Raw genomic sequence first — 232,087 nt, 5'->3', positions numbered from 1 at the left:
CCTCCTGAACCGGTCTCTGGTGTCACAGGCCTAAATCAGTCCCTGAAGAATGAACATTTAAAGTTGTGAATATACCGACTAGGTTTACCACACTATGGGGGAGTCAACGACCAATCCTATTTACCTGGAGCAAATTGCAATCACGGCCAAAGGGCCAATGGATGCGAAGCCCGCCCTCAGAAGCCCCGCCTTCCTGGCTCTAATACCAGGGCTCGCATCAATTTCCTCAATTCAGTACCGCTCTTCAGCGAGCCCAAATCCCCTGACAGCTCAGGGCCAAAATATGTTATACCACGTTCCCTCCTTCAGCGAACAGTAGTTATATTCAAAACTGTACATTTCTTATCAGTCACTCGATATAACATAGTATGGGAACATAAAATCAGGCTCAGTGTTACCAAACTAAGAGACCACAGGCAGTCCAAGCACACACAGGTTCCACCGTCTCCAAAAAGGATGTTACAGAAGCCTCATGAGGCCTGAACTGTCAGAGCCCCATATAGGGAACCAGAACCTACTGCAACTTGGTTTTGTGCACTGACATGCTGCCACTGCAGCCCAAGTCCATAAACCCCACGGTTCAAAGAACAATACTTACCATACGAGCCTGAAATGTCAGAACTCATACAAGGAACTCATGAAGCTCTCAACTTGCTCCACTACAGCCCCGTCGACGAAAATGGGGACGTGCTCGGTCCTCCTTTTCCTGTAGTCCACAATCATCCCCTTTGTCTTGATCACGTTGAGTGAGAGATTGTTGTCCTTGTACCACAGGGTCAGGTCTCTGACCTCCTCCCTATAGGCTGTCTCATTGTTGTCGGTGATCAGGCCTACCACTGTTGTGTCATCAGCAAACTTAATGATGGTGTTGGAGTCGTGTCTGGCCGTGCAGTCATGAGTGAACAGGGAGTAGAGGACGGGATTGAGCATGCACCCCTGAGGGACCCCGTATTGAGGATCAGCGTCGCGGATGTGTTGTTACCTACCCTTACCACCTGGGGGCGGCCTGTCAAGAGGTCCAGGATGCAGTTGCAGAGGGAGGTGTTTAGTCCCAGGGTCCTTAGCTTAGTGATGAGCTTTGAGGGCGCTATGGTTCTGAACGCTGAGCTGTAGTCAATGAATATCATTCTCACATAGGTGTTCCTTTTGTCCAAGTGGGAAAGGGCAGTGTGGAGAGCAATAGAGATTGCATCATCTATGGATCTGTTGGTGCAGTATGCAAATTGGAGTGGGTCTAAGGTTTCTGGGATAATGGTGTTGATGTGAGCCATGACCAGCCTTTCAAAGAATTTCATGGCTACAGACGTGAGTGCTATGGGTCGGTAGTCATTTAGGCAGGTTACCTTAGTATTCTTGGGCACAGGGACAATGGTGGTCTGCTTGAAACATGTTGGTATTACAGACTCAGACAGGGAGAGGTTGAAAATGTCAGTGAAGACAGTTGCCAGTTGGTCAGCGCATGCTCGGGAATACACATCCTTGTAAACCGTCTGGCCCTGCGGCCTTGTGAATGTTGACCTGTTTTAAAGTCTTACTCACATCGGCTGTGGAGAGCGGGATCACACAATCGTCCGAGACAGCTGGTGTTATCAAGCATTTTTAGTATGTAATAGTTTGCAAGCCCTGTCACACCTGACGAGCGTCTGAGCCGGTGTAGTCCAATTCAATCTTAATCCTGCATTTACACTTTGCCTGTTTGATGGTTTGTCGGAGGGCATATCATGATTTCTTATAAGCTTCCGGGTTAGAGACCCGCTCCTTGAAAGTGGCAGCTCTACCCTTTAGCTGAGTGCGAATGTTGCCTGTAATCCATGGCTTCTGGTTGGGGTATGTGCGTACAGTCATTGTGGGGATGATGTCTTCAATGCACTAATTGATAAAGCCAGTGACTGATGTAATGTAATCCTCAATGCCACCGGAAGAATCACAGAACATATTCCAGTCTGTGCTATTAAAACAGTCCTGTAGTTTAGCATCTGCTTCATCTGATCGCTTTTTGATAGACCGAGTCACTGGTGCTTCCTACTTTACTTTTTGCTTGTAAGCCGGAATCAGGAGGAAAGAGTTATTGTCAGATTTGCCAAATGGAGGGCGAGGGAGAGCTTTGTACGTGTCTCTGTGTGTGGAGTGAAGGTGGTTATACAATTTTCCCCACTCTGGTTGCACATTTAACATGCTGATAGAAATGAGGTAAAAGTGATTTAAGTTTCCCTGCGTTAAAGTCCCCGGCCACTAGGAGCTCCGCCTCTGGATGAGCATTTTCCGGTTTCCTTATGGCGGAATACAGCTCATTGAGTGCGGTTTTAGTGCCAGCCTCGTTCTGTATTGGTATGTAGACAGCTACAAAAAATACAGATGAAAACTCTCTAGGTAGATAGTGTGGTCTACAGCTTATCATGAGATACTCTGCCTCAGGCGAGCAAACCTCGAGACTTCCTTAAAAATCGCGCACCAGCTATTGTTTACAAATATGCATAGGCCCCTGCCCCGAGTCTTACCAGAGGCAGCTGTTCTGTCCTGACGATAGAGCGTATAATTCGCCAGCTGTCCACAAGCTCCAATGGTTCAAACAGAAACACAGAGCATCCAGGACCAAAGCCAGGTCCCAGGTTGGTGCCATAGGCGCAGATAAGGGCCAGGTGTATCAGAAAGAGAGACCGCGTCCCTCCCTGCCTGTTAATATACACCCCCACCGTCCTGTTGTCGGACCTTACCAACACACGCTGGCCCTCCAACATCAGAAGGAAACGCCTCAGCAAAACAGTCAGTAGCTCTAGGTAATCAATATGCAGTGCCCTTTGTGATGTTGACCAAATCCCTCTTTCTGAGTAGCCCACACACAGCTCTCCCATCCCAGTAAGGATGCATCTACGCGGCCCATGAGAACCCACTGCAACAGCAATCGTAGGTCTCCGAGGAGTCAACTCCCTTAGGCTCAATGGGGAAACAGTACCTTGAGCAACCAATGGCAGTGGCGAGATGCGTCCAGACGCGTAGCAATCGCCCAGCGCTGGAACACACATATCAACGGATGTACCAAAGGTGAAGAAGACGGATGTGGAGGTCCTGGGCTGGCGTGGTTTCACGTGTTCTGCGGTTGTGAGGTACTGACAAATTCTCTAAAACAACTTTGAAGGCCGTTTATGGTAGAGCAACTAACATTCATTCCTCTGGTAACAGCTCTCGTGGACATTTCTGTAGTCAGCATGCCAATTGCATTCCTGCCAATTGCACACTCCCTAAAAACTTGGCATTGTGTTGTGTGACAAAATTGCACATCTTAGAGTGGCCTTTTATTATCCCCAGCACAAGGTGCACCTGTGTAATGATCATTCCGTTTAATCAGCTTCTTGATATGCCACACCTGTCAGTTGGATGAATTATCTTGGCAAAGGAGAAATGCTCACGAACAGGGATTTAAATAAATTTGTGCACCAACATTTTTAGAAATGTTTTTTTCTGTGCATATGAAACGTTTCTGGATATCTTTTATTTCAGCTCATGAAACATGGGACCAACATGTTGGGTTGATATTTTTGTTCAGTGTAATTCTTATTAATTCTTATTTTATTTGATCTGCATGCCTCTTGTACTTGAATTAGTCTATTTAATATTTTTATTGCTATGTTGTATATTCACAATGTAACTTATTTAATTGTTTTCCTGTTTTACTTTTCTTTTACTATTGTTGTTTTTGTTTTTGTCGCCATTGCACTGTGTGAGAAGCCTGCAAGTACATGACAATAACATTATATTTGACTGGATTTGATTTTTCCTCACCAGTGGACACAGGTGACAAGGACGCGTGGGTTGTGAAGAAAACAGCACGTGAATGTCAGGAGCATGGCTGCCGCTTACTAAAACATAGGCCAGTAGGCAAAAAAGCAACCATTCTGGAAGGATGCCGGTCTTTCCAGTGCTCATTGCTAACTGGGTTGGTTCTTGTATAGAGGTGGACCATAAACAGCTATTGGGAGAGGGTGCAGCAGAGCAAGTTGCACAACCCAGTTTGCAATGACCTGCACTGTTGGAGGTCGGAGCTTAAGAATTTCACTGTATCCTGCAATTTACATCCTGTGCTTGTGACTAATAAACTCATCTAATCATCTAATCAAAACCCAAAACCCCTCATTTCCTCTATCCTAAAACCAATGCACCAAGGGGCTGATTCTGACTTAGGAAATGTATGACTTTTTTATGCATTTTGATTTAGGCACTTCTCAGTATTTGGTATTCAGACTTACCCGATGCACATAAGCCTTATTGATGTGGCTCCCTTGGGCACCCACAGGGTGGCCTACCAATTTGATCAAGGAGTTTTTCTTCAATTGTTTTGCTTAGGTTAAATGTTAAATATATTTTTTACAAAGATAAATACTGTCTACCATTAATTTGAATTTGATCGGCACATTAGAATGTAGCCTATGAATGAGTTCAGAACGGAGCTCAATGAAGGACAGCCATCAAAACGTATGCATATTTATCTCTGTTTTTGAACTCGTGTAGATAAAAAAAAAAACTCAGAAATTTCACAATTTGTATGTTTTAGATACGTTTTCATGAACCCTATGTAACCTTAGTGTCACAGCCTGACCATAGTTTGCTTTGTATGTTTCTATGTTTTGGTTGGTCAGGGTGTGATCTGAGTGGGCATTCTATGTTGGATGTCTTGTTTGTCTATTTCTATGTCTGGCCTGATATGGTTCTCAATCAGAGGCAGTTGTTAGTCATTGTCTCTGATTGGGAACCATATTTAGGTAGCCTGGGTTTCACTGTGTGTTTGTGGGTGATTGTTCCTGTCTCTGTGTTTGCACCAGATAGGACTGTTTAGGTTTTCGCACATTTATTGTTTTGTTAGTTATTTCATGTCTAGTTCCGTTAATAAAGAACATGAATAACCACCACGCTGCATTTTGGTCCGCTTCTCCTTCACCAGAGGAAAACCCTTACACTTAGGGAAAAATAGGTCTCAGGTGCACAATTGTCCCAGCGTCCTCTGGATTCGGGAAGGGTTTGGACGAGCAGATTTCCTTGGCTCATTGTGCTCTAGCGAAACCTTGTGGCGGGCCAGGTGCCTGCAATCTGACTTCGGTCGTCAGTTGGACGGTGTTTCCACAAATACATTGTTGCGGCTGGCTTTCGGATTAAGCGAGCAGTGTGTCAAGAAGTAGTACGGCTTGGCAGGTCATGTTTTGGAGGAAGCATGGCTCTCGACCTTTGCCTCTCCCGAGTCCGTTGGGGAGTTACAGCGATGAAACAAGATCGTAACGTCCAATTGGATATCAAGAAAAAAGGGGGTTAAAAAAAGTCCATAATGATTTAATGAACCGACATGTCCATTGTTTTTACATTAACCTGTAAAACTCTGACCCCTCTGGTGGCATTTTCTAAGTGATGCAAGGCATTGAATACTACCCTCATTTCGGTTTCGAAAATACAAACAAGAGATTTGAAAGTCTTGGTTTGAGATTAAATATGTCACCAAGTACTGTGCCAAAAGGATAAAAATGAAATACAAATAATTTCTCGTCTTACAGGAATCATATACATATGAGAAAGCTGAAGTCTCTACCTTTTGATCCATTGATGCAAATACACTGAGTGTAAAAAACATTAAGAACACCTTCCCTCCATTAAGTTGCACCCCTCCCTTCGTTTTGCCCTCAGAACAGCCTAATTTGTTAGGGCATGGACTCCACAAGGTATCAAAAGCGTTCCACAGGGATGCTGGGCCATACGGACTCAACTGCTTTTTACAGTTGTGCTTTTCCAACAGTCTTGCTGAGGACTTGTTGGATGCTTTTCCTTCTCTGCGATCCAAATGATCCCAAACCATCTCAATTGGTTTGAGGTTGGGTGATTGTGGAGGCCCTCCATCAATCTAATTATTGGTCAAATAGCCCTTACACAGTCTGGAAGTGTTTTGGGTCACTGTCCTGTTGAAAAACAATTGATAGTCAGATGGTGTATTGCTGCAGAATGCTGTGGTAGCCATGGTGGTTAAGTGTGCCTTGAATTCTAAATAAATCACAGACAGTGTAACCAGCAAAGCACCCCTACACCATCACATCTCCTCCTCCATGGTTAACGGTGGGAACCACACATGTAGAGATCATCCGTTCACCTACTCTGCATCTCACAAAGACACAGTGGTTGGAACCAAAAATCTCAAATTTGGACTCATCAGACCAAAGAACAGATTTCCACTGGTCTAATGTCATTGCTTGTGTTTCTTGGCCCAAACAAGTCTCTTCTTATTATTGCTGTCCTTCAGTAGTGGTTTCTTTACAGAAAAAGTCCTCATGAGAGGCAGTTTCATCATAGCGCTTGATGGTTTTTGCTTCTGCACTTGAACAAACTTTCAAAATCCTTGAAATTTTCTATATTGACTGACACTCTTAAAGTCCTTCCAGACTCATATCAAACATCTCCAATCGAAAATCAACAAAGCCTCCTTCACTCACGCCGCCAAACTTACCCTCGCTACATATTCGTCGCCAGACCCACTGGCTCCAGGTCATCTACAAGTCCATGCTAGGTAAAGCTCCGCCTTATCTCAGTTCACTGGTCACGATGGCAACACCCATCCGTAGCACGCGCTCCAGCAGGTGTATCTCACTGATCATCCCTAAAGCCAACACCTCATTTGGCCGCCTTTCGTTCCAGTACTCTGCTGCCTGTGACTGGAACGAATTGCAAAAATCCCTGAAGTTGGAGACTTTTATCTCCCTCACCAACTTCAAACATCTGCTATCTGAGCAGCTAACCGATCGCTGCAGCTGTACATAGTCTACTGGTAAATAGCCCACCCATTTTCACCTACCTCATCCCTATACTGTTTTTATTTATTTACTTTTCTGCTCTTTTGCACACCAATATCTCTACCTGTACATGACCATCTGATCATTTATCACTCCAGTGTCAATCTGCAAAATTGTAATTATTCGCCTACCTCCTCATGCCTTTTGCACACAATATATATAGACTCCCCTTTTTTTTCTACTGTGTTATTGACTTACTTGTTAATTGTTTACTCCATGTGTAACTCCGTGTTGTCTGTTCACACTGCTATGCTTTATCTTGGCCAGGTCGCAGTTGCAAATGAGAACTTGTTCTCAACTAGCCTACCTGGTTAAATAAAGGTGAAATAAAAAAAATAAAAAAAATCAAGTAATGATAGACTGTTGTTTCTCTTTGCTTATTTGAGCTGTTCTTGTCATAATTTGGACTTGGTCTTTTACCAAATAGGGCTATCTTCTGTATACTCACCCACCTTGTCACTTCAAAACCTATTGGCTCAAATGTATACATTTTTAAGAAGGCTCATCTGTTAATTGAACTGCATTCCAGGTGACTACCTCATGAAGCTGGTTGAGAGAATGCCAAGCTGTCATCAAGGCAAAGGGTGGCTACTTTGAAGAATCTCAAATATAAAATCATAATTTGATTTGTTTAACACCTTTTTGGTTACTACATGATTCCATATGTATTATTACATAGTTTTGATGTCTTCATTATTATTCCACAATGTAGAAAATAGTACAAATTAAGAAAAACCCTTGAATGAGTAGGTGTGTCCAAACGTTTGACTGGTACTGTATATATTTCACTGTGACCTGTTGCTGACTGTCAGGCAGTGCGGCAGGCTGTTGCTGAGTGAGTGGTGGGGAGGGCAGGAGGCGTGTGTCTGTTGAGAGAGCATGACAGCTATTGTTTTATGGGTCTGAGAATTCCCTCACGTGGTTCTTTTTATGGGGACATTAAATGTGCAGAATGAACCATTTGCCTCTGTTGGCCATCAAGCTGCCTATTCATTTATATGCCATTGAAAGCTACCATTTGATACTAAATATGTTGAAATTACGATTGTGTAGCTTACCTGGAGCTGGTAAACCAATTTAATTGGTGTTTAACACAAGCAATTCTTACCTCGAAATCGCTTCGCTATTCATGTTGAATAAATGTGTCTGTTAATTTGAACTAAGCAAGCTGCTAAATCGTTCAGTTTATATCTTGCCTACATCTTGTCTAGGCTACTGTAAACAATCTGAAATTAGATGTAGGCCTATCAGGGACTATTTTAATGACAAGTCAATCTCGCAAATGGGACATTTATAACGGTTTTTAATCTGAACCTCACATAATAACAGCACAATTGTCAGAAAATAGCCTCACAGTTTTTTTTATGTTTGTCCAAGTTTTTCATACTCAGAGATTGAGATCCCCTGTCCAACTTTTATCACTCAAGCTCTCCTGTCAAATTTGTCCATAGTTATGCACATGCTCAAAGGGGATTTATTTACAATTATAAACTTGGTTCAAGCTCTGAGTGCTGATTGGCTGAAAGCCATGGTATACCGTAGTATATCAGATCACCACTGAATAAAGGCAGCTTCAGGTTCAAGGATAGATGGGCCAGTACCTGAAAGGTTGCTGGTTGAAATACCAGAGACTGCGATTTAGAAAAAGTTGTTGTGTCCTTCAGCAAGGCACTTAACCACCAATTGCTCCATGGTTGCCTACGCAAGCACTTTGGGACAGCAGTGAGTGCAATGGGGCGATAGTCATTTAGTTTAGTTACCTTAGCTTTTTGGGGAACAGGAATAATGGTGGCCATCTTGAAGCATGTGGGGACAACAGACTGGGATTGGTTGAATATGTCTGTAAAAACACCAGCCAGCTGGTCTGCGCATGCTCTGAGGACGCGGCTAGGGATGTCGTCTGGTCCGGCAGCCTTGTGAGGGTTAACAAGTTTAAATGTTTTACTCACATTGGCCACGGAGAAGGAGAGTCCACAAGCTTTGGTAGTGGGCCGTGTCAGTGGCACTGTATTGTCCTCAAAACGAGCAAAGAAGATGTTTAATTTGTCTGGGAGCAAGACGTCTATGTCTGCGACGTGGCTGGTTTTCTTTTTGTAATCCGTGATTGACTGTAGACCCTGCCACATACGTCCTGTGTTTGAGCCGTTGAATTGTGACTCTATTTTGTCTATTCGCTTGTTTGATTGCCTTGTGTTGGGAATAGCTGCACTGTTTGTATTCGGTCATGTTTCTGGTCGCCTTGCCATGATTTAAAGCAGTGGTTCGCACTTTCAGTTTTGCGCGAATATTGCCATCAAGCACCAGTTTCTGGTTAGGAAAGGTTGTAATAGTCACAGAGGGTACGACATCGCCGATGCACTTGCTAATAAAGTCGCTCACCGAGTCAGCATATACATCAATGTTGTTGTCGGAGGCTATCCGGAACATATCCCAGTCCACGTGATCGAAGCAATCTTGAAGCGTGGAATCCGATTGGTCAGACCAGCGTTGTATTGACCTGAGCATGGGCGTTTCCTGTTTTAGTTTATGTCTATAGGCTGGGAGCAACAAACTGGAGTCATGGTCAGACTTGCCGAAGGCAGGGTGGGGGAGGGCTTTGTATGCATCGCAAAAGTTCGAGTAGCAATGATCCAGAATGTTACCAGCTCATGTCGCTCATTCGATATGCTGATAGAATTTAGGTATTGTTCTTAGGTTAGCTTTGTTAAAATCCCCAGCTACAATAAATGCAGCTTCAGGATGTATGTGTCACGTCCTGACCTTAGTTCCTTTTTTATGTCTCTATTTTAGTTTGGTCAGGGCGTGAATTGGGGTGGGCATTCTATGTTTTGTTCTATGTTTTTGTATTTCTGTGTTTGGCCTGGTATGGTTCCCAATCAGAGGCAGCTGTTTATCGTTGTCTCTGATTGAGAACCATACTTAGGCAGCCTGTTTTACCACTATGGGTTGTGGGAAGTTATTTTCCATTTACCCTCGCCACTGACCTCGGACTGGGGATCCTTGCAGCGGGCCCCGAATAGACAGGAGACTCCGGAAGGCGCCGGAGAGGCGGGAGACTCCGGCGGAGACGGAGTGAATGGCGACTCCGGCAGCGCCGGAGTGACAGGCGGCTCCGGCAGCTCCTGACTGACGGGCGGCTCCGGCAGCTCCTGACTGACGGGCGGCTCCGGCAGCTCCTGACTGACGGGCGGCTCCGGCAGCTCCTGACTGACGGGCGGCTCCGGCAGCTCCTGACTGACGGGCGGCTCCGGCAGCTCTTGACTAACGGGCGGCTCCGGCAGCTCCTGACTGACGGCCGCCCCGGAGACACAGCGCACAGCGCCGGCTAAGGATACCCTGGGCCGAAACGGCGTACCGTTTTCACCTGGTTGGTGAATAAAGAAGTAGCGCTACTCAGAACTCTCTGTCTCCTGCGTCTGACTCATTCCTCCACTACAGCCCGGGCATTACACATATAACACAAGGTCAAGTATACACATAAGTTACCTAGTTACAACTAACTAGTGAAGCAACATTTTATATTCAAATTAAACAAACCAATGTTGCAGTCAGCTAACAAGCTACTAGCTAACGTTAGCTAGCTAATATGAAGTATGCGTGGCTAGAAAAGTCAAAACAAGTAATCCAAAATATAAAACTCGCATACATATTTACAACTGAAGCAACATTTCACTTTATATTTAGCAAGACCCTGTCCTTCAAAGATAATTCATAAAAATCCAAATAGCTTCACAGATTTTCATTGTAAAGTGTTTAAAAACTGTTTCCTATGCCTGACTAGTATCACAAACCTGGATGGTTCCGACCTTGAATATGTGGAAATCTATAAGTACCTAGGTGTCTGGCTAGACTGTAAACTCTCCTTCCAGACTCATATTAAACATCTCCAATCGAAAATCAAATCCAGAATCGGCTTTCTATTCCGCAACAAAGCCTCCTTCACTCATGCCGCCAAACTTACCCTAGTAAAACTGACTATCCTACCGATCCTCGACTTCGGCGACGTCCTCTACAAAATAGCTTCCAACACTCTACTCAACAATCTGGATGCAGTTTATCACAGTGCCATCCGTTTTGTCACTAAAGCACCTTATACCACCCACCACTGCGACTTGTATGCTCTAGTCGGCTGGCCCTCGCTACATATTCGTCAACCAGACCCACTGGTTCCAGGTCATCTACAAGTCCATGCTAGGTAAAGCTCCGCCTTATCTCAGTTCACTGGTCACGATGGCAACACCCACCCGTAGCACGCGCCCCAGCAGGTGTATCTCACTGATCATCCCTAAAGCCAACACCTCATTTGGCCGCCTTTCGTTCCAGTTTTCTGCTGCCTGTGACTGGAACGAATTGCAGAAATCGCTGAAGTTGGAGACTTTTATCTCCCTCACCAACTTCAAACATCTGATATCTGAGCAGCTAACCGATCGCTGCAGCTGTACATAGTCTTATCGGTAAATAGCCCACCCAATTTTACCTACCTCATCTCCATACTGTTTTTATTTATTTACATCAATATCTCTACCTGTACATGACCATCTGATCATTTATCACTCCAGTGTTAATCTGCAAAATTGTAATTATTTGCCTACCTCCTCATGCCTTTTGCACACAATGTATATAGACCCTTTTTTCTACTGTGTTATTGACTTGTTTATTGTTTACTCAATGTGTAACTCTGGGTTGTCTGTTCACACTGCTATGCTTTATCTTGGCCAGGTCGCAGTTGCAAATGAGAACTTGTTCTCAACTAGCCTACCTGGTTAAATAAAGGTGAAATAAAAAATAATTTTTTTATAAAAAAATAAAAAATGCTTGTTCAATTAAGCATAAACAATTAAGGAACACTCACCTGTGGATCGGTTGTTAAGACACTAACAGCTTACAGACGGTAGGCAATTAAGGTCACAGTTATGAAAACTTAGGACAATAAAGAGGTCTTTCTACTGACTCTGAAAAACACCAAAAGAAAGATGCCAATGGTCTCTGCTCATCTGCGTGAACGTGCCTTATTCATGATGCAAGGAGGCATGAGGACTGCAGATGTGGCCAGGAAAATAAAATGCAATGTCTGTACTGTGAGACGCCTAAGATAGCACTACAGGGAGACAGGATGGACAGGTGATCGTCCTCGCAGTGGCAGACCACGTGTAACAACACCTGCACAGGATCGGTACATCCGAACATCACACGTGCGGGACAGGTACAGAATGGCAACAACAACTGCCCAAGTTACACCAGGAACGCACAATCCCTCCATCAGTGCTCAGACTGTCCGCAATAGGCTGAGAGAGGCTGGACTGAGGACTTGCAGGCCTGTTGTAAGTCAGGTCCTCACCAGACATCACCGGCAGCAACGTCGCCTATGGGCACAAACCCACTGTTTCTGGACCAGACAGGACTGGAAAAAAGTACTCTTCACTGACGAGTCGCTGTTTTGTCTCACCAGGGGTGATAGTCGGATTTGCGTTTATAGTCGACGGAATGAGCATTACACCGAGGCCTGTACTCTGGAGCGGGATCGATTTGGAGGTGGAGGGTCCGTCATGGTCTGGGGCAGTGTGTCATAGCATCATCGGATGGAGCTTGTTGTCATTGCAGGCAATCTCAACTCTTTGAGTTACAGGGAAGACATCCTCCTCCCTCATGTGGTACCCTTCCTACAGGCTCATCCTAACATGACCCTCAAGCAGGACAATGCCACCAGCCGTACTGCTCGTTCTGTGAATGATTTCCTGCAAGACAGGAATGTCAGTGTTCTGCCATGGCCAGCAAAGAACCCGGATCTCAATCCCATTGAACACGTGTGGGACCTGTTGGATCGGAATAAGGCTCCCCCCCCCCCAGAAATGACAATGAACTTACAGGTGCCTTGGTGGAAGAGTGGGGTAACATCTCACAGCATGAACTGGCAAATCTGGTGCAGTCCACGAGGAGGAGATGCACTGAAGTACTTAATGTAGCTGGTGGCCACACCAGATACTGACAGTTACTTTTGATTTTGACCCCCACTTTGTTCAGGGACACATTATTCCATTTCTGTTAGTCTCGTGTCTGTGGAACTTGTTCAATTTATGTTTCAGTTGTTGAATCTTGTTATGTTCATAAAAATATTTACACATGTTAAGTTTTCTGAAAATAAAGGCAGTTGACAATGAGAGAGTGTTTATTTTTTTGCTGACTTTCCCGAGACCAGCCGAGACCATCAGAGTAAAACAACTCATAATTATCAGCTTCCATTCATTCAGAGTGTAAAACCGCTTCGCCAGGCCACCCTTTGCCTTGATGACAGCTTTACACACTCTTGGCATTCCAGCTTCACCTGGAATGCTTTTCCAACAGTCTTGAATGAGTTCCCACATATGCTGAGCACTTGTTGGCTGCTTTTCCTTCATTTGGCGGTCCAACTCCTCCCAAACCATCTCAATTTGTCAACTAGCCCTTACACAGCCTCGAGGTGTGTTGGGTCATTTTCCCGTTAAAAAACAAATGATAGTCCCACAAAGCACAATCCAGATGGGATAGTGCATTGCTGCAGAATGCTGTGGTAGCCATGCTGGTGTGCCTTGAATTCTAAATAAATCACCAACAGTGTCACCAGCAAAGCACCCTTACACCATCACCCCTCCGCCTCCATGCTTCACGGTGGGAACCACACATGTGAAGATCATCCGTTCACCTATTCTGCATCTCACAAAGACACAGAGATTGGAACTAAAAATCTCAATCAGGCCAGAGCACAAATTTCCACCAGTCTAATGTCCATTGTGTGTGTTTCTTGGCCCAAGCAAGTCTCTTCTTCTTTTTGGTGTCCTTTAGTAGTGGTTTCTTTGCAGCAATTCAACCATGAAGCCCTGATTCACACTGTCTCCTCTGAACAGCTGATGTTGAGATGTGTCTGTTACTAGAACTCTGTGAAGCATTTATTTGGGCTGCATTTTCTGAGGCTGGTAACTCTAATCAACTCAGAGATAAATCTGGGTCTTCCTTTCCTGTCCTCATGAGAGCCATTTTCATCATAACGCTTGATGGTGTTTGCGACTGCACTTGAAGAAACTTTCAAAGTTCTTGAAATTAATCTGATTGACCTTCATGTCTTAAAGTAATGATGGATTGTCATTTCTCTTTGCTTATTTGAGCTGTTCTTGCCATAATATGGACTTGGTATTTAACCAAATAGGGCTATCTTCTGTATAACACCCCTACTTTGTCACAACACAACTGATTGGCGTTAAGAAGGAAGGAAATTCCACAAATTAACGTTGAACAAGGCACACCTGTTAATTGAAATGCATTCCAGGTGACTTCCTAATGAAGCTGGTTGAGAGAATGCCAAGAGTGTGGAAAGCTGTCATCAAAGCAATGAGTGGTTACTTTGAAGAATCTCAAACATAAAATATGTTTTGATTTGCTTAAATACTTTTTGGGTAACTACAGGATTCCATCTGTGTTATTTCATATCCCAACTAAAACCCATGGATTACCGACAACATCTGCATCGAGCTAAAGGCTAGAGCTGCCGCTTTCAAGGAGCGGGACACTAATCCGGACGCTTATAAGAAATCCCGCTATGCCCTCAGATGAACCATCAAACAAGCAAAGCGTCAATACAGGATTAAGATTGAATCCTACTACACCGGCTCTGATGCTCTTCGGATGTGGCAGCACTTGAAAACTATTACAGACTACATACGGAAACCCAGCCATGAGCTGCCCAGTGACGCGAGCCTACCAGATGAGCTAAATGCCTTTTATGCTCGCTTCAAGGCAAGCAATACTTAAGCATGGACGAGAGCACCAGTTGTTCTAGAGAACTGTGTGATAATGCTCTCGGTAGCCGATGTGAGCAAGACCTTTAAACAGGTCAACATTCACAAAGCTGTGGGGCCAGACAGATTACTAGGGTGTGTACTCAAAGCATGTAAGGACCAACTGGCAAGTGTCTTCACTGACCTTTTCAACCTCTCCCTGTCCAAGTCTGTAATACCTACATGTTTCAAGAAGACCACCACAGTCCCTGTGCCCAAAGAAGCAAAGATAACCTGCCTAAATGATTCACCACCCCTTAGCACTCACGTGTGTAGCCATGAAGTGCTTTAAAAAGCTGGTCATGGCTCACATCAACAACATCCTCCTGGATACCCTAGACCCACTCCAATTTGCCTATGTGAGAATGCTGTTCTTTGACTACAGCTCAGCGTTCAACACCATAGTGCCCACAAAGCTCTTCACTAAGCTAAGGACCCTGGGACTAAACACCTCCCTCTGCAACTGGATCCTGGACTTCCTGAAAGGCTGCCCCAGGTGGGAAGGGTAGGCAACAACACATCTGCTACGCTGATCCTCAACACGGGGGCCCCTCAGGGGTGTGTGCTTAGTCCCCTCCTGTACTCCCTGTTCACCGACGACTGCATGGAACAAACACGAATCCAACATCATCATTAAGTTTGCTGATGAAACAACAGTGGTAGGCCTGATCACCGACAACGTTGAGACAGCCTATAGGGAGGAAGTCAGAGACCTGGCAGTGTGGTGTCAGGACAACAACCTCTCCCTCAATGTGAGCAAGACAAAGGAGCTGATCTTGAACTACAGGAACAGGCCCTCATTAACATCAACAGGGCTGTAGTAGAGTTGGTTGAGAGTTTCAAGTTCCTTGGTGTTCACATCACCAACGAACTATCATGGTCCAAACACACCAAAACAGTCGTAAAGAAGGCACGACAACACATTTTCCCCCTCAGGAGACTAAAACGATTTGGCATGGGTCCCCAGATCCTCAAAAAAGTTCTACAGCTGCACCATCGAGTGCATTCTGACCGGTTGCATCACCGCCTGGTATAGTAACTGCTAGGCATCTGACCGTAGGGCGCTACAGAGGGTAGTGCGTACGGCCCAGGACATCACTGGGGCCAAGCTTCCTGCCATCCAGGACACATATACTAGGCGGTGTCAGAGGAAAGCCCCAAAAATTATCAAAGACTCCAGTCACCCAAGTCTTACACTGTTTTCTCTGTTACCGCATGGCAAGAGGTACCGGAGCGCCAAGTCTACAACCAAAAGGCTCATTAACAGCTTCTACCCCCAAGCCATAAGACTGCTGAACAATTAATCAAATGGCCACCGGATTATTTACATTGACCCCCCCTCCCAATATGTTTTTTACACTGCTGCTACTCAATGTTTATTAGCTCTGCATAGTCACTTACCTACATGTACAAATTTCCTAACTAACCTGTACCCCCGCACATTGACTTGGTAAATATTTTCTTATCACTTTCTTGAACTGCACTGTTGGTTAAGGGCTTGTAAGTAAGCATTTCACAGTAAGGTCTACACGTTGTATATGAAGCATATGACAAATAAAGTTTGATTTCATTTGAAAATAGAACCCAGGCCTTAAACCCAGACTTGGGACCACACAGCCTCCACTGAATAGCAGGCTAGTGATTGCTTTGCAATACTTGCAGTTAACCACTGATTCCTTCCAAACCACTTCATTGTTGAATTTGTGATTTCCAACTTATTGTGTAATAGTTATGTCTAATGTCCAATGAGCACTGATGCGTTTTATCTATAATTTCTCTTAATTATTTATCCTCATATGAAAAGGATTAAAAGGATTTTCCAGTAGACTGTCAACTTAATTCATGATGATGACTGCTAGCTAAGATTTTTGAAAGTATCAGTCCAATCAAAGCTACTGTAGATATGTCATTTGACGTTAATTTATCTGTGGCCAATGAACTCGAGTCTTCTTGGATGGGCACTTCTAATGTAACTCTATGGCAGGACCTAAGGGGCTAGAGTTTTCTAGCCTTAGATTTGGCAGTGACATAGTGTCCCCATGAGTGACAGAACACTGAGCCAATCACGGTGCAACTAGAGAACATTACCAACCCCTGCACTCTGTATTATTCGCTGGCAGCCCCACCACCACAGAAAGCAATGAGCTCAAGGAGTATGAATACTTTCTGAAGGCCCTGTATATGTATTTCTGTGACACCTGAGGCCCTACTTAAAACCAGGCCAAGGTCTCCAGGTCAAGTCAAAAACATCTTCTTTTATGAACAGTCTTGGAGCGAAATATTTGATTTATTTCACACATTAATCATGTATCGTGACTTTATAGTAAAAATATATATGTTTGGTTTTAACCCGCAACCTGGACTTTGTGGTTGATTGATTGTGACTCTAGGTTGCCCTCTAGTGTGGTAACGCACCTCTAATAGGCTTTTCAGCTGAAGAGAGGATTTTCTTTTCTATGGCTCTTTATTTAAACCAACATTTATGTAGGCCGCAGTATTGTGATCTATTTGTCCATGGGCGAGGTTGATGGGTTTTATTTAACAAATTATGTGATTCAGTAGCATACTGAAAGGGTCCTGGAAACGCCTGCGCTTATGCATCTCTGGCGGTTGTGTTTCATTGGGGTGGAGCTAGAGACCATTGACACGTAAGAATCCTGCTTTAATTTTATGGAAGAGGCTACGTAGGCCTACATCTTTTTAGTAGCGAAGAATGGTATTTTTTAATATAGCCAGCTACTAATATTTTTTATTTGGTTTGATGTACATAATTATCCAACGCGACTAAATTAGGCTGTAGAAAGGGCCTACATAGTCGACGTTGAGAATGAGATTCTCAATGTTTATTTCTCTGCTGAGGCCGATCGGGCCGGTTATTATCGGTATTTCTTTGGGATTTACCTTAAGTTTACTTAGTGTGAATTGGGTGGAGGAGTCTTGTTTCCTCAACGGGAAAGCGAGTGAAGAAATAAGTTTGTCCCAAGACGGGAATTCAAAAGGAGCAAGGAGACCCAATTCGATATCGACGGTCAAAGATGTGGACGCCGAGGAAGATTTTGAGCCAAGAATAGTGCCATATAAACCTGTCCAACAAAGCAAACCAAATAAACTTTTTCGGTAAGGATTCAAAGATCATGGTTGAAACCGGAATAGGTTAAATGTATTATTATAAACATGCCACAACAGTGTAGCCTAGATCTTGTTTTTCCAGTTGACTGTGATGTCTGCCATTATTGCCCCCGATATCTTCAGCATGGATATTAGGCTATGTTACCAGTTTTCCCAGGAAAACTCGTTACAATGTTGCCAATTGTCCTTCAGCAGTATGTGAGCCTAGGTTAATTAGGCATGGTTGTTTCCCCATCTTTATCCGTTTTTCAATTGGTTTGCAGTGTCTTTAACTCCTACACCTATTAGATGTCAAGCACACTTAAACAAGATCAGACAATTTATGAACAATATGCTTTTTTTATGTAGGAAATTAGCACAATGACATGTAATATCACATTGGAAATCAGTCAGTATTGGAGTAGGCTGTTATTGTGCCCACAAAAACAAAAATATATTTGAAAGGCCAACATTCCTGAAATGTAGAACTAATTTCTACATCCTTCACCCTATCTGTGGCTTTCAGTCTCCAGCTACCAGAGTACACACAGTATTTTTCGCCATAACAAACTAATGCATTTTTTTTATTGATATAGTCTACCTACTGTATGTGAAAGAATATCCTAAGAATGGCTTGCTTTGAACATTGAACCATGTGCTTGACTGACCTTGTGTAGCATGCACAGCCAAGTTGTTCTGGTGTATTTACCCTTAGCCATGAATTTATTTTCAGCAGTATTTGGGCAAATAACGATGGCTTAGGAGTAACTATAACTAAACAATGTTATTTTACAACTTTATTCTGTGCTGTAACATGACTGACTTAGTCCTCCGGGTCCCTGGTGGGCCATAAAGGCTGTAACAACTTTCTGCCACTGGCTTCTATCTTTGGCTACAGCTTGAAGAGACCCACCTCTACAAGCTCAGCCTGCAACACGAATAACTGCCTAAATGTTATCAGACAAAATATGCAAGGATGTTTTCTCATCATGACCTTTCACAACAGTGTCTGTGTAACACTATTTGGTTTGATCTGAATAAAATGTAAAAAAAACAACAACATAAAAACAGGTATTTTTAGTTTTAATTCATTTCATGGGGTTATAGGATTTTTTTTTTGCTCCTACTCATGGACAGCTAGCCAGTAAACGACAGTAAACGAGATGTACTAGGTAGATGCGTTTGTATTTCTATTATCACACAGACGGGTTGCTCCATTGCATGAGATAAAGCTTTGAGCTGCTGGGCCAGGGCCGTCCTCTGGTACGGACTCTTCAATCTTGGACTCTGTCCAATGACCAGGTTTCAAAGACAGACAATCCTTAATCATATCCCAGAAGAACACTGGACCATGACTTCAATTAACCATAGCAAAACAATTACTGATAGGCTTATCTACTGTGTGAATGTTTGCAAGTGTTGAGCACAAGAACATGCATGAAAGGGTTGCTTTCACAATGATGAACGAAGACTTTAAAAGTTCATTCTTTAAATCATTGAAATGCTGAGCTGCAATATAATTACTAGTATCTTTGCTGTGCTGTCTATAAATATATGGACAATAACACATGTTATGTTTTTCTATACTTGTTTCTCTAGCTTTATCTTTTCACATTGAACATAGCAGCAATCACTTCATGAGAGTGTGTATGTTTTCCAGGGCTAAGTACATCAGTACAGAGCTGGGGATCCGGCAGCGCCTCTTCGTAGGGATCCTGACGTCCAAAAGCACCATCAACACATTGGGAGTAGCCGTGAACCGCACCATCAGCCACCACCTGGACACTGTCGTCTTCTTCACCGGCATGCGCAACCGCAAAGTGCCCCACGGCATGTTCGTGGTCACCCATGGAGACGAGAGGCTCATATGGAACATGTTCCAGACCATCAAGTACATCTTGGAGCACTATGTCCATGAGTATGACTGGTTCTATCTGGCCCAGGACGACACCTACACCGAGGCAGACCGGATCAAACAGCTGGTGGCTCACCTGAGCATGGACCGGGAGCTTTACATGGGCAGCCCTGAGGAGTTTATAGGTGGTGAGATGGAGGGGAGGTACTGCTACGGTGGTTTCGGATACATTCTCTCCCGTACCCTGTTGCTCCGGCTCAAACCCTTCCTGGAGAACTGTAGGAATGACATCCTGAGCGCCAGGCCTGACGAGTGGCTGGGCAGATGCATCATTGATTATGCCAACACCAACTGTGTGGATGAGCATGAGGTAGGTTATGTATTATGGTCTTGTACAATTAAGTTGCAATGGCGAGAGTTATGTTCTATGGGTTTATGTTCCCTTTGTCCAAGATATTAGGCCTAGTCCTAGACTAAAATGCATTCTTAAGAGATTCTCTATTCTAAGTGTTTTTGTTTTGTCCATGACGAGGCTTAATCTGTGTCCGAGAAAGCAGCCCCAAGTGTTTGTCAGGAAGTGAATGTTTCTTGTGTCAACGTACCAGACCTGGGTTGAATACGTATGTTAAATACTTGAGCGACACTTGATTTAGTTCATCCGGTACAATGGAACAAATGGAATAGTCACAAAGTGGACATTTAAGTATTTTACATATGCATTTGGCTCAGATGTGCTCTGAGTTGAAACCCTAAGTCAACTGTCTTTCACTGGCCACTCCCCCAAAAAGATGAAACGGAGCCTGACTTTATGAGGCCTCATAAACTTTACACAGCCCTCTAACATGTAACTCAATCCGTTAGTGTAATAGGCTGGTTCCTGCTCAGTGAAAGCTGGAGACACACACACACACACACACACACACACACAATATAGCAACTATTGATGACGGTATACTACAACATCAACATAAGATCCATCTTTCAAGATCCACCAGCCTCATATTCAAACACTTTATTTCAAACCACATATGTCTTGAAATAAAAAAATAAAAATAAAATAGTGATATCTATAGAATAAGGCATGTTGCACCGTAGTAGTGCTATAACATAGTCATAACATCCGTAAGTGTTAACACCGCATGTTCTATAGAGACAGAGAGTTGGCTGGCTGGCTGTCTTTGTCTTCACACTGTGGCCCCTGATGGTCCTCTCTGCTGTGAAAGGGAGCTTTGCTTCTCCTGTTCTGCACTGACAGTCAGTGCCCCAGTGGAGTTCTGTCTCAGTCACACCGCTTGTCCAAGTGACAGTTTAAAGACTGTGTACCTTTAAACTAACTACACTGATTTAATTTATTTGTATATGTTACCCTTTTTGGCTCATTGTGTGGCCCTTTCACATTACACCAGAATTTGTTCCTACACTACACCATTCTATAACAATACTATTTTAGAACCTTTTTACATAATGAGTAGTTAATTCAAGGCAGTTTGAGTGTGCCTAAACCTTTCTCTGTGGTATGTTAACTTCTATACAATTTTCTCTCCTGTGGTCTGGCATTTGAGCAGGAAAACATGTTGCTTAAGAGTCTGTAGTGGAACAGAAACAGAGGGCCTGTTTCACTCCTGCACCGTTGGTCATCATGCCTCAGGGCCAGCACGACTCCAGCAGGGACCGACCTATCTATGAAGGGAGAAGTAGGGGAAAGGTCAGAAGGAAAAAAAAAACGGGAGAGTGTTATTTGGAAGTGTGACTCACATTCCAAAGAACTGTGTTAGAGTATATTTAAAAAAAGGTTACTCAGTTATGTGTAGCAGTGACATGTTCATTAGATCTTTGCAACTCTTGAGATGTTTAGTTGACACATTTTACAGTCCGACGGTCGGTGACCTCTGCTCATGCGGCTTAATTCTTTGTTCTTTTAATAGCTTGATCAGATCGGATTCACTTTTTCTTCCGACCCCTTCCTAATTGGTTATCTTCTTAACGTGTGTACTGTGTTTATCCTAAATGGTCGTCGCTTTAGATTAAGTGGAGTCTTATTACTTATTATGGTCATTTAGGTGTTATTCGTACACTGATTCCTCTTAAGTTGTTGACACCATACATTCTAGCATTGTTGTTCCCATGAAGCCATTTCAATTAATTTTTTTTAATAAGGGCATGTCCAGGTAAAAGGACCCATGAGAACCAACATGTAACGTTCATAGAAGTTCATGTCAAATCTGGTGTCAGCTAAGTATATATATATTTTTTTAAATTAAGGCATATTATTTTTTCAACCATTTTCTATCCTAAATATTAGGAACAGGCAAGGGTTTTGATTTCTGGTCAAACAGATGGAAAAGGGATCTTTACAAAAATTACCAGAAATATTCTTAAATTATTAGAAATACTGCAGGGTCCAAAATGATTGATACCCTTGATAAAGGTTAGCAAAAATGACTGTATAAAATAAATAATTCAAATACTGAGCTATATTGTATGCTAAACAAATTGGGAAATTATTTTATACGAATACAATTGCTCAGAGAATGGTTTTGTTTAAAAACGTATACTTTTTTTAAATCAAAAAGTTAGGGGTCAAGATTCACACCCTTGTTTTCAACACCTCACCGTGCGACGATAACGACACAGCCTTTTTCTAAAATCCTTCCAGGTACTTGATATCCTTCGTCTGTTCTTACTGACTGCACTCTTCAATTATGTCGTATACTGATTGAGAGGATCGGGTCTGTCTGTCTGTCTAGCAGCACAGCCAATTTGCCCATATAGTGTGAGCACTGGGAGTATAGGCTACATTATATTAGCTCCCCACTCATACTGCATAGAAGTTAACACACTTAAATAATGCAATATGTAGAAACTTATTTACTGTTCGCAAAACAATGTCCATACAGTCTAGAACACTTTACAATGCAAGAAGATACCGGTAGCTTCCAGCTTTTTTTAGGCTAACTTTCCTTGCTAGCTTACAGCAGAAGTGAACATCAATTCACTACCCTAGTACTTTGTTTATGATAATGCGAGCCATAATCAAAATATGCTGATTTCAAAGCTGACACCAAAACACTTTTAATTCAGTTAATTGTTTCTCCCTCACGTCTAAAGATGGCCTACTTTTGTCTGTGTCACATCCTTCCCATCACCGGTCTCAACTGACTGTGGGAATGTGCCTTGTGAATGGCGTCATTACTGGGTCTTTCAGAGAGAGGGCACTTTTTATAAAGTAATACATTTCTACTTCTATGAAAATGTTGTTGATCAGTACAATAAAATAAGTCCCAAATGGAAGGGACACAGATTGTTTGTTTGTAATCTGTAGCCCCATGAAATCAGTGCAAACAAGCTCAAAAACTCAATACATGCACACACACCTATTTAATATGCATTCACCTGTATTGTTAATAGCCCTGGGTTACTTCTTGATTCACACAGTTTATCAATAGAAATGTACCACTCAAATAAATGATTACCATTATGTTATTAAGTAGTTAGAGTCAAATGAATAGTTTTAGTGTATAATTGATTCATTAATGCAGACATGGCAATCTCAGAATTTATTTTGCATCATATTTCAAATGTAATGACATTGAACTCAAAAGATGCCTAACGATTGAACAGAGCAGTAGCTAATTTTATTTGTCTGGAACATGTGCCATTCTGTGACTTTTGCTAATTTGCATTTTTTTGCCATGGTATTGTTTTGGTATCAAGTATCATGATGGTATAAAGTCAAAAAATCTGGTATCGTGACAACACTATTTTGTTACGTGAAATGAGAATGCATGAGCATAAAAGAACCCCACGCCCACGCCTGGATCTTTGCTGTTATGGGGCTATTTTGCTTCCACTGTTCCTGGGGCCCTTGTTAAAGTTAAAACATAAAAAGAAAACTGGCCTCCAGAGTGGCGCAGCAGTCTAAGCCACTGCATCGCGGTGTTGCGGCGTAACTGCAGCCTGGGGTTTGACCAGGAGTCCCATAGGGCGGTGCACAATTGGCCCAGCGTCGTCTGGGTTAGGGGAGAGTTTGGCTGGGGGGGCTTGTCTCATTACGCTCTAGCGACTCCTTGTTGGGGGCCGGGTGCCAGCAGGCTGACTTCAGTCGTCAGTTGAATAGCGTGTACTCCGACACATTGGTGCAGCTGGATTCCGGGTTAAGCGAGTGGGTGTTAAGAAGCTTGGTGGGTCTTGTTTCATAGGATGTATGACTCAACCTTTGCCTCTCCTGAGCCCGTTGGGGAGTCACAGCGATGAGACGAGATCATAATCATGAAATTTGGGAGATGAAGGGGGTTAAAATGATTAAAATGTTCTTTCCCATTTAGTTTAATTTGATTCAAAACCAAACAGTGTCCCCTCCCCCAATGAAGGCTGTTTTTTTTGTCCTACCCAATGCATTCGCCAAGTAGCAGCCTATGGAAAAAGGATTTGGCTCGTGAGACTGTTTTCAAATAAATATGAATCCCCAAAGCATTACTAAAAGATAAGTTTGGGAGCAGCAAAACAGTGAGCAGACATCACCTTTTGAACATTATTTCAGCCAGCTCCCATTATTTTTTTATTGTGCGTTAAACCCCCTCTATCTACATGTGTCCATATGCCCATTAGTAACAAGATATGAGATGATGGCGGTGACCCTCGTATTTAGAAACATTTACGTTATTTTCCTGTAACAATGGCTTGTTTTCCATTTCATTTGATTAAAAACCTCAACTTTATGGTTGAGAACATCCATGGCTCACATGGAATGCAATTTAGAAGCTGTCTGCTATTCCTGGAGACGTGCAAATGCGATCTGTATGATCCTTCCTGATTTTTCTAAAACATTACATTTAGGAGCAGTAGCCTATAACGGAGTGGACATTCTACCTTTCTCTTTATATTGGCTCCTGTGAAAAGTTTGGATGCGTGTAAAACCTATCATAGTCTACATTGACTGGTGTATGTACTATATTTTAACATAGCCTATTTAAAACAAGTTGTTTAGTTTTGATTATAATTATTATTATTTTCCCCAGCAATATCAATAGTGACTTTAATCTTGTTTATATACAACGTTTGGCATGTCCATGGCTCAGACATGGCAGAAATGACATAATTTACAGTAGGCCTAGCCCCTATATCAGTGTGAATGCTATGTTAAACAGTGTTGAACTCTTGCAATTACATAGAACAATGTGGACCGCAAACACATTCAAGATATTTAGCAAAGATAGGTTAGGCCTACATTTAAAAAAAATGTTCTGTAGGCTATTTAACAAACTAGGTTATAACGGACTAACATTCAAATTGGAGTTGATGGCAATGCAAGACATAAAAGACCAGAAATATACACACCTTGAAGCAACCACATATTTAGCCCTGGAGCATGTTCTGATTGGCCTCAACACACCTACAACTTATTTATTAATCAAAACCCAGCCCTTTCTCGCCACCGCCAGCTACTGCGCCCATAATTCCAACTGTGAAAATAGCTCAAATATTTCTGACACACCCCTAGACCTTTAGTGCTACCACCAGCGCTAAGATTTACATTGCATTAGGTTTGTTGAAATACAGCCCCAAAATGTATAACTCAGTCTTTATGTTTTCACCCAATTCCCACTTTGCTAAATGTGTGTCGACCTTTGTTTTCAGGGGCTGCAATACTACCATTACGAGATGGGCAAGAACTCAGATCCGAGTAAGGAGGACAATATGCAGTTTAAAAATGCCTTGACTGTCCACCCGGTGTCTGACCCTGAGCAGATGTATAGACTACACAAGCACTTCACTGAGATCGAACTGCAGAGGACATACGATGAGATTGAGAAGCTGCAGGTAAAAACAGTCTAAACCTGAACACCACAAAACATCCTCTGTTCAGTGAACACTGACTGTAGTCTGTCTCCCTGTCTTGTTTTAATTTATCAAACGCCGAAGGCTTATTTATTTCGGTACTGTTCGGTGATGTTTGTTTTGTGAATGACTCGGCTGTCTTGGTTGAACATAAGCAGCATTTAATTGTAGCCATACAATATCACTGAGTACAGTTACATGAACACAATTATTGTGGTAATAGAATATTGTGAATAGTCAGATTAATATAATAGTTTGATTTTAATCATCTACATGCTTTGCAATAATTACTATTTCCCTAATAATCCTGTTTACAAGGGCACGTCTGAAATCATTTGATAAATGCAGAAAATCGCCAATCAAAATCAAGCGACCATGTTAGTTTTGTGAAGCCCGCTTGATTCTGAGTTTGGATATGTAACGTTTGTATGTGAACTATTTCTAAGATGCATACTTTCAGTTTTTCCAAACTCACTTCACTCGCGCGAAAGAAGGACGCTTGCATTGTTTATGCACATGCACAGATCAAATATACGGCTGTAACCTAGGTGTTTTAATCGACGTATGCTTACTTCTATTATGACCTTACACCGATTAAGACAAGCAGAGTAAGGTGTTTACATGACTAATGCCATACTCGGCCTATTGCCATAATCAGTTCAATATCAAGTTATTACTGTGCATGTAAACATACTCACGGTCAGCTTTTGACTTTACAGAGGTATTTTATTTCTTTACATCTGTATCCACAGACGGAGATAAAGAATGTGAGTGAAGTGGCTTATGATGGCAACCGGAACGCCCAGTGGCCCATTGGGATCAATCCTCCCTTTGAGCCCAAGTCTCGCTTCGAGGTCCTTCGATGGGACTACTTCACAGAGGAACAGGTGTATTCATGCATCGACGGCTTCCCCAAGTGTGAACTGCGCGGTATTGATCGTTTGGACGTGGCCGACGTCATCGAGATAGCCATGGGGGAGCTGAACAAGAAGTACAAGCCTGTCCTCCACTTGAAGAAGCAGCAGCTGATCAATGGCTACCGGCGCTTCGACCCCACTCGGGGCATGGAGTACACCCTGGACCTGCAGCTGGAGGTAGTCAACCAGAAAGGTCACAGTAGCTCCATCACCAAGAGGGTCCACCTGGTGCGTCCCCTGAGTCGCATCGAGATCATCCCCATGCCTTATGTCACAGAGGCCACCAGAGTTCACATCATCTTACCGCTGAACGTTCAGGATCGAGATTACGTCAACCATTTTCTTGAAGTGTTGGCCGCAAATTCATTTGAGACCAGTGAAAACGCCATCTTGACTTTCCTGTTCATCTACGACCCATTCGAGGCCCAGCAGGTCAACCAGAATGACATCTTCGCCAGTGTTAAAACCCAGATCAATGCCTACGAACGCAAGTATCCAACGGTGAAGATCCCGTGGATAAGTGTCAAGACCGAAACCCCCTCTCAAATCAAATTCATGGACATCATCTCGAAGAAGCACCCAGTAGACACTCTGTTCTTCATCACTAACGTCAACACCAACGTCAACTCAGAGTTCCTCAACCGATGCCGCATGAACTCCATCAACAACTGGCAGGTGTTCTTCCCAATCCACTTCCAGGACTACAACCCAGACATTGCCTTCCATAACCAGGAGCCCCCACCCTCAGTAGACCTGGTCAAGGACGCCGGACACTTTGACCGCAGTTCGTTCGAGGAGGCGTGCTTCTACAACACTGACTACATGGCGACGCGCACACGCATGGCCTCCGACGTGCAGGAGAACGAGGAGATCCTGGAGACCTTGGATATCTACGATATGTTTGTCAGGTACTCAACCCTGCATGTGTTCAGGGCTGTGGAGCCAGCCTTGCACCAGAAGTACCACTACCAGGCCTGTAACCCTCGGCTCAGTGAGGACATCTACCACAGGTGTGTCCAGAGCAACCTGGATGGCCTGGGAGCCCGTTCCCAGCTCGCCATGCTGTTATTTGAACAAGAACAAGGAAATAGCACTTGATCACACCTCGCTTAGAAACTTCACCTTGAATGTGTGTGTGATTGGGTGTATGTGAATGTGTGTGTGCATGTTTGTGTGTTTGCGTGCGTGTGATTGTGTGCATGTCTGTTTTAAAACTAGTGCAGTACATTCCTATTTTTTTTTTTTTACTGAATACAAAAAACCATGCTGGAACCAAATGGGGTGGTTTTGAACATTGAAAGTATTTTAAACCTTTGATTGGTGGTCATGCAGAGATGCCTATACCAATATTTTTTAATATATTAGAAAAGTTCTACATACATTTGATGTTGCTCTCAAGGGTATGACTTTTAACCTGCACAGCTTTTGATACTTGGTCCTTTGCAGTTTAGTAATCACTACTAAAGCACATCTCAATATTTGTGCCTTTTAATGTCTGTCGGTCCTCTTGTATTTTCATGTCCCTTGTCACATCAAGCAAAAAGTAGATTTACATGTACACATTTATCAATATTTGAGGCCTCATATTTCCACACTACACAATTCATATTTTAATGTGTAAGCTGGCATCTGAAAAATAGATTCACTCTACTCAAAGATGTTAAACGGAAGAAAGCTTTATGACACTGACGTAATCAGATGCACCGTGAGATTACTGTTAGGTTAAGAGGATTGGACATTATCTGTCGGTACTGTAGGTCCCCGTAGGTGAGATAGAAAACTACTCCTCTAGGGGTCTCTTTAGGAGGTTGCAGCATTACACATTCTTTAAAAAATAAAATAAAAAGCATATGATTGTCTGTTATTTAGAATAGGAAATCATGTCATCTTTATCTGTTACATTTCTATCTGCAACACTCTAGACATTTCACCCCTCTGAATACACGGTTAGATACTGTACTTTTTCTCTGACCATATTGCTGGAGATTCCTTGAAAATAACTGAGGTCAACTTTGTGACTGGACTAGTTCACATAAGTTGCTGGTTTCAGTATGTACCACACTAAAATGTCATCTCAATATATTAAAGTAGCAATTTGAAAGCAGTTGCATTTTAAGAATGTAGTTATTGAGGGCAATCAGGATTGCGGTTTGTAATGTATACGTTGGTAGTCAACGTTGTAACATGAATAATATTACATTTCTATTAAATTTCTATTGCATCGGAATATACCTGAAGATATACAGTTGAAGTCGGAAGTGTATGTAAATACACCTTAGCATTTCAACTCAGTTTTTCACAATTCCTGACATTTAATCCGACAAAAAATTCCCTGTCTTAGGTCAGTTAGGATCACCACTTTATTTTAAGAATGTGAAATGTCAGAATAATTGTTGTGATTTTTTTCAGCTTTTATTTCTGTCATCACATTCCCAGTGGGTCAGAAGTTTACATACACTCAATTAGTATTTGGTAGCGTTGCCTCTAAGTTGTTTAACTTGAGTCAAACGTTTTGGGTAGCCTTCCACAAGCTTCCCACAATAAGTTGTGTAAATTTTGGCCTATTCCTCCTTACAGAGCTGGTGTAACTGAGTCAGGTTTGTAGGCCTCCTTGCTCGCACACGCTTTTTCAGTTCTGCCCACAAATGTTCTATAGGGTTGAGGTCAAGGCTTTGTGATGGCAACTCCAATACCTTGACTTTGTAATTCCTTTAGCCATTTTGCCACAACTTTGGAACTATGCTTGGGGTAATTGTCCATTTGGAAGACCCATTTGTGACCAAGCTTTAACTTCCTGACCTGATGTCTTGAAATGTTGCTTCAATATATCCACATACTTTTCTTTCCTCATGATGTGCTCTATTTTGTGAAGTGCACCAGACCGACCCCCTGCAACAAAGCACCCCCACAACATGATTCTGCCTCCCCGGTGCTTCACGGTTGGGATAGTGTTCTTCAGCTTGCAAGCCTCCCCTTTTTCCTCCAAACACAACGATGGTCATTATGACCAAACAGTTCTATTTTTGTTTCATCGGGCCAGAGAACATTTCTCCAAAAAGTACAATCTTTGTCCCCATGTGCAGTTGCAAACCGTAGTCTGGCTTTTTTATGGCGTTTTTGGAGCAGTAAAACCGTAGTCGGGCGGTTGTATGGCAATTCTGGAGCACAACCAGACTTGTGGAGGTCTACAAAACTTCTTCTGAGGTCTTGGCTGATTTCTTTTGATTTTCCCATGATGTCAAGCAAAGAGGCACTGAGTTTGAAGGTAGGCCTTGAAATACATCCACAGGTACACCTCCAATTGATTCAACTTATGTCAATTAGCCTATTAGAAGCTTCTAAAGCCATGACACCATTTTCTGGAATTTTCCAAGCTGTTTAAAGGCACAGTGAACTTAGTGTATGTGAACTTCTGACCCACTGGAATTGTGATACAGTGAAATAATCTGCCTGTAAACAATTGTTGGGAAAATGACTTGTGACATGCACAAAGTACATGTCCTAACAAACTTGCCAAAACTATAGTTTGATAAGACATTTGTGGAGTGGTTGTAAAACCTGTTTTAATGACTCCAACCTGAGTGTATGTAAACTTCCGACTTCAACTGTACATAGTTTGAATATTGACATTTCCCTGCAACATTTCTGCCAAGTTATAATAATAATTACAATTATTATTATAATTATTGTGTGTATATGTACATTTCCATGGTACCACATTGTAGCCCTCAATATGTAATAGTTTGGCATCAAGCAAATAGCTGTACACTGCAATTTCCACTCAGTATAGTGCAAACAGAGGCCTTTTGAGTGGGTGCAGCAGGTACCAGTAACCTGAGAAGTAAAATATGTGCAATACTGTAGAGATATATATATATAACTGTCCATTCAAGGACAGGGATTTTATTTGTTTGACATGTGTTGCAAATTGAGAATATGTTCTAAAGTTATATTTATAAAGCTTATACCAAGCCAATATCCTTTGTAACACTGAATGTGACATGGCCTACATTTATGGTAGACAGTGAAATGACGTTGCAACGAGTAGCAGCGCAGATGTTGCGATGAGACGCAAGACTTTGTTCTCATACAGTCACACATAGTATCTGCGCGTGTGTCTGGGTTCGTACGGGACGAAACTGCTGAGAAGTTTAGCCTCGCGCTTCAACGCTCTTATTTGTTGCGGAAGTTGACCCACTATGTTGTTGACTTTGTGCATCTTATGTCCTTTCGCTGAGTCTACAGTACCTTTTTTAAGACTTTACTGACATTACTGTTTTGTGTATAAATTAATACACTACATTTTAAAGATTTGATTTGTATTATACTGAAAGAAATACTATGGACACTGAATCTATCATGAAATGAATACATACTAAAAAGAAACAACCAAATGCCCTTGTAAATCTACATGTACAGTGCCTTCAGAAAGTGTTCACACCCTTTTTTACTTTTGTGTAACTGATCTACACAATACTCCATAATGTCAATGTGGAATTTGGTTTGTGGAACATTTTAGAAAGGAATAAAAAAATGAAAAGTCAATAAGTATTCAACCCCTTTGTTATGGCAAGCATAGATAAGCACATTTTTACTCCTGAACTTAACGAATCACGTAAGTTGCATGGACTCATTCTGTGTGCAATAATAGTGTTTAACATACTTTTTGAATGCTACCTCATCTCTGTACCCCACACATACAATGAATTATATGTAACTTCCCTCAGTCGAGTAGTGAATTTCCAACACAGATTCAACCACAAAGATGTGGGAGGTTTTTCAATGCCTCACTAATTACACTTTGGATGGTGTATCAATACACTCGAAAGATACAGCCGTCCTTCCTAACTCAGTTGCTGGAGAGGAAGGAAACTGCTAAGGGATTTCACTATGAAGCCAATGGTGATTTTAAAATGGCTGTGATAGGAAAAACTAAGGATGGATCAACAATGTAGTTACTCCCCAGTACTAGCCTAATTGAGTGAAAGGAAACCTGTGCAGAAAAAAACTATTCCAAAACAGGCATCCTGTTTGTAATAAGGCACTAAAGTAATACTGCAAAAAATGTGGCAAAGCAATTAACTTTTTGTCCTGAATACAAAGTGTCATGTTTGGGGAAAATCCAATAAAGCACATTATTGAGTACCACCATCCATATTTTCAAGCATAGTGTTGGCCGCATCATGTTATGGGTGTGCTTGTAATTGTTAAGGACTGGGGAGTGTTTTCTGGATAAAAAAAGAAACGGAATGGAGCTAAGTACAGGCAAAATCCTAGAGGAAAACCTGGTTCAGTCTGCTTTCCACCAGACACTGGGAGATTAATTCACCTTTCAGCAGGACAATAACCTAAAACACAAGGCCAAATTTACGCTGGAGTTGCTTACCAAGAAGACAGGGAATGTTCCTTTAGTTGCCGAGTTAGTTTATTTACTTAGACAACCAAAAAAAGTAGATTTAACAATGAATATTGTTCTCTAGCAATGAACAACAACCAAATTGACAGAGCTTGAAGAATATTGAAAAGAATAATGGAAAAATGTTGCAAAATCCAGGTGTGGAAAGCTCTTAGAGACTTATCCAGAAAGACTCTCAGCTGTAATCACTGCCAAAGGTGCTTCTACAAAGTATTGACTCAGGGGTGTGAATACTTGTGTAATTGAGATTTCTGTATTTCATTACAAATTATCACATTTTGAATTCAGTCTAACACAAGAAAATGTGGAATAATTTGAGGGGTATGAATACTTTCTGAAAGCACTGTATATGATTTTCCAAGAGGTTTTGTAATTGCATCCAAAATATGCATGTCTATTTTGCTAGAGACCATTTGAGATTACAATACATTATGCAAATTCAGAATGATGAAGCTCAAATAGAGATTTCCATTGTTTCCCTTGTATCTGATGTGTGTAAATATAATATGTAAGGGATAATCCACGAGGGGCTATGCGTTCTATGAAAAATAATGAACAACGTGGAAGGTGTGACCTTCCACGGAGTTGCATTATTTTCCAGAGAATGCATAGAGCCCCGAGTTGAATATCCCTTTTATACCATGGCTATAATTTAACATATTTGCCACTAGAAATGTGTTAATTTGCCTGTAGAAATGTGTTCAACATCCACTGAAGTAGCTAGCAAGTTTACTAGATGGCTAGTTGCCATGGTCACCAAACAGACTTGCTAGTTTAGCTAACCAAACCAATCAGTCCTAGCTTGTTATTATGAAAATCGAATTCAACAATACCAATACTGTTTTCAATTTGACTTTTGCTTTCAAAAGCAACTAAAAAAACATGTACAAATGAGCTATTGCCATTGAATTCTACTGAGCAAATATAGCATGTGTTATTTAAGCAATAAGTCATGAGGGGGTGTGGTATATGGCCAATATACCATTACTTGTGGAGTGCTTGGATACAGCCCTTAGCTGTGGTATATTGGTCATATACCACAAACACCCAAAGGTGCCTTATTGCTATTATAAACTGGTTACAAACGTCATAAAAAAAAACATTTGTCATACCCGTGATATACCACGGCTGCCAGCCAATTGGCATTTAGGGCTCGAACCACCCATTTTAAAGAGGCAAATAATGCCCACTCTAGGATGCCCTTTGAGCCAATCTGGAAGGACTATTCAACAATGCCATGGTATGTCATCTAATTGTTATGACAAATCTTCAGTTAGTAGCTTTGTTTAGGTGAGGCGATGGCGTAATCGACATTTCCTGCTTTGCATTTTACACTGTTGACTATTCTCTGTTTACTAGCAGTGTAAGTATTGGATTCAGTCGTTTGAAGTGTCCAGTGTATGTTTCTAATGGTAGTGTTAACCTAACTCATTATTAATCTAATTGAGAAACAGTGACCAATTGGAAATTCAATCCATATCCTCCCCATAAAGCAGCTGACCCAAGTCTGTCCAGACCTATATTAAAAAGGTCCTGTGTACAGCACAAGCTGTAAATTATCCCCCCCCCCCCCGTCTACAGGACATCCGTTACAAAACAAACCACCGCAGAACACTTCCAATCTACAAATGGAAAATGAAATAAGCATTGGTAAATATTCTGTTACAAACATGTTCCATGTCATATTACTGAGTACATCACTATTGTGTAGATACAAGACTCAATGGTGTACTGAAATCCTCAATGAACTGTGAATTATGGTAATGATGGAATAAACAACTAAAGTGTGAACTTTTTGTCTTAGTTCCTTTCTTTAAGTGTGGTTTGGTAATGAACTAGCATGTACAGTAGAAATGGTGAGCGGAGCATTACATTTGGGAGGCAGTGGAGTCAGCAAAGCTAATGTTGTCCTTTAGGTGTCAGCAAAAGAGCACAATCATTCAGCCATGGTCAAATGTCAGATGTTAATCAAACAGGTGAAAGACCAAGTTACTTATATGTTCAAAACTGCACAAGTTTCAAAGCCAATACACTATATTATATTTGGTATATTCTGTATATATTAGCATATTCTGTATATCTTATCCTTCCTATTTATACTGAACCAAATTATAAATGCAACATGTAAAGTGTTAGTTTCATGAGCTGAAGTAAAAGATCCCTGAAATGTCCATACGCACAAAAAGGTTATTTCTCTCAAATTTTGTGCACAAATTTGTTTACATCCCTGTTAGTGTGCATTTCTCCTTTGCCAAGAGTATCCATCCACTTGACAGACGTGGCATATCAAGAAGATGATTAAACAGCATGATCATTGCACAGGTGCACCTTGCGCTGGGGACAATACAAGGCCACTAAAATGTGCAGTTTTGTCCCAACACAATGCCACAGATGTCTCAAGTTTTGAGGGAGTGTGCAATTGTCATTCTGACTGCAGGAATATCCACCAGAGCTATTGTCGGATAATTTAATGTTAATTTCTCTACCATAAGCCGCCTCCAATGTAGTTTTAGAGAATTTTGCAGCATATCCAACTCACCGCAGACCACATGTAACCACACCAGCCCAGGACCTCCACATCTGGCTTCTTCACCTGCAGGATCGTTTGAGACCAGCCACCCAGACAACCGATGAAACTGATAGTGGATTTCTGTCTTTAATAAGAGCCCTTTTGTGGGGAAAAACAGATTCTGATTGGCTTGGCCTGGCTCCCCAGTGGGTGGGCTTATGCCCTCCCAGGCCCATCCATGGTTGTGCCTCTGCCCAGTCATGTGAAATCCATACATTCGGGCCTGATTAATTTATTTAAATTGACCGATTTCCTTATATGAACTGGAACTCAGTGAAATTGTTGCACTTTGTACGTATACATTATTTTTGGTCAGAATACTTTGTCTATAGGACAAAAGTGTTCTTTTAAGTTCGTTTGGGAAGAAACAGTGAAAAATGCTAAATTATATGTATAGAAGATGTAAGGGCCTCATACATACTACCCTCAGGCATGCTGTGAAACCACCTAACTATAGCGCAGCTGGGAGCAAATTGTATGTAATTATTTTGAACTCCATTTTACATAGATTGTTGGACTTTCTCCTCCCACAGGGAACAGTTCGTCTGAAGAATTAAAACTCGAGGTTTGTGTCCCAAACGGCAAATGTAAATGTAAAAAATACCTGACAGCCAAGCTCCTTAGAGCTCAAGAACAAAGCAAGAACAAAATAAGTGAATTAACAATAGATCATATAGGAGGCATTTCATTTACCAATCTAAACTTTAATATTTGTACTTACCATAACATTTATAAAATGTGTTCCAACAGAAGAAACAGTCACAATAGCAGACTTCTGTACAAAATGTATTCAGCGTTTTCCTGTGAATCTTATAGAATTTCCATTGATGCCATACTGTTTAATAGAATTGCTCTGATCCATTCTTGAACCCTCAACAGTGTAACGGTGCATGCTTCATTGCCATCTCACTCTATGACCGAGTTCTGTCATATGTGGAACATTCAGATCATGATGAGACCAAGTCGCAAAACACAAACTTATTACTGAGAACTTGATTTTGATTGTGTGAATATACAATATGCAAACAGTATTTGCGAAACAGAAAATTGTGGAACTGAACAAGCAGAGTAGAGAAATGAAGTGAAAGAACAAGCAGAGTGGCAAATTTAGAAATTGTAAAATGTTCAGTTTGTTGTCAAGGGGGGAATCAGGCAAGGTCAGCTCTACAGCAACCATTTAGTTCCACAGTAATATGCACAGGTGTTGTTGTAATTTGCCCATACTAGTTGTAATATTTCATACCAAATTCTTTCTGAATTCCATGGACGCATTCTCAGACAGGCCGTACATGTATGCTATACACATAGCAAATACATTTCACTGTAGAGACCGACTGGTTAGGCTTTTCTGGATCTATAAATACTTGACCGCCTATAGATAACTGTAACAAGTGACGTCAAGATTGCGTTTTGACCCCACATTCACCCTCATACAGCATCTCATCTGTGTGTGTGGCCTGTCATTAGTGGAGAGGATAGTGTTCGTGATGACCGAGGAGAAAGTTTGTATGCAGAGCCAGTACAGGATGCCATCAGAGACTATGATTTGGGAACCTTTAAAAATGTCATAGTGACACATGATTATGGATACTTAAAAGCCATGTTTAAAACCCATGATTACTTGACATGGGCAACAGTGGATTCTCTACGCTGATGAATGTGTAATTTCATTGTGGACTTGTCTAACAAAGCACAGCTCGGAGCACTCGACTACAGTATGGTTACCAATATTAAGATCACAAACCAAATGATTAAGAAATAGTTGATAACATCTTGACATCTATTTATGTGATCATATACGCTGTAATGCGAGGTAAAAATAAATAACCCAGCAAAATCCAACAAAATGGTGGAGGTCTTAAACCCACAGTGGATTGTCAGATAGTACTCAAAGGTCTTTGATAGGTCTTTCACGGAGACTGTTTCACTTAGGAGAGTTGACAGCAGTTTAGTCCTAGATCAGCTTTTTCTTTATCAAATTCACTATTTAAGCCAAGAGAGTGTGCAGGAGACATAAAACAATTATTTTGGAAATCAGTTTACTTCCAACAGGGATTTTGGGAAAATAATATTCTGTCTCTTTCTTTAAATGGAGGAGATCAGGTACTACAGTCTGTTGAATGTGTTCAACGATGTGTGTTATAGTACCCACACGCAAATGTCTGCCGAACTACAAACTGTTTCCCACAGGACTGGCATATAGTGAAAGGGAATGGTTGTTGGTTTGGTTCCAAAAAAAATCACCCTCTCATTTGTTGCTTTGGCTTTAAGCTGTGGGAGCATTAACTTGTGTCACACATCTGTTATAGAATATATAACCTTGAGCAACCTTAATGGGGACTTTGTCATTGAAATGACCACAGCAGAAGGGCCCAAATGATTCATCCATGTCACGCTTGTTGTTATTCATTACCTTTGAGTGCTGTCCTAATTTGGACACCGTAATTGCTGTAAGAACTTCACCTTTACCCAAGTCAGTAAATCTGAAAAATATATTCATTGCCTGGAGCAATGCAATTCCAATCATCACCTTTCCGACTGGTTTCACTAATAAGCAAGAATAAGCTACAATCATATTATTTAAAAAATAATATTCTCTAAAATATATCAATAAATTACCAACATTTGTATTAGTTATATATTAAATGAATCATTATCCATTTAAAACAGTGCTTGCTCTTTGTACTCAGGTTGGAACCATGTACAGTACATATATAATACTACTCTCTAACACACCTTTACTATAAACGAGACACAGTGTGTGTATATAGTACGGGCCCTATCATCAAAGTAAGTGTAGTAGGGGTTTAACTCGCTAAAAGATCAGTGTAATATCTTCTCTGATTTTGTTTGCTGATATCTCTATATAATGGTTAGATTGAATATGACCACTTGTCTTATCGAGTCTCATCTTGTATACAATATAAAGGGGAAATTATAATATCTCAGTAAATAATTACATCATTTACAATGATATGATTCAAAATAGTAAGTGAGAACTTATTGACAAACAGTTTGGTGGAAACAAGATTAAGAGTGGTACATACATCAAGATATTGGAGGTGAGTATATCAAGATGGCTCAAGATGACATGCAGTCCTTGTCTTGTTCCCATGTGGTGACCATGTACCAAAATAACCAGAATAGGGATCGAAGGTGGGCGTCTTCAGCCAGACAGTACTGTGGGGTCCAATCTGTGCTTACATACAAGTGGTCTATTAGCAGCACAGGTTTGGTGTTCGACTTTGGCTGTAGCTTTTTCCACTGGTGACAGCAAGAAAGGTATAGAACTGAGGTCCCAGGGTCTGAGAGGACATATTTTATTGTCATTTTATTGTCATCAGGATGGAAAGATGGCCACTGGGTCTAGCAGGCAAAGTCCTCAAACACTCCATGTGGCTGTCCTTGGTGGTGGGGGAGATGGTGATTCGGTAGAATCGTATTGGCGTAGGCTCCTTCTGGGTGACTTCTGGTCATGTCACTGGACTCCTGGTTGCCACAAAGACCACAATGTAATAAGATATACTAAATGGGTCAGTTTCCCAGACACAGATTAAGATTTGTCTTGGACGAAGAAGCACGTTCAATGGAGATTCTCCATTGAGCAAGCTTTTTAGTCTTGGGCTAGGTTTAATCTTTGTCCGGAAAACCAACCCTAAATTATGTACAGTGTGTTGGCTCAATAAACCAAAACGATATTGCTTTTGAATAAACCAAAATGATAATACCTTTGATGTAATGGTAGATATTTCATGTAGATAATTTTTTTACGTCTATGGAAAATTGATGATTTTGGATGATTTTATATGGACTCAAGGAGTAAATTTGTTCCTCATGAGAGAGGGACCTGGGAATTGAAGTTGCCTCTGGGGGGATGTAATCCTGTACAATGGGATAAAACAATATTTTTAACAAGGGATTAAACTGATCTCCCTGAAAGATGTGCAGTGATATACAGTAGCTTGTAGTGACATAAAGATTGATAGTGATAATGGTTGTAAATATTTCGATTTACAACCATTGTGCCAAATGTGTTGTACATCAGTTACACAAATTGAGTGTGTACGGGGCCAGAGAGAACTGAACAACCCCATTTCAGGAGGATCATTCTCCTTTGGGCTTTCCCTGCATGCACAGAGATGCGTAGGCCTACAAACGGCCTGATGCAACATGCCTGCCCTCCACAAGCAAACCACTCACCTTATTGGCTTTCATATCTTGCAGATCCACAGTGGCAACAGTGGTCGTTTGTTGTTTCTTCTCATCCTTCTGTGGCCTCAGCAGACGCTGCAGCCTGTGCTTTATCACCTGGGTGGAAGCAGGATTGAGGGAGGGATGGAAGAGTGCAAGCAGAGTCAGGAGTTCACTCCATCAGCACATCTGGCATGTCCCAGAGCTCAGCGAGCGATTTTCCATATCATTAGCCTCGTATGACACAAGTGAAATCCTTCACACTCATAACTGACACATTAGCAGTGATAGTAGCGCTAGTCCGCGCGTAACAGTTTAAAATGTCAAAGTGCCACTAACACTGATTGAGGCAGACATTTTAGAACAAAGTCCTTGGTGTTTATAGAGCAAGACCAGCTGAAATGTGTGTAGGGTTGTAAAACTAGTTTACCAAAATATGCAGTTATTCCAGAAATCCCGGTTGGAATCAGGTGGGAATAAGCAGAAAATGCAGAATTTTCCAACCAGAATTTCTGGAAAACGTGGGAATTTTGCAACCCCAAATTTGTGTCACCTCTTGTGAGCTTCATGCATATACACATATTATAAGGCTAGACAATGTACCTCGTAGACATAATCCAATATTTCTAAAATGGACAAAATACTGGCTCCAATGAACAAGCCCATCTGGCCTCCAATGTCACCTGAAAAGGAAGAAATGTAATATTAAGAAGGATTTCTGGTGATGCCAATAATTACTCATTCACTCATATTTGAAAACCATTGTCTGAAAATTCCATTTATTACTAGAGCCAAAGAACCAGTGTCAGGCAGTTTCCATATTAAGACTTATCTTAAACCACATGAAACCCCAATTATTATTATCTTTGAATAAAACAAGAGCGAGAGAGAAAGAGGTCATAGTAGAAAAGAGAAACTCACCTAGTAAACCTGCAACATCGTACGCTTTCTTTTGTTCAATTGTTTCATAGTTAAGAGCCTCAAAGAAGATATCCAACACCAGAAAGTTGTCTCTAGAGATGTTTAGAAAATGAGAACAATATTAAAAGATAACTGCATATGTTTAGTCTACGTTGTTATAACCAATAGTAAAGTGTTATTATGGAACATACAAAATTGCACTTTCCTTTTTACTTCAACCACAGCACTATAATATTACCAGGATAATATGTAAAAAAAAATATATATATACTGTACCATGTCATTTTTGTGGTTGTTATAAATTGTCATGATGGCACTTTCAATTCAAATTCAAATGAATCAAGTTAATAATTCACAGATTATGGAGACTTTAAGATTGTAACAGCACTGGCAGGGAACATGAGAAGCATGGGCTGAGTCTCTAATGGAACCCTAATGCCCTTCTTCTGACCAGTGACCAGTGTGTAGCCAACCCCTGAGGGTGTCTCAATTTTCTAGCACGGATCTTTTCCAGGTCACAGTAATGTAAGTAATCACGTCAGTTCTACCTGATATACTCCTCAGACTTGTCGTACTTCCTGGACAGGTAGCGAGCGGAGCCCTTGCTGGGGATCTTGACCATGGAGAGCTCCTTGCCGTAGCGGGTCAGGTTACATGGTGTCTCACAGGGACAGCTGTCCCCAGTGCTCTTCTGGAGAAGGGCTGGGAACACAGAGCAAAGTGTTTTAGCCTGGGTCTGGGACACAGCTTGGAACACAGAGCAGAATGTAATAGACTGGGTCTGGGACATAGCCTAGAACATAATCTCGGTTAAACCAGAACTAAAGTCCTTTGTAATTGGTGAGATGCTTGATTAAGTTCTGGCTGCATACATGTTAAGGGAAGAGAGAGAACGAGAATCGGAACTGGAATGAAGAGCTCCACCCTCTGTCTATGCATGTTACGGGGTAGTCTGTGGACCAAATGTCCCCTCCACTTCCCGAAATTCAAAAGATGCTAACACCTACAAAATCTGGATTTTCCAAAGCACCGGAACTAATGCTGCTCGTTATCTTACGCATCCCGTTGTATCATGACAGATCTACGGTACCATTTATGTTTACGTAGCCTGTCCACGAGAGAACACCTAGAATACAGAGCAGACAGTTGGGGGCTCTTCTCCTGGGCAATAGTCTACAAATGGAATGCAAGAGCATTTCAGTTAGCAAGTTAAAAGGGAAATTCCACCACTTTTTAACCTCATATTCATTATCTCCAGCACCATACCTTGATCAATGTTTATTTACTCCATGCTTAGTATGCATACTGAGATCATGGCTAGTCTCGATATTTATTTTGGCTACACACGCCCATACACACACACACACTTTAACACAAACATGCATAAACAATTGCTCATACATGGCACTAAAAGAAAATAATGATATACTGCATCAACATAGACAACAATACATGCCTTACTCAACTCATCCCTCATTTCAGGACAAAATTCAATTCAGTTAGAAAAAAACTGTTATCCAAATTTGGTGAGTTGTGTGTTTTATAACTCTTATAATGAGGTTATTTGTATGCAGGGGCAACACAGGATCTATTCTTAGACTGAGGCACACAAAAAGTCACCTACTGTATATAATATAATTATATAAATTATGTTTTAATTTATTACCTTGAATTTATTCGGATTGAGTCGAGAATACAGCTAGATATAAATATGAGCCGTTCTTGTAAGATATATATCTAGATTTAGCGCACCCACCCATGAAAAGGGCTTGAAATCCTTTTGAAGAGGAAGATAATTACATTTCTGGCTTATTAGGCTCGAAGATCATAATTGTACTGATACATCTCATCACATAATAAAGCGTCTCTTTTATGACCGCCATAATGTGGTTGAGACAAGGCACCTCTGCACAGAGATCCCCCAGAGCCTGCCAGTGGGGAGTCAGCCACAGCACATGGAGTTGGTTCAGTGAAGGAATATCAAATGTATGGTGAAAGCTCAGAGAATGAAGGTAAGTAAGCAGTTAGGTAGCTTCGTTGTCACTCACAATTTTGCGCATTTTCGACTCCAACAATTGTCATGTCAACATGGAGGCAATGTCATTTTTGTAATCTTTGCCTAGGCAATCCCTACCAGAACATTGAAACACAATTTCTCCTTATAATTGAAAATAATGATTCTGCATTTCACTCAGGGACCATTTATGATAATAAAAAAGAAAAACATGTCTTACCAAGAGCCTTGTCGACACACTTGATGTTACTGGGAGTGCAGATATCAGCAGTTCCTGGAGTACAAAACATGAAATGAGTTTGATTAAGAAAAAAACAAAAATGGCCACCATCCATATTATTACCAACATGAAAAACTCTCATTGAGAACAGAACACTAGCTTATCATTCATCTACAAACGCAAGAAGATGTGGGAAGATGAGTTCCATTCACACTTTTTCGGCCATGTTGGGCATCCTCCTCTGTTTGCATTGAGAAATGGAGCACCGGGGCCCAACCCCAAAGGCATATTTAGAAAGTCTTTAAAAAACAATCAATGATTCACCTCATCACAGTGACAAGCACAGCACAGGGGCCACTAATGATAGGAATTCATCAGGAGCACAATTCATCGTGGGAAATATGTGTGGCGAGCAGACAACAAAATGTTCTTTGAGTTAATGTTTTAGGAACAGTAGCCTTTTCAATTTGCATTAGGGAAGATTGATGTGGGGACATTAACGTCGGGGGCACTGAGGAACAGAGGCATCCTTATGATCAAAGTAGCATGACTGCACAGGAAATCTTTCACCCTACTCTCAATGGAGAGAGGTCAGGTGTCTCTCTACAGGGGATGTTACATCAAGGCCCTTCATTCAGGAATGAAAATAAGCAGATTTGTATACCAAATAAGACTCCTGCCATAACTACACATACAGTTGAAGTCGGAAGTTTAAATACACCTTAGCCAAATACATTTTAACTCAGTTTTTCACAATTGTTGACATTTAATCCTAGTAAAAATTCCCTGTTTTAGGTCAGTTAGGATCACCACTTTATTTTAAGAATGTGAAATGTCAGAATTATAGTAGAAAATTATTTAGTTCAGCTTTTAGTTCTTTCATCACAGTCCCAGTGGGTCAGAAGTTTACATACACTTAATTAGTATTTGGTAGCATTGCCTTTAAATTCTTTAACTTGGGTCAAACGTTTTGGGGAGCCTTCCACAAGCTTTCCACAATAAGTTGGGTGAATTTTGACCCATTCCTCCTGACAGAGCTGGTGTAACTGAGTCAGGTTTGTAGGCCTCCTTGCTCGCACACGCTTTTTCAGTTATGTCCACAAATGTTCTGTAGGATTGAGGTCAGGGCTTTGTGATGGTCACTCCAATACCTTGACTTTGCAAGCCTCCCCCTTTGTCCTCCAAACACAACGATGGCATTATGGCCAAACAGTTCTATTTTTGTTTCATCAGACCAGAGGACATTTCTCCAAAAATGATGATCTTTGTCCCTATGTGCAGTTGCAAACCGCAGTCTTGCTTTTTTATGGCGGTTTTGGAGTAGCGGCTTCTTCCTTGCTGAGCGGCCTTTCAGGTTACGTCGATAATAGGATTCGTTTTACTGTGGCTATAGATACTTTTGTACCTGTTTCCTCCAGCATCTTCACAAGGTCCTTTGCTGTTGTTCTGGGACTGATTTGCACTGTTCGCACCAAAGTACATTCATCTCTAGGAGACAGAACTCCTTCCTGAGCAGTATGACAGCTGCATGGTCCTATGGTGTTTATACTTGGGTACTATTGTTTGTACAGATGAACGTGGTACCGTCAGGCGTTTGGGAATTGCTCCCAAGGATGAACCAGACATGTGGAGGTCTACAATTTAGTTTCTGATGTCTTGGCTGATGTCTTTTGATTTTCCCATGATGTCAAGCAAAGAGGCACTGAGTTTGAAGGTAGGCCTTGAAATACATCCACAGGTACACCTCCAACTGACTCAAATGATCAATTAGCCTATCAGAAGCTTCTAAAGCCATGACATAATTTTCTGGAATTTTCCAAGCTGTTTAAAGGCACAGTCAACTTAGTGTATGTAAACTTCTGACCCAGTGGAATTGTAATACAGTGAGTTATAAGTGAAATAATCTTTATTTAAACAATTGTTGGAAAAATTACTTGTGTCATGCACAAAGTAGATGTCCTAACCGACTTGCCAAAATGACAGTTTTTTAACAAGAAATTTGTGGAGGGGTTGAAAAACGAGTTTTAATGACTTCAACCTAAGTGTAATGTAAACTTCTGACTTCAACTGCATATTGACAGTGTACGTGCGGTACATTAAATGGGTAACAGGGAATCATATATAATACCAGGTGATTAGTGAGTAGTGAGTGAGGGCTACAGTAAGCCTTCTTACCAGGCATGTGTACCATCCTGCAGTTACATTCCCGGAGCACCTCCCTGGTCTCGCAGCGCAGGCGGCAGGCACTGATGCTGTAGGTGTCGTATCCCGGGATCATCTGGTCGCTGGTGGAGCGGCAGTTCCCCCAGGGCTGGGGCAGGTAGGTCAGCTAAGCACAGAGTGATTGATTAGAGCCATGTCTGAGCCACACTGCTCGGGGGTGAGGATAAGTGAGTACTGAGAAAGTGGTAATCTGGGTGAAAGCGGTGCCGGGGCCTACCCTTTGTTCCTGACATGAAACAAAGGTCTGGAATCCCGGGGAGACTCCGAAGCCCAGCTGGTGGATGTAGGGAGGCTCATCCTGGCTGTGGATCTGCACGCGGATCCCTGCCTCTAACGACGTCTCATCTTCCGGGATAAAAGAGGCACGTGTAGGCAGTACAAAAACACACGTACAGAGTGGATTCATTCAGCCTTTTATCCATCAATCCTAGGGGAAGGCTAATTGTGACAAGGCCGATCTCAGTAATTTGAGAAAAACAAGACACTGACAATGATCACGTCTACAGTGAGGGATGAAAGTATTTGATCCCCTTCTGATTTGGTACGTTTGCCCACTGACAATGAAATGATAATGGTAGGTGAAAGACAGAATAACAACAACAAAAATCCAGAAAAACGCATGTCAAAAATGTTATAAATTGATTTGCATTTTAATGATGGAAATAAGTATTTGACCCCTCTGCAAAACATTACTTGGTACTTGGTGACAAAACCCTTGTTGGCAATCACAGACGTTTCTTGTAGATGGCCACCAGGTTTGCACACATCTCAGGAGGGATTTTGTCCCACTCATCCACAGATTTTCTATGGGATTAAGGTCTGGAGACTAGCTAGGCCACTCCAGGACCTTAATTTCTTCTTCTTGAGACACTCCTTTGTTGCCTTGGCCGTGTGTTTTGGGTCATTGTCATGCTGGAATACCCATCCACGACCCATTTTCAATGCCCTGGCTGAGGGAAGGAGGTTCTCACCCAAGATTTGATGGTACATGGCCCCGTCCATCATCCCTTTGATGTGGTGAAGTTGTCCTGTCCCCTTAGCAGAAAAACACCCCCAAAGCATAATGTTTCCACCTCCATGTTTGACGGTGGGGAAGGTGTCCTTGGGGTCATAGGCAGCATTCTTCCTCCTCCAAACATGGCGAGTTGAGTTGATGCCAAAGAGCTCCATTTTGGTCTCATCTGACCACAACACTTTCACCCAGTTGTCCACTGAATCATTCAGATGTACATTGGCAAACTTCAGACGGGCATGTATATGTGCTTTCTTGAGCAGGGGGACTTGCGGGCGCTGCAGGATTTCAGTCCTTCACGGCATAGTGTGTTACCAATTGTTTTCTTGGTGACTATGGTCCCAGCTGCTTTGAGATCATTGACAAGATCCTCCCGTGTAGTTCTGGGCTGATTCCTCACCATTCTCATGATCATTGCAACTCCACGATGTGAGATCTTGCATGGAGCTCCAGGTCAAGGGAGATTGACAGTTCTTTTGTGTTTCTTCCATTTGCGAATAATCGCACCAACTGTTGTCACCTTCTCACCAAGCTGCCTGGCGATGGTCTTGTAGCCCATCCCAGCCTTGTGTAGGTCTACAATCTTGTCTCTGACATCCTTGTAGAGCTCTTTGGTCTTGGCCATGGTGGAGAGTTTGGAATTCTGGATTTGTTTTGTTGATATTCTGTCTCTCACTGTTCAAATAAACCTACCGTTAAAATTATACACTGATAATTTCTTTGTCAGTGGGCAAACGTGCAAAATTAGCAAAAAATATCAGCAAAAAATACTTTTTTCCTTCACTGTACATATACTGAACAAAACATAAACACAACATGTAAAGTGTTGGTCCCATGTTTCATCAGTTGAAATAAAATAACCCAGAAATGTTGTATATGCACAAAAAGTTTATTTCTCTAAAATGTTGTGCACACATTTGTTTACATCCATGTTAGTGAGCATTTCTCCTTTGCCAAGATAATCCAGCCACCTGACAGGAGGGGCATATCAAGAAGCTGATTAAACAGCGTGCCCATTACACAGGTGCACCTTGTGCTGGGGGGCAATAAAATGCCACTCTAAAATGTGCAGTTTTGTCACACAACAATGCCACAGATGTCTCAAGTTTTGATGGAGTTTGCAATTGGCATGTTGACTGCAGAAATGTCCACCAGAGCTGTTTCTAGAGAATTTAACATTCATTTCTCTACCATAAGCTGCTTTGAACATCATTTTAGATAATTTAGCAGTACGTCCGACCAGCCTCACAACTGCAGACCGATTTCTTCACCTGCGGGATTGTCTGAGACCAGCCACCTGGACAGCTGATGAAACTGAGGAGTATTTCTGTCTGTAATAAAGCCTTTTTGTTGGGAAAAAAATATTCTAATTGCCTGGGCCTGGCTCCCCAGTGGGTGGACCTGGCTCCCAAGTGGGTCAGGCCCACCCATGGCCCAGTCATGTGAAATCCATAGATTAGGGCCTAATGAATTGATTTCAATTGACTGATTTCCTTAAATGAACTGTAACGCAGTTGCGTTTATATTTTTGTTCAGTGTATATGACTTACAGCACTGTCAACAGATTTATCCCTTATTATAATAATTTTACGAAACCATTCAGGATAGTGGCGACATTGCAAAAATGCATCACCAGAATACTGTTGATTTATGACAACAGAAACAGGTCCCGTAACAACATGTAAGGTTTATGACTTACTTGTCTCTTTCCAGATGGGGAGATACTCGTCCTGTTGAATATCCAACATAATCTCCAGCCCATTTCCCATTCCACCTTGCTTGGTTTTCCTGGACGTCGACTTGTTCCCATTGAAAGTGTAGCATTTTCCATATCTTGTATAGACCTATGGGAGAATATATTAATATCAGAAATGTCATAATAAACATGACAATATCCATCTCTGCTGTAACAGACTCATACAGTACTTGTATGGTGTAGCAATGAAGTTGGAGGTATGGACCGGAAAATGAAGATGGTCTATGTGGTCTACATTCTCTGTCTGTAATGGCTACCCAGAATATTTTCAATGCATTTTAATAACTCTACCTACATGAACATATTACCTCAATTACCTCGACTAACCGGTGCCCCACACATTGACTCTGTACCGGTGCCCCCTGTATATAGTCCCACTATTGTTATTTTACTGCTGCTCTTTAATTAATTTTACTCTTTTATTTCTTATTCTTATTCGTATTTTTTAAACTGCATTGTTGGTTTGAGGCTTGTAAGTAAGCATTTCACTGTAAGGTCTGCACTTGTTGTATTCGGCGCATGTGATTAATAAAATCTGATTTGATTTAAATAAACCTAGGAGATGTGTGTTGAAGGGAGAGTGATATACCAACAGTCTTGATCTTTATTATACCATAGAAACGTACAAAATATAACTTATTACAAATGTATACCTATATACTTTACATACTTACAGACTATGATAAAAATGTAGTTTGCTCTTCAAATTTACAGAGCAAACACCCATTAAGGATTCCACAAACTGATCACACAAAGTTAAGTGTTCCCTTTCTTATCTACGTTGATAAGAGAAGATAAAAGACAGAAGCATTTAAAATTGAGGTAGAATATCTGTTGAAAGCTTGACAGCAGCCTTTTAGGGAAACATAGAATTCCTTTATTTATGGGCCTCATCTCGCTACAGTACAAGCCAAAGTGACACAATTATATTATTTGGACTTGACACCGTGAACCTTGTGGAGCATTAGAATGAAAGATGAGGAAATCACATGACAAACAAAATCAGCAGATGAGACAGTGGGGTTCACAGTAAAATAACAATGGTGCCAAATCCAGGATGTTTCTGTAACAAGTCTGTTTTAACTTAAATTTCAGCACACGTAGGGTTTCACAATTCCAGTCATTTTCTCAAAATGCCAAGGTTTTTCAGAAATTCTGGTTGGAAGATTCCCGGAACAGGAAGGAATAAGCAGGAAATCCAGAATATCCTCCAACAGGGATTTCTGGAAAAACCTGGGAATTCCAGAATTTTGCAACCCTAAGCACAAACTTTACAATGAGTGGTGTGATGACTAAATTAGGGTTGAACATCAGACAACACACAAGTACTAATTTACAGACCACAGGGTGTGCTCTGATCTCAGATAGTTACACACAAACCAAACCTTTACACTGTCATATGGCTCTGCACCTGGCTGTTGTACACCATACACAATAGTCATTAAGAGTGGTTTTGGTGTTGTTTGAATCCCATATTTCCCCTTTAAGCCACTGTTTACCAAACTGGGATGTTTACTAAAACACAGGCATGTACAGTACAGTACACAGCCTGTACATGATTATGCTGTCCCCTAAATCAGGTAGGCCCATTCCCCTATATAATGTGGGAGTTCCCTACAGTTAAATGCTTCTGGGGCAAAGTTTCAAAATTCATTTTGAATTGCATGAATGTAAACATTAATTGCTTAGCTCTTTGAATCGCTCAATCAATCAGGCAACAGCACTGGCAGGCAACTGAATAGGGACATGTTGGCTGGTTTGGGAGGTGATGGAGGTGGAGGCCCACTTTTTTTTTTTTTTTTTCCTGTTTATACTGAATTCATCATCACTTAAAGTATTTCTTACTGTCTTTTTTAAATGATTTTGAGTGGAAGAATACAGGTACATGTTTTATAAACTTAGAATTTGAAATGGATAATGTACCTGTAATTCCGACAAAAAAATAACAAGAAATAATAATAATCGCCCCCCCCAAAAAAATCTACTCTGTGATCCTTCAAGAAATGGGTACATATAGAATATGTAGCCTAGTATGTAGGAAGAAAAAATAAGTCATCAAACTATTTAAAGCCCTACTGTGTAGTTGTGGCTAAGCCAATGGTGTACGAAGAGGACAATAGTGTGCAACCCGCCCTCTTTGACTGACGTGCTATTTGTGTGCGTTGGTTTAATCTGTGGAAGGCGGGCACAGAGCAGCAGAGGAGGTAAGCTGCACCCCATCATTGATTTAGCCTGCTTTATTGACATACTTAAGCCTCCACCGCTGCACTCGATTTACAGAGGAAGAGGAATTAAAGAAAGAAAAAAACACACTTACAGGGATAGTCCTGAGTTCTGCTCTAAAACTTGTGATATCGCTGGGGTATTGGCAAATTATGTCCACAGAGAGCAAGGGAAGTTTTTCCATCGTCTCAGCCTGGAAATGTTTGTTGACAGAGCCTCCACTGATTCATTTCTCAGCTTTAGCCTCTCTCTCGTCTCTCCAATAGCCTGTGTGATTGATGGAGCGTTTCCACCTTGTTACATCTTGCACCAAATTTAGCAAAGGTAACAGGGCTGACTATCAATTCCAAGGAGGATCATGGTATCGTCTCTGAAAAACCAAACATCCTGTTCCATAGTCACACTAACAGTTTATTCTAAAATAATCCCTCACATGTATCTACAACAATATACACCTTGACAGTAAATCGTGTTGTGGACCAGTGGTCAACTTATAATGAATGTAATAGATAGCTACATTCACAACAAAGGTTAGAAACAAAAATTATTTAAAAAATGTATACGCCAACACTGGTACGAACAGCTGGATAGTTACATGCTATTAAAACATTAAAATGCAACCAGAGTCCTTAGCAGTAACTTTGCTTTGGAAAGATGCCCAACTACTCTAATTTGCATAAATCTCGCTTGTTCTAGCGGCTAGCACCCAACTTAATTGAGCTTAATGTCAGTCCATTAACAGTCTTTTGGCAGTATTTTCTCCTCAAATTGCCTTGTTTCTCCCCTGGTCTCTCCATTTTAAATACATTAAGAGGCTCACCACTTGCCACATGTAACTCCTGAGCTCTTGTGTGGTATACCCTAAACATCCCCTTTACGGCAGTCATCTGACAGTTCCCGGGTGTTTTCCTTTTAAATAACCCACAAGAATCACTTGAGCGCTTCTCCTGAGGACATCCATTTCTTAGCATGTGGCCATGTGTCAGCGGCCGGGGCTCTTCGTGTATGGATGAGGAGGAAGATTATAATTAATTTCCGGCGGTGGTGGAACACGCTGCATGGCAGATTGGCAGTTGAGTCCCATTAAGGGCGGCTCATGCAGGTTTAAAGGTAAGAGAACGTTCCCTGGTTTAATGGCTTCATTACAGCCCTCTGGCAGAGTGCTAGGGATCACACAGTAGCATACATTGATGGAATATCTACATGTGCTAACTAATCTTGTCTCTTGGTTGGTTCCTCGTGTTAAGTTGCAAGTACGGTTGGAAAACTCTGGTAACTTTCCCCAAATGCCCAGGTTTTCTAGAAATCCCCACTGAAGATTCCCAGAATCAGGAGGGAATTAAGCAGGAAATTCTGAATCCTTTGACCAGGATTTCTGGATAACGTGAGAATATTGAGAAAGTTACCAGAATTTTGCAAACCTATTTGGAGACATGTGTTGGTTGGTTGCTCTTGTGTTAAGTTGCAGGGCAGGAATGATTGAGTAGGGACATCTATGAAGGAGTCTCACCAACACCTGAATTTCACATACAGTAGCTAGGTGCCAGAGTAATGCAGGAACTAAGAGGAGAGATTTTACCTCACTGCTCAAGGTGCCCTCACTGCTAGACGGTAGTTTAGTCATTTAATTCTTAAATATCTTTCAATTGAAGTATGCCATTAGAGTCTATCAGAGGCAACACGAAACAAATTTGATTTGTCATGGGTCAATACATTTAAAATCCTAACATACTGACGAGAAGGAAGCGCTCTAATTGAGGGAACAGGGGTGGTGTCCCAAATGGCCCCCTATTCCCTATAGAGTGCACTACTTTTGAACAGGGCCCATAACGCTCTGGTCAAAAGTAGTGCATTAGCTACATAGGGAATAGGGTGCCAAATGGGACGCTGACAGACACTCCACTCCAGATGTTTAAAGACAACGACAACGTGGTTTGGGTAAACGGAGTAGACATTGAAGCGTGTCGTCTAAACAGTGTGGATAAGAATGTGAGGCACGCAAGGTTCTGCACCATTTGCTCCTGTCTCATGGGTAAGCCACTCAACACGGCGTATAGGGCACCACTTTGGCACACATTCAGACGCATTACATTTAGTGTATATCAATTCCTAACTTCATTAAACAACTGACTGGAAGCATCACTTTACTGGTGGCCTATCCCTCTAGCATACAGCACAGTAAGCAAGACGTGTCATCAAGGACTTGTTTGCATGGCAAATAGAGCGGACTACGGCAAAAAAATCTGAGCGGATAACGAAAGGATTTATCTCATCCCTTTAATTGGAGATATGTGGTAAATTATAGAGTTAACGGACACACGCAACAGGGGTGAAATGATCCTTAAACTATTGAGTCTCTATTCACTGTTGAATGTATGACTCGGTACACGAAGAACCATCAGTATTTGCACACCTTCAGTTACATTTTATTTGAAGAAATATATAGAACACGTGCTGAAAGGAATGTGAACGCCAAAGTGGATACCAAGAAATGTCAAAAATGAGCAAGGTAGTTCAGCATAAAGAGTACTTTGTCTTAGCTACAGAAATGAAGCATCCCTATGCTGATAGATCAATCACTCTGTCACCCTATTCTGGGACGTTTATTCTGTTTCTCATCTTCACTCAACCTAAAAATAGGAATAAAGAAAAACATGGGCGCTATACTCCCTAGAAAATACACACGTTGTTCAACTCCAGAAACTAGGAGGCTGTAGCCCTCCTTCCTATCCTCATGTTGGATTATAGCAGGCTAATGAAGCAGCACATGTGCACTCGACAGAGTCTGTCCCAAATGGCACCCCATTCCCTATACAGTGCACTACTTTTGACCATGGCCCATACAAAAAGGACTGCCCTATGAAGGCAACAGGGTGGTATTTTGGACTGACCAAACAGCTCAGACAGAAGGGGGGGGGAATCTACCTTGACAATGTTGACAGTGTGCCAACATCAAGCAGCCTACACGGACACATAAATGAGCCATTTTGGAAATGTGATTAGATACCAGTAATATAACGGAGATGAATTAATTTCTGTCACCAGTGGCACACTGTTCTCTAAGCAGTCTTTGTCAGTAATGGAAATGAGTCCTCGCTTGCTTGTAAAGCTTGGTTAAATGTCTTGGAGGACTGAAACAACCGATTGGGCACAGAAACGATGCCCCCATAATTTCCTCTATAAATCAAATGATTAAATCTTCCAATTTCTTAAACACCCAAAGGCTTCTATAAATGTAGCATTGCGGAACATTAGATACGTTGTTCATTTGTATGTACTGCTGTAGTCATGTCATATTTTCAGATCTGTATTCAAATTAGTTTACTGGATTGTGCATCATACACGTGTCTAACTAAACTACACTAACCATTTGTGACAGTTGACTTATGTGCCCTTTCTTGTAGAGGTGGTGAACACAAATGGACCCCTCGATACAATCTTTCGCTCTTTTTTTACACTTGGATGGTCAGCATCATAGCACTGATGAAAAGAGCGGAGCAGATTAACGTTACTACTACGGCAGTGCTGATTGAATGTTATCATAGGTCACAAGGGTCCCTCACTAGACTTATATAATCCACGTTTATCAATGTACCAGGCTATTTCCTTTTGAGTCGATTTGCTCTCGGTTCTTATTTGTGATTTGGTTTGATAATAGCTAATAGAGCCTGGAGGAAAGAGGATAAATCTGCTCTGGGCAGAGTATGCAGCTAAAACCCTGCCTGAGGCATTTGTCTAACTGTCGACTATTTTTCTGCTGCTGTTTAGATTTTCTATTTGAATTAAGGCACCTCTCATTAACATAGACCTTCACTTCTCCAGCTCTCAATCTTCCACCTCCCTTGCTCTCTGTCCTCCAGACTCCTCTATCGCTCCAAACTACTCCTGCCACCGGCGTACCCGGGTGCCCCCTTTTGCCTGGCAAACTTTTTATTTGCTATTAATCCGATGTGAGACACCTCTGGGAATGTTTGGGGAAACAATATCTATTGAGGCAAAGCCAAATGCCGAAGATTGACAATTCTATATTGGAAGAACAGCAACGACTACATTGCCATGTAAATCATCAGTGTACAATATATAGTGTTCCAAGGGTTTAGTACAGGCCTTTCTCTAGTCAATGGGCATTTTAGAGTTTAGACCTTGATTGAACACATTCATTCTACATGTATGGATTATGGTAATTTGGGAAAATTTCCTCACCCAGCATTAGTTCACATTTATTACAAAGGTTATTAAATATGTTAGACATAGAATACGTATAGATCCCCTTAGCACCATGATGTGATCGCTAAAGAGACATGCAACCCTAACTTTATTCACAAGGTGCTGCAATAGGTGCAACATACAGTGCCTTCAGGAATAATTCACATCCCTCAACTTTACACATTTTGTTGTTACAAAGATGGGTTAAATTGGACTTCATTATTTTTCTTTTGTCAACAATCTACACACAATACTCTATCTTTTCAAAGAGGAAGAAAAATTATTCAATATACATTGGGGCAAAAAAATATTTAGTCAGCCACCAATTGTGCAAGTTCTCCCACTTAAAAAGATGAGAGGCTTGTAATTTTCATCATAGGTACACTTCAACTATGACAGACAAAATGAGAAAAAAACATCCAGAAAATCACATTGTAGGATTTTTAATGAATTTATTTGCAAATGATGGTGGAAAATAAGTATTTGGTCAATAACAAAAGTTTATCTCAATACTTTATTATATACCCTTTGTTGGCAAAGACAGAGGTCAAACATTTTCTGTAAGTCTTCACAAGGTTTTCACACACTGTTGCTGGTATTTTGGCCCATTCCTCCATGCAGATCTCCTCTAGAGCAGTGATGTTTTGGGGCTGTTGCTGGGCAACACAGACTTTCAACTCCCTCCAAAGATTTTCTATGGGGTTGAGATCTGGAGACTGGCTAGGCCACTCCAGGACCTTGAAATCCTTCTTACGAAGCCACTCCTTCGTTGCCCGGGCGGTGTGTTTGGGATCATTGTCATGCTGAAAGACCCAGCCACGTTTCATCTTCAATTCCCTTGCTGATGGAAGGAGGTTTTCACTCAAAATCTCATGATACATGGCCCCATTCATTCTTTCCTTTACACGGATCAGTCGTCCTGGTCCCTTTGCAGAAAAACAGCCCCAAAGCATGATGTGTCTACCCCCATGCTTCACAGTAGGTATGGTATTTTTTGGATGCAACTCACCATTCTTTGTCCTCCAAACACAACGAATTGAGTTTTTACCAAAAAGTTATATTTTGGTTTCATCTGGGAGAATGTCATATGGTCAATCTTCTTCTGGATTATTCAAATGCTCTCTAGCAAACGTTAGACGGGCCTGGACATGTACTGGCTTAAGAATGGGGACACGTCTGGCACTGCAGGATTTTAGTCCCTGGCGGCGTAGTGTGTTACTGATGGTAGGCTTTGTTACTTTGGTCCCTGCTCTCTGCAGGTCATTCACTCGGTCCCCCCATGTGGTTCTGGGATCTTGCGTGGAGCCCCAGATCGAGGGAGATTATTAGTGGTCTTGTATGTCTTCCATTTCCTAATAATTGCTCCCACAGTTGATTTCTTCAAACCAAGCTGCTTACCTATTGCAGATTCAGTCTTCCCAGCCTGGTGCAGGTCTACAATTTTGTTTCTGGTGTCCTTTGACAGCTCTTTGGTCTTGACCATAGTGGAGTTTGGAGTGTGACTGTTTGAGGTTGTGGACAGGTGCCTTTTATACTGATAACAAGTTCAAACAGGTGCCATTAATACAGGTAACAAGTGGAGGACAGAGGAGCCTCTTAAAGAAGAAGTTACAGGTCTGTGAGAGCCAGAAATATTGCTTGTTTGTAGGTGACCAAATACTTATTTTCCACCATAATTTACAAATAAATTCATAAAAAATCCTACAATGTGATTTTCTGGATTTTTTTTCTCATTTTGTCTGTCATAGTTGAAGTGTACCTATGATGTAAATTACAGGCCTCTCTCATCTTTTTAAGTGGGAGAACTTGCACAATTGGTGGCTGACTAACTACTTTTTTGCCCCACTGTATCTAATATGTCTTTATTAGATAACCATTCAACCCCCGGAGTGAATACATGTTAGAATTCCCTTGGGCAGCGACTACAGCTGAGGCTATTTTTGGGTAAGTATCTAAGAGCTTTGCAAATCTGGATTGAACAATACTTGCACATTATTCTTTTTTTAAATTCTTCAAGCTCTGTCAAGTTGATTGTTGATCATTGCTAGACAGCCATTTTCATGTCTTGCCATAGATTTTCAACACGATTTAAGTCCAAACTGTAACTTGGCCAATCAAGAACATTCAATGTTGTCTTGTTAAGCAACAACAGTTTATATTTGGCATTGTGTTTTAGGTTATTGTCCTGCTGAAATGTGAATTTGTCTTCCAGTGTCTGTTGGAAAGCATACAAAGTGTTCATCTAGGATTCCTGTGCTTAGCTCTATTCTGTTTATTTTTATCCTAAATAACTCCCTTGTCCTTGCCAATAACATGATGCATGCTTGAAATATGAAGAAGGTGCTCTGTGATGTGTTGTGTTGGATTTGCCCCAAACCTAACGCTTTATATTCAAGACAAAAAGGTCATTTCTTTGCCACAATTTTTGCAGTATTACTTTAGTGCCTTATTATATACAGGATGCATGATTTGAAATATTTTTCTTTTCTTTTTTTCACTCTGTCATTTAAATTAGTATTGTGGAGTAACTACAATGTGGTGAGCATCCTCAGTTCTATCACAGCCATTAGACTGTAAATTAGACCTTGGCCCAATCCAAAATGGACCTCTAGACCCTACGCCCTCTGCACTTGTGGAGATATTAGAAGATTTGATTGGTATAAGCAGTGGTGATACTTTAACCTAGCCTATCAGATGACAAGGTGGAGCTATTACCGCATTGATTACAACGGTGAAATCCTCTCCGATTATAGGGCGAAGGGTGTAGGGATCCATTTGGGATTGGGTCCCTGTTTTAGCATGGCCAGCGCCATTGATGACTTTCACCATTCTGAAGTAAACAGCCAGATGGGCCCTCTGTCCAACTCTATGCTCAACACATCAAAGAGTGGTGGAGTAGCCGTCCAATCTAGCAAGATCCAGATATATGCTCGGCTACTGGCAGCATGGCTGGGTGCCATCCTCACAGATGTTTGACATGCAGACTTTGGAGCTGCCAAATTGGGACCAGGAGACACCAGGATCTTCCCCAAGAGGCCTACAGTATGACGCTCCCAAAACATCCAGGGTAAGTCTGTGGTCAGGCAACAGCTCAAAGGAGCCTAACATTCTGCTAACAAGGTTACTATTTTTTTACTGTTCAAGTCAGACTGTTCTGAGAGGATTAGTACGGTGAATATGTGAACGATCTTTATATTTTGTTGCAGCGGCAACCCCATATGCTGGTATCAATGTTGTCACATGTGAGTAGACTACTACTGTCAGTTGAGGGACTCGCCTAGTATACAGTACGCAGGTTGGAAGGGCTCATGCAGTTACAGCGCTAACTGTCAACGAAATCAAATCAAATTGTATTTGTCACATGCGCTGAACACAACAGGTGTAGGACCTTACAGTGAAATGCTTACTTACAAGCCCTTAACCAAAAATGCAGTTTTAAGAAAAATAAGTGTTAGGTAAAAAAAATTGATAAGCATAAAATAAAAACAAAAAATAAAAAATAATTAAAGCGCAGCGGTAAAAAAATCAGTAGCGAGGCTATATATACAGTGGTACTGGTACAGAGCGGGGGCACAGGTTAGTCAAGGTAATTGAGGTAAAATGTGCACGTAGGTAGAGTTAAAGTGACAATGCATAGATAATGAACAGAGAGTAGCATAAAGAGGGAGGGGGGGGACAATGAAAATAGTTTGGGGAGCCATTTAATTAGCTGTTCAGGAGTCTTATAGCTTGGTATTAGAAGCTGTTAAGAAGTCTCTTGGACCTAGACTTGGCGCTGAAGTACCACTTGCCATGTGGTAGCAGAGAGAACAGTATATGACTGGGGTCTTTGACAATTTTTAGGGCCTTCCTGTGACACTGCCTGGTATTGTTCATTACTGTTATTTTTTTTCACCTTTATTTAACCAGGTAAGCTAGTTGAGAACAAGTTCTCATTTGCAACTGCGACCTGGCCAAGGTAAAGCAAAGCAGTGTGACACAGACAACAACACAGAGTTACACATGGAGTAAACAATAAACAAGCCAATAGCACAATAAACAAGTCAATGACACAGTAGAAAAAAAATAAAGAATATATACAGTGTGTGCAAAAGACATGAGGAGGGAGGCAATAAATAGGCCATAGGAGCGAATAATTACAATTTAGCAGATTAACACTGGAGTGATAAATGAGCAGATGATGATGTGCAAGTAGAGATACTGGAGATACAAAAGAGCAGAAAAGTAAATAAAATAAAAACAGTATGGGGATGAGGTAGGTAGATTGGGTGGGCTATTTACAGATGGACTATGTACAGCTGTAGCGATCGGTTAGCTGCTCAGATAGTTGATGTTTAAAGTTGGTGAGGGAAATAAAAGTCTCCAACTTCAGCGTGACCTGGCGACGAATACGTAGCGAGTGCCAGCCGACTAGAACATACAGGTCGCAGTGGTGGGTGGTTTAAGGTGATTTGGTAACAAAACGGATGGCACGGTGATAGACCGCATCCAGTTTGCTGAGTAGAGGAAGCTATTTTGTAGATGACATCGCCAAAGTCGAGGATCGGTAGGATAGTCAGTTTTACGGGGGTAAGTTTGGCGGCATGAGTGAAGGAGGCTTTGTTGCAAAATAGAAAGCCGTTTCTAGAATTGATTTTGGATTGGAGATGTTTAATATGAGTCTGGAAGGAGGGTTTACAGTCTAGCCAGACATAGAGGTAGGGTGTTTGGCCCCAGTGATGTACAAGGCCATACGCACTACCCTCTGTAGTGCGATGTGGTCAGAGGCCGAGCAGTTGCCATACCAGGCAGCAATGCAACCAGTCAGGATGCTCTTGATGGTGCAGCTGTAGAACTTTTTGAGGATCTGAGGACCTATGCCGAATCTTTTCAGACTCCTGAGGGGGAATAGTCTTTGTCGTGCTCTCATCACGACTGTCTTTGTGTGTTTGGACCATATTAGTTTGTTGGTGATGTGGACATCAAGGAACTTGAAGCTCTCAACCTGCTCCACTACAGCACTGTCAATGAGAATGGGGGTGTGCTCTGTCCTCCTTTTCCTGTAGTCCACAATCATCTCCTTTGTCTTCATAACTTTGAGAGATAGGTTGTTAGCACCACACAGCCAGGTCTCTGACCTCCTCCCTATAGGCTGTCTCATTGTTGTCTGTGATCAGGCCTAACGCTGTTGTGTCAAACGGCAAACTTAATCATGGTTTTGAAGTGGTGCCTGGCCATGCAGTCATGACTGAACAGGGAATACAGGAGGGGACTGAGCACGCACCCCTGATGGGCCCCCGTGTTGAGGATCAGCGTGGCAGATGTGTTGTTACCCTTGCCACCTGGGGGTGGCTCGTCAGGAAGTCTAGGATCCAGTTGCAGAGGGAGGTGTTTGGTACCAGAGTCCTTAACTTAGTGATGAGCTTTGAGGGCACTATGGCGTTGAACGCTGAGCTGTAGCCAATTGATAGCATTCTCACATAGGTGTTCCTTTTGTCCAGATGGGAAAGGGCAGTGTAGAGTGCAATATAGATTATATCATCTGTGGATATTTTTGGGCGGTATGCAAATTGGAGTGGGTCTAAGGTTTCTGGGACAATGGTGTTGATGTGGGCCATGACCAAACTTTCAAAGCACTTCATGGCTACAGACTTGAGTGCTACAGGTCGGTAGTCATTTAGGCAGGTTGCCTAAGTGTTTTTTGGGCACAGGGACTATGGTGGTCTGCTTGAAACATGTCGGTATTACAGACTCAGTCAGAGACAGGTTGAAAATGTCAGTGAAGACACTTGCCATTTGGTCAGCGCATGCTTGGAGTACACTTCCTGGTAATCCATCTGGCCCTGCGGCCTTGTGAATGTTGACCTGTTTAAACGTCTTACTCACACCTGCTACAAAGAGTGTGATCACACAGTCGTCCAGAACAGCTGATGCTCTCATGCATGCTTCAGTGTCCATTGCCTCAAAGAAAGCATAGAAATAATTTAGCTCGTCTGGCAATCTTGTGTCACTGGACAGCTCACGGCTATACTTGCCTTTGTAGATTGTAATGGTTTGCAAGTCCTACCACATCCGATCGAAGCCGGTGTTGTACGATTCAATCGTAGTCCTGTATTTACTCTTTGTCTGTTTGATGGTTCGTCGGAAGGCATATCAGGATTTCTCATTAGCTTCCAGGTTAGAGTACCGAACCTTGAAAGGGTCAGGTCTACCATTTAGCTCATTGTGGATGTTGCCTGTAATCCATGTCTTCTGGTTGGAGTATGAACGTACAGTCACTGTGGGGACGACGTCATCAATGCAACTTATTCATTATGGCATTGACTGATGTGGTGCACTCCTCAAAGCCATTGGAAGAATCCCGGAACATATTACAGTCTGTGCTTGCAAAAAAGTTCTGTACCTTAGCATCTGCATCATATGACCATTTCTTTATTGATTGAGTCACTGGTGCGTCCTGCTTTCGTTTTTGCTGGTAAGCAGGAATCAGGAGGATAGTATTATGGTCGGCCTTGTGAATGTTGACCTGTTTAAACGTCTTACTCACATCGGCTACGAAGAGTGTGATCACACAGTCATCCAGAATTATGGATTACAGGCAACATCCACAATGAGCTAAATGGTAGACCTGACGCTTTCACGGTTCGGTACTCTAACCTGGAAGCTAATGAGAAATGCGGATATGCCTTCCGACGAACCATCAAACAGACAAAGAGTAAATACCGGACTACATTTGAATCGTACAACACCGGCTTCGATCGGATGTGGTAGGACTTGCAAACCATTACAATCTACAAAGGGAAGTATAGCCGTGAGCTGTCCAGTGACACGAGATTGTCAGACGAGCTAAATTATTGGATTTTATTGTGGTGTGTTTTGTCTTGGGGTTTTGTGGGGTGTTGGTTGTGTGGCTTAGTGGGGTTATCTAGCAAAGTCTATGGCTGTCTGGAGTGGTTCTCAATCAGAGGCAGGTGTTTATCATTGTCTCTGATTGGGAACCATATTTAGGCAGCCATATTCTTTGAGTATTTCGTGGGTGATTATTCCTGTCTCTGTGTTTGTTGTCACCAGATAGGCTGTATAGGTTTTCACGGTCCGTTTGTTGTTTTTGTATTGTTCGTTTTTCATCGCCATTAAACATGTCTCAAAAATACCACGCTGCATCTTGGTCCGCTTCTCTTCCACCAGACGAAAGCCGTTACACAGCATCGGTTTGTGGTGGTAAATACACAGCTATGAAGTATATAGATGAAAACTCTCCTGGTAAATAATGTGAGCAATACCTAGAGATTTCCTTACTATTAGATTTTGTGGACCAGCTGTTGTTTACAAGTATACACAGACCGCACCCCTTGTCTTACAGAAGGCGGCTGTTCTATTTTGCCGATGCAGTGTGAACCCCACCAGCTGTATGTTATTCATGTCGTTGTTCAGCCACGACTTGGTGAAACATAAGATATTACAGTTTTGAATGTCCCGTTGGTAGGATATTCGTGATCATTGTTTGTCTATTTAGTTGTCCAATGATTGTACGTTGGCTAATAGTACTGATGGTAGGGGCAAATTACCCAATCACTGTCGGATCCTTACAAGGCACCCCGAACTACGTCCAAAATATCTCCGTCTCTTTCTCATACGAATTATGGGGATTTGGGCCTTGTCGGTCATAAGAGATGGTGGTGTGGAGCAATGACACATTTGACACACACAACCAAACCTCTCGGAGCTAGTGCTGATGTCATTCTGCTCTTAGGGAAGATGAGTTGGAGGTCAAACTGATCATTGCCATTGCCTGGGTCAAGAGAGGGGGGATTACTTATGAGTGTTGTATCAACACCAAAGAGGATGATCAAAATGAATTCAATTTAAAGTTGGTTTTGACTAGTACACACATAAGCGTGAGGCATGGCATACAAGCAGCCATTCTTTTAGCAGTTTTTTTCTCCTTATCGTTGGGTAGTTCCCTTAAGGTAAATGGCTGTGCAATATTCTGTCAAATCCATTGTAAACTGAATATTAGGGTAGAACATTTTCGATGAGCAATGGAGTTGCTAGCGAATCCCATACAGGGCATAAAACAAAATAGCCTTAGCAGAATGAACATTCAAAACAAAAATGTTCCATAAGGGTGCCTGTATTATGTCATCGACAAATCAATTTGTAAGCTGTTAGCCTCTGACTGTGTCCACGTCCCGTGGATTCAGACTTCTATAAAGTTACATAAATACCTTAGGAAATGGGTGTACACAAAATCTCTGCAATATCGACACAGAGGCAGGTCAAAGTCTGTGTCCCAAATGGCACCCTATTTCCTATACAGTAAACTACTTTTGACTACAGCCATAGTCAAAAAAGGGCACTATATAGGGAATGGGTGGAATTTGGGATGCAGAAAAATCTTGACTCACCTGGTCTCGCTGCGACAGCCGTTTGTGTGGCATGTGGAGAGATGATCTCACACATACTTTACATATCTGCAATTTCATCACCACAGTGGAATGCAGGGATCTTTGTGATAATCAGATATGGATTTAATAGATTTGAGGGACATGAATGGGGAAATGTCATCCATCATTTGGCCCTTTATTTTGACAACAAACCATTTGATTACTTCTTCAGTAAATCACAAGGTCATGGAGAAAGATAGAGAGAGAGAGAGAGAGAGATGCTAGATGATGGAACAGAATTAATCGGGGAACACAGGCTCAACATAGCATAAATTCCTCTCCCTGGAGCCTTGAGGGTTCATATCGCATTTTTAGCATGTGTGACTGACTACAAGTGAATGACAGCTACTGTAACAGAGATGAGCAGGCATCTTGATATGAAAGAGACCTCACACTGTTCACCCTCTCCCTCCCCCTCCCTTGACAATAATCATATTGCTACTCACAATAGACTGAAAAGCAAAGTCAAAATACTATTCGTTGCTGACACTATGACTAATTTGGGTCCTCTCAGCCACCTAGAAAATGGCCAAAACACATTCCTTTAGTCTGAGGAAATTTGCAATCTCCCATTTCCAGTGGCCTTACTCTTCCATAAAATGTGTTTCAAGATCATTTTAAAGATTGAATGAATACGCCTGAAGACAGACAAACTACTTAGTGTTGGGGGCCTGCAGCCTGTACAGCGCTGCTCTCTTACCCACTCTCAATGTAAATGAAGCATCTACAATAGATCAGGATTGGATCCATTGCGTCCATCTATGTGTGTGTATAGGGATAAAGAAATCAATGTCAGTGGATTCCCATAACACCTCCATACCTGCCAGCAAGGCTTCATACAGGGATGGAAAGTCATCAGCTGAACTCACCCAAGGGGAAGAGTAGACATTTGATATTGATGTTTGAAGGGTGTCTGGTGTCAAGAAAGACCCTTGTAAAAGCAATGGTAACAGATTACTCAAGGAACCATGTCCTCCCTCTGCTCAGTGAAACACTTTGGCTTTCTCCGTTGGTCTTGTTTGAAGGGTCATTTTTAAATACAGCAAGGGATGGACAAACAAGCGGAAGAGCTGTGAATGACCATCCATCAAACCCACACTTCTTTGTCTGGCTGTCTATCCATCTATCTTGTGCGTGATCGTAAAAAAAAAAAAAAAACGACCATTGTAATTGAAGGAGAAAATAGTCTTAAAAGGCTTAAGAAATGGACACCCACAACTTCAAAATGCAGATACAAGGACTGATTTGCAAAAAAAGAGATTCGCTACAGTACAACTGATTTGATGCATTGAAAGGCATGTGTTTAAATGATGACTTATTTCCTCCATTAAATTAGCATAAGTGCTGTGTAATGGCTGATTAACAGATGTGTGGTTAATAAATTATTATTACTGGTTATTAGAGGGTTTAAGCAGATATTCATTATTTAGAGGGCAAAATGCTTATTTGTCACACCCGGACCTGAGATATCTCTGTTTTCTTTATATTTTGGTTAGGTCAGGGTGTGACTAGGGTGGGTACGCTAGTTTTTGTATTGTCTAGGGGTTTTTGTATGTTAAGGGTTTTTGTAGGTCTAGGTGATTTGTATGTCTATGGTGGCCTGATATGGTTCCCAATCAGAGGCAGCTGTTTATCGTTGTCTCTGATTGGAGGTAGCCATTTCCCCTGGTGTTTGTGGAATCTTGTCTGTGTAGTTGCCTGTCAGCACTCGTCGACCAAGCAGCGTGTTCAGGAGGAATGGACCTGGGAGAAGATTCTGGATGGAGCAGGACCCTGGACGCAGGCTTGGGAGTATCGCCGTCCCAAGGAGGAGATAAAGGCAGTGAAAGCGGAACGGCGATATTACGAGGAGTTGTACCAACGAGACAAGCACGAGAGGCAGCCCCATAAACATTTTTGGAGGAGGCACAGGGGGAGATTGGCTGAATCAGGTTGGAGACCTGAGCCAACTCCTTCTGCTTACCGTGGGGAGCGTGTGACTGGTCTGACACCATGTTACGCAGTGATAAGCACGGTGTCTCCAGTTCGCATTCATAGCCCGGTGTGCTCTATTCCAGCTCCTCGCATTTCCCAGGCTAGAATGGGCATCCAGCCAGAACGGATGGTGCTGGCTCAGCGCTCCTGGTCTCCAGTACACCTCCTTGGACCAGGATATCCTGCGCCGGCTCTGCGTACTGTGTCTCCGGTGCGTCTGCACAGCCCAGTGCGTCCTGTGCTAGCGCCCCGCACTTCCCGGGCTCGGGTGAGCATCCAACCAGGACACATTGTGCCAGCTCTACGCTCCAGATCTCCAGTGCGCCTCCACAGTCCAGTACGTCCTGTGCCTGCTCCCCCACTCGCCCTGAGATGCGTGTCATCAGCCCGGTGCCACCTGTACCGGTCCCACGCACCAGGCCTCCAGTGCGCCTCCACAGTCCAGTACGTCCTGTGCCTGCTCCCCCACTCGCCCTGAGGTGCGTGTCATCAGGCCGGTGCCACCTGTACTGGTCCCAAGCCTCCAGTGCGTCTCCACAGTCCAGTAAGTCCTGTGCCTTCTCCTCGCACTCGTACTGAGATGTGTGTCATCAGCCCGGTGCCACCAGTGCCGGCACCACGCATCAGGCCTCTAGTGCACCTCCACAGTCCAGAGCTTCCGGCGACAGTTCCCAGTCCAGAGCTTTCAGCGACAGTTCCCAGTCCAGAGCTTCCGGTGACGTTTCTCAGTCCGGAACCTCCAACGACGGTCTACAGTCTGGAACCTCCAGCGACGGTCCCCTGTCCGGGGTCTCCAGCGACGGTCCCCAGTCCGGGGGCTCCAGAGACGGTCCCCAGTCCGGGGTCTCCAGCGACGGTTCCCAGTCCGGGGACTCCGGCAATGATCCGCAGTCCAGAGCCTCCGGCGATGATCCACGGTTCGGTTCTACAAAGTCAGAGGGATCAGCGTAAAGAGGGGGGGCTGCGTCCAGAACCGGAGCCGCCACTGAGGGCGGAAGTACGCACCTTTCGGGAGGAGGGGGTACTGTCACGCCCTGACCTTAGTTATCTCTGTTTTCTTTATATTTTGGTTAGGTCAGGGTGTGACTAGGGTGGGTATGCTAGTTTTTGTGTTGTCTAGGATTTTTGTATGTCTAGGGGTTTTGTAGGTCTAGGTAATTTCTATGTCTTTGGTGGCCTGATATGGTTCCCAATCAGAGGCAGCTGTTTATCGTTGCCTCTGATTGGGGATCATATTTAGGTAGCCATTTCCCTTTTTGTGTTTGTGGGATCTTGTCCATGTGTCGTTGCCTGTCAGCACTCGTTTGTATAGCTTCACATTTAGTTTTGTTATTTTGTTAGTTTGTTCAGTGTTCATTCTTTAAATAAATATGAATATATGCATACCATGCTGCGCCTTGGTCCGATCCTTATAATGAACGTGACATTAATAAATCAATGAATCAACATTAAGTACAAGACAAACCAACACGAATGCCGGCCATGCGTAGTAGATCACCTGCTGGGTGTCGATGAATATGTAGAATAGTCAGTAAATTAACAGAAAATGAGGGCCAATGTTCTGTGGTCAAAGGAGATAGGACGGCCACCAGCTGCACACGGATGTCATACCTCAGCCAGCATACTGTAAAGATCAAGAGGATATGACGAAACTTGATTATACACTATAGATATATTCCACACACACTTTCATCCCACTAGGTATTATTTTTGTATTATTCTGAACTTTTTTCCACTTCTTGCTATAAAATTACCCACAAGCTTATTGTCTAACTTATGCTCCAAACATTTAAACTCGGCATCAAAAGGAAGAGGTACCTGTGAAATGAGGTGATGAAATCCCACATCGATGTGCCAGGGAGCAAAATATTCAATTTGCTGGCAATCCTTTGTGATGCAAGATAGAGTAAGGACAATGTGCAAAAGTGACTAGGAAAAAATGTATTTGTCTGAACCTTTGTGTGATTCATTTTTTACTGTACCATCTTTTTCACCGTATTATCTGAAGATATTACAATGCACAAATCTCTTATTGCACATCTCATCAAAACGGGGGGTGACTAGTCCCCAAAGTGGTGACCCTAATAGTCTGAACATGCCTTAGGAGTTATTACAAAGAACATAAACAGATAAATACGTCCAAACTCCCAGTTTAATTAAAGACAAGTCCCCTGTTTAGTCATTTGAAGTCTCCTTTATTAGAAAATGTAAAAAGTCCTCCTCCCCAGAGTCTCAGAGTCACAGGGAAACTGTGCACAATATGCTTTTAATTTCCCAGGAGACCACAGCACGGTAACTATTTAACAATGGGAGGTGCGACTCCACTGAACGAAACAAAAAAGTGCCATCAAGTGTGTTCAGTTCATGAAATGTTTTGACTGATTTAGCTGACACTCATTTGGCCTTTAATTATCATTCAACTCCAACATGGACCTAATTTCATTCATCAACTCACTCTGATATAGTGTACAGTAGGGGGTCATCAAATGGAAGTAGGGGAACATCAAATGGACAAACCTTATCTGTAACCAGAGACATTTGTCTAAAAAAAAGCATAATTGGCCATTTCTCCAGAAATAATCCATTAATTGCTCTTCTTGCGGGGCAAGAAAAAAGTTCTATTGATGTTTACCACGTAGTAAAATTACTGGAGGGGTGGAGGCATAGCAGATCAGTAGTCTGCCAGTGGTGCCAGGGACCAGCTGCACCAAGGAAGTCCTTTGATTCTGTTTGGCATGTGTGGCATCTGTACTTTGTTTCATGGAGACCGACAGAGACAGACAGGGAGACCTAGAGACAGGGAGACCGAGAGACAGGGAGACCGAGAAACAGGGAGACCGAGAGACAAAGAGAGAGAGAGAGAGAGAGAGAGACAGACACAGACAGACCCAGGCAGGCCTTGAACTCCTGAGAATGCCATGGCTGGCCAGCCTGGGACACGTTGTCAGCACATTGTCAGGCCTCATGATTTCCACTCCCCTACGGGGCCATGGAAAGGACACACAGAACCACGGTCGGCTGAGGTCACCAGGACAGGTTGGACTCCATTTGAAGTCAAATAACCTTGACGATTAATGTCATGCATTTCATCATTCAAAGAGCTTGTACGTGTCAAACCAGCTTATGAGGAAAAGACAGACTGCCTTTCAAAATGTAGTGTTATGGATGAGACTGAATTTCATCTTTGCTTACGAAACTAAGTGTGAAATTCAATTGGATTTTGTAGGCTAACTCACAGAACCCATTAAAGATCTGTGAAATTGATCTTAATGTTGACCAACAAGACACCTTTTAATATACGATCTTATTAATAAAGAAACAATTTGAAATCCACCTTCACGAAACTGAAATAACAGAGGCAAGCAATCTCAGGGAGTAAGACATTGAGCTATGGCCTGGATTTATACCCTGTTTTTTCCTATAGTTCAAAGTCAGGTGGGGGTCAAATCTACCCTTGACTTCCAAGAAGCCTCCTGTTTGAAGCAGCTGTTTGTATGAGAGATGTGCAAGTCCTTGACCACTCTCTTTGCCTTTCATTGAAATGTCGGCAGATGCTGTCTTCCTAATCTGTCTGTAATATAATGCATGTACAGTGGGGTCCGAAATGATTGATGCCCTTATTAAAGATGAGCAATAATGATTGTGTAAAATACATAATTCAAATCCTGAAGTATATGGCACAGTACGCTCGATTGTTTTTGTTGCATTTGCAGTTTGTTTTGGCTGTGTATCAGATTATTTTGTGCCCAACGGAAATGAATGGTATATAATGTATTGTGTAATTTTGCGGTCAAGTTTATTGTAAATAAGAATAGAATGTTTCTAAACACTTCTACATGAATGTGGATTGTACAATGATTATGGATAATCCTTAATGAATTGTGAATCATGATGACAACTTTATACAACTTTAATACACATGAGTGATATTGTCCCAATACTTTTGGTCCCCTAAAATGGGCGGACAATGTACAAAAAGTGCTGTAATTCCTAAACGGTTCACCCGATATGGATGAAAATACTCTAAAATTAAAGATGACAGTATGTCACTTTAACCTCGTAGTCATTCTAGAATTTCATTAAAAGTGCTGGAGTACAGAGCCAAAACAACAACAAACGTTTCACTGACCCAATACTCTTGGAGCTCACTGTATATCATGAATATAAAAGTTTAAAAAATAATGTAGCAACTAAGGATTGTAAGCTTTAAGGATTTTCACACACTAACTTAAAATCTGTTGAGTGGTCTTTAGGGTAGAATTCGTATTCCTGTCAACGATGGGAGGGATTTAGGGGTACGATTTAAAAGCTTCTTCCTCCAACGTTCGCCAGGAAAGGTGGAAAAAGAAACAAAGGTGGAATGAGTTTACATTTTGAGTGCAGACACCCCGATGCATATGGCGTAAAGAACATCAAAAACGGGTGGGGGGAAAAAAGTGGCAGGTGACAAGCCATCGGTTATCCTTTACCACGGACATCTTTCAACATCAGGTGTGAAAATAGAAAACTGCACTCAATAGAGAAGAAGCTCATTCTCCTGTATCAGGATTCACAACAATCTACAGATACAAATAACTTTAGTCCGCAGTCCCCATCACACCTTGCTAATATCAAGATTCTGCAAGCAGGTTATGAACTGGAATGAATGTAGAATGCCCAGTCAATTTGGACAATTACAGAGTGCAAGGTAAGTGTAGGAGTGTGGCTTTATGTAGAAATCATAACGTTCCATGACATTATAATTGTATTACGATAACAGTAAAATGTGTTCCCACTTTCCACCAAGTAGTGGGTAAATTGTTTTATATTAACGTATGCCGAGACCTTCTCTCTGGTCTTTAACGGAATGACAATATAGTAATAATGACAGAATATGTGTGGTATAATCCACTACCGTGTATGCCTGAGTGATCATTTTAGCTCAATTTACTCCAAATTAAAGCTGATTTTGTGTCAAGACGTCCCTGCCTGCTCCCTCTTCACATCAATCTCCAGCTCAAACGCTGGTGTTTGTTGCTATTTTTAGGACCAAGTAAACCGGGTAAAATAAGAAACATGGTTGATGTTAAATTATTCCCCAATCCTGGAACTGTATAGCGAGGCATGGAGTTATGACTCAACTCACAACTAAGAGCGGATCTGAAATTGGCACAGTGGAAAGTGTTGGCGTGTAATTGAATTGAAAAGCACAAAGCAATTGTAGATCACACAAAATTCCTCAAGCCCTCAAATTCAAAACCAAGCCACGATCCTGGTCCCCATAAGTGCCATCCAAGTCAAATCCCAGTTGGTTGTATGTGTGTCTCTGTCACAAGCAATCCAAATTCCCCCATCAATTGGGCAGCGGAAGAAACGATCCCTGGTAACTTTTCACATCAGCCAGGGATTAGAGGCAGAGGGGTTTACACTGGCCTGACCAGAATGGTGGATACCATTTTTTGATTCAGCAATTTAAACTAATTTCAAGGCTGGCTCCGCAGCAATTTTCTGGATCAATGGAACGTCATAGCTCACTTGGTCACTAGCCCTCTTATCGTACCTACAGCAAAGGGATGTAGGGGGGCCTATGCTAGAAACTGAGTCTGAAGGGGTGAAGGTGGCATTTTCCTATAACAGGGCATCTCTGTCCCTTTCCTGCCAGGCAAAAATCCTAAACAAATTGGATTTTCTTCTGTAATTCAGAGGACTTAAGAGCGTTTATCCTAAAAAGTGCCATTAGTAATGCTTTACTTGAAGTTGCCGCTATTACTATGTAACTACACAGTAATAACTATAGTAACAACATAGTAGTTACATAGGTGTTACTACGTGATTACATGGTAATAGGGTTGTAGTGGTATCAGTTATTAGGCCTACACAGTTGGAACAAGAACTGTAACTACATATCCACTTGCTGAAGATAATTCCACATGTGTAATTCCGGTTGGAGCGAGCGGCCGCATCTACACTTCGGTCCGCAGGTAGTATAACTTTTTATAACTTTTCATTACATTTCGTTATAGTACAACGGTTTGATTTGTCTAATCTTAGCAATTTCTTCTTAGCCAGCTACATAGCCGTCCTTGTATCAACGACAATTGCATAATTATCGTATTTCGTCGTCCTAACGTATCTGCCCAGCAGCTAGCTAAGCAGCTAGCTAAGCAGCTAGCTAACATCCACTGTCCACTAGCACTGTAGTAACTATTACACTCAACTGAACGACTCGATTAGCGTAGTGTCAGCTAGCTACATAGTTGTCTTCGTATCCAAGATAATTGTGCAGTTTAGAGTGTGTAGACTTAGAGTGATTATCTTAATTTACCGAGGTTTGCTAGCCAGCTATTTGTCGTCCTTAACGTAGGAAATGCTGCTAGCTAGCTAGCCAACAGCTAGCCAACCTCTACCGAATTGAACTCCAACTACCCGGTCAACATTCCGCGTCGTTCCACAGGTAGTATCACATTTTCATTTCACTTCATTACAGTACAACGGTTTGATTTGTCTTTGTATCTAAGACAATTGTGTAGTCTAGAGCGATTTTCTAGGTTAGCTTTCTAGGTTAGCTGGCCAGCTATTGTCGTTCTTCTACTGTTTGAATAGCAGCACCGTAGTAACTATTACAGTACAACGGTTTGTTTTGTTTGATCGTAGCTAGCTAGATACATAGCCGTCTTTGTATCTAAGACAATTGTGTAGCCTAGAGCGATTTTCTAGGTTAGCCAGCCAGCTATTGTCGTTCTTTTAAGTAACGGAACGCAATCAACCTTGCTAGCTAGCCAGCTAGCCCCGAATAGCAGCACTGTAGAAACTATTACACTCGACGGAACGACTTGATTAGTGTAGTGTCAACATCGCAGCCACTACCAGCTAGCCTACTCCAGCAGTACTGTTTCATTTCAATCATTTTAGTCAATAAGATTCTTGCTACGTAAGCTTAACTTTCTGAACATTCGAGACGTGTAGTCCACTTGTCATTCCAATCTCCTTTGCATTAGCGTAGCCTCTTCTGTACCCTGTTAACTATGTGTCTATCTATCCCTGTTCTCTCCTCTCTGCACAGACCATACAAACGCTCCACACCGCGTGGCCGCGGCCACCCTAATCTGGTGGTCCCAGCGCGCACGACCCACGTGGAGTTCCTGGTCTCCGGTAGCCTCTGGAACTGCCGATCTGCGGCCAACAAGGCAGAGTTCATCTCAGCCTATGCCTCCCTCCAGTCCCTCGACTTCCTGGCACTGACGGAAACATGGATCACCACAGATAACACTGCTACTCCTACTGCTCTCTCTTCGTCCACCCACGTGTTCTCGCACACCCCGAGAGCTTCTGGTCAGCGGGGTGGTGGCACCGGGATCCTCATCTCTCCCAAGTGGTCATTCTCTCTCTCCCCCTTACCCATCTATCTATCGCCTCCTTTGAATTCCATGCTGTCACAGTTACCAGCCCTTTCAAGCTTAACATTCTTATCATTTATCGCCCTCCAGGTTCCCTCGGAGAGTTCATCAATGAGCTTGATGCCTTGATAAGCTCCTTTCCTGAGGACGGCTCACCTCTCACAGTCCTGGGCGACTTTAACCTCCCCACGTCTACCTTTGACTCATTCCTCTCTGCCTCCTTCTTTCCACTCCTCTCCTCTTTTGACCTCACCCTCTCACCTTCCCCCTACTCACAAGGCAGGCAATACGCTCGACCTCATCTTTACTAGATGCTGTTCTTCCACTAACCTCACTGCAACTCCCCTCCAAGTCTCCGACCACTACCTTGTATCCTTTTCCCTCTCGCTCTCATCCAACACTTCCCACACTGCCCCTACTCGGATGGTATCGCGCCGTCCCAACCTTCGCTCTCTCTCCCCCGCTACTCTTTCCTCTTCCATCCTTTCATCTCTTCCCTCTGCTCATACCTTCTCCAACCTTTCTCCTGACTCTGCCTCCTCAACCCTCCTCTCTTCCCTTTCTGCATCCTTTGACTCTCTATGTCCCCTATCCTCCAGGCCGGCTCGGTCCTCCCCTCCCCGCTCCGTGGCTCGATGACTCATTGCGAGCTCACAGAACAGAGCTCCGGGCAGCCGAGCGGAAATGGAGGAAAACCCGCCTCCCTGCGGACCTGGCATCCTTTCACTCCCTCCTCTCTACATTTTCCTCCTCTGTCTCTGCTGCTAAAGCCACTTTCTACCACTCTAAATTCCAAGCATCTGCCTCTAACCCTAGGAAGCTCTTTGCCACCTTCTCCTCCCTTCTGAATCCTCCTCCCCCTCCCCCCCTCCTCCCTCTCTGCAGATGACTTCGTCAACCATTTTGAAAAGAAGGTCGACGACATCCGATCCTCGTTTGCTAAGTCAAACGACACCGCTGGTTCTGCTCACACTGCCCTACCCTGTGCTCTGACCTCTTTCTCCCTCTCTCTCCAGATGAAATCTCGCTTCTTGTGACGGCCGGCCGCCCAACAACCTGCCCGCTCGACCCTATCCCCTCCTCTCTCCTCCAGACCATTTCCGGGGACCTTCTCCCTTACCTCACCTCGCTCATCAACTCATCCCTGACCGCTGGCTACGTCCCTTCCGTCTTCAAGAGAGCGAGAGTTGCACCCCTTCTGAAGAAACCTACACTCGATCCCTCCGATGTCAACAACTACAGACCAGTATCCCTTCTTTCTTTTCTCTCCAAAACTCTTGAACGTGCCGTCCTTGGCCAGCTCTCCCTCTATCTCTCTCAGAATGACCTTCTTGATCCAAATCAGTCAGGTTTCAAGACTAGTCATTCAACTGAGACTGCTCTTCTCTGCATCACGGAGGCGCTCCGCACTGCTAAAGCTAACTCTCTCTCCTCTGCTCTCATCCTTCTAGACCTATCGGCTGCCTTCGATACTGTGAACCATCAGATCCTCCTCTCCACCCTCTCCGAGTTGGGTATCTCCGGCGCGGCCCACGCTTGGATTGCGTCCTACCTGACAGGTCGCTCCTACCAGGTGGCGTGGCGAGAATCTGTCTCCTCGCCACGCGCTCTCACCACTGGTGTCCCCCAGGGCTCTGTTCTAGGCCCTCTCCTATTCTCGCTATACACCAAGTCACTTGGCTCTGTCATAACCTCACATGGTCTCTCCTATCATTGCTATGCAGACGACACACAATTAATCTTCTCCTTTCCCCCTTCTGATGACCAGGTGGCGAATCGCATCTCTGCATGTCTGGCAGACATATCAGTGTGGATGACGGATCACCACCTCAAGCTGAACCTCGGCAAGACGGAGCTGCTCTTCCTCCCGGGGAAGGACTGCCCGTTCCATGATCTCGCCATCACGGTTGACAACTCCATTGTGTCCTCCTCCCAGAGCGCTAAGAACCTTGGCGTGATCCTGGACAACACCCTGTCGTTCTCAACCAACATCATGGCGGTGGCCCGTTCCTGTAGGTTCATGCTCTACAACATCCGCAGAGTACGACCCTGCCTCACACAGGAAGCGGCGCAGGTCCTAATCCAGGCACTTGTCATCTCCCGTCTGGATTACTGCAACTCGCTGTTGGCTGGGCTCCCTGCCTGTGCCATTAAACCCCTACAACTCATCCAGAACGCCGCAGCCCGTCTGGTGTTCAACCTTCCCAAGTTCTCTCACGTCACCCCGCTCCTCCGCTCTCTCCACTGGCTTCCAGTTGAAGCTCGCATCCGCTACAAGACCATGGTGCTTGCCTACGGAGCTGTGAGGGGAACGGCACCGCAGTACCTCCAGGCTCTGATCAGGCCCTACACCCAAGCAAGGGCACTGCGTTCATCCACCTCTGGCCTGCTCGCCTCCCTACCATTGAGGAAGTACAGTTCCCGCTCAGCCCAGTCAAAACTGTTCGCTGCTCTGGCCCCCAATGGTGGAACAAACTCCCTCACGACGCCAGGACAGCGGAGTCAATCACCACCTTCCGGAGACACCTGAAACCCCACCTCTTCAAGGAATACCTAGGATAGGATAAGTAATCCTTCTCACCCCCCCCCCCCCCCTTAATGACTTAGATGCACTATTGTAAAGTGGCTGTTCCACTGGATGTCAGAAGGTGAATTCACCAATTTGTAAGTCGCTCTGGATAAGAGCGTCTGCTAAATGACTTAAATGTAAATGTAATGTAAATGTAATTACTGATGTTATTACACATTTCTTGTTCCATTATGTAACTAATGTTTTGTAATTACATGTTTGAAAGTTACCTGTGAATTTCCATGTTATTAACTCAAACAAAAAGCTCACCTTGTTACAAGGTGCCAATACCATCAAGTCCACATGTCATACCAAGTTTGAGAAATCGACTAGGACCTGGTAACAACAATTATAACAAGGCACACCCTGTCATTAACTACGGGTTAATTTCAATGCATTTATTTCTATGTCATGACCTTGCTCAAACGCTATACCAAATCCAAGTACAATGTAAGAACGATGTAGATAAAGAGGATATACGAGTAATTATCATGTATGCCCTCAGAAGCAAGCAACCTAATATAACATATTAAATATATATATATTAATATATTAAGATAAATATATATATTTATCTTTAGCTTTTGAAAATGCCCAAAGAGCATTTAACATCATACAACAGAATCTGTATGATTTAAAGCTGATTCTAAATTTGGGTAAAACAAAATGCATGGTATTTACAAATGCCAGGCATGTTACAAATCATGTCATTGCTACATTGGCTGGACATACCATAGAGCAAGCTAAAGTGTACAAATATTTGGGTGTGTGGGTTGATGATAAGCTGAGCTTCACTGTGCATGTAGAGAAGTTGAGAAGGAAGATCAAGCTGAAAATAGGATTTTATTATCGGCATAAGGCTTGTTTTTCTTTTGAGACCAGGAAGGAGCTGGTACGATGTACATTACTGTCGGTTTTAGATTTTAGTGATGTTATATATATATATGCATGCCTCAGCCACTACCCTGAGAGCACTTGATTCAGTGTATCATGCAGCCCTCAGGTTCATTTCAAATCAGAAACGTATAACACATCATTGTGATCTCTACAGCGCTGTTGGCTGGTCGTCATTGACCTTGCGTAGGCTTAAACACTGGTATACACTGATTTATAAAGCCATATTGGGTAAAATGCCATTTTATCTCTGTTCTTTTTTAGTCAGGTCAGTAAATAAGTATCAATTACGGTCCCATTCGTATTTGCTTCTAACAGTACCAAAAATTAGAACAGGACATGGTAGAAATAGTTTTAGTTACTTAGCTCCGTGGTCCTGGAATTCTGTCATGAACATTTTAAATTGTGATGATCTAGTTTTGTTGGTGGAGTTTAAACACTTGATTGATGTATACATCATAGAAGAGTGTAATTGTTTTTAGGCCAGCTGTTTTTAGTCAAGACGTTTGTGTTTTTAATGTACAATGTTTTTGTTGTACTGTATGTGTGTTTATAGTTTTGTTTAATGTTGTGTTAGTGTATGTAAATTGTTTTGTCTGAAACGTTGTTCCCTCTGCTGCTATTGGACCAGGTCTCCCTTGGAAAAGAGATGTTATCTCAATGAGAAAAAACCTGTATAAATAAAGGTCAAATTAAAATAAATAAAGATAAAAACAACCAACTTTGTAATGACAATGTTGTTACAAGGAATATAAAGTATCAGTCAAAAGTTTGGACACACTCAAGGTTTGTTATTTGTTTTTACTATTTTCTACATTGTAGGATAATAGAGAAGACATCAAAACTATGAAATAACACATATGGAATCAATTGTTAAACAAATCAAAATATATTTTAAAATAAAACATTCAAAGTAAACACCCTTTGCCTTGATGACAGTTTAGCACACTCTTGGCATTCTCTCAACCAGCTTCACGAGGTAGTCACCTGTAATGCTTTCCCAACAGTCTTGAAGGAGTTCTCACGGAGGTTGGAACCAACAAGACTTATCAGACCAAAGGACAGATTTCCACTGGTCTAATGTTCATTGCTCGTGTCTATTGGCCCAAGCAAGTCTCTTCTTATTATTGGTGTACTTTAGTAGTGGTTTCTTTGTAGCAATTCGACCATGAAGGCCTGATTCATGCAGTCTCCTCTAAACAGTTGATGTTGAGATGTGTCCTTTACCTGAACTCTGTTAAGTATTTATTTGGGCTACAATCTGAGGTGTAGTTAATTTGCTGAATCCTGAGGCTGGTAACTCAAATGAACTTATCCTCCGCAGCAAAGGTAACTCATCATGAAAGCCAGTTTCATCATAGGTTTTTGCGACTGCACTTGAAGAAAGTTCTTGAAATGTTCTGGATTGACTGACCTTGATGTCTTAAAGTAATGATGGACTGTCATTTGTCTTTGCTTATTTGAGCTGTTCTTGTCATCATATGGACTTCATCTTTTACAAAATAGGGCTATATTCTGTGTACCTACCCTACCTTGTCACAACACAACTGATTGGCTCAAACGAATTAAGAATGAAAGAAATTTCACAAAGTAACTATTAACAAGGCACACCTGTTAATTGAAATGCATTCCAAGTGACTACCGCATGAAGCTGGTTGAGAGAATGCCAAGAGTGTCCAAAGCTGCCCTCAAGGAAAAAGGTGGCTATTTGAAGAATCTCAAACATAAAATACTTTGGATTTGTTTAACACTTTTTTGGTTACTACATGATTCCATAGTTTTGATGTCTTCACTATTATTCCACAATGTAGAAAATAGTGAAACAAATAAATAAAATAAAAACTTTGAATGAGTAGGTGTGTCCAAACTTTTGACTTGTACTGTACATGTATTTACAATGTAATAATCCAGGAGCAAGCAATTTAATGTACATGTAAAGTGAAGTTGTGTTTTTTATTACTCTGTTGTTGCAATGTAACAAACTTAGCAGACAACAGGCTTAACATGAGAAGTTATCTTGGAGACGAGCGAACATTTTTCAGTTTGACTTTTCTTTAATGGATTCGACAAAAATGAATATTCAAACTGTTCAATTCCCCATTTCAGACGCAAAGCAGTAACAGGTTGGAAAGGAAATGTTCAATATCTTCAGAGTCTGGGGGAGGATTCATTATTTTTTAAATCTAGTCCAGGGGAGGCTCATTATGTAATTTGTAATATATGAAATGTCAATATTGCTCAGTGTTTTAGAATTAGTTGCTTTCTATATCTCAATGTGGGCCTGAAGCTGGTTTCTGTAATGAATACAACACTGCTGTTCTGTCTGTTCATTTGTTTATAATGTGCAAAAGTGCAATGTAAGTCTCAAAATAATGAAATGTCATTGTTCACGAAATATTTGAGTTTCATGATGATTTTGTAACTTTTATTGACTGAGTTGGAAAATATGTTAACATTGTGCCAAGTGCTTAGCGAGCCACAAACGCTAGCTAGCTTTACCACCCTGTGTTAGTTTGTTTTACTAACACAACTAGTTGGTTATTGCTTTAGTCTGTTTGAATATCAATCTTTGTGTCTATTTTCAGATGATAAAGCTAAGAACACTGATGACATGGAAGAAATGGAAACATACAGTATTTTACAAGAGCCAATGTCACTCCCTAGAAATACAACCTTATGGAACAATCCTTGGGCAGCTTTTCAGAATTCATCTAAATTGGCCCACGTGGAAACTAAAGGCATAGAAACCATAAGTGATAGGAAATACAGTAATAGGAAATACATTAATGGCTCTCGTCGAAAGGAGTGGACCAAAGTGCAGCATGGAAAGTGTTCATGATTGTTTACTCAAAAACACTCAAACAAAAATAACAACCGTGAAAACGAAAGCACACAGCTCTGTCAGGTACAGACACTAAACAGAAAACAAGATCCCACTAAACCCAAAAGTAAAATGACAACTTATATGTGATCCCCAATCATAGACAGCGATAGACAGCTGCCTCTGATTGGGAACCACACACACACACACACACACACATGGCCAAAAACAAAGAAATAGAAAACATAGACTTTCCCACCCGAGTCACACCCTGACCTAACCAAACTTAGAGAACCAAACATGAGGATCTCTAAGGTCCGGGCGTGACACCATAACAAGTTTAAAAAGTAATTTTGGGTTGACCAATGTCGATACTTTCAAATAGATCCAATTTAAGTTATATTTCACAACCTTTTGGACATCAATCTTGAGGGAATACAATTTGAGTCAGAAAAGGATTTTCATGTGATAGGTAAGCTTTAAAAAAGAGTGAGGGAATGTTGGAACTTAACTAACGACATTACAGTTAACAGAAATGTATGCTTAATCCAGTGTAAATTCATGTATAGAATTGATATACAACAGTCAAAATTCACAAATTCTACAGCACAACTGCAGAATGATGTCTAAAGTGTACTATTGCTAATGACACAATAATTCATGCCTCCTGGGATTGCTATCAAATGTAAAAGTTATGGGCGGTGTAGGAAAGATGGATGTCAGAGGGATTATAATGTAAATATACGTTTAATTTGTCTGTCTATTTCAAGGCATGACATATTAGGGTGCAATGAGATACCCGATGGGTGTGACAAAACTCTTCTCATCAATTATCTTTAAAAAACAAACAAAAAACTGGAAATCAGTCAATCCTCCATCATTCATGCAATGGAAAGGTCAAATGCTTTATTATCGAAAAATTGAAAGAGCATGGGTGACGGAGAGAAACAAAATGGTGCAGATTGAAGTCACGTGGCAGAAAGTGATAAGGGTGCTGGTGATAGGGGTGGGGCCTCGTGGGTCTGGGCAGGTGTGATGTAGTTGTTTGTATGTGTATGTTTTGTATTGTTTTAAAAATATGTAATAAAATAGTAAAATCCATTAAATAACTGAAATATTGTATCCTGTCTCCTAACTGCTCCTGGTTAGCCTATTGTCTGCCAAGGTTGTTATATTGTTATAACTTCATAATAATTTTAAAAGTTACTTCACTTTACAGTCAATTGTTCGCTCATGGGTATGTACATTGTAAATACTGTGCATGTACAGTAGATGTCGGATGTTTACATACACCTTAGCCGAATACATTTAAACTCAGCTATTCAAAACTCCTGGCATTTAATCCTTGCTGGGCGCAGTGCGCGCTAACCAAGGTTGCCAGGTGCACTGTGTTTCCTCCGACACATTGGTGCGGCTGGCTCCCGGGTTGGATGCATGCTGTGTTAAGAAGCAGTGCGGCTTGGTTGGGTTGTGCATCGGAGGATGCATGACTTTCAACCTTCGTCTCTCCCGAGCCCGTACGGGAGTTGTAGCGATGAGACAAGATAGTAGCTACTAAAACAATTGGATAGCACGAAATTGGGGAGAAAACGGAGTAAAAAAAATAATTACACATTTTAAAAAAGAATGTGAAATGTGAGAATAATAGTAGAGAGAGTGACTTATTCCAGCTTTTAGTTATTTCATCACATTCCCAGAAGTTTACATACACTCAATTCGTGTTTGGTAACATTGCCTTTAAATTGTTTAACTTGGGTCAAATGTTTCGGGTAGCCTTCCACAAGCTTCCCACAATAAATTGGGTGAATTTTGGCCCATTCCTCCTGACTGAGTCTGAGTTTGTAGGCCTCCTTGCTCGCACACACTTTTTCAGTTCTGCCCACAAATTGTCAATGGGATTTGTGTCAGGGCTTTGTGATGGCCACTCCAATATCTTGACTTTGTTGTCCTTAAGCCATTTTGCCACAACTTTGGAAGTATGCTTGGGTCATTGTCCATTTGGAAGACCCATTTGCGACCAAGCTTTAACTTCCTGACCTGATGTCTTGAGATGTTGCTTTAATATATCCATATAGCATATGTTATTGCGGGTGTAGCGTAATGCTTGTGTTTCTAGCTCCAACAGTGAAGTAATATCTAACAATTTCATAACAAAACACACAATATACACCAATCTAAGTAAAGGAATGGAATTAAGAATATATAAATACAGTGCCTTGCGAAAGTATTCGGCCCCCTTGAACTTTGCGACCTGTTGCCACATTTCAGGCTTCAAACATAAAGATATAAAACTGTATTTTTCTGTGAAGAATCAACAACAAGTGGGACACAATCATGAAGTGGAACGACATTTATTGGATATTTCAAACTTTTTTAACAAATCAAAAACTGAAAAATTGGGTGTGAAAAATTATTCAGCCCCTTTATTTTCAGTGCAGCAAACTCTCTCCAGAAGTTCAGTGAGGATCTCTGAATGATCCAATGTTGACCTAAATGACTAATGATGATAAATACAATCCACCTGTGTGTAATCAAGTCTCCGTATAAATGCACTGTGATAGTCTCAGAGGTCCGTTAAAAGCGCAGAGAGCATCATGAAGAACAAGGAACACACCAGGCAGGTCCGAGATACTGTTGTGAAGAAGTTTAAAGCCGGATTTGGATACAAAAAGATTTCCCAAGCTTTAAACATCCCAAGGAGCACTGTGCAAGCGATAATATTGAAATGGAAGGAGTATCAGACCACTGCAAATCTACCAAGACCTGGCCGTCCCTCTAAACTTTCAGCTCATATAAGGAGAAGACTGATCAGAGATGCAGCCAAGAGGCCCATGATCACTCTGGATGAACTACAGAGATCTACAGCTGAGGTGGGAAACTCTGTCCATAGGACAACAATCAGTCGTATATTGCAAAAATCTGGCCTTTATGGAAGAGTTGCAAGAAGAAAGCCATTTCTTAAAGATATCCATAAAAAGTGTAATTTAAAGTTTGCCACAAGCCACCTGGGAGACACACCAAACATGTGGAAGAAGGTGCTCTGGTCAGATGAAACCAAAATTGAACTTTTTGGCAACAATGCAAAATGTTATGTTAATTTTGCACGCCCAATTTTTCAGTTTTTGATTTGTTAAAAAAGTTTGAAATATCCAATAAATGTCGTTCCACTTCATGATTGTGTCCCACTTGTTGTTGATTCTTCACAAAAAAATAGTTTTATATCTTTATGTTTGAAGCCTGAAATGTGGCAAAAGGTCGCAAAGTTCAAGGGGGCCGAATACTTTCGCAAGGCACTGTATATGGACGAGAAATGTCAGAGCAGGATAGACTAAAATACAGTAGAATAGAGTACAGTATTTACAAATGAGAGGAGTAATGCAAAATATGTAAACATGATTAAAGTGACTAGTGTTCCTTTTATTAAAATGGCCAGTGATTTCAAGTCTATATACAGTATATAGGGCAGCAGCCTTTAATGTGCTCGTGATGGTTATTTAACAGTCTGATGGCCTTGTGATATAGCCCAACAGGATGCCTTTAAATGTGCATCTAAAAGTTTGTGAGGGTTGAAAACTTCTTCAGCCTCCTGAGCCTCCTCGCTGTTGCGCCTTCTTCACCACACTGTCTGTGTGGGTGGACCATTACAGTTTGTCAGTGATATGTACACCAAGGAACTTGAAGCATTTCACTGTGATCCTGTCGATGTGGATAGGGTGCTCCCTCTGCTGTTTCCCGAAATCCACAAAAATCTCCTTTGTTTTGTTGATGTTGAGTGAGAGGTTAATTTCCTGGCACCACACTCCCAAAGCCCCTCCCTGTAGGCTGTCTCGTCATTGTTGGTAATCAAGCCTACTACTGTTCTGTTGTCTGCAAACTTGAATCAAAAATCTAATCATATCAAATCAAATTGTATTTGTCACATATACATGGTAATAAGATGTTAATGCGAGTGTAGCGAAATGCTTGTGCTTCTAGCTCCGACAGTGCAGCAATATCTAACAAGTAATCTTACAATCTCCAACAACTACCTCATACACACAAATCTAAAGGGGTGAATGAGAATATGTACATGTAAGTATATGGATGAGCAATGGTCGAGCGGCATAGGCAAGATGCAATAGATGGTATAAAATACAGTATATACAGTACATGTGATATGAGTAATGTAAGATATGTAAACATTAAATAAAATACAGTGTATACATGTGATATGAGTAAGGTAAGATATATAAACAATATTAAAGTGCCATTATTTAGAGTGGCATTGTATAAAGTGACTAGTGATCCATTTATTAAAGTGGCCAGTGATTTCGTCTCAATGTTAGGCAGCAGTCTCTCTGAGTTAGTGATTGCTGTTTAGCAGTCTGATGGCCTTGAGATACAGTAGAAGCTGTTTTTCAGTCTCTCTTGTACTGACCCCGCCTTCTGGATGGTAGTGGTGTGAACAGGCAGTGGCTTGGGTGGTTGATGTCCTTGATGATTTTTTTGGCCTTCCGTGACATCGGGTGCTGTAGGTGTCATGGAGGGCAGGTAGTTTGCCCCCAGTGATGCGTTGTGCAGACCGCACCACCCTCTGGAGAGCCTTGCAGTTGAGGGTGGTGCAGTTGCCATACCAGGCTGTGATACAGCCCAACAGGATGCTCTCGATTGTGCATCTGTAAAATTTTGTCAGGATTTTGGGTGACAAGTCAAATTTCTTCAGCCTCCTGAGGTTGAAGAGGCACTGTTGCACCTTCCTCACCACACTGTCTGTGAGAGTGGTCCATTTCAGTTTGTCTGTGAAGTGTACGCAGAGGAACTTTCCACCTTCTCCACTGCTGTCCCTTCATTGTGGATAGGGGGTGCTCCCTTTGCTGTTTCCAGAAGTCCACGATCATCTCGTTTGCTTTATTGGCGTTGAGTGAGAGAATGTTTTCCTGACACCACACTCCGAGTGTCTCGTCGCTGTTGGTAATCAAGCCCACTACTGTTGTGTCGTCTGCAAACTTGATGATTGAGTTGGAGGCATGCATGGCCACGCAGTCGTGGGTGAACAGGGAGTACAGGAGGGGGCTGAGCACACACTCTTGTGGGGCCCCAATGTTGATGGTCAGCTAAGTGGAGATGTTGTTTCCTACCTTCACCACCTCGGGGCAGCCCGTCAGAAAGTCCAGGACCCAATTGCACAGGGCAGGGTTGAGACCCAGGGCCTCCAGCTTGATGATGAGCTCAGAGGGTACTATGGTGTTGAACGCTGAGCTGTATTCAATGAACAGCATTTTTACATAGGTATTCCTTTTGTCCAGGTGGGATATGGCAGTGTGCAGTGTGATGGTGATTGCATCATCTGTAGACCTGTTGGGGGGGTATGCAAACTGAAGTGGGTCTAGGGTGGCCGTTAAGGTGTAGATGATATGATCCTTGACTAGTCTCTCAAAGCACTTCATGATGACAGAAGTGAGTGCTACGGGGCGGTAGTCATTTAGTTCATTTATCCTTGACTTCTTGGGTACAGGAACAATGGTAGCCATATTGAAGCATGTGGGGACAACAGACAGGGATAGGGAGTGATTAAATATGTCCGTAAACACACCAGCCAGCTGGTCTGTGCATGCTCTGAGGGCACAGCTAGGGATGCCGTCTGGGCCAGCAGCCGTGCGAGAGTTAACACGTTTAAATGTTTTACTCACGTCAACCACAGAGAAGCAGAATGGGGGCAGTCCTTGTTAGCGGGCCGTGACGGTTGGCACTGTATTATCCTCAAAGCGGGCAAAGAAGGTGTTTAGTTTTTCTGGAGGCGTGACATCGGTGTCCGTGACGTGGCTGGTTTTCTTTTTGTAGACAGTGATTTCCTATAGACCCTGCCACATACGTCTCATGTCTGAGCCATTGAATTGCGACTCCACCTTGTCCCTGTACTGGCATTTTGGTTGTTTGATTGCCTTGCGGAGTGAATAACTACACGGTTTATATTCTGTCATATTCCCAGTCCTCCATCCATTGTTAAATGTGGTGAATCGTGCTTTCAGTTTTGCACGAATGCCGCCATCCATCCACGGTTTCTAGTTAGGGTAGGTTTTAATAGTTACAGTGGGTACAACATCTCCAATGCACTTCTTTCTAAACGCACTCACCGAGTCAGCGTATAGATCGATGTTGATCATATTCCAGTTCGGGTGGTCAAAACAATATTGAAGCTTGGCTTCCACATCCTGTTTGAGCTTCTGCCTATAAGACGGTAGGAGCAAAATGGCATTGTGGTCGGATTTGCCGAAGGGAGGGCTGGGGAGGGCTTTGTATGCATCGTGGAAGTTTGAGTAGCAGTGGTCAAGGGTATTGAGCATGCGCATAGTGCAATCAATATGCTGGTAGAATTTAGGTAGCCTTGTTCTCAAATTTGCTTTGTTAAAATCCCCAGCAACAATACATGCAGCCTCATGGTTTCCAGTTTACATATAGTCCAGTGAAGTTCCTTGATGGTCATCTGGGTATCTGCTTGAGGGGGAATGTACACAGCTGTGACTATAACTGACGAGAATTCTCTTAGGTAAAATAGTAGGTAAAATGGCCGGCATTTGATTGTAAGGAATTCTAGGTCAGGTGAGCTGATGGACTTGAGTTCCTGTATGTTGTTATGATTACACCATGAGTCATTAATCATGAAGCATACACTATCTTCCCAGAGAGGTGTTTATCTCTGATGCATGGAGAAGCCCGGTGGCTAAACTGATTCCAACAACATATCCCAAGAGGGCCATGTTTCCGTGAAACAGAGAATGTTACAATCTCTGATGTCTCTCTGGAAGGCAACCCTTGCTCGAATTCTTCTACCTTGTTGTCAAGAGACTGGACATTGGCCTGGTAGTATACTCGGGAGCAGTGGGCGATGTGCACGTCTACCGAGCCTGACGAGGTGGCCACTTCATCTGCACTTTCTGTGGCGCCGTTGTTTTGGCTCGACTACTGGAATTAGATCCATTGTTCTGGGTGGTGGTCTGAACAGAGGATCCGTTTTGGGAAATGTATATTCCTGGTCATAATGTTGGTAAGTTGACGTTGCTCTTATATCCAATAGTTATTCCCGGCTGTATGTAATAAGACTTAAGATTTCCTGGGGTAACAATGTAAGAAATAATACTTTTTTTTAAATTACTGCATCGTTTCCTAAGAACTCGAAGCGAGGTTACCATCCCTGTCGGCGCCATCTTGAGTTGGAGGCGTGCCTGGCCACGCAGTCATGGGTGAACAGGGAGTACAGGTGGAGGTGTTGTTTCCTACCTTCACCACCTGGGGGCGGCCCAATAATGTAAGAAATAACACATAAAAAACAAAAACAGCAAAGTTGCCTAGGGGCTAGAAGCACAGCTGTCATCTCTATCGGTGCCATATTCACGGTTATATAAGGTCAGTTGAAAGTGCATGTCAGAGCAAAAATCAGACCATGAGGTCGAAGGAATTGTTCGTAGAGCTCCGAGGCAGGATTATGTCGAGGCACAGATCTGAGGAAGGATATCAACACATTTCTATAGCATTGTAAGTCTCCAAGAACACAGTTGCCTTAATCATTCTTAATTGGTAGAAGTTTGGAAGCACCAAGACTCTTGCTAGAGCTGGCCGCTCGGCCAAACTGAGCAATTGGGGGAGAAGGGCCTTGTTCAAGGAGCACGGGCCTGGCAATGATGAGATAACTGGCTACTGGCTGGACTAATTTGACAATCTAAAACATCTTAGTGAGTGACAAATATGCATGGAGCTGGCCCTGGGAACAAAAAAAATTACATTAGTAACTACACATGTAGAATAACCGTCAGGAAGTGGATGTTTTAATTGGTTCGCTCATTATGACGATCGTGACAAATAAACACTGGAGTGATAGATGTGCAGAAGATGAATGTGCAAGTAGAGATACTGGTGTGCAAAGGACAAAAAATATATATCATAAAATAAATTATATGGGGATCAGGTAGTTGGATGGGCTATTTACAGATGGGCTATGTACAGGTGACTGGAACGAACTACAAAAATCTCTGAAAATGGAAACACTTATCTCCCTCACTAGCTTTAAGCACCAGCTGTCAGAGCAGCTAACAGATTACTACACCTGTACATAGCCCATATATAATTTAGCCCAAACAACTACCTCTTTCCCGACTGTATTTATTTTATTTTATTTATTTACTTTGCTCCTTTGCACCCAATTATTCTTATTTCTACTTTGCACATTCTTCCACTGCAAATCTACCATTCCAGTGTTTTACTTCCTATATTGTATTTACTTTGCCACCATGGCCTTTTTTTGCCTTTACCTCCCTTATCTCACCTCATTTGCTCACATCGTATATAGACTTGTTTCTACTGTATTATTGACTGTATGTTTGTTTTACTCCATGTGTAACTCTGTGTTGTTGTATGTGTCGATCTGCTTTGCTTTATCTTGGCCAGGTCGCAATTGTAAATGAAAACTTGTTCTCAACTTGCCTACCTGGTTAAATAAAAAAAATAAAAAAAATTAAAGGTGCAATGATCTGTAAGCTGCCCTGACAGCTGATGCGTAAAGTTAGTGAGGGAGATATGAATCTCCAGCTTCAGTGATTTTTGCCATTCATTCCAATCATTGGCAGCAGAGAAATGGATGGAAAGACGGCCAAAGGAGGAATTGGCTTTGGGGGTGACCAGTGAAATATACTTGCTGGAGCACGTGCTACGGGTGGAACCTGCTATGGTCACCAGTGAGCTGAGCCAGTGGGTTTGGCGACGAATATGAGGCGAGGGCCAGCCAACGAGAGCATACAGGTCGCAGTGGTGGATAGTATATGGGGCTTTGGTGACAAAATTGATGGCACTGTGATAGACTGCATTCAATTTGCTGAGTAGAGTGTTAGAGGCTATTTTGTAAATGACATCGCCGAAGTCAAGGATCGGTACGATAGTCAGTTTTACGATGGTATGTTTGGCAGCATGAGTGAAGGATGCTTTGTTGCGAAATAGGAAGCCGATTCTAGATTACATTTTTTAATATGAGTCTGGAAGGAGTGTTTACAGTCGAACCAGACACCTAGGTTTCTCATGTCAAGTCTGGGACAGCGGGAGGGAAAACAGGCACAAAACAAAACGCTGAAAGATACTTTGAACTCCCGAGTGGCGCAGCGGTCTAAGGCACTGCATCTCAGTGCAAGAGGTGTCACTACAGTCCCTGGTTTGATTCCAGGCTGTATCACATCCGGCTGTGATTGGGAGTCCCATAGGGCGGCGCACAATTGGCCCAGTGTTGTCCAGGTTTGGCCGGGGTATGCCATCATTGTAAATAAGAATTTGTTCTTAACTGACTTGGCTAGTTAAATAAAGGTTCAATTATAAAAATGACAGAAACTCTCCATTTTAACAAGACTAATGCACAATGTAACTTTTTTCTTTATCCATTGTCAGTTCCGTTTCATTTTGTTTCAATTATCAAAGAGGGAATGCTGCAAGGGGTTAAAAAGCAATTTCCCCCATCATGACATCTGTACAAATGTATGCTGGCAAATGTTGTAGGAAAAAGGGGGCCAGATAAGGGGTGAAAAAAGCAATGGTGTTGGAGGAGAGAGGTTCATCCACCTGTTTAATCTGTGGAGGCCTTATCTCTGCCTCCTGCTGCCTCTGCACACTCCTCCAGCACCCAGGCAGTCTGATTGTCTGAAATCACTCAGTACTGAGGGGCAGGTGGGGGGACTAGCGGGGAAACCAGGGACGTGGCTGGGGTATTGCCATCCCAGCCCAACCCAGGTTATACATTCCCCCGATAGTCCCGCTATCCAGCTTTGTAAGGGCCTTGGAGAGAAAGCGGAGAGTACCATACTCTCAACTTTCACAAGGCTTAGTAGAATGTGGGGAAATCCCGCAAACATAAATATCACTAAAAGACACATTTAAACGTTTACAATATGCTCCTCTCTTTTTTTTTACAGACAGGCTCAAAGGATTAATTTGTCAAGCATTTGGACTTATGTAAATGGTTACATTGTCACAAACAAGATTCAGTGAGTGAACATTTAGTAAAATAAACAAAAACATTCCATGTGAATAATGTCAGCAGCATTCTGGTTTCAATCAAAAAAATTATGTAAGCAGACCTAATAATGTCATTTATGTACGGCTCAGATCAGTAGATGAACATAACATATGCCAGAAGGCAGGGCATTGAGTAGTGTGGCAGACTGGGCTCATGAGTCATTAAGAGCATGTAAAACCAAGCCCAGTGTGTGTCACAAATGGCAACATATTCCCTATGCAGTGCACTACTTTTGACCAGGCCACATGGGGCTCTGGTCAAAGTTAGAGCACTATGTAGGGAATAGGGTGTCATTTGAGATGTATCCTAGAAAAAGCCCAGGCCATCGACCCAGCAGCAAAAGTACTGACTATATGATTTCAAAAGCGCATTTTGTTGCCGTCCCTCACTTGACCTTACCATGAGCACTTTTTTTTGCCTTAGATCAAATGGGTCTTTCTAGTGGCATATTTGCTAAGTGTCATGTTAAAATGTGCAATATAGCACTGAATGGGAAAGCACAGTTTGAAACTTTACTTCATTCACAAGGGATAGGCAAAGTTAATTGAATATCCAAATGAATGTTGAGTACTCAACTAGTTGAGCGAGTTTTCATTTTTGGATAAATATATTTTTAGGCCTATTTTGACACTGAAAAAGCTTCGTATTGAATTAAATTAGATTATCCTTGTGATATTTTTTACGTACAAGGATATACTGTATCTGAGAGTCCTGATCAAGGAGTAATGAAACAGGAGACTCTAGAGATTGCAGAAAACACAGTCTCATCTCACTGAGGTTCTCAGATGGATTTCAAGCTCTCAACATGAAAAAATACAATTTTGTAGAATTGAAACAAGACCACATTCACTTAGTCAGAGGGACGAAGTCACCTTGTGCTTAAAGCTGAAGTTGAAATGAGTCAGCAGGCATTTGAATCATGTCTGTGCTCTCTCAGAGGACGCTAAGCAGAAAATGCTCTGACATGTCACGGGTGTCGTTGAAAGTAGACCAAAGTACAGTGTGGTGGACGTAGATTTTCTTTTTTTAATTTAATGTCGCCAACAAAACAACAAACGAAAAAGGGCTACCTAAGTATGATTCCCAATCAGAGACAACGAAAGACAACTGTCCCTGATTGAGAACCATACCCGGCCAAAACATAGAAAACAAAAAATAAATTGCCCACCCCACATCACACCCTGACCTAACCAAGTAGAGAAATAAAACGTCTCTCTAAGCAAGGCGTGACATGACATCAGTTACTGTATATGAAATGGTGCCAATTTTGTACTGTCACTAGGTACGATCATATTTATTTTATAGTTATAAGGTGAAATATTACAGTATGTAGTTTATATTTTCAGTGTTACTAAAGTCAGAAAGCACTTAATTCATTTCAAGCCCTATTCCCCTACATATGTTAAATAGGAAAAAAAATCATATGATTTTTTATATTTTCATATTTGTACTGTGTACTTGAGCTTATGTCCTCAAAAGTGACTACACATCAGCAATTTATCAGAAAAAGTGACTACACATCAGCAATTTAACTATTTTTTACCAGAAAGATGACATTTTATTTTTTTCTAGCAGTATAAGCATTGCTAGATATTGTTTATGGCCCGCTAATGAAAAATCTATTTAGGCTAAAATCTATATTTATTTATTGAATTTTAATATCAATAGTGTTGTTATTTACTAGCTAGGGTCTGTTTTATGAGCTGCATCACAATTGTTCATTGAAGTATTACATCAACCAAAGGCAAAGTGATCAACCATTGAAGTCACTGAGCATGACTTAGCACAGGGATGGGCCAAGTTCCAAATTCAATATATTTGAAATATGTTACTAGTATTTGAAAGACTTGGAAAATGTGTGTGCTGTTTTGAAGATGCATTTTACCTGACCCAGCACAGCAGAGAAAAGGTGACAGAATGATTGACAGGTGCTCCATCTTCAGTTCAGTCTAATTAAAGTGGTAGAAGGAACCAGTCTTTTCGAACGCTATATTGATGTAGGAAATAAGCTACCTTTCGCTTTGATATTCAGAGAAATAAAACAGTCCTACTGAATGATTTCCCCATCTCTGGCCTCTAGCTACAAAAACAATTAGGCCTACCAGAAAATGTCTCCATGCAGCTATCTATCTATTGCGTACTATGTCATATATGTGCAACAGTGGCAGTCGGTGCTGTTTAAGATGAAGAAGGACGATTATTTATTTTATGAGCATAGCCTTATTTATATTACAGAATATTGGGTGAATGTCATTCATATTCCATTTAGCCAATGTAACATTGATAGACTATCATGTAGCCTAAACCTAAGTTTTTCTCCACCCACCATGATGTTGCTACAACCTAGCCTATGAATATAAGTTTACAACGTAGGTACACAGGTCGAGATATTTTTTTTGTAATCAAGGTGAAACAGACCGCCTTGCACACTCAGTTGCATAAAGTACTTAAGTAAAAAATACTTCAAAGTACTACTTAAGTCGTTTTTGGGGGTATCTGTACTTTACTATTTATATTTTTGACAAGTTTGACTTTTACTTTACTACATTCCTAAAACAATGATGTAATTTTTACTCCATACATTTTCCCAGACACCCAAAGTACCTTTTGTATGCTTAGAAGGACAGAAAAATTGTCAAATTCACACACTTATCCGTGGTCATCCCTACTGAATCTGATCTGGCGGACTCACTAAACACACATGCTTCATTTGTAAATTATGTCTGAATGTTGGAGTGTGCCCCTGGCTATCAGTAAATAAAAGAAAAAAGAAAATGGTGCCGTCTGGATTTTTTTATTATTTATACTTTTACTTTTGATACTTAAGTATACTGTATATTAGCAATTACATTGACTTTTGATACTTAAATATATTTAAAATCAAATACTTTTACTGGGTGACTCACTTTTCTATTAAGGTATCTTTACTTTTAAGTATTACAATTGGGTACTTTTTCCACCACTACACACTCTTGCCTGCATCTTGCTGATCTAGGGTGTAATCATTAATCCAGTTGCAAACAAGGGTTTCTATTGGACAAATTCATGTTTATCCCTGTTTCATTCCGGTTAAGAAACATTTTTCAACACAATCAACGGAATGAATACACCTCTGATCACACATAAACACAGTGCACTTTCATAGCAGCCACATACAAACAACATTATCACTTTTCTTGTTGTATAATTCCATCTACATGCTATAATCCTCTTACCTTTTCCCTTACTGCTTGTGGAATTCAGTGCAATAAACAGCAGCTGAATGTGACCAGACAAAAAAACTTTTCAAGCCAAACTTTATAAAATATATCTCTCTCTCTCTCGCTCTCCCTCTTGCTTCTCCTTCATTTTTAAAGAAATTAATGCGTTCAAAACTGTTCACTTATTGTCTTTCTTTGAGTCAACTACTCACCACATTTTATTGACTGCAGTGCTAGCTAGCTGTAGCTTATTCTTCAGTAATAGATTAATTCTCTGATCGTTTGATTGGGTGGAAAACATGTCAGTTCATGTTGCAAGAGCTCTGATAGGTTGGTGGACGTCCTCCGGAAGTTGTAATAATTACTGTAAAAGTCTAATTACTGTATAAGTCTATGCATAAGCCTTATTCTAAAATGTATTAATTGATTTTCCCCTCATCAATCTACACACAATACCCCATAATAACAAAGCAAAAACAGGGTTTTAGATTTTTTTGCAAATGTATTACAAAAAATAATATGGAAATATCACATTGACATAAGTATTCAGACCATTTACTCTGTACTTTGTTGAAGCACCTTTGTCAGCATTTACAGCCTCGAGTCTCCTTTGGTATGAAGCTACAAGCTTGGCACACCTGTATTTAGGGGCATTCTCCCAATCGTCTCTCCTGATCTTCTCAAGCTCTGTCAGGTTGAATGGGGAGCGTCACTGCACATCTATTTTCAGGTCTCTCCAGATATGTTTGATCGAGTTCAAGTCCGGGCACTGACTGGGCCACTCAAGGACATTCAGAGACTTGTCCCGAAGCCACTCCTGTGTTGTATTGGCTGTGTGCTTTGGGTCATTGACCTGTTGGAAGTTGAACCTTCGCCCCAGTCTGAGGTCCTGAGCTCTATGAAGCAGGTTTTCATCAAGGATCTCTCAATACTTTGCTCTGTTTATTTTCCCCTCGATCCTGACTAGTCTCCCAGTCCCTGCCACTGAAAAACATGCCCACAGCGTGATGCTGATCCGTCAAGGTACTAAACGATATCATAACCGCCATCGATAAAAGACAGTACTGTGCAGCCGTCTTCATCGACCTTGCAAGGCTTTCGACTCTGTCAATCACCATATTCTTATCGGCAGACTCAGTAGCCTCGGTTTTTCGGATGACTGCCTTGCCTGGTCCACCAATTACTTTGCAGACAGAGTTCAGTGTGTCAAATCGGAGGGCATGCTGTCCGGTCCTCTGGCAGTCTATGGGGGTGCCACAGGGTTCAATTCTCGGGCCGACTCTTTTCTCTGTATATATCAATGATGTTGCTCTTGCTGCGGGCGATTCCCTGATCCACTTCTACGCAGACGACACCATTCTATATACTACCGGTCTGTCCTTGGACACTGTGCTATCTAACCTCCAAACGAGCTTCAATGCCGTACAACACTCCTTCCGTGGCCTCCAACTGCTCTTAAACGCTAGTAAAACCAAATGCATGCTTTTCAACCGATCGCTGCCTGCACCCGCATGCCCGACGAGCATCACCACCCTGGATGGTTCCGACCTTGAATATGTGGACATCTATAAGTACCTAGGTGTCTGGCTAGACTGTAAACTCTCCTTCCAGACTCATATCAAACATCTCCAATCGAAAATCAAATCAAGAGTCGGCTTTCTATTCCGCAACAAAGCCTCCTTCACTCACGCCGCCAAACTTACCCTAGTAAAACTGACTATCCTACCGATCCTCGACTTCGGCGATGTCATCTACAAAATTGCTTCCAACACTCTACTCAGCAAACTGGATGCAGTTTACCACAGTGCCATCTGTTTTGTCACTAAAGCACCTTATACCACCCACCACTGCGACTTGTATGCTCTAGTCGGCTGGCCCTCGCTACATATTCGTCGCCAGACCCACTGGCTCCAGGTCATCTACAAGTCCATGCTAGGTAAAGCTCCGCCTTATCTCAGTTCACTGGTCACGATGGCAACACCCATCCGTAGCACGCGCTCCAGCAGGTGTATCTCACTGATCATCCCTAAAGCCAACACCTAATTTGGCCGCCTTTCGTTCCAGCACTCTGCTGCCTGTGACTGGAACGAATTGCAAAAATCCCTGAAGTTGGAGACTTTTATCTCCCTCACCAACTTCAAACATCTGCTATCTGAGCAGCTAACCGATCGCTGCAGCTGTACATAGTCTATTGGTAAATAGCCCACCCATTTTCACCTACCTCATCCCCACACTGTTTTTATTTATGTACTTTCCTGCTCTTTTGCACACCAATATCTCTACCTGTACATGACCATCTGATCATTTATCACTCCAGTGTTAATCTGCAAAATTGTAATTATTCGCCTACCTCCTCATGCCTTTTGCACACAATGTATATAGACTCCCCTTTTTTTTCTTTCTACTGTGTTATTGACTTGTTAATTGTTTACTCCATGTGTAACTCTGCGTTGTCTGTTCACACTGCTATGCTTTATCTTGGCCAGGTCGCAGTTGCAAATGAGAACTTGTTCTCAACTAGCCTACCTGGTTAAATAAAGGTGAAATAAAAAAAATACAAATAAAAAATGCTGCCACCACCATGCTTCACCATAGGGATGGTGCTAGCTTTCCTCCAAACTTGACACTTGACATTCAGGCCAAAGAACTCAATCTGTTTCATCAGACCAGCGAATTCAGTTTCTCATGGTCTGAGAGTCCTTTGGGTGTCTTTTGGCACCCAAAGCTCCAAGCGGGCTATCATGTGCCTTTTACTCAGGGCTATCATGTGCCTTTTACTCTACCATAAAGTTCTGATTGGTGGAGTGCTGCAGATATGGTTGTCTTTCTGGAGGGTTTCTGGGAGGTTCTCCCAGCTCCACAGAGGAACTCTGGAGCTCTGTTAGAGTGACTATCGAGTTCTTGGTCACCTCCTTGATCAAGGCCCTTCTTCCTCAATTGCTCAGTTTAGCCCGGCGGCCAGCTCAAGGAAGATAATTTTTTTGGTTCTAAGCTTCCTCCATTTAAGAATGATGCACTGTTTTCTTTGGGACCTTCAATGCTGCAGAAATGTTTTGGTAACCTTCCCCAGATATGTGCCTCGACACAATCCTGTCTCGGAGCTCAATGGGCAATTCCTTCAACCTCATGGCTTGGTTTTTGCTCTGACATGCACTGTCAACTGTGTGACCTTATATAGAAAGGTGTGTGCTTTTCCAAAACACGTCCATTCAATTGAATTTACCACAGGTGGACTCCAATCAAGTTGTAGAAACATCTCAAGGATGATCAATGGAAACAGGATGCACTTGAGCTCAATTTCAAGTCTCATAGCCAAGGGTCTGAATAAATTCTGTTTTTTATTTGTAATACATTTCCTATAATATCTAAAAACCTGTTTTCGCAAAAACCTGTTTTGTCGATTGATGAGGAAGAAATGAAATGTAATCAATTTTAGAATAAGGGTGTAACGTAACAAAATGTGGAAAAAGTCAAGGGGTCTGAATACTTTCCGAATGCACTGTATAGTGTACATGTAGAATCTATGCCAATGCACCATGAAGCTGTTCTCGGCGGTTCGTGGTGGCCCAACACCTTATTACGAGGAAGAGGCAAAGCGAGAGGGATAACTGGGCCCAAAATCTGTCTGTTCCAGCAGGTGACGGTGTGAATACCTTCCAATTGCTCTGTAGTGCTGCTGAGACTACTTCAGACGTTCATTGCGAAACAGTGCGTTTTAATCAATTATTCGGTGACATGCAAATATATTCAGTATAGTCTTATCTAAAAAAAAAAAAAAATCAATTGAAATTCACTGAGGATGGTCCTCCCATTCCTCCTCTGAGGAGCCTCCACTGATGTGCAGATATGTACACCACGTCATTGCTCTCTATCTCTTGCTAGTTGTCACTCACATGGCGAGGCGCTGAAGTTCATTGGCTGAAACTCGAATTGCTAGGTGGCTGGCCCAGGCGGGGGAAAATGTAGGGAAATGTCGCAGCACTGCTTGCAGAAAACAGCCGCTTTCAAACGAGGGATTTCTTGGCTAATTGAGTTATGCTCATAGATTATGCATGCATGAACTACACGTTATCACATCCAGCTCAAAGCGTGAGGTTTAAAAAAGACTTACCAGTCACCACAGTTCCAGAGCATGTCTGTAATGCACAGCAGACAGCTAATGACAGGTTTATTAAGTGATCATAGGATTTTATTGGCCACTTAGCCGTGATCCTTGAAGACAGACAACACAGAGATGCTGAGAATCACTTGAGCAGCGGTCGCTTTGCCAAACAGAGGGAGCCCACTTGAATGATCTAGTTTCCTGTTGAACTCTTTTCTCTCCCGTCTTCACCACACACCCTCATTGGGTGACAATGCAAAATTAGGTTGGCAACAGACCATATCTCCAGTTTAAATACTTTCAACATGGTGCAACGTGATATTTGTTTTAAAACAAATTTGGCATTTATCCCCTTACACGTATATGGATAAGGGCCAAATTGAAATGTTTATAATAGAAGAATTATAAAAAGCATATGCATGACCATGGTAGCAATTTAAAGAGTTAGGAGACACAAAAGTTCACCTGACAAGACTGAATCCAAACATTATACTGTTGATGTTATGTGCATTTTTAATGTTCTGTATTTTTCACAGCATTTGAAAATACTATGGATACATTCAGTAACATAAGAATATTAATTGAAATATTGGAGTAGATGCAAGATAAGTAAAACCGATTGAGAGGTCGTACGGGTGTCTCCAAGTGTCCACACACCTCTCCGAACTGTGCACACCTCCTAAGTAATTTCAGTGCAATTTTATGACTCAAGGAAAGTCTTCAAATACATTATAAGGTGCTTTATTGAGCTCTCCTAGCTTTGCCATTGAGGAACTGAAGCAAGCACACTTGTAGTTGTTTGTTTGGAATACAGCCCTGTGTCCCCACCATCACACAATTACTGTTATTGTTTCCGCAATCCCAAAATGTTCCATCATAAATCGCAATCTGGGTCTTATTCTATCGCCAACATGGGTATATATACGATATATGTATTTAACGTTATAAAATACGATCTTACAGTGTTAGGCTTCAAAAGGCACTTCAGACAAACAGATTGTAATTTTGGTGCTCATAGAATAGAGTACAGAATGGTTTAAAGTGCGTGTTCTGCAGAAAATGTTCTGTGGATCAAACATAGCGATCATAAATGTTGATATTGTAAAATGACATGAGTTTTGGAAATGGAAATGTGAAGTGCACGTGTCTGGTTTGCTTGTATGACATCAAAATGGTATTTATTATAATACTCAACCTCTTATCTTTCAGAACACATCCACTCCTCTTGATTCACAGCATTTCTCTCACTCAGACAACAACACATGTGCAGAAGTAGGCCAATTAGCGGGAGGGATGAGGGCACCTTGTCACTCCACCGTGCTCAAGTTTATAGCAGCTGTCAGTCAAAACCCATAGAGCGCTGTGAAGCAAAGAAACTGAGCTCTGGCGTCATGTACACTGAGTATACTAAACATTAAGAACGCCTGCACTTTCCATGACATAGACTGATCAGGTGAAGGCTGTGAACCCTTATTGACATCACTTGTTAAATCCACTTCAATCAGTGTGGATGAAGGGGAGGAGACATGGTTGTGTGTGTGGGCAAGACAAAACATTTAAGTACCTTTGAATAGGTTATGGTAGTAGGTGCCAGGCGCACCGGTTTGTGTCAAGAAATGCAAAGCTGCTGGGTTTATAAACGCTGATGTGTATTAAGAATGGCCCACCACCCAAAGGACATCCAGCCAACTTAACAACTATGGGAAGCATTGGAGTCAAAATGAGCCAGCATCCCTGTGGAACACTTGACACCTTGTAGACTGCGTTCCAATTTAGGTGCTTATCAATGACAAAATCTGGATGGCAGGGGCTGCGAGTGAAAAGGGATACCTATGTGACTGCATCATGTGCATCACACATCAATACAATTTCATTTTAGAACTTGAATTGTCATTGGCTTCATCATGGACACAGCACAATTTGAGGTTGGGAGTAATATGGTTTGTTTTGACTAGTGGGGTCTATCAAAAGTCCAAAAAGGTAATGGATCTACATTTACCATTTTTATCCATCACAATCTCGCTCCTTCAGTTTTTCCATATTTCAAATCAACCTGAGGACATGTTGTGTCCCAATATGAATTCCAATGTTATGTTTCTCACAAACATTGAGGGCAAAACTGATTTTTAAAAAGTCATTTGGGCACACACAAGAAAAGGAGATGTCTAAAATGAGGCAGGAAAGCAGATTCACAGTAAACTTTGTATTGATTGAGCACTCACACATGTATTGAAACATGCTGATGAATACATTCCCTGGAAAAACACTCTCCAGGCAATCTACCTTAAGTTACCAGGGGCATTTTGGTGTTGATAAAAATGCACAAATCTGAGGTAGACATTGTTTTACTATGTTCATTTACGAATTTATTATGGAAATTTCAACTCAACTCATACGAGTGGTTCAGCTAAATACTGGAGACAACACATGTTTTAAGTCTTTACTGGGTGATTAGTCATGAAAATAGAACACAAAAGGACCATGATAGTAGAAGCTTGCGGAAGGCTACCTGGAACGCTTGACCCAAGTTTGACCCAAACAATTTAACGCTTGACCCAAACAATTTAAAGGCAATGCTACCAAATACTAATTGAGTGTATGTAAACTTCTGACCCACTGGGAATGTAATGAAATAAATAAAAGCTGAAATAAATCATTCTCTCTACTCTTATTCTGACATTTCACATTCTTAAAATAAAAGTGGTGATCCTATCTGACCTAAGACAGGGAATTCTTACCAGGATTAAATGTCAGGAATGATGAAAAACTGAGTTGAAATGTATTTGGCTTAGGTGTATGTTAACTTCCGACTTCAACTGTATGTGCCCCAGGGTGTGCGTGGGGACATCAACAACTTGCTTCAGGTCAAGACAGTCAATCAAACTCAGAAATTCAGCAGCAGAGTGACATGAGGGAGAATCCTCCCTGGGTGGATTCCATCTTCAGCTTCTAACAGCATGGAACAAATTAATGCCCAGTCTCTCAATAATACACTCTCCTGCTGCATGACCACATAGTGGACAAGAAGAAAGAAGCTTGACGTCATGTCCCTAACTGAATCCTGGGATCAGTCTGGGGTCTACTCAGCCCCTAAATGAGGCCTGACCACCTGGTTACAGATACATGGAAAATGCCTGTAGCACTGGTCGCGGTGGTGGCTTAGCCATCATACACCAAGCTGAACTGAAACTGTCCCGCCTGAACTGTGCTCTTTTGAATGTCTCGCCGTAAAATTCAAATCCCCTACTCAATGACTGTGCTTCTAGTTTATTGGCCTCCTTTATCCCGAAATCTCTGATCTGCTCACTCTGCTCCACCTCAACCAACATTGTGATTCTAGGAGATTTCAATATTCACATCGATTCTCCCTCATGTCACTCTGCTGCTGAGTTTCTGAGTTTGATTGACTGTCTTGACCTGAAGCAAGTTGTTTATGCCTCCGTGCACCCCGTGGGCACATACATGACCTGGTCATCACTGACTCCGTCCCATCAACAACATGCAGGTCTATGACCTCTATGTGTCTGACCACAAGCGTTTCCGGAGCTGGGAAAATATTGACCCAGCCAGCCTGTCAGATACATATTGAACATCCTTTTCGTTAGTGGATGAAACTCTACAACCAATCCCTGAGCAGTGTGCTTGACCTCCATGCCCCCATAAAAACACGGGACGTTGCATTTGCTCCTTCAGCTCCCTGGTATACTCCAGAACTGAGAAACATGAAATCCACTGGACGCATCTTGGATCAGCATCTCAGAAACTCTGGTCTCATCGTCCACAAACTGGCCTTTCAAGAGCACCAAAGGGCATATTCCAAGGCCCTGAAAGAAGCACGGTCGACGTTCTATTCCAACCTGATCAATAAAAAGTCTAGAAACTCAAAACTTTCCTTTGAAACCCTAGTCACAGTCCCCCACCGAGACAACGGAATAGTAGCGTAACAGCTTCATTGACTTTAAAAGCAACAAAGGTCAACAACATCAAATCTCTCATCTCCAGCTCTACTAATCCACCTCTTCCCTCGCCAACAACACCTTAGCCTCTCTCCTGCTTTCTTTAAGTCATCCAGGAAGGTATTGAGAAAACTATCTCCATAATGAAAACCTCCTATTCCAACAGCTCGGCTTAAATCATACACCTCTGCACTCAACTCTCTGATAACCCAGATTGTTAACCACTCGCTCCAATCTGGCAGTGTCCCACCTACATTTAAGACTGCTGTCATCACTTCTGAAGAAGCCCACCCTGGACCCAGAAGTTCTGACCAATTACAGGCCAATATCCAACCTCTCCTTCCTCTCCAAGGAAAAAGTGGTCGCTGTACAGCTGCAGGATCATCTCAATCAGAACAACCTATTTGATTAGAGAGAGAGGTTAGTTTAGCGTGCAGATGTAATTACAGGGTACATTGAAATTCTTGAGCTCCGAACGAAATAAGTGAAATAAGACTAAAATATAAAAATATAAACATTGATACAAATATAAATAATAATATATACATATTACCAACTCTGGCAAAGATAAATCTCCATTGAGGGGTGGGCAGTGTAAAAGTCCATTGGGGTGGGGGCAGGGTAAAAACCATTAAGGGGAGCGTGGGGGGGGGGTTGACTTGTGGTGGCTATTTAACAGCCTTAAGGTCTGGGGGTAGAAGCTATCGGCCAGTCTTACAGGCTTTGACATGATGCTCCTATATTGTTTGAGTCTGAGTAATGGAAACAGGCAGAACAGGCCATGGCTGGGGTCTCTGATGGACTTCTTGGCCTTACTGCGACACCTGGTGTTCCAGGTGTACTGGAGGGCAGGTTGTATTCGGTTGAACATACTACCCTGTGTAGCGCCTTGAGGTCTGTGGGGGTGGAGTTGCCGTACCAGGCTGTAATGCAGCCTGACAGTATGCTCCTCTAGAAAACTGTGAAGGCCCTTGGGGACAGGCTGAAGAGTTGCTGTCGTGCCTTCTTCACCATGGTGTCCATATGCTTTGACCATTTCAGCTCCTCTGAGAACTTTAAGTTGTTGACCATCTTCGCTGCGACCCCGTTGATGAGGATTGGGGCGTGCCCAGCCTGGTTCTACCTGAAGTCCACAATCAGCTCCTTTGTTTTACAGGGAGAGGTTGTTTACCTGGCACCACACCGTCAAAGTGCCTACCTCCTCCCTGTAGGCCGTCTCGTCATTGTTGGTAATCATGCTTACTACTGTCGTGTCGTCTATGAACTAGATGGAGTTGGAACTATGTGAGGCCACGCAGTGGGGGGTATGCAAGGACTACAGGAGGGGACTGAGGACGCACACTTGTGGGGTCTCCATGTTGAGAATCAGTGTTGAGGAGGTAATGTTGACTTCCTTCACTGCCTGGGGGAGGCCCGTCAGAAAGTCCAGGACCCAGTTGCATAGGGAGGAGTTCAGTCACAGGGCCTTGAGCTTTGTGGTGAGCTTAGGGGGCACTACAGTATCAAAGGACAAGCTGTAGTCGAACATCATCCTCGCATATGCATTCCTTTTGTCTAGGTGGGTGAGGGCGGAATGCAGTGCATGGAGATTGCGTCGTCTGTGGCTCTGTCAGGGAGGTAGGCGAATTTGAGAGGGTCGAGTGAGGTGGGGAAGGAGAAGGTGATGTGGTCTTTGACTAGCCTTCCGAAGAAATGTATGATGATGGAAGTGAGTGCTATGGGTCGGTAGTCATTCAGTTCAGTTATTTTCCCTTTCTTGGGCATGAGGATGATAGTGGACATCTTAAGCAGGTGAGGATAGCGGCCTGAGCTAGAGAAAGATTGAAAATACAACAGCCAGCTGGCCTGCACATGCTCTGAGGGTGCAGCTAGGGATGCCAGCCTTGAGAGGGTTAACACGTTTGAATGACTTACACACATCCTCCGTAGAGACCATAAGTACGTAGCGATCGTTGTCCTCTGGGGATCTCTTTGGCCGCTCAAAGTCATCGTTGTGCTTGAAGTGTGAGAAAAGGTGTTTAACTCGTCCGGAAGGGCGGTTAGTGTCCCCAACGTGGCTGGCTTTCTTTTTGTAATCCGTGATAGTTAGGAGCTCCTACCAGAAATTCCAGTCAGGATTCCGGCCAGCCCACAGCAAATAACGGCCATATTCAGGGTCACCAACAACTTGCTGATGGCATCTGATGCAGGCTCTCCATGTCTCCTCATCCTCCTGGACTTAAGTGCAGCGTTTGACACTGTCAAGCACCCCATTCTCCTGGAATTCCTCCGGGACACCATCGGACTGTCTGGACAAGCTCTGAGCTGGTACCACTCCTACCTCTCAGACAGAACTGTCACTTGGTGGGCCCAAGTCCCGGAACCACAACACCTGCGATGTCCCACAACGATCTGTTCTTAGCCCCACCCTATTCGTCCTGTACATGCTCATCTTTGTAGCACCAGCTGTGTTCTTTGTGTCAGTTCGCGTGTCTAGTTGTTTCTATTTTTTTCTATTTGATTCTATTTTTAATTTTATGCACTGAAATTATTCTGTACAATGAAAAGCACTTTACAGATGTAATAAGTTATTTATTATTATTATAATGCAATTGTAATTTAAACATTTAATTGAAATATTGTAGATTTCCATTTATTCCTATGGAGGACTGCTCCTACTGGGGAGTGCCAATACGTGACTCAGTTCAGGAAACTAGGCGTATGTTGTGCGTCACTACTTCACAGGAGCACCATTTGAATGTAAACTTATTTTGTTTTATCAAAATGTGTTTTTGGAACATGTGAAATTTAATGTGCCTTAATAACAAACTTGTATGTCATCTGTAAATATGAAGAAAATTGTTTTAATTCCAAGTCTAGTTGGTTTAGCCATGGAAAAAGTCAGCAACCTTCTGATTGGTCTGCCAATTAGTATGCTTCTGTCTATAATATGAGCTGGTCATTATTTGTAGGTAACCCTTTCTAACACAGGTTTTTGAAAGATAGGTTCCGGTTCCGGTTGGAGCGAGCGGTCGCATCTACACTTCGGTCCGCAGGTAGTATAACTTTTCATTACATTTCGTTATAGTACAACGGTTTGATTTGTCTAATCTTAGCAATTTCTTCTTAGCTAGCTACATAGCCGTCTTTGTATCAACGACAATTGCATAATTATCGTATTTCGTCGTCCTAACGTATCTGCCCAGCAGCTAGCTAAGCAGCTAGCTAACATCCACTGTCCACTAGCACTGTAGAAACTATTACACTCAACTGAACGACTCGATTAGCGTAGTGTCAGCTAGCTACATAGTTGTCTTCGCTGTCTTCGTATCCAAGATAATTGTGCAGTTTAGAGTGTGTAGACTTAGAGTGATTATCTTCATTTACCGAGGTTAGCTAGCCAGCTATTTGTCGTCCTTAACGTAGGAAATGCTGCTAGCTAGCTAGCCAACAGCTAGCCAACCTCTACCGAATTGAACTCCAACTACCCGGTCAACATTCCGCGTCGCTCCACAGGTAGTATCACATTTTCATTTCACTTCATTACAGTACAACGGTTTGATTTGTTTGATCGTAGCTAGCCAGCTACATAGCCGTCTTTGTATCTAAGACAATTGTGTAGTCTAGAGCGATTTTCTAGGTTAGCTGGCCAGCTATTGTCGTTCTTTTAACGTAGCTAGCCAGCTAGCCCCCGAATAGCAGCACTGTAGTAACTATTACAGTACAACGGTTTGTTTTGTTTGATCGTAGCTAGCTAGCTACATAGCCGTCTTTGTATCTAAGACAATTGTGTAGCCTAGAGCGATTTTCTAGGTTAGCTGGCCAGCTATTGTCGTTCTTTTAACGTAGCTAGCCAGCTAGCCCCCGAATAGCAGCACTGTAGTAACTATTACAGTACAACGGTTTGTTTTGTTTGATCGTAGCTAGCTAGCTACATAGCCGTCTTTGTATCTAAGACAATTGTGTAGCCTAGAGCGATTTTCTAGGTTAGCTAGCCAGCTATTGTCGTTCTTTTTAAGGTAACGTAACGCAATCAACCTGCTAGCTAGCCAGCTAGCCCCCGAATAGCAGCACTGTAGAAACTATTACACTCGACGGAACGACTTGATTAGTGCAGTGTCAACATCGCAGCCACTACCAGCTAGCCTACTCCAACAGTACTGTATCATTTCAATCATTTTAGTCAATAAGATTCTTGCTACGTAAGCTTAACTTTCTGAACATTCGAGACGTGTAGTCCACTTGTCATTCCAATCTCCTTTGCATTAGCGTAGCCTCTTCTGTACCCTGTCAACTATGTGTCTATCTATCCCTGTTCTCTCCTCTCTGCACAGACCATACAAACGCTCCACACCGCGTGGCCGCAGCCACCCTAATCTGGTGGTCCCAGCGCGCACGACCCACGTGGAGTTCCTGGTCTCCGGTAGCCTCTGGAACTGCCGATCTGCGGCCAACAAGGCAGAGTTCATCTCAGCCTATGACTCCCTCCAGTCCCTCGACTTCCTGGCACTGATGGAAACATGGATCACCACAGATAACACTGCTACTCCTACTGCTCTCTCTTCGTCCGCCCACGTGTTCTCGCACACCCCGAGAGCTTCTGGTCAGCGGGGTGGTGGCACCGGGATCCTCATCTCTCCCAAGTGGTCATTCTCTCTCTCCCCTTACCCATCTATCTATCGCCTCCTTTGAATTCCATGCTGTCACAGTTACCAGCCCTTTCAAGCTTAACATCCTTATCATTTATCGCCCTCCAGGTTCCCTCGGAGAGTTCATCAATGAGCTTGATGCCTTGATAAGCTCCTTTCCTGAGGACGGCTCACCTCTCACAGTCCTGGGCGACTTTAACCTCCCCACGTCTACCTTTGACTCATTCCTCTCTGCCTCCTTCTTTCCACTCCTCTCCTCTTTTGACCTCACCCTCTCACCTTCCCCCTACTCACAAGGCAGGCAATACGCTCGACCTCATCTTTACTAGATGCTGTTCTTCCACTAACCTCATTGCAACTCCCCTCCAAGTCTCCGACCACTACCTTGTATCCTTTTCCCTCTCGCTCTCATCCAACACTTCCCACACTGCCCCTACTCGGATGGTATCGCGCCGTCCCAACCTTCGCTCTCTCTCCCCCGCTACTCTCTCCTCTTCCATCCTATCATCTCTTCCCTCTGCTCATACCTTCTCCAACCTTTCTCCTGATTCTGCCTCCTCAACCCTCCTCTCTTCCCTTTCTGCATCCTTTGACTCTCTATGTCCCCTATCCTCCAGGCCGGCTCGGTCCTCCCCTCCCGCTCCGTGGCTCGATGACTCATTGCGAGCTCACAGAACAGAGCTCCGGGCAGCCGAGCGGAAATGGAGGAAAACTCGCCTCCCTGCGGACCTGGCATCCTTTCACTCCCTCCTCTCTACATTTTCCTCCTCTGTCTCTGCTGCTAAAGCCACTTTCTACCACTCTAAATTCCAAGCATCTGCCTCTAACCCTAGGAAGCTCTTTGCCACCTTCTCCTCCCTCCTGAATCCTCCTCCCCCTCCCCCCCTCCTCCCTCTCTGCAGATGACTTCGTCAACCATTTTGAAAAGAAGGTCGACGACATCCGATCCTCGTTTGCTAAGTCAAACGACACCGCTGGCTCTGCTCACACTGCCCTACCCTGTGCTCTGACCTCTTTCTCCCCTCTCTCTCCAGATGAAATCTCGCTTCTTGTGACGGCCGGCCGCCCAACAACCTGCCCGCTTGACCCTATCCCCTCCTCTCTTCTCCAGACCATTTCCGGGGACCTTCTCCCTTACCTCACCTCGCTCATCAACTCATCCCTGACCGCTGGCTACGTCCCTTCCGTCTTCAAGAGAGCGAGAGTTGCACCCCTTCTGAAAAAACCTACACTCGATCCCTCCGATGTCAACAACTACAGACCAGTATCCCTTCTTTCTTTTCTCTCCAAAACTCTTGAACGTGCCGTCCTTGGCCAGCTCTCCCGCTATCTCTCTCAGAATGACCTTCTTGATCCAAATCAGTCAGGTTACAAGACTAGTCATTCAACTGAGACTGCTCTTCTCTGCATCACGGAGGCGCTCCGCACTGCTAAAGCTAACTCTCTCTCCTCTGCTCTCATCCTTCTAGACCTATCGGCTGCCTTCGATACTGTGAACCATCAGATCCTCCTCTCCACCCTCTCCGAGTTGGGCATCTCCGGCGCGGCCCACGCTTGGATTGCGTCCTACCTGACAGGTCGCTCCTACCAGGTGGCATGGCGAGAATCTGTCTCCTCGCCACGCGCTCTCACCACTGGTGTCCCCCAGGGCTCTGTTCTTGGCCCTCTCCTATTCTCGCTATACACCAAGTCACTTGGCTCTGTCATAACCTCACATGGTCTCTCCTATCATTGCTATGCAGACGACACACAATTAATCTTCTCCTTTCCCCCTTCTGATGACCAGGTGGCGAATCGCATCTCTGCATGTCTGGCAGACATATCAGTGTGGATGACGGATCACCACCTCAAGCTGAACCTCGGCAAGACGGAGCTGCTCTTCCTCCCGGGGAAGGACTGCCCGTTCCATGATCTCGCCATCACGGTTGACAACTCCATTGTGTCCTCCTCCCAGAGCGCTAAGAACCTTAGCATGATCCTGGACAACACCCTGTCGTTCTCAACCAACATCATGGCGGTGGCCCGTTCCTGTAGGTTCATGCTCTACAACATCCGCAGAGTACGACCCTGCCTCACACAGGAAGCGGCGCAGGTCCTAATCCAGGCACTTGTCATCTCCCGTCTGGATTACTGCAACTCGCTGTTGGCTGGGCTCCCTGCCTGTGCCATTAAACCCCTACAACTCATCCAGAACGCCGCAGCCCGTCTGGTGTTCAACCTTCCCAAGTTCTCTCACGTCACCCCGCTCCTCCGCTCTCTCCACTGGCTTCCAGTTGAAGCTCGCATCCGCTACAAGACCATGGTGCTTGCCTACGGAGCTGTGAGGGGAACGGCACCGCAGTACCTCCAGGCTCTGATCAGGCCCTACACCCAAGCAAGGGCACTGCGTTCATCCACCTCTGGCCTGCTCGCCTCCCTACCATTGAGGAAATACAGTTCCCGCTCAGCCCAGTCAAAACTGTTCGCTGCTCTGGCCCCCAATGGTGGAACAAACTCCCTCACGACGCCAGGACAGCGGAGTCAATCACCACCTTCCGGAGACACCTGAAACCCCACCTCTTCAAGGAATACCTAGGATAGGATAAGTAATCCTTCTCACCCCCCCCCCCCTTGATGATTTAGATGCACTATTGTAAAGTGGCTGTTCCACTGGATGTCAGAAGGTGAATTCACCAATTTGTAAGTCGCTCTGGATAAGAGCGTCTGCTAAATGACTTAAATGTAAATGTAAATGTGATATCACGTAGTAGAACTGCATAAGTGTTGCTCTCCACTTTCTGTAGGACCGAGTTTTGAAATCAGTGGATTTAGAGTATGATAGCTAAGGAGATGGAGAAACCTCTGGCATTTGATTGCAAATATGCAGACGGAGTCGAAAAGAGAACACACAGAAGGCTCTGGATTACATCTTCAAACTAAGGGCAACCATGGCATCCGTGACAGAGAGGGAGAAGCGTCCATCCATGTATACGGGAAAGAGTCTAGCAGGCTACATTTTCAGATATGACACATTTCTAATTTTATCAGAAAGACGTTTTAATTTCAAGTTAAAGTGTACTGTTAGCTAGCTAATGTTAGCTGGCTGGCTAGCTACCTAACATTATGTGTATGATCTGTGCAATAATATTATTCGTATCTCAGTGTCACGGTTTACTTCTGTTGAAGGAAAGGCCGACCAAAACACGGCGTGGTTTGTGTTCATCTTGATATTTAATTAAAGAAAGTACTGAACACTGAATACAAAAACAATAAACAAATAATGACCGTGAAGCTAAATGAGAACTGTGATGACACAAGCAATCAACATAGACAATCACCCACAAACAAACAGTGCAACCCAGGCTACCTAAGTATGGTTCTCAATCAGAGACAACTAATGACACCTGCCTCTGATTCAGAAGCATACTAGGCCGAAACATACAAATCCCCAAATCATAGAAAAACAAACATAGACTGCCCACCCAACTCACGCCCTGACCATACTAAATAAATACAAAACAAAGGAAATAAAGGTCAGAACGTGACACTCAGAGCAATTTGCATTGCTAGTAATAGCCTAATGTTAGCTATTTAACATTGAACCTGGTTGGTTAGCTACCTGCAGATTTATGCCTGGTAGTAACATTATGAGTTGGGATTATGGTTAATTGTTTAGCTAGCTAGCTCACATGTCTAATCAAAAGACTACAATATGTCAGTAACTACTTCAATTGAATGTTTATGATGTCACTGCAACAACTGTCGATAGACATAGCTGGTAAATTAAAACCTGGCTATCTACTCCAATTTCAGAGCACTCTCGTCTGAGTGTGCCAGAGCGCAGAATAACTGACAAATTTACGAACGCCCAACACCCGTTGAGTATGGCCGATGTCAGTAAACGTAGACAAAAAAACATCATTAAATTGTTGCTAGCAACACAGTTGCAGTCACCAACACTCTGGATAACATAAAAACAGCCTAACCAACTCTGCTAGGGTGAGTAAAATGGTCAGAGTAAGCTCTGACCATTTGTGGTCTGGAAGTAACTAGCAAGCTAGCCAATGTTAGCTTGGGTGCTTGACTGCTTTTGTTAGGTCAGAATGCTCGGATCAAGCCTACTTTTCGTCCAGAGCATCCAGAGTGCGTCCTGAATGCTCCGAGAGCAAAACGCTCTGAATTTACAAAAGGCCAAAGCACATTCTGGCACACTAGATTAAATTCACGAACACACCAGTAATATAAACCATCCTTTAGTCTTAAAATCTTTGGTGTTTTGTACATAGCCTCACATGTGAATCCTTAAAGAGATGGGTGGGTCTAAAGCTTCAAAGGGTGTAAATGATGCTGAATGGGTGTAGACAAAGAAGAGCTCTCCAGTAGGTACCAAAATATTCAAGGGCCATTTTCTCAAACGTGAGGTTACAAGTTTATCAACTTTCAAAGCGGAATTACTTTCCTATTGTTCCTCAACTGTAGTGTATGATTTACAATTTTCTAGTGCTGAATCTCTACTTTTATCCAATGTAAAAAACACAATTTAAAATTTTGCTACATAAAACCAAATCGAGCCGGTTGGTCACATATGGCCAACTGGTAGCATCAATGGCCAATACATGGCATCTTGTTGGATGCATTTGCTGTTTGTTTTGGTTGTTTCAGATTATGTTGTGCCCAATAGAAATGAATGGTAAATAATGTATGGTGTAATTTGGAGTCCGTTTTATTGTAAACAAGAATAGAATATGTTTCTAAACACTTCTACATTAATGTGGATGCTACCATGATTACAGATAATCCTGAATGAATCGTGAATAATTATGAGTGAGAAAGTTAGACACACAAAAAGTGCTGAAATTTCTAAACAGTTCACCTGATATGGATGAAAATACCCTGACAATCTACACTTTAACCTCTACACTTTAACCTCTTGTAGTCATTGTATCCCTTCATCTAAAGTGCTGGAGTACAGAGCCAAAACAAACAAAAAAATGGTCACTGTCCCAATACCTTTGGAGCTCACTGTAACTCTAAAAAAGTAGCAGGGATCCCACTCTGGAGCTCTCATATGCCCGTAGAGTATATTACGTTCAACAATATATACATTTCTTTTGCCAAATAAAACAATTATATTGTTGAATTCATAAACTAATGTTATTTTTTAAATTAATTGAAATCAAAATACTACTCATATTACAGTGCCAGCGGAAAAGCTTTACATGGACACCAGTTTGTGCTTTGTAGCACATACTGATAGAACATTATGGAGTCTTAAATGAGGCCAAAATGTCACAAATATTAATATTCCAACTTCAATTCATTGTTTCTCATTCATGCTTTAAGATACAAATGTTAAACATGTGTCAACAATCCTTCCTCGATGGATTATATTTCATGAAAATCCCCAACTCATGATCTTTCTCTGTTTTAGTTTTGTGAGGAATCACCCTACTGGAGCAAGTCACTCTAGACTAGACTGTATTAGTGTCATTTGGAGACTTCTAAAACTGCAACTAGTTATACCATTTGCAAAAACAAATGCACCTCAGGCCAACCATCTTCCCTCGACTAATGCTGCTACCACAGTCAAAGGGGATCTCTCGAAAAGTCTCTAAAGGGACACAGTTTAATACCCTGAAACGATAGTGTTCTGCCACATGCAGTTAGCTAGATTTAGGGGAGGTCATTAAACATTGAATTGTTTGTTTGAGAGAACAGAGTTCAATTGTGTGTAGCTCGTCTAGCTCTCTTTTCCTGTGCCCCCCCCCCCAAATATAATATCGTAGATGAATGTCTCACAAGTAACAACTTGGCTCTCATTATGTATTGCACTGCTCCACTGGCAGACAGTATTATGTGACTGTGATTAGTCTTAGTATACTTCATCCATCCTAAGGTTTTGGCCAGGCACCCTAGGGCAGCAGATCTGCGTCTCAAATGTCACCCTGTTCTCTTTATTTAGACCTACTTTTGTAGGGTAGGCCCTGGGAAAAAGTACTGCACTGTATAGTGCCATTTGGGATGCAACCCAGGTTTCTTTGGACAGCAGTGAGGTGAAGCCCGGGTCACAGAATCAGTGCTGGGCACCAGGAGTCCCACAGAGAAGCCCAATAAGCAGGGGTACGCTGTGACTTTCAGCCGTCAATGTGCTTACTCCCCAGATCAATTTATTTCCTTTTCTCTTGGCCACTTCACACATTTCGCCAAGCCACATTTGAATGCCAGCGGTTTCATTGATTTCCATTAGAGCAGCTCACATCTTTTCGCTGGATATTTTAGCATTCCACTTTAACACACTCCACTGTTTCTGGATATTATTTGCCACAGCCTTCTCCTAAACCTTACTGAATAGTGTAAGTTGTGTTTAATTGAACATCTGAAAAGGTTTGAATTGCATGAAAAAGGGTAGGGGTAAAAAAAATCTAACATTTCAACGCACCTTTCAGTGCACTCAGTTGAGATTCTAGCAGTATTCAGTCCCTCTGTCTTGCCTCAGGGCTCACCCCCTGAGACCAGCAGACCACTGGTTCAATCCCCTGTTCGACAGGCTGTAGCACAGACCAGAGAAATAAGCATTTCTGCTCCCAAACAGGCACTAAGAGCAGGCCTTCGGTCCAGGGGACATACTTGAATGTCACCTTAGATCCCATCACAAAAATCAGCAGAAAAGGTCAGCAACCATGAGCTATTATTGAGAGTCCAGTACCATACAAGCAGAGCTGGAAATAACATGGGGGTGAATTAGGAACACAGGATATGTCCCAAATGGCATCCTATTCACTATACAGTCCACTACTTTTGACCAGGGCACATAGGGCTCTGGTCAAAAGTAGTGCACTATGTAGAGAATAGGTTGCCTTTTGGGATGTAACCAGTGACAGAGCCATCCCATTGGTTCCAGTCTGCTTTGCAGGGAGGGAAATGTGTGTACTTGACTACAGAGGCCACCCAAGGAGAGGCGAGCTCAGCCTGTGCCATTAGCGTAATTGTGTGTGAGGGCTTTACCATAATTGGCCTTGGCACTAATAACAAAACAAAAAAGTAAATCCAAACTGGTGATTAACATGGCATGGTCAAATGTCTCCCTCCGCCATGAGTGATCGAAATACTCTCCGACGCAACACCATCTCCATGGCAACTGAGACAACAGGGTGATAGTGGCCAGCCTCACGAGTCTGGTTTTAATGGGATCAGTGCATGGGATATAGCATGGCCCTGAATTTGACAAATAATTGCTCATAGCGTTGGCCTGATGAGAACATGAACAAAGTGAGGAAGCAAATGTTTTCTCACACAGAAAATACATATATTATACTTTCCCAATCAATGTCTATTCCAGATCTACAGGTAACTGCCAAAATAAAGGAAACATCAACATAACAGCCTGTTAATAGCCTGTTAGTCTTTTTCGTCATGAATCTTGTTCTGGAAGCAGCTCTGCAGAGTGGACACTACGAATCTGGGTTTGGCAGATGCCAGGAGAGCGCTACCTGCCCCAATGCATAGTGCCAACTGTAATGTTTGGTGGAGGAGGAATAATGGTCTGGGACTTTTTTTCATGGTTCAGGCTAAGCCCCTTAGTTCCAGTGAAGGGAAATATTGATGCTACATCATACAATGACATTCTAGACTATTCTGTGCTTCCAACTTTGTGGCAACAGTTTGGGGAAGGTACTTTGGGGAAGGTACTATCTTGTTTCAGCATGACAATGCCCCCGTGCACAGAGCATACAGAAATGGTTTGTCGAGATCAGTGTAGAAGAACTTGACTGGTCTGCACAGAGCCCTAACCTCAACCCCATCTAACACCTTTGGGATGAATTGGAACGCCAGCTGCGAGCCGTATCTAATCGCCCACCGTCAGTGCCTGACCTCACTAATGCTCATGGCTCCAGGCAAGCAAGTACCCGCAGCAATGTTCCAACATCTAGTGGAAAGCCTTCCCAACTCCATACTAATGCCCATGATTTTGGAATGAGATGTTCAACAAGCAGGTGTCCACATACTTTTGTAGTGTATCTGGACCTCTATTGGAGGAATGCAACATCCTTTTTCACAAAAAGTTTTGTTGATGGTGGTGGAAAACGGCGTCTCAGGCACCGCTCCAGAATCTCTCATAGGTGTTCAATTTGGTTGAGATCTGGTGATTGAGACACACACACACACACACATAATGTTTCTGCCCCTGTCTCTTATGGCCGAAAAGAGATTCTAGATATAAGAACAGAAATTACTCACCCCGTACTGGAAGAAGATTTTTTCTTTAACGAGTCGGACGCAATGGATTTACTTCAGACACCCGACAAGGCCCTCATCCCTGTCATTAGCAGGAGAAAGAGATGGAGATATCGGGGACATAGGTTGGGGTGACTTGTAAGGATCCAACGACGAGTGGGTAATCTGCCTTTACCATCGGTCCTATTAGCCAACGTAAAATCATTGGATAATAAAATAGACACACTATGATCACGAATATCCTACCAACGGGACATTAAAACTGTAATATCTTATGTTTCACCGGGTCACGCCTTAAGATGGAGCTGGAGAAGTTGGCAGACGTTTTACACGCCCCCAGTCGATTGTGTTTTTTTGTTCACTTATTTGCGTTGTACTTATTTTGTACATAATGTTGCCACTACCATCTCTTATGACCGAAAATAACTTCTGGACATCAGTACTGAAAACCCTAGACCCACTCCAATTTGCATACCACCCCAACAGATCAACAGATGATGCAATCTCTATTGCACTCTGCACTGCCCCTTTCCACCTGGGCAAAAAAACACCTATGTGAGAATGCTATTCATTAACTACAGCTCAGCGTTCAAAACTATATTGCCCTCAAAGCTCATCACTAAGCTAAGGACCCTGGGACTAAACACCTCCCTCTGGAACTGGATCGTGGACTTCCTGACGGGCCGTCCCCCAGGTGGTAAGGGTAGGTAACAACACATCCGCCACGCTGATCCTCAACACGTGGGCCATCGGGGATGTGTGCTTAGTCCCCTCCTGTACTTCCTGTTCACTTATGACTGCATGGCTAGGCACGACTCCAACACCATCATTGAGTTTGCCGGCGACACAATAGTGGTAGGCCTGATCACTGACAACGATGAGACAGCCTATATGGAGGCGGTCAGAGACCTGGCCGTGTGCTGCCAGAATAACAACTTCAATAACAATAACAATCTCAACGTGATCAAGACAAAGGATATAATTGTGGATTACAGGAAAAGGAGGACCGAGCACGCCCCCATTCTCATTGACGGGGCTGTAGTGGAGCTGGTTGAGAGCTTCAAATTCCTTGGTGTCCACATCACCAACAAACTATCATGGTCCAAACATACCAAGACAATCGTGATGAGGGCACGACAAAGCCTATTCCACCTCAGGACACTGAAAAAATTTAGCATAGGTCCTCAGATCCTCAGACATTTTTACAGCTGCACCATCAAGAGTGGTTGCATCACTGCCGGGTATGGCAGCTGCTCGGCCTCCGACTGCAAGGAACTACAGAGGGTAGTGCGTTGTTGGTAAAGGGCTTGCAAGTAAGCATTTCAATGTAAGTAAGCATTTTAATTAACTCAGGAACCACACGTGTGGAAGAACCTGCTATCAATACACTTTGTATCCATCATTTACTCAAGTGTTCCCTTTTTTTTGTAGTTACCTATACGTCTGAACATTTCCGAATCCTAATCTTCAGGTTAGGAGTTGACCGTAGTAGAATAAATACATTCATGCTCCATTTTCTTATATTAATGTAGACAGGAGAAAGCAAGCGTTGACGTATGTATACCTTAGGTTTCACTCAGCCCCCTACCAAGCAACATTATCAAAGTGGTTGTAAAAAAACATGCTATGTCAACATAAAACCCAACTCCCTGCTGGATGCCTTTATCTCATCTGCGAGTTTCCGACTGACCGCTCAGGTGACAGCCATGTTGATGATGCCTCAGATCAAGGGAAACCTTGCCTTTGCTGTACTGCCTTGCCTTACACAGCAGCCAGATTACCGCTACACATGCAAACGTGCATATTTTGTCAGCAACAAGTGCGTCCCAAATGGTACCCTATTCTCTGAATAGTGCACTACTTTTGACAAGGACCCTCTGGTTAAAAGTAGTGCATCACATAGGGAATAGGCCAGCGTGCCATTTGGGACGCAGGCCATTTTTACAAAATGTCAGCTAACCAAGCTGTTTTGAATGGGCATGCGCTATCCCAAAACAAGATCATTAAGGTGTGCTGTGCTCAAGTATCATCTCCCAGCCCTTCTGCATACTTCAAGGTCTATCAGTAGATTTTGTTATTGGGAGAATCTGGCCCGTCATGAGGGAGAAGGTCTATGAGCCGATGATGAAAATGAGCCCCCTCTTACTGCAGCTGATAAACTGCTATTGATTTGACCATGAGAAATGGCAGACAGAGGGAAAAGATGCATGCGTGAGATAAACTGTTTCAGGTATGGGCCAGGCAGATTCCCATATTTCCAACTATAGGAAAACCTTATTCAGTTTTAAAGTCAGATATCATACAGTATATTTTGAAAAAGAAAATCTGGTGCACTGATATTCTGATAAAGGTATATATGGAACCAAAAGAACACAACACAGAATGAGGAAAAAATGGAGGTTAAACTTGAAGGATATTATAGACCAAGGACGGATAACTTTGATGGGTGTGGGGGCCACAAAAAATCTGAACTCATCATTAGGGGCCATATCCATACATGCAGTCAGAGCTGGCCCTAGCCTTTTGGGGGCCCCTAAGTGAAATTGTGAGAGGTGGCCCACCCTACCTTGCGAGCAAAACATCTTAGAGGCCCCCTTCTTGACAGCGGAGAGAAACAAATATACGTTTTTAGAGTTCATTTCCTGCAATTCTACACATTATACAATGGGGCGTGGAGAAAAAATATATAAGTTTTAAAGCAAGTTTGCTGCAATTCAACATGTGGTGATAGGGTGGAGATAAATGTTTGCAGTTTTTAATTTGATATCTTGAGTGACTAACAAATTCAAGTACCAAGGCACTCTTACCAGGTAATTGCTATTTTGGGGTTTTCCTCTATGCACCTGAGCCTAGATCATGTGTAAGTGAGCCAACAAGCCTATCGTGTACAATACACGTTAGCATAGAAGCTTGTTAAAAACACAAAAAAAGACACTGAAATGGAGAGGTGTGGTGACCACCACTGGTACTATAACAGTTCAATTAAGAAATAGAGAGCTGAGGCATTCTCCATATTTGGTCATATGTATGAGCAGCTGGTCTTTTTTATTTTTCACAGGAGTAGGAGAGGGTTGAGACCGACGTGTGAACAGATGAACTCGTGGCCTTTGCTGTGTTCTACGGGATCTCCACCACGTCCTTTAGCACAGTACACCGCCTCCTAGAAGACACAAGTCCCCTGCTGCTGCAGGCTAACGTTAATTAGCGCTTGTCAGCAGAGCACTCCTTTAAAACAGGTCATGCCGAAAGGTCAACATGTTATATTATAATTACCTTACGCGTTGGAACAAGATATTCCATTAAAAATTGTCTAGTACAAGCATTTTTCTAGCATTTCGCTAAACCCGCAATAACATCTGCTAAACACGTGTATGTGACCAAAAATGTTTTGATTTGATAACTGATCTGATATTCCCCTTTTTCTCTCTGCCATCAGTGCACTGTTACTGAAATCCATCTCTGTATTATACATACTCTCTCAGATATTTAATGCAATTCCAATAATGCAATGCTAGGCCCATAAGAGTTAAATGCATTAAAGTTAACGGTTTTCAAATCACACAATTTAATAGAGATGTTCCTCTAGGGACCAAATCCCACTTGAGACCATTCTCAAAGGTAATTCTCAAAGCCTACATTCTTTGAGATAGGTATATGACAGCCGGGTATATGGTGTATTGCCATGTCTGTTCAAGATATACTGTATGACAGCAGTGGTGCATGCAGTGGCTGTGGAGGCAGGCTGTGGCCCACACACTCTAGTGGCCCACACCTGCCTGTCACTGTATTGACCTTCTGATGGTGTGTACTCCCCCTGATCTACTCCATCTTCCCCTGTAGTGGCAGAGAACTCTCCAGAGGGCAAACACAGAGCGACGCGAGTGCATCCGCCACACGCCATCCGCCCAGTCTCCGATCAAACATCCCTTCTCCTGTAACCATACGAACCACAGCTTTCTCTTTTTTTTCCCCTCTGGTAAGACCCACAGACAGTTAGAGATAGGGCCGGATGTTTGTCCCGCTGCATGACATTCATCACATCTGCTGAACAATAGACCAGAGATAATAAAGCAGTAGTGTCCTCACCACCATCGTGACATTTTGTTACACCTCAGAGGGCGAAGGTGGCTGATCCAGCCCATGTTTCAACATCATGTCTGTAAAACGTGTAAATGAGTCAAAGGCCAGTGTTGTTTCCGGATCAGAGTGAAGGGGCATTACTCCGAAAAAGACACAGAGGATTTTGACACCCACCATCTCAGATTGTTCAGAAATTATTCCCGAAACATTATTTTGTTGAAATATAAATTAAGCTAATATAATTAAAGCTAATTGATTGCACCTAAATTGGCCACTTTAATTTATAGGATTCATATAATCTTCAATAAATATAGTGCCGAACATCCAATTTGGACAATAATTCTTCCTAACAATGGGTAAGACATGAGGAATCCAATTAAATGACCAAAAGTCATCCACAGACCCCCCACAGTTTGTCCTTCTGTTAGGCTTAATTTGTGTCCAAGAAACAGCCCCTCTGTGTGTGGTTTGTTCCCTTAAAAAGGTCTGGATTACTTAGACCATTCCTGGTGAACAAGCAAACCATTAGCCTAAAGCAGTTCTAATGGTTTCAATGATATGGTCTCTAACACACACAGTATAGTGTTTTTCACCGGTAATGGTATTGGGTTGGGTTTAATGGTAAATGTTACTAATCACACTACACGTGAGATGTTTTCTAAGAATTTTATTGAAAAATATAAATACACAAATACTCCAAGCCGCAGCTACATACTACTTGTCAGACAGACAGTGAACTGATACTGTATACTGGTTGTTTGGGTGAGATTGACATAGGGTGTGGGGGGTCCGTGGGTGGCTTTTGACAATTTTATTGGATTCTTATGTCGAACTCAAAGGTAGGAAGACCTTTGGTCCAAATCGAATGTTGGGTACTACAATCGTTGAATATTATGTGAATCCTATCAATTAAAAGGGCAAATTTTGGGTCCAATCAATTAGCTTAATTTCTCAGAGATGAAACAAAATAATGTTTAAGGAATGCTAATCTTATCTGTTTGCGAACCACATAAATGATTTCAGAACAATCTGAGAGGATGGGTGATGTGGTTTGCTGAAATGACATGGGAATGGGGGAATATGGTCTTCGGAGATGATAGTGTATTGGCATGTCAACAGAAAACAAAACAGTCCTGCCCTCTATTTACATGTACCTCTACTGATCTAATGTTCCAAATGGCACCCTATTCCCTATTTAGTGTGCTACTTTTGTGCAGAGCCCAAACTCCCTGGTCAGAAGTAGTGCACTACAAGGTGAATATGGTGCCATTTGGGATGCAGGCTTTACACTACATCATCCAAGAGGATAGTCTTTCAGCGACAACAGAGCCCAGCTCAGATCCCCAATCATGGGTCGTATATCGTTAAACATTTTTTTATCTGCAGTCCATGGCCCCTGATGTGATTTACAGTACTGTCACCAAGGACTAAGATAACACCCATAAATCTGACAAAATTTACATAGCATCACTACACTAGATAGATTTCTATCTCTTTCCCTTGAAACCAATAATGAATTCCTGATAACTCATTACCGCTTGGGGACAATTTACAACACAAATATCAATGTGGAAGTTCAATTCAAAGTTACTGTTAAGTGACTTCAGAAAGTATTCATACCGCTTGACATTTTCCACATTTTGATTTGTTACAGCCTTAATTCAACATCCATTAATGACAAAGTGAAAATATATTTTTAGAAATGTTTTTACATGTATTAAAAATGAAATACAGAAATGTAATTTACTTAAGTATCACACCCCTTAGTCAATACATCACCTTTGGCAGTGATTACAGCTGAGAGCATTTCTGGGTAAGTAAGTCTAAGAGTTTACACACCTGGATTGTACAATATCTGCACATAATTATTTTTTAAATTCTGAAAGCTCTGTCAAGCTAGTAGTTGATCATTGCTCGACAGCCATTTTAAAGGCTTGCTATACTTTTTCAAGTCTATTTAAGTAAAAACTGTAACTCGGCCACTTAGAACATTCGATGTCGTCTTGGTATGCAACTTCCGTGTAAATTTGGTCTTGTGTTTTAGGCTATTATTCTGCTGAAGGGTGAATTGGTCACCCAGTGTCTGTTGGAAAGGAGACTGAACCAGGTTTTCTTCTAGGATTTTGCCCGTGCTTAGCTTTATTCCATTCATTTTTATCCTAAAAAAGTCCCTAGTCCTTGCCAAAGAAAAGCATACCCATAACATGAAGCAAACACCATGCTTGAAAACATGAATAGTGGTACTCAGTGATGTGTTGTGTACAAACATAACACTTTGTATTCAGGACATGAAGTTAATTTCTTAGCGATTTTTTGGGGCAGTTTTACCTTCGTGCCTGATTGCAAACAGGCATGTTTTTGAAATATTTGTTATTCTGTACAGGCTTCCTTCTTTTCACTCTGTCATTTAGGTTAGTACTGTGAAGTAACTACACTGAACAAAAATATAAATGCAACATGAAACAATAAAGATTTTTCTGAGTGACAGCTCATAGAAGGAAATCAGTCAATTTAAATTTAAATAAATGGGCCCTAATCTATGGATTTCACATGACTGGGAATACAGATATGCATCTGTTAGTCACAGATACCTTAAAAAAAGTAGGGACATGGATCAGAAAACCAGTCAGTATCTGCTGTGACCACCATATCCTTCGCATAGAGTTGATCAGTGGCCTGTGAAATGTTGACCCACTCCTCTTCAATGGCTGTGTAAAATTGCTGGATATTGGCTGGACTGGAACATGCTGTCATACATGTTGATCCAGAGCATCTCAAACATGCTCAATGGGTGATAAGTCTGGTGAGTATGCAGGCCATGGAAGAACTCGGACATTTTCAGCTTACAGGAATTGTGTATAGATACCTGCGACATTGGGCCGTGAATTATCATGCTGAAACAAGAGGTGATGGTGACAGATGATTGGTACGACAGTGGGCCTCAGGATATCATCACGGTATCTCTGTGATTTCAAATTGTCATCAATAAAATGCAATTGTGTTTGTTATCTGTAGCTTATGCCTGCCCATACCATAACCCCACCGCCACCATGCGGCACTCTGCTCACAACGTTGACATCAGCAAACCGCTCACCCACACGACGCCATACATGCCGTCTGCCATTTGCATGTTACAGTTGAAACCGGGATTCATCCGTGAAGAGCATACATCTCCATCATGCCAGTGACCATGGAAGGTGAGCATTTGCCCACCGAAGTCAGTTACAACGCAGAACTACAGTCAGGTCAAGACCCTGGTGAAGACAATGAGCACGCAGATGAGCTTCCCTGAGACGGTTTCTGACAGTTTGTGCAAACCCACAGTTTCATCAGCTGTCCGGGTGGCTGGTCTCAGATGAAGAAACTGGACATGGAGGTCCTGGGCTGGCATGGTTACAAGTGATCTGCGTTGTTGTACGGCCGGTTGGACCTACTACCAAATTCTCTAAAATGATGTTGGAGGCGGTTTATGAACACTCAATTGTCTGGCAACCGCTTTGGTGGACATTCCTGCAGTCAGCATGCCAATTGCATGTTCCATCAAAACTTGAGACATCTGTGGCATTGTGTTATATGGCAAAACTGCACATTTTAGAGTGGCCTTTTACTGTCCCCAGCGCAAGGTGCACCTATGTGATGATCATGCTGTTTAATCAGTTTATTGATATGCCACACCTGTCAGGTGGATGGATTATCTTGGCAAAGGAGAAATGCTCACTAACAGGCTTTTTGTGCATATGGAACATTTCTGTGATCTTACATTTCAGCTCATGGAACACTTTACATGTTGTGTTTTAATTTTTTCCATTGTACAACGTTTTCGTTCCAGTTGCAGAGAACTGCAAAAATCAGTTAAGTTGGAGACGTATATCTCCCTCACTAACTTTAAGCATCAGCTGTCAGAGCAGCTTACCGATCACTGCAGCTGTACACAGACCATTTGTAAATAGCCCATTCAACCAACTACCTACCTCATCTCCATATTTGTTTTTGTTTTTCTGCTCTTTTGCACACCAGTATTTCTACTTGCACATCCTCATCTGCATATATATCACTCCAGTGTAAATTGCTAAATTGTAATTACTTTGCCACTATGGCCTATTTATTGCCTTACCTCCTTACTTCATTTGCACACAATGTATACAGATTTCTCTATTGTGTTATTGACTGCACGTTTGTTTATCCCAGGTGTAACTGTGTTGTTTTTGTCTCACTGCCATGCTTTATCTTGGCCAGGTCGCAGTTGTGAATGAGAACTTGTTCTCAACTGGCCTACCTGGTTAAATAAAGGTGAAATAAAACATGTAACATTGTGTGTGCACCCTGCCTTTGCAGAGTTACAGAGTTCCACTGCTAGGTGTGTCAGATCAGATGTGAGACATAGGTCACAGAACACTGGAGCTTAGCTCTGACAGACAGCTTCTTAATTAATCTCAACCATCTCCAGGTCCACCATTTCCATGTTGACAACAGGTTATAGGTCAAACAAGTCTACAGGTCTCCACAGCAATATAGCTAGCCATGGTGGATGTAGTGAAATAGGCTAGTTCTCCATTGAGAGTTCCTCATATTGGTCCATACAGAAACGTTGGATGTGCTGAGATTATGAAGTTGCGTAATAAGTGAAATCCAACAAGAGCCTCAAGGCATAAAGATTACCCATGACTACTGAACATAAATATAAAATGCAACAATTTAAAATATTTTACTGTGTTACAGTCCATTTAAAGAAATCAGTCAATTCAAATACATTAATTTGGCCCTAGTCTATGGATTTCACATGACTGGGAATACAGATATGCATCTGTTGGTCACAGATAGCTTTTTTTTAAAGGTAGGGGCATGGACCAGAAAACCTGAGAGTTGCTGGTGTGACCACCATTTTACTCATGCAGCTGGACACATCTTTGCATAGAGTTGATCAAGCTGTTCATTGTGGCCTGTGGAATGTTGTCCCGCTCTTCAATTGCTGTGCGAGGTTGCTGGATATTGGTGGGAACTGAAACACGCTGTCGTACACATCGATCTAGACCATCCCAAACATGCTCAGTGGGTGACATGTCTGGTGAGTATGCAGGCCATGGAAGAATACGGACACTTTTAGCTTCCAGGAATTGTGTACAGATCCTTGCGATATAGGGCCATGCATTACCATGCTGAAACTAGAATGGCATGACAAGGGGCCTCAGGATCTTGTCACAGTATCTGTGCATTCAAATTGCCATCGACAAAACGCTATTGTGTTCGTCGTCCGTAGTGTATGCCTGCCCATACCAGAACCCCACCCCTACCATGGGGAACTGTGCTTACAACGTTGACATCAGCAAACCACTCGCCCACACAACGCTATACACGTGGTCTGCGGTTGTGAAGCCGGGTAAAAAAAGAAATGAATATATATATATATATTTTTTTTTATATTCGAAACACAACATACTTGCAGTGAAGCCGCTCAATAACTACATCATACCAGTCATCCAACAGATTTCCATTCAGAGCGACACACAGAAGCATCCAGGGTCAATGCCCTGCTCAAGAGCATGTTGACCGATCTACCACCAGGCCAAAAAACATGAAACCGAACCCTCCAAGATCCCCCCACAGTTCCCCAATAGCTGTCCCTCAACCATTCGAGACCAATCCCACAGTCCCCCCCAGGAAGAAAAAAATAAATAAAAATACTATTAATTCCATTCCCCAGCTCCAAGAACCCCCAAATGCACCAACAACCAAGAGAATGAACTAAAGAGAAAAAAGGAAAAGACAGGAAAATAGCAAACAACAATGCAAATTTTTTTTTTTTTACAAAATAATACATTTAAAACAAAGGACATCAAGGACAACTAAAATCATAACAGCAATGCCAACTGTATATGTTTGTGTGTATGTCTGGCACTATTACATGTATGTGTGTGTTCTTGTATGTGTTTATCTGAATGAGAGTGTTTGCAAACACCTGCACTGCCACTTAGTGTCATTCAAATGTACTTTTTATTATGTTTAATTTTGACTTAAAACATTTTTTTCAACTTTTATCTCACACACAGCAACTCCACTCCCACTGGTCTCCATTTCCACATACCAACCCTCAGCTTCCCTCAGCCCATCCCATCCCATCAATCTCTGCTGGCCACCCACTTCGGGTTTCTATGCAACACATATCTTTCAACTATGCTGTGATGTTTAACGTACAATTTCAATCTATCTAATCGAATAGAATCCACAGATTTCGAGTTGAAGATAAATACTTTTACAAAGAGTATTGGTATATTAGTAATTGACTGGCCCGGTCTCTCCAGATCTCCTAACAGTACTATTGCTAGAGTCGATTTTAGATCAATGCTATGCATTTTCAGCCATTCCTGAACCTGCGACCAGAAACAGGCTACCAGAGGGCAATACCAAAATAAATGGTCTATTGATTATGTATCCTCACAACGAAATCTGCAGAGCTTCGATGATTTTATGCCCCAAATATTCAACATTTTGTTGGTGGCAAGAATTCCATATAATAATTTTGAATCTTGCGTTGTTTTATATATCAACTCAACTCGTACCAATGAATCGGTACATCAAAAATTTCTTCCCAACTAATTTGCAATCTGTATGGCACAGTTGTCAACATCCTGGTCCTCAAATGAAACTGGTATACTTTCCTATTTATGCTATTTTTATTCCTCCGCCAGTTTTAAGCCTTTATATTGGGCAGACGGACCAGCCGTTGTTTACTATTTTACACCTGGGGTTGCTATACATTATTTTTACCCATTTTATAAGAGAATTACCTAAATTGATTTATAAGTAAAATCCCGTCTTACTTTATCAAATGCCTTTTTCAAAATCCTCTATAAATACCATTCCTGGCTTCTTATACGTTTCATGATGTTCTATTATATCTAGTAGTTGTCGTATATTATCTCCAATGTATCGTCCATGTAAAAAACCCTGTCTGATCTGGATGAACAATACCTGGTAAAACCCTTCTGAGTGCTATGCATTTTGTTAGTATTATTGCATCACACAGTTTTTTAGTTAGACTGGGTCTTTATATTTGCCTTCTGGGTCTTGTTTTAATAATAGAGAAATCAGACTTTCCTGCTGAGTACCTGACAGACCACCATTTCTGTAGGAGTAGTTAAAACAATCTAACAAGGGAGCTTTTAGCATATCAAAGAAGTATTGATATACATCTACCGGTATGCCATAAAGCCCTGGGGTTTTTCCAGACTGAAAGGATTTAATAGCCTCAAAAAGTTATTCCTCTGTAATTTGGCCTTTGCACGGATCTTTCTGTACATTTGTTAATTTTCCATGTTTTATAATATTTGGAAATAATTCCTTACCATAATCTTCATCCAGTGGGAAAGGATGAGACTGAAAAGAGAATATCTGCCTACAATAATTAGCTTCTTTTAAAATATAAATTGCAGAATCATAAGATGACTCCGTCTTCAGTGACAAGTTTCTGCAAATTATTTTTGTTAGCGTTGCTGTATTGGAGATTCAGGAAGAATTTTGTTCATTTTTCTCCATATTCCATACAGTTTGCTTTATTTTTGTAATAGATTACATTAGATCGTTCTTGAATAAGTTCCTCAAGTTCTTCTTGTTTTTCCTCTAACTTATTTTGTATCTCTGTAGTATTGTTTTTATTCCTATCTACCTGTACTATTATTTCATGGATTCCCCTTGTAAGTATTGTCTCTTTAGCCAGAAACTGCTTTTTTTAAAATTATTGATGAATATTGAATTGAATGACCCCTGGAGGTACATTTAAAGGTATCCCAAACAATAAGGGGTTTTGCTGAACCTATATTATACTGGAAAAAATCAGCTATAAATAATTTAGTCTTAGTTAAAAATAAGTTGTCCTCCAGTAAACTTTGATTAAATTTCCAATACCACTGTCCAAGTGGAAAATCTATGAGTTATGTGAATGGCAATTTGATGATCCGATCACATTCTATCTCCTATTAAAACTTTTTAAAACATTTGATGCAAGAGAGAAAGAGACAAGAAAGTAGTCCGAACGACAAGATTGATTAAGTCTCCTCAATGTATATCTCACTAGGTCTGGGTTTTTTCTCCAAATATCCACTATTTCTAATGTGTCCATAACATTTGTGATTTCCTTAAGGGCACGGTGATGATAGTTTGTAGAGTATGTTATAGTCTTCTACCATAATGATTAGATCATTTATTGCCTGTAAGTTCAATAAATTGGTATACATGTCTGGCTCATCCTGATTTGGACCATATAGATCAATGAGTCAAATCTCTTTTTCGTCCACTTTCATATTCAAAAGGATCCAACTTCCTTGTGAATCATTCCTGACAATTTGCACATTCAGATCAACATTTTTGTTAATTAATATCATCACACCCTTTGAGTTCCTTTGTCCATAACAGAAAATGATTTCACCACCCCATTCCTTTTTCCACGCAACTTCATCGAAGGATGTGGAGTGAGTTTCCTGTAAACATTATATGTTATATCCCTTTTATTTTAGCCATGTAAAGACTGATCTTTTTTTATAATCTGCTAAACCGTCACAATTATAACTGGCTATACTTATTTCACCCCTTGTTAAGCCGGTTGGACGTACTGCCAAATTCCCTAGAATGACGGCTTATGGTAGCAACATGAACATTAAATTATCTTAGCAACAGCTCTGGTGGACATTCCTGCAGTCAGCATGCCAATTGCACACTCCCTCAAAGCTCACTGTAGTGTGACATAACTGCACATTTAAGAGTGGCCTTTTATTCTACCCAGCACAAGGTGCACCTGTGTAATGATCATGGTGTTTTATCAGCTTCTTGATATGCAACACCTGTCAGGTGGATGGATTATCTTGGTAAAGGAGAAATGCTCACTAACAGCGATGTAAACAAAGTTGTGCACAAAATTTGAGAGAAATAAGCTTTTGTGCGTATGGAACATTTCTGGGATCTTTTATTTCAGCTCATGAAACATGGGACCAACACTTTACATGTTGCATTTATATTTTCTTCAATGTAGTTGCCCTGGTAAGGAGATTAAAAAAGTGTTTTACAAATACGTATGACAAAAAATGTTGAACAACAATATGAAGTGTTCCTTATTATTCCAATTATATAAAAACATACTATTAATTAGATGTAGGCCTATGTATTTTACAAATCACATACCATAGAGAGTGTGGTGGAATGATCCAGAACACTGTTAAATCAGTTTGAACTGGTTATTGCCTGCATCGATCTGAGTAATTTCCTTCAATGTTCAACTCTATAAGAAAATATGCCAAAGCAGAGCCCTGTTTTCTCACTGAACATGTAGTGTAAGTGGCCACCCAAGGTATCATTGATTCGAAATCAACAAAAGATCAGGCAACTCAAAGCTTTTAATAGAAAATAGCAGCAATACATTTCATGAAATTGTATTATGAAGCTCTGACATAAAAAATGTCTAAGAATTGCCACATGAATGTATCATTTATGGCTGGCAGGTTTACAATAACTAAACATTTGTCTCATGCTGTGGCATTATATTTTGTGTGTGTCTATTCTTAACAAGGTCTTATACCTGGGCAAGAGAAAGAAAATATGCACTTGACACACACAAAAGGTGCCCAGGGCCACAGAGAGCTAATCATATGCACACAGTGTACAAACACTAATTACATAGTGCAGTTACAGCAGCAGACAAAGCCAAAAGCGGCTCCAAGAAGTTATCAGTGTATGCTGATAACCACCCAGACAATTCCGACCATCATTAACCTCTTGATGACCCTAATTCAGATCCACAATGCCGGAAATTCTGGGGATTAACACTACATTTACATAATTACGGTCAGGGACGGACAAACAGAGTATAAATACCAACTTGGTTGACATGATCCTCATTGAACTTAATAGAAGTCTCCCACTACAATAAACTGCCATCATATTATAAAGCTGGTGTTTAACAAATGTGATAACCACAATAAGCAGACGACATTATTGGTTATGTAGAGAGCCACATGATATGATGCCGGAATAAAACACGCAGTGTTATTTTGATAAAATAGTGATAAACGGTGCTTTACATAAGTATATAGAATTCTTACTGTAACAAAGGGAGTGCAAGACTAATAAAGAAATACGGCATTTAAACTGGATAATGGCCAAAAGTCCCCTGTTAGATTTACTTAGCACCCACTCTTATTATGAACATGAAATCACAGCACCTGTAGTGTTCTCTTTCAAAACTTGTTTCGATGTCTCACTATGGGATATCACGTTCGAGCGATTCACTAGGGAAAAACCAATCACACAACGTGTCAGAGACATACAGGTCCAGTGGCACATGAGCTGAGCCCCTCCCTCCTTATAAGGTGCCACTCGCCCCACCCTCTTCCTTGCGAAGATCACTACGCTCCTTGAAGATCTCCTCAGCACGACTTGATCCCTGTCTCCCTGCTTAACTGTTCTCAGGCGAACTGCAAGGTTAACGCAGCCAAATGTAGTTCCTCAGCTTTCGTCTTTTAGTGTTCAACAACTGACTGAAAGGAAAGTTTCAGTTTAGAGTAGAATTCATTTTCTCCTCCAAGACTCCGGTGGTAGTTATCGTCAAATGGCAAGCTATGGAGACTTAGTTAGCTAACTCTGCAAAACCAACTCAGCTAGCTCCCTGACGTAAACTCACCCCATTCCGTACAAATGTGCGCAAACGCGACATTTAAATGAGGCTGCAAAGAAAACTAATGGGACTGTGGCGACTGTGTTGACTTCAAAATCTGGGGTGTGAACTACATTTCTATTCAAGTGTTGATCGACATGGTAATGGCTCTATGGTATTGGAGAAAAGTTGAAAAAACTAATCCTCTGTTACATCGTGATGTGTCATGCCGTAGCGTACAGCACGCATAAAGCAACTATTTCTGTCTTACAATCTCTCTCCACCACTTCTCTCATCGTTTAAAAACAAGAAATGGACAGTGACGAGGGTAAGGGGGGGATACCTAGTCATTTTTTTGCGTCTCCACTGCAAGTCATCATGATTCTCAAAGCCGCTGTTTACTTCTGAAGATCACTTGAGCACCGCCCTAAAAACACAATTCAACTTCGACACAAACCTTCAAGTAGGTATGTAATGACACATTATATAAACTCTTTATAGTGTTTTATTTACATTTTAGAGGCGATAAAGTCTCCTCTCCTTCTCACTACCATGCATTAGTTTCGCTTCCCCACCCGCCATTTTTTTAAAGACCCGACGGAGCTCATTGCCTTGTTTAATTATGCAGAAACGGGCAGCGTGGAGGTCTCGGCATGAATTCTGTTGGAAAGGGGAGAAATTGTGCTTTACAATGGTATTGACATTACAGTTGATCTGGAAGTATTACGTTTTTTTTGGGCGCTAAAATAAGGTAAATTGTACGGACCAAGGCGATGTACAAAAGTGAGTGAGTTTATGTTACCTGCCCAGACGATAGCATTTTCAGCTCCTTCGCTTAGTACAACCTACATAGAGTCCCACAGTGGAGGTGTCATAGTACTCATAAAACCTAGTGGTCAAACAGGGAAATGGTTCCAATCATTTTTCCACCATAAATTTCAAAAACACTTAAAGTAATGGCTTACCCTGCCATTATGTTTTGATAACCATGTAAATCTCTCAGAGAAGGTGACTTTTATCAATATATTCGGCTCTATGTTCTGTTTATATTTATGTTCAGTGTAAGTCTTATTTTGTCTTATCTGCATGCCTCTTGTACTTGATTTAGTTTATTTAGTATTTTTATTAGTATGTTATATATTTACAATGTGACTTATTTCATTGCTTTCCTCTGTTACATATTTGATTACTATGTCACTTTTGTCACCATTGCATTGTGTGAGAAGCCTGCAAGTACATGACAATAACATTTCATTTGACTGGATTTGATTTGTCCTCACCAGTGGATTCAGGTGACCTGGACTGGCCCTCCTTCTTCTTCGATATACTTTGCACACACCATCATTTACAGTACTTGTGGCATCCAATGTATCTTAAATGACAAAAATGAATTAATATATATTGGTGGTGACAGGGAGTAAACATGCCAATGTCTTAATGCTGAAAAAAGTGTCTTGCCTCCTACTGGCAGCTGTAGCTGGCTGGTAGTGTTGCCGGTCGGGAGAAGGGCACGTGGGCTATGTGAAGAAAATAGCACATGAATGTCAGGCACAAGGCTGCCTCTTGATAAAGCAACCTATTGCGGGTGCCCCATGAATGAGGCCGATGTGGGCAAAAAAGCAACCATTCTGGAAGAACACCGATCTCTCCAGTGCTCATTGCTAACTGGATTGGTTCTTGAAAAGAGTTGGACCATAAACAGCTATTGGGAGAGGGTGCAGCAGAGCAAGTTGCACAACCCAGTTAGCAATGACCTGCAATGTTGAATTTCACTGTATCCTGCAATTTACACCCTGTGCCTGTGACTAATAAACTCATCTAATCATCTAATCAAACCTAAACTCCTCATTTCCTCTATCCTAAAACCAATGCACCAAGGTGCTGATTCTGATATGTATGCCTTATTTATGCTTTTTGATTTCAGCACTTCTCAGTATTTGGTATTCAGATTTACCCTATTCACATAAAGGTTTGCAGGTGTGGCTCCCTTGGGCAACCACAGGGTGGCCCACCAATTTGATCAGGTAGTTTTTCTTCAATTTATTTTTCTGTTAATTTATCTAAACTAATCCCTTTTATCAACACTGTGTACCTTGAATTTGAATTTGATCGTCACATTGGAATGAATGCGTTCAGAATGAAAGACAGCCTCTGTTTCAGAACCCATGTGTAGTTTTAGAAACACTGATATTTCACAATATGCATGTTTAGGGAAGTTTCCATGAACCCTAGGCTACCTCAGGGAAAAATAGGGTTTAAAGAGCCTTTATGCACTATATAAAAACACTTTGGTTTGAAAATCGCCACCTCCAGTTGTCACCCATCTTCTCCACTGATCCTCTGGATATTTATACCTGTGTTTTCTGTCTGCCTGGCCAGTTTGTCTTTGTCAAGCTTACCAGCGTTTGTTCTGTCAGCTCCTGTCTTTTCCCAGCCTCTTTTATTTCTTTGTCGTCCTAGTTTTTGACTCTTGCCTGTCTTGACCCTGTACCTGCCCACCTGACCACTCTGCCTGTCCCTGACCCTGGGCCTGCTGGCATCCTGTACCTTTGGTCCACCTCTGGACTACTGAACACTGCCTGTCCCTGAGCCTGCCTGCACTCCTGTACCTTTGCTCCTACTCTGAATTATCGACGCCTGCCTGCCTTGTGCATTACTGAACTAATTCAATTAAACAAAAACAGACTTACCCCCATCGCAACGTTTACTCTATGTTCTGAACGTGCTAGACGGCCAGTTCGTATAGTCTTTAGCCGTACCCTTATCCTACTTCTCCTCTGTTCCTCTGATGATGTGGAGGTTAATCCAGGTCCTGCAGTGCCTAGCTCCACTCCCACCCCCCAGGTGCTCTCATTTGTTGACTTCTGTAAACATAAAAGCCTTGGCTTCATGCATGTTAACATTAGAAGCCTACTCCCTAAGTTTGTTTTACTCACTGCTTTAGCACACTCTGCCAACCCAGATGTTTTAGCCGCGTCTGAATCCTGGCTTAGGAAAACCACCAAAAACCCTGAAATCTCCATCGCTAACTATAACGTTTTCCGCCAAGATAGAACTGCCAAAGGGGGCGGTGTTGCAATCTACTGCAAAGATAGAAAGTAATACAGAACTCTGCAGGCTAAGTCTGTACCCAAACAATTTGAACTCCTACTTCTAAAAATACACCTTTCCAGAAACAAGTCTCTCGCTGTTGCCACTTGCTATAGACCTCTCTCTGCCCCCAGCTGTGCCCTCGATACTATATGTGAACTGATTGCCCCCCATCTATCGTCTGAGCTCGTGCTACTAGGTGACCTAAACTGGGACATGCTTAACCTCTTACACTTATGGTGGCGCTATTTCATTTTTGGAAGAAAAACGTTCCCGTTTTAAACAAGATATTTTGTCACAAAAGATGCTCGACTATGCATATAATTGCTACTGTTCGAAAGAAAACACTCTGACGTGTCCAGAAATACAAATATCTTCTCTGTGCGTGCCCTTTAACGTGAGCTTCAGGCAAAACCAAGATGACTTGGCATCCAGGAAATGACAAGGATTTTTGAGGCTCTGTCTTTCATGATCTCCTTATATGGCTGTGAACGCAAGAGGAATGAGTCTGCCCTTTCTGTCGTTTCCCCAAGGTGTCTGCTGCATTGTGACGTATTTGTAGGCAGATCGTTGGAAGATTGACCATAAGAGACCACATTTACCACGTGTCCGCCCGGTGTCCTGCGCCGAAATTGGTGCGCAAAAGTCACCTGCCAGTATTTTTCCATGGGGCACAGAGAGAGAAGCAAGCTTCCACGAACTGCATGTCAATGAAGAGATATGTGAAAAAACACCTTGAGGATTGATTCCAAACAACGTTTGCCATGTTTCGGTCGATATTATGTAGTTAATCCGGAAAAAGTTTCACGTTGTAGGTGACTGCATTTTCGGTTCGTTTCGGTAGCCAGGCGCAATGTAGAAAACGGAACGATTTCTCCTACACACAGACGCTTTCAGGAAACACTGCGCATTTGGTATGTGGCTGGGAGTCTCCTCATTGAAAACATCAGAAGCTCTTCAAAGGTAAATTATTTTATTTATTTGGTTATCTGGCTTTTGTGAAAATGTTGCGTGCTACATGCTACACAAAATGCTATGCTAGCTTTGCATACTCTTACACAAATTAGTCAATTTCTATGGTTCAAAAGCATATTTTGAAAATCTGAGATGACAGTGTTGTTAAGAAAAGGCTAAGCTTGAGAGCAAACGCATTATTTTAATTTTATTTGCGATTTTCAGAAATCGTTAACGTTGCGTTATGCTAATGAGCCTGAGGCTTAGTCACAATCCCGGATCCGGGATGGGGAGTTTCAAGAGGTTAACACCCCGGCCATCCTACAAACTAAGCTTGATAACCTCAATCTCACACAAATTATCAATGAACCTACCAGGTACAACCCCAAATCAGTAAACACGGGCACCCTCATAGATGTCATCCTAACTAATTCGCCCTCCAAATACACCTCTGCTTTTTTCAATCAAGATCTCAGCAATCACTCATTGCCTGCATCCGTAATGGGTCAGCGACCAAATGACCACCCCTCATCACTGTCAAACGCTCCCTGAAACACTTCTGCGAGCAGGCCTTTCTAATCGACCTGGCCGGGGTATCCTGGAATGACATTGACCTCATCCCGTCAGTACATGATGCCTGCCTATTCTTTAAAAGTGCCTTCCTCACCATCTTAAATAGGCATGCCCCTCTCAAAAAATTTAGAACTAGGTATAAATATAGTCCTTGGTTCACGCCAGACCTGTCTGCCCTTGACCAGCACAAAAACATCCTGTGGCGTTCTGCATTAGCATCGAATAGCCCCCGTGATATGAAACTTTTCAGGGAAGTTAGGAACAAATATACACAGGCAGTTAGAAAAGTTAAAGCAAGCTTTTTCAAATAGAAATTTGCATCCTGTAGTACTAACTCAAAAAAGTTCTGGGACACTGTAAAGTCCATGGAGAATAAAAGAACCTCCTCCCAGCTGCCCACTGCTCTGAGGCTAGGAAAAATTGTCACCACCGATAAATCCACTATATAATTGAGAATTTCAAAAGCATTTCTCTACGGCTGGCCATGCTTTCCACATGGCTACCCCTACCCCGGTCACCTGCCCGGCACACTCCACAGCAACCCGCCAAAGCCCCCACCATTTCTCCTTTACCCAAATCCAGATAGCCGATGTTCTGAAAGAGCTGCAAAATCTGGACCCTTACAAATCAGCCAGGCTAGACAATCTGTGCCCTCTCTTTCTAAAATTATCTGCCGAAATTGTTGCAACCCCTATTACTAGCCTGTTCAACCTCTCTTTCGTATCGTCTGAGATTCCTAAAGATTGGAAAGCTGCCGCGGTCATCCCCCTCATCAAAGGGGGTGACACTCTTGACCCTAACTGCTACAGACCTATATCTATCCTACCCTGTCTTTCTAAGGTCTTCGAAAGCCAAGTTAACAAACAGATTACTGACCATTTCGAATCCCACCATACCTTCTCCGCTATGCAATCTGGTTTCAGAGCTGGTCATGGGTGCACCTCAGCCACGCTCAAGGTTCTAAACGACATCATGACCCCCATCGATAAGAGACATTACTGTGTAAGGCTTTTGACTCTGTCAATCACAACATTCTTATTGGCAGACTCGACAGCCTTGGTTTCTCAAATGATTGCCTCGCCTGGTTTACCAACTACTTCTCTGATAGAGTTCAGTGTGTCAAATCGGAGGGCCTGTTGTCTGGACCTCTGACAATCTCTATGGGTGTGCCACAGGGTTCAATTCTCCGGCTGACTCTCTTTTCTCTATACATCAATGATATTGCTCTTGCTGCTGGTGATTCTCTGATCCACCTCTATGCAGACGACACCATTCTGTATACTTCTGGCCCCTCCTTGGACACTGTGTTAACTAACCTTCAGACGAGCTTCAATGCAATACAACTCTCCTTCCGTTGCCTCAAACTGCTCTTAAACGCAAGTAAAACTAAATGCATGCTTTTCAATCGATCGCTGCCCGCACCTGCTCGCCCGTCCAGCATCACTACTCTGGACGGCTCTGACTTAGAATACGTGGACAACTACAATACCTGGGTGTCTGGTTAGACTGTAAACTCTCCTTCCAGACTCACATTAAGCTTCTCCAATCCAAAACTAAATCTAGAATCGGCTTCCTATATCGCAACAAAGCATTCTTCACGCATGCGGCCAAACATACCCTCATAAAACTGACCATCCTACCGATTCTCGACTTCGGTGATGTCATCTATAAAATAGCCTCCAACACTCTACTCAACAAACTGGATGCAGTCTATCACAGTGCCATCCGTTTTGTCACCAAAGCCCCATACACTACCCACCATTGCGACCTGTACGCTCTCGTTGGTTGGCCCTCGCTTCATACTCGTCGCCAAACTCGTCGCCCACTGGCTACAGGTTATCTACAAGTCTCTGCTAGATAAAGCCCGCCTTAACTCAGCTCACTGGTCACCATAGCAGCACCCACTCGTAGCACGCGCTCCAGCAGGTATATCTCACTGGTCACCCCCAAAGCCAATTCCTCCTTTGGTTGTCTTTCCTTCCAGTTCTCTGCTGCCCATGACTGGAACGAACTGCAAAAATCTCTGAAGCTGGAGACTCACATCTCTCTCACTAGCTTTAAGCACCAGCTGTCAGAGCAGTTTACAGATCACTGCACCTGTACTTAGCCTATCTCTAAACAGCCCATCTATCTACCTACCTCATCCCCATACTGGTATTTATTTATTCTGCTCCTTTGCACCCCAGTATCTCTACCTGCACATTCATCTTCTGCCGATCTACCATTCCAGTGTTTAATTGCTATATTGTAATTACTTCGCCACCATGGCCTATTTATTTCCTTAACTTACCTCATTTGCACTCACTGTATATAGACTTTTTTTGTTTTCTTTTGTTCTACTGTATTATTGACTGTATGTTTTGTTTATTCCATGTGTAACTCTGTGTTGTTGTATGTTTCGATTGCTACGCTTTATCTTGGCCAGGTCGCAGTTGCAAATGAGAACTTGTTCTCAACTAGCCTACCTAGTTAAATAAAGGTGAAGTTAAATGAAATAAATAAATAAAACTGCTGAAAACCCTACCACTTGCTGGAAGACAGATTTTCTCGTGAGGTTTAGGGCTTTCAGTACATTTATTCATAGCCAACCCTTTAAATTTGGTGTACCTTTAATTGTCTCGACAGACTCACTAGAATATATGGAGAGAACGGTTCAGAATATTAAGGATCAATGAAAGAAAGCCATGTAAATACAGAGCCGTTATGCACAAAATATATTGCTGAATACAAAATACAGTGGTCTGATTCTTCCTGAAAGTTGCCATATTCAAATGCTCAATCCATGAAATATTGGAAGGTGAGAAAAGTGTACAATAGGGGTTGAATAGTAGTCCTATAAATGTACCCTAATAATCCTCACTCATCATAGAACTGTGATGACAATGTGTAATACGTTAGCCTAATATGATCCACTATTGCTCGTGATCCTCAGAAACAACCACACAAACATGACAGAGGAAAAACGGTAAACTAATGATGTAATGGAATGATGCAACATTTAAAATACCAAATAGGGCTGTCTTCTGTATAGCACCCCTACCTTGTCACAACACATTGGCTCAAAAGCATTAAGGAAGGAAAGAAATTCCACATATTAACATTTAACAAGGCACACCAGTTAATTGAAATGCATTCCAGGCGACAACCTCATGAAGCTGGTTGAAAGAATGTCAAGAGTGTACAAAGCTGTCATTAAGGCAAAGGGTGGCTACTTTGAAGAATCTAAAATCTAAATTAGATTTTGATTTGTTTTACACTTTTTTGGTTATTACATGATTCCATATGTCTGCTAAGACAGTGGTGAAGAGGGCACGACAAAGAATATTCCCCCTCGGGAGACTGAAAAGATTTGTCATGGTTCCTCAGATCCTCAAAAGGTTCTACAGCTGCACCATCGAGAGCATCCTGACTGGTTGCATCACTGCCTGTTATGGCAACTGCTCGGCCTCTGACCGCGAGACACCACAGAGGGTAGTGCGTATGACCCAATACATCACCAATACATCACGGGGACAAAGCTTCCTGCCATCCAGGTCCTCTATATCAGGCGGTGTCAGAGGAAGGCCCTAAAAATTGTCAAAGACTCCAGCCACCCTAGTCATAGAACAGTCTATCTGCTACCGCACGGCAAGCGGTACCGGAGTGCCAAGTCGAGGTCCAAAAGGCTTCTTAACAGCTTTTACCCCAAAGCCATAAGACTCCTGAACAGCTAATCAAAGGGCTACCCAGACCACTCTTTAACGCTGCTGTCACTCTCGGTTTATCATCTATGCATAGTCACTTTAACTCTACCAACATGCACATATTACCTCAATTACCTCAACTAAATGGTGCCCCCGCACATTGACTCTGTACTGGTACCCCCTGTATAAAGCCTTGCTTGTTATTTTACTGCTGCTGTTGAATTATTTGTTACTTTTAATTTCTATTTTTTTACTTTTTACTTAACACTTATTTTTAAAGCATTGTTGTGCATGTGACAAATATTTTCTTTTGTTGACTTGATTCACTATTATTCTACAATGTAGAAAATAGTGAAAATAAAGAAAAACCCTTGAATGAATAGGTGTGTTCAAACTTTTGACTGGTAGTGTAAGTATTCATACCCCTGAGTCAATACATGTTAGAATCAACTTTGGCAGAGATTACAGCTGTGAGTCTTTCTGGGTAAGTATCTAAGTGCTTTACAAATTCTTCAAGATCTGCTAAATTGGTTGATGCTCATTGTGAGACAGCCATTTTCAAGTCTTGCAATAGATTTTCAAGCCTATTTCAGTCAATACTGTAACTAGGCCACTCAGCAACATTCAATGTCGTCTTGGTAAGTAACTCCAGTGTACATATTGACCTTGTGTTTTAGGTCATTGTCCCGCTGAAATGTTAATTTCTCTCCCAGTGTCTGATGGAAAACAGACTAAACTAGGTTTTCCTCTAGGATTTTGCGTGTGCTTAGCTCTATTCTGTTTCTTTTTTTTTAACCTCCCCAGTCCTTGCCGATGACAAGCACACCCATATCATGATGCAGCCACCACCATGCTTGAAAATATCAAGTGGTACTCAGAATGTCTTGGATTTGCCCCAAACTTAACACTTTGTATTTAGGACATTAAGGAAATTTCTTTGCCACATTATAGGCAGTTTTATTTTAGTACCTTATTGCAAACAGGATGCATGTCTTGGAATCATTTTTTCTGTCATTTTCACTCTGTCATTTAGGTTAGTATTGTGGAGTAATTACAATGTTGGTGATCCATCCTCAGATATCTCTGAACAGTTTCCTTCCTCTCCAGCAACTGATTTAGGAAGGATGCCTGTAACTTTGCCTGTAACTTTGTATTGTCTCGGTGTATTGATACACCATCCATTGTGTAATTTATAACTTCAATATACTCATAGGGATATTCAATGTCTGCTTTTTTGTCACCCTTCTACCAATAGCTGCCCTTCTTTGCGAGGTATTTGAAAACCTCCCTGGTCTTTGTGGTTGAATCTGTGTTTGAAATCCTCTACTGGACTGAGGGACCTTACAGATAATTGTATATGTGTTGTACAGAGATTAGGTTGTCATTACAAAAATCATGTTAAACACTATTATTGCACACACGGGGCAGCAGGGTAGCCTAGTGGTTAGAGTGTTGGACTAGTAACAGAAAGGTTGCAAGTTCAAATCCCCAAGCTGACAAGTTACAAATCTGTCATTCTGCCCCTGAATGCACTCTTCCTAGGCTGTCATTAAAAATAAGAATTTGTTCTTAATTGACTTGCCTAGTTAAATAAAGTTAAAACAAAATGTACTTTCTGAACGCACTGTACATGTATATATTTATATTCCCGACTCAGACATTAATCATTCTGATATTTCTTAATTCATTTCTTAATTGTTTTTTTTGGTATTTGTGTTTATTGTTAGGTATTACTGGAGATATAAGCATAAGCATTTCACTGCACCTGCAATAATATCTGCAAAATATGTGTCCGTGACTGCATGAGCATTTCACCTAGGTTAGCTGTGGTACAGTTAGCCTTGCTGTATGAGTTAGCCTGTTATAGGCCGTCTCATGGCTCGGATCACCGCATGGTGTGACTGATTCCGTTAGTAGGCACAAAGCAACTTAATGCTAGGTGAACTAAATACGAGAGCTAAGCCAGTAATCCCTAGACCATGGTTAGCTAACTAGCGTTTGTCGTGAGGGCTAATAGCATAGCTTAAGCTAGCCCGGGCTGCTACTTGTTAAAACCTTACGAAACTCACAGGACCCGTATGAGAGCTGGCTGAGCATGTTTGTTTCCCATGGGGTACATGAGCCCATAATGGCTCCAGGAGAAAAGTATAGCTAACTGGGTTACGCATGTACTAGTCGACACTTAACCTTGAGGCTTTTGTGTTATCTAGCTAGTTTTCACCCAGTGGGATAATAGCCTAGCTATAGCTCACACCATGTTTGCAGAAGAAAACTGTGTAAATAGCTTTGTTTCTTCGGTCTCTTTTGACCATAGCACATTGAGCTGTAACCGGTCGGTTTAGCCAACAAAACGAGTGACCATTAAATGTACTAAATGAGGTGGAAGGGCCAGTAGCAGCTGGCTTCCCAGCATCATCAAGCCGTCAGCGCAAGCGAGAGGGGGTTTGAATATATTACCTAGTTGGCCCTCAGACGGTGTAGCAGTGGCCATAATTTGTTGAAACGGGGAGTCACGTTGGGCCGTGGTCAAGCCACTGTTACCCTTCTTACATCCCTAATTTGTGGAAAAAGGATGTCTTTATACCCAGTAGTGCCTGCAGAACATTTGCAATGACAGGCTTCAGCTAGCTTATTACATGCCACGCGGCTAACGGTTCACTGAAATTGGCACTATTTATAAACATTATAACCATGGGGCTAGTGTAGGTGTTAGCTAGCAACCAGGTTGTGGGCTAAGTTTGTTATAGCTAGCACATTATTTGCCGAAGTGAAGCGTGTGGGTATTTGTCTTCAAAATCACCCAAGACCATAATGCAGAGAATTTAAACCAGTCAGTCTAGCAACTCAAACGCATGAATGAGGTTGTACTAAACAAGGGAGCTGGCAATACTACCATCTGGGCAGATAGGGAACTCATTCTGAGTTAGTTAGCAATGCTTATGCTACCATCTGGGCAAGTAGGGAGCTTGCTGAGTTAGCTTAGTCTTTGCAGAATTAGCTAACCAAGTCTGGACAGCTAGCCATGTGACGAGAACTACCCCCGGAGACAACCTCTTGAAACTAAGGGGCACTATTTTCATTTTTGGAAAAATAACGTCCCCAAAGTAAACGGGCTATTTTGTCAGGACATGATGCTAGAATATGCATATAATTGACAGCTTAGGATAGAAAACACTCTAAAGTTTCCAAAACTGTAAAAATATTGTCTATGAGTATAACAGAACTGATATTGCAGGCGAAAGCCTGAGAAAAATCCAATCAGGAAGTGACTCGTGTTTTGAAAGCTCTGCATTCCGATGCGTCCCTATTGAGCAATGAATAGGATATCAACCAGATTCCTTTTTCTACATATTTCCTAAGGTGTCTACAGCATTTTGACGTAGTTTCACGCCTTTATGTTGAAGAATGAGCGTAAACGACTACATTGCGTAAGTGACCAGCCTGAGTGCTCTCAGAGTAATTCTTGCGTAATAGACAGAGGTAGCTATTTTTCCTCCCAGTCTTACTGAAAATACAGCTGTCCCGGTTGATATATTATCAATAGATATTTGAAAAACACCTTGAGGATCGATTATAAACAACATTTGCCATGTTTCTGCCGATATTATGGAGCCAATTTGGAATATTTTTCGGCTTTGTAGTGACTGCAATTTCCGGTCGAATTCTCAGCCAAACGTCAGAGCTATTTCGGCTACAAAAATAATCTTTATGGAAAAAAGGAACATTTGCTATGTAACTGGGAGTTTTGTGAGTGAAAACATCTGAAGCTCATCAAAGGTAAACAATTTAATTAGATTGCTTTTCTGATTTTCGTGACCAGGTTACCTGCTGCTAGCTAGGCATAATGCTATGCTATCGATAAACGTACACAAATGCTTGTCTTGCTTTGGCTGTAAAGCATCATTTCAATCTGAGATGACAGGGTGATTAACAAAAGGCTAAACTGTGTTTCAATATATGTCACTTGTGATTTCATGAATATGAATATTTTCTAGTAATATTTTTTGTCCTTTGCGTTATGCTAATTAGTGTCAGTTGATGACATTTCTCCCGGATCCGGGAGCGGTAGTTCCAAGAGGTTTTAAGAGTAGAAAATAAATTCTACTGGAATCTGAAATTTTCCTTTCGGTCAGTTGTTCAACACAAAACGACAAGAGCTGAGAAAGTCCGTTCGGCCACGTTAACCTTACAGTTCACCTGAGAGCAGTTAAGTAGGAAGACATGGATCAAGTCATGCTGAGGAGAGCTTCAAGCAGCGTAGTGCTCTTCACAAGGAAGACAGTTGGCGAGTGGCGCCTTATAAGGAGGGAGGGGCTCACCTCATTCGGCACTGGATCGGTCTGTCAGTGACAGACGTTGTGTGATTGGTTCTTCCGTAGTGAATCACTAGAACGCGATGTCCCATAGTGAGACATTAAAACAAGTTTTTGAAAGAGGTGTGTTGAAGAAAAGTGACACAACTTGTGCAAGCATTTTGACTTTGTCCACATTTTGTTGTGATATAGCCTGAATTTAAAATCCTCCGTTTTCTCCTATCACAGACATTAAACTCTGTAACTGTTTAAAGCACAATACTAACCTATTTGACAGAAAGAAATTAAGGAAGATGGAAAAGAATAAACATATTCCAAAACATGCATCCTCTTTGCAACAAGGCAGTAAAGTTATACTGCAAACAATGTGGCAAAGCAATTCACTTTTTGTCCCGAATACAAAGTGTTATATTTGTGGCAAATCCAATCCAACACTCTCCATATTTTCAAGCATAGTGGTGGCTGCATCATGTTTTGGGTATGTTTATAATCATTAAGGACTGGGGAGTTTTTTTTAGATAAAAAATAAACGGAATGGAGCTAATCACAGGCTAAAACCTAGAGGAAAACCTGGTTCAGTCTGTTTTCACCAGACACTGGGAGACGAATTCACCTTTCAGCAGGACAGTATCCTAAAACACAAGGACAAATCTACACTGGCGTTGCTTACCAATAAGGCAGTTCCTTAGCAGCCAATGTTCCTTAGCAGCCAAGTTACAGTTTTGACTTAAATCTACTTGAAAATCAATGGCAAGACCTGAAAATGGTTGTCTAGCAATGATCAACAACCAATTTGAAAGAGCTTGAACATTTTTTAAAATAATAATGGACAAATGTTGCACAATCTAGGTGTGGAAAGCTCTTAGAGACTTACCCCAAAGGACTCACAGCTGTAATCGCTGCCAAAGGTGATTCTACAAAGTATTGAATTAGGAATATGAATATTGATGTAAATGAGATATTTCTGTATTTAATTTTCAATACATTTGCAAGAATGTCTAAAAACATGTTTTTACTTTGTCATTATGGGGTATTGTGTGTAGATGGGTGAGAATTTCTTTTAAAATCCATTTTGAAATTCAGGGTGTAACACAACTCAATGTGGAATAAGTCAAGGGGTATGAATACTTTGTGAAGGCTCCGCATCTACACCTTTCCCTCTTTGCCTGTTCCCTTTGTTACTCTCTTTTGTATCATCACTTTCTTTTCAACAAGAACATCCCTCTACACTTACACTCTACTGCTGTCCTCTCATCAGCCTGTAAACCACCACATCCACACACCCCAATGGAAACCTGATGAAGTCTCCCCTGAGGGAAGTCAATCAGTCTCCCTACAGTAAGCCATTTCTCCAGCCCTAACTGATCATTTTCCCTCTAATATCCTAGGCCTGGCTTCACACTGGCTGATCAATGTTGTTGAAAACAGTTGACTGTCCATTCTCTATGGGAGCAGTGGGGAAGTGAAAAACATACTAAATTAATGACTTTGTAAAGTGAGGCAGGAAGGCTCGTATAACCCATGATTCTCCCTCAAAACATGTTCCCATCAGCCTCATCACAACTGAATTAGCAATTCAAAGTGCGCCCGAGGGGTTGCAAGATTTTTATGTGGATGCCCAGTGTGATGATGGTTCACATTTGTATCCTGTCACTGCTCTGTCACTCACTTGGCACTGGGGTAAGGAGGGAGCAATCATTTTGAACCTCAGACTTCTACAGTGGCCAGCAACACATCATCTCCTTAAAGAATAAATAACATAAGGTTATCCAATCATGAGAGTATTTTTTCTCTCATAGTTTCCACTCCTCCCATTGAAATACATTCATCAGAGAAAGAGTTAAGGGGAAAAAAATACTTTAGAAGTGCCGTTCGTGAAAGTTGTGAGGTTGCACACATTGCACTCTTAGTAGATTATGAGATTTCATCATTTTAAACTGTGACATTATGACATGGGGTCGATAATCCTAATTAGCAAATCTAAAGCAACCCAAAGTAGTCATCAGATTTTGAGATTATATTTTCAACCTCAATGATCAATTGGCCATTTGAAGTGTCTTACTTAATAATGCTACAGTAAATCTCATCCTGCAACTTGCTAGGAAGGCTCCTGAGTCTCCTAGGGACATGTAAATTCAGCACTATCCCAATGCTTCCCTCTGCTTCTTCTGCTGTGCATCAGCAGCATCCACTGTGGTCTTTAGGAAGATGTGAAAACATGCCATCTTTAAGTTTGTGTTACCTAATGTATATAACGCATCTTCTCTATAATGTATCATATATACTGTACACTGTATTTCTTGTCTATAACTTATCTTTCATATAACTTCACTTATTTTGCACTGGCAAGGATTTGGTCATAACCCAACAGATTACAACATTTTCCCTAGTTTTCTGTTAAAAAGGCGATGTAGTTAGAATAATTGTGCTTTATTTGCAAGCAGGGCCTTAAAGGCTTGATATTAATGTTGCCATTTCTACTTTGACTAATGATGTGCCAATAGGGGACTGGTGTTAAACACATACATGAATATTTATGTAAATGAGATATTTCTGTATTTAATTTTCAATACATTTGCAAAAATGTCCAAAACATATTTTCACTTTACTTAACCAGGCAAGTCAGTTAAGAACAAATTCTTATTTTCAATGACGGCCTAGGAACAGTGGGTTAACTGCCTGTTCAGGGGCAGAACAACAGATGAAAGACCTTGTCAGCTCAGGGATTTGAACTTGCAACCTTTCAGTTACCAGTCCAACACTCTAACCACTAGACTACCCTGCCGCCCCACTTCGTCATTATGCAGTATTGTGTGTAGATGGGTGAGAAACAAAATGTTTTATCCATTTTGAATTCCGGCTGTAACAACAAAATGTGGAATAAGTCAAGTGGTATGAATACTTTGTGAAGGCACTGCATCTGCACCTTTTCTCTTTGGCTGTGCCGTTTTTTACTCTGTTTTGTATCATCACTTTCTTTTCAACAACATCTTTCTACACTTCCACTCTACCGCTGTCCTCTCACCACCACATCCACACACCCCAAAGGAAACCTAATGAAGTCTCCCCTAAGGGAAGTCAAAGTGTAAAGAGACTCAAGGTTACCCCGGTTCTCTGAGAATGAGTGAGATGTCTCACTATGGGATATCGCGTAAGGAAACCTAATGAAGTCTCCCCTAAGGGAAGTCAAAGTGTAAAGAGACTCAAGGTTACCCCGGTTCTCTGAGAATGAGTGAGATGTCTCACTATGGGATATCGCGTTCTAGCAATTCACTACAGAAGAGCCAATCACACAATGTCTGTCGGAGCGGTTTTGAAGGAGAGAAATTTAATCTCCACACTTTCGGCTCAAAAGGCTGCTATCAAATAGCCTCAAGCACAAATGCAAATGTATTGAAAATAAAATACAGAAATCTAATTTACATAAGTATTTATACCTCTAATTCAATACATGTTAGAATCATCTTTGGCAGGGATTACAGATGTGAGTCTTACAGGGTAATGTTCAATGTAGTCTTAGTTAGCAACTCCAGTGTATGTTTGACCTTGTGTTTTAGGTTATTGTCCTGCTGAAAGGTGAATTTATCTCCCAGTGTGTTGGGAAAGCAACCTAATTAGGAGAACTCCTTAGTCTTTGCAAATGACAAACATACCCATAACATGATTCAGCAACCGCCATGCTAGACTATATGAAGAGGGGTACTCAGTAATGTGTTGTTGGATTTGCACCCAACATAATACTTTGTATTCAGTACATTTTTGTTGAACATTGTTGACTACAATGTTGTTGATCCATCCTCAGTTTTCTTCTATCACAGCCATTAAACTCTAACTGTTTTAAAGTCACCATTGGCTTTATGGTGAAATCCCTGAGCAGTTTCCTTCCTGTCCGGCAACTGAGTTAGGAAGGACGCCTGTAGTCTCTAGGTGTATTGACATACCATCCATTGTGTCATTTATAACTTCACTATACTTTCACTATACCTTTTCAAAGTTTATCCAATCTATAGGTGCCCTTCTTTGCAATGCATTTGTGATTGAAACTGTTTTTGAAATTCACTGCTCAACTGGAGGACCTTACAGAGTGGTACAGAGATGAGGTAGTTGTAAAAAATCATGTTAAACACTATTGCACACAGAGTGAGTCCATGCAACTTGTTAAGCACACAGTGTGCAATAATAGTGTTTAACAGGATTTTTTAGGACTACCTCATCTCGGTACCCCACACTTGTGATTATCTTTAAAGTCCCCCAGTGGAGCAGTGAATTTAAAACACAGATTCAACCACAAAAGCCTTGCAAAGAAGGGCACCTATTGGAAAAGCAGTCACTGAATATCCCTTTGAGCATGGGAAAGTTATTAGTTACACTTTGGATGGTGTATCAATACACCCAGTCACTACAAAGATACAGGCATCCTTCCTAACTCAGTTGCTGGATAGGAAGGAAACCGCTCAGGGATTTCACCATAAAACCAATCGCGACAGCTAGTCTTGCTGTGGTCCAACATATAATTTAAAATACATTACAGACAAAAGACATTACAATTTATATACATTTAAAACCATTAACATGCAGTGTGTGTGCATTGAGTGTGGGTGCATCTATCAGTTAAGCATACATACATGTCAGTACATACACACAACAAGTAGGTTATATGGGGGAAAGGCGTTGTGTCATGAGGTGTTGCTTTATCTGTTTCCTGAAACCAGGTTTGCTGTTCACTTGTGCTATATAAAAAGGAAGGGTGTTCCATGCACTCATGGTCCTGAATAGTTACTTCCGGCGCTGACAGAGATGGCCGCCTCGCTTCGCGTTCCTAGGAAACTATGCAGTTTTTTGTTTTTTTACGTGTTATTTCTTACATTAGTACCCCAGGTCATCTTAGGTTTCATTACATACAGCCGAGAAGAACTACTGTATATAAGATCAGCGTCAACTCACCATCAGTACGACCAAGAATATGTTTTTCGCGACGCAGATCCTGTGTTCTGCCTTACAAACAGGACAACGGAATGGATCGCATGCAGCGACCCAAAAAAACGACTCCGAAAAAGAGGGAAACGTGGCGGTCTTCTGGTCAGACTACGGAGACGAGCACATCGTGCCCCACTTCCTAGCATTCTTCTTGCCAATGTCCAGTCTCTTGACAACAAGGTTGATGAAATCCGAGCAAGGGTAGCATTCCAGAGGGACATCAGAGACTGTAACGTCCTGTGCTTCACGGAAACATGGCTCACTGGAGAGACGCTATCCGAAGCGGTGCAGCCAACGGGTTTCTCCACGCATCGCGCCGACAGAAACAAACACCTTTCTGGTAAGAAGAGGGGTGGGGGTGTATGCCTTATGGCTAACGAGGCATGGTGCGATGAAAGAAACATACAGGAACTCAAATCCTTCTGTTCACCTGATTTAGAATTCCTCACAATCAAATGTAGGCCGCATTATCTACCAAGAGAATTCTCTTCGATTATAATCACAGCCGTATATATCCCCCCCAAGCAGACACATTGATGGCTCTGAACGATCTTTATTTAACTCTTTGCAAACTGGAAACCATTTATCCGGAGGCTGCATTCATCGTTGTTGGGGATTTTAACAAGGCTAATCTGAAAACAAGACTCCCTAAATTTTATCAGCATATCGATTGCGCAACCAGGGGCGGAAAAACCTTGGATCACTGTTACTCTAACTTCCGCGACGCATATAAGGCCCTGCCCCGCCCCCCTTTCGGAAAAGCTGACCACGACTCCTTTTTGCTGATACCTGCCTACAGACAAAAGCTAAAAAAAGAAGCTCCCACGCTGAGGTCTGTCCAACGCTGGTCCGACCAAGCTGACTCCACATTCCAAGACTGCTGCCATCACGTGGACTGGGACATGTTTCGTATTGCGTCAAATAACAACATTGACGAATACGCTGATTCGGTGTGCGAGTTCATTAGAACGTGCATTGAAGATGTCGTTCCCATAGCAACGATTAAAACATTCCCTAACCAGAAACCTTGGATTGATGGCAGCATTCGCGTGAAACTGAAAGCGCGAACCACTGCTTTCAATCAGGGCAAGGTGTCTGGTAACATGACTGAATACAAACAATGCAGCTATTCCATCCGTAAGGCTATCAAACAAGCTAAGCGTCAGTACAGAGACAAAGTAGAATCCCAATTCAATGGCTCAGACACAAGAGGCATGTGGCAGGGTCTACAGTCAATCACGGACTACAGGAAGAAATCCAGCCCAGTCACGGACCAGGATGTCTTGCTCCCAGGCAGACTAAATAACTTTTTTGCCCGCTTTGAGGACAATACAGTGCCACTGACACTGCCTGCAATGGAAAAATGCGGTCTCTCCTTCACTGCAGCCGAGGTGAGTAAAACATTTAAACGTGTTAACCCTCGCAAGGCTGCAGACCCAGACGGCATCGCCAGCCGCACCCTCAGAGCATGCGCAGACCAGCTGGCTGGTGTGTTTACGGACATATTCAATCAATCCCTATACCAGTCTGCTGTTCCCACATGCTTCAAGAGGGCCACCATTGTTCCTGTTCCCAAGAAAGCTAAGGTAACTGAGCTAAACGACTACCGCCCCGTAGCACTCACTTCCGTCATCATGAAGTGCTTTGAGTGACTAGTCAAGGACCATATCACCTCCACCCTACCTGACACCCTAGACCCACTCCAATTTGCTTACCGCTCAAATAGGTCCACAGACGATGCAATCTCAACCACACTGCACACTGCCCTAACCCATCTGGACAAGAGGAATACCTATGTGAGAATGCTGTTTATCGACTACAGCTCGGCATTCAACACCATAGTACCCTCCAAGCTCGTCATCAAGCTCGAGACCCTGGGTCTCGACCCCGCCCTGTGCAACTGGGTACTGGACTTCCTGACGGGCCGCCCCCAGGTGGTGAGGGTAGGTAACAACATCTCCTCCCCGCTGATCCTCAACACTGGGGCCCCACAAGGGTGCGTTCTGAGCCCTCTCCTGTACTCCCTGTTCACCCACGACTGCGTGGCCACGCACGCCTCCAACTCAATCATCAAGTTTGCTGACGACACAACAGTGGTAGGCTTGATTACCAACAACGACGAGACGGCCTACAGGGAGGAGGTGAGGGCCCTCGGAGTGTGGTGTCAGGAAAATAACCTCACACTCAACGTCAACAAAACTAAGGAGATGATTGTGGACTTCAGGAAACAGCAGAGGGAACACCCCCTTATCCACATCGATGGAACAGTAGTGGAGAGAGTAGCAAGTTTTAAGTTCCTCGGCATACACATCACAGACAAACTATCCACTCACACAGACAGCATCGTGAAGAAGGCGCAGCAGCGCCTCTTCAACCTCAGGAGGCTGAAGAAATTTGGCTTGTCACCAAAAGCACTCACAAACTTCTACAGATGCACAATCGAGAGCATCCTGGCGGGCTGTATCACCGCCTGGTACGGCAACTGCTCCGCCCTCAACCGTAAGGCTCTCCAGAGGGTAGTGAGGTCTGCACAACGCATCACCGGGGGAAAACTACCTGCCCTCCAGGACACCTACACCACCCGATGTTACAGGAAGGCCATAAAGATCATCAAGGACATCAACCACCCGAGCCACTGCCTGTTCACCCCGCTATCATCCAGAAGGCGAGGTCAGTACAGGTGCATCAAAGCTGGGACCGAGAGACTGAAAAACAGCTTCTATCTCAAGGCCATCAGACTGTTAAACAGCCACCATTAACATTGAGTGGCTGCTGCCAACACACTGACACTGACTCAACTCCAGCCACTTTAATAATGGGAATTGATGGGAAATGATGTAAATATATCACTAGCCACTTTAAACAATGCTACCTTATATAATGTTACTTACCCTACATTATTCATCTCATATGCATACGTATATACTGTACTCTATATCATCAACTGCATCCTTATGTAATACATGTATCACTAGCCACTTTAACTATGCCACTTTGTTTACATACTCATCTCATATGTATATACTGTACTCGATACCATCTACTGTATCTTGCCTATGCTGCTCTGTACCATCACTCATTCATATATCCTTATGTACATATTCTTTATCCCCTTACACTGTGTATAAGACAGTAGTTTAGGAATTGTTAGTTAGATTACTTGTTGGTTATTACTGCATTGTCAGAACTAGAAGCACAAGCATTTCGCTACACTCACATTAACATCTGCTAACCATGTGTATGTGACAAATAAATTTGATTTGATTTTGATTTGATTTGATTTGAATAAGACTGTACATTTCCTTGAATTTGTTCTGGACCTGGGGACTGTAAAAAGACCCCTGGTGGCAAGTCTGGTGGGGTACGTGTGTGTGTCAGTGCTATGTGTAAATTAACTATGCAAACAATTAGGAATTTCCAACACATTGTTTCTTATAAAAACAAAAAGTAACACAGTCAGTCTTTCCTCAACTCTTAGCTACGAAAGACTGGCACTGGCTCACATTGTCTGTTCTGGGCCAGCTACAGCTTAACTAGGTGTTTCTTTAATCACAATAAGATAAAACTAGAGCCTGCAGTACTTGCTTTGTGGAGAGTGGTGTAAAAAAAGCAGAGAATCTTCATTACCAACAGATCTCTCCCTATCTTTCCAACCATTGAATCTATTTGTTTTGACATTGACCGTTTACAATCTGATGTAACCCAAGTAATTTAGTCTCCTCAATTTGTTCAACAGTCACACCATTCATTACCAGATTCAACTGAGGTCTAGAATTTAGGGAATGATTTGTACCAAATGCAATGTTCCTTGTTTTAGAGATGTTCAGGACCCGTTTATTACTGGACATCCATTCCAAAACTGGTTTCAGTCACTTCATTAGTTGTGGTTGATCATGTGTATAAGTGACCGACCGGCTCAGTTCAGTCTTATGTAGCAAGGTTGGTTTACATTACAGGTGTGTTCGTGAATTTAATCTGGAGTGCCAGAGTGTGCTCTGGGCGTTCATAAATTCAGAGTGTTTCGCTCTCGGAGCATTCAGAGCACACACTGGACGCTCTGGCAGAGGAGTAGGGTTTACCTGGGCATTCTGACCCAACAACAGCAGTCAAGCACCCAAGCTAACTGGCTAACGTTGGCTAGCTTGCTAGCTATTTCCAGACACAAATGAGAGAACAGCTCACTGACCATTTTAATCTCCCTATCAGAGCTGGTTAGGCTGTTTTTATGCAGAGCGTTGGTGACTGCAACTCTGCTGCAATTTAATGACATTTTTTTGCCAACGTTTACTGACACCGGCCATATTCAACGGGTGTTGAGCGTTAGTAAATTTGTCAGTTATTCTGCTACGGCTATCGACAGTTGTCACAGTAACATCATAAACATTCTATTGAAATAGTTACTTTCATAGTAGAGTTTTTTGTTTAGACATGTAGCTAGCTAGCTAAACAATGAACCATAATCCCAACTCATAACGTTACTACCCTGCATGAATCAGTAGGAAGCTAACCAACCAGGTTAAATGTTAGCTAGCTAACATTAGGCTATAATTAGCAATGAAAATGGATAATTATAAGATTACTACATATTACTACACAGATCATACACGTAATGTTAGCTAGCTAGCCAGCCAGCTAATGTTAGCTAGCTAGCTAATAGTACACTTTAACTTGAAATAAAAACAACTTTTTGGCGAGGCTCTTAATTTAAGAAGTTTATTCATATTTACAGAAGGCATATACGTTTATTATTAAGGCACATTAAAGTTCACATGTTCCAGAAGGCTTTTCTGCCAAAAAACACAATTTGTTTTTAAAGTTTACTTTCAAATGGTGCTCCTGTGAAGTAGTGACGCGTGACATATGCTTAGTTTCCTGAAACGAGTCACATATGGTTGAATCATCAGCATACATGGACACATATGCTTTGTTAAATGCCAGTGGCAGGTCATTGGATAAAAATAGAAATTAGTACAGGGCCTAGAGAGCTGACCCGTGGTACACCACACTTTACATATTTGACATTAGAGAAGCTTCCATTAAAGAAAACCCTCTGAGTTCTATTAGATAGATTGCTCTGAATCCACGATATGGCAGAGGTTGAAAAGCCATAACACATACATTTTCTGGTCAATAATATCCAAGGCTGCACTGAAATCTAAAAGTACAGCTCCCACAATCTTCATAGTATCAATTTATTTCAGCCAATCATCAGTCATTTGTGTCAGTACATGTTGAGCGCCCTTTATAAGCATGCTGAAAGTCTGTTGATAATTTGTTTACATAGAAATAGCATTGTGTTTGGTAAACACAGTTTTTCCCAACAGTTTGCTAAGAGCTGGCAGCAAGCTGATAGGTCTGCTGTTAGAACCAGTAAAGGCCACTTTACCACTCTTAGGTAGCGGAATGATTTTGGCTTCCCTCCAGGCTTGAGGACAAAGAGTTTCCTCTAGGCTCAGATTAAAGATATGACAGATAGGAGTGGCTATAAAGTCAGCTACCATCCTCAGTAGCTTTCCATCTAAGTTGTCAATGCCAGGAGGTTTGTCATTATTGATCGATAACAAAATAAATCCACCTCTCTCACACTTACTTTACAAAATTGCAATGCTTTTCTTTCATTATTGTTTTTTTTTATGCATGAGTACAATGGCACACTGTATGTTGTTGGCATTCCCTGCTTAAGTTTGCTCACCTTGCCAATGAGGTAATCATTAAAATAGTTGGCAACATCAAATGGTTTTGTGATGAATAAGCCATCTGATTGAATTGGTCTTTCTACCCATAAAGTAGTTTAGTCACCATTGAGTTTAGTCACCATTTCTCAATTTGCAGTAAGTCAGCCACTCAGATGTGCAGCCAGACTTATTAGCCGCTCTTTATGTCCCATCTCTTTCAACCATATACAGTTGAAGTCAGAAGATTACATACACCTTAGCCAAATACATTTAAACTCAGTTTTTCACAATTCCTGACATTTAATCATAGTAAAAATGTCTTAGGTCAGTTAGGATCACCACTTTATTTTAAGAATGTGAAATGTCAGAATAATAGTAGAGCCAATTATTTCTTTCAGCTTTTATTTCTTTCATCACATTCCCAGTAGGTCAGAAATTTACAAAATTAGTATTTGGTAGCATTGCCTTTAAATTGTTTAACTTGGGTCAAACATTTCGGGGAGCCTTCCACAAGCTTCCCACAATAAGTTGGGTGAATTTTGTCCCATTCCTCCTGACAGAGCTGGTGTAACTGAGTCAGGTTTGTAGGCCTCCTCGCTCGCACACGCTTTTTCAGTTCTGCTCACAAATGTTCTATAGGCTTGAGGTCAGGGCTTTGTGATGGCCACTCCAATACCCTGTCTTCGTTGTCCTTAAGCCATTTTGCCACAACTTTGGAAGTATGCTTGGAGTCAATGTCCATTTGGAAGACCCATTTACAACCTAGCTTTAACTTCCTGACTGATGTCTTCTGATGTTGCTTCAATATATCCACATAAATTTCCATCTATTTTGTAAAGTGCACCAGTCCCTCCTGCAGCAAAGCACCCCCACAACATGATGCTGCCATCCCTGGGCTTCACGGTTGGGATGGTGTTCTTCAGCTTGCAAGCCTCCCCGTTTGTCCTCCAAACATAACAATGGTCATTATGGCCAACCAGTTCTATTTTTGCTTCATCAGACCAGAGGCCATTACTCCAAAAATAACTATCTTTGTCCTATTCAACTGTAGTTTTTAAATTCCTCATCAATCAATGGAGCCTTAACAGTTCTAACAGTCAGTTTCTTAACAGGCATGTTTATCAATTATTGGAAGAAGCTGTTCCACAAATTCATCAAGTGCAGCGTCTGGATGTTCCTTATTAATCACATCAGACCAACAAATATTTTTAACATCATCCACATAAGAGTCCAGCAAAATCACTCTTATACACTATTTTAGGCCCAGCTTTTGGAACTTTGGCATTCCTGGATATAGCCATTATATTGTGATCACTGCATCCAATGGGTATGGATACAGCTTTAAAACAATGTTCTACAGTATTAGTAAAAATGTGATCAATACATGTGGATGATCTTGTTCCTGTAGTGTTTTTAAACACCCTTGTAGGTTGATTAATTTAACCCTTTAGAACCAATAGCGGCCGTCAACGACCTTTCTTTAAATTACTATAGCGGCCGTGAATGGCCTTGTTTTTCTAACAATAATACCTGTGTCAATTCGCGTGACTGTTGTGAGCAGCTAGAAACCGGAAAAAGAGTGTGCAGTCATTTTACTTTCCTATGTTTTTTAAACTTCATTACTTAAAATCACATGTCCTTGCAATTTGAAAAGCGATGATGTCTGGGTGAATTAAATAAGTCAACAGCAGATGTATGTTTGGTATTGTCGATGTGGGATGCTGTGAAACTTAGGGAATCGCTCAAAGATTAGCATGTCCGGTCATATCATGATAACTTGGTTGGTACAGGCGAGCACATCAGTGGTGGAGCTCGAATGATTTCTCTCTATCTCATGGAATTGATGTTTGGCTGTATATAGTCAGCTAACTAGTGGGTTGTTTTGTCTTGTTTCTAATTATGTACTTCATATGGAAACGGCCCAAGCTGCTTGCTATAGCTAGCTAGCTAATTATTAAGTTTGTCAGGCAAGAGAAGTTGTGTGTAGCTCTCACAAAGCGTCAAACTCAGGTGTCACTTTCACTAGCTAGCCATACAGACAACTAGCTAACTAGCCACCGAAATGAAGGCTGGAGAAATTTGTGTTTATCTGTTGGGTTTAGGTTATGGTTTGTCATGTTTGCTAGGGGCAGATATTCATAGGCTATACATTGCCTCGTATTTCTATTATTTGACAAGTTAGCTGTCTTGTTAGGGTCGTAGATGTTTGTTTTTTTCCTGTTTCTACCGATGCAATTAATTTCAAAACAGCTTCGTAACTAGTCAGCTAATATTGGTTAACTCTGTAGTCTGTCAGGCAAGATCTGATTGGAGGAGAGAGAGAGACAGAGACAGAGAGAGAGAGTGTGTGTGTGTGGAATGGGAGGCGTATAACTGTATCACACAATTTTTTATGGAAACCCCTTATTAGGAAGAGAGTATGTTTAAAAAAAAAAGAAAGGGCGGAAGGAAGAGAGAGTGTGAGAGAGAAATGATGTTCATGACTACAATTGTATCCTATTTGTCTCCCTCTGTTACTCTAGGTCAGTGAAAGTGATGTGGAGAATCAGGGCTCAGCAGCAAAAGGCAGGGAGGAAGAGGAGTTAGAGATGATTGGAGGGATAGATATGTGGAGTGAGGAGGGAGGAGTGGAGCGAGAGGAGAGTTGAAGAAGAGAGGAAGAGGAGAGTGAAGAGGAGGGAGAGTAGAGGGAAAGAGGAAGAGGCGCATGAAGGAGAGGAGAGTGGAGGGAGTGGAACATGAGGTAAGGAGATTGAAGGGGAGGAAGGAGAGGACGAAGCAGAGGGAGAGGGGGAGGAAGAGGGAGCGCACACCAGAGTGGGAAGACTACGTTTCCATGGCGTGTGTCTGCCCCAAGTCCCACCATTCACCCTTGTACCACACAGCTTGAGCCTAAAATGACAGTGTTTTGGAATTGTTTTAAAACTGCTAGGAACTTATATCTGCTCCAGTGCTTGTAATGGATTACAACAAGAAAATGGGCGGGGTTGAAAATCTTGGCCAACTGAGGAGCTATTACAATGTTGGACGCACAGGCAGAAAATGGTGGAAATATGTGTTTTGGGGGATGCTCAACATTTCCATCATAAATGTGTATATTGTGTGGGGGACCCTGCAAAGGCCCCTTCCCAGAAACAGCAGGCGCTGGTCCTTTAAGGCATTCAAAATGCAGCTTGTGCATTCACTTTGTGATATGGCTACAGTGGCAGGAAGAGGGGAAGGTTTGGCACAAGGGCGCGTGGACAGAGTTGTAACTCATTTGAAAGCAGGTGGAGTTTGAAGTGCGCAAGAGAGGGTGTGTGGTGTGCATCCTGAGTGGACACAGGGCAAAAAGTGGGAGATATGTGGAAACCTCCTTTGGGTGCTCTACGTGTTCTGTGCCACTTTGCTGGATGGAGTCGTGCTTCCAGAAGTTCCATGACATGTTGTAGGCTAAATGCAAACACTAAAGAGACCGTATGAATGTGTACTACAAAACTTATCGAGAGAGGTTACCTACCTTTTGAAGTAGTCTTTGTTGTGTTGAGTGTTAATCATTTTTTGATAGTGAGTATTTTTAGTACAAAATGTGTGTTATTCTTATTGACATGAATGTGGTATCATATTAAAGAAGAGGTTGTGCTCTTTTTAACTAAGTGAACTCGTCATTGTCATTTGTTCTTTGTTTTTGAGCTAGGTCTGATTTTTTGTAGGGGTATCCCTGACTAAAATAAATCTTTTGATTGGTCGAAATTTTAAAACGTGTATTTTTCCATATATAGACACACCCTATGTTTCAATAAAATCAACTGTATGTAGACTACTATGCCTGATGCTTAAAGCACTGCAATTCAAAAGTAAAACACACAAATTACTAAAGAGGGAGCCTAACCAGAAGATGAAAAACCTGTTCCCGACCAGACCCTCCTCCTCCCACTGCTGCTGGCCTCCACAGAATCTGCCATTAAGCTCCTGAAGTTGCCGGTAAAAGGCTACACCAACAGTCGGCCACCTTTTCCATTTGGAGTGCCAAGTTATCATACCATTTCTACTGATCTGCGTGCCAGTTATGATTTTCATATGCACATTTTCGTGGAATAGTTCAAATGAATTTAGAATAAAGTCTTCATATCTCAAAATCAATTTCATATGATTAATCCAAATTCTATCTAAATTAAAATGTTACAAATCTCCAAGTAACTTCTATTACCATTGCCAATACGTAAAAATAGCCTACATAAAGCCAACAAATAAAAACATTTCAGACCGCAGGTAGAAAATATCTTGATAAAAACGTGCAACATTGAATAAAATAAACTAGGCCCTCAGAGTTTCCCATACAAGTCAGCTCCGAAAAGACAAACACAGATGTAGGCTATTTGGTCAAGGGATAAGAAGTAATCAGGTAAGCCTTTTTTATGACATTTCCACCAGATCAGAGCATGACATGTTTTCTTTCCCCTTTCATGGAGAGTGGTTATCGAAATGGAGAGCGCTGGAAATACTTGAGGAACTATTGTCATTCTCAGTGGATGTAAAAACAGACTTATTTTACTTGCTTTTTGAGGCGAAGAAAAATTACTTTGAGAAGCTCCACAGTGATGGTGAGTTAAGACAATCAGAAATAGTATCAGATCCCCCAAATGGGCACATTTATAAGACTACATTTGCGTGCAGGCCAGGTAGCCTAGACCTAGTTCTATGTGTAATCAGGAGCGCATCCTTACTCAAGACTGACAGGAGCCTCCAAACAAAAGCGAATGAATAAATTGACAACTTGAAAATGGAACGAAATAAACCAAAACATTTTCCTCACATGTTTAGCCTAGGTTGTGAACTCTGCAATCAACGTGTCCACTCCTAAAATGACAACGGTAAAACTATAATAATAATATATTGAATGCATTAACAGAAATTACCATAACCAAACAAACATTGTAAATTAGAAATTATGGTAATTAATGGTAAATGTACTGGTGTCCCATCCCCACGGCCTCCACAATGGATTCGTCCACTCAGACAGGTGTGAATCAGACAGATGTCTTGTGTTCCATACATTTTTTTATTTATATATTTGCACACTGCTCGACTAAATAAATCTCAGTCGACCAACAGCCTATGGACCAGACGACTAAATGGGATCAACCCTAGTTTGAAATGTGTGAGAAAATTAGCTTTGTCTTGAGAATGATCAGTAATCTACAGCAACATTCTAGAATTTGATTAGGGTCGAATGGGTTAATAACCTGAACCAGATTACAGGCACTGGTTACAGTGAGAAGCTTCTTCTTGAGCGGACAGCTTGATGAAAACCGGTCAGTATTCAGGTCCCCAAGAATGTAGACCTCTCTGTTTACATCACATACACTATCAAGAATTTCACACATTTAGATACTGACTGTTAGCACTTGGTGGCATCTAAGGCTTTAGATGTGTCTTCTCTAAGCATTACAGGGATATGGCTCTGAATATATACAGCAACACTTCCCCGATAAGCATTCCTGTCTCTTCTATAGACATCATGTCCTTGTTTTGCTACTGCTCTATCATCAAATTAATTATCTAACGAGTCTCAGAAATGGCTAATATATGAATGTTATCTGATGTTAGCAAGTTATTGATTTCATGAACCTTATTTCTAAGACAACATATATTAGTATGGGCTATTTTCATCCCTTTCCTGGGTAGCTTATCAGAGACAGACATAATATAGAAAAGAACAAACAAAGCAAGAGAAAAAATATACATTCAGAAGTCCATTAACCTTTTCACACGTGAGTTACAAATATCTCTATCTCATGAGGTCAGAATGTACTCACTGTTCCAACATGTGATTGTTACGCATCAGGCCAGTTAACCCACACTGCCCTTCCAACCAAGGTAGATGCCTGCTAATTATCTATAGGCTATGTTTTATCTTGTGAATTTCTAATTATTTTGAACAAGTTGGATTTTCTAACACTAGTTTGAATTGAGGTGTGTTCCGCTTCCTCATTAATTCACATAAGAAGTAGACCATTTCACTGTTGCGGACAATTTATGTTTGAGGCTTTACTGACCCAAACAAACTTCTCTCTTTTTTTCCGGCATATTTTCTAGCTGGCACCCGCATTGCCTTCATTGTTGTTTTCCTAACAAATAATACATTTGGACATTTGTGTGTTCCTGCTTTATTTTTAGTATAATGTGTTGTCGTTTCTACTGTAGCATACTGTATGTAGAGTACCAGTCAAAAGTTTGGACACACCTACTCATTCAAGGGTTATTCTTTATTTGGATTATTTTCTACATTGTAAAATAACAGTGAAGACATCAAAACTATGAAATAACACACATGAAATCATGTAGTAACCAATAAAGTGTTAAACAAATCAAAATGTATTTTATATGTCAGATTCTTCAAAGTAGACACCCTTTGCCTTGATGACAGCTTTGCACACTCTTGGCATTCTCTCAACCAGCTTCATGAGGAATGCTTTACCTCTTGAACCCTGGAATGAGTAAATGTGTCAACATTTTTGACTGGTACTGTATGTATGGAGCATAATGTATTTACTGTTTTATTCACGTTTTCAAGTACTGGTGACAAATCATGCATCCCGATTATTGCAGATCGTTATGGACACCTATGATGTTTGTAAAATACATTTTTGAAGGTTGTACCTATTATGATTAGATAATGCTAAGCTATTTGCCAGCTATGTGTAGTTCCATGTTTGTTGACATCATACAATGCATTCTGGTTGTCATGTAAGCATCTGCCAGACCAAATATGTTATAAAAAATTAGGTAAGGGATAGTTCACTCGACTGACTTATGATGCTTTCAAGACAACTGGGAACTCATAAAAATACGAGGTCAAACGATGACATCAGTGATCTTCAGGTCAGAAAGTCGGAGTTCTAGAAAGAGGCCAATTTCCTGAGTTGGAATTACGAGTTGGATGACTATTGACAAAGATTTTTCCCAGTCAGAGCTCGTTTTTTCAGTTCCCAGTTATCTTGAACGTACTGAAGTCGGAGATTTCTGAGTTCCCAGTTGTTTAGAACAGTGCATCAGATTGTAACTATGGTACCTCAGGGTTGCCAGCTCAGTGTTTTATTTTTATTTAGAGTACAAAGTCCTGCTGTGTTTTCCCTCTTTTATTGATAAATCCCCCATCATAGTAATATTTCCTGCATCATATCCCCCATGATAGCTTCCCTCATTCAGACTCCTTATGGTTTTGAAAACCCCACACAAATTAAATGGTCTGTCACCTGAGCCGGTGGTAGGTTTTCCAGTCCTATGGGCATACTCCACCTCAATCTTCCTGTGGTCCATTTTCAGTTTCTCCGAGATCATTTCCTTCATTTTGTCCTCAGACTCCATCCAGGTCTCGTGGGAGATTCTGCAATTCAGTATACAACAATGTTGTTCTGCCTTGATTGTCCCTTGAGATAATCTGATTTCTCTGTCATTGTTATCATGGATTTACATACAGAACCGATGTCCTCTCTCAATGACTTACAGATTGCTGTCATCTTTCCGTTCTCCTGTTTAAACTGATCAAGCTGACCCTGTGAGAATGGCAAACTGTTCTTCAGGTCCTGGAACTCTCTGGTCAGGTCGTCTATTATTTTATTAGTTGACTCCACCAGTATTTGGACACAACACTTTTTGTTGTTGTTGTAACAATTTCTTGTAGAATTATTTTTGTTCATTTAAAAAGTTTATCCAATTGTGATAGAGACATCACTGTCTTTGTCATGGTACAGTAGCATCATAGGCTGTTACTCCTCTCAGTTCCAAACAGGGCAGGTTGCAGAGAAGATTGGAAACAACAACAAACAGCAGGGATCTAGACAGCCACAAGCCCAATACAATCCGCGGTCCCAGACACAAGAGCTAACCGTGTCGCAGGCTGCATTCAAGCCCTCAAGAAAACACTGCTAGCTTGATAGGCAGCTTTGGTCGGCAGGATCACTGGACAGATAGTAGCTATCCCAACAACTGATGCCAACTGCGTCATCGGATCCAAACTCAAAAGGTAGCTAGCTAGTAACCAAACTTAGACTTTCAAAACAACACACTTTCCAAAACAACAAATCAAGCTCTCCCTCACTCCGCATTCAATAGGAAGTGACTCACAATCAACAAAGTAGTTATGAATACAATTGGATCGGATTTTCATTTCGCCTTCAAGTAGCCATACACCGAAGCTAACGAGTAACATTCATAAAGAGGTTAACACTTTTCCGATGTTGCTTGATCAGTGGGTAGGCCTCTTAGCTGGCCAACATGACATTAAGTGTATTAAAGTATTAACAGTATTGCAGTACTTTCAGCAGTTGAGAATAATTTAAATTTTAGATAGCAAAGCAATCGATATCCTACCCTAAACTTGTTGGAAGCGAGAGGCACCTTGCTGTCATTCGTTAGCTATGTAATTTGGAGCCGCATCCTTTCTTGCTAGCCCTGGCAACTTGCCTTCACTCCCCTCAAAGATGTAAAAGCATACGTGGGTGTAGATGATAGGTGTCTATGAATTGTCTACCAATACAAGTACACCAATCCACTGCTTTTTAATCTTTGAGGGGGTGCACAGGTGAGAAGGGGTGCATGCACACGTGCACAGTCTTCCCATTTTCTAGTTAGTCATCAGTCATCATTGAAGCTAAAAGCTGACTTCTCAGATCAATAGTGATGTTGCTTGTTGTTTGATTTAGCTAGTTAGTTGTTATTACTTTAAGCAACGCTGCAGTATGCTCTGAATTACTGGTACGAGTTGTCCCAAAGTGTCACCTCATCATGGATGGAGAGATGAGAGAGCATCTTCAATGAGGAGCATGCAAGGTATGTTAAGCTAGCTTGCTAGCTAGCTAGCTAGCTAGTTAAGTATACAATATAAACTCAGGCCTTCACTACCTGCATCTTCTTTGCATTTGTTCAAAGTAAGCTATAATTTTGGGTCTCCATGACAATTTACTTTATTGTGGATCCAAATAAGACTGATAAGGCACTGAAACCTGTTTTTTCCCTTCAGGGTAAGATGGTGAAAGGAATGGACAGGCTCATGGATCAAGGTGGTTGTTAGCATGGAACACTCCACTACGGTAAGAAAGATTACTTAATAGTTTGTGTTTGTGTGTTAAAGATCTCTGTGTTTGTGTGTTAAAGATCTCTGTTTGTTTGACAAAGAAATAGTCAAATTCATTAATATCTATCTGTAAGGTTCTGCTTTTCTTTTCTTAGTCAAGCTTGTGTTCTTTTTCTTGGTGTTCTTGAACGTATCCCTGTTTCTCTGTGTTCTGGAACATAGCCCTCTCTTTCATTTTTTGTTAATTGATGTCACCTGTGTTCGTTTCTCACCTGGTCTCATCAGCTCCCTATTTATTTCAATTATTTCTGTTTGTATGGGTGTGAGGTATTGTTTGTTTTTGACTGCCTACCTGTGTTTGACCATTGCCTGCCTGTGACCATGATTCCTAACTTCTGCAAAGGATGAACCTTTTCACATGTACCATCACACGGGTGTGATCATTCTACAGTGGAAACGGTGTGATTGGAACACTTATTTAGAACTGCCAGTTTTGAATGACGCAACAATCAGTATTTGAGCTGGCCACTGTTTTTTTTTTCAAAAACATTTTGCACAAAACACGGTCCTTACAAAGTTATGTCCAGAATGGGAGCAGTTTATTTGTGGATGCAATTACATTCACAGAAGTATCTGCAGCATAACACAAACCAGAAATATTTAGGCAACATTTGTCCTAGAGCTAACTGTGGAAAGTTTGATGTAATACAAGCGGCCGTATTTGTATCTCTCAGCTGACATAAACTATAAAATGAATTAGCTAATATACATTACTATTTATAATTAATCACATCACGGGTGAGCTTACCATTGATCAAAATCAAAACAAATCGAAAGTAATCTGATGATGCGTAGTTTCTGTGTGATGCCATGCTTTTTTTCTCACAGAAACCAAAGATAATAAGGGAAGACAAGATGAGTTTGGTTTGTTTATAGTATGCATGTTGAAGGGCATGTCGTCTACCATCGTTCACGTCCCACCATTCATTTCCGTAAGCTTTCAAAAGATTTGTGAACCCTTACTCACCTCATTTTGTTGTTTGAATCTTTGGTCCGACAGACGATTACCCAGAATGCATTGTATGTCAACAAACATGGCTCCACACACAGCTGGAATTAGCTTAGCTCATCATAATCAGTACAACCTTCCAAAAAATATTTTACACACAAAATATTTGCCCATTACAGTCTATGCAAGAATCGGAATGCATGATTTGTCACCGGTAATTGAAAACATGTGAAAAAAAACAGTAAATATATAAATAATTACCAGACAAAACATTTACTGATAGTGATTTATTGATAGTGGTGCGTGCTGGCAGGCAATCACGTAACCTCTCACTCCCACTCTGAGCCATTCAGTGCTGTTGTTTATGTATGTAGCTAGTGAGCTAAGCTGCAACAATAGCAATGTCTTTCAAAAATTCTGGAGATTAAAAAAAATTCTGACAATGAGCCTGAGTATGAAAGTCAGGAATCAGATTCTGACAGTGAGGAGCTGCCCCTCAACCTTATAGCCATTGAGAACCCTGAGTCTCGGGGCTCCTTGTCCACTGACGAAGTCCCAGATACCTTTGAAGATGCTGGTGGTGATGGAGGCAGACCGACAGTGGATGAAGTAAAGGAGTTCTGTGGTAGCTGGAAGGCCGCCAGGCATTTCACCCCTCCTGGCTCTGCTGTTTGCTTTGATGAGTCCCAGTCTGGAGTGCAACGCCCCTTGCCATTTCCATCTGAGGCAGAGAGCTTCAAGTTGTTTCTTACAGAGGAGCTGGTGGGAGACATAGTAGAGGACACCAATCACTATGCCTTGGAGCTACAAGAGAAGAGAGAGCCAGGAGTGAGGGGGAAACTTGATAAATGGGTGACAATCACAATTAGTGAAATGTATACCTTCCTGGTGACAGTCCTTCTCATGGGGATAGTAAAGAAGAACTCACTAAGAGAATACTGGAGCCCAGATATTATGTTTGCAACTCCCTTCTTTGCCACTCTCTTTTCCTAAGACCGCTTCCTAGTTCTGCTGCGATGCCTGCATTTCGTCAACAATGCTACTGCCATCCTAAATGATCCATTATACAAAATAAGAAATGTTTTTACCAGCCTGACATCAGCATTTGGTCGGGTCTTTGTGCCATACAAGCACCTATGCATTGATGAGTACCTGATGTTAGGGAAAGGTAGGCTGGCGTTCCGTCAATATATTCCCTCCAAAAGGCACAGGTTTGGGGTCAAGTTCTTTGTCATGTGCGACGTGAAGACAGGATTTGTCCAGGACATTAAAGTTGACACAGAGTCTACCACGGACATCCAACATTATGAGGGGCTTGTGGTGTCCGGGTCCGTGGTGATGACCATGCTGGCTCCTCATCTCAGCAAGGGACACACTTTGTATGTGAACAATTGTTGCAGCAGTCCCACACTCTTCCAGCATCTGCTCTCCAACAGCACAGGGGCCTGTGGCAGAGTCAGGTCGAACAGGAAGGGGATGTCGGCGTTCGGATGCAGGAAGATGCAGAGAGGGGAGGTGGTGTTCAAGGACAACGGTCAACAGATGGAAGTAAAGTGGCATGACAAACGAGACGTCCATGTCCTCTCCACTGTCCATACAGCAAACATGTTGGCCACAAGGAAGGTTGACCACCTGACGGGAGAGAGAAAAATCAAACCAGACTGTGTGCTTGACTATAACCTCAAAATGGGGGCAGTGGATAAGGTGGACATGATAAACAGCTTTGTGGAATGCATTCGGAAAACGACCAAGTGGTATAAGAAGATCTTTTTCCATCTGATCGACGCTGCCCTCAACGGCCACATAGGTAACCACCAACTAACAGGTGAGATGATTACTGAACAAGGTATTTTTTGGAAATGGACATACAGTTCACATGCAAATCACATACAGAATCTATTAACATAATAAGGCACTTACTTTGATAGAAACACAGCCTGGATTTGAACCAGGGTGTCTATAGTCACACGTCTAGCACTGAAATGCTGTACCTTAGAACACTGCGCCACTTGGGAGTCGTAAGGTCATGGTCGCTTCAAAATACAACACAAACTAATACTTCTGACGCAATTAGCATTGTTTTCCAGAGCTAATATAAGAATATAGCTAGCTACATAAGCACAATTGAATATAACACCATAAAGGTTATGAAATGAGTAACGTTACCTCGCGTGTCAGCGGTTATAAGGAATATACACAAATATATTATGCTCCATACATACAGTGAGCTGCATAACATGACATACAGAAACTATTATAACGTAATAAGGCACTTACTTTGATAGAAACGCAGCCTGGATTTCAACCAGGGTGTCTAGTGATGCCTCTAGCACTGAGATGCTGTGCCCAGCTGCGCCAATTGGGAGTCACAAGGCCAGGTTAGCTTCAAAATAAAACACAAGCTAATACTTCACTGCCGCAATTAGCATTGTTTTAAGGAGCTAAAAGAAGAATGCAGCTAGCTATATAAGTATGATTGAATAACACCATAATGGTTAAAAAATGTGAACACGTGTGTGCAGATCCTGTTCTTATGGGACATGCGCAAATGTCTGCAGACTTGTACTGTACAAACAATTGCGAAGTGCTAGGGGAATTTTGTCTCGGTCAAAAATGTCAACAACAAAAAATTGTCCGCAAAAGTAAAAATGCCTACTTTTATGTCAATGAATGAGGAGGCGGAACACACCTCAATTCAAACTGTTCTTAGAAAATAAGAACTTGTTTGAAAATCATTTGAAATTGACGAGATGAAAACAGCTTATATATAATTATTTTTGACATCTTTCATACCATCCGGTGTTGTGTATCTTTTCAAATCAAACAGACCATTCTTTGTTTTTCTTTTTAAGGATTTGTTTTTGACGGTTTATAATCACACTGAAATACACATTATTTTGAATCTAATTCAAATGTATGCATCTAATATTGTACTGCATAGTCATTTGTTCTAGTAATGATATTCAATGCAAACAATACCAGCAATTGCAGTTTTAAAAATAAGAAATATACAGGCAATCGTTTTTGATATAATCAAGCCATGTTGCAGTTTTTCTGTCATGCCTCATGTTTTAATGCTGTTTCGAGTTGAAGGCAACTTTAAAAAGCTCATAACTCTGTTTTGATCAAGAATTATGTAGGTTTAAAAAAACATCTGGATTTGGGGGAGTTTGTGGTTTTCAGAACTATAAGAAAAATCTCGATTTGATGATGTGAAGGGTTTCCCTAGGCCACCACACATATGGCTCTGAGGCCAGGCAGGATCAAGACCTAGCACCCAAGGAGGCAGCATTCAGGCTTATGTTACAGCTGGTCACATAAAGACACATCTAAGGGGTTAACATTGCCAACTCCATGGGATACTTAATCCATGCAATTACATTCATCTATTTAAGTAGACTCACACAATCAATGCCATTGAATGCTCTTATGAAATGATGCAAGATAAGAGACAAAAGTGTTTGTTCATTTTAAACGTAATACATCGATAATGAGATATGAACCGCAAATGTAAACAAGGGCATACAAATCGAATGTTTAAAAATCTAAGTTATACATTTTTCCATTCCACTGGACATACTTCAGAGGAAATAGACCTGTGCCATTAGTTGCAAGTCCAGAAGTCTGACTGCAAACCAACCAATTTCTACACTTCTCGTTTCTCCCTTCTGTGCTAATGTTTGGGGGTCCCTTGTTGTTGAATATCTTTTCCATCTTTTGGCCAATTCTGTTTTGTCGATGTCCCTTGTGAAGTGTTGAATCAAGCATTCCAAATGTGTGTGGATCTCCAGATAGGTCTCTGAACACACTTCTTGTCATGTGGAAAATCTTATGTTGTCTGGACAGAATTGAATATTGTTTTATGAGATTTGAACATGAATGGATCACAAAAACTGAAACTGATTGTAATGTTGTTGGATGGAACATTAAATATGTATCGGATTTGTTCATTTAAGATACTTTCTATGTTCTGCATTGGTCACAATTGACACGACATAGTATGAATTATACTGTATGAATCGTTGTTACATATTTGTATAAAACCCATGAAGCTTAATAGTGCGTGTATTTTTTTGACCAGTATTTTATCTCAACCCCCCTCAAAATGCAGCAATATCCCGTAGAAAGAATAATTCCTATCAGCAGAGAGGCTCTCTCAGTGGAGAAAACATTGCCCTGAATATTCTAGATCGCATTACCAATGGAGATTATGGGTCTGTGGCCAGGCTTATGTGGTTAAAACAATGGAGGTGCCCTAGGATGGAGTAGAACACTACGTTAAAGACATTCCGACAGGCATTTAAAGTCTTCTAAGCAACTCCAGGCATGGTGGGGAGAACCAAACAGAATGCTAAATAATCAACTATCCACCCTCTTTCTAATCTCCATGACTTTTTAGGCCAAAGCTGATAAATAGCTTTAGACTGAACTTAATACATTGAGACCTGGCCCAGGCAGAGCCAGCATGCAGACTCAAGTTCAGGCACAGCAGTTTACCCCAAACAACATGATTAAGGTAACAGGAGGAATTGGACTCACTATAGATAGGGGAACACAATCAGGTAGCTATTTTAAAAACTGTTTGACAGATCAAGAAATGTCCATTCAACTAACAAGAGGCTACCTTCAGTCCATTCACTCTTCATTTATGCCCTTGTTAATTATTTTAAAAAATGTAAAAAGTTATACGAGTTATAATACCAAATATCAGGAAAGCAAACATGTTCATCTGACCTCGTACTATAAAAATGCAACAGGGTGATTCATAAAGGTTAATGATGAAAATGGCTATTTTAGGCCCTTTTTAGTTGCTTGACAACTTACCCTAAATTTATTTCCGCCGCCATATCAATCGCTACAAAGATTCAGTCTGAAACTGATATCCTCGAAGACATTCAGCAATTTGATGGTCTCTAACAAATTTAACCAATCAGAGTATCAAAGTTGATAACGTCATAATGTTTATTATTTTAATTTTTTTAACTTGGCAAGTTAGTTAAGAACACATTTTTATTTTCAATGATGGCCTAGGAACAGTGAGTTAACTGCCTTGTTCAGGGGCAGAATGACAGATTTTTACCTTGTCAGCTTGGGGATTCAATCTTGCAACCTTCTGGTTATTAGTCCAACACTCTAACCACAAGGCTACCTGCTGCCCCAGCTAAGCTCTGGCCCAACCCATTGTTTTCTGGGACCAATCATAATGGTCAGAATGTGTTTGCATTCTAGAAATAGTCGGGCAGGGAGGCAAATCCAGATACATCGTGGAGAAGAAACGGCAGTTGGCCGAAGCGATGTGGATGGGTAGCCAGGTGTCATGACGTTGCCCCATACCCCTCTCCCTGCCTCCCCCTTGCCTCCTTCAACGAGGCTGCTGTAGTCAGAGAGAGGTCGTAAATTCCTGAGGAGAAGACCCTGCCTCATGGCCACAGTATAGAGAGAGAGTGAAGTTTCATAGAGAACAAAGGAATTTCTTCCACCTCACAGAACTTGAGGTCCGAACAAATTTCATGTTCCGGAGAAGGTATAAAAGATTGGTGAAGAATCCAGCTACAAACTGGTCCGTTTGTTATAACTTGGGGAAGCTCATGGGAGACGGTGTGGCCACATTACCATAACGCTGTTTATATAATAGCCTCAGATATGAGGTTTACATCTAATTGTTGTAAAAGATGAATGAGTGAGTATGATACTGTTGTAAAATTGTGTAATGTGATTTTGGACTGTTTAATGAAGTAAACTCCAATTCCCTTTTGAGTTGAACTAAATCAGAGGATCGCCCCTGAGCCCAGTTAGGGTCAGGCATCCTGGGACAGCCCCGTTTCTTCAATTCCGAATAAAACCCAACTTTGACAAATTCTCAAGTAGACCATGTTTCTCTCAATCAAGGGAGTACAAAGGTTGCAGACCATTGCTGAATCTTTTAACCATACCACGTGGTTAAACTGTTAGACTATCAATACCGACAGAATAAGAACAAGTCTTTGATATTAATTACTAGTCTGCAGCTAGGAATTCGGTATCATTGAACGCGAAGAACAACAACCGACGAAACATCCATTCTACAACAACATGAATGAATGAATGTCACTCTGAAGTATCCACTATAACTGTGAAAAAGAGAGAGACGGACAATTCTACAAAATAAACAACTTTTCAACAGCGATCAAGATGACACACTGAGCGTAAATATATATATTGATTGCAATTGTTCCCGAATGAGTGAGCGTTCATGTGTAAAGGATTAGCATTTCAATTGTTATAATTATTAACTCTGAAGTGACTTCTCAGTCGACCCCCACTTCCCTTTTTGTCCACCAAGCCGCGATGCCGGTTTAGGCCACTAGGGCACATTCTCCTATAATTTCTTGTAACCATATTCACTGTTTGTTTATGCATTTCTGTGAATTACTTAGTTAGTAAATAAATGATTTAAAACAATTGATGTATGGATGACTCATAGTGAAGACTGGGTTCGTGCAGATAACCAACAATTTACGACGTTTGGAATGAGACTAACGTGAGATAAAGTAAATAATTCATTAATCAGAAGACTATTTGATCAGATATAAAATATCTGAAAAGTTCTTTTAGGAAATGATAACTTTGTAATCTGAATATTTTCCTTGGTGCCCCGACTTCCTAGTTATTTACAGTTACATGATTAATCAGTTTGATCGCGTACTAATTACTAATACTAATTACAGAGAATCTTTGATAAAAACTAAGTCTTCAATTTAATGATAGTAAACACTCATGCAACCTTTTTTGACTTATACATGCCTCTGGTAAGACCCTATGATCTGTGAACCGCACATATTTAACCAGGCAAGTCATTTAAGAACAAATTCTTATTTACAATGATGGCCAACATTGGCCAAACCCAGACAAGGCTGGGCCAATTGTGCACCACCCTATGGGATCACAGCTGGTTGTAAACCAGGGTGTCTGTAGTGACACCTCAAGCACTAAGATTTAGTGTCTTAACCTCTTACACTTATGGTGGCGCTATTTCATTTTTGGAAGAAAAACGTTCCCGTTTTAAACAAGATATTTTGTCACAAAAAGATGCTCGACTATGCATATAATTGCTACTGTTCGAAAGAAAACACTCTGACGTGTCCAGAAATACAAATATCTTCTCTGTGCGTGCCCTTTAACGTGAGCTTCAGGCAAAACCAAGATGACTTGGCATCCAGGAAATGACAAGGATTTTTGAGGCTCTGTCTTTCATGATCTCCTTATATGGCTGTGAACGCAAGAGGAATGAGTCTGCCCTTTCTGTCGTTTCCCCAAGGTGTCTGCAGCATTGTGACGTATTTGTAGGCAGATCGTTGGAAGATTGACCATAAGAGACCACATTTACCACGTGTCCGCCCGGTGTCCTGCGCCGAAATTGGTGCGCAAAAGTCATCTGCCAGTATTTTTCCATGGGGCACAGAGAGAAAGCAAGCTTCCACGAACTGCATGTCAATGAAGAGATATGTGAAAAAACACCTTGAGGATTGATTCCAAACAACGTTTGCCATGTTTCGGTCGATATTATGTAGTTAATCCGGAAAAAGTTTCACGTTGTAGGTGACTGCATTTTCGGTTCGTTTCGGTAGCCAGGCGCAATGTAGAAAACGGAACGATTTCTCCTACACACAGACGCTTTCAGGAAACACTGCGCATTTGGTATGTGGCTGGGAGTCTCCTCATTGAAAACATCAGAAGCTCTTCAAAGGTAAATGATTTTATTTATTTGGTTATCTGGCTTTTGTGAAAATGTTGCGTGCTACATGCTACACAAAATGCTATGCTAGCTTTGCATACTCTTACACAAATTAGTCAATTTCTATGGTTCAAAAGCATATTTTGAAAATCTGAGATGACAGTGTTGTTAAGAAAAGGCTAAGCTTGAGAGCAAACGCATTATTTTAATTTTATTTGCGATTTTCAGAAATCGTTAACGTTGCGTTATGCTAATGAGCCTGAGGCTTAGTCACAATCCCGGATCCGGGATGGGGAGTTTCAAGAGGTTTAAACCGCTACGCCACTAGGGAGCCAAGACAACATCTTGATGTCAGTATACTCCTTATAATGTGCACTATGTTAGTACGTTTTACTCACTTAAATAGTTATTGTTAGCTATGAGTCTAAAATGGGAAATTTAATTTCAATGCTTTGAATATGAAGCTATTAATTACTATGAAGTACTTAGCTATAAAATATTTTACTGTACTTTGACTGCATAGAAATCATACATAGACCCTTCATGTGTGCGTTATAGACCAGTATGAACCACTAAATTGTGATGTGGAGGAGAGCTGTAAATGAGTTAAATAGTGTAGTTCAGGGTCATTTCATAAGTCTTTCGTAGCAAAACTTAGAGTTGGGATCATGGTTCATGTCTAAACAAAAGACTCCACTATGCAAGTAACCATTTCACTGTACTGTTTACACCTTCTGTATCCTGTGCATGTGACAAATACATTTAGATTTGATTTGATAGAGTGTGTGTTTTCCAGAGACAGTAATGTAAAGCGCAATATGACCTGCACCAAAATCAGATTAGGATATAGGCCTAGATTTTTTTTAAGTGGATTTTTACTACTACTTGTTGCTACTACAGTACTTTCACCACATTTAGTCTTGAAATCTTTGGTCGTTTACTACACTGTGAATCCTTAAAGAGATGGGTGGGGCTAAAGCTTAAGAGTGTGTGAACGATGCTGAAGGGGTTTCGACAAAGAAGTGCTCTTCAGTAGGTATAGCAAAATATTCATGGGCAATTTCTCAAAAGTGGGGTTACTAGTTTATCAACTTTCAAAGCAGAATTACTTTCCCATTGTTTCTCAATGGCAGTGTATGATATAACATTTTCTAGCTCGGAGTCTCTACTTATATCCAATGTAAAAAACACAATTTCAAATTTTGCTCCATAGGACCGAATCCAGGAGGTAGGTCACAAAAGCGCTGGTGAAAATTGTGTTTTACTGAAATAAAAGTAGCCTAAATTACCACATGAGACACAACTCTCATCTCGCTATATATGCTGATCGGGGCATGGCCTAAATTAGATTTTATTTTGATTGTTCAGGTTCCCCATCAGCAATAGTTTTTGGTAGTTTTGCTTGAAACAATCAGTATAACAGAGTACCAGTCAAAGTTTGGACACACCTACTAATTCCAGGGTTTTTCTTTATTTTTTACTATTTTCTACATTGAAGAATAATAGTGAAGACATCAAAACCATGAAATAACAAATATGGAATCATGTAGTAACCAAAAAAAGTATTAAACAAATCAAAATATGTTATATTTGAGAATCTTCAAAGTAGCCACCCTTTGCCTTGATGACAGCTTTGCAAACTCTTAGTACTGTATATATAGTACATTTGTTAAACTGAACAAAAATATAAACGTAACACGTAAAGGGCTGTTCCCATGTTTCATGAGCTAAAACCAAAAATTCCAGAAATGATCCAAATGCACACAAAACGTATTTCTCTCAAATTTTGTACACAAATTTGTTTACATCCCTGTTAGTGAGCATTTCTCCTTTGCCAAGACAATCCATCCACCTGACATGTGTGGCATAAGAAAAAGATGATTCAACAGCATGATCAGTACACAGGTGCACCTTGTGCTGGGCATAATAAAAGGCCACTCTAAAATGTGCAGTTTTGACACACAACACAATGCCACAGATGCCTCAACTTTTGATGGAGCATGCAATTGGCATGCTGACTGCAGGAATGTCCACCAGAGCGGTTGCCAACCGGCCTCACAACCGCAGCCCAGGACCTCCACATCCAGCTTCTTCACCTGCGGGATCGTCTAGGGGCTTGTATTTCTGTCTGTAATATATTCCTTTTGTAGGGAAAACTCATTCTGATTGGCTGATCCTGGATCTCCAGTGGGTGGGCTTGATTCCTAAGTGGGTGGGCCTATGCCCTCCCAGGCCCACTGCGCCCCTGCCCCGTCATGTGAAATCCATACATTAGGGGCTAATGAATTCATTTCAAATCACTGATTTCCTTATATGAACTGTAACTCAGTGAAATCTTTGAAATTGTTGCATGTTACGTTTATATATGCAACGATTTAAAAACATGCAACAATTTAAAAGATTTTACTGAGTTACAGTTCATATAAGGAAATCAGTCAATTGAAACAGGCTATAATGTAAAGTTAATAATTTCATATCAAGGATGTCAATCACTTTTGCTGCCCGCACTGCATGGTCGAATCATGAGTAGAAGAGGAGCTCCCTCCGCGTCTGTCAACTTCCAAACGGCCTCATCCAAAGTTGTCCTATATATTCATTGGCAATGTCATAGCTAATATTTAAAGATAAATCGCGCAGAATTGTTTCAAACTAAAATGTATCGTTCCTAGATAGATACGTATCGCATCGTTTTGAAAGGGAAAAATGCACATCACCACCACTTTCATCATGAATTGTTTGTGATAAAATGTAAAAAGAATGTCAAACTTCCTCCCAATGAAGTTTCTACATGAGAATTTCCAGAAAAATCAGATACCAAAAATATTTTCTGCCTAATCTGGTTTGGAATAAACCAATATGGAAAGCATGTTCGCAAAATATAAACAAATTAATAATGCAGATTTATCCGTAGCATGCATCTCTGCTTTCACAGGTGTGTAAGAACTGTAGAATTCAAAACATGCCGCTCCCACCAGTTTCTACTTGGAGTGAAGCAGGACTCTGGTTAACATTCAAATCATGAGGCCTCCAGCTAGTTTTAAAAAATAAATGTCAGGTCATTATAGATTGCAATTTTTGCCAGAGTAAAATGAATACATGAAATCTTTATTACCCTCAAGACTGTGTGTGAGAGGTGGAAAGACACCTTCAGAATAATTCAGACTCCTTTCTTTTCCTGGTTTACCCGTCAGATCAGAAGAAGTTTTTTTCTAGCTTCTTTTACAAGTTTTTGGGGCCTCTCATGTCAAGGTCAGCCTCTAATCGCATAAGGGCTTGATCAAAGTGCCAAGAGCGAGAGGGCGAACACAATACCTAATTTCTCACAGTGTGGGGATTAATCCACCCCTCAACTCAACCAGCAGCACCAGCATCACCCCCCCCCCCAACCACCCTCCACAACCAACCACCCACAGAAAGCTTTCTGCTGACTGTTAGCAAGCAGCAAAACAGACAGCTCCTGAACAATTTGTAATCAGGAAGATAGAATATACAGGCAGAATCCAGGCTCCATATGCTAGCACAAGATAGATGATCGGAGTGATAAAAAAAACAGAGGGTAAATCACGGATGTGGATGCCTTCTTAGGTGGGTGATCAAAAGAGCTTCAAGTCGAGAGCGTGGGGAGAATGCTGGAGGAATATTCCTCACAAATCCCATTGTCAAAATTTTAGAGGAGCAGTTGCCAGTCTTTTACAGCTCTCCAGTCATTTGGGAGTAAAGCCCTTGTCGTCTAAATCTAGTTTAGACCAAACCTATATCTCTGCACATAAATAAATAATCTATGTTGGTCAATTGTAAACTAAATGTCACATATCCATAAAAATGAAAAAAATTGAACGACTCTAGCAATATTAATAAAACGTGTATCCTGTCTAATGTTTACCAAGGTCATCAGCAATATTCTGTATTTCCTCTGTTATCCTACACAGTAAATGTATTGTCAGGGGATTATGGAATTTTCCACCCCTGCAGGTAAACATGTTGCTAGAATAGGAGTTGTTACAGAGAGGAAATTGAGGTTGTACACAACAGCAGATACGTACAGCAAGGTAAGCCATCATAGGGAGGAGACAGACATGCTGAGATATTCTCCAGTTATGCAGCTTTATGGAAGAAAACTCACCCTTACTCTAGTGCATTCTTATACATCAGTTAGAATGATCACAGTTATGGATGGCCCCTGGTTCCCTTGTGTAGTGGTCAACACAAATATGAGTTGTGTGAATGACAACTCACTCACTCTACAATGGTAAACGTTGCATTTTCTTTGCTGCAAGTGATGCATTTGTAACCTCATGTGACACACTTTGTGAAGTTCATGTTTGATTCCATTAAAGTGGTGCAATGGAACACTGTCGCTGAGCCCATCTATCATTTTACTCCTACCTTTCCCAAACACTGCCCTGAGACATTTGTCTACAAAATCAACCAGGATATAGTAGAGCGTGGCAATATGGAGAAAAAAACATACCACAATAAATTTACTGAATTAGCATGATAACGATAAATTGAAAGATACGTTTATGACATTAATGTGCTGTTACATTCTTATAACTACTTCTACAACTTTGAATGTTGTGGGTCTCAATTGTCCCGTTAGCAATAGTTCATATTAACAGGCTTTTCTCATTTCGAACTTAACATTCCTCGGTATCGATCGTTTTTGGTTTATCGTCCCATTCTAGGATATAGTGTTGCACTTAGTGGGGTAGTGAACCAGCAGAGTCTGAGCAGACCACTTCCAAGTTTAATCTCTGCTAAATAGTTGAGAGGAAGACAGACTGGAAGTTATCCCATAAGCAACCTGAAAACAAGACAAAACTGCACCTTATCCAAAGAACTATAAAAACAGTGCAGCATCTCAATTTTAAAAAGGTCCTTGTTTCAAATTATGGAGAGTGTATTTGGTTCCTTCAGAATGAGATGCAGCGTAGCTACTGTCGACGAGCCCCTTGTCTACCGTAGTTTTCTGCTTAACTGAGCATCTACACATCAGTGGGGAATCAATGAGTTGCATGTTCATGGCGCAGATAACGCAGACAAGCCAGCAGCAGAGGATTTGTAGTTTTGCCAATTTATCGGTGGCAAACAGTCTGACCCACCTCTTGAAGAATATACAGCTCAAACGTATTACTCAAGGCTTTTCGAACTTACTGTGCAATTTGAAGAGATAAGGCAGACAAAACTAAGGTGTTATGAGACTGATATAGGCTCCCCAATGAGCTTGCAGAAAAGCAAAGAAATGTGTGTACAACCATCACCTTTTTCTAGCTTGCAGCTCAGCCTGGGAAATGTAATTTTAGATTGCCTGCATGACACTTCTGTGTCTAGACAGAATGAACACAAATTTGTCTAGTCTTTGTAATAAGTGTCGCGGTGCGGAGGGTTCTCTTACACATTGTTTCTGGGATTGTCCTAACATAATACAAATTCTGGTCAGAGATTCTACAGATACTGTGTAGATAATGCTTTTGAATGCTCTCCCCAGCTGTGTGCAAAGTCTTGTATACTGGGAACTAGAGATGAGCTGCCTCTTAGGTTTTGTTAAAGATGTAGGACCTCTTCATGGACTACCTTGCCTAAAACAAAGCCCGAATGTTCATTTCAGGACTCTCGGGCCTTGCATGATTATTCTACTTCATAATTATCCTATTTGTACACTTTCACATCCTTGACCTTTGTGATTGTGTAGTCTGATGCTTGTCAAATCAAATACAATGTTATTGGTCGCGTACACTTATTTTGAGGTTATCACAAAGGGAAGTGAAATGCTTATGTTCCTAGCTCCAACAGTGCCATAATATCTGACAATACAAAACAATACACGCAAATGTCCAAAATAAAAAGGAATTAAAAATATATACATTTCATAATGAGCAATGTCAGAGTCTGGGAATATATGCACTACCGTTCAAAAGTTTGGGGTCATTGTCACACCCTGACCATAGTTTGCTTTGTATGTTCTATGTTTTGTTTGGTCAGGGTGTGATCTGAGTGGGCATTCTATGTTGGATGTCTTGTTTGTCTGTTTCTGTGTTTGGGCCTGATATGGTTCTCAATCAGAGGCAGGTGTTAGTCATTGTCTCTGATTGGGAGCCATATTTATGTAGCCTGTTTTGTGTTGGGTTTTGTGGGTGATTGTTCCTGTCTTTGTGTTTGTTACACCAGATCGGACAGTTTTTGGTTTTTCACGGTTCTTGTTCTTGTTTTTGTATATTGTTCTATTTTCATCTTTATTAAAGATGTATCTAAATAACCACGCTGCGTTTTGGTCCGCCTCTCCCTCAACAGATGAATCCCGTGAAGGTCATTTAGAAATGTACTTGTTTTTGAAAGAAACTATTTTTTTGTCCATTAAAATAACATGAAATTGATAAGAAATACAATGTAGACATTTTTAATGTTGTAAATGACTATTGTAGCTGGAAATGGTAGATTTTTTATGGAATATCTACAATTGGCGTAAAGAGGCCCATTATACGCAAACCATTACTCCTCTGTTCCAATGGCATGTTGTGTTAGCTTATCCAAGTTTATAATTTTAAAATGCTAATTGATCATTAGAAAAACCTTTTGCAATTATGTTAGCACTGTTGAAAACTGATCTTCTGATTAAAGAAGCAATAAAACTGGCCTTCTTTAGACTAGTTGAGTATCTGGAGCATCAGCATTTGTGGGTTCGATTACAGGCTCAAAATGGCCAGAAACAAAGACTTTCTTCTGAAACTCGTTAGTCGTGTTCTGAGAAATGAAGGCTATTCTATACGAGAAATTGCCAAGAAACTGAAGATCTCGTACAACGCTGTGTACTACTCCTTTCATAGAACAGTGCAAACTGGCTCTAACCAGAATAGAAAGAGGAGTGGGAGGTGCACAACTGAGTAAGAGGACAAGCACATTAGAGTGTCTAGTTTGAGAAACAGACGCCTCACAAGTCCTCAATTGGCAGCTTCATTAGTACCCGCAATAGACCCGCAAAACACCAGCGGTGCAATCCATAGTCAATCCATGTTTATCCAGAGTTCCCGGGAGGGATCCAGCGTCTCGACCTCTTTCATATTCAGGTGAGGGAACTCTCCCAGTCCCTCTTTTGCTCCCTGTTTCACACCGCTTTATCCACAATCCCCAGCCCTCCTTTGTAATGAGATGCTAATCCTCTGCAATTTATTCCAGTATTTCAGGGGAGGAAGGCTTTTATTTATTCAGTATTTATCTGTATCATGTTCCTTTTCCTACATTAGCTGGATTTGATAGGGGCTCATGGTTAAAGGTGACCTCTTCTGAGCATCAATATACAGATGTAGGATCTTCATTTGACCAGTTTCTCACACCAGGAAAATAATACTGCAGCAACAGGATATGCACATTATTGTGTGGATTATAATTCATGGACATTTTTGTAAAGGTGATACATTTTTATAGTGGAAATTACAAACTTTAGAAGCCTTTTTAAACCTAGAATAAACTACAAGGGTGCATTTCCTGCAACAACAGGGTGATCAAATTAAGATCCTACACCTGGACCTGTCTGGTGCAATGTTGGTTTTATACATATTTACCTTTGCATCTTAACTACTTTTTACCGGGCAGGAAATTTAATTATTCAAACAAAAGTATATAAAAGCAGGTATTCATCATGTGTCGACGGCTGAAAAATTCATGAGTGATACATTGTTAATTTTCGATCCATCGTAAAGCACATATTATGCTCCCAAATGTATTGTTTTTTAAATTTGTTTATGAACAAACAACACATTCCAGAAAAGTGCCCGGATTGCCATGAGAAGACGCCATGCACCTTAACATAGATATGAAAGGCAATGGCAGTACAGTTCTTTGGGTGGCATAACATAAGAGAGTGGCAGTCCAGTTCTGTGGGTGGCTTGTGATTTCCCCTCTAAAAGGTGAATCCATTGTGGCAATGCGCTCTCTGAGTACGCGAGCTGCTTGACTTTATTACAAGCTCAATCAGAGGGGAAGGAAAGGAGGCTGGTAACTCCCCAATTTGGAACACTCCAATAGCATATGGCAGGTCAGCACATGGGGTGGCTCCAATTTATTTCCCGAAACAGCTGGTCCAGCACAGAAGTGGATAGCCGCCATTTCACCACTCTGTCTCCCTCTGTGCTTATTAAGGAGCAGTTTGGGAGTAAATAGCTGTGCCAAGTGGTTTGGCGCTTCCATTCAAATGCTATAGTGTACAACCAAAATATATACTGAACAAAAATATAAAAGCCACATGTAAAGTGTTGGTCCCATGTTGGTCCTATTAGCTTAAATAAAACATCCCAGAAATGTTCCATACACAGAAAAAGCTTATTTCTCTCATATTCTGTGCACAAATTTGTTACATCCATGTTAGTGAGCATTTACATTTTGCCAAAATAATACATCCACCTGACAGGTGTGCCATATCAAAAAGCTGATTAAACAGCATGATCATTACACAGGTGCACCTTGCTGGGGAAAATAAAAGGCCACTCTAAAATGTGCAGTTTTGTCACACAACACAATGCTACAGATGTATCACGTTTTGAGGAAGCGTGCAATTGGCATGCTGACTGCAGGAATGTCCACCAGAGCTGTTGCCGGGGAATTTAATGTTCATTTCTCTACCATAAGCCACCTCCAAAGTTGTTTTAGAGAATTTGGCAGTACGTCCAACTGGCATCACAACTGCAGACCACTTGTAACGACGCCAGCCCAGGACCTCCACATCCTGCTTCTTCACCTGCGGGATTGTCTGAGACCAGCCACCGGGACATCTGATGAAACTGAAGAGTATTTCTTTTCATAATAAAGCCCTTTTGTAGGCAAATACTCATTCTGATTGGCTGGGCCTAGCTACCAAGTTGGTGGACCTGCAGCATGCCCTCCCAGGCCCACCCATGGCTACGACCCTGCCCAGTCTTGTGAAATCCATAGATTAGGGCCTAATGAATTTATTTCAATTTACTGATTTCCTTATATGAACTGTAGCTCAGTAAAGTAGTTGCATGTTGCGTTTATATTTTTGTTGAGTCTAATTAAGCAGTACGGCCCAAGGGGTGTATTATATGGCCAATATACAACGGCTAAGGGCTGTTCTTAGGGACAACGCAACGCGAAGTGCATGGATCAGCCCTTAGCCGTGGTATATTGGCCATATACCACAAACCCCAGAGGTGCCGTATTGCATGTATAAACTGGTTACCAACATAATTAGAGCAGTAAAAATAAATGTTTTGTCATACCCGTGGTAAACAGTCTGATGTAACACTGATGTCAGTCAAGCATTCAAGGCTCAAATCACCCAGTTTATAATCATGTATAGTACTCTGCTGTTATTGATCCGTAGCTGTTTCGCTTCCTCGGGAGCTTCCAAATACTCTTCTTTTCAGAAAGTTTGACAATACAGATTAGATCGTCAATATTCAAGAATAAAATTATTTTAATAAGAGTGCAACAATTATATTGTCAGCCCACTTTTGGCACAAAGAGCAAACTATTTATTCTATAACAAGTCTTGTTCTAAACACAGTGCCTTCGGGAAAGCATTCAGACCCCTTGACTTTTTCCACATTTTGTTGCGTTACAGCCTTTATTCTGAAATGTATTCAATTGTTTTTTTCCCCTCATCAATCTACACACAATACCCCATACTGACAAAGCAAAAACAGGTTTTTATACATTTTTGCTAATTTCTAAAAAAAAAAAAAGAAGAAAAAAAGAAGAAATGTCAGACCTTTTACTCAGGACTTTGTTGAAGCACCTTTGGAAGCAATTACAGCCTCAAGTCTTCCTGGGTATGACACTACAAGCTTGGCACACCTGTATTTGGGGAGTTTCTCCCATTCTTCTCTGCAGATCCTCTCAAGCTATGTCAGGTTGGATGGGGAGCATTGCCACTCCTGCGTTGTTTTGGCTGCCCCAGTCTGAGGTCCTGAGCACTCTGGAGCAGGTTTTCATCAAAGATCTCTGTAATTTGCCCCGTTAATCTTTCCTTCAATCCTGACTAGTCTCCCAGTCCCTGCCGGTGAAAAACATCCCCACAGCATGATGCTGCCACCACCATGTTTCACTGTAGGGATTTTGCCAGGTTTCCTCCAGACATGATGCTTGGCATTCAGGCCAAAGAGATTCATTTGGTTTCATCAGACCATAGAATCTTGTTTCTCATGGTACGAGAGTCTTTATGTGCCTTTTTGGAAAACTCCAAGCGGGCTGTCATGTGCCTTTTACTGATGAGTAGCTTCCATCTGGCCACTCTACCATAAAGGCCTGATAGGTGGAGTGCTGCAGAGATGGTTGTTGGAAGGTTCTCCCATCTTCACAGAGGGACTCTGTCAGAGTGATCATCAATTTCTTGGTCATATCTCTGACCAAGGCCCTTCTCCCCTGATTACTCAGTTTGGCTGGGTCATCAGCTCTATGAAGCGTCTTGGTGGTTCCAAACTTCTTCCATTTAAGAATGATGGAGGCCACTGTGTTCTTGGTGACCTTCAATGCTGAGGAAATTTTCCGGTACCCTTCCCCAGATCTGTGCCTCGACACAATCCTGTCTCGGAGCTCTTCAGACAATTCCTTCGACCTCATGGCTTGGTTTTTCTTCTGACATGCACTGTCAATTGTGGGATCTTATATAAGCTGTCAAGCCTGCTCCCGCTCTCCCTCTCTGGCGCTCGAGGGTGCCAGGCTGCCCAGCAATACGCACTCCTGCCACCATCGTTACGCACACCTGTTACCTCGTCACGCACATCAGCGAATCATTGGACTCACCTTGTCATGTCTTGTTATGTCTGTTCCTGTCCTTTCTCTTCACTCTGTCTCTCTCTGCTGGTCTTTTTAGGTTACCTTCTCTGTCTCTCATTCTTCAGCTGTTCTACATCTCCCCTAACTAGCTCATTCACTCTTTCACACCTGTTCTCTCTTCCCCCTCTGATTAGGTCTCTATTTCTCTCTCTGTTCCTGCTACTTTCAGTGTCTGATTCTTGTTTGTGTTTTTGATGCCAGAAGCAAGCTGTCGTCTCGTTTGCTTCCACCTTGTCCTATCCTGTCGGAGTCTGCCTGGCAGGTGCATCCTGCACTATACTACGTTCTTTTTGTTCCATTGTCAACGTTGGAAGAGGATTTATGCCATTCCTGTTTTTCATTAAAGAACTCTGTTTTCTGTTAAAACCGCTTTTGGGTCTTCACTCAAGTACATAACAGAAGAATCAGACCAAGAATGGACCCAGCGGCTCCGGACCCTTTTCACTCCGCCGTCGAGATCCAGGGAGCGATGCTAGGCAGACACGAGGAGGAATTGTCTGCTGCTCGACATGCCGTTGAGACCCTGGCCGTCCAAGTCTCCGACCTCACAAGACAGGTTCACCAACTCCACCTCGATCCACCGCCCACTTCCAGGGTTTCCGAGTCTCCGGAGCCCAGGATCAACAACCCGCCCTGTTACTCTGGGGAGCCCACTGAGTGCCGCTCATTCCTCACTCAGTGTGATGTGGTGTTCTCTCTCCAGCCCAACACTTACTCCAGGAGCGCAGCCCGCATCGCCTACGTCATTTCTCTCCTTACCGGACGGGCGCGTGAGTGGGGCACGGCAATCTGGGAGGCGAGGGCTGAGTGTATTAACCAGTTTCAGGACTTTAAGGAGGAGATGATACGGGTTTTTGACCGTTCTGTTTTTGGGGAGGAGGCTTCCAGGGCCCTGTCTTCCCTATGTCAGGGGAATCGATCCATAACGGATTATTCTATTGAGTTTCGCACTCTCGCTGCCTCTAGTGACTGGAACGAGCCGGCTTTGCTCGCTCGTTTTTTGGAGGGTCTCCTCGTCGAGGTTAAGGATGAGATCCTCTCCCGGGAGGTTCCTTCCAGTCTGGACTCCTTAATAGCCCTCGCTATTCGCATAGAGCGACGGTTTGATCTTCGTCGCCGAGCTCGTGGAAAGGAGCTCGCGTTCTCCGTTGCTCCCCTCTCCACATCACTGCCACCTGCCGCATCACTGCCACCCTCCTCCGCCGGCTCGGATGCTGAGCCTATGCAGCTGGGGGTATCCGCATCTCGGCCAAGGAGAAGGAACGGAGAATCACCAATCGCCTCTGTCTCTACTGCGGCTCCGCTGGTCATTTTGTCACCTCATGTCCAGTAAAAGCCAGAGCTCATCAGTAAGGGGAGGGCTACTGGTGAGCGCAACTACTCAGGCCTCTCCTTCTGGATCACGCACTACCTTTCCGGTCCATCTCCGCTGGCCCGGTTCATCTGCTTCCTGCAGTGCCTTGATAGACTCTGGGGCGGAGGGCTGTTTTATGGACGAGACCTGGGCTCGGGAACATGACATTCCTCTCAGACAGTTAGGGGAGCCCACGGCCTTGTTCGCTTTAGATGGTAGTTCTCTCCCCAAGATTCAGCGTGAGACGCTGCCTTTAACCCTCACTGTCTCTGGTAATCATAGCGAAACCATTTCTTTTTTAATTTTTCGTTCACCTTTTACACCTGTTGTTTTGGGTCATCCCTGGCTAGTGCGCCATAACCCTTCTATTAATTGGTCTAGTAATACTATCCTATCCTGGAATGTTTCTTGTCATGTGACCTGTTTAATGTCTGCTATCCCTCCTGTTTCCTCTGTCTCTTCTTCACAGGAGGAGCCTGGCGATTTGACAGGGGTGCCGGAGGAGTATCACGATCTGCGCACGGTGTTCAGTCGTTCCAAGGCCACTTCTCTCCCTCCACACCGGTCGTATGACTGTAGTATTGATCTCCTTCCGGGAACTACTCCCCCGGGGTAGATTATACTCTCTGTCGGCTCCCGAACGTAAGGCTCTCGAGGATTATTTGTCGGTTTCGCTCGACGCCGGTACCATAGTCTCCTCCTCCTCTCCCGCCGGAGCGGGGTTTTTTTTTTGTTCAGAAGAAGGACGGGTCCCTGCGCCCATGCGTGGATTATCGAGGGCTGAATGACATAACAGTTAAGAATCGTTATCCGCTTCCTCTTATGTCTTCAGCCTTCGAGATCCTGCAGGGAGCCAGGTTTTTCACCAAATTGGACCTTCGTAACGCCTACCATCTCGTGCGCATCAGGGAGGGGGACGAGTGGAAGACGGCGTTTAACACTCCGTTAGGGCACTTTGAATACCGGGTTCTTCCTTTCGGCCTCGTTAACGCTCCAGCTGTCTTTCAGGCACTAGTTAACGACGTCCTGAGAGACATGCTGAACATTTTTGTTTTCGTTTACATGGACGATATCCTGATTTTTTCACCGTCTCTCTCGATTCATGTTCAGCACGTGCGACGCGTCCTCCAGCGCCTTTTGGAGAACTGTCTTTATGTGAAGGCTGAGAAGTGCACTTTTCATGCCGCCTCTGTCCCTTTTCTCGGTTCCGTTATTTCCGCTGAGGGCATTAAGATGGATCCCGCTAAGGTCCAGGCTGTCATTGATTGGCCCGTTCCTAAGTCACGCGTCGAGCTGCAGCGCTTTCTGGGCTTCGCTAATTTCTATCGTCGTTTCATCCGTAATTTCGGTCAGGTGGCAGCTCCCCTCACAGCCCTTACTTCTGTTAAGACGTGCTTTAAGTGGTCCGTTTCCTCCCAGGGAGCTTTTGATCTTCTTAAGAATCGTTTTACATCCGCACCTATTCTTGTTACACCTGACATCTCTAGTCAGTTTGTTGTTGAGGTTGACGCGTCAGAGGTGGGCGTGGGAGCCATTCTTTCTCAGCGCTCTCTCTCTGACGGCAAGGTCCATCCTTGCGCGTTTTTCTCTCATCGCTTATCGCCGTCAGAACGTAACTATGATGTTGGTAATCGCGAACTGCTCGCCATCCGCTTAGCCCTAGGCGAATGGCGACAGTGGTTGGAGGGGGCGACCGTTCCTTTTGTCGTTTGGACTGACCATAGGAACCTTGAGTACATCCGTTCAGCCAAACGACTTAATGCGCGTCAGGCTCGTTGGGCTCTGTTTTTCGCTCGTTTCGAGTTTGTTATTTCTTATCGTCCGGGCTCAAAAACACCAAGCCTGATGCTTTATCTCGTCTCTTCAGTTCTTCTGAGGTCTCCACCGACCCCGAGGGGATTCTCCCTGAAGGGCGTGTTGTCGGGTTGACTGTCTGGGGAATTGAGAGGCAGGTAAAGCAAGCACTCGCTCACACTCCGTCGCCGCGAGCTTGTCCTAGGAACCTTCTGTTCGTTCCCGTTCCTACTCGTCCGGCCGTTCTTCAGTGGGCCCACTCTGCCAAGTTAGCCGGCCACCCCGGCGTTCGGGGTACGCTCGCTTCCATTCGCCAGCGTTTCTGGTGGCCCACTCGGGAACGTGACGCGCGTCGATTTGTCGCCGCTTGTTCGGTCTGCGCGCAGACTAAATCTGGGAACTCTCCTCCTGCCGGCCGTCTCAGACCGCTTCCCATTCCCTCTCGACCGTGGTCTCACATCGCTTTAGATTTCATCACCGGACTGCCTTCATCAGCGGGGAAGACAGTTATTCTTACGGTTGTCGATAGATTCTCTAAGGCGGCTCATTTCATTCCTCTCGCTAAGCTCCCTTCTGCTAAGGAGACGGCTCAGATCATTATCGAGAATGTTTTCCGAATTCATGGCCTTCCGTCTGACGTCGTTTCCGACAGAGGCCCGCAGTTCACGTCTCAATTTTGGAGGGAGTTTTGCCGTTTGATTGGGGCTTCCGTCAGTCTCTCGTCCGGCTTTCATCCCCAGTCTAACGGTCAAGCCGAACGGGCCAATCAGACTGTTGGTCGCATTTTACGCAGTCTTTCTTTTCGTAACCCTGCGTCTTGGTCAGAACAGCTCCCCTGGGCAGAGTACGCCCACAACTCGCTTCCCTCGTCTGCTACCGGTCTATCTCCTTTTCAGAGTAGCCTCGGGTACCAGCCTCCGCTGTTCTCATCTCAGCTCGCCGAGTCCTGCGTCCCCTCAGCTCAGGCTTTTGTCCAGCGTTGCGAGCGCACCTGGAAGGGGGTCAGGTCGGCACTTTGCCGTAATAGGGCGCAGACTGTGAGGGCCGCTAATAAGCGTAGGACCAAGAGTCCTAGATATTGTTGTGGTCAGAGAGTATGGCTCTCCACTCAGAACCTTCCCCTTAAGACAGCTTCTCGCAAGTTGGCCCCGCGGTTCATTGGTCCGTTCCGTATTTCCCAGGTCATTAATCCTGTCGCAGTGCGACTTCTTCTCCCGCGCTATCTTCGTCGCGTTCACCCGGTCTTCCATGTCTCCTGTGTTAAGCCCGTTCTTCGCGCCCCGCTCGTCCCTCCCCCCATCCTTGTCGAGGGCGCACCCATCTACAGGGTTCGTAAGATTTTGGACATGCGCCCTCGGGGCCGTGGTCATCAGTACCTAGTGGATTGGGAGGGGTACGGTCCTGAGGAGAGGAGTTGGGTTCCCTCTCGGGACGTGCTGGACCGTTCGCTGATCGATGATTTCCTCCGTTGCCGCCAGGTTTCCTCCTCGAGTGCGCCAGGAGGCGCTCGGTGAGTGGGGGGTACTGTCATGTCTTGTTATGTCTGTTCCTGTCCTTTCTCTTCACTCTGTCTCTCTCTGCTGGTCTTTTTAGGTTACCTTCTCTGTCTCTCATTCTTCAGCTGTTCTACATCTCCCCTAACTAGCTCATTCACTCTTTCACACCTGTTCTCTCTTCCCCCTCTGATTAGGTCTCTATTTCTCTCTCTGTTCCTGCTACTTTCAGTGTCTGATTCTTGTTTGTGTTTTTGATGCCAGAAGCAAGCTGTCGTCTCGTTTGCTTCCACCTTGTCCTATCCTGTCGGAGTCTGCCTGGCAGGTGCATCCTGCACTATACTACGTTCTTTTTGTTCCATTGTCAACGTTGGAAGAGGATTTATGCCATTCCTGTTTTTCATTAAAGAACTCTGTTTTCTGTTAAAACCGCTTTTGGGTCTTCACTCAAGTACATAACACACCTGGACTCAATCACCTGTTTTATTACCTCCCCTATATCTGTCTGTTCCCCAGCTCTGTATCCCCGCTTCAGCATTAATTGCCCTATGTCATTGTGTTACCGGGTTCTGACGCTGTTCCTGTCCTGTTCCATGTCCGTGCAAAATTAAATGTTGACTCTCCGTACCTGCATCTCTACTCCAGCGTCGGCTCTTACAATAGACAGGTGTGTGCCTCTCCAAATCATGTCTAAATCAATTTAATTTACCACAGGTGGACTCCAATCAAGTTGTAGAAATATCTGAAGGATGATCAATGGAAACAGGATGCACCTGAGCTCAGTTTTCTCATAGCAAAGGGTCTGAATATGTATGTAAATAAGCTATTCCTGTTTTTGTTTTTTTCATTTTAATACATTTGCAAAAAAAACTATTTTCGCATTATGGATTATTGTGTGTAAATTGCTGTGGATTAAAAAAAAATCAATTTTAGAATAAGGCTGTAATGCAACAGAATACTTTCCGAAGGCACTGTATCTCAGTACCACTCCTACTGTATATCTCAAGTTCTATTGCACATTATCATCCCTGATGTTCCTCAATGTTGTGGTGGTTATATATATATTATCCTATTACCTCAACTTACTAATTAGTTGTCAGTTAAGGGGCATTATAGCCATTAAGGAAAAAATATTCAAGAGGTCTCAGGGGAGCACTTTCACTATGGTAGAACATACTAATGAAACGTTAGTATCCTGTTAATTCCCCTTAGAACAGAGTCGACGGTGAAGGTCAAAGAGGAATGAAAAAAGGGTGGTGATTTGTGAGTGAAGCACTGTGATATTTATTTCTTCCCTGGACTTTGGAGATTTGTTCTGAAGCATGCCATTCCCCCTTCCTTCCTTTACCCTGAAAATACGTTCCAAATGGCACACTATTCCCTACATAAGATTATGGGTCTTGTCCAAAAGTATTGCACTCTATATAGTCCATGTGCCAAACCCCCACATTTTGGCCGTCGGGTTCACTTGGGACAACGATGTCTCGGTGATGTCCATAGAGTTGGAAAATGTGTGATAGCAGTGCAACAATGGTAGCTTTCTATGTGTTATCACTTTCTTTTATCCCTCCATCCCATACATTTCCCAAAGGGATTTAACCCTATGACAAACAATGTCAGTACACAACAAGTTATTGCTCACGTATACCCTTTAAGCACATCATTGGAAAGCTTAGATTCACAGCTATCCAATGTTTTTTGTAATGTTCAGGTCAACAGAACTTTGACCTTTGACCTCTAGGGTACATGTCAGAATGACCTGTTACATTGCTTAAACAATGAAACTGATACATTTTACTCTTTGTGATATAAGTGGTTCTGAAAGGTCATGAAATTACTTTTTCAAATTATATATAATTTATACCATGGCAATGTTGAATACTCATATCTGATTGGCTTGGGCATGCCAGAGTGCATTATTAGGACCGACTTTGGGAAAACCTGACGAAGGCAACTACTGTAGCTACAGTTGAAGTCGGAAGTTGACATACGCCAAATACATTTAACCTCAGCTTTTCACAATTCCTGACATTTAATCCTAGTAAACATTCCCTGTTGTAGGTCAGTTAGGATCACCACTTTATCTTAAGAATGTGAAATGTCAGAATAATAGTAGAGCAAATCATTTTAGTTTAGTTTAATTTAGTTCAGCTTTTATTTCTTTCATCACATTACCAGTGGGTCAGAAATGTACATAATAACTTTTTGGTAGCATTGCCTTTACATTGTTTAACTTGGGTCAAATGTTTCTGGTAGCCTTCCACAAGCTTCCCACAATAAATTGGGTGAACTTTGGCCCATTCCTCCTGACATAGCTGGTGTAACTGAATCAGGTTTGTAGGCCTCCTTGCTCGCACACACTTTTTCAGTTCTGCCCACAAATTGCAGACAGGATTGAGGTCAGGGCTTTGTGATGGCCACTCCAATATCTTGGCTTTGTTCTCCTTAAGCCATTTTGCCACAACTTTGGAAGTATACTTGGGGTCAATGTCCATTTGGAAGACACATTTGCGACCAAGCTTTAACTTCCTGACTGATGTCTTGAGATGTTGCTTCAATATATCCACATAATTCCCTCCCTCATGACGCCATCTATTTAGTGAAGTGCACCAGTCCCTCATGCAGAAAAGCACCATGCACCAAGCACCACCACAACATGATGCTGCCACCCCCGTGCTTCACGGTTGGGATGGTGTTCTTTGGCTTGCAAGCCTCCCCCTTTGTCCTCCAAATAAAATGATGGTCATTATGGCCAAACAGTTCTATTTTTGTTTCATCAGACCAAAGGACATTTCTCCAAAAAGTACGATCTTTGTCCCCATGTGCAGTTGCAAACCGTAGTCTGGCTTTTTTATGCATGTTTTGGAGCAGTGGCTTCTCTTTGCTGAGCGGCCTTTCAAGTTATGTTGATATAGGATTTACTGTGGATTAAGATACTTTTGTACCACTATCCTCCAGCATCTTCACAAGGTCCTTTGCTGTTGTTCTGAGATTGATTTGCACTTTTCGCACAAAAGTACGTTCATCTCTAGGAGACAGAACACGCATCTCCTTCCTGAGCGATATGACGGCTACGTGGTCCCATGGTGTTTATACTTGTGTACTATTGTTTGTACAGATGAACATGGTACCTTCAGGCGTTTGGAAATTGCTCACAAGGATGAACCAGCCATGTGGAGGTCACCATTTTTTTCTGAGGTCTTGGCTGATTTCTTTTGATTTTCCCATGATGTCAAGCAAAGAGGCAATGAGTTTGAAGGTAGGCCTTGAAATACATCCACAGGTACACCTCCAATTGACTCAAATGATGTCAATTAGCCTATCATAAGCTTCTAAAGCCATGACACAATTTCTTGGAATTTTCCAAGCTGTTTAAAGGCAAAGTCAACTTAGTGTATGTAAACTTCTGACCCACTGGAATTGTGATACAGTGAATTATAAGTGAAATAATCTGTCTGTACACAATTTTTTGGACAAAGCAGATGCACAAAGCAGATGTCCTAACCGACTTGCCAAAACTACAGTTTTTTAACAAGAAATTTGTTTTAAGTTTTAATGACACCAACCTTATTGAATTTAAACTTCCGACTTCAACTGTATCTAGTAAACTTGATGACTAGTAAAATGGATGTTGAACACATTTCTACTGGCAAATAAACACATTTCAAATGTTAAATTTTAGAGAGGTCCAGTGGTCTAAGACACTGCATCGCAGTGCTAGCTGTGCCACTAGAGAAAATGGGATAAAAATATATATATATAAAAAAAAATTATAGCCATGGTATAAAAGGGATAATCAACTTGGGGCTCTCTATGTTCTCTGGAAAATAATACAACTCTGCTAGCGCATCGTGGAACACACCTTCCACATCGTTCTTTCTTTTACATAGACCGCATAGCCCCCCTGTTGATTATCCCTTACTTAACCAACTTTGAAAGCACCTGCTACAAACGATTGTTTAAAAATAGACCATATTCTGCCATTGACATTAGAATGTTGGAAATGTTGTCGTATAATTCTATGTAGTGGGGCAACTATGTTTTTTGATTGTAACTTTAGTGATAGAGGCACCACATTTCACACACAGCTAGAAACAAATTTGTGGATAAAATTGGGTCTGAAATAAATGATACCCTTGATAATGATGAGTAAAATTACTGTATAATATATGCTAAAAAATGACCATAGCTGCATGAGATATAAAATTGTAGAATGCCCAATAATATCTTAAAACTTTCATAGTGATGTAGAAAACACAACCAAATGAGCCAAGTGTGCCAGATAAAGTTGTTAAATGATTCACATTATTGTGTTTACAATGTGCCGCAAAAGCTATCTGAATGGCTGAATTCTGATTTCTAGCCTATACTCTTTAACTTATCTTAAGATGAGAAAATCTTAAACAGAGAAGCTCTAATTAACGTATTTACATTCAAGTGCTCCAATCAGCTGCACACACACACAGTAGTGCATGACCATCAAAAGTGCAGTGAATTCTGTTATTAATATACAGGTGCTATGTTTTATGCAACAATGTTTAATGATGGGCAAGACTCTCTCACATCCAAGTAGCTTTTAACCCCCTTATACACCTCGACCTATGATCCTCATAAATAAACCTGTTTCTATGGTCATGAGGGGAACCAAAGACATGAGGACAGTGTTGCCATTAATGGCCAAAGGGACTTCTCTCTTGGGACAACAGTGCTAAATCAAATCAAATCAAATCAAAACCAAACTTGATTTGTTACATGCGCCGAATACAACAGGTAGACCTTACTATGAAATGCTTACTTACAAGCCTTTAACCAACAATGCAGTTCAAGAAAGAGTTAAGAAAATATTTAACAAATAAACTAAAGTAAAAAATCATAAAAAGTAACACAATAAAATAACAATGTATATAGTCCAGGTGGCCATTTGATTAATTGTTCAACAGTTTTATGGCTTGGGGGTAGAAGCTGTTAAGGAGCCTTTTGGTCCTAGACTTGACTCTTGGCTTACGGTGTGGTGGCAGAAAGAACAGTCTATCCTTCGCATTGGACTCGTTAAATAAAAAATCTTTGTCTAGTTCGAGGTGAGTAATCGCTGTTCTGATGTCCAGAAGTTATTTTCGGTCATTATGTACAAAAAAAGTTTTTAAAAAAGGTTACAAAAAAATGCAAATAAAAATATAACAAAATAGCGCAGTTGGTTAGGAGCCTGTAAAATGGCAGCCATCCCCTCCGGCACTATTCTAGAATAGGTTATTGAGTGGAGCGGGCATTTAGAGAGCAGGGCCGTGTTTCAAATTATTGACAAAGAAACACGCAGCTTTCTCATTAGCCTACATTAGGATAAACATAATTAATCTTGACAACACTATCAGGAAAGGATGGCACAGTTACACTGAGTGTACAAAACAGAAACACGTTCCTAATATTGAGTTGCACCCCCTTTTGACTTTAGAATAGCCTCAACTCATCGGGCATGGACTCAACAAGGTGTCAAAAGCATTCCACAGGGATGCTGGCCCATGTTGACTTGAATGCTTCACACAGTTGTGTCAAGTCGGCTGGTAGTGGATCTCTACTCCGAATAGCTCGTTCCATCTCATCCCACAGATGCTCAATTAGTTTGATATCTGGTGACTGGGCAGGCCACTGCAGTAAGCTGAATTCACTATCATTTTCTTTGAACCATTCCTGGACAATCCTAGTCTTGTGGCATGAGGCATTATCCTGCGGGACAAAAATCTATTCTCAGATGGATACACTGCTACCATGAAGGGATACACCTGATTGGCAATGATGTTCAGATATCCTGTGGCATTCAAACATTGCTCTACTTTTATCAAGGGGCCCAATGTGTGCAATGAAAACACAGCCCACAACATCACACCACCACTGCCAGCCGGCAATGTTGACATGCGGCATGATGGATGCATGTGCTCATGTGGTTTTCTCCATACCCTAGTCCTCCCATCAGTATGAAACAGTAGGAACCAGGATTCATCAGACCAGGCAATGTTTTTCCAATTCTCTTGTGTCCAGTGTTTTTGTTCCTTAGCCCAATGCAACCGCAGTTTCTTGTTTTTTGCTGAAAGAAGTGGAACTCTAAGGTCGTCAGCTGCCATACCCCATTTGTGTCAAGGTACGACGAGTTGTGCATTATTTTATGGGTCTTTGAGCAACAATGTTGTACTGGACTGTCAGTAGACTAACTGTAGCCTGTGTGTTGCTCTGCACAATTCGTGTCAGCCTCCTTTGTCCTTTTTCATCAATGACCCGTTTTCGACCACTGTCCTGCCGTTGGCTGGATGTCATTTGGGTGGTGGACCATTCTTGATACACACAGGAAACTGATGAGTGTGAAAAACACAGCAGTGTTGCAGTTCTTGACACACTCAAACTGGTGCGCCTGGTACCTACTACCACAGCCCGTTCAAAAGCACTTAAATATTTTGTCTTGCCATTCACCCTCTGAATGGCACACATACACAACCCATGACTCAATTGTCTTAAGGCTGTCCCGAATGGCACAATATTCCCTTTTGACCAGGGCCCATGGCTTTTGGTCCAATGTAGTGCACTGTATATAGGGAATATTGTGCCATTTGGGACAGCTCCCAGAGCAAAGCTGTAGGTCAGGAAGAAGACAAAAGACATGAAGAGTAGATCAGACCACAGCCAAGAGAGAGACAGTCCGGCCCTGTCTGGACCACCGAGGAACTGTCCAGTCATGGTCAGAATGAATTTGGAATGTAGAATGTTGAGGGGTCCAGTCATGTAATCTCCTGCACCACCCAAATTCTTCAGTTTCCCATTGTTTACTTTAAATTGTGCAAATGTGTGTATATCCACAAAATGAATGTATTATTTTGTAATATGGCATAACTGTAGGAGTAAAAAACATGAATAATTAGACAGTGTGGCCATGTCATATTGGAATCTAACAGGAAGTAATTTGGTGATTTTAAGTGCAGTTGATTACACTAATGTATTCCCTGTACCTCAGACGCAAGGATCTGTAAACATGAAAGATGGCGCCGACAGAGAGGGCTGCCTCGCTTCTAGTCCTTAGGATACTTTGCAGTATTTCATTTTTTAATGTATTATTTCTTACATTGTCAGCCCAGCAAATCTTATGTGTTATTACATACAGCCGGGAAAAACTATTGGATATCATAGCGACGTCAACTTACCATCACTACGACCAGGAATACGACTTTCCGGAAGCGGATCCTTGTCTGAACCACCCAGGACATTTGAACTGATTCCAGAGGCTGACCCAAAACAACGCCGCCGGAGAAGAGGTAGACGGAGCGGTCTTCTGGTCAGACTTTGGAGGCGCGCACACCACCCACAGCTTCCGAGTATATTACTCACTAATGTCCAGTCTCTAGATAACAAGGTAGACAAAATTAGGGCATGGTTTGCTTTCCAGGGAGACATCAGGGATTGTAACATACTCTGTTTCACGGAAACATGGCTCTCGCGGGATATGCTGTCGGAGTCGGATTCTTTGTGTGTCGCGCCGACAGGAATAAACATCTCTCTGGGAAGAAGAAGGGCGAGGGTGTATGTTTCATGATTAACAACTCATGGTGTAATTGTAACAACATACAGGAAAAGTCCTTTTGTTCACCTGACCTAGAATTCCTCACAATCAAATGCTGACCGTATTATCTCCCAGGGGAAATCTCAAAGGCTATTGTCACAGCCGTGTATATCCCCCCTCAATCCGTCACCACGATGGCCCTCAAGGAACTTCACTGGACTTTATGCAAACTGGAAACCATATATCCTGAGGTAGCATTTATTGTAGCTGGGGATTTTAACAAAGACAATTTGAGAACAAGGCTACCTAAAGTCTATCAGCATATTGATTGTAGCTTGAAAAACACTGGATCACTTCTACTCTAACTTCTCCGATGCATACAAGGCCCTCCCCTGCCTTCCTTTTGGCAAATCTGACCTCAACTCTCTTTTTCTCCTCCCTTCCTACAGGCAGAAACTCAAACAAGATGTACCTGTGCTAAGGACTATTCAACGCTGGTCTGACCAATCGGAATCCGTGCTTCAAGATTGTTTTATCATGCAGACTGGGACATGTTCCAGGTAGCCTCAGATAATAATATCGACGTATATGCTGATTCGGTGATTGAGTTTATAAGGAAGTGTATAGGAAGGGTTGTACCTACTGTAACTATTAAAACCTACCCTAACCATAAACTGTGGATAGAAGGCGGCATTCACGCAAAACTGAAATGGCGAACCACCGCATTTAACCATGGAAGGGTGACTGGGAATATGGCCGAATACAAACAGTGTAGTTATTCCCTCCGCAAGGCAATCAAACAAGCAAATTGTCAGTATAGAGACAAAGTGGAGATTCAATTCAACGGCTCAGACACGAGACATATGTGGCAGGGTCTACAGACAATCACGGACTACAAAAGAAAAACCAGCCACATCACGGACACTGATATCTTGCTTCCAGACAAACTAATCACCTTCTTTGTCCACTTTGAGGATAATACAGTGCCACTGATGTGGCCTGCTACCAAGGACTAGGACCTTCTACGTGGCCGACGTGAGTAAGACATTTAAATGTGTTACCCTCGCAGGGCTGCCGGCTCAGACGACATTCCTAGCCGCATCCTCAGAACTTGCGCAGACCAGCTGGCTGGTGTGTTTACAGACGTATTCAATCCCTCATTATCTCAGTCTGCTGTCCACACATGCTTCAAGATGGTCACCATTGTTCCTGTACCAAAGAAGGCAAAGGTAATCGAACTAAATTACTATCATCTCATAGCACTCACATCTGTCATCATGATGTGCTTTGAGAGACTATTCAAGAATCATATCACCTCCACCTTACCTGTCACCCTAGACCCACTTCAATTTACTTACTGCCAAAATAGGTCCACAGACGATGCAATAACCATCACACTGCCCTATCCCATCTGAAATGAGGAATACCTACAGTTGAAGTCGGAAGTTTACATACACCTTAGCCAAATACATTTAGACTAAGCTTTTCACAATTCCTGACATTTAATCCTAATAAGATTTCCCTGTCTTAGGTCAGTTAGGATCACCACTTAATTTGAAGAATGTGAAATGTCAGAATAATAGTAGAGAGAATAATTTATTTCAGCTTTTATTTCTTTCATCACATTCCCAGTGGGTCAGAAGTTTACATACACTCTATTAGTATTTGGTAGCATTGCCTTTAAATTGTTTAACTTGGGTCAAACATTTAGGGTAGCCTTCCACAAGCTTCCCACAATAGGTTGGTTGAATTTTGGGTGAATTTTGGCCCTTAGCTCCTGACAGAGCTGGTGTAACTGAGTCAGGTTTGTAGGCCTCCTTGCTTGCACATGCTTTTTCAGTTCTGCCCACACATTTTCTATAGGATTGAGGTCAGGGCTTTGTGATGGTCACTCCAATACCTTGACTTTGTTGTCCTTGAGCCATTTTGCCACAACTTTGGAAGTATGCTTGGGGTCAATGTCCATTTGGAAGACCCATTTGCGACCAAGCTTTAACTTCCTGACTGATGTCTTGAGATTTTGCTTCAATATATCCACATAATTTCCCCTACTCATGAAGCCATCTATTTACTGAAGTGCACCAGTCCCTCATGCAGCAAAGCACCCCCACAACATGGTGCTGCCACCCCGTGCTTCACAGTTGGGGTGGTGTTCTTCAGCTTGCAGGGCTCCCCCTTTTGCCTTCAAACATAACGATGGTCATTATTGCCAAACAGTTCTATTTTTGTTCCATCAGACCAGAAGATATTTCTCCAAAAAGTATGATCTTTGTTCCCATGTGCAATTGAAAACAGTAGTCTGGCTTTTTTATGCATGTTTTGGAGCAGTGGCTTCTTCCTTGCTGAGCGGCCTTTCAGGTTATGTCGATATAGGACTCGTTTTACTGTGGATTTAGATACTTTTGTACCTGTTTCCTCCAGCATCTTCACAGGGTCCTTTGCTGTTTTTCTGGGATTGATTTAAACTTTTCGCACCAAAGTACGTTCATCTCTATGAGACAGAACGCGTCTCCTTCCTGAGCGGTATGATGGCTGTGTGGTCCCATGGTGTTTATACTTGTGTACAATTGCTCGTACTGATGAACGTGGTAACTTCAGGCATTTGGAAATTGCTCCCAAGGATGAACCAGACATGTGGAGGTCCACAATTTTTTTCTGAGGTCTTGGCTGATTTATTTTGATTTTCCCATGATGTCAAGCAAAGAGGCACTGAGTTTGAAGGTAGGCCTTGAAATATATCCACTGGTACACCTCCAACTGACTCAAATGATGTCAATTAGCCTAACACAAGCTTCTAAAGTCATGACATCATTTTCTGGAATTTTCCAAGCTGTTTAAAGGCAAAGTCAACTTCGTATATGCAAACTTCTGACCCACTGGAATTGTGATACTGTGAATTATAAGTTAAATAATCTGTCTGTAAACAATTGTTGGAAAAATTACTTGTGTCAATGCACAAAGGAGATGTCCTAACTGACTTGCCTAAACTATAGTTAACGAGACATTTGTGGAGTGATTGAAAAACAAGTTTTAATAACTCCAACCTAAGTGTATGCAGACTTCCGACTTCAACTGTATGTAAGAATGCTGTCATTGACTATAGCTCAGCATTCAACTCCATTGTACCCTCCACGCTCATCACTAAGCTTGAGGCTCTGGGTCTCAATTGTGCAATTGTGTGCAATTGTGTCCCGGACTTCCTGACAGGCCGCCCCCAGGCGGTGAAGGTAGGAAACAACATCTCCACTTTGCTGATCCTCAACACTGGGGCCCCACAAGGGTGTGTGCTCAGCCCCTTCCTGTTCTCCCTGTTCACCCATGACTGTGTGGCCTGAACCCCTCCAACTCAATCGTCAAGTTTGCAGATAACACAACGGTAGTAGGTTTGATTACCATCAACGACGAGACAGCCTACCGGGAGGAGGTGAGGGCACTCAGTGTGCCCTCACAACCTCTCGGTCAACGTCAACAAAACAAAGGAGGTGATCAACCTCTCAGTCAACGTCAACAAATCAAAGGAGACGATTGTGGACTTCAGGAAACAGCTAAGGGAACATCCCCCTTTGACATCGATGGGACAGCAGTGGAGGAGGTGGAAAGTTTTAAGTTCCTCGGCGTACACATCACGGACAAACTGAAATGGTCCACCCACACAGTGTGGTGAAGAAGGTGCAACAGCACCTCTTTAACCTCAGGAGGCTGAAGAAATGTGGCTTGTCACCTAAAACCCTCACATACTTTTACAAATGCACATCCTGTCGGGCTGTATCACCGCCTGGTATGGCAAATGCACCGCCCTCAACCGCAAGTCTCTCCAAAGGGAGAGGAAGGCCAAAAAGATCATCAAGAACAACAACCACCCGAGCCACTGCCTGTTCACCCCGCTACCATCTAGAAGGAGATGTCAGTACAGGTGCATCAAAGCTGTGACCGAGAGACTGAAAAACAGCTTCTATCTCAAGGCCATCATACTGTTAAACAGGTATCACTAACACAGAGAGGCTGCTGCCTACATACAGACTTGAAATCATTGGCCACTTTAATAATGGATCACTAGTCACTTTAGTAATGCTACTTTAATAATGTTTACATATCTTGCATTACTCATCCCATATGTATATACTGTATTTTATACCATCTATTGCATCTATGCCGCTCTGCCATTGCTCATCCATATATTTATATGTATATATTCTTATTCCATTCCTTTACTTAGATGTGTGTGTATTAGGTAGTTGTTGTGGAATTGTTAGATTCCATGTTAGAAATTGCTGCACGGTCGGAACGAGAAGCACAAGCATTTCGCTACACTCGCAATAACATCTGCCAACCATATGTATGTGACCAATACAATTTGGTTTGATTTGATTCGAGACACGCTATAAGTGAAATGTACTAGCAGAATGACACAATGAGGTGGCAAATCAAGCACTGGGAGACAAAATCAGATGACATTTCTCTGCACCTGAAGGTTGAGTGGTTTGTCAACATCATGTCTCCACACAACCTGCTGGTCTGGCACACAGGGACATTTTCTGTCTGGAAAGATTAGGCCATGTACAGAAATATATCAATGATCATGAATATTTTTGCATAACTTGTGATTTATTCAAGGTACTGTACAACCTTGTTCAAGTAACTAGTCTACCTTTATAAATGATTTATTTACTTTATTTGAATATATTAATTCCTTCATTAACTAAAGTACTGTTAAAGGTTATTTTCATTATTATTTCCACTTTTTTCCCCACTCAACATAACAGATGTCCATTTACACCAGTGCAACGTTTGCATCTGGTATTCTAAGTCAGAGGGGGACAGAGATAAATCATCCCACTATGGTGCATACCCATCAAAAACTCAAAAGTGCAAACTTTGTACTAGTTTAAATGCTTAGTAAATCAGGCCTAATGTTTTCTATATATAGCAATATTGGGAACCATACCACAGGCTTTAACAAACCTCTCTCACAGGAAAAAGGGATTCTAGTAGTGGTCCTCTTCATGACACTTGTGTTCTGAATGATCAAGACAGAATTTCACACCTGATAGTAATGCCACCGTATCCATATAGGTCCTACCTGGATTGTGTAATTTTTTTAGCAATAGTGGCAAATATGCAAAAAGGTATAAAACAAATCTGTAAAATGAGCACAGAAAATGAAATACATTGTTTGAAATTCCGCTCGATAATTTATGCAAAAGTGGGGCCAGGACACTCTCAAAAGATCAGCAAGGGGCCGAGCCAAGTGTGTGACATTAGACATAATTCAGAACATGGGCCAATTGTCCAGCCAAGCAGATATACAGTACCAGGCACAGACAGTGCATCATGCAGATGCAGATAGCACTGGGGGTAGATATGCACCGTGACATTTGTGCTCCTTGTCATTTCCTGCCGCTGAATGGTAGCCCAAGTAATCACCGCTATTTCCATGCAAATCGCAGCCACAATGGTTTCTACATTTTAAATATCTTTGGAATTCAAGCATGTATTATCTTGTGTGGTCTAAAAGCAGGCTTGATACATTTCCACTAATGTATTCGGTGATTCGAAAACCCAAGAAAAAACAGCTCTCATGGCTGTCTCCACTGAAGAAAGAAAAGAGTACTTACTGTACAGTGCATCTTTGGTCAGTAGCTTTCATCATCATCACCTAGGTTGTGTCCCAAATTATATTCCCTATATAGCGCATTACTTAGTGCACTATTCCCTATATATAATGAACAAAAATATAAAACACAACATGTTGGTCCCATGTTTCGTGAGCTGAAATAAAAGATCCCAGAAATTTTTCAAATGCACAAAATCATTATTTATCTCAGATTTTGTGCACAAATTTGTTACATGCCTGTTAGTGAGCATTTCTCCTTTGTCAAGATAATCCATCCACCTGACAATGGCATATCAAAAGCTGATTAAACAGCATGATCATTACACAGGGGCACCTTGTGCTGGGGACAATAAAAGGCCAATCGAAAATGTGCAGTTTTGTAACTCAACACAAAGCCACAGATTTAGGGAGCGTGCATTTAGGGGGGGGGGGGATTCTGATTGGTTGGGCCTGGCTCCCCAGTGGGTGGGCTTGGCTCTCAAGTGGGTGGACCTATGCCCTCCCAGGCTCACCCATGGCTGTGCCCCTGACCAGTCATGTGAAATCCATAGTTTAGGGCATAATGAATTTATTTCAATTGACTGATTTCCTTATATGAAATGTAACTCAGTAAAATAATTGAAATTGTTTTACGTTGCATTTATATTTATGTTCAGTACCATTCATTGCTGCTCACACATCGGGAATAGGGTGCCATTTGGGATGCAACCCAAATGTATTCAGATGGAGAGTGCAAAACTGTTTTTCAAAACATACAGTAGGGATCGAAATTATTGACACCCTTGATTATGATTAGCAATAATGACAGTATAAAATAAATAATTAAAATACTGAGCTATATTGTACGCTACAAACAATGGGGAGATTATATTATTTAACACTAATACAATGTCTCAGAGAAAGATTTTACCTAACAATTAATACTTTTTTCTCAAAAAGATATTATTTAACATGTACTGTAATACTTTTTTTCTCAAAAAGGTAAGGGTCAAAATAAGACACACATAAAGATATAAATAAATAGTCAAAAGATTAGTATTTGGTCCCATATTCCTAACATCAAGCTTGTGACTCTACAAACTTGCATGCATTTGCAGTTCATTTTGGTTAGATTTCAGATTGTTAAATAATGTACTGTGTCATTTTGGAGTCACTTTTATTGCAAATAAGAATAGAATGTTTCTAAACACGTCTACATTAATGTGGATGCTATCATGATTGCGGATAATCCTAAATGAATTGTGAATAATGATGAGTGAGAAAGTTAGCGAGGGTCAAAAATCATACCCTCAAGACATGCTAACATCCCCTGTTATTGGTAATGGTGAGAAGTTAGCATGACTTAGGGGTATAACCTTTTACACTCTATCTTTCTCACGCATCATTATTCACGATTCATTATCTGTAATCATGGTACACATTAATGTGTTTTAGAATTCTATTAGTATAAAATTATAAAAAATATAAAATATTAGCATAAAATAATAGAAGTTCCCTCTTCTTTTTAGCATACAATATACAGTGGGGCAAAAAAGTCTTTAGTCAACCACCAATTGTGCAAGTTCTCCCACTTAAAAAGATGACAGAGGCCTGTAATTTTCATCACAGGTACACTAAATTCATAAAAAATCCTACAATATGATTTTCTGCATTTTTTTTCTCATTTTGTCTTTCATAGTTGAAGTGTACCTATGATGAAAATTACACGCCTCTCTCATCTTTTTAAGTGGGAAAACTTGCACAATTGGTGGCTGACTAAATATTTTTTTGCCCCACTGTAACTCTGTATTTGATTTATTTATTTTATACACTCATTACTGCTCATCTTTATCAAGGATGTAAATAATTTCGGACCCCACTGTATAGAGAATAACAAATGTATTTTCAGCCCAATATTGTGTGAGGTGTGGAAATGGCTACTCATGGTTCATTACTTAATAGTAATAGACCATTGGAGCACACTTTACATGTAAATTAGGAAAAGTCAGCCCTATTGACTGAGTTCGACCAACAACTCTGTTTCTACTAATAGAAATGTTGCTCTAGACTAAAATCAAACTCGAACCTGGCTCTGGCAGCATCAACAAATGCAGCAGAGACCTGGACCAAAACACAGCAACCAGATAATTAGTCACACTAGGCTTAAGGCCTGGGAAGCAATCTGACTGAAGGATATATCGATCCATGGAAGGGGGAGGGCCAGTTGGGGGTTATTATCAATCTTGTTGAACCAAGTCCTTCAGCCTGTGATGAAACGTGTGTGTACACACAAGCACGCACATGCATTAACACAACCAACAGCTTGGTGTGCTACTTCTCAAAAGGAGACAAATGTATGAGTAGATGACACCCAGGGGTTAGAAGGGGGTTAACTTCACCAGAGCATTAGAAACCTTTATCGTAGAGTTACAAGCCACCCCTAAGCTCTAGCTCCTCCTCATATACAGCCTAGTGTTCCAAAGCTTGCAGAGGTAAGATGTTTTAAATCTGCTCAGAAATTATTAAAAAAAGACAAATCCTTTAAGAATATAAACTGTTTGGTTTTGTATTATACAGTAGCTGGCCACAGGATGGATTCATCGAATTAGATGTTGATGATGCATATTCAGTAAAGCAGCCGACCAATTTGACTAATTCATTTCCAGCGTGGAGGAGGACATTGTTTGTTGGACAGGGCCCGGAATAGGTTACACCTACAGTACTGTTTGCGTATCCCCCATCAGAGAGCAGCTTGATACGGGATAAACTGAAGTATTTCTTTGTAAGGATCCAACCCTTTTTTTAAATTTTCGCCTAAAATGACATACCCAAATCTAACTGCCTGTAGCTCAGGACCTGAAGCAAGGATATGCATATTCTTGATACCATTTGAAAGGAAACACTTTAAAGTTTGTGGAAATGTGAAATGAATGACGGAGAATATAACACATTAGATCTGGTAAAAGATAATACCATCATCGTTGATAGAGGTTAAAATATATATATTATCCCGTAGAGGTTAAATATACATAATATATATTTTTTTACTTTTACCCCCTTTTCTCCCAAATTTCCTGGTATTCAATTGGTAGTTACAGTCTTGTCTCATCGCTGCAACTCCCATACGGACTCTGGAGAGGTGAAGGTTGAGAGCCATGCGTCCTACGAAACACAACCCAACCAAGCCACACTGCTTCTTGACGCAATGCCCACTTAACCCAGAAGCCAGCGACACCAATGTGTCAGAGGATACACCGTACACCTGGCAGCCCCGCCACGGGAGTTGCTAGAACGCGATGGGACAAGGCCATCCCTGCCGGCCAAACCCTCCCACAACCCGAACGACACTGGGCCAATTGTGTGCCGCCCCACGGGTCTCCCGGTCGCGGCCGGCTGCGACAGAGCCTGGACTCGAACCAAGATCTCTAGTGGCACAGCTAGCAACTGCAAATGTGTGGTCTCCCTAGCTGCTCATATCCTAACTAAAGAGGGCTCTAAATTCAGATTGAGTCTGTACATCAGATGTGGAGTAGCATGGTAAGCTGCAGAGAGAGAGGCCCATAGCAGTGGAACTGGTTTGCTAATTGACAGGTTGTTTCAGATGAAGCTCCAGAAAGGCGGTCACTTTCACGGTCCCCAGTCCTCTGTCAGGGTGCTGGACGGATGGGGGGGGGACGACGACGACGACACAAAGAAATAAGATATAAAGAGTGCCTACTTATGTTGTTGACTTGGGAGTTTTTGCGTATAGGAAATTCACTAGAGCTTAGCAATAACAAGCTGTAGGTTAATACAACCTGGCTCAAAGCCGTATGCTGTATGGACAAAGCCCCAGATATCTAGTCAGGCAGTTGTCTGCCTTGGTAAGGATCAACAACAGCATCACCATACATGCTTGCCTAACCATGCATACTATTGATTTCATTATCCTTGTTCCAACACTTCTGATTTGATTGAAATAGATGAGGTAGAGGAGATCAAGAACAGTTAACCATTCAGGATCACGTTGTTAAATATTCAATTATCTATTAAAACACACCAGCCTCTCAACAAGGTCTTACTCACCAGCCTCTCAACAATGACTTAACATGCAGAAATGACAAATTGCAAAGGGGCTAAATTTCAGAGACCTTTAATTGTGACTGCGTTAACCCATGTTACATAGATTGCTGCACATCATACCAACACCCCTTAGTTAACCATATGAATATATGTAGAAGGGATCTGTCCTTATTGCAAGCTAAATCTGATAATGCAGCTGCAAACAGAGCTGACTGAGAGAGCAAACAAATCCAAAATATCCTCTTTAAAATGCCAAAGGGCTCTCTGCACATGCTGGGGAGACAGATTTACATGATAGCACAACACAATGAAATAACAATTATCCTGGAGGTTAAAAAAAAAACTGGCATGTTGGGTCAGCTCTATCTGGTGCTAAAATAATCAGAGTCAATATGATTTTTAATTACACCAAATGGTATAAAATGCTAGTCAAACAATGCTGACAGTCTGCAAAGTTATTAGCCTAATGAAGGGAAACAAATCCTTCTGATATGTAATTATGTACGACCGCGTTCTAAAATAGATCAGCTATTTGTTTTCCTATTTGTTGACCAGTCAACACATTCTTAAATTCCATATGAACATCAAGACCTACTAGGAAAATAGATTGTTGAATTGAACAGGGACTGGGAATGGCTAATGTTGCGTTACATCTGTAAAACGTAAAATATGACAACACTAGTAGCTGCATTTTTCTTATCAATTTATTTTCAAAGCAAAATAACAGCAAAAAAATATACCAATCAATCTCCTGAAAAATGACAACAGCTCTATCCAAGGTGTTTCTGACGATAGGATTCCAACATGTCTTTGATAGTCCACGTCTATCCAAGGTGTTTCTGACGATAGGCTTCCAACAGGTCTCTGTTAGTCCACATCTATCCAAGGTGTTTCTGACGATAGGCTTCCAACAGGTCTTTGATAGTCCACGTCTATCCAAGGTGTTTCTGACGATAGGCTTCCAACAGCTCTTTGTTAGTCCACATCTATCGAAGGTGCTTCTGACGATAGGCTTCCAACAGGTCTTTGATAGTCCACGTCTATCCAAGGTGTTTCTGACGATAGGCTTCCAACAGGTCTTTGATAGTCCACGTCTATCCAAGGTGTTTCTGACGATAGGATTCCAACATGTCTTTGATAGTCCACGTCTATCCATGGTGTTTCTGACGATAGGCTTCCAACAGGTCTCTGTTAGTCCACATCTATCCAAGGTGTTTCTGACGATAGGCTTCCAACAGGTCTTTGATAGTCCACGTCTATCCAAGGTGTTTCTGACGATAGGCTTCCAACAGCTCTTTGTTAGTCCACATCTATCGAAGGTGCTTCTGACGATAGGCTTCCAACAGGTCTTTGATAGTCCACGTCTATCCAAGGTGTTTCTGACGATAGGCTTCAAACAGCTCTTTGTTAGTCCACATCTATCGAAGGTGCTTCTGACGATAGGCTTCCAACAGGTCTTTGATAGTCCACGTCTATCCAAGGTGTTTCTGACGATAGGCTTCCAACAGGTCTTTGATAGTCCACGTCTATCCAGGCTGTTTCTGACGATAGGCTTCCAACAGGTCTTTGATAGTCCACGTCTGTCCAAGGTTTTTCTGACGATAGGATTCCAACATGTCTTTGATAGTCCACATCGATCCAATGAGTTTCTGACGATAGGATTCCAACAGAGCTACCTTGTTTGGATGACAAAGCTTCTTTTTCTTTGAAAATCATTTCATTCTTAGGGACCAGAATGTACAATAAATTGCTATGTACCGCTACCTCGTGGGGTCTTGGGTGCCTCAAGCGCAAATGCATGTTTTTGAATTCCTTTTTCCCTACCAATTATTGCATTTCAAAGCACATGATTCAGACTCACAGTGTGTCACACCGTGTCATTTTTCAATTCAATTATGTGTCTAACTTGAGAACACTGAAGTGTTCTGTGAGAGACCAGTTGAAAAATATCTAAATTAAATATCAGTTGCAAGGTAATAAAGACAGAATGTTTCTTTAGGGACAAATAATGAAATGACAAATGCCTTGGAATGAGACTATTCATGAGACACTTTTCCCAGAGCAGCATCTCAGTCATTACCTAAACAAAACATCTGAAAACCTCTGAATGATCCATTGAAACTCACAGCCCTGTGCGTAAGGCCTTCCCGATATATGCAAATCACTGAGGAAAAATAATAAAAAGTAAACACAGAGAGAGAGAGAGAGAGAGAGAGGGAGAGTGTGTGTGTTTAATTGCATCTTGCCTGTAATAACAATGCTTCTAGTGAGTTAGTTTAATATTCAGTCTTAGCTGCACACTTCTGTTGCTCCACATTCCTCAGAAGCACGCACACATGAAAAGAGGAGTAAATGCAGTGTGAGAGAGACTGGATGGTTTTAACATCCGTTAGCTACCTAGATCACATCCATCCCATCCTTTCCCTGCCTGCCCTTATCCAGAGCTCCCAAACCAGGAAGGCTGGCACCTTACACAGACGCTCCCTCCCAGTTGTGCTGCCCTTGGGGGTGGAGTAAATGACTTGTCATGCGTGGAGGCAGTAGGAAGCCTGTAACAAATCTAACTGACAGCCCCCGAAATGCAGATCCCATAGCTGACAGAGAGAAAACAGCAACTTAAGGAACTTTCTACAGGATCTTAATCTGTGCTGAAGTCACTCCCCATCCCGGGGAACTAGCGAGGTTTCAACAGCTGACACAGGACAGCCCCGTTCCTGGATGTCACAATCTTCCCCTAATTGATGTACTTAGAGAGAAGGGACTGTCAAAGTGTCATAGGACATTCTCATCAACTGGTGCAGCAATAGCTTGAACCCAAGCACTTTGCAAACTTCTGGAATTGCATCTCCAAAGCTGCCAGTATTTTGCCATCTTTACCTTTCATTTTATTATTCTTTTAGCATGATGAGAAAAAAAAGAGAAATCTACGTTGATCTTACTATATGTCAGGGGCAATAACATGTCACTATGTGAGTGATTCTTTTGAAGATCAGAAGTACCACATATGAAACAAGCTGCCAATACATTGCAACAGTCACAGAAATAAGGAAGGATACGTCATTATTTCCCTGGTCTGTAACATGGCAGATCAAAGGGTATTACTGTTTAATCACCATGAAAAGAGAGAATCCTTGTGTCTCAGGAAAGTGAGCATATCAATGTTCAACACACCCTATTAGGACTTGACACCAGTACTTTATCATCACTAAAGCCATTGCATATTCCTGTTCCTTCTGGATAGAGGGAAAACATCCATCTGCTATCAGGACTGTGGCTTTAATAAATAGTACACACACACACACAGACAGACAGACAGACAGACAGACAGACAGACAGACAGACAGACAGACAGACAGACAGACAGACAGACAGACAGACAGACAGACAGACAGACAGACAGACAGACAGAGGACCTTACCTTCCTGTCCGGATGTGAGAGAAGCTTATGGAATTTCTTTTTTTATTCCTTTTAGTCAATCTGGCTAATGCAAAAATCATGTATGTCTGTCTCTAAATATTTAATCTTAACAGCAGTGAGATTGAAATGCAACGTTGGCGGAACATTACTCCTCCCCTCCTGAAAGGTTCAAGAGCTGAGAGAGCTAGGCAGCGGTTCTGCAATGCCAGAGAGAGAAAGAGAGAGGGAGTGAGGGAAAGAGAAGTTCGCTTTTAAAATATTATCTTGTTGCCATGAACTCTCTCAACTGCTGGCATCAGAGGTAGCACAAAACCACAGCGTGTACATAAAAAGTAAACAGTCTTTTTTTCCCTTTAGGGGAGCCAGAGCAGTTGTTCCATGCCATTACATTCTCAAACACTAGGAAATCATGAGAGAACTGTTGCTGCCCTGTGCATGATGAAAGCTAACTGACACAGAGCTCTGAATCCTATTTTTATAAGCTTGTCGCAGGAAAAAGCACATGGCTCTTCAAGTAACACTAGAACAGAGAATTTAAATGACACTAATTACACTTTAAAGTATTGAGCTAACTCCAACCTTTTCTTTCAGGCCTCCAGGTGTTTTGGAAAAACACAACAAGTGCTATGTCCCAAGGAATTGTGTTTTATAAAATTCAGAATACATTCAGAACATGTATACTTATTTTTCTAATGCCTTGTGTTTTCAGTATTTTAAATGTTTTAGTTTAGATGAACACCGAATGAAATGAAATTCTTTCTCAGAACAAGACACAAGCAAGTCTAATTTGGGAAACTTTTCAACTTACCACAGAGAAGTCCTCGGAAGAGCAGTTCTGTCCACTGAAGTTGCAGCTCTTCAGCATCTCATCCAGCTGATGTCCTGTCCGGTTGAAGATGTCCTGCATGTCGGGCGCAGGATAGTCCAAATCAGTGGGCTTGTGGCCATCTCGGTTTTTTGGAGGTAGACCTGTGAGGTTAGCCAGGTGGTAGATGTCGGCATCGGTGAGAGCAGAGAAACGAAAGCGGTTGATGTTGCAGATGGTCACAGCAGGAAAGACCATCTCAGGGCTTGCTTCCTCATTCAAAGCCGTGACGTGAGGGTGCTCCAGGTAAGAGATGGCACACTTTGCTGCCTGGTACAAAAAGAGTGCCAGAGAAGCCAAAAGGGCAAGTGCCCAGAGGGTCTGCCGAATGCCCAGGCGCCCCGAGACAAAGATGTGGTTAATCCCATGGAGAGAGCTGGAGTTGGCGAAGCCAACCAGGTCCTTAGCTGGAGGAGTGCAGCTCTCCTCAATCAAACTCTCCTTGTCCCCATCCTGTTTGCCTTTCTGCTTCTCATCCTCCTCTGCAAATTTGATTTTGCAAACAAATTCGATCGGCATGTGGGCAGCCAGGTCTGCGTTTGGGGTTGTTTTGATGACAGCTATCAGCCCTGATCCACTTGTCCCGTCTTCCCTGGCCGTTGATCTCAGAACCGATTATAACTACAGAAAGAAGAAGAAAAAAGGCACGAGAGAGTTGATGTTGCTGCTGCTTCTGCTGTTAGTGCTGCTGCTACTGACTGCCACTGCCACTGCTCATAGTGACTAGTGCTGCTGTGTAGCTGCTGCTCAGGATGCTTGTCTCAGTACTTGATCAGCTGGCAGAGTCTTGCTTATCAGCAGTAATACTGCTGTCAAAAACACCCTTTCAGACCCATAGATGAAAATGCAGCGTTTTGAGTCGAGCTAAGAGGCATGGGGCTACTTAATGATTCATGAGAAGGCAGCATTGTGATTATTTCCTCTTCACTGGCGCGAGCTGCAACTTCCCCCGTCGTACGTCCCTGATCTTCCCGTAGCCTGCTCCTGCTTAATCCACTTGTTTGTAACGCTGTTTTACTCCTTGACCGTAATAAGTTGGTTTCAAAGGTTGTTCTACCAAACATCCGGTGCTTGATGTGAATTTCAGTGGGTCACTGGTTTTTAATGCCAACCCCCCTCGGGTTCCCCAGAGAATGCCTAATTTGAAAAATAATGAGGAATGAGATAAGTAGAAACGAGGAGCAGGTAACTCCTAGCAATCAATCTTCTCTTTGGAAAAAAAAAAGTGAAAGACTATCGATCCGGCTGAAGCATCTGTCAGAGATTAAGTAAGGCAGTACAACGGTCCTTTCTTATCAGGAATTAATGGCAGCGTCACAGGCTCCGGCATGAATTTGAATTAGTGGATGCCTTCTTATCTGGGACCAAGATGAGGCTGGAGATGTTGAAATAAAGTATCGATCTACCCCCCCCCCCCCCCATGCTGTTAATAGCCCTTTTCCAGATTGCCAAACTAAATTATGTAAATAGGGGGCACAAAATTGGGCTCCCTTATGCATGTTATTCCCCTTTAAATGGGATTACTCATGCTGGTCACATCACACGGCTGGAAAAGGCATATTTAAAAGGTGAATTGAACTGCTTTAAACACATGTGCCAAGTCCCCTCAAGTGGAGATGGTGACAGCGTAGAGAAACAGGATTATTACAGATTGAACAAGGAACTATGGGGACAAGCTTTTTAAAAGTATTTTTTGCTCATCCTCCGCTGTCTTAGTTACTCAATACATAGACTGGCGGAGTAAGTCATACTGTGAAATAGCAGGGAAGTTATTTTTGGCAGTATAAACAATTAGCATGAAATCTTGTTCAATTATAGAAATAATGAATGATCACGGATTGAGATATTGATTGCAAAAACAACAATATGTCCTTAGTTTGTGCAAGCCAAGGCAATTCCTATCCACAGTGAGAACTGACAAGGTGCCCCCAAGTAACTATTGAAGCCCTAACTGTAACTCCTCACTGTATATTTCTCCTTTGATCATTGTCATGGTAGTGACTCCTACAAGCGGTTTTACTTTGTCAAACAAAGGACCCTTGGTCGTAATTCCTTATAGATACATTGAGATATCTAAGGAACATGGTTTAACCTTGCTTCTGGCAGCGAGGTCTGCTGGACATGAAGTCTTTGATATAGAGATACCCTGAGAATGCTGAGGTTATTTACAGCAGCCACACAGAGATCTGGGGTTGATCATCATCCTGGGGGAGGGGTACAGCCCTCAATCCAGCCTACAAAAAAAATATAGAAGACACGTTATGGCAAATGGAATAACTTCACGTGTTGGAGATCATTATATTTGCCTTCAGCCAAGACATGTAAAAAAAAAAAACGATATATCGCAGAGTAAAGTGAAAATCTTATGCTCTGAGCTCCAAACAGTGCAGGTCAAAAAAAAAAGATCTGTAATTGAATCTTTAGAGAACCTTTATTTAACTAGGCAAGTCGGTTAAGAACAAATTCTTATTTACAATGATGGCCTGTATGAATAATAATATATGCACATTTACAACTGTAGCAATGATAAATGTGGGGGAAGGGTAAGTGGGGGTGGGGCAGGGTAAGTGGGGGTGGGAGCAGGGTAAGTGGGGGTGAGGGCAGGGTAAGTGGGGGTGGGGGCAGGGTAAGTGGGGGTGGGGGCAGGGTAAGTGGGGGTGGGGGAATGTCCAATGTTTTTTATCACATTTTTTTAATATTTTGAGAGCTGTCACTTAAAATGTCAATAAGGAGGAATGGGTACATCCAGCAGTACTGTAGCTCTAGTAGTTGTAGCTATAGGTTTTAATAGGAAACAGTGAAAAGGAAAACCATGCTACTTATAACCTGTAAGAGGAACCAACTACCACTCCCAGCAGCCTGGTAATTTAATTCCCTGCTATGTGTCGTACCTCAGCGAAGGATCTTTGTGCTTTTTGTCAGATCCTTCTTTATGTTGAGATGCATACACTACGATCCTTTCAGCATCCATTGTTCATGCACAAATCACATATGGAATACAGAGTATTTTCTGATTGGTGTATTTGTAAAACACATCACAACAATCCAAAGAAATGGCATTGTGACGATAGTAATGAATAATGTGGAAATTGCTTGGAGTAAACCTGGATTGTAAACTGTCATGGTCAAAACATATTGATACAACAGTAGCTAAGATGGGGAGAAGTCTGTCCGTAATAAAGCACTGCTCTGCATTCTTAACAACACTATCAACAAGGCAGGTCCTACAGGCACCTGGACTACTGTTCAGTCGTGTGGTCAGGTGCCACAAAGAGGGACTTGGGAAAATTGCAGTTGGCTCAGAACAGGGCAGCACAGCTGGCCCTTAAAAGTACACGATGAGCTAACATTAATGACATGCATGTCAATCTCTCATGGCTCAGAGTGGAAGAGAGACGGACTTACTCATTACTTGTTTCTGTAAGAGGTGTTGACAAGCTAAAGGTATCGAACTGTCTGTTTAAAATACTAGCACACAGCTCGGATACCCATGCAAACCCCACAAGACATGCCACCCAGAGGTCTCTTCACAGTCCCCAAGTCCAGAACAGACTATGGGAGGAGCACAGACCTACATAGAGCCATGACTACAAGGAACTCTATTCCACATCAGGTAACTGATGCAAGCAGGTATAAATACACCTTATGGAACAGCGGGGACTGTGAAGTAACACAAACATAAGCACAGACACATGCATACACACACATGATAACATACGCACTATGCAAACGCGTACACATGGATTTTAAATTGTAGATATGTGGTAGTGGAGTATGGGCCTGAGGGCAAACAATTAGTGTGTTGTGAATTCTGTAATAAATGTATTGTAATGTTTTCAAAATAGTACAACTGCCTTAATTTTGCCCAAGAAGAGTCGCTGGTGCCTTGGCAGCAGCTAATGGGGATCCATAATAAATACTAATAGCATTCAACAGACCTCCAATGAATTGTAGGGGTGAGCCCTACAGACTATGGTAAATATCATATTACAGGGTGTCCAGTCAAAAACATACTTTGACCAATGGGTAAAATAATATGTTCATTGTGTAGATACTCCTCTAAGAAAACCAATGAGCCAAACCTTATGTCTCTACCATAATCTGTTTTACCCTTGTAGGAAGGCCAAGATTAGTGTGACTAAATCAATAACACTTGCATTAAAAATCTGGAAAATAGCATTGCGTCAGCTAGGCTGGATTCTGTGTGAGAATTAAGTTAAACTGATAGGCTCACCATTGAACTTGTCATCTTCTTGAATCCGGAGGACATGAAACAATATAGAGGTAAGATAGATATCAATTTTTGAGATATTGATGACATGTATTTTCATATTTTAGTATACACTTTTCATATTAACGCAAAATTCATGTTATTTTTAGAATATTTCTCAGAAAAACACATGTATCTCTGTGAAATGTTACTGATCATTCCGCACACTATTTATTTTCAAAGTCTTCTACATTTAATTGAATTTGGGTCATGTTAATTTAGTTTTTTGCAGCCTCAGAAACCACTTTGCAGAAGACCACCACTGTCAACAGAGCTCTGCGCTCATTATCGTCGGTATTAGGTTATGAAATCCAACATTTTATATATAATGTTAATGATACGTTACAACACTGAACAATTCAGAACATAAAGAATGATATTTGTATTGGTAAAATGGATTTTATAATATAAGGAAGTGAAATTGTATCACCAAACCTGCCCAGAGTGGATGGACACCATACATATTACATTTAATAGCCTTTCAAATGTCACTTCACTGGCTTAAGGCTATGCAACACCTTTTGAGCACGCTATACACTAATTTTAATCAAAAGTCAGAATTGACTTTACTTTTGGCAAACCTTTAGGAGCAGTAGGGGAGCTACTCAAATAACACAGTGCAATGTGCAATTGCTTCGAAAATCTTATTAGAGGATATGGTGAAGATGCTTGCTATAAAACCAAATATCACATAATTACCAACAATTTGTCAATTAAAAACGATTGGGGTGGAAGGCATGACCTGATACTGTACGCAACAACCAAAAATCAACAGAAACTAAGTTGAACTGGAGAATTCTCTTCACGCTTCAGTTTTGTGCTACATAATAAATCCAGGATGTTGCACCTCTGTTTTGCAGTTCATTATATTTTTTTTATTTATCTTGGAGGAAAATACATTTTCTTCAATCTCTGTTGAATAAACGTTTCCTGAGGGTAAACATTTTCCACACAGGCATTTCTATTCATTCCCAAGAGTGCAACTATGAGATATGGAGTTTGAGATTCTGCCAGACCCTAGCCTAGCCTAACCCTGCTACACAAGCAAATGAACTGAGACTTTGAGGCTATGTAATTGTCGTTAGAGGATTTCATTTTGACAGTTGTTAAAAGATGCTCCTTGAATGCAGGTGAGGTGACTGCTACCTCAGCAGTAACACAGGCGGGTATCTGCACCAAACAGACAACCCAACTGCCTGGAACAGGCCAGGGAAATGTCAGATTTGTCAGGGAAATGTCAGATTTGCAGCTACAAAATATTGTATTTCTTGTTTCCTGGTTTCTCCTCTGAGAATGGGGGACTGTGGGAAATGGGAGGATTAACTGATTTACAATGTTGTTGTTTTTTAAATATACTGAACAACAATATAAACGCAACATGTACCAATTTCCAAATTGTTACCAAGTTACAGTTCATGTAAGGTAATCAGTCAATTTAAATACATTCATTAGGCCCTAATCTCTGTATTTCACATGACCGGGCAGGGGTGCAACCATGGGTGGGCCTGGGAGGGCACCCCTGCACACCCACTGGGGAGCAAGGCCCAGCCAATCAGAATTTGTTTTTCCCCACATAAGGGCTTTAATACAGACAGAAATGCTCCTCAGCACCCCCACCAGTCCTCCTCAGACAATCCCGCAGGTGAAGAAGTGGGATGTGGAGGTCCTGGACTGGCTACACGTGGTATGCTTTTGTGAAGTCGGTTGGACATGCTGACAAATTATCTTAAACGATGGTAGAGAAATGAACATTAAATTCTCTGGCAACAGCTGTGGTGTACATTCCTGCAGTCAGAATGCCAAAAGCACACTCCTTCAAAAGTTGAAACATCTGTGGCATTGTGTTGTGTGTCAAAACTGCACATTTTAAAGTAGCCTTTTATTGTCCCCAGCGCAAGTTGCACCTGTGTAACGATCATGCTGTTTTATTGGCTTCTTGATATGCCACACCTGTCAGGTGGATAGATTATTTTGGCAAAGGAGAAATGCCCTCTAAGAGGGACGTAAGCAAATTTGAGAGAAATATGCATTTTGTGCCTATGGAACATTTCTGAGATTTTTATTTCAGCTCATGAAACATGGAACCAACACTTTACATGTTGTGTTTATATTTTTGTTCAGTATAAAAACATTTCTATATATACTGATTGTTTCAAGCAAAAGTACCAATTTTTTTTACTGATGTTGTAGCTGAATTGTCTGAATAAAGTTTAATGAAATTTAGTCTACTTTTATTCCAGTAAAACACAATTTTCACCATGTAACAGAGATCCCAGTTTATAAAAACTCAAGTGTAAAATTCAGGGAGGATCACTGAGAACTGTCACAAAGTAGTTTTCGACAATACCATTCAATAACATTGAATAACATTGAATAACATCAATGTGTTTATATAAAGCCCTTTTTACATCAGCAGATATCACAAAGTGCTTATACAGAAACCCAGCTTAAAACCCCAAACAGTTATAGCCTAAACCACTACTCAATTAGCAATTTTAACACTGGCGAACATTGGCGACTGTTAGCAATGCTATACCTACTTTATGATAAACGAGACATTTTCTTTTTGAGGGATGGCTTAAAGACATTTACTTTGGAGATTACACGAGGTAATACATGGCAGTGAATGTATTAACTTATTGCCTTGAGAATATAACTGAGACCAACCTGCCTTACTGTTAACTCTAGAAATGGAATTTCTGCTTTACATCCAGTCTCCGTTTCATTATAGATGAAGTCTTTTTTACTTTTTATTCCTCTGAAAATGCTGAAATAACTGGTATGGCATTGAAAGCCACTCAGGTATGGCATTGAAAGCCACTCAGGTATGGCATTGAAAGCCACTCAGGTATGGCATTGAAAGCCACTCAGGTATGGCATTGAAAGCCACTCAGGTATGGCATTGAAAGCCACTCAGGTATGGCATTGAAAGCCACTCAGGTATGGCATTGAAAGCCACTCAGGTATGGCATTGAAAGCCACTCAGGTGTGGCATTGAAAGCCCCCCCCCCCCCCACCCCACCCGTTTTATGCGGAGATTGGATCAGTCACTTAATTCTGCTACCATGGTTTAATACTACATGAAAGCAAAGTCCAAAGTGCCAGGGCCTAATGAGAGCTCTCATTATTAAGGTTAGACTATCTACTGAAGGACCATATGGATGGACCATATCTCATTTTGCTGTACGTATGATTGTAATCCATTGCCCTGGGGGAAACAGCAAGTGTAGCCAGTGCAGTGGACTTTAGGAGTTGACATGTTTTGAAAACATGAGCTGAAAGCTCAAGGTTCACAGGTTTTTGTTACAGCTCCATTTATATTAAGGAACACATGCAGTACACTGCTTAATTACAAAAAAATGCAACGTCTTACCCATGTATATCTTCAATGTTTCAGTATGAGAATAATATTGGGAGAAGTCGTAAAGTAAAGTGCACATCCCTTGACCTCCCAGTGAGAACATTAAGGAGCACAGTACATTACTTTCAGTGTATTGCTGCCAGTGGAGGAAAAGGTATCCAATTGTCATACTTGAGTAAAAGTCAAGATACCTTAACAGACTCAAGTAAAAGTGAGTCAAGTAAAATACTACTTGAGTAAGTAAGTAAGTCAAGAAGCAGTTGTTTTTAAATATACTTAAGTATCAAAAGTGAATGTAATTTCAAAAATATACTTAAGTATCGAAAGTAAAATCCTATCAAAAGGAAATCCTATCTAACACCTTATATTAGGCAAACCAGACACCACAATTGTCTTGTTTTTTTTATTTATGAATAGTCAGGGGGACACTCCAACACTGACATAATTTACAAATGAAGCATTTAAGTTTAATGAGTCCGCCAAATCAGATGCATTAGGGATGAGCGGGAATGTTCTCTTGATAAGTGCGTGAATTGGACCATTTTCCTGACCTACTAAGCATTCCAAATGTAACGAGTACCTTTGGGAGACATGGAAAATGTAAGGAGTAAAAAGTACATTATTTTTTTTAGGAATGTAGTGAAGTAAAAGTAATCCAAAAAAATATATACTGTATATATTGTTAAGTACAGACACCCCCAAAAAACTACTTAAGTAGTACTTCAAAGTATTTTTTATCACCACTGATTGCTGCCAATCAGCTCCTCTAAACTACAGTTAAGATGAATGGGAACTGTCACGTGCCTTTACACAGCACGTTGTAATTTGGGCTGAATAAAAAACGTTATTACGCATTCCTGCGCCTGTCTCCTGAATCATTCATACCAACGCGACAGGGAGAATAGAAACCAAGGCTAACAAATGCAACATTAATCGATAAAATATCAAATAAAAAAAACAGAGGTTGTTGACAATGGGTAGGGTATCCAAGTATTGCCAACCACAATTGGCAGAGCTCTTTATCTACAGAACAGTATAAAGGACATACCCAAAATAGTGCAAACTTCCCAACAGTATGATATTATTTCTGTCCTCATCCCCTCACCCGTGTGCGGACCCCCACCCCCAAGTAAAATAAAGAAAGGTACTCTCTTCCATAAGCAAAGGAACAAAAGCTAAATGTCACAGGCTGAATCTCCTTTGCCAAAAATCATTCATGCGCAATTTCTACAACACATAGTGTCTTGTAAATAATAAATGCACTTTCTTTTTAAGAGCTTCTTAATATAAATTCCTCTACCTCTTCAAAAGTTCATGGGAGTGTCTGTTTTTCTGTGGCCAGCAGAAATAGCAAAAGCCTGTAACAACAGGGGAGAACATTGACTGACTGAACCTCATCTGTTTGCATCTGACACACAGAATAACAGTCCAGTTCAAAACAATGGATGACAGAAGACAGCAGTGGGGTTCAGACAAAAGAAATAGGTGGTGAAAAAATACTTTTACATATAAAATGTTTTTCCGGTTCACGAAGCAAAGTTTGCACTGATAAAGACAAGTTGTGTGTGTTGTATAATTAATAGCGAGGCGCTCCAAACAATTATTGCTTACTTTGTAGATGGAGACATTGTGATTAAGTGGACTGAGAAGGCTATATTTCACGTGGGGCACCTCTCCTCCTGCCTTGATGATATACCTGTTTGTTTGATGTCTTGATGCAGAGCGCGATGCCTCATTAGAGGACAGATGCTAACTTGTTATTAGGCTCGTAGGCTGTCAGTGCAGGACAGATGGGACGCACGCGGATGAAAGCCTGGGAGGGACTGATGACCCTCTTCCCCTCCCCATAAGCAGCACAAACACGACGTGAATCACACTCGCAATCCTCCCCCTGCTTTGACAGAGCCTCACCTGCCCTCCAGCCCCCACTAAAAGAGGGCATGTTCTGCCGCCAGCTGTGTACATCACCACCATGCACGCCATGCCACCCAGACACGGTGAAGTCTGAAAACTCACTCCTGCCCTTAGAGGATTTCACACAGTGAGTCAGTGACAATGTTTTGAGGGAGGGTGGGGGTGGTAGTGGGGAGAGGGTTGAAAAGTGTGTCTGACTAGCTGGATCTTATCTCTAATCCAGTTATTTTGAGAGGTAGAATCATTGTTTGTTTGTGTCATCTTACCTTTCAAAGGAGGGGGGGACCCAAATGAAACTACGGACTACGGAATGCAAGTCGAACGGCTGTTCCGTGTAAGGGAAGGGGGGAAGGAAAAAACAGTCTTAGAGCAATAGCACATTAAATATACATTTTGAGACTGTGTAAGAATTTATCCAAACAGTCAGGCTCTCCACTAAGTGAAGAGCGTCACAGCCACTTCGTGCAAGAAAAGTTGAGGTTGCATTTAGTAAAGAGGTTCTGATCCTCCCGATGATGAAAGAACAGCATGCCTGAATAAACAGCGTCCCTAGGGAGAGGCCCTGATACAGGATATTAGAGGCAGAATAAATAATGTTATGTTGCAGTATCATCGCTTGCCTGATCAACCTTCTCCAGTCATGATATTCGAGTGACAGGAGAGCAGGCACCTAAGCTGCTCATTAGCATTGGAGGAGTGATTGGCTAGCTAGATGAGGTTGAAGGGGAGCATGAACAGGCTAACTTAGCCAGGGGGCAGAGAAGGATGAACTGCATAAATATTCTAGAACAGTCACCCGATGCTGATAATTATAATTATAATTTGGGTGGGTGTGTAAGGGCCGATGCCGGACAGGAGAAGCAAGTACGAGGAGTCAGACATTTATTCGGGAACAGACATAGAACAAGACAGGAACAGCATCAGCACACGGGTAACATGGACATATGAAAAACAATACAGCACCGGAGAACAGATCTGGGGAACTGACAAACATAGGGGAGGTAATAAACAGGTGATTGAGTGAGTCCAGGTGAGTCCAATATTGCTGAAGCGTGTGACGAGGGAAGGCAGGTGTGAATAAACTATGGTGGCAGGAGTGCGTAATGCAGGGCAGCCTGGCGCCCTTGAGCGCCAGGGGGGAAGAGCGTGAGCAGGCGGGAGCACGCTTGACAGTACCCCATCCCACCAGTGCGAGCCGGCCAAGACATGGGTGCTGGGCAAGCCGGCTGGGGGTAAACTCCACACGAACCAGCAGGGGCGTGGGAGCCTGGCGAGCCGGCTGAGGCATAGGAGCCTGACGATCCCTCTGCGGTGTGGAAGCCCGATGATCCGGCGGATCATGATGTGGGATGGGAACCTGACGAGCCAACCAAGGCAAGGAAACGTCTTGAGCCAGCTCGGACATGGAAGCCCGACAAGCTGGCTTAGGCACCCCCGGTTACATCAGCGGAGGAATCCAAGGCCAACGTCACCAACAAAAATGAAAAAACTCATGGGCCGGCTGGGCGAACAAGACCTGACGATCCGGCTGAGGCCCGACGTGGGATGGGCGCCTTCCAAGCCACCGTGTTATGCGGTAGAGCGCACAGTGTCTCCAGTGGGCGATTCTAGCCCGGTGTGCTCTATTCCAGCTCCTTGCATTGGCCGGGATATAATGGGCATCCAGCCAGGAAGGAGGGTGCCAGCTCAGCGCTCCTGGTCTCCAGTGCGCCTCCACAGTCCAGTACGTCATGTGCCTGCTCCCCGATCTCGCCCTGAGGTGTGTGTCACCAGCCCAGTACCACCAGTGCCGACACCACGCACCAGGCTTCCAGTGTTCCTCCAGAGTCCAGAATGTCCTGTTCCTCCTCCCTGCACTCGCCCTGAGGTGCGTGTCCCCAGCCCGGTACCACCAGTGCCGGCACCACTCACCAGGCCTACAGTGCGCCTCTGCAGTCCAGAGCGTCCGGCGACAGTACCCAGTCCAGAGCTTCCGGCGACAGTTCACAGACCGGAACCTCCAATGATGGCCACAGTCCGGAACCTCCGACGGGCCACAGTCCGGAACCTCCAACGACGGGCCACAGTCCGGAACCTCCAACGACGTGCCACAGTCCGGAGCCTCCAACGACAGGCCACAGATCGGGGCCTCCAACGACTGTCCCCAGTCCGGGGTCTCCGGCAACGGTCCCCACCCGGTGAGGATCCACGGGTCAGTGCTACAAGAGCGGACTCAGTGTAAAGAAGGGGGCGGCGTCCAGAACCAGAGCCGCCACCGAGGTTAGATGCCCACCCAGACCCTCCCATATAGGTTTAGGTTTGCTGCCAGGAGTCCACACCTTTGGGGGGGGGGTACTGTCACGCCCTGACCTTTAGTTATCTATGTTTTCTTTATTATTTTGGTTAGGTCAGGCTGTGACGAGGGTGGTATGTGTGTTTTTGTCTTGTCTGGGGTTTTTGTACATCTATGGAGTTTTGGTTTGTCTTGGTAAATGTAGGTCTATGGTGGCCTGAGTTGGTTCCCAATCAGAGGCAGCTGTTTATCATTGTCTCTGATTTAGGGATCCTATTTAGGTTGTCATTTTCCATTTTGGTTTTGTGGGTTATTGTCTATGTGTAGTTGCATGTCAGCACTCGTGTTTATAGCTTCACGTTCGTTTTGTTATTTTGTTTATATAGTGTTCTTCGTTTAAATAAAGAAGAATGTATTCATCTCACGCTGCGCCTTGGTCTCCTCGTTATGATGAACGTGACAGCCAGCTAGGGCGTGGAATCCCGACGAGCTGGCTAGGCACCCCTGGTTCCATCGGCGGCGACCCAGGGCCGACGTCACCACCAACCGGAACACCAGTACTCCCCAATGCTTTGTGTGATGGCTGCTGCGTTCTGTAATGGCTGACGCCGGACAGGAGAAGCAGGTACGGGGAGTCCGACATTTATTTGGGAACAGACATAGAACAAGACAGGAACAGCATCAGCACACGGGTAACATGGACAAGTGACAAACAATGCAGCACCGGGGAACAGAGCTGGGGAACTGACAAACATAGGGGAGGTAATAAACAGGTGATTGAGTGAGTCCAGGTGAGTCCAATATCGCTGTAGGGCGTGACGAGGGAAAGCAGGTGTGCGTAAATGATGGTGGCAGGAGTGCATAATGCAGGGCAACCTGGCGCCCTCGAGCGCCAGGGGGGAAGAGCGTGAGCAGGCGTGATAGGTGCTTATATTTGTCATATTTCACAGATGTACAAGTGCATAGTACGTGTGAATTGGAAATATATTTTTTGCATATCCCAAATTCCCCTTACACACCCTCGGAGAGTGGGGTCACGGCCAATGGGACCTTCAAAAAGGCAGTGAAAGATAGATACATTTTCCACAATTTGGAAAGCTCTTGCACCAAACAGCGTTTTGGCACTAATGTGTTGATGTACTATAGTTGGAAGCTGTATGTTTATTACTTTTCGGAACAAGACATCATTCTAGATCAAATGTGTTCCGAAATGAAATTGGATTGACACTACATTTAAGCCACTCAGAACATGCTGGTGTGATCTTACATGTGCCAGTACTTCATATTGTTCAGTCACTATGAACTGGAGTGGATTTGTCTTTCTTCTTAATGAAAATAGATCAAGAGAGTTATAACCCTCTCTTAAAAGTGTATCAATGGCTTTTTGAGTAGTTTTAAAGAAAAATGTCATATGGAATAGCAGTTCAATGTGCAGCAGCTAGCTACTTGTTGATTATTGTAATTCACATAGGAATGTGACCTTCGTTCTCACCAAGGAAAGTCCAGTTCCGGCCACTCCGATCCAGAATGTTTTCTGTATCATCAGTGGGGCGGAATCTATTTCTCTGTGAAATGTACTGCAATGATATTTCATTTGATCCCTTAAATGGGCAAATTTGCTGGATTTTAGAATGCTGGCAATATTGACAGACATCGGAAAGAAACGTCTAAGGTTGCAAATGAAACTAGTCCAAAGTGAATCAGGCTTCAGCATAAATATAGTCAAGCTGTGAACATTCTGTAACCTTTGTGGCTCCGAGATGACCTTTTCCATCTAATCATAACAGAGAAGTAGAACATTGGCACAGACAAAAGAGCTGAATGAAGTCCACATGGTGGTGCTTTTGTAATGCAATGTAATTGATGTTTTCAAAGAACTACGACAAAATAGATAGAGGGATAGATAAAGAGACATTTTCAAAAAGAGACCAACAAAAATAAATGGTAGCCTCAGAGCTGCTTTCAGGCGACGCTAACGCTCCTCAACTCAATGCTTTTTTTTACCTCAACAAAAAAGGTTGTCAACAGAGTAAAAAAAAAAAATCCAATAAATATTTTGGAATATAAATTAATGGAGTCGTTGTGACGGATGGTAGCAATAATTAGATCAGCAGTGGAACACCATGGTGTCTGACCTTTCCTAGTGCTCCTGACTTTGGGACATTTAGCTGTAGCTGTGGACAATTACCTCTCAGGTACTTCCTGCTGTGTTGGATAATAATACTTAATTAGCCAAACAGCAGAAAAAACTGGGAGGACTCGATCTGTTGGAACTGCAGCACTCAGCCAGGGTGTGCAGCGTAGTCAATCACGTCCACTCTATTGCCTCTTCTCATACCTGCCCAGTGGGATGTGCAGGCTGCACTGGTCTTAAACAGAGCCCTCGGTGGTATCAAGCTTTCAGGATATTCAGAGGTCAGGCCATCAGCGATGGGGGAACTATAAGGGACCCATCTGTAGTGTTTTCCATAAGGGCCGGCCGTCGGCTAAATAGCCCATAACAGACTTTCTGTAAACAGGCTACTTTTCCACTTCATAAATTAACAAGGCTTCTTTTCATTTAAAAGTTTCCATTCACTAGTCAGAATAGTCAGTGTAGCCTTCTCCCACGAGAATGAACAATATGAATCTTCGAGTGATCTATTGATAGGACAGGCGCCTGTCAGCCACAAAGCGAGCAATGACAGGGAAACTGCTGGTTTGTCAGTCTGCTGCCTGTCCAACCGCTCGGTACCGGTGTTATTGTTGTATACTGTGGTTGGCTGCAGTCTAATTTATTTTCCTGGAGGAGGGATAACATGATGCTTCTCATCTTCTCCTGTGTAACTTTACATGTCCCATAAGTAGTTATGATGAGTTGAATTCAAATCAAATCACATTTTATTTGTCACATGCGTCGAATACAACAGGTGTAGACCTTACAAGGAATAGCTGACTTACAAGCCCTTAACAAACAATGTTTAAGAAAATGCCTGAAAAAAGTAAGAGATAAGAATAACAAATAATTACAGAGCAGCACCAAATAACAATAGTGGGGCTATATACAGGGGGTACCTGTACAGAGTCAATGTGCGGGGGCACCGGTGTCGAGGTAATTGAGGTAATATCTACATGTAGGTAGATTTCTTAAAGTGACTATGCATAGATAATAACAGAGAGTAGCAGCAGCGTAGCAGGGGGGGTAATGCAAATAGTCTGGATTGCCATTTGATTAGGAGTCTCATTTGTTCAGGAGTCTTATGGCTTGGGGTAGAAGCTGTTAAGAAGCCTCTTGGACCCAGACTTGGTGCTAAGGTATCGCTTGGCGTGCGGTAGCAGTGAGAACAGTCTATGACCTGGGTGACTGGAGTTTTTGACCATTTTTACTGCCTGGTGTAGAGGTCCTGGATGGCAGGAAGCTTGGCCCTGGTGATGTCCTGTGATGCAATCCGTCAGGATGTTCTCGATGGTGCAGCTGTAAAATCTGAGGATCTGAGGACCCAAGCCAAATATTTCAATCTCCTGAGGGGGAAGAGGTTTTGTCGTGCCCTCTTCATGACTGTCTTGGTGTGCTTGGATCATGTCAATTTGTTGGTGACACCAAGGAACTTGAAGCTCTCAACCTGCTCCACTATAGCCCCAAAGATGAGAATGGGGGTGTGCTCAGTCCTACTTTTCCTGTTGTCCACAATCATCTCCTTTGTCTTGATCTTGTTGAGGGAGAGGTTGTTGTCCTGGCACCACACGGCCAGGTCTCTGACCTCCTCCCTATAGGCTGTCTCATCGTTGTCTGTGATCAGGCTTATCACTGTTGTGTCATCAGAAAACTTAATGATAGTGTTGGAGTCGTGCCTGGCAGTGCAGTCTTGAGTGAACAGTGAGTACAGGAGGGGACTGAGCATGCACCACTGAGGGGTCCCCGCTTTGAGGATCAGCGTGGCGGATGTGTTGTTACCTACTCTTACTAGCTGGGGGTAGTCCATCAGGAAGTCCAGGATCCAGTTGCAGAGGGAGGTGTTTAGTCCCAGCGTTCTTAGCTTAGTGATGAGCTTTAAGGGCACTAGTCAATGATTTTTTTTTACCTTTATTTTACTAGGCAAGTCAGTTAAGAACAAATTCTTATTTTCAATGACGGCCTAGGAACAGTGGGTTAACTGCCTGTTCAGGGGCAGAACGACAGATTTGTACCTTGTCAGCTCGGGGATTCGAACTTGCAACCTTTTAGTTACTAGTCCAATGCTCTAACCACTAGGCTACCCTGCCACATTCTTACATGGGTGTTCCTTTTGTCCAGGTGTGAAAGGGCAGTGTGGTGGATCTGTTGGTGCGATATGCAAATTGGAGTGGGTCTAGGGTTTCTGGGATAATGTGAGCCATGACCTGCCTTTCTAAGCATTTCATGGCTACAGATGTGAGTGCTACGGGTTGGTATTTAGGCAAGTTGCCTAAGTGTTCTTGGGCACAGGGACTATGGTGGTCTGCTTGAAACATGTTGGTATTACAGACTCCGACAGGGAGAGGTTGACAATGTCAGTGAAGACACTTGCCAGGTAGTTGGCGCATGCTCAGACTACATGTCCTGGTAATCAGGCCCCGCGGCCTTGTGAATGTTGATCTGTTTAAAGGTCTTACTCACATCAGCTGCAGAGAGAGTGATCACACAGTCGTCCAGAAAAGCTGAAGCTCTCATGCATGTTTCAGTGTTACTTGCCTCGAAGCGAGCATAGAATTTATTTAGGTTGTCTGGTAGTCTTGTGTCACTGGGCAGCTCTCAGCTGTGCTTCCCTTTGTAGTATATAATAGTTTGCAAGCCCTGCCACATCCGACGAGCCTTATACGGGTCTTATAAGCTTCCGGGTTAGAGTCCCTCTACTTTAAAGCGGCAGCTCTACCCTTTAGCTCAGTGCGAATGTTGCCTGTAAATCCCTGGCTTCTGGTTGGGGTATGTACGTACAGTCACTGTGGGGACGACCTCCTCGATGCACTTATTGATCAAGTCTGTGTCTGATGTGGTGTACTCCTCAATGCCATCGGAAGAATCCCAGAACATATTCCAGTCTGTGCTAGAAAAACAGTCCTGTAGTTTAGCATCTGCTTTATCTGAACACATTTTTAGAGACAGAGTCACTGGTGCTTCCTGCTTTAATTTTTGCTTGTAAGGAGGAATCAGGAGGATAGAGTTATGGTCAGATTTGCCAAATGGAGGGCGAGGGAGAGCTTTTTACACGTCTCTGTGTGTGGAGTAATGAGGCCATAGAGGCAAAATAATTACAATTTAGCATTGACATTGCTTCAGTCTGCTTTCCACCAGACACTGGGAGATTAATTCACCTTTCAGCATGACAATAACCTGAAACACAAGACCAAATCCACACTGGAGTTGCTTACCAAGAAGACATTGAATATTCCTGAGTGGTCTAGTTACAGTTTTGACTTAAATCTATTCTATGTCAAGACTTGAATTGTTGTCTAGCAATGCTCAACAACCAGTTTGGCAGAGTTTGAAGAACTTTGAAAAGAATAATGGGCAAATGTTGTACATTTCAGGTGTGCAAAGCTCTTAGAGACTTTGGTAAATGAGACATTTCTGTATTTAATTTTCAGTAAATTAGCAAACATTTCTAAAAACATGTTTTCACTGTCATTTTGGGGTATTGTGTGAAGATGGGTGAGAATTTGTTTTATTTAATCCATTATGAATGAATGCTGTATGAATACTTCCTCAAAGCACTGTTCCTCAAAGTTTTTGTCACAAACTAAATTGAAAGAGTAGATTTTATTTAGTTTCTGCCACAATAATTGAAAGAGTAGACTAGACTAGTATTGCTGACTAGATTACTAATCTACTGCCTTCCCTCATTATCCCACCCGCAGTGATTGATTGACAGGTAAAAAACAACCCTACCAACTCTGACTCAAACACATAATTCAAAGAACAAACATCATTGTGGAAATTCATATCTTGCAGGAAAACTATAAATATGACTAAATCTCAAGAGAAGACTGTTCCCATGTGAAAAAATAAATAAATAATAAAATAAAAAGGTTATCTGAAAATAGTCCTTGGTGATATCCAAAACAACCAACACACTGAATCCATACATTTTCAGTAATTTTAAATGTAAAGTTATATTTCTAATCAAGAAATTTTTACCAATTTTGGAGGTAAAATTGTTAAAGTATTCAATAGTTTAGATGTGTATTTTGGTTGGAATCAAAGCAATAGAATGTACCAGAGGCCACCAAAACAGAGCTTGCCTCTCGAGACCCAAATCCACTCATCCCCTAACATGGGTGAAAAAGCTTTGCCAAAAACTATTGAAACGGTGAGACTTTCAACAACTCTGATGTATGTACAGTACCTGTGAGATGATCAGGGAAGGTAACATTATTACCGTGGTTTTAGGGGATTTTGCCATTATATCTCGATCTATAGATATACTGCATCTTGGCAGTGAAATTAATTGAACATTTAAAATGCTTACTATTACATACTACATACGGTAGTTAACATTGCTTGAAGCATATTGCCATATTGTTTGGCCATTCCATTCTGTCCATGATGAGCATAATTAAATGCCTTCTTCCCTTATTCAGGATAGTGAACCGACTCTCTTTTGTAGCATATTGCCCAAGATACCAAGATATCATACGAGTGAAAATACTTTGATTAATTGTGTTCCAAACCCATATCTTCAAAAATACATCCACTACTCCACGTCACGTCCTGACCTTAGTTCCTTTTGTATGTCTCTATTTTAGATTGGTCAGGGCGTGAGTTGGGGTGGGCATTCTATGTTTTGTTCTTGTGGGCCGAAACTAAGGTGGAGTGGGGTCCACGAGCCGCCACCGCGGACAGATGCCCACCCAGACCCTCCCCTATGGGGTTAGGTTTTGCAGCCGGAGTCCGCACCTTTGGGGGGGGGGGGTCACCAGGGCGTGAGTTTGGGTGGGCATTCTATGTTTTGTTCTTGTGTTTATATTTCTATGTGCTTGGCCTGGTATGGTTCCCAGTCTGAGGCAGCTGTCAATCATTGTCTCTGATTGAGAACCACACTTAGGTAGCCTGTTTTCCCACTCTTGTTTGTGGGTGGCTATTTTCCGTTTCAGTGTTTTTCACCATGCGGGACTGTTTCGATTTTTCTTTATTCGCTTGTTCGTTTGTTTTCTGTGTTGAGTGAAATAAATATGACGAACACTTACCACACTGCATATTGGTCTGATATTTCCTACTCCTCTTCAGAAGAGGAAGACGACAACCGTTACTCTCCAACTCTCCAACAAGTTCTTGGAAAGACACTATAGTGCCCAGATCTGTGCTTCTATCCCCAAGTAGGCCTCAAATAAAGATATCACGACTGGTTGAGAAAGCTGCACTCAGTAGAAAATGTTGGCCTGATTGTAAAGGGGAGCAACAAATTGAAGAGTTCAGAGGAATGGGTGACAACATAATGTCTTGTGAAAACATATAATTCACATAGTTTTTTAAAAGGTCAATATGCTTCAATATGATATAGGCACTCGAGCACAGAAATGACATTTGTCAACCATCTCCTGCCTCAAGTTTCAAGTTGTGTTGGTCGTATGTACAGGACACATATGGTATACACCAGGGTTTGGCACCCGGGTTACCTTATTTGAACCCCCAAATTTTGAGTAAAATATTATATACATATTTTTTAATTGTTGGACAAAAGACTAAAAACACCAGAAAATCATCTCCAAATCATTTTAAGTTTGGAAATCTGTTCCAAAGTATCCCCACGCATAATAGAGAGATATATTGTATGTGATCATATACAAATGTGAGCAAGGTTTTGAAATTATTATGTTTTAGTCAAATCACTTTCAGAATGTCATAGAGATTAATCAATATATCTCCATATGCATCAGAGTAACGTATTTTTGTGGGCATTTTAAAGCTCGTTTGTAGCATGTAAGGAGTGCAGGATGAAAGTATTGAAGGATTTGGCTCGGCCGACAAATCTATGGATAGCATAATTGCGTCTGTCACAGGTAGGCCTACCTCTTGTTTTGTTTTACATAAGAAGAAATAGGCTCCAACAAAGAGTTTAGGGAAGTCTAATTAAAATGAAGACAATTGTTGAAATTAATGACTTTCACCACCATTTGCTGTCTCCCTCTGTTTGATTATGCTGCAGCTGCTCCAAAACTGATGTCTGCCTGCTTGCCTGCACTCTCTCTTCTCATTAATAAGTTAATGATTTAAAACAGTGTCTGCCTCATGACATTGTAATACATTTGGTCTCCAGTCTAGGGTTACAGAAAAACTCACATAGGCTACTACTTTTTGTACTGTAAGTGAGTGCTGAGTGAGAGAAGTTATCATTGTTTTTGGGCAGAATCATTTGAGGTGTTATGTGTTGTTGGAGGTGCATCTTGGTCAGTTTACCTTGAAAAATGCTGCCCTCGCCAAACATTGAGACAATATGGGCCCACATTCAGACCAAAAAGGAGGAGTTACATCGATCAAATCAAATCAAATTTTATTTGTCACATACACATGATTAGCAGATGTTAATGTGAGTGTAGCGAAATGCTTGTGCTTCTAGTTCCGGCAATGCAGTAATAACCAACAAGTAATCTAACTAACAATTCCAAAACTACTGTCTTATACACACAAGTGTAAGGTGATAAAGAATATGTACATAAAGATATGTGAATGAGTGATGGTACAGAGCAGCATAGGCAAGATACAGTAGATGGTATCGAGTACAACCCCAAACAAGGAACAGGTGAAACCAATTAGACCAAACAAAACGAAAAGGGGAAAAGGGATCGGTAGCAGCTAGTAGACCGACGACCGCCACCCGAATGGGAAGGGGAGCCATCTTCGGTGATATTCGTGGCATCTATAATTTACTGCAGGTACAATGGTTGGATAGCATAAATCCTTTCTGCTTGAGCTCCCCTCTGGGGACTAGTTCAAAATGAGTGAGTTCTGCAATTTAAACATGTCATTTGGCTTCCTATTCTCAAGTGGTGGAGTAGAGTAAACCTTGACATTAAATTACAAGTCTGTGTCTCAATTGGAAAACTATTCCCTAGTGCAGTGGTTCCCAAACTTTTTCAGTTACCATACCACCAACTGAATTCTGCCCGGAGTAGCCCTGAAGTACCCCCTCATGTGCATCTTACCAGTAGACATGTAGACCTATGGTCTCATGAGTCTTCAAGCACCCCCTGTGGATAGGCCAAATACCCCCAGGGGGGGTCCTAGCACCCCTGGTTGGGAACCACTGCCCTAGTGCCCTAACTTTTGAATACTTGGTTTAAAAGTAGTGCACTATATAAAGAATAGGAGGAGATTGAATGTCTCTGCTGTAACCAAGAAGCTTGATCTTGACATCTAGCTACTTTGCTAGCAAGTTAGCAAACCAAATGCATAGCTGGACCCCTGAGCTGGATCTAATTTATTTGACATCATAGAATTCTTATAGTTATACTTAACTTAAAGGTATAATCAGTTTGCGTTGCACTCACTCCCACCACACCATAAAATAATAACAATAATATATACAGTTGAAGTCGGAAGTTTACATACACCTTAGCCAAATACGTTTAAACTCCGTATTTCACAATTCCAGACATTTAAACCTAGTAAAAATTCCCTGTCTTAGGTCAGTTAGGATCACCACTTTATTTTAAGAATTATGAAATGTCAGACTATAGTAGAGTGATTTATTTCAGCTTTTATTTCTTTCATCACATTCCCAGTGGGTCAGAAGTTTACATACACTCAATTAGTACTTGGTAGCATTGCCTTTAAATTGTTTAACTTGGGTCAAATGCTTTGGGTCAAACGCACCAGCCTTCCACAAGCTTCCCACAATAAGTTGGGTGAATTTTGGTCCATTCCTCCTGACAGAGCTGGTGTAACTGAGTCAGGTTTATAGGCCTCCTTGCTCGCACATGCTTTTTCAGTTCTGCCCACACATTTTCTATAGGATTGAGGTCAGGGCTTTGGATGGCCACTCCAATACCTTGACTTAGTTGTCATTAAGCCATTTTGCCATAACTTTGGAAGTATGCTTGGGGTCATTGTCCATTTGAAAGACCCATTTGCGACCAAGCTTTACCTTCCCAACTGATGTCTTGAGATGTTGCTTCAATATACCACACAATTTCCCCTCCTCATGATGTCATCTATTTTGTGAAGTGCACCAGTCCCTCCTTCAGCAAAGCACCCCCACAACATGATGCTGCCACCCCCGAGCTTCACGGTTGGGATGGTGTTCTTTGGCTTGCAAGCATCCCCCTTTTTTCTCCAAACATAACGATGGTCATTATGGCCAAATTGTTCTATTTTTGTTTCATCAGACCAGGGGACATTTCTCCAAAAAGTATGATCTTTGTCCCCATGTGCAGTTGCAAACCGTTTTTATGGCAGTTTTGGAACAGTGGCTGCTTCCTTGCTGAGCGGCCTTTCAGGTTATGTTGATATAGGACTGGTTTTACTGTGGATATAGATACCTTTGTACCTATTTCCCCCAGCATCTTCACAAGGTCCTTTGCTGTTGTTCTGGGATTGATTTGCACTTTTCACACCAAAGTACGTTCATCTCTAGGAGACAGAACACGTCTCCTTCCTGAGCAGTATGACGGCTGCATAGTCCCATGGTGTTTATACTTGCATACTATTGTTTGCACAGATGAACGTGGTACCTTCAGGCTTTTGGAAATTGCTCCCAAGGATGAACCAGACTTGTGGAGGTCTACAATTTCTTTTGATTTTCCCATGATGTCAAGCAAAGAGCCACTGAGTTTGAAGGTAGGCCTTGAAATACATCCACAGGTACACCGCCATTTGACTCAAATTATGGCAATTAGCCTATCAGAAGCTTCTAAAGCCATGACATCATTTTCTGGAATTTTCCAAGCTGTTTCGAGTCACAGTCAACTTAGTATATGTAGACTTCTGACCCACTGGAATTGTGATACAGTGAAATAATGTGTCTGTAAACAATTGTTGGAAAAATTACAAACTATAGTTTGTTAACAAGAAGTTTGTGGAGTGGTTGAAAAACTAGTTTTAATGACTCCAACTTAAGTGTATGTAAAATTCCAACTTCAACTGTATATATTTTTTACGTTATTGAAAATCACACCATCGGTATTTCAAAATATACCGGTTATATCATATACCAAGCCTAGTTCTGGAAAGTACATTTACAGTATAAGGGACCATTTTAAAGGCATATTCATCTACAGACAAGATGGAGAGAGAATACTGTTGTAGACCAACTCTGCCATTGATAAAAATGATATACAACTGAAAACTCAAGATTGATGTTAGTGAACGATGTCATATCCAGACAATTACCCAGACAATATTTTCAAAGACCTTCCCAAGGAGAGGAGGCAAATCCACCTCAGTAACCTAAGGGCATTCAACACTGAGAAGTATAACAAACCACAGACTGCAAGTTATATCAACATATTTATGAATAAGTGACATATCCTCCCCTCAGGCCTAAGGTGACGGAATTGACAGCAGTCTGCGTATGATAACTCTCAAAGGACAAACACTTTAAGTAATATAAAACACATATCTGACGTCTTTGACAGTAGTGCAACCACCACCACAACAACAAAAGCACCCGAGTACTGTTGTTGTCAAGAACTAAACAAGCTGGGGGCTTTCCATTTGACCATCATCACTTTATTCTATGTTAACATACGCCGATAAGAACTGCCGTGATTACAGTGGGTGCTCCCTTTTAGCGCGGACTTCCATGGTCTGCTTTCTTTGATAAATTGCAAGCCAAGCTGACCTTTGGGCAGAATCCCACGTCATGGTGATTCCTGTGAGTAAAGGAACTTGATAGGGACTGAAAGAGGGGTCAGAGGTCACCTTGTTTCAATACTCCCAATTTAACTCCACATTAATTGTTGTCCAGGGTTTAAGTGGTTGGGGCTGAGCTGGCATTTACTGTAAAACACATTGAGTGAATTTCCTCTTAACACAACATCCCCCCTACATGGGGGCCGGCCACACAGTACTAATACAGGAAGGCTGCTGCCAACAACCATTGGAAATTCTATGTTATTTGGATTATGCAAATGTTCATGTGAACCATTATGACTTCACTGTATTTTCTGTGAAAATGTTAAATATTAACAAAATATTGTCATTGAACACATGATTGAATAATCAAATACAATTATATGACTGCTTCGCTGATAATAACCTGAGACTCATCTAAAAAAGGCAGATGTTTTTTTTACATTCCGTTCAATGGTTGTGGAGAAGGATTGACAAGGAATGAATCAAGAAATGTGGTAAAGACATTTGAGTTACAAGTAAAGAGATCATACATGTGACTGTAATGTCAACTTCCATTCACTGTGAGAATTTATTAAGCCACAGTAAAATAGATAGCACAAACTGAAATTGATTTCCCTTGAGATATGAGTTTTGCCATTTTATCCTGTTACATGTTGTGGCCTTGTTGGTATTGACTGGCGTTGTTATATGTTAAGTTGTCTTTACTGTTGTGTAAAATTGAAGATTCATTTGTTCTCATAAACCTCTCCCATAATTCAACCTCAAGTTCACAGCCAATTGTTCATGTGAAGGGAATATTCATCCTACTATGAAGGCCTAATGGCTTTGAAGTGGGCTCTAGAGCTAAGAAAAATATGCTGACATTTTCTCCCTTCCCTAAATGGACATAAACAGGTGGTCAAATACAAAACTGACATTGCGCAAAGTACTATTTTGTATTTTTGACAGATGGTGCAAAGTGTGTCTTTCTGGCAGTCTAAAATTAAAAAAAAAAAAAAAATTATAAAAAATTGATAAAATTACATGGATTTGCTTATTGTTCAACACCATCACTTACAAAACAATACTGATATATGGTCTATGGTCACTCACTCCTGAGTGAATAATCTAGAGGAAGTTATGATCAGAATTAAACATTTTTATATAGGAAATTTGCCTATTCACATCTTGAAAAGGAATGACTCATATCTTCATCAAAATACAGTAATATTAACACTTTGACTCATCTACTTCAACCAGTTCAACATTGCTGACTTAGGTTTTGTCAGTTCTTTAATTCCTAAATTACAGGTAGTTTCACAATTATGTGATAATGCCAATTGATTACACCAGTAAATCCTGTCTACCTTCAAGATGAAGCACCTTACAATCAACAGCATTTAAAAAAATGCTATAATCCAGTACAGTAGAAAGTTATTTTCCCTTCACCCAAAGGATCCCTTCATCATTCAGAAGCTCTACTAGGGCACCTTGGGAAGATGCTAGGTCACTAGCATTACAAGGAAATACTGTGCTGTGCCTTCACTGGACCAGCTATTTTGAAGTGGAATAAAATGAAAACCTAGCCTAGTGCATCAAAGAAAACACGTTGACTGTGTGTGTTGGTGGACATCTTGTCCTTCATGGGCATACAGTGCTCCACTCCCAAAACCAAGGCAGCTATTTCCACTTAATCTCACATTACAACTTTGCCAAATTCCTATGCCTTTGGATACAATTGCCAAAGATCTGCTCTCAGTCCAACTTGAACATGCTGACACATTAGGGAGTATCCACCATCCCCTGCCAGAATTCATGTGTCATTACCCTTGTTTTTCTTTCTTTTATAGACACAAACTTTGAAGAAAGAACACCTAAATCCCGTCTCTGAATAGATCCCTCCGCATTCTCATTTGCAAACAAAAGAAGCACTAATAAAAGTCTGACCTTGGCACCACGTTTTGAAGGGAACCTGTGATAAGCAGCATTTTAATCCCCTCTTTGCTGAGTGGGGCATCTGGTTAAATAACTGCCCTTTCACCCCTTCCTTTTGTAGTGGGTATTTCTGTTACTTCTGTGCATTCCATTGCAGATCCCCAAGACTTCAGATCCATCTTTTGTATAGCCGCACTGTGTCAGACCCCGATCCTGATTCTACTTCCCTAGACTAGAGCAGCATATTCCTGTACGTGTCAGAAATGGAATCCATCTTTTTTTCTTCTTCGGTGAGGCCTCAGATTATAAAACTTTCTAGATGTTTTCTTATTGGGACAGTTATGGTAGATTCTCCAAAACCAATTAACTTTTTTTTTTTTTAAATTTCGCCCTGTGCCGATGCTCCTTTGAACATCCAACTTTGCCCACACGCTTGGTGCTTCAAATCCAAGGTTTCCAAGGCAACCGGCATCACGCAAGATGCTGCAGCTTTTACCCATCTTGGTTAATTCCACTAGAATCTCTTCAGCCAGGTTAATTACATAGAGATAACAAGCTGACGCGCTAATGGTAAAGACGTGTTGTGACAAATGGGTGGATTCCTACAACGAAGCTCATTATTCTTCAGTTGCTGTGTGCTCCGAATCTTGATACAATGTGAGAAAAGAGTTCAACTTGTACATACTCATGCACTGAACATTTGATTCGACTAACTAGTAGCTCATGTGGAAATGAGGGATGATGCAAAATGGATGAACAGAGTGACAGACTAGCAGACACCTTCCTGTACACTTAATCTGTCCCCGTAATTATCACAAGTTGAGTTTCACCACAGGAATACCCAGACATATAATGTGCAGGCTGCCGAGCTCTCATCAGTTTCATTTTATTGTAACGGGGAGAAAGTCCATTCGTCCAGACACATCGGTTAATCTGCATCACAGCCAGGGTTATGAGAGGGGGAGGGCATATGGAGAGTTGATACAGGGCACATTTATGCACCAAAGGCGTTCACATGAATGCTTTAAAAACATTTTAATGCAGTAAGCTAAATCGGTGCTACACAGAGTGAATCTTGGTAGTTTAAAACAAATCTACTTTGTAACAAAAGTATACACCTCACACATTTGGTTATGGGCTTAAAAAAGTAAAACACCTGTACCAAGTCAGATATATAGTCCCAGTCAAACGTTTGGACACACCTACTCATTTCAGTTTTTTTTTTTTTTTTTACTAATTTCTACACTGTAGAATAATAGTGAAGACATCAAAACTATGAAAAAACACATGGAATCACGTAGTAAGCAAAAAAGTGTAAAACAAATCAGAATATATTTTATATTTGAGATTCTTCAAAGTAGCCACCCTTTGCCTTGATGACAGCTTTGCACAGTCTCACCAGGAATGCATTTCAATTAACAGGTGTACCTTGTTAAAAGTTAATTTGTGTAATTATTTCCGTCTTAATGAGTTTGAGCCAATCAGATGTGCTGTGACAAGGTATTAGTATTGTATATATTTTTTATTTAACCTTTAACTAGGCAAGTCAGTTAAGAACAAATTCTTATTTACAATACCCACGATACTGGACCAATTGTGCGCCGCCCTATGGGACTCCCAATCACAGTCAGATGTGATACTGATGGGGGTGGTATACAGAAGATTGCCCTATTTGGTAAAAGACCAAGTCCATATTATGGCAAGAACAGTTCAAATAAGCAAAGAGAAATGACAGTCATCATTACTTTAAGATATGAATGTCAGTCAATGCGAAACATTTCAAGAATTTTGAAAGTTTCTTCAAGTGCAGTCGCAAAAACCATCAAGCGCTATCATGAAACTGGCTCTCATGAGGACCGCCACAGGAAAGGAAGACCCAGAGTTACCTCTGCTGCAGAGGATAAGTTCATTAGAGTTACCAGCATCAGAAATCGACAATTAACTGCACCCTAAATGCTTCAGAGTTCAAGTAACAGACACATCTCAATATCAACTGTTCAGAGGAGACTGCATGAATCAGGCCTTCATGGTGTCACGGTTTTCTTTGGTTGAAGGAGAGTCGGACCAAAATGCGGCGTGGTGATTTAGATACATCTTTAATGAAGATGAAACCAAGATCAACACAAAAACAATAACCGAAACAGCCTAAACTGGTGCAAACTAACACAGGAACAAGGAACAATCACCCACAAAATCCAACACCAAACAGGCTACCTAAATATGGTTCCCAATCAGAGACAATGACTAACACCTCCCTCTGATTGAGAACCATATCAGGCCAAACACAGAAACAGACAAACTCGACACACAACACAGAATGCCCACTCATATCACACCCTGACCAAACAAAACATAGAAACATACAAAGCAAATTATGGTCAGGGTGTGACACATGGTCGAATTCCTGCAAAGAAACCACTACTAAAGGACACCAATAATAAGAAGAGACTTGCTTGGGCCAAGAAACACAAGCAATATATATTAGACTGGTGGAAATCTGTCCTTTGGTCTGATGAGTCCAAATTGGAGATTTTTGATTCCAACTGCTGTGTCTTTGTGAGACGCAGAGTAGGTGAACGGATTATCTCCGCGTGTGTGGTTCCCA

At 42.0% G+C, this 232,087-nt stretch overlaps 2 protein-coding genes across 2 annotated transcripts; one reads left to right on the top strand and one right to left on the bottom strand.

The window, feature by feature from the left end:
- The first annotated feature begins 17,067 nt into the window (after nt 1-17,067).
- On the top strand, nt 17,068-33,554 carry LOC135547146 (chondroitin sulfate synthase 2-like). Its single transcript, XM_064975858.1, has 4 exons — nt 17,068-17,746; nt 19,398-19,962; nt 25,230-25,412; nt 26,183-33,554. The coding sequence occupies exons 1-4, from the start codon at nt 17,457-17,459 to the stop codon at nt 27,443-27,445; spliced, it is 2,301 nt and encodes a 766-aa protein (XP_064831930.1). The 5' UTR covers nt 17,068-17,456; the 3' UTR covers nt 27,446-33,554.
- A 4,512-nt stretch (nt 33,555-38,066) lies between these two features.
- LOC135547145 (acid-sensing ion channel 4-A-like) lies at nt 38,067-204,681 on the bottom strand. Its single transcript, XM_064975857.1, has 10 exons — nt 203,907-204,681; nt 46,613-46,757; nt 44,119-44,246; nt 43,854-44,007; nt 41,679-41,732; nt 39,993-40,146; nt 39,445-39,536; nt 39,127-39,206; nt 38,533-38,640; nt 38,067-38,214 (listed from the first exon to the last, which is right to left on the bottom strand). The coding sequence occupies exons 1-10, from the start codon at nt 204,480-204,482 to the stop codon at nt 38,083-38,085; spliced, it is 1,623 nt and encodes a 540-aa protein (XP_064831929.1). The 5' UTR covers nt 204,483-204,681; the 3' UTR covers nt 38,067-38,082.
- Between the last annotated feature and the right edge of the window lie 27,406 nt (nt 204,682-232,087).

This window comes from Oncorhynchus masou, chromosome 10 (genome assembly GCF_036934945.1).
Source record: "Oncorhynchus masou masou isolate Uvic2021 chromosome 10, UVic_Omas_1.1, whole genome shotgun sequence".
NCBI lineage: Eukaryota > Metazoa > Chordata > Actinopteri > Salmoniformes > Salmonidae > Oncorhynchus > Oncorhynchus masou.
The sequence above is the reverse complement of the archived record's forward strand: the minus strand, read 5'-3'. Positions and strand labels throughout refer to the sequence as shown.

What these genes read in the sequence shown, in the direction of transcription:
- LOC135547146 (XM_064975858.1), top strand. Translation starts at nt 17,457, where the DNA reads ATGAGATTCTCAATGTTTATTTCTCTGCTGAGGCCGATCGGGCCGGTT. An exon ending in AAACCAAATAAACTTTTTCG is followed by an intron (nt 17,747 to 19,397) that starts GTAAGGATTCAA and finishes TATGTTTTCCAG; the next exon opens with GGCTAAGTACATCAGTACAG. An exon ending in ACTGTGTGGATGAGCATGAG is followed by an intron (nt 19,963 to 25,229) that starts GTAGGTTATGTA and finishes CTTTGTTTTCAG; the next exon opens with GGGCTGCAATACTACCATTA.
- LOC135547145 (XM_064975857.1), bottom strand. Translation starts at nt 204,482, where the DNA reads ATGCCGATCGAATTTGTTTGCAAAATCAAATTTGCAGAGGAGGATGAG. An exon ending in CTTCCGAGGACTTCTCTGTG is followed by an intron (nt 46,758 to 203,906) that starts GTAAGTTGAAAA and finishes ATTCTCCCATAG; the next exon opens with GTCTATACAAGATATGGAAA. An exon ending in CCCCATCTGGAAAGAGACAA is followed by an intron (nt 44,247 to 46,612) that starts GTAAGTCATAAA and finishes TTATCCCGGAAG; the next exon opens with ATGAGACGTCGTTAGAGGCA.